Below are 261,540 nucleotides of genomic sequence, written 5' to 3'. Positions count from 1 at the left end.
GTAAGGTGTACGGGGGACCACTTTTAGTCAGCGACTGAACAGCAATGACCAATGTCCTGAACCCCCAGTTCCTTCTGAGCGGGTTGGTCCCCATGGGCTCTCCCTCTCCCTGTGACTCTGGAAAACGCCTGCTGCATGCGCAGGAGACGAGAGATGGGAGCTTGGTCACATCACAGATGTCATCAGACACGGACACGTGGCTGTCATTTCCTGTCTCTCGGCCAAGCCACTGTTGCTCAGCTACATGCCTGCCCTTGGTCCTGCACATGGGCTTGGCAGGGCACCTGTCCTACACGAGCCACACAGGACACTTGGAGGGTGGCCAAGGCCCCTCCCTCAGTTCTTATCAGCTCTGGAAAGTTCAAGGAATCTTTGAAGTGCATGTCATTATTGTTCTTATTTGACCTTTTCAGATCACCGTGCAACCGGCCTGGGCATAGGAGTGCCCCGAGTGCACGTGTGAGGGTACGTGTGCCCTTGAGGAGAAGAGGAAGTATTAGGCCAAGGAAACTCTTCAGATCATTGTCTCTTTGGGGGGGGGGGTGCTGGTGAAGAATCAGCTTGAAAAACAAGAAGAGATGTCATCCCATGCCCATGGGGGCTTTTTTGAACAAAAGGAGCCAATACTCCAAAAAAGATCATTACTAATGTGCTAGATGTTTGAACCATTTCAGGCACACCCAGCCCCAACTGGCTTTTTTGCCCCCATCTCATTTGTCATAAACTTGCCAGACGCAAATGAGACTGTCGGTCAGAAGTGTTGCTCCCTGGACTTTTGTTATAAGGACCTCATGGGAAGGCAGGACATTGATGGAGGGGGGAAAAAAAATCTTTGATGTGTGTACACAATGAGCCTTTCCTTTCTTACAAACTTATTTCTCAATGTAGTGCTAAATTGCACAGCAAACACTGAATGCAAAAGTCAGCATTCCACTAAAATGCATGAGGCCGAGACTGATGAAGCCAAGGAGGCCAGATGTGGGCAGGAAGACCCAATTCAGGCAAAGGCCTCTGTGGTGTATTTCAGAGGTGTTACTCATCCACATGTGACAGATGCGAGTGATTCTTTCTCAGCACAATGTCCCCAGCCAGGATGAGTTCAATAAATTTTGGTACTTCCATAACATGCGTAGGATTCTGCCTTTCTAAGGAGCCAGGCATATCTACATATTGACCAATCTGTAGCAAGATATATTGTTAAGGAAGATGTACTTTTTTGGTACACTTTGAAGTTTGATTTTGAATCTTGTGAATATAGAACCTATTCCAAAAAATAATTCATTAAAAACATAATAAAATCAACTCAAAGCTGCCTGACTTTGTGCAAACCAACGTAAGTCACCAAAATAATCATTGAGGTTATCTCTAGTTATGGAATTTTGGATAATTTCTACATTCTTCTTGGCATGTTTATTATTATTATTATTTTTAGAATAAATGGGTCATTTTGATAAATGAAGCTTTTAAAAATTATTGAGTAGAAGCCAAGGACTTTAAGAACATTGTCTTAAGAATACTAGCAAATGAAATCAATATGGTATGACTAATCGGTTAATAACTATGCCAATTAAACAGTGGTGGAAAGTGGAGAAAAGATGGAAAGATGTGTCTTCTAACATCACACAGAGAAGAAGTATTGCTTTAAAATTTTTCATGATAAAAAATAATATGTCCCTGGCCGGTTGGCTCAGCGGTAGAGCGTCGGCCTAGCGTGCGGAGGACCCGGGTTCGATTCCCGGCCAGGGCACACAGGAGAAGCGCCCATTTGCTTCTCCACCCCTCCGCCGCGCTTTCCTCTCTGTCTCTCTCTTCCCCTCCCGCAGCCAAGGCTCCATTGGAGCAAAGATGGCCCGGGCGCTGGGGATGGCTCTGTGGCCTCTGCCTCAGGTGCTAGAGTGGCTCTGGTCGCAACATGGCGGCCCCAGAGGGGCAGAGCATCGCCCCCTGGTGGGCAGAGCGTCGCCCCTGGTGGGCGTGCCGGGTGGACCCCGGTCGAGCGCATGCGGGAGTCTGTCTGACTGTCTCTCCCTGTTTCCAGCTTCAGAAAAATGAAAAAAAAAACAAACAAAAAAAAAAGAAAAATGAAAAAAAAAATAATAATAATATGTGTTGGCCCTGGCTGGTTGGCTCAGCAGTAGAGTGTCGGCCTGGCGTGCGGGGAACCCGGGTTCGATTCCCGGCCAGGGCACATAGGAGAAGCGCCCATTTGTTACTCCACCCCCCCCCTCCTTCTCTCTGTCTCTCTCTTCCCCTCCCGCAGCCAAGGCTCCATTGGAGCAAAGATGGCCCGGGCGCTGGGGATGGCTTCTTGGCCTCTGCCCCAGGCGCTAGAGTGGCTCTGGTCGCGGCAGAGCGATTCCCCAGAGGGGCAGAGCATCGCCCCCTGGTGGGCAGAGCGTCGCCCCTGGTGGGCGTGCCGGGTGGATCCCGGTCGGGCGCATGCGGGAGTCTGTCTGACTGTCTCTCCCCGTTTCCAGCTTCAGAAAAATACACACACAAAAAAAAATAATAATAATATGTGTTAAATTACGAAAATTGAAAAAAGTAGACAACAATCACTTCTAGATTCCTCCCAAACACCATCACTCTTCATAGGCAGACATACTTCCTTTTAGTCTTTTATTCTCGACCTAGGAAGACTTGGAGTCAGGTAGTCAGAGCACAAGCCCAGACCACTGTTAACCTGGTTAGTCAGCTACTGACATGGCAATAGGATTAACTGCTTCATTAGTTGTGGGACCTCGGTTAATGTGGCTGAACTCAATGTTTAGTGTCCACCGTCATGCCCACATCGACACCACCCCCAACAATTGTGAAGATGTTGATTGAGTGAAGACCTCACCTTCAAAGGGAACCTTCTGTTCTTGTGACCACGGGCCACCAAGCCTGAGGAGGAGTTCCACCTGGAAGAGCTATGGCTACCTTGTCCCTGTGGCCTCTCTGAGCAGGTTGGCACCGACCGGCTTCATGCTCCAGCACCCTGGGCAGACTGCTAAAGCCACGTGGCAGCTCCCTGATCTGTCCTTTTCTTTCATGCCCTGGCTGAACACTTCTAAAGAGCACAGATCCGATATTTGCAAGCATCTCCCTCCTCAGTATGGGTTTGTCTGGTGTTTTCTACTGATGAGGCGGTGGTCAGGTGTCATTGGGAAGGACGTGGCAGGGCGGGGTGAGGTGCCCTCCTCAGGAGGAGGAGGACGTGATGTTGGTGTTGTCATGGTGACTGATCTATGACCCATTCCCCATTTCCTCTATGTTGATTAATTGGAATTTCTCTGTTAAAAGAGTTGTTACTTCTCCCCCACTTTTTTACTTAGTTAATAATTTATATCAATATAGACTCATGGATATTTATATCCATATGAACTCATGGATATTCATTTTATTCTTTGCATTAGAGTCCAGTATTGTTTATTTTGTTATTTATGTTTTTTCCAAATAATAAACACACAAATATTTTTTAAAACTTCAAAGGCACTTATTTGAGAACTGAACATTAAGATACAATGGCATATAGTGTTTTTCACCAATTAGATTGACAAAGATAAAAAAGCTAAAAATAACTAAACATATTAGTGAGAGTAATGGAAATGCTCATATCGAGGTGGGATTGTGGAGAATGCCTCCCGTATAGAGGGCAGTTTGATGACACCAATTAATATTAAAATGCATACATCCTTAGACTGAGCAAATTAACCTCCAGGAATTTTTCCTAGGGATATCACCTGGGAAATGATGAATGTGAAAGGGTACTATTAGCAACATTGCTTGTAATGTCAAAAGATGGGACGCTGCATCACTGTCAGCCTTTGGGAGACTGATTAGTTGTGAGCTGTCCTATAAGGTAATGTCATGCAGTGGTTATAACAAGGCAGGTCTTTTAGCCCTGACATTGCGAACAATCCCCAAGAAGTGAAGTGAAAAGTCAAGATTGACAACGTGTACCTAGGATGCATTCTGGGAAATTTTCTTAAGTTATTTATTGAATGAGTCAGATATTTCCACATTGACTTCCTTCACTTAGTAATACACATTGACATTTCCTCTGTGTTCTCTTCAAGGCCTGATAGCTTCTTTCTTTCAGTGCTGAGTAATATGTCCTTGTCTGGAGGGAACCCAGTTTGTTTATTCATTCACCTACTGAAAGGCATCTTGGTTGCTTCAAAGTTTTGGCAATTGGGAATAAAGTTGCTATAAACGTTAATATGGAGATTTTGCATGTAACTTTTTAATGCCTTTGGGTAAACACCAAGGTGCACATTACTGGATTTTATGGAAAGAGGATGTTTAGTTTTGTAAGAAACTGTCCAACTCTCTTACTAAGTGTCTGTGCCCTTGGCATCCCCACCAGCTGTGAGAGAGAGTTCCTGTTGCTCCATGTTCTCATCAGCATTTGGTGTTGTCAGTGGTCTGGAGTTTGGCCCCTCTGATAGGTGTGTGGTGGTGTCGTGTTTTAACTTGCAATTCCCTGATGAGGTATGATGTTGAGCATCTTTCAATATGCTTGTTGGCCATCTGTGTATCATCCTTGGTAAGCTATTGATTCAGATCTTCTGCCCCCTTTATTTTTTAAGTATTTCAAGAAAATGTATTTCTTGCTAGTCTCTATAAATACAATTATTTTTGTATACTGACCATGTATTCTTGTTTAAGTTATTCAGTATTTTTAACACATTCCTTATGATTTTCTATGTAAATGATGTCTATAAACAGTCTGTCTTCTTTCTGACCTTTATGCCTTCTATTTCTTTTATTCTTTCTTGACAGAGATAGTGAGAGAGTCAGAGAGAGGGACACATAGGAACAGACAGACAGGAAGGGAGAGAGATGAGAAGCATCAATTCTTTGTTGCGGCTCCTTAGTTGTTCATTGATTGCTTTCTTATATGTGCCTTGATGGGGGGCTACAGCAGAGTGAGTGACCCCTTGCTCAAGCCAGTGACCTGGGGCTTCAAGCCAGCAACCCCACGCTGAAGCTGGTGAGCTCGCAGTCAAGCCGGCGACCTTGGGGTTTCAAACCTGGGTCCTCTGTTTTCCAGTCTGATGCTTTATCTGCTGTGCCACTGCCTGGTCAGGCTATGCCTTCTATTTTTTAATTCACTGCTGGGACTCTTGAATTTTTTATTTCTACACTTCTCTTTTCTTTTTTTTTTTTTTTGCATTTTTCTGAAGCTGGAAACAGGGAGAGACAGTCAGACAGACTCCCGCATGCGCCCAACCGGGATCCACCCGGCACGCCCACCAGGGGCGACGCTCTGCCCACCAGGGGGCGATGCTCTGCCCATCCTGGGCGTCGCCATGTTGCGACCAGAGCCACTCTAGCGCCTGGGGCAGAGGCAAAGGAGCCATCCCCAGTGCCCGGGCCATCTTTGCTCCAGTGGAGCCTTGGCTGCGGGAGGGGAAGAGAGAGACAGAGAGGAAAGCGCGGCGGAGGGGTGGAGAAGCAAATGGGCGCTTCTCCTGTGTGCCCTGGCCGGGAATCGAACCTGGGTCCTCCGCACGCTAGGCCGACGCTCTACCGCTGAGCCAACCGGCCAGGGCTACACTTCTCTTTTCAAGAGATTTTGTTCTCTGGATGTAAATTTTTTTATAGCAAACTATTCTTGTTTCACGCATGCCATCTCTTCTGTTAATTTCTCAATAATATATATTTTTTGGAATTTAGTTTCAGTCTACATAGTCTTTGTTTCCACCAAATTTTTGTTTGTTTGTTTGTTCTTTTGGTTTTCTCAGACAATCTATTTCTCGGCTGTTCCATAATCTCTGGTTGTCTACTCATGATTATGAAATGGGGGCTTAAAACATACTGGACACTTTGTGTACATGACGGGACTGGTGACATCATGCTCCTCTGTAGGATGATCAGGAGGACCACTTACTGGGGGAATTCTTATTGTCTATAACTGAAGATACTTCCGCATGGCTGGCCAGATTCCTCAGGGCAGTCTTCCATCTCCTGTCTGGAGAGTAACAGCCTGGCTTGTAGGAGTGCAGGAGGAGGGATAGTACCCAATATTCATGTGTACTGGGTCTGGTGCCACCACCTGCATCTGTGTCTGGCATCCCCCAGCTTGGGCATCCTGCTTACTTGGACTGGGAGTGGGGCTGTTTCCCAGCCACGTAGATTCGGGAGGACGCCTAGGAATCCCAGTGATTACCCAATAGCTTCCACCAGCCCCCCTCAGTTCAGCACGCCCTCTTTCACCTCCTGCTCCAGGGTCCCTTGTATCACCCGCCCCAGGCCTGGTCGAGGTCCTGCCATGTGGGCCAGTGGCTCTCAGCTTTGCTCACCGCTGGGGTAGGGACTTGGCTTTTTGGGTCTTCTACCATTGGCTCATTTGATTTCCAGTTTCCAAACTGTTATTCTTCTCTCTGTCCTCATTGGTTTCTATTTCTGATTTTGTTTGTTTCTTTCATCTCTTTATTGTAGCAGGAGTGGGATTTCAGGAGGAAGTGAAGTTAGGTCTGTGTTTAGTCCACCATTTTGACCCATAAGTCCTCCTCATATCTGTTACTTGCCTGATAAAGGATGAAATAAAATTATGCTCTTATTCTTATATGGCAAATATAGCCCCCCCCCCCCTTTGAGAGACAGGGACAGCAACATTGAACTGCTTCTCTATGGTCACTTCTGTGTTTCAGGACAACGCTCCAATCAACTAGTCTATCTGGCTAGGGCTTAATTTTTTTATTTGTTTGATTTATATAGAGAGACAGAGAGAGGAACGGAAAGAGAGGAGGGGGAAGGGAAGCATTCATTTGTTGTTCCACTCAGTTGTGCCTTCATCAGTTGCTTCCCATGTATGCCCTGACCGGGGATTGAACCCACAACCTTGTTTCCGGACAGCGCTCTTAACTGACTTAGCTAACCAGCCAGGGCCAAATCTAGCACATTTTAAAATGTAAAGCTAACTCCCTTGAGCTATAAAATACTATTCCCAACATTACTGAATTTCTCATGTTCTTGCTTCAAAATTCATCTTAAGAGTGTTGAGAAGAGATTTTGGTCTTCCTAGTGATTGTATGAAATTTCTTGGAAGCAACATATGGTCCTGCAATGTCTCCCATCGGAATAGCAGTGTCGGCATAGGGCTCAGGAGCACCTGCTCTGTGCCGGCCAGAACCGAACCGGGACTATTTGGTGAGGCTTCGGTACAGACGGCGCGGAGCACTTCCCTCTGCCCTCCATCCTGGGACAGCCGCAGCGAGGCCTCGCAGGCCCCGCCTCCAGGAAGTCCTGGCCAAAGCTCCCTGGGCAATGAGGAGCAGCCCTGGCCATCCAGCAGGACTGGAAGCTGGTCTCCCACTCAGCTCTGCCCGCTTGGCTCCTCCCACTCCCTTGTGCAGAGAACTGGTGACTACGAAGTCACAGAAAACTTCGGTGGGACCCCCACTTCAGGTGGCTGTCCTCCGTGTTTTATTTACACGCTTATTAAAACAGCCTCCCAATGACAACTAAAGCAAAGCCTCTTTCTGTCACAAGCCCCTGCTGTTGAATGAGTCTCAGCAGTTGGTTGAAATGCAGTCTCATTTGTTTATGTCACTTTTTTTTTTTTGTCTAGGCAGAGAGGTCAGTGAGTGACAAGTGTTCCCATTTTCTAGAGAAAGCAATGGGACACATCAGGGCAGCAGTTAAGAGAGAGAACCAAACTGGTTCTGGGAGCTTGGCCCGCCACTGCCCTTAGCCACACGGCCACGTGAGTATGAGGATGGGCTGCGGAGCACTGTCCCGAGTGGCAGCCGTGGGACCCTCCACCCCTCCTTCCTCCAGCCGAGGGAGGGGCGCTGACAGCACCATTCTGGGCAGTGGGGCGCTTGTCACGAGGGGGACTGCCAGCTCAGCCCTCAGTTTGATGCCTGCCCAGTGGTGGTACTAGTGAGAAACTTAGGAAACTCCTGCATGGGCGTTAGTGTGCCAGCTGCTGCCCCCGAAGGAGTGGGCAGACAGATGTGTAGGAGCTGGGCACTGAGAGAGGCCAGGTGACAGCGCCTCTCCTGCATCAGGGGCCTGTGTGATGTCAGGGGTGGCCCTGCAGGTATGGGCTGTTAGAGAAACCCCACTTCCCCCCCACCCCCAGTGTAGCCCAAGAGAGGAGTCAGCATTTCAACATCTACCAGAATAGAGGGCATTCAAAAGCCGCGTGAGACTAGCAAGCTAAGTAAAAATGCACTTTGTTCCTTTGTTATCCCTCCCTTCTCCCTGCCCTGAGCCTGGAGGAGCCACAGAAGCAGTTAGTGAGAGGGGAGGAGAGGGGGAGGAGAGGGGGAAGGGGAGGGTTGAGGGAGGGGAGGTTGGGAGAGGGGGAGGAGGAGGGACAGGGATGCAGAAGCCAGAGGCCTCTCCAGGCTCACCTGGAGAAGGCAGAATCTTTGAACTGTGGGTGAGGATGAGGTGTTGACATAAATTGGACAGTACTCTATGAGAACCGAGAGGGCAGACTGGGTCATACGTGGAAGGCACTGAGGAGGTATAGAGCCTGGGAAATGTCACCTAGGAGGAAAAGAGCCAGCAGGGGAGGCCTGCAAGGCATCGAGGGCAGGAAAACAGCTGATCCTGAACCCAGTCAGTCCTGCTCAAGAGCTTACACTTATGGCAAGATAAAGAAGGTGCCAGAAATCCCTCTAGTCCCTCCTGCCTCTCCTTCACAGCTCAGCTCGGCTGTCCCTCCCGTGAGGCCCGTCCTGCCGACACCTGTGCCTGAGCAAGACCACTTCTCCTGCCAAACGTAGACACAGCGGGGTGGGCACATTCCCGTGCGCTGGGGAGAAAGGTGAGGTGGAAGCCACTTCCATCCGCTCCCTAACAGCTGGACGAATGACAGACGCAGGTTTCTTTACAGCAGGGGACTGGGTGGAACAGTGTAGTCGGGCTGAGCGTCTGCGTTAGGTACAGCCTGGCCTTGAAAGACAGATTGTCTGGTGCCCACGTTTCTAAAGCCCAGTAACCCTGCTTCCTAGTAAAATGTTGACCCCGACTAGGGTTAGACTCTGTTCGATGGGTTTAGCCACTCCCCGCCCTGTGAAGGAACTGGGGGCATGGAGAGAGCGCTGTGCAGGCGCCTCCTGTATACAGGGAGGCCGGCGCCTCCTCGGAGAGGAGACTTCCCTCTTCCTACAAACGGAAGCTCAGAAACCACCTGTGTCCCGCAGCGGGGGAGTGGCGCGCCCTCATGAAACAACCCCCCTAGTTATTTAATAAAATGTTTTCGCCTGACCTGTGGTGGCGCAGTGGATAAAGCGTCGACCTGGAAATGCTGAGGTCGCCGGTTCGAAACCCTGGGCTTGCCTGGTCAAGGCACATATGGGAGTTGATGCTTCCTGCTCCTTCCCCCTTCTCTCTCTCTCTCTCGGTATTTCTCTCCTCTCTCTTCTGTCTCTCTCCCTCTCTCTCTCCTTTCTAAAATAAAAATAAATAAATAAAACTCAAAAACAATTTGAAAAAAAAAATAAAATGTTTTCAAGGAACTTACGCGCGTGCGCGCGCGCACACACACACACGGAAACGATTAGGTTAAAAAGCAGAATACATACACACACACACAAGTACACATACAATCCCAATAATGACATATTCAGATAATTGTGCAAATTTCTCCAAGTCTTACTCGTGATTCTCTCTTGATTTGGGTGAATTTTCATTTTCTCTTTTATTCCTTCCTGTACTTTCCGGGACTTCAGGGATGAATAAGCCTCGCTTTTGTTTGATCCCCTCCTCCCAGAGGAGCGGGGAAGCCAGGGTTGGGTGAGCCACCCACCTGGACCCTGGGAGGCAACCTGAAAGGCAGGACAGTGAGGACAACATCCCAGCAGAAAGCCAGATAAAATGTCAATGTGTCACCAGGGGAAGAGGCCAGCAGGAGAGACAACCCAGGGGTAAACTCCAAGAACCAGATCAAACCCAAAGGCCAGGGACGCAGAAAAGGGACATGGCTGGCCTTTTTCTAGAGCGCCTGAGCCTCATGAATGGACAGGAAGGGAGTCACCTTCCTGCCACCTCGATGGGGACAACCTTCACAATCATAGAAATGTTGGAAAGCATACTCCAGGGAGCAGTGCTGCCCTGCGTCTCCTTCTCTGTGCATGTCTTTGTCACTATTCTCTTGGAATGACAGACTCCTAGCCCTGGCCGGGTAGCTCAGTTGGTTAGGGCGTTGTTCTGATATACTGAAGGTTCGATGTGGGTTGTGGGTTAGATCCCCAGTCAGGGCACATCTAAGAATTAATCAACGAATGCATGAATAAGTGGAACAACAAATTGATGTTTCTCTCTCCTTTCTCTTTCTAAAATCAACTTAAACAATTATTAAAAGAGAGAGAGAGAGAGAGAGACTGCTCTGCTTGCTGTGTTATAAAGGGCTATCGGCAATGGTTTTGACAAAACCCTTCTGTAACCTCTGGGAACCGTAATAATGATACAGGCAGAGGTATAGCCTTGAAGACACGGGCTGGAGGGACATAGGAGCACACACTCAAGGTCACCAAGGGATGGTGGAGAACAGAAGGCAGCAGGTGGCCCTGGGGATAGGCATGTGTCACCCAGGACTGAGGAAATTGATCTGGGGATTGTCGCATCTTCTAGCTGGGAGCTCAGAGTCACAGCTGGGGTTTCCTCTGCCCTTGGTGGGTCCAAGACTGACAAGGCCTGAGTACCCAATCTCATCATAACCCCTGTGACCTCCTTGACCCCCTTCCTGCTCTCAGCAACCCCCGTCTTCAAGTCCCCATGTGGCCTTGCTGCCTTTGGACTCCCATCATTCCTTGTGAGAATGACGTAGGAACTGAGCCAGAATTTTCTGAACCCTGACACACATTCACACACACACACACACACACACATATCTTTTCTCTCCACCTTTCGAGAGCCGCCTTCTCGAGAGCCCGGGCTCACTGTCTGGGCCCAGACTTTGTTCTTTGGCCATGACGCAGGGGACCTCTCTCACAATGATGCCCTTTCTCCTCTGCCACTTGTCAGTCCCTCCCGATGGGTCCAAACAAAACCAGGAACAGTTCCCTGTTCTTTTCTCTGCTAGATTATAGGAAAAAAAGAAAATAGTCATCAACTCAATCATTTATCAGTCTTTGTATCTTAAAACCTTAATTTTAATCTCTCCAGCGAATGAACTTGTCGGCTGAGTGCCGCAGGGCCCCTCTCCCCTCGGGCCCCAGGCTTGGGTTTGGAATCTCAGATGCTGTTCTGTGCTGTGCGGGACAGGTTGCCATGGTGCTGGAAAGACCCTGTAAATGCTGACGCCCTGTAGTTTCCCCAGCGTTTCTCTGAGAGGCAGGCTGATGTGTTGTGTGTCGATGTAAGCTGCTCAGCGCCATCGGAGGTCTGATTTAGTGGTTGGCATCATCTTCAGATCCTGGTCTGATCACCTCCTTCTTGACTGTGTCCATTGGCTGCTAATAGTCCGTGGTTAAAACAGCCAAACAACCCCTTTGATGAAGGAAAGCTGGACTCAAAGCTGCCAGGAGACGTGGCCTTGGCCTTGCCCTTACAGACTTTGCTGTTAATGGAAGTCAGCTGAGAAGTCCCTCTGGGTTTGAGGCTGGTGACTGACTGGAAGTCTCCAGAGGAATGTCACTAGAGGCTTAGTTCACTGCCTGCCATTTCTCATCCCCTCACCCCCCCCCCCCCAGCAGCCTGCTGACCCCACTGCCAGCCACATAGGTTGGGGAGGCTTACGGAGCCTCAGGAAAGGGACTGCCGTGTCCCCTATTCTGACCTTTCACCCCTAAGCCACCGGACAGGCGTTGGTTACACACACAGTGGGTATGTTATGGGCACATTTGGGGTACCCGCATGCCCTCTCTGGGCTGTGCCCCCAAATCTGGGAACGAAGAGTGGAGCCAGGTAGCCGTATTTGCATTAAGTAACTTCACCCCCAGCCGAGGGTGGTTGAATGAGATGCTTCCTGTGTGCAGGGGATCAGGCTCGGGACTGCCCTCTTGCTGTGGTGCTGAGTCAGATGCAGTGGCTCTGGAGCCTCTCCATGTAGTGCCACTCTTGGACCGCCCCCGGGACACCCTTGCTGTGCCCTTGGGCTTGCAGGGTTGTTGGGTCCTCGGGGCATCTGCTTGTCAGCAGCTCACAAGAGCTGGCCCCACCCCCTCACTCCACTCTGTTCCCCTGGTGCTGTACCACCTGTGACCCCTCCAGGATGCTTATCCTGGCTCTGGCCAGCCCGCATTGCATACTCCTGGCCCTACTCCCTAAGGCCCAGGGCCAACAACCAGGGCCTCACCTTGGAGTGACTGATACAAAGACACAGTAGGAGGAGAGGGACTGACAGAACAAATGTACCCCCTGGAGCATGGCTTCTACCCTCTGTGCCCCTGGGTGGCCTGTCTCCTAGCTGTCCTCACTCATGACAAATGGCGCCTCCCCCTGGAGAGGCCATCAAAGTGCTTGTCATTGAAAATGGACCTGTCCACCACTATGTTATGCATGTGTGAAAATTGGAAGTCTGGAATACAGGTTCCCCCTCCACTGGCAGGGCCCAGGACAGGAGGGGCAATGGAGCCCCATGTGCCGTGTGACCAACTGTCTTAAGTCATTAATTGCCTGACCAGACCAGGCAGTGGTGTAGTGGATAAAGCATTGACCTGGGATGCTGAGGCCCCATGTTTGAAACCCTGAGGTCGCCTGCTTGAGCACGGGGTCATCCAGCTTGAACGTGGTGTCATAGATATGACCCCATGGTCGCTGGTTTGAGCTCAAAGGTTGCTGGCTTGAAGCCCAAGGTCGCTGGCTTGAGCAAGGGGTCACTGCTTGGCTGGAGCCACCTGGTCAAGGCACATATGAGAAAGCAATCAAAGAACAACTAATGTGCTGCAACTATGAGTTGATGTTTCTCATCTCTCTCCCTCCCTGTCTGTCTGTCCCTTCTGTCTGATTCTCTCTCTCACAAAAAAAATTTTTTAATTAAAAAAAAAAGTCATTAATCAAGTCCCCCAGCTGATACATAAAGATATGTTCTACCATCCTACCTTGACAAGCATATCTTCGTAATGAGAAAACAACAGGATATTTCTTTTTACAAAGCCACGGCTTTTATTTTCGGAAAGTCAGCAAACTCTCAAGGACAACTGACTGTAATTATTAGTGTAAATATCTAGGTGCTATGTTAATGAGCTGGTGATATTTGTGTGAGTAGTAAAGACATAAAATTCATAAATTCTCTATTTGTGTCATAATATTTATTTTCCTTTCCTACATTTCAGCAAACACACTGTTTATGTTAGAGGCAAAATTTTCATGTAATTGTGTCTTATCAACAGTAATGCTAAATTAAGTAACTTTTATCGAGTCAATGTAGTTTTTAGGGTTTTTTTTTTATTAACTTGAAGAGACGTCACTCTGTTGAAGCAATAGCAATGACTGGAACTGTCAGTAAAACTTCAAGCAATATTTAGATTTCAGAAATGGGCCATGGATTTCATATATCAGAATCAGACATTGTACTGGGGTTGCTTATGACAAGTTATCTTTGTTACAGAAAGTATTACAACAGACTGAATTTTACCATCTAAACCTATCACTTGTATTGCAACTGTCTCCTCTCTTAAAGCCATATCTAGCTCTACAGAGTGGCAACCAGAGTAACACACGTTACGTCTGACATCGAGGCCCACTTCTGCACACATTGAGGAATAACGTGATTTGTGTAATGTTGCATAGTGCTCCTTGGCTACCACGTGTAACTATCATGAAAAGCAGTAATTTGGGAATATCTTCCAATACTGAATGAGAACATGGGGAGAAGAAGGTTGGACAAGTTGATCAATCTGTCTTCCTCTGACCTAAGATCTCCCCTGACCAAATCCTCCCTGCCTTTCGAAGCAGTTTGTCTCCAGTGTTAGTGGCAACACAGCCTCAATCTCCAGGGTGATCAGACACAGCCACCTTCTGTACAAAGACCGAGGCAGGGACTGTGGGAAAACCTCTCCCCAGGCCTGATGAGAGTTCTTCCTGGCTGTGGGTGTTTACTCTTAGGACTTGGGCTGTGCCGGTGTCCAGTGCAGGAGCCTAGGTGGTCAAACAGCCATGTGCTCTTTAATCCACGGGCTTTGTGTATGTGGTTGTCATGTATGAGGCACATGAAAGGGACCTTTTGTGTCTGGTGTAAAGCTGGTACTCACTGGGAAAGACCCCTCTGTAGTGATATTAACACAGCTCTGTTTCCTACAGACTAGAGGGACAGAGCCCAGGAGAGCACCTGCTAGGTTCCACATCCTGTGCTAAGCCCTTCCTTCCTTCCTCTCTCCCTCCCTCCCTTCCTCCCTTCCTCCCTTCCTTCCTCTTTCCCTCCCTTCCTCCCTTTCTCCCTTCTCCCTTCCTCCCTCTCTCCCTCCCTCCCTCTCTCCCTCCCTTCCTTCCCCCTTTTCTCCCTCCTTTCCTTGTTCCCTTCCCACTCTGTCCCTTCCTTCCATCTTTCCTTCCTTGAAAAGGAACCACTTGCAAATAGTAACAAATTCCAACTGCTGTGCCTAAGACCACCAGGGCAGCACTGGAGAGCGGTGCCCGGACTACGCAGAAGGACTAGTTTCAGGAGCACCTGGTGCTCCTGGGACCTTGTTGGGAAGAGAGCCCTGGGAGTCTTTGACCTCTTGAGAGTCTCCCAGGATCCCGGATGAAGCTCAGCTCCACAGGTGGTTTATTCCCATTGGTATTGCTGCCTGGGCTCTCTTTTGTTGTTGTTCTTACTGCCCAGATCTCTTAACTCTTCCCTGAGGCTGCTGGGGCAGGGAAGGCAAAGGGTTATCTTTTAAAGACAAGTTCACAGCACTCAACAAAGTGAGTTTAAGAAAATTCTCTGTGACACTAACCATTCCTCCTTCCCTCCCTCCCTCCCTCCCTCCCTCCCTCCCTCCCTCCCTCCCTCCTTTTCCCTCTTCCTATTTTATTTTTTTAATTTATTTTTTATTTTTTTAAAGTTTAGTTGTTTTTGTTGTTGTTTTTTTTTGTATTTTTCTGAAGCTGGAAACGGGGAAAGACAGTCAGACAGACTCCTGCATGCGCCCGACCGGGATCCACCCGGCACGCCCACCAGGGGCCACGCTCTGCCCACCAGGGGGCGATGCTCTGCCCCTCTAGGGCATCGATCTGCCGCGACCAGAGCCACTCTAGCGCCTGGGGCAGAGGCCAAGGAGCCATCCTCAGCGCCCGGGCCATCCTTGCTCCAATGGAGCCTTGGCTGCGGGAGGGGAAGAGAGAGACAGAGAGGAAGGTGGGGGGGGGTGGAGAAGCAAATGGGCGCTTCTCCTGTGTGCCCTGGCTGGGAATCGAACCCGGGTCCCCCGCACGCCAGGCCGACGCTCTACCGCTGAGCCAACCGGCCAGGGCCCCCTCTTCCTACTTTAAGAGGACGTCTGTTATAGCTGGGGACAGTGAAACAAGGAAGGGCCTGGGCTAGAAGAAGCAACAGGAGAGAGCCTGAGAGGGACCGCTGTGAGCTCACTGGAGTCAGAGAATCGGGGACCTTGGGGACAGTGCAGGGGTTTAGCCTGGGGTGAGCTGCCGCTGCCCACCGCTCCCCTGGTTGCAAGTCTTGTGGGGACTCTCAGAGCTCAGGAGATGCACTCCTGTGGGGGAAGAAGGAAGGAGGGGGAGAGAAAGGTGCAGGGGTGCGCCCTGGAGGGGAGTGCACTAACCATTTCTTTTGTATGAGCAGAAGACTGACTTTGTGGTTACCTAGAATGTTCCTTCCTTTTTAAAGCACATGCCTTTCTTCTTGTCAGGATCTAATGGCCAGGCCCAGCTTGGCCTTCCTCAGTTCCAAGTCCTCATCTGTAAGTGGGTGCTGACCGCAGGGAGCTGTGGGAGGTCCATGAGCTGGTCCCTAAGCGAGGGGCCAGCACAGTGGGCACCTGGCAGCTCCAAGGGTGTGAGTCCCCTTCCCGCTTCCCTGTGAATGAGGAAAAAGAAAAAGCAACCACACCTATGTGCACGCTGTGTGTGCATGGTGTGTGTATATACACGCACATGCACACATTTTGCAGGATGTATTACTGTCCTGAGCTCTGTAACAATTACCACAATCTGAGGGGCTTAAGACAGCAGAAATGTGAGGAATGTGTTCTTTCACAGTTCTGGAGGCCAAACTTTGGAAATCAGGGTGTCGGGCCATGCTTCCTCCAAAGGCTCTAGGGGCGTATCCTTCCTTGCATCTTCCTACCGGTGATATTTGGAAAGAATCCAAATATACTGCTTTTCTTCTGAGCACTAGGTCTCAAGGTCGGGCTTGAAACCATGCTGTACGCAGATGTGCCGCCATCCGGGTGCTGCTGCTCCGTTTATAGAGCACCGGCCAAGCCGACTCCATATAATTCTTAAGGCCCTAGGGTTTTGGAATGGCAACAAAATAAGCACTGGCTTTGACTTCAAGTCACCGGCTGCTTTTGCCACCAGCAAGAGAGTCAAGCTGTCCTTGCAGAGCTAGGCCCCGTCTTCTCCTCTCTGGCGATGGAAGTCCTGGGCGGCATCTTCTAACAGAAGAAGCTGCTTCCTGGTCAGTGAGAACCTGCTGTCTGGTTTGGCTCCTCCAGGCGAGGCACCCACTCAGCTCCAACAAAGGCCCCGGGTCCCTCGCTTTCAGGACGTCATCAGAATTCAGGGGAGCCTGACTGGGCAGGTTGCGTAGTGGGTAGAGCCCATCGGACTGGGATGCCGAGGACGAGGTTCGAGACCCAGAGGTTGCCAGCTTGAGCGCAGGCTCATCTGGCTTGAGCAAAGCTCACCAGCTTGAGCCCAAGGTCACTGTCTTGAGCAAGGGGTTACTCGGTCTGCTGTAGCCCCCCAGTCAAGGCACATATGAGAAATCAATCAATGAACAACTAAGGGGTCGCAACAAAAAACTGATGATGCTTCTCATCTCTCTCCGTTCCTGTCTGTCTGTCCCTATCTGTCCCTCTCTCTGACTCTCTGTCTCTGTAAAAAAAAAAGAATTCAGGGGAATTCTAATTAACCCCACCCCCCACCCCATTCCTTTTTTGCACTAATTTCTTCTCCCCTCCCCACTGGCTGTTTGCTGCTCGAAATCTGATGAGTTAGTAATGATTTTTGCCGAGTATAGGAGCGTAAGGAAACGGTTTTGAGGAGTCATGGTAACTGCGCAGGGATTTTGAAAGCCTGCTCCGTGGGGCGCTCTGCACAGGGTTGTCGTCTAGAAGTTTTCCAGCACTTGACTGGGAGCCTAGGACCGGGCAGCTGAGTGAGGTTTTGCTACGTCTTTGACGTGAACGCACATCACCTTGTTTCTGGTCAGCTTTCTAACCTCTCGCTGATTTATGTCCAGATGAAAACAAAACTCTAAAGCTCCCTCCCACAAAGCGCAGAGCAGAGCAGAGATTTGGAAAGGCGAATTATTTTGATTGATGTTGATAAAGCATCTGAGACATTATTGCTATTAGCATAACATTTTTTTTTTTTTTTTTTTTACAGTGTGAAATATTACACTAAGACAAAATTTTGGAGCTAGGCGTGCATTTAGCAAGCGAAGGTCACTGTCAATTTAAAGACCTGTCCTGTTGTTATTTAGACATTTGACATTTTTGCTTACTTACTTCAGCCGGCACATAATTTCAAATAATGGCGATAAAGCACAGTAGTATTCAAGGGAGATGTCACAGAGCTATGAGCGAACCCCCACTCTGGATGTTTGTGAGCACTGTGCAAATGTCAGTTCTTAATTCATTATCTGCTGAAAGCTGATTACCTAGCACAGATTCTATTCGACCTCAAAATCTGCCAGGCACCAGAAGGCCGTCCCTCCAGCCTGCTGTGTCTGGTCGGGAACAGGAACAATGTCCCTGGGGACACTGAATCATTACTCCTGAACTATGGAGGCTCCAGAGCGCTCATGGAAGTAAGTACCTTGGCCTTTCAATCCACCCTTCCCTGATTACTCTGCTGGGATTTCTCTCCCCCCATACCCAACAAAAAGATGACTGTAGGCTCTTCTCTTTGTTTGTGTCCTTTCAGACCTATGGAAATATTTATGGATGAAAGGGTATGCTATCTGAGATTTACTTCAAAATAATATGAAAAGTGCAGTAGGAGATAAAGATCACATTTTTTTTTTTTTTTTTTTTTTTTCTGAAGCTGGAAACAGGGAGAGACAGTCAGACAGACTCCCGCATGCGCCCGACCGGGATCCACCCGGCACGCCCACCAGGGGCGATGCTCTGCCCACCAGGGGGCGATGCTCTGCCCATCCTGGGCGTCGCCATGTTGCGACCAGAGCCACTCTAGCGCCTGGGGCAGAGGCCACAGAGCCATCCCCAGCGCCCAGGCCATCTTTGCTCCAATGGAGCCTTGGCTGCGGGAGGGGAAGAGAGAGACAGAGAGGGAAAGCGCGGCGGAGGGGTGGAGAAGCAAATGGGCGCTTCCCCTGTGTGCCCTGGCCGGGAATCGAACCCGGGTCCTCCGCACGCTAGGCCGACGCTCTACCGCTGAGCCAACCGGCCAGGGCAAGATCACATTTTGAAACAAGACTGCCCATGGCTTGGTAGATGTTGGAGCTGGGTGAAGGAAGCTGGTGCTTCTAACGACTACAATTCTTCTATGAACATCCTTGTGCACTTGGGGGGGTGTCCCCACTAACCCAGAAGAGGAACAGCAGGGTCCACGTCCACTTTAAATGTCACTGGGTAGTCCCAAACTGTTCTCCAAAGCGTCTGCATTCATTTATATTCCTACCTGTCGTATATGTCACCGAACTTTTTGGCACATTTTATCCATCTGATTGTTACAAAGTAGTGTGCTTCCTTTTTGTTTCCACTTGTCTTAGTCTGATCACTTGGATCACCTCTGCCATTTGCCGGTTCTTCAGGCCTTTCCATGAATTATCTGTTCACACTGTTCCAGGTTACAGCTGAGGTCACAGTGAGTTCTCTTTCCTCTCCCTTTCAAGCAGCAAGGTGAAGCAGCCTGCTTGCGTTAGCTTATGAGAGCCAATTGTTAAATTTCCCAGGTTCTGCTAACATATGCAATATTGTAGCTCGAAATTGGCCATGATAGGCATATTTACACCATGGCAATCAGCAAACCAGGTCTCCCACTCCAGAGAGCTAGCTGTTAACTACATCCAGCACATCACTGCCTCCCAGTATTGACATCCAGACAAAGCCTGGCTCAGAAGAGCATCAAGGTGAACCTGACACCTGGGTGTGGCAGGGCTTCCTTGACTGGCTGACTCGGACCAGAAAGGGTTTAGTGCAGGGGTCCGGAACCTTTTTGGCTGAGAGAGCTATGAACGCCATATATTTTAAAATGTAATTCCATGAGAGCCATACAATATGTTTAACACTAAATACAAGTAAATGTGTGCATTTTATGTAAGACCAACACTTTTAAAGTACAATAAGTCTCTGAATTCTTTTTAATAACGTTGTTATAGCCTGACCTGTGGTGGCACAGTGGATGGAGCGTTGACCTGGAAATGCTGAGGTCGCCAGTTCGAAACCCTGGGCTTGCCTGGTCAAGGCACATATGGGAGTTGATGCTTCCAGCTCCTCCCCCCTTCTCTCTCTCCTCTCTCTCCCTTTCTGTCTCTCTCTCTCTCTCCTCTCTAAAAATGAATAAATAAAAAAAAAAAAAAGAAAAAAAAAAAAAGAAATGTTAAAAAAAAAAAAATAACGTTGTTATACTGTTGCTAACCAATGATGAATAAAGTACTTCTTACCATTAATGTGACTTCTGGTGCTGCATGGTTTTGCTGATGGCTTTGTAGTCTGGTTGATACGTGGTGAGGTTAAGCTTCATGCAGGCATTGAGACTTCCAACTGTTAAATGTGATCGTAGGTTGGTCTTAACATTCTTTAGATGTGAGAAAGACTGCTCACATGCATACGTAGAGCCAAACATTGTCAGTACAGCAATACTCACACGCTGCAGTGTGTGGTATGTGATGGGAAGCGCTGTCCACGTTTTGACAATCAGCTGGTCCGCAGGTTGAAGTTTTTTCATTTCTCCCCACTTGTGTTTGCTTGCCAACTCTGCTTGCTGTCGTGCAAGTCTTTCCAAATCTTCATTCTTGTTGTGACTTGAACTTATTCACCCACATGTCTGAGGCCTTCAGGTCAGCAGCTTATAGCTCAAAATCTCTGACAGAGACACCGGGGATGTCACTTCAGGTCGGCGCTGTCCACTGCACACTTGTGTGGATGGGTGATGAACTTAAAAAGACGAGTGCACTCATGAAATTCTCCAAAGCATGCTTTGAATGACTGCAGGAAATTAGATGTGAAGCTCGCTAGCTGCTGGAGATCAAGATGTTGAGCAGGGTCACTAGCTGTGCATGCATCTTTAAACTCTCCCAGTTTTTCAAAGTGTAGTAAATGACTTGTTTCAATGTCGGTGATAAAGAGTTCCAGCTTGTTTTCAAATGCAAACACTGCTTGTTGAAGGGATAAGTCTGTATTTCCAACGCCTTGCATTTTCACATTGAGCTGGTTCAGATGTTCAGTCATGTCCACGAGATAGTAGAACTTCAGGAGCCACTCAGTGTTAACTAACTCAGGATGCTTGACGTTTTTCATTTCAAGAAAAGTCCGGATTTCGCTCAGACAAGCCGGGAAATGGCTGAGCACCTTTCCTCTTGACAACCAATGCACATTGCTGTGCAGAAGCAGACCAGGATAATTATTCCCAACTTCATCCAGCAGTGTTTTAAACTGGCGATCATTTAAAGCTTGGACAACAATAAAGTTGACCACCCGAATGACCAGTGACATCACCTCACCAAGCTGCTCGCCACACATCTGAGCACAAAGTGCCTCCTGATGTAGGATGCAGTGAAAACTTAGGATGGGTCTCTTTTCATGTTCACGAAGAAGTGCTATAAATCCTCTGTTTTTCCCCACCATGCACGGAGCACCATCAGTACACACCGAAATAAGTTTATCCATCAGTAGATTTTTTTCTTTGGCAAACTCAGTGAAAGACTTGAATAAATCCTCCCCTTTTGTTGTCTCTTTCATAGGCAAAACAGAAAGACTTTCCTCACGTAGTGTGTTACCAACAGCATACCTTGCAATCACGCTGAACTGGATGAATGGCTACGTCTGTTGACTCATCCAAAGTGAGAGAAAAGAATGGTGCTGCATTTATGTCCTTCACTTGTGTTGCCTCAATTTGATTTGCCATCATGATGGTATGATCGTGAACAGTTCCTGCTGACAGAGGCATATCTTTTATTCGTTTGATTATCTTGTCTTTATCTGAAAAGTCATCAAAAAGTTCATTGGCAACATCAAGCATGAATGTTTTGGCATACTTCCCATCTGTGAATGGCTTTCCATTTCTCACAATTGCTAAAGCACCAGCAAAGCTAGCCAAATTCCACTCACCTTGTTGGGTCCAAACACAGAGTTGCTGCTGACTAGCTTGCACTCTGCACAGTAGCTCTTGACATGCTTTCTTCCTGCTCTCCCCCACTGGATATTTCAATGCAAATGTAGTATGGCATGTGTCGAAGTGCCACTTTGTATTTGACCGTTTCATCGATGCACTTTTATCATTGCATCTTAGACACACTGCAGAACCTGCTCTCTCCACAAAGGCGAATTCCTCTGTACATTCCTGCTGAAAAGTATGATACTCCTCATCTTTTTTTCTTTTATCCATCTTCTTCGTCAAAAGGGTTTCTGCAATTAGCTAGCAGACTACTTGATTAAAAGGAGGGAAGTTTACTTCCTGGCCTCACAATGACCTGTGTACGTTATGCATTATCCAATAAAAACTTGGTGTTGTCCTGGAGGACAGCTATGATTGACTCCAACCACCCACAACCATGAACATGAGTGGTAGAAAATTAATGGATTGTAATACATGAGAATGTTTTATACAGTATTTTTAACGTTATTATTATTTTTATTACAGATTTGTCTGTGAGCCAGATGCAGCCATCAAAAGAGCCACATCTGGCTCGCGAGCCATAGGTTCCCAACCCCTGGTTTAGTGGCTCTATGCTTCTTGTGCTGGGCAGCAGTTGATAGGCACTGGAGGGGTGGGGCATTAGTGCCTTGAGAACACTTAGGAACATTAACTATAGAATGGATGAGTGTAACTCTTTTTATGGCATAACACCACGTTGTTGTAGTGAAAGGAAAATTCAATTGTTCTCAAAATACATTGTCTTTAGATAGATGCGTGCCCTTATGTAGGCGAAGAGATTCAAAATGGCAATAGTTGTTGCTTCTAGGTATAGTTCTGGAATCTTCCATTCTTTTACAGTTGCTCTACTGTAGTGTCTGTTGGCTGGAGATCCTCCACCTGTTCCATCCTGCCCTTGCTCTGTGTCCCTGCGACACACTGCCCTGCAAGGACTGCGGTCAGGGGCTTGCTAGCTAGCGTATGGTCACCAGTTTGGTTTGGCCAATGGGAGGCCCTGGCAGAGACTGGAGGGAGGAGGGAGGCCTCAGGATGTTGATTCTGGCTTGTTCCCTACTGGGCCTCAGGTCAACAGTGACCGTGTTTCTCTAGGAAGGCCGCCCCTCCTGCCAAGTGGCCCTCCCTACAACTACTGTTCTCTCTCTAGGATTTGGTAACAGCTCCCTAGGATTGCCAGATCAGGGCTGTTTCGCCATCCTTATTGGTTTTCTTCAACACTGCCCACACCTGGGTCAAGAATTTCAGTTTTCCCAGTGGACTCTGTTATCTATTTCTGCCTGGGACACTGATATGCAAGCCTTCTAATCACAGCAACCTCCAAGAATGGAGGACAGTGGTTATTTTGCTTGTGACTTGTGTTTAGAAAACGTTTTCATCATGAAGAGGATTTAAAGCAAGGCCCTGGACAATTCAATGTTCCTCTGCCACTTGTTTTTTCACAACTGGAGTTGGGAATTGTTTAGTCTCACAAGATTTGAGTTTACAAACTGCGTTTGAAGAAAACAAAATCATTTGCATGAAGCACTTATTGATTTAAGAAATATTTGAGTGACATCATGAATACTTTCAAACGTTTTGAAACGTTTTTAGATCGTGTGGTCTCCAAAGTGATCGGAAGGAAAGGAATGAAAAATATCGTGGCATTCCTAACTTTTTAGATAATGTATCATTTTAGTGTTTGGCAAATGGCAGAATAGTTTCAATTCTATGAACATTATGTAATAAGACATGTAATACAGTATTAGGTTCCAGATCAGTGTGTTTTCTCTGCAAGTGAGTTTGTGTGTGCATGTGCGTGCATATGTGCTCATGCACACGCGTTAGGGTGTGGTGAGGCAGGAGTGTCAGCCCAGAAATGGGAAGAGGTTTGTTTATAAACTCGGAAATATCCCCTTCGAGGCTGTTCATGTGGGGTTAAACTGAAAGCCTATTTGGGTTGACTAGACATCAGCTCCGCTTTTCACTTTTTGAGGTTTCCTAATTGAGACCCATCTTATCCCTCACCGAGTCACTTTCCTTTCCCATGCCTCTTGCCTCTTTCTCCTTCTCCTTCTCCTTCTCCTCTCTTTCTCCTTCTTCTTGCTCCAGCTAATCCAATTCACCTGCAAAACACAGCCTTTACTTCCCATTTCTACGTGCTAAGGGAGATGCATTGTGTGCCTATGCTGCCCTTCATTGGAACATTAGCGACTTGATTTAGTTTATATGGAGTTTGGCTTTCTGCTGCGTCCCGCATGACGAGTCTATTCCAGGGTCTTGAGCGGGAAATGGTACGAAATTGAATTAAAGATAGACAGAGACTTAAAGATATATATATAGAGAGGATGGGTTCAGGAGGAAGCCACGGCTCCTTGCCAACAGTCACTACTGTTTCAAGCCGCAAAACATGGCCGCCCCCAGAAAGACATCCGTCTTTATTTCTGGGTACTGTGGGCCATTAGCAATTCAATCACATTTCCAAGGCAACACAAGAAAACCACCAGGTGCAGAAAAAAACCCACCATACTAGTCAATCTAACTTTACACCAAAGAGAAATTAGCTTCCAGTCTCTTCTGGGGAACATGGACGGGCAAAACTAGCAGAGAAGCACAGCCCTTTGTTAACTTAATTAGGCAGGTGAGGTGGGAGGTTGGGCCCACCACCTCTGTCCCCTAGATATCCAAACTGCAAAATACCCTGTTGGCTTATTTGGTCCCCAACAGCTTTCTTTTCTAAAAAATGAATAAAATTCAACTTTCCACTCACTAGACTAGGGTCTCTTAGCTTTTTTCTGTGTGGTGGCTACCTCGGTATAATTTTTTTTAAATGCATAAAAAATAAGATTACAAGGAAACGACACATTAAGTAACAGGTCGTGGCAGGTCTAATGGCCACCGTGATTTTGCAGTCATGGAAGCATAAAACCATATTTTGGGAGATCTACAACCTTGTCTGCAGAAATCTGTTTTCTATCTGTACCAAAGCCACAGGTCTGTTAATACTATGAGGTATTTTTGTTGTTGTTGTTTTAATTTATTTATTGATTTTACAGAGAGAGGAAGAGAGAGAGAAACAGAAACATCAATCTGTTCCTGCATGTGCCCAGACCAGGGATTGATCCCACAACCCTTGTGTATGGGGACAATGCTGTAACCCAGGGGTCCCCAAACTTTTTACACAGGGGGCCAATTCACTGTCTCTCAGACTGTTGGAGGGCCGGACTATAAAAAAAACTATGAACAAATCCCTATGCACAGTGCACATATCTTATTTTAAAGTAAAAAAACAAAACGGGAACAAATACAATATTTAAAATAAAGAACAAGTAAATTTATTTATTTATTTTTTTTGTATTTTTCTGAAGTTGGAAATGGGGAGAGACAGTCAGACAGACTCCCGCATGCATGCGCCTGACCGGGATCCACCCGGCACGCCCACCAGGGGGCGATGCTCTGCCCCTCAGGGGCGTCACTCTGCCGCGACCAGAGCCACTCTAGCACCTGGGGCAGAGGCCAAGGAGCCATCCCCAGCGCCCGGGCCATCTTTGCTCCAATGGAGCCTTTGCTGCGGGAGGGGAAGAGAGAGACAGAGAGGAAGGAGGGGGGTGGGGTGGAGAAGCAAATGGGCGCTTCTCCTATGTGCCCTGGCCGGGAATCGAACCCGGGTCCCCCGCACGCCAGGCCAACGCTCTACCGCCGAGCCAACCGGCCAGGGCCAGAACAAGTAAATTTAAATCAACAAACTGACCAGTATTTCAATGGGAACTATGGGCCTGCTTTTGGCTAATGAGATGGTCAATGTGCTCTTCTCACTGACCACCAATGAAAGAGATGCCCCTTCCAGAAGTGCAGCGGGGGCTGGATAAATGGCCTCAGGGGGCCACATGTGGCCTGTGGGCCGTAGTTTGGGGACCCCTGCTCTAACCAATCAAGCTATGCGGCCAGTGATTTTTTTTTTTTTTTACTACATTGATAATTGATGTAAATGCCACATTTCAGGTAAAGGTTAGTGGACATAAAGATGTATTTTCTTACCATCTGAGTTTCACAGACCCCCTAGAGCAGGGGTCCCCAAACTTTTTACACGAGGGGCCAGTTCACTGTCCCTCAGACTGTTGGAGGGCCGCCACATACAGTGCTCCTCTCACTGACCACCAGTGAAAGAGGTGCCCCTTCCGGAAGTGCTGCAGGGGCCGGATAAATGGCCTCAGGGGGCCACATGTGGCCCCCGGGCTGTAGTTTGGGGACGCCTGCCCTAGAGCCCTGGTTGGCAAACTGCGGCTCTTTGGCCCCTGGAGCTCGGCTCTTCCACAAAATACCACGTGCAGGCGCTACCTCGATAAGGAATGTATTGTACCTACCTATATAGTTTAAGATTAAAAAATTTGTCTCTCAAAAGAAACTTCAATCATTGTACTGTTGATATTTGGCTCTGTTGACTAATGAGTTTGCTGACTACTGCCCTAGAGGGTATGGGAATCCCACGTGAGAAACCACCTCTTCTAGACTGCTAGCCGCTGGGTGCAGAGACAACCTTGTCTGTCCCTGCATAGCCAGTGCTCACCCCAGTGCCTGACATGAAATAATTCCTTAATAAATGTCTGAATTAAGCAAAATGCAGAGTAAGGAAAACAGTATTTATTCAGTACTTGTGATTCTTGCCAGGGTTTTTTTTTTTTTTTTTGTCTCTTATCTCGATGACTCTTCAATTGACTGTCAGAGAAATAATACCGTGTATTTCTCAGGTGAGAAGACTGGGACTCAGAGGATAGCTATGCAGCAGAGCAGAATTTGAACTCAGGTCTGTTTGACTCCAAAGTCCATGTTCTTTCCCCCGCACATTACTGCCTCTTACAAAACTTTTCTGGGTCCAGAGGATAGCACAAATGAAGTTGTTGCAGGTATTTGATGTCTCCAAACTTCGTAAAAAGACTCAATAAAACTGCAATAATTTTCTCACAAGTCAGTGAGTGTAACTCTTATGAGGAGACCTAGTTAAAAGTTTATGAAAATTTCTTAATCTAAATGTAGGGTGATTTTGTTATTCTGAGCATGGAGATGAGACTAGTCCTTGCGCAGAGCAATATTTGGAGAAGTCAGAGAAGCTGTATTCTGCCTGATGCCTCCCATGCACACTCCGCCTTTTCTGTGAGAGACTTTGTTGCCAGCAGGTTTGTGGTGAGTGTCCAGAAGGGTCCAAAGAACTGGCATTTATTGCACCAGAATGGATCGGGTGTCATTTTTACATTGCATTTTCTACTGTAAAGAGCTTTTTCCACTAAGGAATGATGCTGATCGTACACAGTAAGTGGAAGTTATCTTGACATTTAATCAGCTGACTCTTTCTGCAGTATGGCGGAGAATTTCTTCCTGTAACAATGGAACTTTCTAGCATTTCTTTTGTGGGAAGCTCACCAATTTTCTCAAACTTGCTTCCTAAAAGCACACATTCCCCAACAGACCCGAAACAAGGAAGACCTGTTGTCATTTTCTTCAGCAGAGACTTTAACTTTCCTTGTGTGGAGAATGTCTACCTCTCGGTCACCTCTGCCGTCTGGCCTCCCTGTTCCAGGCCTGGCTCTCGGCTTCCACACCGCATTGGAGAGAGTGGCTGTTTGTTCTTCACTCGGCTTGGTTTGCTTCCCCACAACCCTTGTCCCAAAGTCCCTTTCTTCTCTTCCAGCTGCCCTCCCAACCCTCAGCAGGTGATCTGGGCTTGCCTCTCCCAGGAGGAGAAAGGATGGAGAGTCCCCTCCACCTCCTGTCTTTCCCATCAGAATCTCTCTGCAGCCCTGTTTTCCACGTCTTCCTTTGCGCTTATATCAGAGGCAAATCACTGTGCCCTGGATTCCCTCCTTCCTGGATTCCAACCTTTTTATTTTCCCCTCTCCACCTTCTCTTTTCTGTTTACAAAGAAGTGCTCGATATGCCATTCTTTAAAAACAAAACAACAAAACAAACACCCCTTTCCTCATTCTAGTTACTCCGTGTGTCTGTCTAATCTTCTCTCTCCTGCGTTCCTTTCCTCGCCAGCCGTCTGGGACTGGTAGGCTATAATCACTGCCTCAATGCCCACACATGCCTTCAGCTTTTGAAATCTGGCTTCTCTCCCCACCATCCTACTGAAAATTGTTCTCTAGAAGGTCACTAAGCCTCTCGTTTGTCAAGTCCAGTGACATTTTCTCTGTTCTAATTCCTGAGGCTGGAGAGTCTGACATTGTTTATTGCCATGAACTTGAGGTTCACTGCCCCTTGGGCTTCTAGAGCACCTTCATCTCCTGTGTTTTTTTTGTTTGTTTGTTTGTTTTTTTTTGCATTTTTCTGAAGCTGGAAACAGGGAGAGACAGTCAGACAGACTTCCGCATGCGCCCGACCGGGATCCACCCGGCACGCCCACCATGGGACGACGCTCTGCCCACCAGGGGGCGATGCTCTGCCCATCCTGGGCGTCGCCATGTTGCGACCAGAGCCACTCTAGCGCCTGGGGCAGAGGCCACAGAGCCATCCCCAGCGCCCGGGCCATCTTTGCTCCAATGGAGCCTTGGCTGCGGGAGGGGAAGAGAGAGACAGAGAGGAAGGTGCGGCGGAGGGGTGGAGAAGCAAATGGGCGCTTCTCCTATGTGCCCTGGCTGGGAATCGAACCCGGGTCCTCCGCACGCTAGGCCGACGCTCTACCGCTGAGCCAACTGGCCAGGGCTCCTGTGTTTTTTTGACTAATCTTTTTCTTCTTCTTAGGTAATTTTTCTTTTCTTTCCCCCCACCCTCCACTCCTGTGGCTTCAATGGTAGCTTCTTCATAGAGAACTCCCTGAAGTTTATCCACAGCTCCAGACTATCAAATTTCAGATCGGCATTTCCCCTGCTGGGTGCACATTGGCTCCTGAGCCCAGGATATACACACACCTGATATCGGGTAGTCAACATCTCTTATCTAGTTCCTACTCTGGGCATCCTGTTGTTAATCACACCACTGTCATTCAGAGGTCTGGCTTTCTAGTCTTTTTTCTGCCCCAAATTTAGACACCAACAAACTCTGAACGTTCCACTGTCGTCCTGTCCTCTCCTTTCCATTCCCACAGCCACTTTGGCTTTAGGTCCTTGTCTCTTTACTTGCCTTCTCTGCCCCTGTTTCTAATTCTACCCTAATTTGTCCCACAGACATTCCAGACTATGGTATAGCTCTGACACTTTCCAGCCCAAAACTTTTCCATAGCTTTACTAGTAATGGCACTGAGTATACAGTTCCACAGTTTGGCATCCAAGACTTTTACAATAAGGCAAAAAAAAAATTAAACTAGGATGATATCTTCTAAAGATAATTTGGGGAAAACCTGAAATAAAAGCCAAAAGAAACTCATTGTCAACAAAATTATACCGTTCCTACCATTCAGTACAAGGGTTCTGAGAAAAATAATGTTAAAAAAACCCAATCAAACAAACAGTGAACACTGTTTTCCCAAATGAAATATTTCTCAGAACTTGGAAATACATATTTATCAGAAATAAATGTAAGGAGAATAATTTAATCTCTGTGCCAAACACCACAAGTCAGCTCCTTAATTCTGATAATGCTACTGTTGACCTTTTCCCCCCTCTTCAGATACGGTGCAACGGAAAGAAGATTTGACCGGGAAAACAAGAGCTTGGTTTTCTAATTCCAGCCCTAGATGGTCTGGTTTTTGGTAAGCCACTTGAAATCTCTAGGCCTTAGTTTCCACATTTGCACACTGCGAGGGTGGGACTCTGTCAGTAGCTGGCTGCATATTCTAGTCACCTGGGGAGTGTGATTAAACATAGCCAGGTCCAGGCTCTCCTTCTGGGATTGTTCCCCTAGGTCTGCGGTGAGGCCCAGATGCTGGTATCCTGAGAAAGCTCCTCTGGTAATTCTAACATGCAGCCCGGACTGCGAACCACTGGACTGGCATCAAGTATGTTTTCAGCTTTAACAAAGTCATTCTGGCATTTGCTCTTCTTCTCAATGACAAGATAATTTTTGTTTGAATGTATTTAGCACATTTCACCTCATATTATAATTATGGTTATTTTGGTTTTGCCCTCTTCCCTACGCTGTAGGTTCCTTAAACACAGAAAGTCTTACTCATCTTTGCGGGCTTCTTGTTCCCGGGCACATGGTACTTTAGGTTTGTTAAATTGAACGAAGGGTTAATAAGCCTTACCCAAATGATATCCTCTGCCCTTAAGAAAATCAACTCCTACTCAAACTAAACAAAAACACCTGATTCTGTGGTTCTTGTTAACTGGTAGGTGAGATGCTTTGCAGCTGAGGTTCAGGAAGGGGAGGGAGGCTGAGGTGCTCTGCTCTTAAAATATTTTCAAAGTGAAATGTAGGTTGAGCCACTGTTGTTACATAATAACGTGTTATTTAATTTTATCTACAATTGTGTTAATTATATGTTTGAGAATGTGTGCTAAGTTTTCTAGGCAAATGACTGTTGCAATTTAAACTTGGAGTCCTTGAGCAAACAATGATGCGTTGGGGGAAGCGATTTCTGAAAATTTCTCTCCCAGGAATGGCTGTGAGGATAAAATATACCACACAAATTATGAAGGAGGTTGTTAATGAGGAGAAGCCATATAAGGTATTATTCTTCCGTGCCCATAGTAGTGAAGCTGTATACACACCTGTGTCATATTTATGCATAGAGAGACTCAGAATAATACTATGAATAGTTTTACTAATGAAGCTTCCATCCAAGTTTAAAAAATCCAATAACGTTTAAAAAGCTTTATGACTTTTAAAGAGTTGCTATGTTTTATGCTATGTTTTATTTCAAATTCTTGAAATAAAATACGAAATATGAAAAATGCACGGATGGGGACATTCCACTGCAAAAACCAAAGCTCTCTGGCTGGAAGAATGTGACATAATGGGGTTTTAGCAAATGACCAAGTGAGTGACTCTGGCCACATTTACAGAAATAAAAGAAATATACAAAAACACACCAACCAGATGACATACTGTCTTTCAAACTTGGACCCTGGAAATCCTCCCAGCAGCATTTTTTTCCATGGCTACAATTTATCCTCTGCCTTAAATTTACAACTCACAGAGAGGTAATCCTCTCCAAGTTAGGAAATCATAGACAAGAGTGTTTTTTTTTTTAAAAAAGCTTTATTTTATTAAGATAAAATTGGCATGTAACTTGACGGCTTCTCATCAAGCATATATGCACATATACATGTAATATAGATTATCAATACACACACACACCACCTTGAAGGTAAAAAAATAGTTTTATTTTTATGTATGGGTTTTTTTTTTTTTACCACGTCTATCACAAGCAACCTCAACATTTCTCTTCCCTGGAGTCTGGAAGTGTGAGAAAAAAGCAAAGCCGACTCTGCTACTGAGGAGTCAGTTTCCTAGGACAGTGGTCCCCAACCCCCAGGCCGCGGACCGGTACCGGTCCGTGGGCCATTTGGTACCGGTTTGCAGATAAAGAATAAATAACTTACATTATTTCTGTTTTATTTATATTTAAGTCTGAACGATATTTTAAAAAAATGATCAGATTCCCTCTGTTACATCTAAGACTCACTCTTGACGCTTGTCTTGGTCACGTGATACTCTTATCCGTCCCACCCTAAAGGCCGTCTGTGAAAATATTTTCTGACATTAAACCGGGCCATGGCCCAAAAAAGGTTGGGGACCACTGCCCTAGGAGATGGGAGACCCCCACGCAGGTGGATCTGCTGCAGAGAGGAGGCAGAGGGGGTGTGGCGCGCAGGAACGCCCGGGGGCCACAGCGTCTGCGTGCCCCCGCCGGCGGCGTCCTCCGCACGCACGCACGCACACACGCACGCCGCCGCCGCCGCCGCCGCCGCCCAGGCGTCGCAGCCCTAGCCCCAGCAGGAGCCGGAGCTTGTCAGCCCCTCACAATCCGGGCCGGGCTCGGGCATGACGTCACCGCCCCGCGGCCCGCCTCCTGCGCCCGGAAAGAAGCGGCCGCCCATTGGCTGCGCCGCTGGCGGCCTCGGGGCCAATGATAGCGCGGCGAGCGGTGGGGTCCGGCCTTGACGTTGTGCTGCTCGCCGTGGGGTTTATTTGGCTCCTGGGCCCCTCACCGCCGCCATTACGATCCCGCAGCGCCCGAGGCCGTCCCCCTTCCTCTCTCCCCCCTTCCCCCGGCGGCCCGCCGCCTCCGCGCCTGCTCTCAGCCCCCCAGCCCCCGCCTCCGGCGGTCGGGAGCCGCGCGCGGGCCCGCGAAGACCATGTCCTGACTGAGGGCGGAGGGCGGAGGCGGCACGGAGGGAGGCGGAGAGGGGCCGGGCTCGGCTCGTCGCCGCGGGCAGCTCGGGGAGTCGCTGCCACCGCCGGGCGCCGAGGTTCGGACTCGGCCGGGAAGGAGGAGCGGGAGCTGGAGGAGGAGGAGGAGGAGCCGCCGCCGCCGCCAGGTAACCGGGCCTCGGGAGGGCGCCCCGCCGAGGGCCCCGCCGCGGCCTGCACGGTCTCCGGCTCCCGGACGGACCGCCCGCCCGCGCCCACGGCCGGCGCGGGGAGGCGAGGGCAGGGCACGGTCTGCTTGCCGCTGCCGCGCTTCCATTTTGGGCTCCCCCGGGGCGAGCGGCGAGCGGCGGGCGGGCGGGTCCGCCCCGCTTGTTTACCGCCCGGGGACCCGCCGCGCTGGACGCAGCGCCAGCTCCCCCCGCCCCCTGTTTCTCTCCTCCCACCCACGGGGGTGCGGGACGCGGGGGGCTCCGCTTCCCTCTGCAGCGGGCCCCGAGACACCTGGGCCCTCGTCCCGAGTGGTACTGGTCTCCCTATAGGTGTTTCTGTCTCCAGCCTGTGCCTGTGCGGCGGCCTCGGCCGCTGCCTTGTCTGTCTGTCTGTCTGTCTGCGAGAAAAGAGAGGTGGGAGGGGGCGACGGGGCTCGGGGGCCGCAGCTGCAATTAGTGGAAAGACGGCCCCACCTCTCTCGCTCCCAATTCACGATTGTTCCGTGCAAGTGCCTGTTCTTTTCCCCCGTGGAGCTCTCGGTGTGGGTCATTTCACAGACAAAAGGACTGTAATGAATACTTGCGTTAAGCACAAGGGACGGGCAGTTTTAGGTTCAGCCTGGAAGTTTGAACGGGCCACATTATCTTTTGAGATACACTGGGGGTTTGGAAACTCGCTTGTTGAGAGTTGTGAATTTCAATCGGTGGGTTTCCCTTTTCGGTAAGTCCATAGACTAAAAGGTTAAACGCTCCCCCCCTCCCCAATATTTTGGTCTGTCTGTACAAAAAAATGTTTTAGGAGCACAATCGAAATCTTGCTCCTGGATATGTTGTATAGTGAGTGGGTCTTCTCTTGGTGGTGCCTTTTGACTTCTTTACCACTTGTGGGACCTCAGGGGCATACCCCTCTTTGGATCAGACGTGGATGGTTCAGTGTACAAACCGCAAGCCAGGGGAAACCATAAGGAATTTTGATCTTTGGCCTGTGCCATGGGCCTTAGGAAAGTCACCTAAATTATGTTTGTGAAAAATAAAGCTGGATTTCTCCTCGTTGTTATTATTGATTGAGGTCATTTTAAAGAAATTTAGAACCTTGTTCCTCTTTGATTTTTGGATCTTATCACAAGATATGCAGTCAGTCACCTCCTCATACTGAATTTTGTAAGGTTTTTATTGGGGTGTTACGGGACTAAGAGGACAGTAATGATATTTTAATCTTTGGGGAGGATATTGTCACGAGGGATTTCTATTTCTGTTGATGTTTCAACATCTTTTACCAGTGCCTCAGAGCACTGAGACACCAATTTGTTTACTCTTGAAATGTGCTTCGGTTAGTATGATGAACTCATTCACGGTAGTAGATTTTAAGTTTTTGGCCTCCATCCAGCTCTGTACACTGATAAGGGTTAAGGCAGAACATATCTAAAGTTTGAGTATTAACATGGTTACGGAATTCACAATCTAGTTGTACAATCTTTGAGATAAAGTACCTCCTTATGTGTAATTGATACAGTGAGAACTGTTTACGCATGGTTTATACTTACCATGCTTTTATAATAAATGGAAACTAAATAAGTGGGAGTTGCCGAAGTAGACCACTGTAACTATTGTAATTTACCTTGATTCACAGTTTTTTGTTTTTGTTTTTTACAGGGACAGAGAGAGGGATAGATAGGGACAGAAAGACAGGAATGGAGAGAGATGAGAAGCATCAATCATCAGTTTTTCGTTGGGACACCTTAGTTGTTCATTGATTGCTTTCTCATATGTGCCTTGACCCCAGGGCTTCAGCAGACTGAGTAACCCCTTGCTGCTCTAGCCAGCGACCTTGGGTCCAAGCTGGTGAGCTTTTTTTTTTTTTTTGCTCAAGCCAGATGAGCCCGAGCTCAAGCTGGCCTCGGGGTCTCGAACCTGGGTCCTCTGCATCCCAGTCCGATGCTCTATCCACTGCGCCACTGCCTGATCAGGCCACAGTTGTTTTTTGAGGATTGCTGCTCATCTCCCTCCTCTCCTAATAATAACCTCTTGCGCTTGGGCTTTGAACATGTTTTACCCAGTGATACATCGTTTCATTTGGAATATTTGTGCTTTGTTATGCTTTGGGCAAATAAGATCTTGCACATCTTAACATTCTCTCTTTCTCACATCACAACATAAAAACTTCCAGAACACTTCTTAATTACATGCAGAGTAAAGTTGTGCTCCTTGGTGTAGTGTTCAAGTTTTTGTATAATCTGGCCCTGATCCATTCTTCAGACTCAACTCTTCCCTTTGTGAATTCTGAGGTCCAGCCAAATGAACTTATTTGTTGTTACTGTGGAGTGCCTGCAGTTGGCCTTTCTTTATGCCCTCTTTCTGGTTTAAACCCTCTTCTGCTTGTATTCGTGGTGGTTCTGTACTCTGGGCCCAGCTGATTTTCTGTCTCCTGAGAAATCTTTTTGACGGATTTTAACCCCAACTGATCCATTCACTCCTCTCTTGTGTAAGACTGTTTCATCCTTTGTTTTCTTAGCATATTCTAGTCTGGATTTTAATTTACTCTTTTATGTCTTTATTTTGCTTTCCTATTACACTTTTAAGACCTGAAAAATGGGTATAAACCCTTAAACCTATTACTTATGGAGACTTTATCATATATTTAGCACTGAAAATATGCGTACTTGATCTGACAAAGTATTTTTTGGTTATAGAGGTATAATATGCAGTTTGTACTCTTCTAGGTATTGGAGTTTCTGGCACTGTGATGATTTTATGAGACAAAATATTTGAAATTATGGTACTCTCTAAAAGAATTTTGGGGGTCAGTTGTGTTTATTGTCAGCACAATTTTCTTTCTACAGAGGATGCTCAAAATTTTGTTAAGATCACATCTTATTCAAATCAAAATAAGTATTGCAGTTCCGTGTTTTACTTCAGATTTGAGTCTGGGGCAGTAACTTCCATTTGAGGTTGGCACCAGTGGCACTCATGGTGGTCATTGCATATTTGTAGTGTATGGGCAGTGTTTAGCATCTTGGGAAGGAGGAAATACTCTGTAGTCTGTTTTCAGCCTTAGCTTGAGATGTTGGCAGCATGTGTCATTGATCACCAGGCAGATGAGACTCAGGAGAATGTGTGATTCACTGCTACCTGTCATCTGTGTTTGAAGAAAACACAGACAATCTGGTCTGTAGTGTTTTTATGTACCATGGATAATGTATGTAATTATGGAGTCCATGGGTGGATGCTGGTGTGGTTGGAAAAAAGGTGTGTATGTTTGTTGTGTGTATGACTAAAAGGTCTGACATTTTATGGATACATAGTCTCTTAGCAGTAAAGCATTTTGATTGTGTGGAAACTTACTGTTTTCATCCAGTTTATCAAAGTATTTTTTCCCTTGAAATGGAATGATGTGTGTGTGTGTGTGTGTGTGTGTTTCTGAAGTTGGAAACAGGGAGGCAGTCTGCCCACTAGGGGGCGATGCTCTGCCCATCTGGGGTGCTGCCTTGTTGTGACCAGAGCCATTCTAGCGCCTGAGGCAGAGGCCATGGAGCCATCCTCAGCGCCCGGGACAACTTTGCTCCAGTGGAGCCTTGGCTGCCCGAGGGGAAGAGAGAGACAGAGAGGAAGGAGAGGGGGAGGGGTGGAGAAGCAGATGGGCGCTTCTCCTGTGTGCCCTGGCCGGGAATCGAACCTGGGACTCCTGCAGGCCAGGCTGATGCTTTACCACTGAGCCAACCGGCCAGGGCCGAAATGGAATGATTTTTTAGGAAGTAGTTTACATAATTTTTTTAAAGCTTCAGAACCTTTTTTGTTTTAGCATAATTGAAGCTAAAATTATTCTGTTAATAAACTTTCCAGAAATATTAGCCATTTTTACATAGGTTACTTGTATTTGTAAAAGGTACTTTGATAGAATTATACCAGTAATTTCACCACGTGAGAAAGCTGGATCAGTTAGCATTCTTTGCTCTCTGGGAGAGTGTTATTTTGATTAAGATGAAATTTTTGACAAGAGCCATCAGTTTGAATTTTAAAATGGAGGTTGGTCTGGTAAATTAAATAGAAAGTTGATAATTTTTTTTTTTTTTTTTTCTGAAGCTGGAAACGGGGAGAGACAGACAGACTCCCGCATGCGCCCGACCGGGATCCACCCGGCACGCCCACCAGGGGCGACGCTCTGCCCACCAGGGGGCGATGCTCTGCCCCTCCAGGGCGTCGCTCTGCTGCGACCAGAGCCACTCTAGCGCCTGGGGCAGAGGCCAAGGAGCCATCCCCAGCGCCCGGGCCATCTTTGCTCCAATGGAGCCTTGGCTGCGGGAGGGGAAGAGAGAGACAGAGAGAAAGGAGGGGGGTGGGGGGTGGAGAAGCAAATGGGCGCTTCTCCTATGTGCCCTGGCCAGGAATCGAACCCGGGTCCCCTGCACGCCAGGCCGATGCTCTACCGCTGAGCCAACTGGCCAGGGCCGAAAGTTGATAATTTTTCAGCTGCCTAGTTATACTGAATTTTTTAGTAATGAAAAAGCCCAATTTTCTGTATTTTTATAGTTTATGTATTGAGGGCAAACTGTCCCACCCACTCCTCAACCAACATGACACAATTATTTTTTGTTTGTTTTCACTTTTTGGCAAGTCAGACTTTTATGTGAATTGACTTCACATAAATAAAAAATATTCAAATGGGTAAGGCATTATTGGAAATCAGTCACACGTGTGGGGGAGGGGAAAATCCCCCTTCTCTGGTTCTTTTGGCTGGCCAAATAAATCAGCAGAAGGCAGACTGACAAGAGAAAATAAATTTCACTCTTATCCTCACAGGAAGTCCACATACATGAGAGCGTCAGAGACCCCGCATGTGTGAGTGAGTGGTTCAGAGACAGAGAGAGGGGTTGAGGTATAAAGACATCCTGAGCTAGGGGTGAGGTGAGGTGAGATGCCTTGGAGTATTCAAAAGGTCACTGCAGGATGAGATGAAGAGCAGTCCTTCGGTAAATAGAAGTTTTCCCTGCCCTGTGGATAGATTAGAAGAAGTTATGTCTGATAATTTCTTATGGGCAAGGCCTGCGATTTAAATTTTTCTAGGTATTTAAGGGAGGGGGGACAAGTTTCTTTTGAGCCTAAAGCTGAACTTGCCTTTAGCTCATAGTAATCTGCATACTACTAAGACACATCTATCAGTGGCTCATTCTGGACCCTCACAGTATCTTTTTTTTTTTTATTTATTTTTAATGAGAAATATTTTTCCCCACTTTTTTCTTCTTTTTTTTTCTTTTTTTTTAAATTTTTTAAAATTTATTCATTTTAGAGAGGAGAGGGAGAGACAGAGAGAGGAGAGACAGAGAGAGAGAAGGGGGGAGGAGCTGGAAGCATCAACTCCCGTAAATGCCTTGAGCAGGCAAGCCCAGGGTTTCGAACCGGCGACCTCAGCATTTCCAGGTCGATGCTTTATCTACTTCGCCACCACAGGTTAGACTTTCTTATTTTTTTGAATAACAGTTTCATTGAGGTTTGTTTCATATACCATGAAATTCAGCCTTTTAAAGTATATACCAGTACTTCATTGGTCTTGAGCATAATCTGAGTTGTGTGACCAGCACCACTGTCTGGAATATTTTCATCATCCTAAAAAGAGACCCTGCACCATTAGCAGTCATTTCTTCCTTTGCCTGACTTCCTGGCAACCATGAATCTACTTTATATCTCTATAGATTTGCCTGTTATATACATTTCTTAGATGTGTAATCATATAATACATGACCTTTTATTTCTGGCTTTGATGATTTAGTGTAATGTTTTCAAGGATTATCCATGTTGTAGCATGTGTCAGTGCTTCAGTCTTTTTTATGGCTGAATAATTAATAGACCATTGAATATTTATTTGTTTATTGATTGGGTATTTAGGTTGTTTCTGCTTTTTTACCTGTTATGAAATTTATGTACAAGTGTTTGTGGGACATAGTTTTCAGTTCTCTTGGGTATACACCTATGGAGTGGCACTGCTGGTTCATTTGTTTATGTTTAACCTTTGAGAAACAGCCAGACTGTTTTCCAAAGTGGTTGCGCCATTTTCCATTTCTACTAGCCATGAGTGAGGGTTCCATTTCTCAATATCTTCATCTTGTTATTGTCAGTCGTTTTTTTATAGTCATTCCAGTGAAGTGGCATCTTAGTTTTTATTTGCTTTTTCTGCATGCTGTTTAGCATGTTTTCATGTTTTTGCTGGCTATTTGTATATTTTCTTTAGGGAAATGTCTGTTCCAATCTTTTGCTCACTTTTCAGTTGGGTTATTTGTCTTTTTATTGTTGAATTGTAAGCATTCTTTATATTGTGGATACAAGTCAGGTAAATGACTTGCAAATACTTTTCTCCTGTTTTGTGGGTTGTCTTTTCACTTTTTTAGTGGTGGCCTTTGAAGCACAAATGCTTTCCATTTTGATGTAGTCCAGTTAGGTTTTCTTTTGTCACTGATGCTTTTGGTGTTATCTTTTTATTTTAATTTTATTTATTTATTTTTATTATTTTTATTATTTTTATAAATAAATTTTTATTTTAATGGGGTGACATCAATAAATCAGGGTACATATATTCAAAGAAAACATTTCCAGGTTATCTTGTCATTTAGTTCTGTTGCATACCCATCACCCAAAGAGAGATCGTCCTCCGTCACCCTCTATCCAGTTTTCTTTGTACCCCTCCCCCTCTCCCTCCTCCTCCCCCCCCCCCCATAACCACCCCACTCCTGTCCATGTCTCTTAGTCTCGTTTTTATGTCCCACCAATGTATGGAATCCTGCAGTTCTTGTTTTTTTTCTGATTCACTTATTTCACTCCGCATAATGTTATCAAGATTCCACCATTCTGCTGTAAGTGATCTGATGGCATCATTTCTTCTAGCTGAATAGTATACCATGGTGTATATGTGCCCCATCTTCTTTATCCAGTCTTCTATTTTTTTTTACAGTGATTAAAAGCCTCTTGGCCAATACAGCAAGAATCCATAAAAGAGTAGTGTCCTTAAGATGTTCACCAAGTCCACGTTGGCCCCAACACCATGCCAAATTCCTGAAGAATGCAACCCAACCACAGTTCAGTCTGTTAGGAGCTGTCATAGGGAGCAGGAGTCCAGGAAAAGTCCACATCCAGGAAAAGTCCTCAGGGCACTGGAGCTTCTGGTGTTATCTTTAAGAAGCCATTGTCTAATGGCTAACGTATGCAGATGAGGTTGGAAAGGCACTCCTAGCACCTGGATATATGAGTGCCTTATTCCTTCTCCAGTCCTCCCCCCCCAACCCCCCTCCCCCCAACAGCTAGTGTTGTCAGGGGGCTGGAAATGAGAAAGGAGTGATCCTCTTCAGTGTGGATGATCTTTATAGATGGGAAAAGGGAAGAATCACATTCCCACACCCCAGTGTGTGTGTGTGTGTGTGTGTGTGTGTGTGTGTGTTGATATGTTGGGGATATTTGTATTAAGTTGAAAATCTGAGGGCATTGTTATGCAAACTAAGTTAATTATTGGGTACCTACTATGTTATCTGATGAGGGTGTTTAGAATTGTTAAAAAGTAAATTACAAAAATAATTGTTGCAAAGGCTACTGAAGTTAAAACATTTAATAACAACCTATTTAGTGTTAAGCATTTGAGAAAGTAACTACTAGTGATGCTGAGATAATCCTGTAAAACAAGACAGTCTGTTACCTTGTATTTACATTCTAGCGTGAAGAGATAATCAAGGAGCAAATAAAGGAAGAAGAAAAGAAAAGCCAGGTGGTGATGATTACTATGCAGATAATGAAAATAGGGTGATGTGGTGGAAAATTACTTGAGTGATCAGGGAGCATCTTTCTGATAGGGTGCTATTTATTTTTAAGTGAAGAGGGGGAGAGAGAGGGACAGGGACAGATGGCGACAGACAGGAAGGGAGAGAGGAGATGAAAAGCATCAACTCGGCCCTGGCCGGTTGGCTCAGCGGTAGAGCGTCGGCCTGGCGTGCGGGGGACCCGGGTTCGATTCCCGGCCAGGGCACATAGGAGAAGCGCCCATTTGCTTCTCCACCCCCACCCCCTCCTTCCTCTCTGTCTCTCTCTTCCCCTCCCGCAGCCAAGGCTCCATTGGAGCAAAGATGGCCCGGGCACTGGGGATGGCTCCTTGGCCTCTGCCCCAGGCGCTAGACTGGCTCTGGTCGCAGCAGAGCGACGCCCCGGAGGGGCAGAGCATTGCCCCCTGGTGGGCAGAGCTTCGCCCCTGGTGGGCGTGCCGGGTGGACCGGTCAGGCGCATGCGGGAGTCTGTCTGACTGTCTCTCCCCGTTTCCAGCTTCAGGAAAAAAAAAAAAAAAGAAAAAAAAGAAAAGCATCAACTCGTAGTTGCGGCACTTTAGTTGTTCATTGATTGCTTTCTCATATGTGCCTTGACTAGAGGGCTCCAGCTGAGCCAGTGACCCTTTGCTTAAGCTAGAGACCTTGGGCTTCAAGCCAGTGGCCATGGGGACAAGTCTATGATCCCGCGATCAAGCAGGCGACCTCACGCTCAAGCTGGTGAGCCCCCACTTAAGCTGGTGAGCCCACACTTAAGCTGGTGACCTCGGGGTTTCGAACCTGGATCCTCAGTATCCCAGGTCGACCCCCTATCCACTGCACCACTCCTTGTTCAGGCAGGAGATGCTATTTAAACCTAGATCTAAGTGATAGTAGCTGGCCTTGTCAAAATCTGTGGAAAAAGCAGTCTAGGCAGAGGAGACAAAACTTTTCAGATGAGAATGAGCTTGCTGTATAAGGAATAGAGGGAAACTCACCACTACGTCAAGATTTGCAAGAAAGACTGAGGAATTTTAATTTTATTCTGAGTGGATTGGGAAGCCATTTGAAGATTTCAAATCCTTGTGTTATGAATTGATTTACATTTCTAAGGATTCATTTGGCTTCTCTGTAAGGCTGTGAAAGTGTGTTGTAAATTTTAAGGTTCCTTGTGTAAGGTTGTGTGTGTGTGTGTGTGTGTGTGTGTATTTTCCCCTAGAACTGTTTTAAAGTTGTTTGCAGACTTGATCCTCCTGTATCCCTAAATAGTTCAGTGTGTATTTCATAAGAACCAGGGCTTTCTCTTACATAACCACAAGACAGTGGTCAAAATCAGGAAATTAACATTGTACAATACTGTTAAGTACTTCTTATTGAGAATGAGTTTCTGCAAAATTATTCGTTTTGTTAATTGTCCCATTAATATTTTTTATAAAGACATAAAATCTCACATCATGTGTTGCAGTCAGTTGCATTGTTTTTAATATGTTCCCTTAATTGGAACAGTGAAGTCTTTCTTTGTTTTTCATGATATTGATGTTTTTGAAGAATATAGGACTAGTTTTGTAGAAAGTCTCAATAGAGTATGTCTGATGTTTTCTCATGATTAGAATTAGAATATATAATTTCTGGCAACAATATCACAGAAGTAATTTACGTTGTACTCTTAGTACAGCATATCAAGAGGCAATTGATGTGGTTACTGGTGTGGTTAACTTTGATTGTTTGGTGAAGGTGTCTACTAGGTTTTGTAACATACCAGCTATTGTTGAGGAGGGATGCTTGGAGACTATATAAATATCCTGTAAATACTCAAACTTTTCCCCACTTGTTTTAATATCCATTGATGATGATTTTCTGAATCTGTTGTGAAGATTGCCAAATGGTGATTTTTCTAATCCAGTTATTTCTATCATTTATTAGTTGGATTTCTACTGTAAGGAGGAACTTTCTCTTCATACTTGTGTCTATCTACACCTCTGTAGACATAGATTTTTATTTTATTCAATGCTTTAAAATCCCTTCCTGCCTTTTTTTTTTTTTTTTTTAATTTTTCTGAAGTTGGAAACGGGGAAGCAGTCAGACAGACTCCTGCATGTGCCCGACTGGGATCCACCCGGCAAGCCCACCAGGGGGCGATGCTCTGCCCATCCGGGGCACTGCCCTGTTATGACCAGAGCCACTCTAGCGCCTGAGGCAGAGGCCATGGAGCCATCCTCAGCGCCCAGGACAACTTGGCTCCAATGGAGCCTTGGCTGCGGGAGGAGAAGAGAGAGACAGAGAGGAAGGAGAGGGGGAGGGGTGGAGAAGCAGATGGGTGCTTCTCCTGTGTGCCCTGACCGGGAATCAAACCTGGGACTCCTGCATGCCATGCCAACGCTCTACCACTGAGCCAACCGGCCAGGGCCCCTTCGTGCTATTTTTATATAGGTGGTCAGGTTGATTCAGATTTGGCAGTAGGAACCTTTCATGCTAATTTCTGTGTTCCTTTTTTAAGAAAAAATTTAAGACTTTAGCCCTGGCTGAATAGCTTGATTGGTTAGAACTTTGTCCTGATACATAAAGGTTGCAGGTTGAATTCCCAGTCAGGGCACATACAGGAACAGATTGATGTTTGTCTGTCTTCCTCTCTCTCTTAAATTAATAAGTTTAAAAAAATTTTAGGACTTCAGGTGTGAATATATTTCAAGTTGGGTATTTTTTAGAGCAGTTGAGGTTCACACTAAAAGTTCCTCTGTCCATTTTATTTTATTATATTTTATTTTTTACAGAGATAGAGTCAGGGATAGATGGGGATAGACAGGCAGGAACGGAGAGAGATGAGAAGCATCAATCATCAGTTTTTCGTTGAGAGACCTTAGTTGTTCATTGATTGCTTTCTCATATGTGTCTTGACTGGGGGCCTTTAGCAGACCAAGTAACCCCTTGCTCAAGCCAGTGACCTTGGGTCCACACTGGTGAGCTTTGCTCAAACCAGATGAGCCCGCGCTCAAACTGGTGACCTCGGGGTCTTGAACCTGGGTCCTTCCACATCCCAGTTCGACGCTCTATTCACTGCGCCACGGCCTGGTCAGGCTTATTTTATTTTTTTAGCAAAAGAGAGAGAGAGGGAGAGGGAGTGAGAGGAGGAAGGAAGGGAGAGAGATGAGAAACATCAGCTCATAGTTGTGGCACCTTAGTTGTTCATTGATTGCTTCTCATATGTACCTTGACCCGGGACTCCAGCTGAGCCAGTGACCCCTTGCTCAATCAAGAGACCTTGGGCTCAAGTCAGCAACCTAAGGCTTCAAGCCAGCAACCTTTGGGCTCAAGCCAGTGACGATGGTTTCATGTCTGTGATTCCACGCTCAAGCTGGTGACCCTGTGCTCAAGCTGGAGCCTGCGTTCAAGCTGGATGAGCCCATACTCAAGTCGTCAACCTCAGGGTTTTGAACCTGGAACCTCAACATCCTAGGTCGACCCTTGATCCACTGTGCCACCACCTGGTCAGGCCCTCTGTCCTTTTTTAATTTTAATTTTTATCTTTTTATATTTTTCTGAAGTTGGAAATGGGGAGGCAGTCAGACTCCCGCATGCGCCCGACCAGGGTCCACCTGGCACACCCACCGGGGGGTGATGCTCTGCCCATCCAGGGCATCACTCTGTTGCAACCAGAGCCATTCTAGCGCCTGAGGCAGAGGCCACAGAGCCATCCTCAGCACCCGGGCCAACCTTGCTCCAGTGGAGCCTTGGCTGCGGGAGGGGAAGAGAGAGACAGAGAGGAAGGAGAGGGGGAGGGGTGGAGAAGCAGATGGGTGCTTCTCCTGTGTGCCCTGGCCGGGAATCGAACCCGAGACTCCTGCACGCCAGGCCGATGCTCTACCATTGAGCCAACCAGCCAGGCCCTCTGTCTTTTTTAAACTATCCATTATTTTTTGAGAACTGACGGAATTTTTTTGTTTCTTGTATATTAGTGACTAAAAAACTTAAGAAGCAGATTTTTAAAAGTAATCTATTTTGTAGAGCTTAGGTTCACAGCATAATTGAGCAGAAAGTAGAGTTCTCGTCTCCCCCGCCCCCACATATGCATAACTTCTCCCACTATCAGAATCTTGAAACAGTGACATTTGTTATAATGGATGAATCCCCCATGGCACATCTTTACCAACTAGAGTCCATAGTTGCATTGAGGCTTATTCTTGGTTTTGTTGTACATTGTATGGGTTTTGACAAATGTCTAATGGGTAACCACCATTACAATGTTATGTACAATACTTTCACTGTCCTACAAGTCTTCTGCTCTGCCTACTCATCCTTTCCTGCCTTCAACCCTGACATCAACTGATCTTTTTCTTATCACCATAGTAGTGTTTGCATTCATTCATTCATTCATTCATTCATTTATTTACTTATTGGGAGACAGGAAGGGAGAATGAGAAGCATCAACTTAGAGTTACTTTCATTTCAGTTGTACATTGAGCTTCTCATATGTGCCTTGACCAGGGCTGTGCCAGTGTCCCCCTTGCTTAAGCCAGCAACCTTTGGGCTCAAGCTGTTGAGTTTTGGGATCCTGTGGACAATTCTCCTGCTCAAGCCAGGGACCCTGTGCTGATGAGCCTGGAGCTCAGAGCCAGTGACCTTGGGGTTTTGCACGGGCAACCTCAGCGTTCCAGGTTGATGCTTTAGCTACTGCGCCACCACCACTGGTCAGGCAGTTTTTGCCTTTTCTAGAATGCCATATGGAATCAAAGAATATGTAGCCATTTCAGATTGGCTTCTTTTGCTTAGGGAAATATATGCATGTAAGGTTCCTCCATGTGTTTTCATGGCTTGATAGTTCATTTCTTTTTAGTACAGAATAATATTTAATTGTCTGAATGTACTACAGTTGATTCATTCACCTACTGAAGGACATGTTGCTTGCTTGCAAGTGTTGGAAATTTTGGATAAAACTGCTGTAAAAATCTGTGTACAGGCTTTTGTGTGGACATTTTTCAGCTCCTTTGGGTAAATGCCAGGCTATATGATTGCTGGATCTTATGGGAAGGATATGTTTAGTTTTGTAAGAAACTGTCCCACTCTCTTCTGAAGCGGTTGTGCTATATGCATCCCCACCAGCTGTGATTGAGAGTTCCTGCTCCGCATCCCGGTCAGCACTTGGGTTTGATCGTTTGGTAGGAGTGTATTCCCTACCGATGCAAGCCAGTGAGCATTTTTCGTATGCTTGTTTGCTATCTGCATTTCTTTGTTGGTAGGTGTAGTTGTCTGTTCAGATCTTTTGCCCAAATTTTAATTGGGTTCTTGTCTTTATTGTTGCGTTTCAAGAGTTCTTTGCATATTTTGAATACTAGCCCTTTATCAGATACATCTTTTGCATATAGTTCTATTCTCTGGGCAGTGTTTTACAGAGCACTTTTTAATTATAACCAATCCAGCTTATCAATTTTTTCTTTCATGAATTGTACCTTTGGTGTTTTGTTTTAAAAGGTATTGTCATAGCCAAGGTCTAGACAACAGTGCGTCCGTAAAGTCATGGTGCACTTTTGACCTGTCACAGGAAAGCAACAAAAGATGATAGAAATGTGAAATCTGCACCAAATAAAAGGAAAACCCTCCCAGTTTCTGTAGGATGATGTGGCAGCATGAGCGCATGTGCAGATGATGACGTAACACCATGTATACAGTGGAGCAGCTCACGTCCATGCCAGTCGAGATGTGGACGGTACAGAGGAAAGTTCAGTGTGTTCTGTGGCTCGCTAAATTCGAATCCGTGACCAAAGTGCAACATGAATATCGACGCGTTTATAACGAAGCGCCACCACATAGGAATAACATTACTGGGTGGGATAAGCAGTTGAAGGAAACCGACAGTTTCGTGGAGAAACCCCGTTCTGGTAGGCCGTCAGTCAGTGACGAGTCTGTAGAGGCTATACGGGACAGCTACCTAAGGAGCCCTAAAAAATCTGTGCGTGAGCCCACATCGAACTGCACTGAATAGGTATGAAACTGGGAGAGTTTTCCTTTTATTTGGTGCAGATTTCACATTTCTATTGTCTTTTGTTGCTTTCCTGTGACTGGTCAAAAGTGCACCACGACTTTACGGACACACTGTATTTCCTTTTATTTTTTAGGAATGTTATCATTCTGCATTTTACATTACGCCTGTGATGAATATTTAGTTGATTTTTGTGAAGGGTGTGAGGTCTGTGTCTTGAGTCGTTTTTTGGTTTTTTTTTTTGCATGTGGACATCCAGTTGTTCAGCACCAGTTTTTGAAAAAACTATTTTTTCCTCATTGTATTGCCTTTACTTCTTTCAAAGATCAGTTGGCTTTGTATATGCAGATCTGTTTCTGGGCTCTCTATTCCAGTCCATTGACCTATTTGTCTATTGTTTTATAGTATCACAGTCTTGGTTACTGTAGCTTTATATTGTCTTTTATTTATTGATTTTAGTGAGAAAGTAAGGAGGAGAGAGAGAGACACACACACACACACACACACACGCACGCACACACAGAACATCGATGGTTTCTGTATGTGCTCTGACTGGGAATCAAACTGGCAACCTCCGCGCTATGAGTTGACACTCCAACCAACCGAGCTATTTGGCCAGGGCTTAATTTTTGTTGTTGCTGTTGTTTTTTGTTTTAGAGACAGAGAGGAAAGGAGAGAGGGGAGGGGGAAGGAAAGCATTCATTTATTGTTTCACTTAGTCATACATTCATTGGTTGCTTCCTGTGTGTGCCCTGATTGGGGATCGAACTCTCATCCAGAGCTTATTATTATTATTATTTTTTTAAACTTTTAAAAAAAAATTTATTATTTTTTACAGAGACAGAGTCAGAGAGAGGGATAGACAGGAACAGACAGACAGGAACGGAGAGAGATGAGAAGCATCAATCATTAGTTTTTCATTGCGCATTGCAACACCTTAGTTGTTCATTGATTGCTCTCTCATACGTGCCTTGACTGCGGGCCTTCAGCAGACCGAGTAACCCCTTGCTGGAGCCAGCGACCTTGGGTTCAAGCTGGTGGGCTTTTCCTCAAACCAGATGAGCCCGCACTCAAGCTGGCGACCTCGGGGTCTCGAACCCGGGTCCTCTGCATCCCAGTCCAACGTTCTATCCACTGCGCCACCGCCTGGTCAGGCCAGAGCTTATTATTTTTTTAAATGCTGGTTTGGTCGCTCGGTTCCTGAAATTAGCATTGCAAGGAGAAGCAGCCAAGATGGCAGAATGCTAAAGTAGAAGCCAGTTTGTGCAGAGTTTGTGTAGAGAGAAGGAAATGGGGAACAGAAGTGAATAAGGCTGGTGAGCTAGAAACCTTTGATTCTAGGAATACTCAGGTAAGTCAGTGGCTTTGGGAGCCCTGAATGGAAAGGGAAGTGTTTTCCCCATTGTGTGTATTTCTTTCCTGCTGGGTGCAAGCTAGGATTAAAGGTAACAGCCCATCAAAAATAAAAAAATAAAAAAATAAATGCTGGTTTGATACACACTCTTGGAGGTAATCACCCTACTTCCATTTATATTTTAAGAAAATTGTAGTCATCTTTCATCTAATTAGGTTGCAGGTGCTCTGAGCACAAGGACAATATCTTACCTAGTTTCATCTCAACACTTTTGAGTGCATAGTAGACCTTTGGTAACTTGTTATAAATTATTAGTTTTGTTTGGGATTACAGTTTGGGATGTGTGATTGACTTGTGTTGTCTTTGAAATTGTAAAGGAAGCATGCTGTGTATATATGTGTGCATGCATGTGTATATGTATGTATCCATTGCGCTTCCTTTTTTGTGTAGGAACTGAAGAAGTTGGAGTTGAAGTAGAGGAAGTTGGCAAACTTACAGATAAAGCCCTTGTATATAAAGATTTAGGATTCCTCTTGAAATGACTGGAAGATGGTTTCCTATGAAGAGTTACCACACTAAATTAATTTTGTATCTTTGGGCCTTCTAATCAATGGATTGCTAATTGTCTAGTGGTTTAAAAGTCAAACCATTAGAATTGTAACTTTTATTATATTACTTATTTTTATTTTTTTGTGACAGAGACAGAGAGGGGGACAGATAGGGACAAACAGACAGGGAGATGAGAAGCATCAATTCTTTGTTGCGGCTCCTTAGTTGTTCATTGATTGCTTTCTCATATGTTCCTTAATGGGAGGGTGCGGGGGGTGGGGGGGCTACAGCAGATCAGAGCAAGTGACCCCCTGCTCAAGCCAGTGACCTTGGGCTTTAAGCCAGCAACCATAGGGTCATGTCTGTGATCCCATGCTCAAGCTAGTGACCTTGCACTCAAGCTGGTGACCTCGGGGTTTTGAACCTGGGCCCTCTGCGTCTCAGTCCGATGCTGTATCCACTGTGCCACCGCCTGGTCAGGCCTTTTATTACACTTTTTAAAAAACAGTGTTGACATATTACATTGTAAACTCTATATTCTTTATATTTTTATTTCAAGGTCACCATGACTGGTGCTCTTGGCGTTTATTATTTTAACTAAATTTACTTTGTCTAACTTGTCCACAGATTACTGGGACAAGGTGCCTTAGTGAATATGTTTAGTTCAAGTCTACTCCTTAGATGGAGATGATCGATAATAGTGACCTGTAGGAGGAAGGTCAGGACATTTTTGAGATATGCTCATTCCTGATTATAGATATGTAATTTCATGTAGGCACAGTACTTTCAGAGGATATTTAATGATTGTAGAAGTTTTTGTACTGTGCCCTTGACAACGTTTGCATAGTTAACCGCATCATGAGTGCCCATGGCTTGGCAGGTAGTTAGTGGCAGACACTTTCTGTTGAGGTTTTGCCCCGGGGTGGATCCCATCCTCTAGAATTTCTTTTGTTTTTTTTTTTGCCAGATTGCTCAAAGCTCCACTCCCTGTTTTTCAGGTCACTCTGGGGTTTCTTCAGTGGGTTTTACTAAACTTGGGGCTCGCTTGCATTTCATGCCACTAGAACCCCTGAGCCAAAGTTTTTGAAAGCTTGGCTACTGATTGAAAACTGAAGGGAGGGAATGATATAGGGAAAACATAATATTCAAAACTCAGCCAGCGCCAAGAGGAAATACAGTAAGTGCCAAATGTCAGAAGTGTGGTTGCTTGGAGTTGAAGTGACTTGAAAAAAATTTCATGAGAGGAATGAGACTCACAGGGTGGGTAGGATTCATCAGAAGTGTGTCTGTTGTATATATACTTGTGTTTCTCAGGTAGTGCCTTCACGTATGTACTACTGAGGGGCGGTGCTACATCCATGCGTCTGGGGGATGTGTGTTCTGTGTGGGGGTGAGTGTGTGTGAGAGAGACAGGAATGAGGTGAAAATCTGTGCTGTGCTGAAGAGCTTTAGAAAGAGTGCCTTGTTGTTAGGAGAGTTATTCTGATAACCATGACCTGGATGGATTTAGAATGGGAAGGCGCTTAGGAGGCTATTATAGGCGTTCTGGCCTGGCCCGAAGCCGTTGAATGGGAAGAGAAGAACCGACTGGGCAGAGACTACTAGAGAGAATCTGTGGGGAGAAGGCAGAATTCAAGCTGATTTTGAGTTTATGCTGGGTGCAGAGGTATTAATGGTGCCCTTAATGGAAACTGGAGAAGCCAGGGTAGGACTTTGTTGTGAGAGGGAGATAAGAGGTTTAATGGAGGATGTGATAAGCTATTGGAGCCCTGAAATGAGGTCAGATTGTAGATAGAGGGTTCATCATGTTATCAATCTTCAGGGTCTTGCACAAGACAAGTTATTTTTTCTGTTGACTGTTGTGAGGAAGACATTGATGTAGACAGATGCTGAACAGAAGAGAGGAAATAACTGGAGTTTTTGGCTTAAGAGTTAAGTAGTACTTTTATAAATATTACAATTCAGAATTAATTACCTTGTAATATTTTAAAAACCTGAAAATTCAGCATGTTTAAATGCCCGTTTTAATTTTAGCTTCATCTGTATTTCCCTAAGATGCTTTTTGAGAATTTGTAAATTGGCACAGATTTCTATTAATACTATGTCAATAATTATATTAATAAGTATTTATATTACTAAATATAGGCTTATATTAATAAAACTAATTTAGAACTTTACTTAAAGACCGCTCTTAGTCCTTTCTTTGGATAACATCATTGGAAACTGGCTACTGAACTTCTCTCAGTTGTTTTTTCTTTTTATTTATTTTTTTGATTGATTTGAGAAAGAGAAGCATTCATTTGTTGTTCCACTTAGTTGTGCACTCATTGGTTATTTCCTGAAGCAGTCTTAGTGTTTTGGAACATTTGTTTGAGCTCTAACTGATGGAGCTAACTAGCCAGGACTCCGTTTATTTCTTAAGGAGTTTGTATGTGAAGACTATTTCACTTCTCCAGTTCTCTTTCATAGGGTTAGTAGGGGATTAGGGGATTTTGTAGTCAATTTTGAGAAATTGACTTCAATAGAGATTTGTCTTTTACAGTGTTTAGTAATGTTTCACAAATATGGTCTAATTAATTTATTATTAACCATGACAATATAAAAAGATACTCAGTTACTTACCGCTCCCTTTCCCCTAGCCATTAATCCATACACTTGTAATATTTGTGCTTTTATTATTATTTGAACTGGGGCGGATATAATCAGAAGCCATTAGGAATTTAGTCCTGGCAAATGGGTGATATGCTTGGAGTCATTATTCAGCCTGTCTGCAGTAGAGCTTGGTGCACAGATGGATTCACGGGCAGTGGTTTGCAGGATGCGAACTGCTGGTGTTGTATTTGAACCAAGGAATGTTTTTTTTTTTTTTTTTTTTTTTGTATTTTTCTGAAGCTGGAAACGGGGACAGTCAGACAGACTCCCGCATGCGCCCGACCGGGGTCCACCCGGCACGCCCACCAGGGGCGATGCTCTGCCCACCAGGGGGCGATGCTCTGCCCCTCCGGGGCGTCGCTCTGCCGCGACTAGAGCCACTCTAGCGCCTGGGGCAGAGGCCAAGGAGCCATCCCCAGCGCCCGGGCCATCTTTGCTCCAGTGGAGCCTTGGCTGCGGGAGGGGAAGAGAGAGACAGAGAGGAAGGAGGGGGGGTGGAGAAGCAAATGGGCGCTTCTCCTATGTGCCCTGGCCGGGAATTGAACCCGGGTCCCCCGCACGCCAGGCCGACGCTCTACCGCTGAGCCAACCGGCCAGGGCCTATATCTTAAAATTTAGGGATGACTTTTTCAATGTGCAGTAGTAACATAGCTGGTTGCCATTAAAACCGATTTGATGTCCTTTTAGGGATGTTTGACATTTGGAAGAGAAAGTGTACTTAGTGTTCATTTCATCTCAACAATGCAAAATCACAGTTGAGATGTTATCTTTACTCTTAATATTCCATTTACTGATTACCACAGGTATAAATGGCTCTCTCAGATAATCCTCTCCAGTAAATTTTAGCTTTAGTTACCAAAAAGCAATATTCCTACAAAGTCTCAATTCCCCATAGAGTGGATACTGTATACATCATTATGTAATATAAATACCCTTATCTTAAAACTCTTGAGCTTGGTTTTGGTATTGCTTAATTATGTACTTGGGTTTTTGAAAGGGAAAGGCTGTTTACGAGGCATACATTTATGACAGTGGTCCTTCATTTTCTATGCCAGACTTTTTCATTTATTGTCAGACACGGACATTTAAATATGTTATGCTAGCTAGCACATTATTTCCATGAAGATTAGCTAAAATAGATAATCTTTAAGCTGTTTAGGTGAGCCTACAGACATATTAAAGTAAGATGTAATCAAAGGATGCATAAGTTTTTGAATGAATATTGTAAATTAAATATTGAAACTACTTATAGTAACCCTGGATATGTTTATTGTGTCATTTGTTCTTGTCATAAGTTTCCACTTGCTCATTTTAATTTCCAATAGAGTAATTTGTTTTATTCCTGAGAAACTAAAGGAAGAAACTGCCTAATGAATATGAAAACTGCCATTAAATCTCAGTTGTCTATTTTAAAGATACTTATATGATTATAGTTCCCTGACCTTCAACACACTTGTCACATTGAGTGTAATCGGTATGTACAAACTAAATTTAAAAATCTAAGCAAGGTAAAATATAAGTTAGCTGGGTAAGGAAAGAAATACAGTTGCTGAAGGAGAAAAAAACTTCAAAGCTAAATATAAGTGATGTATTTTTGTTTGGTCTTTTTCTTGGTGCATACCACCTTTCCCCCTCGGTGATAATCAACAGTGCAGGTAGGAGTTGACTCAGCACTCCAAGTTACTATTCATGTGCTTGTTAGTGCACAGATGTTTAAGGTTTCAGAGAGGAATGTCTTTCTGTTGTCTAATTTGATCAGCCCAATCAGCTAATTTTTATTGCTGTTAAATTAAAATTCTAAATATAGTAGTTCGTTATTAAAAGAATGAGTAGGAAAATAGAGATTGATTAAAGCCTTTTAAAAATATTTTCGGATTAAAAAGCAAGCTTCAAGTGAAATTTAGTTTTGGTCTCCTTTACAGGAATAGAGCTATTCACAGTCAGACAGAACCTCTTATCAGTTTGCAGGATCTCCTGAGGAAGTCAGAATCTGAGCTAGCATGAAGACTGAGTCATGCCTTTGGTCTGATTTATAAATCATACTTTTATTCTAATCATGTGCAAGGTGGAGGTTGTAGCATGGAAACTGAAATCTTAGTAAGTGATTTTCATTTTAGCTCTTAAATAGTAGCTTCTCTTATATGAATTTGTCCTCTTGACAGAGTTTATACTATGTATAAATGGAGTGAGGGTTTGGTGTAGGCAGTGATATAAAGTGACACTGACTGAGCTTTCAGGTTCAGAAAGGACCTGAGGAAGAGAGGGAAGAGCTTCTTTACTCCATCTAGGTTTCTTTTTCTTTTTCTGAAGCTGGAAACAGGGAGAGACAGTCAGACAGACTCCCGCATGCGCCCGACCGGGATCCATTGGGCACGCCCACCAGGGGCAACGCTCTGCCCACCAGGGGGCGATGCTCTGCCCCTCCAGGGGGTGATGCTCTGCCCCTCCGGGGCGTCGCTCTGCCAAGACCAGAGCCACTCTAGCGCCTGGGGCAGAGGCCAAGGAGCCATCCCCAGTGCCTGGGCCATCTTTGCTCCAGTGGAGCCTTGGCTGCGGGAGGGGAAGAGAGAGACAGAGAGGAAGGACGGGGGGGGGGGGGGGGGGAGGGGTTGTGGAGAAGCAAATGGGCGCTTCTCCTATGTGCCCTGACCGGGAATCGAACCCAGGTCCCCCACACGCCAGGCCGACGCTCTACCGCTGAGCCAACCGGCCAGGGCCCGTCTAGGTTTCTTTTACTTGTCTGCTTAAAAATATGTGGCAGTGATACTAGTTTAGTTGAGAAGGGATTTAAGAAAACGAAGAGGCTGGCTTTAGTGACCAATGCATAAATTCAATCCCTTAAAAAAGGTCATTATTAAATTTGCCATGTAAGTTGCTTCATTAATAAATTATTTGTCATTAAATAATGAAGTCTTCATTATAGTATAATGTTAGTAAGTCCAGTGTAGAATCCTAAGGAACTTGTAAATAGTGAATATGTTTTTAATATGAATTGAATTTTGAGTATATTTTAAATATTAACTATTGAAGTGTGAATATTCAAAATCATATTGGAATGGTACACTAGTAGCGACATTCCATTGATTTCATTGTCCCAAGTACAGGTGATTTGCACTTTTTCTTTTGCTTCAGACAATTAAATTGTGAAGATATATAGGTTATCAAGCAATTTTAGCTCTATTTCAGTGTTACTTTATTTTTTTTCATTTTTTTGGTGACCAGATCAATGTTAATTTTTTTTTGTGACAGAGAGACAGACAGAGACAGACCGACAGGAAGGAAGAGAGATGAGAGGTGAGAAGCATCAATTCTTTGTTGCAGCACTTTAGTTGTTCATTGATTGCTTTCTCATATATGCCTCGACCGGAGCGGGGGGGGGGGGTCTACAGCAGAGCAAGTGACCCATTGCTCAAGCCAGCGAGCTTGGGCTCAAACTGGTGAGCTTTGCTTAAACCATATGAGCCCGCGCTCAAGCTGGCGACCTCAGGGTCTTGAACCTGAGTCATCCGTGTCCCAGATCGATGCTCTATCCACTGTGCAACCGCCTGGTCAGGCTCAGTGTAACTTTATTAATTGTAAGGATTACTTTCTAACATCTTTTCTTTTTTACTTGTGCTTATTAAGAGCAGTGGAGCCTGACCAGGCGGTGGCGCAGTGGATAGAGCGTTGGACTGGGATGCAGAGGACCCAGTTTCGAGATCCTGAGGTTGCCAGCTTGAACACGGGCTCATCTGGTTTGAGCAAAGCTCCCCAGCTTGGACCCAAGGTCGCTGGCTCAAGCAAGGGATTACTTGGTCTGCTGAAGGCCCGCGGTCAAGGCACATATGAGAAAGCAATCAGTGAACAACTAAGGTGTCGCAACAAAAAACTGATGATTGATACTTTTCATCTCTCTTCAATCCTGTCTGTCCCTATCTATCCCTCTCTGTGACTCTCTGTATCTGTAAAAAAAAAAAAAAAAAGAGCAGTGGATAATTTGCACTTGTAAGTTGCTTTTCTCTTAGCAAGAATGATAGAGTTGACGTTGGTCTTCTGAATTTTTTAGTAAATTAAACAATAGGATACTATAGAGAGCATACTCATCTATATTGTTCATAATTTGAAAATGGTTATGCGTTTAAGATATTTGCTTTGTGTTTTTTTCCTTCCCTCTGCGTCTTTTGACTGTTGGTTCCATTTCTAAATTGATGGGGATGTTGAGATGCAGCATTTCTATTAATGGCTTCCTCATTTTACCCTCCTTCCCTCTTACAGCAAACCTTTTCATCTTCTGCCTGTCTCTTGCATTCTGAAATACAATTCCATTAAATTCCTGGAGATCTAAGGTTTTTCTTTGGGAATTTATCTGTGGTGTCTGTGGAAATCAAAAGAGAAAATAAAGATAGTTCAATGTGAAATCTTACATGCATCTTTTAAAAAGTTTCTATTTAAATAGAAGCATACTTTTATTTTGGCATATTTTCAGAGGTGGAATTATGTAGTTATTGTTTTAATAATCATGTCCTAATTATTTATAGCTTCCTGCTTGACATAATTCTCTTCAAGAAGTGCACAATGTCAGAACGTGGAATCAAGTGGGCATGTGAATATTGTACGTATGAAAACTGGCCATCTGCAATCAAGTGTACTATGTGTCGTGCCCAAAGACCTAGTGGAACTATTATTACAGAAGATCCATTTAAAAGTGGTTCAAGTGATGTTGGTCGAGACTGGGATCCTTCCAGCACCGAAGGAGGAAGTAGTCCTTTGATATGCCCAGACTCAAGTGCAAGACCAAGGGTTAAGTCTTCGTACAGCATGGAGAATACAAATAAGTGGTCGTGCCACATGTGCACATATTTGAACTGGCCAAGAGCAATCAGATGTACCCAGTGCTTATCCCAGCGTAGGACCAGGAGTCCCACAGAATCTCCTCAGTCCTCGGGATCTGGCTCAAGACCAGTTGCATTTTCTGTTGATCCTTGTGAGGAGTACAATGACAGAAATAAACTGAACACAAGGACCCAGCATTGGACTTGTTCTATTTGCACATATGAAAACTGGGCCAAGGCTAAAAAATGTGTTGTTTGTGATCATCCCAGACCTAATAATATTGAAGCAATAGGGTTGGCAGAGACTGAAGAGGCTTCTTCAATAATAAATGAGCAAGACAGAGCTCGATGGAGAGGAGGCTGCAGCAGTAGTAATAGCCAAAGAAGATCGCCTCCTACTACAAAACGCGACTCGGAAATGAAAATGGATTTTCAGAGGATTGAGTTGGCTGGTGCTGTTGGCAGCAAGGAGGAACTTGAAGTGGACTTTAAAAAACTAAAGCAGATTAAAAACAGGATGAAAAAGACTGATTGGCTCTTCCTCAATGCTTGTGTGGGTAAGTTTCTGCATTTAATTGACCGGGATTGGGAAAGGTATTGAAGATAACGTGAAAGATACAAGCAGGGCCAATATCACTTAGCGTTAGTCCATTCATGTGCATGCCCAAGAACCTGTGTGTGTGTGATCTTACATTAACTGTGTTCACGTTGCTTCCATTTCACTGTGTGCCTCTCCATCTCTAGGGAGAAAACCTGAAAGCAAAGTTGTTTGCACATCAATAGTAAAATACATACCTGGAATTTAACACTGCTACTCTGTTTACTGTAACAAGATGTGACTGAGGAACACCACCTGCTGCTTCCATGTTTGTTAACAGTGTGAGCATCTTGTGATGGCAGAAGCTTTAGTCAGATGCTAAAAATATCACAAAATGTATGACTCTAAGAAGTTGAACAAGCGTAATTTTGACCTTGAAAATAATGATGTTAATTGAACATGAATGTCTGGTAGTAAATACTTGCAAACTTTATGAACTGATTTCACAAGGCCAGCTGATTGCATAGGTTCGGTTATGATTTGTGTGTTTGATGGTTTTGGTGTTTTTCTGAGGAAGTTCTGGACATTGGTCCTGGTTACTGGCTCAGAGCTGTTAAAAGACAGACATGCTGTGAGTTAATTATTTGTGGTGTAATTCACAAAAGGAGTTGTTTGACTTCCACATTTCCGTCTTTTTTTTTTTTTTTTCAGTAGGTTAGCTTTTTAAATGTGATGACTGATGATTTGGGGGGGGTGCTTGCTTTGACATTTGGTTTTGTAAAGGAAATGCTTGTGCCTACTCAAGGTAAGTATGTAGAGCAGTCATAAAGCTTTAAACATGGCTTATGGCTGTATATGGGGGGCAAAGGTGGGTTACAGCTGTGTGGAAAATACCATGATACAGTAAATAATGATACAAGAACAAACTGTTTCCATACAGCTGTGAACCGACCTTTGCCCCACCCTGTATGTTTTTCTCAGTTTTTTTTTTTTTTTTTTTTGTATTTTTCTGAAGCTGGAAATGGGGAGAGACAGTCAGACAGACTCCCGCATGCGCCCGACCGGGATCCACCCGGCACGCCCACCAGGGGGGCAATGCTCTGCCCCTCCGGGGCGTTGCTCTGCCGAGACCAGAGCCACTCTAGCGCCTGGGGCAGAGGCCAAGGAGCCATCCCCAGTGCCCGGGCCATCTTTGCTCCAATGGAGCCTCAGCTGCGGGAGGGGAAGAGAGAGACAGAGAGGAAGGAGGGGGGGGGGTGTGGAGAAGCAAATGGGCGCTTCTCCTATGTGCCCTGGCCGGGAATTGAACCCGGGTCCCCCGCACGCCAGGCCGATGCTCTACCACTGAGCCAACTGGCCAGGGCCTCTCAGTATTTTTTTTTAACTTTTTTCTTTTCTTTACAGAGACAGAGAGAGCGAGAGTCAGAGAGAGGGATAGACAGGGACAGACAGACAGGAACGGAGAGATGAGAAGCATCAATATTAGATTTTTGTTGCGCGTTGCAACACCTTAGTTGTTCATTGATTGCCTTCTCATATGTGCCTTGACCGTGGTCCTTTAGCAGACCAAGTAACCCCTTGCTGGAGCCAGCGACCTTGGGTCCAAGCTGGTGAGCTTTACTCAAACCAGATGAGCCCGTGCTCAAGCTGGCGACCTCGGGGTCTCGAACCTGGGTCCTCGGCATCCCAGTCTGACGCTCTATCCACTGCGTCACCACCTGATCAGGCTTTTTCTCAGTATTAAGTTCTTTTGTTTATCCCCCTGAATATAGCCCCAAGAATATGGAAGACATAACCATATGAATCTGCAAGTCCTAAGGGGAGATTTCACGACATGAGTTTTTTAGTTTTGACCTGGCAGAAAGAATGTCTCTCATCACCACACACAGTAGGTAGGCACTTAGTAACTGGTAGTCCACTTCTCTCCTGTCCTGAGGACTGGGGCTGAGAACACCCCGAGCCATCTTTTCTCTGCACTGTCCCTTTTCATCCCATTGTTCTCTTTTTCCTTCCCAAAGTGGGGTAATACTTATTTCATTGTTGTCTTTATTTTCTTTTATAAAGAGATATAAAAGGGTTTATTATTAATTTTTAAATTGAGGTCAAATCACATAACAAAATTCACCATTTTGAAAGTGAACAGCAGCACCCTTCCCTGATAGCGCGTTTGGCTAGAGCACTGGCCGGCAAACCATGGCTCGTGAGCCACATGCGCGGCTCTTTGGCCCCTTAAGTGTGGCTCTTCCGCAAAATACCACGTGCGGAGCTACCTCAATAAGGAGTATAGCTACCTATTTAGCATAAGTTTAAAAAATCTGGCTCTCAAAAGAAATTTCAATCGTTGTACTGTTGATTTTTGGCTCTGTTGACTAATGAGTTTGCCGACCCCTGGGTTAGAGCATTGTACCGAAGTGCAGAGGTTGCTGGTTCAGTCCCCCTTAGGGCACATACAGGAACACATTGTCTCTCTCTCCCCCCTTCCTCTCTCTCTCAAATCAGTAAAATAAAAAAGAAAGTGAACAGCAGTTCAGTGGCATTAGGTGCATTCACAGTGTGGTACAACCACCACTGTCTGGTTCTGAAGTACTTTCATCACCCTGAAAAGAACCCTGAGGGAGTGCTTCATATCCCCTTCCCCACCTCCTCCCTGGCAGCCAGTGGTCTGCCTTCTTTCTCTTTGGATGTGCCTATTCTGGATATTCCATGTAAATGGAATCTTACATGGTGTGACCTTCAGTACTAGGTGTTATTATCTTTTAGCCAGGTGCCTTTTGAAACACTCTTAAAATCACTTTTGCGAGTAGCACACTTGTTTACTACAAGGTGATGTTATAGTACACATAAGTCTATAGATGCCAGTGAACTACATTGTGATGATTCTTAACCTCTTTTGGGGTATTAGAATTCTTTTGGAATCAGGTTCATTGTTTCTTCAAGTTAGTGGACCTTAGGACAAGAATTTCTGCTTTGAAATGTTTTCTGTCCTTGAAACACACAAGTTAGACCAATCAGTATTATAGTACCTTGTCTCTGTGGCTGTTATTTCTTGTCTTTATTACTACTCTGTCTTGTTGGTGTTTCCTTATATTTCTCTCCACACAATCTTGGTGTGAACATCGTCCTTGTTCCTCTTCAAATTCTAAGAGCTGTGAGTTCCTTTTAAAGGCTGAACAAAAACTCCTGCCAGCTGGGCCAGTATTGGATTTAGTCTTGTTTTATTTACAAAACAGTTTCTTTGTCATTAGATTTCTATTCCCACCCACTCCAGAATTTCTAGGTTCTTAGGGCCAAGGATTGATTGTGTTCGGTTTTTGGTAAGATGGATTGTGTTTTCTATCAGATATTTTTTTACTGTTCAGTACACAATTTGTTTCCGAACAGTTGTACAAAAGATTATGGCCCGGTCTCTGTTGGGTAGTTATGTTCTGATCTCTGAAATATGCTAAAAACATTTTTTCCTTGCTTATATTTTGTTGTATTAGTTAATAGAAGTCCACATAACTGAAAATTAACCTTTGCTTTTCCTTTTCTCCCTGTCTGACGTTCTCCAGATTTCATTAGGTGTATTTTGGATTGCTGATGTTATGCATTTAAAAATCATTTTAGTGCCTGACCTGTGGTGGTGCAGTGGATAAAGCGTTGACCTGGAAATGCTGAGGTCGCCGGTTCGAAACCCTGGGCTGGCCTGGTCAAGGCACATATGGGAGTTGATGCTTCCAGCTCCTCCCCCCCTTCTCTCTCTCTGTCTCTCCCTCTCCTCTCTAAAAAAATGAATAAATAAATAAATAAATAAATAAAAATGTAAAACTTCTTTAAAAAAATAAAAAAAATAAAAATCATTTAGCACTTGCTTCAGCCAGCACATGTGCTAAGAAAAAATCTTCAAAGTATGTACAATAAGTATAAAATGTGTACTTCTTATAAAACTTATTCTAGATATCAGATGTGAGCAATATGAAATTGGAAACCAAAAAATCTCAACCTCAGGCTTTGTAGCTGGTTAAACTAGGAACGAGAAAGATGGAGCTGTTGAAAGGCAAAAGTAAACTGTACACTCAGCAGTACTGAGCAAAGATCTTTCCGTGACTGTGGGGTGTAAGTTTCACAGGAGTCAGATTATCTGAAGTGGTCCGAGGACGTGGGGTGGGAGGATGGCAGGGCCAAAGCCTGACTCCAGTAAGAGTGGAACCTGGGGCTGGAGCCGGAGTGGCAGGCAGAGGTGTGCATTGAGGTGCAGTGGGCTCGGGAATGTCTGCGCTTTGCTGCCGAGTCTTTTCTGGGAAGGCATGTTAGTGCTAATCATAGACTGCTTTTCACTGGAAAGATAATAATGTCCCTGGAAAATAGGGCAGCACTACTCAACACTATTTAGTTCTACTATTGAATCAGTTGCCCTTTTAAAAAAGGAACATTTAAATTTGTGACCCAGATTGGATTCCTTGAAAAGACACAGGGTCAGATAAGAATTCCCAAATAAATCTGGTAGTAACTTTTTGTATTTCTGAACCTTAGACTCATATACCCAGATAGCTACCTATGCAGCAGCTTCCCTTGAACATCTAGTACTGATGCTCTTAACTTAATGGTGGGCTCATGTCCTGATAAACCCATTGTGAGCAGACAATAATAGCAAATCAAAGAGCATTTAGAAAGCACTGGCAGTGTGGTCACAGCACTGGTGAGTCCTTTGTGAGCCCTTGGCTGCTGGGAGTGCAGGTGCTGCCGCTGTCCCGCATCACCAGGAAGTGTCTGTAGGGCAGTGCTAGCCAGGGGGACGATTAAAATCTACAGTTCAGTGTGCGCTTTCTACTGAGGACATACTGCTTACGTACGGTTGGAAGGTTGAAACATTGTAAGTCAGACCATCATAAATCAGGGACTGTCTAATACAAAGTCATTTCAAACCCAGTGTGGTTAGAACTGAACTGGGTCTCCCTCAAATCTGTTCTCTCACAGCCCCTCGTGGTTGATGGCAAGTTCAAGTTTCCATTTGCTGTGCAGAAGCCTTGGTCATCCTTGGTTTCCTCTTTTATACTCAGTTCCTATTTGTCAGAAATTCTTAACTGGCTCTGCCTTCAAAAGATATCCAGAATCTGACTGTTTCTTCCACCCTGGTCCAAACATGGTCCCCTCTCTGTCCTTGCCCTCCTTTATAATCTCTCCATCCTCATGGGGCTGCTCAGAGCCCTGCAGTGATTCTCGGTGTCCCCCAGAGTACGAGCCACGCTCACTTGCTGTCCCACACATCTGTCCCCTATACACGGTGTTTCCCTCTGACCTCATCTGTGGCTCTCAGTCTGCTCAGTCATTCCAGCCACTCTGGCCATGTTGCTTCTGTGTGAAGGAGGCTCAAGTCTTTGTCCTTGCCTTTGTCTCTGCCTGGACTGCTCCTTCTCCAGACTGTAGTTTAGCTAATTGACTTCCTTAAACTCTTTTCTTCAGTGCCGCTGCCTTCTCTTGAGGCCTCTCTACATTTGTTACCTTCAGATAGTATACTTAGTCACTTTATTATTTTCTTCTTCTTTGAAGTTTAAGCTTTATAAGGGCCAGGAATTTTGCCTGTTTGTTCACAGCTGTATCCTAGAGCCTAAAACTGCCTGATACATAGCAGGCATTCGGTTATTTGTTAAATCAATCAGTGAATAGACCTTTGTGGAAATTTGGTTTACTCTGTTCGTCTCCTGAGTTTCTAGATTCTTGGCTTTCTTCCAAGCTTTCTGTGTCCATCTTAAAGACTGCCTGAGGCTCACGCAGTGGGAGCTAACTCACCCTCTCCCATCCGGGGACAGCAGAGCAGGCAGTGCTGAAGAGTCTTGCTGGGGGGAGGAGAGGCCCCAGTTATCACCAGGCAGTCTCTGGAGGTGGACAGTTTCAAGTCTGGTTCCTTCACCCTTTATCTTCCCACTTCACTGGTGACTATTTCATCATTTGATGAATATATGATATATAGAAAAAATCATTCTATATGTTGGTTATACTTAAAAGTCCCAAATCAAGTAAAATTTTTACTTGAAAAATATGCTTCCTCTTGGCATTTTGTCGCATGTCTTGAACAGTAGCTGTATTGTCCAGTGTCCCTGCTGAGGAAGATGGGAAGGATTTGAGTTGGAGGGAATGGGTACTGAGGGCGTAGGGGACTAGGAATCAATGTGTGTAATGAGTACATGTGAAACTGGAATTATAAAATTTCTAAAAGTTTTGATTTCAGTTATAGTTGAAATATAATAGTTTCAGGTATACGACATTGTGATTAGACATTTATATATCTTACAAAGGGATCACTTGCAAAACTGAACTTGTTATACTGACACATTCAGTTGCCCATGGCAGGGGCATTATAGAGAATGTAAGCATCAGTAACGTCCTCTGCAGCTTCTGAACTTTGGGGTGAACTGCAGTGTGTCACCTGTTGGGAATCACTCACCTACGGGCTAACCCAGAATGTCCTTGTCAGGGAGCATGCTAAAATGGAATTATGAGGGTTGTAGTCTTGATTATTCCTGAGCAATATTTTGATGTGTCTCAAAACTTACGTGATTCTTAAAACATAGAAAACATATTATAATTAACTTTTTCTTTAAAGTTGTTTGCAAAAATATTGTTATATGTGATGTAATATTTCCTTTTCTTATAACTTAATTATTTTGAAAACCAGTATTTATGGCAGTTATTTTCTATATTGATGCCAATTGTATTTTGATCCCCTTGCTAGAAACCTGCTTACGGTGTCATATAAAGCTGTCCGTTCCAGAGGTCCGATGTAACTGTAAAAATACCTCAAACTTGTAAGGGGTTAAACACGTGTGCCCATTTTTTTAGTTTTATTTTATTTATTCATTTTAGAGAGGAGAGAGAAAGGAAGAGAGAGAGACAGAGAGGGAGAGAGAGAGACAGAGAGAGACAGAGAAAGAAGGTGGGGAGGAGCTGGAAGCATCAACTCCCTTATGTGCCTTGACCAGGCAAGCCCAGGGTTTCGAACCGGCGACCTCAGCATTTCCAGGTCGACGCTTTATCCACTGCGCCACCACAGGTCTCTTTTTTCATTTTAACAAAAATTAGCAATTGTATAGGTGTAATAAACATTTTTTTTCAATTTATTTTGGTATTAAAATTTATGTATAAGGATGGTTTTTCTCAAGGAAGTAAACCATTAAGGTTGTATTAGTGTTATTTTTCTTTCTCTTGAAAAACAAGTATGTGGTAACATGTAATTCCTATGGAAACTTTTTTCCTAGTTTAAGAGTGGTCAAAGGAAAGGAGTGTTGTACAGTAAACCACACAAAATTAAATTAACTTCGGTGGAAGAAAAGTCATAGACTAGTTTTTGAAAGACGGTATTACTGTGAACTAGAATGATAGTATGATTTATATCAAGGAAATTACTGCATCAAAACAAAACAAAAGAAAATCCTTGACATAAGATACAAGTGATTTTACTCATTAGGCTGCTTTTTTAAGTGTAGAGGAAACCCACGGCATAAATTATTGTAAAGAAAAAAATAGACCTCTATTTTCTGGTTCAGTATTCCTTAGCTTCAAAAATTAATTTGCTCCACAGAGATGTATTATTGATGCCTTATTTGAAGGCAGAGAACATTAGGCATCTTGAAAACTAGAGTATTAATGAGATGAGTTACAGTATCCAAATTTGCATTTTTTTACTTGCCTACTATTTACTTTCTTATATGAACCCCTTTTTGTGCCTTTTCTGATATACACAACTGACTTAAATAGTGAATGAGGCAGGCAGAATAATGCCCTCCCAGCCCCCCAAAATGACTAAATCCTAATCCCCAGAACCTGTGTTTAAGTCATTTTATATGGCAAAAGGGATTTTGCAGTTGTAATTAAAGTAATAGCCTTGAGATGGAGACATTATCCCAGATTATCCAGGTGGGTGTAATGTAATCATAAGGGTTCTTAAATGTGAAAGAAGGAAAGGGAAGCAGAAGAGTGAGGGTCGCAGGGATGTGATAGTGATTCAGGTTTATCAGCCAAAGACTGTGGGCAGGTAGCTTCTAGAAGCTGGAAAAGGCAAGGCTCCCCTAGAACTTTCTTAGGAGTGAAGCTTGATTTTAGTCCAGTGAGACCCACGTGGGAACTTCTGACCTCTCCAAAATATTAAGTAAGATAGAAAATTTGTATTGCTATAAGTCACTGTTTGTAGTAATTTGTTAGAGCAGCAATAGTAAATTAATACGAATAGCATCTTAATAAAAGAATCTTTTGGCTCTCTCAGCCAAAAAGGTTCCCAACCCCTGGGTTAGTGGGAGGAACCAACATGAGCATGTGAAGAAGAAACTGGTTTAATAAAAAACTATATAAACATCTTAATTTGACAAGTTTAGAAAAACTTAACTGTCACCAATTCCTAGAGGGAGTCAGAGTCGTCCTTTTGTTAATATGAGAGAAGTTGAAACCTAGAGAGGCTAAGTGACTTGCTGGATAAGATGTAGCCAGCCATGTTACCTTTTTCTCGACAAAGATGGTCAAAGTGTTTGTAAGTAAAAACTCACTCGTGTGTCTTTTCTAGTCTTCTGTTTTTTTTAGTGTAAATTTTTTATATTTAGAATTAACCAGATGGACTCAGTTTAGATGACCCCAATTTTGTTGGAAACATGTAAAGCATCATAGGAGCCATTCAATATGTTGCCTTCTCTCCATCAGGCCTGATTAGGGTGTTGACCTGGGCCATGTCAGTGTCATAGAGCTTCTTCACAGCCTGCTTGGTTGGCCAGGGCTCAAACCAAGCAGTTCTCAGATTCTCCAGACATCAGCTGGGTATCCTACAGTTTAACTCAGTTTTGACCCTGTCATCTCGAGATAACATTGGATCCTGTTAATAAAGGTAGGTAGGTAGATATTGATGGGGAAAGAGAGCAAAGGGAGTTGGATAGTATATTTTATAAAACTTGGAAAGCCTGCTTCAGTAAGAAACTTCAGTATCTTATTTAGCTTAATTTGATAGAAGGCTAAAGTATTCATAGGCTCATTTGCACTTTTTTTATTTTTTTTTATTTTTTTTTATTTTTCTGAAGTTGGAAACGGGGAGGCAGTCAGACGGACAGACTCCTGCATGCACCTGACCGGGATCCACCCGGCATGCCCACCAGGGGGCGATGCTCTGTTGCAACCAGAGCCATTCTAGCGCCTGAGGCAGAGGCCATGGAGCCATCCCCAGCGCCCAGGACAACTTTGCTCCAATGGAGCCTTGGCTGCGAGAGGGGAAGAAAGAGACAGAGAGGAAGGAGAGGGGGAAGGGTGGAGAAGCAGATGGGCGCTTCTCCTGTGTGCCCTGGCCAGGAGTCGAACCCAGGACTCCACGCCAGGCCGACACTCTACCACTGAGCCAACCGGCCAGGGCCTCAGTTGCACATTCTAAGAGTCCATTGTACCTCAACCCTCAGACTCACGTTTGGGATGAATTTCCTGAAGGCACTGCCGGTTTTCGTGCTGAGGAAAGGTGCTTCTGTGCTTCCACTTTAAGGCATGGGCAGTGAAACCAGAATAGTGACCTTAGAGACCTGTCAGTTGAACGTAGAAGGAACTGATTGGTTAGTGCAGGGGTCGGGAACCTATGGCTCGTGAGACAGATGTGGCTCTTTTGATGGCTGCATCTGGCTTGCAGACAAATCTTTAATAAAAAAAATAATAACGTTAAAAATATAAAACATTCTCATGTATTACAATCCATTCATTTCCTATGGCTCATGTTCATGGTTGCGGGTGGCTGGAGCCAAACACAGCTGTCCTCTGGGACAACACAAATTTTTTATTGGATAATGTGTAACGTACACGGGTCGTTGTATGGCTCTCACAGAATTACATTTTAAAATATGTGGCATTCATGGCTCTCTCAGCCAAAAAGGTTCCTGACCCCTGGGTTAGTGGGAGGAACCAACACGAGCACGTGAAGAAGAAACTGGTTGGCGTAAACTAAAGCCAGTCTTTCCCATTCCAAAAATATAAACACAGGTTTAGTACTGTTTACTTTCTCTTCCTCCTTGGAAACAAGCTTGACCTGCTTGTTCATTTGCTGGGACTCCAAGCAGCAGCAATGCTGTGCGGGCTGGCAACCGCTTCTGGCCCGGTAGCCAAGCAGTTTCCCGAGGATAGGCTCTGAGTTGCGCCTGGACTGGACTGTGCTGTCATACAGGCTGGACTGTGCTGTCATATGGGCTGAACCGTGCGCAGAGTATCTGACTTGGGTCTTTGTACTGGGCTTAATGAAGACAAGACTGGACTTTTTCCATGGCAGGACAGGGCAGGGAGACATTCAATACTTATGAGCAGTCTTCTATTTCAACTTTGAATGATAGCCTAAGCTTCTCTAAGTGCAAGTTCAGTAAAATGCTTTTTATATGACACTCCGTACACAAACCCCTCTTCAACTGGTGTCAGAACCCGTATCAGCCGACACCAGTGCCACAGGTTAACAGTTCAGTCCCCCAAGGGCCCCTCCTCCCCATGCCATTCTGAAGTTCAGGTAGGTTCCCATACCCCTCCTTAGGCTCAGTTAATTTGCTAGAATAGCTCAAAGAACTCGGGAGAACATTTTACTTAGATTGCTGGTTTATTATAAAAAGATGTAACTCAGGAAGAGCCAGATGGAAGAGAGGCACAAGGGAAGGGTTGGAGCTCCCATGTCCTTTCTTGGCTGCCACTCTCCCAACCCGGGAGCAGTCACGGTGCCATCGTCCAGGGGTTTTTTATATAGATATAGGTATATATATGGTTGCTATGTCCCAAGGCCGTGTCTGCAAACCGTGGCTCGCGACCCACATGTGGCCCTTTGAGTGTGGCTCTTCCGCAAAATACCACATGCGGCGCTACCTCGATAAGGAATATACCTACCTATATAGTTTAAGTCAGGAGTCTCAAACTCGTGGCCCGCCGAACAATTTTGTACTGATTTTTTTTTGTTTTCAACTGCAGTGAGAAAAATGTTGCGTAACAGTTGCCTTTTGTAGACCTAGTGCGGCCCACGGAACGGCTGTGATCTTGCTCTGCGGCCCACATGCTGAGTTGAGTTTGAGACCCCTGGTTTAAGTTGAAAAAATTTGTCTCTCAAAAGAAATTTCAATCGTTGTACTGTTGATATTTGGGTCTGTTGACTAATGAGTTTGCTGACCACTGTCCCAAGGTAATCTATTAATCACTAATCACTGTTATTTGCCAGCATTCTATGGTAGGCCACAATATTGGAACTTTTTTTTTTTTTTTCCCCCAGGGACAGAGAGAGAGTCAGAGAGAGGGATAGACAGGGATAGACAGGGACAGACAGACAGGAACGGAGAGAGATGAGAAGCATCAATCATCAGTTTTTCATTGTGAGACCTTAGTTATTCATTGATTGCTTTCTCATATGTGCCTTGACCGTAGGCCTTCAGCAGACCGAGCAACCCCTTGCTTGAGCCAGCGAGCTTGAGTCCAAGCTGGGGAGCTTTTGCTCAAACCAGATGAGCCCGCGCTCAAGCTGGTGACCTTGGGGTTTCGAACCTGGGTCCTCTGCATCCCAGTCCGATGCTCTACCCACTGCGCCACCGCCTGGTCAGGCTGAACTTAGTTTTAAGTGTGGCATTTCCGTAGTATTTGGGTTTTTTTCCTTTGCTTTTGTTTGCTTATTTTTAACTTGGTGTACCATTGCTGTTTGCACAATCCATTTTCCGCCTTTAGAATTTTTTCTGCCCTATGGAATTGCTTTGTAGTAATTATCACTTTTGAGTTGCTAGCCCAGTAGTGGATCTGTGTTCTGATATTTAATTTTTGGAGATCATCTGTTGGGAATTCAGAGAGGATGCTAATGAAATTGTTCACTGTTCGGATGGATTTAAGTTATGGTTATTTTTAATTTGAGTGCTAGGTTTATTTTAGGATGCTAATGAGCCATTTTGATGATTAACTTGATTTTATATTGATACCAGACTATTTTCCTGGCTCTTCTTTTTAATGCTTTTCCCTCCCCTTAACACATTGCTTTAAATAGGAATAAAGGCACGCCTAAAGAAAATGTCTTGAGTCTTAGACATTTAAAATCATGAGATTTTTAAATTATAAATTTTTTTTTTTTTGGTATTTTTCCTAAGTTAGAAGCAGGGAGGCAGTCAGACAGACTTCTGCATATATCCAACCCGATCCACCTGGCATGCCCACCAGGGGGCGTTGTTCTGTTGCAACCAGTCATTCTAGCGCCTGAGGCAGAGGCCGTGGAGCCATCCTCAGCGCCTGGGCCAACTTTGCTCCAATGGAGCCTTGGCTGCAGGAGGGGAAGAGAGAGAGAGAGAGAGAGGAGAAGGGAAAGGTGGGGAAGCAGATGGGCAGGTCTCCTGTGTGCCCTGGCTGGGAATTGAACTGCGGACTTCCACACGCCGGGCCGATGCTCTGCAACTGAGCCATCCAGCCAGGGCCAATGATATTTTTTAAAACAAAATGGTTTTGTCACCAGTTCTACAGTTCTGGGTTCCTTGGCTGTTGTTCTCTCCGGAGAATGATTTCAGACGAGAGGTGCCATTGGCAAAGAGAAAGTACACTTGGGAGATTTCCAAGCGGGCAACTCAGATGGAGTCGAGTGTTCCGTTTGGTTACATAGTCAGGTTGTCTGCGTAACTGGGCACTTCCCCCGCTTGTTCTTTCCTGCCCTTTGCCTGCACACACCTCTGCCAGTAGTGGGCAGTTGTGTGCCTGTGCTGTTTGCATTTTAAGGCTGTGCTCATGCTTTTTTCTATCATTTTGCCCTTCCACATGTAGTGTCCCCGGTAGAAGATCACATATTGGTCAATGCCTTGTTTTTTCAGTCCCATTGCACATGTGCTCCACGGGTGTGTAGCTGCCCTGGGTCCTATCAGAGGCTTGAGAACTGAAGTTAGCCATCTGGTTATCAGCTGATGGCTGTGTTTAAGGTTGATACTCTCTTCCTTCTTTCTGTTCCCCTCTCCTGACTCATGTCCGATTAGCTAGCTACTCTTAATAGTTTGAGTTAAAATATTTTATTAGAGGCTTTTAATAGAATCCCAAATATACACAGACTTGTGCAGCAGTTCTTTGGCACTGCATCCTTAAAAGGAAAGCAGAGTGCCAGCACGCTGGCCATGCCTTGTATGTCCTTGTTAACTGTGGGCTCGTACTCAGGCCACGTGTGTATCTAGCTATAAAGTCTCAGGTCTTTTTACTCCGTCCACATCCTTGCTGGTGGTCTTCCTAGCCAAGGTAGTTGGTGTTACAGGCAATAGAATTGTTTTTAGAACCATGAAAGGAGTGTTATCTTCAGATACATTTTGGTTTCTAAGGAATTCCTCTTGTGATTTTGGTATTCTGGATATAAAATGGCACTTTATGTCATTTTTAAGTGAGTTGTGGTAATTCTCAGAAAAATAGAGACGCTAATCCAGGGAATACACACGTTTTCCTTCCTGTGGCGCGTCCAGCCTGGCCTTGGGAAGTGTCTTGAAGCACCTGAGATAACATGGAAGCTTCCAGGGACAATGAGTCAAGGCAGATGGGCGGTAAATGCAGGAATAGAAGGCTGGTGGTAGTCTCCTGGTTGCCTGTCATCTGCTTGAGACAGCCAGTCTTCCTGGTGTTTAGAAATGATGGATTACACAGGACTGCCAACGCATAGTGCGCCTCCTATTGCTGAGAAGTGGGATATGTCTGGTGATTTCTGATTACATGACACTGATATTTGAATGTGTGTCATTGGTTTAGTAAAGGCTTTCATTTTTTAAAAGCACTGTATTAACACAAGAAATTAAAAGTATCATTTAAATATTAAATATAAAAAAGATGCTTAGACTCTGGAGGACTTTACTGTTTACCTTAAAAATAATTTTAATTGAAAACATTAGACTGTGCACATGGCTAAAAAAATCAAGCAGTGTAGGTAGAAGAATTTATAAAGAAAAGCAAGTATTTTTTTCTTTTCTCTACTTTCAATCCTATTTTCCAGAAGCAACCACCTTTTCCCCCTCATCAGCCTTTTATTCTGAGGAGCTTCAGAACCTGTAGAAAAGTTACACGTATACTGCACGGAGCACCATGCGCCTTTGACTTAGACTTTACAGTTGGTACAGCTTCGCCACTTCTGTTCTCTCCTGTCCTCTGGCCCTGTCTGTCTCTCTGTGTGAGTTTTCCCCAAACCCTTTGAGAGCATCTGTCCTTTAAGTAACTTGTCCCTTGCTATTAGTCCTTTGAGTTACTTGAGAATTGTTTATTCTGGTAGTGTTTTGATGACCAAATTTGTCAGCATTTCTAACAATTTTCTTGCATTTCCGGAAATTGGATTGTAGGATTCAGTGACATAAAGGCATTCAAGGAACTTCTATGCACATTGGTAGATTGCTGCCTGGAAGGACTGGACCACGAACGTCTGTACCATCACCATAGGAGAGTCCCTGTGTAGCGGGGTCTCTGCTGAAGTTTCTTCTTCAGGGAAGCATGCTATCTCATTTAGTCATTAGTATTTTTTTTTCTGTGAATTGTTGATTCATGTCTTATAATTATTAAAAATATGTACCAGTCATATTTGTTGAAAATTTTCTTTCTCCTTCTTTTGGTGAAGAGTTATAATAATATTTTATTTTTATTGTTTTACAGTTTTTTGAATTGAACTAAGAACTATGTTTCTAAATTTTTTTTACTGATATAATTAAAAAAATTTTTTTGCCATTGATTTGATTTGTTCAGTTATATATAAAATGATTCTACATCATTTGTTTAGGAATTATTTTGATTTTTAAAAAAACATCAGTATTACACATTTGCTTTTTAAAATTCTTAGTTTTTATCTTTTCCTTAATTGGCTGTCCATCATGCATTCAGATGTTCACGGAGTGCGCTCCTGAGCACTGTGGAGTAAGCCATGGCTCAGCAGGCCTGGGCCTGGTCCTAGTCTGGAAACTAGTTTGGAGGGGCAGCAGTGGAGGCAGGCAGACCATTTAGGAGGAGATGACAGCAGCCCAAGTAAGAGAGCACAGTCTTGGCCTAGGAGGGAGGCAGTGGAGATGGAGTGAGGGGGATGTATCATATTTGAGAGAGGCTTAAAAGGTAAGAGCAACAAAATTTCCGTTAATTGATGGTATTGGGGCTGAGGAGAGGCCTTAAGAAAGAAATTCAGGTTTTTGGTCAGGATGCTTGGGTTGGACAGCAGTATCATTTTCCCCAAACATTGAAGATGGTGAAGCTCACAGTTAGCCATGATGTCTGATGGGTTGTTAGATGTATGGACCTGAAACTTTTGGGGAAAATCTACCACTCAGCTTATTTGGATACCACGAGGCCGCGAGTTTACTGAAGCTGTGGGACCTTCTTACAGTGGCAGATCCTAGGGACTTTCTTGTTTTGTGCTTATGCCTGGTTAGTAAGATGGAATAAGTAGCTTTTTAACATTTCTTCCAATACAATGGTTCTGTCTTAATTTTATCAGAGTATTTTGGCTAGAAGAAGAGTTAATATGGATTTTATACGAACAATATAAAGTTGTGCTCTGTCATGAGAGGCTTTCCTTTCTTCTCCCCCTGCCCCCGCCCTGCCTGCTTTTGAATGTTCATTTGCCTTTTGGTTTTCTCACCTGGGAAGAAAGGGGGCTGGCATAGTGGTGTTCAACCGCTGGTTACCGAATAGTCTTCACACGTATCAGTGGTTAATCCTCTCGCGGACCAGTATGAAATCTCTGGCAGGCTGGTGGTTGAAAATCACTGTGCTAGACTCTTCTGTTCCTCCAAGCCTACCTAAAATAGTATAGGTTTAGAAATCTAAAATTTGGTTCCAAGTTTGGCCAAGATAACTTGGCAATGTGGCAGAAGAGCTTTCTACTTGAAATCAGGAAAACGTTTGGGACTTTAGGACTTGATTTTAGTGGTGAGTATGGGTAGTGGACACTGTTTTGTGACTATAACCCTATGTTTTTAAGAACCAGAGTATCAATTGACTCTTGGTGCTATTTTAAGTGAGCTTTGTAATTTGAACTCACATTCCTCTTTTTTAACCCATCAACATTTGTCCTCATCTCTGATCCACCTTCCCAAGGTAACTCGGAGATGTTCCTTCAAATCCTCCCATCGGCTTTCGGCTCCAGCTCTTCCTGCTGGGCACGTTCTTCTCAGGGTGGTGTCTAGCCTTTCGGGTCTTGTGTTGTTACATGGTTTTGGGAATTTATATTTCCACAGCAGTTGGGTTGTCTGATTAAAGATAAGGAAGTAAGTTCTCTAAAGGATAAGCTATGTTTTGTCATGGTTAATAATAGAACATTTAAAAGCCTTTCTTAATTAGAGTCTATTTTGACTTCCCTATCATTGAATCTTATTTTTCTAAAGAGGATGTTTCCATAATGGAGTAAGTTTACTGAATGAATTGAATAGAAGCTCATCTTGACACAGTATAGATTAGATTAAATTTAAGGATTTATTTCCCATTGTGATTTCCATCTCTTGGCTGTTGGACCAGGTTACTGTTCTGTAGCACTGTTCTAGGATTAAAAGTGGTAGCTAGTGTTGCCGTTGGTTAGTGTATGAAAAGTACATCTAGAGGTAATTTGTCTGCTCAGACTGTGTTTGGGATTGCCAAGGAGCTTGTGCCTGTTTGAAGATACACTTAAAAATATTGGTCATTTTATTTAAAAAGCAGCTCATGTTTAAGTTTGAAAGAGATAGCCAAATGGTTAAGAGTATAAAGAAAAGGTATCACAGGGCAGTATAGTTTCCAGTTTAACATGCAAAACCAGTTAAGTGAATTGAGCTCTGGATAGGGAAGAAATGACCAGACATTGTAGCCAGCTACAGCTGCATCTTTCTGCTGACCATGGTAAAGGCCGTTTTGAACAGCGCCACTTAAAGCTAACTTTTCTCTTTAAGGGCTCCTGAAATTGTGCAAGTCGACTCCAGGTCCGCCTGACCCCACAGTGTAAAGCATGCTGTGGGTTACAGCTACCATAGAACTCCAGGGTAGTGTTGAGCTGGCCCCTGTGGGCTCAGGTAAGTCCTGGCTTTTTTTTAACCATTTGGCATTCTTTTCAAAGTTAGTTACCATTATGATTTTATGTCATAAAAGAAAACAAGGCAGAACTTTGAAAACTTTGCCATATATGGGGGAAAAAATAGTCTGTTTTCTAAACATCTATAAGCCAGCTCCATATTCTAACCATCGGAGTTCCATAGTAGCTGTGAAGTCCCTACTGAGCTGTGACCTGTGGCTTCAAAATGCAGGGTTGGCAGAAGTAGGTTCACAGTTCGTATGGAAAAGACAATAATTAATAATACAGGAATAAACTGCTGTACTCACAACTGTAAACTACTTTTGCCCAACCTTGTGTGTTAAATTCTGGCACAGGTCACACAACAATATATGTGAGTTGTTTTTTAAACAAATTTATAGTTTGTAATGTATAATTCAGTGTCTTTATTTACTCTCAGCTTACTGTGTTTTTAAAAGTACACTGACATGTCTCTATTAGTAATTATGCATCACTACTTAGCTAGTTTATTTTATTTATCAGCGTAGAAGGTTTGATGACACTGCTGGTTAGTTTTATAAGGTGAACTTCTGCCTTCAGCGGTCCTTTTATTTGGCTTCCTAGCATGAATGAGGAAGGGGGCCTGTAAACTACTTGTCAGAGGAGCGATGCCCCAGTTACTATTAGCAGGACTGTGTGTGAGCTGTCAGTACCTGGGAGGCATGCACACGTCACTTCTCTTCTGCTAGAACTTCTCTCATCTGTCCTGGTCTCTTACATTCAGTGAGATTTTACCACTGATGTTTATTTGCTGTCTTTTACTACCTACTAACTCTTCTTTCTACTTTCCTGTTATTCCCTAATGCATATTAAAAAGTGGTAGAAATGTAATGTTCTATGAAGAACTCCAGAGACATTTTGTAAATTGTTTTGCATACGATTGGGTGTTCAGCTCCCACTCTTCCCTTGTAGAAAACATGGGGTAGCTAAAATGGAAATTATCTGAGCATGGGCCCAATCCACATGTTTACAGTGAAAACCCATCTATCAAGAAGCTGTCTAAACTTTAATCCGTAGTTCTCCTGAACAATCTGTAATAAGGATATACCAAAACTGTGGACAGTACAGTGATATTCTCATGAAATTTTATATGTTATAAATTGACCCATCTTTGTAGCTGAAAAATCACCAATAACTTAACTGTGAGCTTTTAATTATGGTTAATGAAAAGTATGGAATTACATATTCCCAAAGCATTAGATGATAAAATGCTTTGCTTTTAAATATTTGTGCCTATACATAAGTTTGTGTTTTTCATGTTGTGGGAAGTTTAGATAATTTCAGAATCTCTACTCTGTTCATCCTCCTTTGCTGCCTCCAGTATTTATTCTGTGCTAGGGAGGGTGCAGCATATTGTGTCTGCAATTTAATGCAGAGAGCTTGGGGTTGAGGGAAATAACTAAGTGTCTTTGGTGTATTGGATTAGGCCGAATAGAAATGACACACGTCAGCTTTATTGATATTCACGTACCATGCAGTTCACCATTTGATGTTCTGTTTACATTTTTGAAAAACACTTTATTTGAAGGCAGACTGGGTTTCATTGTAAATCATAATTCCAAAGCACAGCTTGCTGACTTTGTTGTACTATTTGGTATTTGGTCTGTATTCTACTCCCACCCCATTTAAGCTTATTAGTTTCTATTTAGAGATCTCTCAGAAACATGAGAGAGGAAGAGAATTCTTAAGAATTTCTAAGATGAGATTCTTCCATACATCAGCTAACAGTGAGTTAGCTAAAAATAGTGAAGACTGATTTGGAAGCTCTCCCCTTCCTCCAACCAAAAGAGTGAAATTAGTTGATGTTTAGCTTTAGATGACCTCATCTTTGGCTTTGGGAAATAAAAGTGTGTGTGTGTGTGTGTGTGTGATACACACAGGCTTACACAAATACTGTGTAGGTCTTCCTCTATCTTTTCAGATAAATTGATCAGACTTTTTGGTCCTTGGGTTGCTTTTGGAAGTACTCAGAACATTTATAGCGTACAAAGAAATTACACATACATATTAAGGTTAAAGCTAACAACTGTAAAAATGGTGCAGCGTCACTGCGTGCACCTGGAAACATCTTTGACAGGACTGAAGGGACCCTCCGTTTTCCAGAGGAAGTGCTGTGGACACACGAGGCCATAGAGTGGGCATGCTCAGTTCCAGACATGTACGGAGTTATTCAGAAAGTCATGAGTCCTCCATAGAGTGGGCACGCTCAGTTCCAGGACATGGACGGAGTTATTCAGAAAGTCATGAGTCCTCCATAGAGTGGGCACGCTCAGTTCCAGAGCATGTACGGAGTTATTCAGAAAGTCATGAGTCCTCCATAGAGTGGGCACGCTCAGTTCCAGAGCATGGACGGAGTTATTCAGAAAGTCATGAGTCCTCCATAGAGTGGGCATGCTCAGTTCCAGAGCATGGACGGAGTTATTCAGAAAGTCATGAGTCCTCCATAGAGTGGGCACGCTCAGTTCCAGAACATGGACGGAGTTATTCAGAAAGTCATGAGTCCTCCATAGAGTGGGCATGCTCAGTTCCAGAGCATGGACGGAGTTATTCACAAAGTCATGAGTCCTTCATAGAGTGGGCACGCTCAGTTCCAGAACATGGATGGAGTTATTCAGAAAGTCATGAGTCCTCCATAGAGTGTGCATGCTCAGTTCCAGACATGTACGGAGTTATTCAGAAAGTCATGAGTCCTCCATAGAGTGGGCATGCTCAGTTCCAGAACATGGACGGAGTTATTCACAAAGTCATGAGTCCTCCATAGAGTGGGCATGCTCAGTTCCAGAACATGGACGGAGTTATTCACAAAGTCATGAGTCCTCCAGATTTTCATTGGTGATTAAAACATGTTAAATTTTAGAGTTCTTTTGTACTTGACTCTTTAACTATAGATTGTTTTTATTTCAAGTAGTACTTTGTGTCTATTCTTAAGGTTTACCCTTCTGAGTAGACTCATCCCCCTTGTCTCCTGCCCCCTAGCTTACATTCTAGCTCTACTTACTCCTCCAGGGCACTCTGCTGCATTACGGGGTTTATGTGTGTTGGAGGTGGGGTTCCTGCTGTACTTGGCGTTGACATGGAGGAATGTATCAATCTGTGCTGCTGGGAAAATAAGTGTGCCTTTAAGAAGGTGTTCTCATTTGATGGGTAGATTCTTAACCTGAAAGATGTACTGTATGTGGTTGGGGTAGGGGCTCATTTGTCTAGGGACAGACTCTAGATTTCCAGAAGGGATTTTTGACCCTCGAGTTTGAAAACTTCGATGCTGGTCTTTTATGACTTACAGATATGATGAAAAAGGACTGTTTTGAGTGCAGGAGTCATGTTTTTACTGCCTTTGTGTTTCTCACGTTGCCTACGTAGTGCTTGCTCTGCATGTCATGGGCATTCAGGGATATGGGAATGGAATGATTGTTTTATTTTTTATTTTTGGAATGATTGTTTTAAAGCTGGTTTCTGTTTTTAAACTTTTTCAAAATAGTATTTATTGATTAATGGGGGGAGAAACATTAATTTGTTCCACTTATTTATGTATCCATTGGTTTATTCCTGTATGTGCCCTGACCGGGGATCGGACCCATAGCCTTGGTGCATCTGGACAAAACTCCCACCAGCTGAGCTATCTGGCCAGGGTAAACTTTGTTATATTTAATAACTGGGGGAAATTGTTACATTGTACCAATCTTATACTCCAAGGAATAGCTCTTATCTAATTTCTAATTCTACAGTTGAATTCTAGTTTCAAGGCTTTATGATCAGAGAATATGCTTGGTACAATTTCAATTTTTCTAAATTTGCTGATATTGTCTTTGTGGCCCAACATATGGTCAATTCTTGAGAATGTTCCATGTACACTAGAGAAAAATGTATACTCTGTCGCTTTGGGATGAAGTGTCCTGTAGATGTCTATCATATCCAGGTGTTGTAATATTTCGTTTAAGGCCACTATATCTTTATTGATTCTCTGTTTGGATGACCGATCTAGAGCCGTCAGCGGTGTATTGAGGTCTCCAAGTATGATTGTATTTTTGTCAGTTTTTGTTTTAAGGTCAATAAGTAGCTGTCTTATATATTTTGGTGCTCCTTGGTTTGGTGCATATATATTGAGGATTGTTATGTCTTCTTGATTCAGTGTCCCCTTAATCATTATGAAATGACCATTTTTGTCTCTGAGTACTTTTTCTGTCTTGTAGTCAGCATTATCAGATATGAGTATTGCTACACTAATTTCTAATTCTAGACAGCAATTTAAAAACACTTTAAAAATTACACTAGGAATTATTTTTAGTGTATTTTACCCAATCAACAAAATTAGGAAACACTTAAAATTATTTGGTTGGTGCTACAGTCTTGGTGTTTTGTTTTGTTTTTAAACACTACTTGTGGTATATTTGAAGCTCACCAACACCTTCATTTTTTTGCCAGGGCTATTTTCCATAGATGCACTGTACTGCTTAGTAAAGAGGGTTACTGTCTTCACCTGACGTTAATTTGGGTTGAGATTAATAATGTGGTTAAGTGGGAATGGAATTTTCTTTACAGATTTGGAAAAGGTGATACTTATTTTCTCTCTTTACTCCCTACCCAGCTTTTTGTAATGTTTTAGCACATTTTTGTTTAAAATAGTCTGATTCAAGTTTTTTTTAATTAATTAATTATTATTTTTTTTACAGATACAGAGAGTAAGAGAGAGGGATAGACAGGGACAGACAGACACGAAGAAAGATGAGAAGCATCAATCATTAGTTTTTCATTGATTGTTTTCTCATATGTGCCTTGACCGTGGGCCTTCAGCAGACCGAGTAACCCCTTGCTGGAGCCAGCGACCTTGGGTTCAAGCTGGTGGGCTTTTGCTCAAACCAGATGAGCCCACGCTCAAGCTGGCGACCTCGGGGTCTCGAACCTGGGTCCTCTGCATCTCAGTCTGACGCTCTATCCACTGTGCCACTGCCTAGTCAGGCTAGTCTGATTCAAGTTTTAATGTAGTAATAGTTTGTTTTTGTTTTTTTTTAAAGATGGTTCTAATTTCTTTATTTTTTTATTTATTCATTTTAGAGAGGAGAGGGAGAGACAGAGAGAGAGAGAAGGGGGGAGGAGCTGGAAGCATCAACTCCTATATGTGCCTTGACCAGGCAAGCCCAGGGTTTTGAACCAGCGACCTCAGCATTTCCAGGTCGACGCTTTATCCACTGCGCCACCACAGGTCAGGCCATAGTAGTAATAGTTTTTAATGGGTTTAAGAAAGACTTGGCTATAAGAGAATCTGAAATCAAAATATTGTTGACTTTCACTTAAGGTTGAATATGGTTTTAATTGCTCTAAATTGTCTTGAAGCTACTACAGTGTGGAAGGGTCAGCATTTGTTTTGATTCTGCTTTAAAAATGTAGCATAAAGGGTAGAGCGCCTAGTACCTGTGGAAGCGCATCTGTGTCTCCTTGGTGTCCCAGAGTCAGGACCAGGGCAGGAGCTTAGTGTCTCTGTGAAGTCTAGTTTCTCGTATGAGACGATCAGTCTCTGATTCAATTAATGTATTCTAACTTCCTCAAGAGCATGGAGCCAGCATTGATGTGAAGGTAAGTGCCTGTGCCTCACAAGGCAGTTCTAGTTCTAGTTTTAGGAAGAAATTAAAGGGAGGGGCATTTAAACGATGCCCCAGGATCCAGGAAGCACAGAGAAACAATGAAGAGTTTTGAGTGAATGCTACAGGTTTATGCTTTGTGAAGAAAAACAGAATTAAACTCTTTTCTATCTTGACGCTTATTTTAGGGGTGGTAGAAGGTGACCTGGCTGCTATAGAAGCTTACAAGTCATCAGGAGGGGACATCGCCCGCCAGCTCACCGCGGATGAAGTGCGCTTGCTGAACCGCCCGTCGGCGTTTGACGTTGGCTACACCCTGGTCCACCTGGCCATACGCTTCCAGAGGCAGGACATGCTGGCCGTACTGCTCACAGAGGTGAGTGTGGCTGTCTGCCTGCACGTGGCTCACATGGTGGAAATGTGTTCTTTTGTTTATATTTTTGATGTTATGTTTCTGCAAACAGTTCTTTCATTCCCTTTAAAATATATTAAATTTGAGACTTCAACATTTATACTTTTTAAAGGGTATATGCTCTTAAAATAGGACATTTTGTCACAATATTTGACTTCAGTCATGTTTGACTTAAAGTTCTGTGTATCTATTATTCATTTCACTGGCACATCTTTACTGAGTATCTACCATGTGCCAGGCCCTGTGCTAGAAAAGGGACATGATTGTGAAGACGTTGGTTCCTCCTCCATTGGTCTCGGCAAGAGGAGAGAAGCAAGCAGGTACCTTGTACAGTGCAGGCGCACCACAGTGGTTCCAAGGCACCTTGCCTTCTGCCTGGATTGGGCAGTGTTCTGGTACGATCTGAAGGTGGCGTAGGGTTAGTCTCATAAAGTAGGTGGAGGAGGGGAGGACTCTGAGAGCACCATCTATTCAGAGGCCAGGGTGGTGGTGCTGTGGTGCATTCAGCAACTTGCAGGTGACTTTGCTTGGCTTAGATGGTGACTGAGAGCTGAGCAGGGAAGAATGCAAGAGAAGGGAGGACGGATATGAAGGATCTTCTGGGCCAAGGACTTCAGAAACTGCTCTCGGCAGCGAAAAGGCTGTCTGGTCGAGGTGCCGGGAAGTGACAAGATCAGGTGGTGTTTGGGCTGCTGCAGATGGAGAGAGGCATGCCTAGCTAGGTGAGCTGGCACTGCCATGCTGGCTGGGCTCCGCTGGACAGGGGTGGTTGTGGGCGTGGAAGGAGTGGGCCTGTTTGGGGGCGTGTGTGTCACCTAGTCAGGGTGCGTGGTAGCTTGGATGGGAAGTAAGACAGGGATCGAAGTCAGTTCTGAGATTTCTGGCATTGATAACCAGGTAGATGTCACAAATGACAGAGGTTGCGAAAAAATTATTTAGGATGCAGCTATGTTTCCCAGGTGATTTTTTAAAATGACAATAGGGTAAAAAGTGCAGAGAGCTGGCTCAGTTGTGGGTTCAGATGCTGTCAGTACGTCCACATTCTCTGTGTACACGTCTGCATATTTGTTTACTTCCCTGTGTTAATATTTGGGAGCTCTGTGTACAGAGCACCGCAGGGAGTAAGAAATGTGAACAGGAAGCAGGAGGCTCGGAGCCATGCTCACCTGGTTGACGGCAGGGCAGCCGGGCAGCCAGTAGACTCGGGAGGAGGGGCTGGAGAGACGCCGTGATGGACTCCAAGGGCCAGCGGAAGGGGACGGTTGGAGAGGGAGCTGTGTGATCTGAGGGTCCTGAGCTCTGGCACAGGGCGGAGCAGCTCCAGACAGTTTCTGTGGTGTCTGCAGCCTGGCACAGCACGTGTGGTGGTGCCCAGTTGTGCTGGGTGTGGGACGGGCCGCCTGTGGAGTCCTGTTGCTGGTGATGGTGGGGGACGGGACAGAGATGGCAGCCTGAGCTAATGCAAGGCGCAAGTCCTCGGGGAGCCCTGGGTTCCCCGCAGGCTGCTAGGAGACTGAGAAGGTTCTGCAGGAGCCATCTGGGAACCAGCAGTGAGGAGATAGAACCCTACTGTATTATTGTTTTCCTTCTTTTTTTTTTACCCTACTGTATTATTTATTGCTGAGTAACAAGGTGCTTCAAAACTTGGCAGCTTAAAACAACCAACACTTGTTTCTTCATTGTTTCTGAGGGTAAGGGAACCTGGGAGTAGCCTGGCTTAGCTGACTGTTAGCTGACTGGTTTTGGCGCAAGGTCTCAGAGGTGGCAGGCAGGCTGTTGTTGGCCATGGCTGCAGTTGTTAAAAGGCTGGGCCGCGGCTGGAGGATCTGGTTCCCAGAGGTTGGCAGGAGGCTTCAAGTTCGTGTCATGTGACCCCTCCATAGGGCTGCTCTTGAAGTGGCAGCTGGTCTCACAACAGCAAGTGATCCGAGAGGAGGGAGAGGAGGGTGCTGCAATGGAGCAGCAGTTATAGATAACGTGATTGAGCAAGTTACGTACAGTCACTTGAGGCTTATTCTATGGAACGAATAGACCAACTGTGATACAACATGGGAGAGGGGGAATGGGGGTTGTTCCAGGTAGAGAACAAACTCGGTAATGGAGTTTGCTATGAGTGAAGCACGTCCTGGAAAGGACAGATCTGATTGAAGGGGCAGTAGGTAGGCTGGAAGGAGAGACTGAGTCTGGAATAAGGACGTGTCTGCAGAGAGCACAGGGCCAGGTACTCCAGGATGAGGACAAAGCTCTCGATTGTGGGGGCGTGTGTCAAGGTCAGGGGTTTTAGGTCACGGACTCTGGTTGGTAGTCTGCTGGAACCTGTGAACTCCTTTCAAAATATTTTTAAATGAATAAAATAAAAATAAATAGGATTACAAAGGAAAACAGTTACAGCTGGTTCTTGAACAACTGAGGGTTGGGATGCTGACACCACCTCTCCGTACAGTTTAAAATCCAAGTGTAACTTGTCTTTTCACAAAACTGAACTACAGTAGCCCTATCGATAACATAAACAGCATGTTTTGTATGTTATATGTATTATATACTGTATTCTTAGAATAAAGTAACCTGGAGGAAAGAAAATGTTACTAAGAAAATCATAAAGGCTAGAGAGTACATTTATCATATATACTTCATGAAAAGAATCATATAAGTGGACCGTGTAGTTCAAACCTGTGTTGTTCAGGGGTCTGCTGTATATTGAAACATAGCTGTCAAAACGTTAAGTCAAGAAAATGCATTTTAAATATAGACAAGTGGTTAGTAAAAATTTTAAATTAAAATTGATGTTCAGGTTCACGGCCCCTTCCCAAGTTCACGGGCCCTAAGTTAAGAACTACTGGACTAATGAGATGGTTGACAGTCATGGGGTTGCAAGGCTAGGAGATGAGAGGCAGGCTTCGGGGACATGGCCTGTCTAAGGGTCACAGTGGAAGGAGACTGCCCGCAGGCTGTCTCCCACTGGCCACTTCTCTGGGAGTGTCTGCAGTATTCAGGTTTCAGTCAGGTTGTCTGGACTAGAACATGTCCCGGTGTCTGGAAAGGGGCTGAGGGTAAGCAGATCGGTATGAGCCAATTTTGAGTTTACTTTTGGGATCCATTTTTAACATGTATGAAATGGGCAATTCTGAAAATATTTAATACTGTACATGGTTTTCTATAATTTGAGTGTCAAATTAATGGAGATAAGATGTGAGGATATTGTTGTCACTGGTGATTCTGGCTAGTCCAGTTTAGTGAAACTGGGTTGTCATGCAGAAGTTTTCAGAACGTGCCTGGTGATTTTGTTGGGTATGCAGGCTTTTTTGAAACTGGTTATTTAACAGTAATTACAATCAAGTTTTTCACATGTATTTTGTAGATGATATTATCTGTAGAACTATTCTTTGAGTGGCATATTGGAAGATCTCCAAACCGCATTCTGACTGGAAGCCTCCCCCGGGAAGGTGGTTTAGGCTGGCTGCCGTCCGCAGGACAGAACAGAGCTGGCGGGCTCACTCAGGGTTCTCACTGGACTCCTTTCCTCTCTAGCAGACACTCACCTTTGATTTCAGAATTCTCTTGAGCTCCACAAAAGGAATGCAACTTAAACATAAAATAGTATCTTTGCATCCTTTGTTGCTTTTTGTCATTTAAAAGGAGAGGACAGTTCTAAACACCCCTCTCTGGAGGTTTTCCCTGCTATTCCGTACTTGGGAGGGTTGTTGACTGTTCTACACTTGAACCTTTGGGAACAATACCATTGGACATAAGTTTCCATGTGCATCTTTGTATATTTTTAAGTCTCAAGTAGAATCACTGACGGGAAAATGGCTGTTTTCCTGGAACACTGTACTGATACATACTTCCACTGAGGAGGAAATAATACCCAGTATATTTTAAAATTTAAACAAAACAACACTCCCCTCCCGCAGTCAGTGACTTGATGGGTTCGGGTGTGGCTCCAGGAGCCGAGGATGGCTTGGTTGGTCCAGGCATCAGCTTCACATGCTAAAATAAAAATAAAAATAGCTCAGTTGATTTGAGCATTGGCCCCAGATGGGGTGAGGGTTGCCAGGTGGATCTGGGTCGGCATGCATGTGGGAGTCTGCCTATCTCCCCTCTTCTCACTCCCCCCCCAAAACCCACTACCTTGAATTATGGGATGTCGGTAATTTCTTTTAAACACGGTTTTCTACTTCTGTTGATAAGTGAGATGCAGAGGAACGTTTCTTTTGCATTGAAGGTGTCTCAGCAAGCGGCGAAATGCATTCCAGCAATGGTGTGCCCTGAGCTGACCGAGCAGATCCGACGAGAGGTCGCCGCCTCTCTGCATCAGAGGAAGGGTGACTTCGCCTGCTACTTCCTCACTGACCTGGTCACATTCACGTTGCCAGCAGGTACCCCACATTTCACTGTGAAATGTCTACTTACTGTGACTTTTATTTCTTATATATGGCTAGTGAAAATGTTTCTGTTAGAAAGCAGGCGACTTAGCTGTTTTAGGTGTCTCTTAAATCACTCGACTCTCCTGTTTATACTGGAAGTGGCGGTGCAGGAGCCGCTCATGAACTTATGGTGGGTCTGGTAGGATCGCCAGCTGACGGTGGGCTTTCTTGTGGGCCTCGGGTCGTTTTTTTTGAAAGTACTAATTTCTTTACTCATTACATTGATTTCCATTGTATTTGTGAAACAACTTTTCATTTTTCAGTTCAACGATAATTGGGAAGTGTCTTAGATGGTTTTTGTTAGTTGGCAGTGAATAAATGCACTAACACCAAAAGTTTCTAAAATCTTTCATTTTGGTTTTGAATGTTTTGAGCTTGACTATAAAAGCTCAAAACAGGAGCATTTACAAATGGCAGAAGATAATAACTAAGCCTTTCAAAATTAGACAAATTTCATTTGAAATACATTCTCTATATACAGGGGTAGGGCAAAAGTACCTTTACAGTTGTGAGTACCTGAAAGTTTCTTTTTTTTCTTAATTATTGTATTTGCTTTTTCTTATCGTTGTTACTTTGTATTCTTAGGATCACTCTTTAGGTGACAGTAGCTGGTAATTTAACCTGCCTTTGCCCTGTATTTAAGCTTTACCCCAAGTGATGATTTTTATTTTGTATTGAAAATAGCTTAAAACAATCTATTTTTTAAAGGATAATGGTTTTGTCTACAGCCATACCACCCTGAATGCTCCCGATCTCGTCTAAAGGACAATGGTTTTTACTCAAATAATTAACTGGATAGAGAGCATAGAGACCTTTGAGGACGACGATGGAAACATCTGTGTGCCAGAGATAATGGCGTGTTAACTTCTATAAGAAGATTCTCGAGTCTGAAAATAAGAGGCCTGAGCAGAGTTGAGATTGTGGGAGAGAATGAAAAATAATTTGCATGTAATTTATTAACTTAAAAATCAGATAGCCTTATTCTTTTTTTTGTCCCTTTATTTCATCTTTCTTGAGGTAGAATTGATTGTGAACTCTAAAGTGTACATCGTGGTGATTTGATGTGAGACATAAGATACTTGAATACTCTTTTTCCTTGCAGATATTGAAGACTTGCCTCCAACAGTCCAGGAAAAATTATTTGATGAGGTGCTTGACAGAGATGTTCAAAAAGGTAGGCATGGAATTAATGAGTGTAATTAACTTTCCTGAATTTCAGTCAACTTTCTGCTTTGTTTTGTAGTAGTTTGATTTGGTTTGGAGTCGTTCAGTGTATGGTGAACACGTTTTATTTTTACTTTAAATTAAAAATATGAAGTCCTTAATAACAGTGTTGTCCTGTGCTCATTGAGTTAATTGTGTTTTAGTAAAACTGGGGGGAAATGTACATTTACAGTTTTTAACTGTGTAGTGGGAACAAAGTTGTTAAATTGGTTTTCTACTTCCTATTCTAGACTGGGTATAGTTCCATATTAAACATTTTTAGAAAATAAATTGTAAAGAATTTAAAAATTGAGTAAATTATTCTAAAGCCACGAACTGTTTCAGCTATTCAAAAGGTTTATATTTCAATTGACAGATTTATTTAGGTGTTTGTTAACAGATTACATGTAAGCCTGTTAATATCTAGAGAACAGGTTCTTTCCTCCTTGAATTGTTCTTAAGTGCATAGGTGTGACAGTGAACATGCTCTTTAAATTCCTTGTGTAGAGTTAGAAGAAGAATCTCCAATTATAAACTGGTCCTTGGAACTGGCTACACGCTTGGACAGTCGACTGTACGCACTTTGGAACCGGACTGCGGGAGACTGCCTACTTGACTCAGTGCTGCAAGCTACCTGGGGCATTTATGACAAGGACTCAGTGCTCCGGAAAGCCCTGCATGACAGCCTGCACGACTGTTCACATTGGTGAGCTGGCGCCTTGCCCGCTTACATCCAGGGTGCACTTGCTGAGTCCATTCCCAGTAGTTGTGGGACGGTTCTCGTCTGTTTTCTGTGGAAGCCAGGGAAGAAAAGGCTTTGGACATTGTGGCACTTTGAACATCTCAATGGTTTTTATATCTTTTTGCTGAGCTTTAGAGTAGAAATATTTGAAGTTATAGCAGTAAACTTAAGTGTTAATAAGATGGTATTTGCTCATATTTTTAAGTAGTTACGATTTTATATTTTTATAGCCTTACTGCAGGTTTTCTTCCTGAGGTGCAGGTAGTCTTAAGGCCACATTTTTTATTTCGCCGTATAGCATCTAATGAAACAGGTGACTCCGTCTTGAACTGTAAATTCACCCATTAAAGGACTAGTCACTAGGAATGATGCCTGTTTGTGTGGTTTGGTCTTTACACTTACATATTTGACTTAGACTATTTTCATGGTTTGCATATACACATGGTTTGTAATTTAGTTATATTTTAAATGATAAAATTTGAGGCTAAAAGGCTAAATTAAACTGGCCATTGTTGAAGTTAGTAAATAGCAGAAGTCATTTAAAACTGTGTACTATTTTCCCTACATTCATAACAAATGTGCTTTTTTCCTCTTCCACCTAATTGAGTGCTTACACAGTAATGGTAACAGCCTACTCCAGGTAACTTGATTGCTCTAGTATCTTTACATCCCTTTTGAGGACTTCCTAGTTGTAAATTTTTTGTCAGTATTTAGGGATTATGTGACGTCCATTAGACTATAAACTCCCTGGGGTTTACAGATCTGCCTTTTAGGTTTAACTACTGGGACTGTTGCCTCAGAAAGCTCGATGGGTCTGCTCGGAATTTTTTGTCTTTGCTTTCCTATAGTTTGAATATGATACACTTAGATATAGTTTTTCTGGTGTTTTTCATCAGTGTTCTCTTAGCTACTTGGATCTGTGGTATCGTCTGATGTTAATTTGGGGAAATACTCATCTCAAATATTTCTTCTGTTCCTTTCTTTTCCCCCCTGTTATCTCCATTGTACTGCATGGTACCCTTCCTCTAGCTGTCCTACAGGTCTCGGAAGTTCTCTTTTCCATCTGTGTTCTTTTTCTTTTCAGTTTTAGAAGCTCCTGTTGTCATATCCCCCTGGCTCAGGGATTCTTTCCTCAGCTGTGCTAACCTACCAACAAGCCCGTCTAAGGCGTTCTTCTCTGTTACAGTGTTTTTGGTCTCGGACATTCTTTTTGGTTCTTTCTTAGTATTTCCATCTCTGCTTGCAGTGCCCATATATTCATGCATGCCGAGTCAGTGGTTTCCAACCTTTTTTACACTTGAGGAACGATGAAAATAGGAGAATTATTTTGGAGACACTAAGGCAGAAATCATCCTAAGCATAAGCAGTTCAACTAAGGGTATTTATTGGGTCAGTAATTTTCATACCCGTTCACAGAATGGCAGTTGGAAAACATTGGTCTGTGTTATCCATTAGAGCCCTTAGCATATTAATCATAGTTGTTTTAAACATTAAAAGTAAAAATTCAAAGCATTATTCCTATATTTTGTCTAAGGATTTTATAGTTTTAGCTTTTACATTTATGATCTGTGATCCGTTTTGAGCTCTTTATTTAAGGTGTGAGGGAATAAAGACCTAGTAAAATGTCTGACCCTGGCCAGTTGGTTCAGTGGATAGAGCATCGGCCCAGTGTGTGGATGTCCTGGGTTCAACTCCTGGTCAGAGCACACGGGAGAAGCGACCATCTGTTTCTCCACTCCTCCCCCCTTCTCTCTCTCTTCCCATCCTGCACCCATGGCTGGATTGTTTCAAGCATTGGCCCCAGGTGCTGAGGATGGCTCGACTGATTCAAGTATTGGCCCCAGACAGGGATTGCAGGGTGGCTCCCAGTCGGGGTGCGTGTGGGCATCTGTCTATCTCCTCTCACGTAAAAAAAAAAGTGAAGGTTTGTTTCTTGACTCTGTTACTTCCATTGGTCTGTATGTCTGTCTACAGCCAGCATCTACTCTTGATGATCATAGCTTTGCAGTAAGGGTCAAGATCAGGGTGTAAATTGTTGAACTTTGTACTTTTATATTTAAAAGATTCTTTTTGCTATTCTGAATCCTTTGGATTTCTGTATAAATTTTAGGGTCCATATTATCCATTTCTGCAAAAGAAAAGTCCTCTGGGGTTTTGGTAGAGAGTGCACCGAATCTGTAGCTTAAGTTGGGGAGTAGTATCAGGTCGATGGCGTTGAGCCTCACAATCCATGAACATGGATTGATTTTTGAATGTCAGACCAAACTTGTATTGCTGTGCCACTTGGTCATCTGTTTCTGGGTTTGTTGCGTTTGTCCTTTTTTTCTAAAAAATTTAAAGAATTTACAAATTGATTTTACAGAGAAAGGAGTGTTGGGGGGTGGTGTGAGAAGTATCAACTCATAGCTGCTTCACTTCATTTGCTCATTGCTTGCTTATAGTGTGTGCCTTGACCGGGCAAGCCCAGGGTTTCAAACTGGCGACCTCAGCGTTTCAGGTCGACGCTCTATCCACTGTGCCACCACAGGTCAGGCTTGGTAGTCTGTTCTTAATGAGCCAGGTAGTTTCAGAGTTTAGGTCATGTGGGATTCAAATAATTTAACAACTGATTCTTTGCCTTAATGACCATTTTAAGTATAAAAAAAAAGATATACTGAAAAGTAGTTTATTATTTCATGAATTTATTACCTAAGAATAATAAAAGAGGTACACAAAACTAGATTGTTATAAGAGTTTTAAAATATTAATGAAAAAATTAAATATAATACCTGACCAAAAAATACAATACAACTATTATTGAAGATATTTCCATATTGCTGCTTGATGGGCGTCCTCACTTGCAATTTTTTTCACCTGTGGACAGAATGAACATTACTACGGTGCTTAGACTAATATGCTGTTGCGCAGGTGAACATTAAAAAAGAGTAAGGAACGCCAATTTGTGATTTCCATATTGGGCGGCTGCCCAGGCGCCCACCTTAGAATCTTGTGACAAGTGCCATTTTAACAACCGGTTCGCCCACCTCAACAAAAGAATTAGGTATTGGTTTTGCTAAACCAGTTTGAACCAGCTGACTCCCACCATTGGTTTAGGTCTTTGTGTGGTGGGCATGATTATTTGAACGAGCTTGTTTTAAAAGTGTATATTTTAAAACTGCTTTGTTCTGCAATCTTCTCTGAGGAGCTTGAGGACTCCATTGTCATCTCATTTCTGGCAGACCCAGTGATCTATTTATAAGTGATTCTGAGCACTACCCAGGAAGTCTAACTGCACATCTTTGTTTGTAACAACTTTGTGTGTTTTGTGGTATTTCTTCTTGAACTTTTCAAAACAATGTATTTTGTCATTGGTGCATTCAAATATACTTTTATGTTTCTTAGGTATTCTAAAAGAAGGCTATCCATATTTTATTTTTAAAACATTTGACATTGAAAACTTACACTCCTGACTAAAAAGCCTTGATTATCTGGAATAGAAAATATTTTTCCTGGTCAACCAAGAGTTAAAAACTCTGTAACATTCTGTTTTAGTCCTTTTAGAAAATCTAACATACATTAGTTTACTGTTTATGGAGCCCTCCATTTGGTGTAAGGAACTTGTAACACTGCCACATGGAGCTTTTTTGTGTGTGCTGAAACTTTTCAACAAAGCAACAGAGTGTTTTATTATCTTTTCCTTCTTTTATCTAGTATTTAAATACAGAAAGGTACCCGGGACTTTTAGTTCTTTTTGAGAGAGAGAAATACAATGTTCTGGATTAAATGTTGGTCTTTATTTCAGAGGTCTTTGCTGGCTTGTTTTGTAAGACAGAGAATCACAATTTTGAGCATAGCTGTATCTGGTTTTGCTTGTCTTTATGCTTGATATAAAGGACAATCATAGATTTTGTTTCCAGTAATTCAGTCTACCAGTGACCCAGTTTGATTTTCACTCTTCATAATTAGGCTGAAGTAATTAGGAAATATTAAAGACTTATAGATAATTATTGAGAAATAATTTTATTTAATGTAAGAAATCTCAGGAAGTGACTACTGACACTCACTGTTCTGAGAACGTGGGCTGTCGCTGTCCAGCCTGTTGTTTATGCAGTGACCAGAAGTGAGAACCCCGCAGGGGTAAGGAAGCGTGTGGCTCTGACCATATCTGACACCACTGAGGATTGTGATTTTTTAAAAATTTGTAGACTGAGAGACAATTGAACTGTTCCCATCACTAGTGTTTGAAGTTGTGATGAAACTCTGGCAGGTGGTGAAGCAGAATGTGTAGGAGGATATGTCAATGGGTGGCTGCTAGCAGTGTGGGAGCATTTTTAATTTGAAAAATATATTGCAAGGCAGGTAAACTTAATTTATTAATCTTTTTATGTGAACTGCTCAAAGACTGCCTTAAGTACGATTGCAATAGTAAATGCTGTTTACGGAAGGCTCATTTTTCCCTGTCTGTATTTTTAGGTTTTACACACGTTGGAAAGACTGGGAGTCGTGGTATTCTCAGAGCTTTGGTTTACACTTTTCCTTGAGGGAAGAGCAGTGGCAAGAAGACTGGGCATTCATCCTCTCCCTTGCTAGTCAGGTAAGAGGCTCCAGGCTACTGCTTCTTATGGGAGCAGGATGTGGGGCCGGAGCTCTCGGTCTGCACGAGACTGCTCTCCAGCCACCATGCGCTGAGCACACCCCGCTGCAGAGCGGGGGAAGAAGGCCTTTCTCAGGACCTGGTAAAGCCGTCAGAATGGAAGCTGTGCCGTGAGGGTTCTCAGGAGTTACGTACTGGTTCAGATTGCTTTTCAGTTACATTGTCCTCTCAGGAAGGTGGCTTCATGCCTGTTCTGCCCTTTCTGGTCAGCTTCTGTCTGTGTCTGAGACTCTCCCGAGGTCACCGAGCACACAGTGGGCGCTCTGCTCGCTGTCAAGCTCTGAGAGTCAGGTCGTGATCCTGGCTGAGGCTTCCCCCACAGGACAGGCAAGAGCGAGTCCTCATCGATTTGGGGATGGCCTGTTACAATACGTGGTCAGTTATTGGAGGGCAAGGTAGACCCGTTTTCCGTCCTTGAGCTAGGTGATGCTGCCATTTAGTTTGCAGGAAATAACAAAGCTCATCTCTACCTCGGGAGGACCTTGCAGGTAGTACTTCACAGGGAACTTAACTGGATCTCCCCTTGCTGTTTGAAACTGTTCCCGACGTCAGTATTTCACCAGACCTGTTTGGTTCTCAAGTTTGGATAGGGAAGGATACCTGTACATAGACTGCAGGATACCTGTACATAGACTGCAGATTTGTTACATTTAATGGACTTGGCTATTTGAGGAATCAAGTACTTTTTTAGCTTGACAATTTTTATAAAAATGCATCAAGATAGTGTACGAAGGACAATTGTGTTTTACACATTTTCCAGAGTGTGGTAATAAATGTTTTAAAGAGAAATTATGTTGTTCTGTGCAGCCTGGAGCAAGCTTGGAACAGACACACATTTTTGTACTTGCACATATCCTTAGACGACCAATCATAGTTTACGGAGTAAAGTATTACAAAAGTTTCCGGGGAGAAACTTTAGGATATACTCGGTTTCAAGGTAAGCCATTAATCAAGAGTGTTTGAAATCTTTTATTATTATAATGTAGTTTGCAGCCACATCTTGAGAATCCAGTTGTGACCTTTCTTCTCTTTTCAGGTGTGTATTTGCCTTTGTTGTGGGAACAGAGTTTTTGTTGGAAAAGTCCAATTGCTCTGGGCTATACAAGGGGCCACTTCTCTGCTTTGGTTGCCATGGAAAATGATGGCTATGGCAACCGAGGTGCTGGTGCTAACCTGAACACCGATGACGATGTCACCATCACTTTCCTGCCTCTGGTTGACAGTGAGAGGAAGCTACTCCACGTGCACTTTCTTTCTGCTCAGGAGGTGAGAACGCTTTGCCTGCTAACTGCTCGGGCTAGCAGCGTCGTGTCAGACCTGGCGCAGGGCTGCTGGCACACTCTGGAATCTGGTTGTAGCAGCTGTCACCTGCGGAAACACTGGTCAGAGCTGCAGCTTAGGAGGAGTTGTGCGGGGCACAGTGGGGTCAGCGAGGTCCCTGCCCTTGGGCAGTGGTGAGTGCCGAGAAAGGGCAGGCTGATCTGGCGGAGGCTGGGCAGGGGTTCATCAATGCAGCCCAGAGCTCTGCCCTGCCCGGAGGAGGCGCAGAGGTGGCTCAGTGGGACTAGACACCAGCTGGGGGCATGACAGGAAGGCCAGGCAGGACCCCAGTGCAGGCCAGGGAGAAGGCCGTGTCAACCAGGCAGGGAGGCGGTGAGAACACGTGCAAGAACTCAGAAGGCCTGTAGTCTGGTAAGATTAGTGCTTTTATTTAATATGCCAGTAATTATTAAAACTTTTATAATCACATTAAAAAAATCATAGACCAGTTTTATAACTTCAGCCTGTAAGTAAACTTACCTTGTCATGTGTTTGAAGCTGCAGCCTTTTTTTTTTTTAAAGCCTAAAGCCTTTTCTGTGCCAGGATTAGTTTATTAAACATTTGCTTTTTTGCTCTTATATCAGACAGATGGTTACTACTAGGTTGTTGACTCTTAAGTAGGTTTTTGTGCAAAATTCCCTGTTGATGTCTTTTTCTGTCTGACCATAGGAAACTGGGTTTTACTTATAAAATTGGTGAGAGGTTGAAACCATGTTAAAAGTTTGTTGCTTTGGCGTCTATCAGATTTCTCGTATTAAGCCTCTAATCTGTTGTTTTCCCTTCCTGATGTCCCTCTAAAAGCTAGGTAACGAGGAGCAGCAGGAGAAACTGCTCAGGGAGTGGCTGGACTGCTGTGTGACTGAGGGGGGCGTCCTGGTCGCCATGCAGAAGAGCTCCCGGCGGCGCAATCACCCTCTGGTCACGCAGATGGTGGAGAAGTGGCTGGACCGCTACCGACAGATCCGGCCCTGTACCTCCCTGTCTGACGGGGAGGAAGATGAAGATGATGAAGATGAGTGAAAAAAGCTAAGGAGCAGAAGACCAAGGTATTGGCTCTGTGGTGACCCCAAAGTTAGTGTGTGGTGTTCCAAGCAGAGTGCATGGTGCGGAACCAGGTCGACCCGGCAGGACCTGCTTGAAGTTTTCTGATTCCACCCACTGAGGGGCGGTGTGTCTGCCCAGCAAGGACCGAGAACTTCGTTTGGACTAGTTTGTAAAAAACTAATTTCATTAAGACAGAACTCTTCATTTCACATTGTAAATCTGTCTATAACTGTAACGCATGTGGTTGTGTCAGAAGTGTGTAACAGGAACAGCTGTACCAGCATTTCACGTTGCTGAGACGTTGCCCAGCAGGGACACCTCACAGGCACACGGCAGACGCCTCATCCTCTGAGAGAAGTGGCATTTCTAAGTAGAACCTGGCATTCTGCTCCCGTCTTAAAAGATCCATGTTACATCAAGTCTCACTAGAGCTCCTTAGAGATTTGGAAACTTTTTGTACAAATTGTCCACAGCAAAAAACAAAACAAAACAAAAAAACAACAAGCTTATTTTATTAATTTAGTTCCTGTTGTGCCCAATAAAATCAAATCTTTAAGGAACAATCTACAGTAAAGTGAGAATTTTTTGAGTGAACTTGATATAGACATTGTTCCCTTGTTTTGGTTTCTATTTTTTTTCTTTTTTGAAGTTTCTGATATGCCCCCTTTCAGTACTTAGATATTTATTCGTTTGGAAGCATGCCCTTGAAATGAGGGTTCTCCGGGCAGCAGTCTTCTCCCCGGATGCAGATGCGGAAGCGCTCCGAGCGAGCTGCGCGCCCTGGCCCAGTGGGCTGCCGTGCGGAGCTCTGGGCTCTCTGCCCCTCGTCCTCAGTTCAGGGGGTGGCAGGCACGCCTTTGCCGAGGCTGACTGGGGAGCGCCTGCTCAGTACAGGAGAGAGGTTAAAATGCATTGTACTGATGAATTTCTCAGCGAGTAGTCTGAGAGTTTTTGCATGTTGGTTAATTGTGGCCATTCTTATTTAAAGTTAAAACTAATAATCTTAGATAGGACTTTTTATAAGAAGTATTATTTGACCACTTCAGGTATACATACATTCAATATGGGTAGAGATTTCAGACCTATCTCAGGAACACACAGACTCAGTGTTCTGACAAGCACTTTGTAACTATTGACGTGGCAGAGTTTGGAAAAAAACCCCTCCCCCACATACACTTTTTCTTCCCTTTGATGAAAAGGCTGTGAAAACCTTTTAAGTATTTGCTTCTTGTTTTCTTCTGAGTTCTGTTTAGGTGATACTGAACTGTGCAGCACCTTAAATTTGACTTTGAATACCAAAACTAGAGAAACACCCACATCCCGTCGTTAGTTCTTTCTCCCTCCGAACACGAAGGGCCGCTCTGCTGCATGCTGAAACTTGCAGGGAAATGTTTGCAATCTGATTCTATATAAATGAAGTTCGATATATTATAATCACGGTAAATGTTGCTGTTCCAAGTGGTTAATATTTTCTTACAAATTGACGTTTTGTGGTTTGCCTTTCATTTTGGTCAGTAATTATTTTTTTAGCAGGCTGCCATTCTGACTGCTCTGTGTGTAGCATCTCTAAACTTGCCTCCGTGTAGAAATAATTTTGTAGTGGGCAGAGGTCCTGCTGCAGCTGCTCTAAGCGAACACCGCCCTCCCAGTCGAAGAAGCCAGAGATGTCCGAGGTGAAAGCATCTAGTTGCTGCGGCCGAGGCGGCGGTCACTGCTGTGCGGAGGCCCCTGGCAGGCGGGCAGGCGGCTTGTTGTCCTCTGCCGAGTGCTTTCCTAGAGATGCCTCTACTCACTTAGGAGCAGTGACCCTGACCACACCTGTAACAGGGACAGCACTCTTCCCTGTGGGAAAGGACTCTAGATCACATGTCCTGGGCTCCACACACAGATGGGGCTTTCAGTGATCTACACAGCAGATGGGCTGGTAAAGGCCAAACTTTTGGGTGAGTCAATGCTATGTTAAGCTCTTGAACTATTAAACAGCCATATTTGTTGTCCCAAGATGGAGTATGTAGTCCTTCCTCAAAGGTCACATGTAGCTGGGTGACAGACATGTATGTTTCTTGGTTGACTGTACAATAATACCTTAACTGTATGAACTTAACTCTATGGTTCCTTTTCTAGGGAGAATACAGTGTTGTGGTTTCTGTTCTAATTCAAATCCAGGTGCACTGTGGTTTTGGACCTGGCTTTTTGTTTGACCCTTAGGCTTATCGTGTCCCAGACTTAATTAAGTTCAGGGAGCACTGCTGCCCATAGGTGGCTGGGTCTCCTTCGTGCACCTGCTGCCCCCCACTGGTTGCCTGTTTGATGTGTGGTTATGAAGATGGCTGCCATTCTTCTCCTGGAATGATAGCTCAGTACCACGCTGTGAGGGTGTTTCAGTGTGACATTTCACAGCAGAGGAGTGATGGGACCACTACCTTAAAACGAGCCAATGAGCCAGGAAGGGTCGATGCTTTAAGATGCCATAACTTGTTTTCTTAAAGTGAGCTGTGGAGGGTGCGGAAGGGGTCGGGGTGTGGTCCCTGGGCTTGTTGGATTTCATCGAGGCGCACAGATACTGCCAGTACAAAGGGATGTAATGTCATTGAACAAGGAAGATCCATTAAGTCAACTTAAATGGATGATGTAATTATTTCGCAACATTTCTTTGTAAATATCATTTTAAAGAAGGGATTTTGAGATTTACATTCCTCCCTACAATAATGCTTGAGCCAGATGATTTTGCTTTTGGGTAAATTAAAATCAAAACTAAAACTTGACCACTTGTTTCTTGACTTAGTTCTGACTCACTGTCTCATTTTAAGAATGGCATGATTTGATAATAATGGACTTTCAATTAAACTATCACCTGAGGTAATATTCAGTGTTCCTTGAGTCTGGTTGGAATAGGCAGAGAGGAGAGCACCGCTCACTTTGCACCTGGGATTGCAGGAGTTGAATGCTGGCTAATTGAAAAAGCAGCTGCCTTTACACATCTCAAGTAGAGAACTTTTACATTGGTGAGATGTACTTGGAATTTCAGAAAAGAAATTTTTATTACTTTTTATTGAAAACTGCACTGAACGCTAAATGTCCACCTTTACAATAAACAAATACAAGTAACGGTAACTCACACTAAAGCAAAACATTTCTGATAGCCATTATTTTTCTGTTTGGGACAGTTTTAAAGGTTTTTGTCACAAAAACAGGAATGTACCTATACAAAGGCTCAAAATAGGCCATCTTTTAAACAAAAAGGCGATGATTCACAAAAGACTATGAATATAACATGTAACTAGTTGATACAAATCTAATAGGATTTGTTAAATTCAGTCACATCTAATAACACACCTGAAGTGTTCTTGTATAAAATATCACGTGAAGAAAAGAAGACTTTATCAATGTCTAAAAAAGTGGGTTTGTTCATAGACAATCTGACAAGTTACCATAAAAAGTGTTTCCTGAGACATAAGGAAATGCAACATTATTCTTCTTGAACCCTTTCAGTTCAAGACTTTCCACTCAATAAAATAGCTGAGGATCTGAACTGAGAAAATATATTTGAATACAAACAGCTTGTGAAACTTAATACTTTTTTTTCTTTTTTTTGCATTAGAGGGTATCACTGAACTCACAGCCAGCCCGCCCGCTCCGTCTGCAGTCCAGCCGGGAGCCTCCTCTGGACGGGCCGGGCTGTCCTCGGGCCCGTGCTCGCAGTTAGTTGTCTAACACGGGCCAACAGTTCTCGCCCCGTGCTGTAGTCACTTAATCTTCCTATCAGCAAGAGGTAACCAGCCCCCGTGGACCGAAGGGACTTGAGTCACAGGGTGGGGATTGCCTCGTAACATTTTTATTTTGATGTTTGGAACTTGTGACGCAACATTCTATAGAGCAAGGTGTTGAGGACCTGCTGTGCCCCAGGGACTGGTCAAGGAAAAAGATCTATTTATTCTTTGTGATTTGATGCACAGATGAGAAACTTAACACACAACAACAGAAGTTGGTCGTTAATGAATCACGTCCTAGTCTTTCGGGGCCTCCGTGAGCAGAAGGCATCTTCTGTTTTCCCACGTATGGGCTTCTAGCTCTTCTGTAGTTTTAACACTGCAGTGTCAATGGTGCGCATGTCCAGAATCAGTTAAAAGGACTGTCAAATTCCTTTCCTCTTAGTTCATCTATTTTTCACTGTCTCTTGGTCCCAAGTTAATCTGACCTTTTGTCATCCTCTGCTATTGCTCATTGGGGTGCTCTCGATTGTCCCCGTGTTTTGTGGGCTGGTTGGGAGAGGGCGCTTGGGAAGGGTGTGCCACTGTGGGGAGGTTGTGAGTGACCGGGATGCCTCCGGGGATGATCCCTTCCATGGCAGCAGGAAGTCCACCCGGGGCCACGCCCACGATGCCTGGCGGGTATCTGAGGAACAGGAGGGGCCGGTAAGTCCAGGGTAGAATGGGCCATGCTCCTGGCTCTGCCTACTGGTCTTTTTAATGGGAGAATCCTTCCTGCCTCTACGGCAAGGAGGAACACTGACATCTAATCCACGGATAACAAAACCTGTTTAGTCCTATCGAAACATTGGCCGGCTCATTTAGTAGCTCTTAGGATAGGAACGGGCTATTCCAGCTGTCTCATCTGTGGACGGGTTTAGGGATTTCTCAGGGTGGAGTCCCCTGCATACTAAATGCAGTTTCGGAGCAGAGCGCGGGGTCAGGAGCTAGAAAGGCTCAGCGCCCGCCCTTCCCAGCAGTGTTGGGGGAAGAGAACTCTGGAGAATGACTACAAATGAGACCCCTGTCCCTTGCATTGACTCAGCCACACAGTTTGTGGTATTTGGACAGAAGATTCAAAGGAGGAACAATGACTGACAGTCTCTACTTTCTCCCCTAGAAACCCTCTGCTTTAAGGAAGGGGGTGCCACACTGGCCAGTGCCTTCCCACTCGCCCCTTTTCAAACGGGCTCTTCAGTTCTAGGCTGGTCCTGCAGGTTGGTCTGCTCCATGAATGAGGGGGAAGAACTGCGTGCGGGGCAGGCGACCGCCTTGAGCCCAGGCTCCCCGATCAGCCTCACCTGTAAGTGGCGCCGTTGAGCTCAGGATGAATTGCTTGCTGATCTATTACTGACCAGGGAGCTGTGGTGACAAAGAACTCCTTGTTCACACAGTTTCTTAAGCTTTCTGGGATGCGACCTGGAATAACATGATTACCTTTAATCATATACTCTGTACTGAAAGAAATCTGATAGTCAAGTCTCCTAACAGAGGGGCTGGCTCTTTGGAACATTCTGCATTTTGTGAAAATCAGAGCCCAAGCGCTGAGCTCTTCAACACTAGCATTCAGCCAGGATGGAAAGGACCCTCCTGCCCCCTCTGGGGGAGGGTCACCACTATGGTTAGCAATGGCTACACGGGCTGATCCAAGGGGGACCTGGTTTCCTCTGAAACTGTTTGGGACAAACAGGGTCCAGTCGACCTGAACCCCGATGTCTGCCCCTAACAAGACCCGTCTTGTTGGGCCGCGGGCAGCTCACCTGTGATTGCCCGGCGGATCTCGGTGGCAGCAGCCTCCCTCATCTCTAGTGACGCCTGTTCACTGTACCAGGCCGTGTGGGGCGTACAGATGAGATTCGGTGCGTCTTTCAGGGGACCCTGAGCAAAGCTGGATAAATGTACAGAACAGCGAATGAGGGCACTGCCCACTCAGCCGCAGGGGTCCCGGGCCAGGCAGGATCAGCTACGGAGGGCTGTGTAATTCCGGTGTCAGGGACAACCAGGGACCCAGCGAAGAAGGGACAGTCTGCAGATGGATGGTAGTCCAAACCCACTACACTGTCCCCCTGCCCGTGTCTGATCACCTCTGGGCCCTCCACACTCAGAATATACCACACCTCCAGTCCCTCCACACTGAGAATATACCACAGTCCTCAGAAGAGTGGCGCCTGTAAACTTGGTCCCTACTTTCCTGCCCAGAACTTGTCTAGGAAAATGCCCCAAAGTGTGGGGTTAGGTGTGGATGTGGTGCTGTAAGTGCAGGTGCAAGCCTGGGAGCTCGGGCTACAACCCCGTCACCCGCCAGACCCACCTGAAAGGCTCGGATTCGTGCACGTCCAGGGCTGCCCCTCGTATCCTGCCCTCCTTGAGGGCCTGGGCTAAGGCTTTCTCGTCCACCAGTCCACCGCGGGCTGCGTTCACCAGGAACGCCCCTTGCCTCATCTGTGGGAGAAGACAGCATTAGCCGCAAGAAGGCAGCTGCAGACCAGCAGTCCCGTGGCTCTGGTCCTTGACTCTTGTGTGCAGCGGTCAGGGAGGGGGGTGGAGTCTTGGTGACAGTGGATGCCAGGTCAGTTTCTGGTGATCCTGAGCCGACAGAGGTGGGAAGGCTGGACCTGAGTCTTCTCGGAGGGCAGGCCCCGCTGGGTCCTGGGCCAGCTCTGATCCGGCCCTGTCTAGCAGGGCCCATCCCGTGGAGGGAGCCTCACTGGCTCCTCACTGAAGTATCTCAGGGGACTTCCTTCCCCCTCACTCGGTGTGTGTGGCCTCTTTCCCATCCCCTCTTCCATTCTGATAGGGGTTCCACCACAAATTACCTGTTTTATAGTAAAGTCATTGATGAGGTGGTGATTATGTTCGTTGAGATTACAGTGCAAGGAGACGCAGTCGCTCTGGTACAGTAAGTCCTGCAGGGTGTAGACCCTCTGCACTCCCAGGGACCGCTCTATCCCATCCTGCAAGTAGGGGTCATAAAAGATGACGCTGAATCCAAAGGCCTTGGCTCGAACAGCGACTGCCTGCCCCGTGCGACCTGTGCAGGAAGAGAGCGTCCCGGTGAGCGAGTGCGCAGCTGCTCAGGCTTTGCTGCCAGGGGTCCGCGTGGGCCCCCGGCCACACCTGCTGTCCCAGAGGCTGCTGTCAGAGGGACTGTGTGCCCAGGCTTGGTGGCCCACACCGGCACCCTCTCCGGGTCTCGCTGTTTCCTAGTAAACTCCACGTGCGCCTCCCCAGCGCCAACCATTCCTGTTTCTCCACCCTCCACTTGGTTCACACAGCAAGTTAGAAACTGCCACCAAGTAACGGGGCACGGACCTCCCTGAGTCCCGAGTGGCCTTCGTGTGCACAACACCACAGAGCCCCAGGGATGGCACCTTTTTGCTTTCTAGGGCTGATCTGGGAAGAGCACAGTATAAATCTTTGATCTAAAACCAGTGCCTAAGTATGCAGGGAGAGGGGGAGGAAGGAGGGAAGACGCCTCTCCTAGCAGAAAGCCCCCTGCAGGCGCCGTGGGGAATGTCCCCAAGCCTGTCAAGCGGTGACCTAACAGCCTGGCCGAGATGACTGCCCTGTTTGCAGGCACGGGTCTGAGGAGGCCACTACTGAATGAGAGGGACAGCTACAGGTGGTCCGCGGGTCAGTAACCTTCACTTCACCCCTCTTCGTTTTAAGTCACCTCCTGGACCCAGCAAACCAGGAACGACAGCCACACCCCTCTCAGTGGGGGGGGGGCAGAGGGATAGGTGCAGGGAAGGGATCCTGGGTAGTGACCTGGTCCCCCTCCGCTGTACTCAAGTATGGGACCAAGGACCCCCACGTGGCTACTGGGAGCCCAGGCCCAGCTAATGCCTGCCTTACTCCCATGTCCTAACACCGGTAGGAGATGATGAGACCTGTAAGCTCCGTTCTGTTGCTGACACAGCCTTTTAAAAAGTGCCGTCGCCGTTGGCTGGCTCTCCCTGCAAACTTCTGTACATGGTTCCAGCGTGGAGGCTGTCCTTCGGCACCAACCGTCCCGCCACTGGCCCGGGCTGGGTCCAGCTCGGGACCCCTGCCTCACACCCGGGTTTTGCTGTTGCCAGTTCTCAGTCCCTAGCAGCAGCAGCAGCAGCAGCTGTGATCAGGTTGCCGAGGACCCTGCCTCAGCTCTGAGGGGCTGGGGGGCAGTCTGCCAGGAGACACCACAATCTGTGTGCATGGGGAACCGGGCCAGGCCGTGCCTGGCTCATACACAGGGCTGAACACACAGCGGAAGAAGCGACCTCAGTGAGAACTTGTGTGACGGGCGTAGTTAGAAGCCACTGAAACGTGTTCTGCCAGTGAGGCTTGCTGCCACGCACACGGCTGGGACACTCAGTCTGGGCCAGAGCCCACCTGCAGTCCCTGCTGCAGCTGAGTGAGTGCCTGAGGTTCTAAGACAGGGGTCCCCAAACTTTTTACACAGGGGGCCAGTTCACTGTCCCTCAGATCACTGGAGGGCCGGACTATAAAAAAAACTGAACAAATTCCTATGCACACTGCACATACCTTATTTTAAAGTAAAAAGACAAAACGGGAACAAATACAATATTTAAAATAAAGAACAAAAATTTCAAGAACAAAAATTTAAATCAACAAACTGACCAGTATTTCAATGGGAACTATGCTCCTCTCACTGACCACCAATGAAAGAGGTGTCCCTTCCGGAAGTGCAGCGGGGTGGGTAAATGGCCTCAGGGGGCCAATGCGGCCCACGGGCCGTAGTTTGGGGACCCCTGTTCTAAGAGCCCAGTAAGAGCCACTTCCCAGAGCACCAGCAACCTGGGAGTGCCCAGCAGAGGGCGCTGCGGCCCTCCCAGCACGCCTGCTCCTTATCCTGGCAGCCACTCCAGGAAAAGGAAGTGAAGACTTCGTGAGTGTGGTCACCTCTAACACCTACCTGGCTTCTCAGACTCAGACTGGAGCCGGGAAGGTGTGCACTCTTGGAAGGGACCTGGCCCCTCCTTCTTTGTTCTGGCCACCCCGGAGATCCTGACCCTCCGGTACTTAGAACTACAGAGCCTTCTGAGCTCGTCCCAGCTTTTCTTATACCCTACATGCTTCCTTGAGTCACTCTGTCCCCAATTTACAGACCAGAGAGGTCATCACCTCAGGGTCACTGGGTCCCACTCAAGCCCCTGCCCTGGGCCACCAGCGGGGACCCCCTTGGACAACAGCTGACTGCAGCAAGAGCTTTTCCCTCCACACCTCAGGTGGGCTTTCCAAGCTGAACACCAGCTTGTACCACCTTCCGTCCCAATCCAGTGACACCTGCTGCATCCACTTGAGGCCTCCTAGTGCTGGGTCTTACCCATTGCCCTCGTCTCTGTTCAACCAACAGACCCTACTCAAGTCCCCGGCCTGCTCCATGAAGCAGCTCTGCCAGGGGCGACGCCTCTGCTGGGGTGCCTCCCTGCTGCCCCATGCCTGGGGAGGCCCTCCCTCTGGACACAGCAGACTCGTTCCTCCAGAAGCAGCCCAGGCCTTACTTCTGGGCAAGTTCCCTGGTCAGTCTTGCCTCTGGCCACCTCTGGGGGACGGTGCACCCTCCCATCACAGGCACTCCTGCAGGGCCGCCCTGGCCGTGGGGAGATGAGGCAGGGCGGCCACACGTACCGAAGCCGATGAGGCCCAGTGTCTCCCCGCGGATGCGGGCCGCTCCCGAAGCGACTTCGCGGATCTGCTCGACGCTCTGCACCCGCGTGCCTTCCCGCAGCGCCTGGTACAGCCACGTGTTCCTCCGGTACAGGTTGAGGATGTGGCAGATGGTGGAGTCCGCCGTCTCCTCCACCGCCGCCGACGGGATGTTGCACACGGCGATCCCTGGACAGGACAGGGCAGGGGCCTGGACTGAGACCTCCCGAGTTCTGCAGGGAGCCCCAGGCCCATCCACCCAGGGGACAGAGATGCTCTGCTTCCGTTCCTCAGGGGCCTCTAGCGCCACACCTGTCATGTGCTCACTGAACCCCACAGCCTGCCCACCCCGTGCTTTCATACCCGTCTCTGGGAAGTGGGCAGTGGGCAGGGGCGAGGGGCAGCTCGGGCCACCGTCCACACCCAGTGCCATGCAGCAGGGAATCTGCCCGGTGACGGCCCGGAGCAGCTGGGGGTCAGAGTGCTGGTGACCCTACTGGGCTGTGGGAAACCCTCTGTCCTCCAGGGTCCCCTCCTGACACTGGCTTTTTGTGTCACAGTACTTTATGAGTCCAACAGGATGAACACGTTAGGACTTCTTTCAAAAAGGAAACGGGAAAGCAGCAACACCTCCTCCCCCAGGTGGCTGGGGTCTGACGAGCAGGTGCCCACGTCTAGCTCGCTCTCCCAGGGCATCCTCATCACCTCCCCTCTGGCAGGAGAGCAGAGTGGACAGGCCCAACCTGCTGCCGCATAGAGCTGTCGAGGCCGAGAGCAGCGGTCAGCAGGGCCCTGATCCACGGCCGCTAGGAGAACGGCCTCGGGTCAAAGGTGGGGAGGGCCTGAACTGACCTCCCTCGGTGGGCGGCTGATTTGGGGAAGGATGTGAATGTTTCCCCAAGGCCACACTGCAAAGATGACCCGGGAGTATGCAGACCTAGCTCTAAGGGCTCCCGCTGCACGCCAGATCTGGGAGCCCAGGGGACACCAGGGTCGCTGTGACACAGCCTGCACGCCTCCATCTTCCCAGGCTGCGGGGTGGCGGCAGAGTGCGCCATTGGACCGCGGCTCCGTCCGTAAGACAGGAAACAACCGCCCTCTCTGGCTCCGCACTCACCCCAGGAGGCCTGCGTGAGGTCCGGGGTCTCTGGAACTGACCCCTCAGGACACGCAGCTCAGGGCGTGAGCGTGGCCATGAGCGCCTCATCCCCCCAGCCCCGCCTGAGCACTGTGACGAGGCGGGGACGGAGGGTCATGCACTCTGCCTGGGCCTCCTCAGTCTTCGGAACGCTCACATCAGGGCGAGCAGCTCCTTCGTGAGAAATGGCCAAGCACAGTCTGGACCGAGAGGACCCTGTACTGTTACTGTTTTGACAGATGGACGCAGACGTCAGAGGCTTAAGAAAAACCTTCAGCTAGCTGTGGAGCGGAGTTTGTTCTGGCTGAAGCCCAGTGGGAAGGCGTGTGCTGCACCCCGGACAAGGAAAGCTACCTGAGGGTGGGTGGGGGTGCTGCCCCTCCAGTGGCCCCTCGGCTTCCTCCGGAAACCCCACAGCCCCGACCACCCTCCTGGGGGAGAGCTCGCCACCATTCCCAGGTCAGTGCGGGAGGTCTACCAGATGCCCAAGGACAAGCTTCCAGCACCCAGAACAGGTCAGGTGGCCTGAGCCCAAAACAGCTCAGCTGCTGCTCCCGTCCCTGCCTTCACCCACTGCTGTGACCCCTTCTGGACTAGACCTGACTGGATCCCCCCAAAACAGCCTGCTAGAAGGCTCCTCAGGGCTTCCAGGCACCCCCCTGCCGCCCTCTTCCCTGATCCTGGGGAGACGCTGCTGGTCTGTCCTAGTCTGCGACAGGATGCTGTCCAGGTGCCAGTGTGTCCAGGCCTGGCCGGAAACCCCGGGGGAGGGACACCTTTCTGCCCTTGTTCCAGGCCTGCTGACCAAATGCTGAGCAGTGCTCTGGAGACAGAGGGCGGCCGGCTGGACGCCTAGCCGCCTCCGGCCTCCACGTCTAAGAGCAGCTCGTCAGCTGGCCCGGCTGCTCCCTTATCTGATGGGACCAGGATCAATGACAATACCGCTGCTGACATCTCTTCTGCATTTGTTGGAATTGTAGGCCCTGGCCCCCGGTGCCTGCAGGACTCTGGGGACTGGGGACAGGGCACCCCCCATACCTCCTCTCCCGGGATGAGAACCTCCCACCCACGCCTGGAGAGATGCAGCTGGTTCCCCCCCACCCCAGGAAAGTCAGTGGCCATGCTACGGACACGGGCAGTGAGAAGGGACGTGCGCTGGAGGACACCTCGCTTGGCATGTTAAGCCAATAATCTGCTGCTTTCAATTTGGGATTTCAGCTCAACAGAGAGCACAAAGAACATTTGTTTTCAAACAAAAATGTTGCTGGTGCCAGGGAAAATGGAACATTTCAGTTTATACGAGACATGCCTCAGACTCCGCACATCCTCCCGTTTCTTTGTTGCAACAGAGGGGCTCCGAGAGCCTCCTCTGGGCGCAGATGCTTGAGTGGGGGTGGGAGCTGTCCCTCCCAGGCCCCCGCAGGAGCCGGGGGTCTGATGCGACCCCTTCTCCTCCTGTGCATGGCCCAATCACCCCCAGCAGTGGGGACCCAGAAAAGCCACATGTGTCCTCAGCATTTTGGCACGAGCTCCTCACTACTGAGTGGGGGAGGGGACCTGGCACCTGAAGGGAACGAGCCCTTTGCCGCCACCCCTGTGTTCACAGCGAGAACCCCCACCTGCACCCCCAGAGCACTGGCCACTTAGAGCACTAGCAGCACCATGAAGAGTCGGACCAGACTCGGAACCACCCACTCAGGCCCCTCTGTCCCCCTCCTGCCCTATTCAGGTGGGGGTACGAACCACCTAAACAAACCGCAAGTCACTCAAAAGGCCACGAGGAGAGGAGGGTAGAGCTCACCGGGTCCCCCCGTCCAAAAGGTGGCAGGCAGGCGGCTCGGGATCTTTGGACGCTCTCATCGACGAGGCTCAGGTATGACGCCAAGCTAGCTAAGTGTCACACACACCCAGCCCGTCCCTGCAGCACGGGGCCCCACGCGGGGGCTTAGCCGGGTGGAGGGGCTGACTCGCCGTGAGGACAGTGGGGGGCCATGGAGGCCTGGGTTCCCCCATCCTGAGGCACCTCTGGGGTACTGGTGCTCACCAGGCAGAGCACGGCCCACACACCCAGCTCAGGGCTGCCGGTCTGCAAACCCAGCACAGGCATGGCCAACAGACGGGATGTCTGGGACCCTTCTGTCCCCTCCCAAAGACAGTAGGGCAGGGGGGAACCCTTGCTTCCTGAACCCCTGCAAATACTCTGCGCACGAAGCCCACACCAGGTGCTAGGACAACAAGCAGGGGTGTGCATGGCAGCTGTGAGCCCTGTCTTTGGGTGTCCAGCTTGGGCATGAAGGACAGTGGGTCCACCTGCTGACCTGGGGAGGTTCTGGGACGGACGGCTCCACCCCAGGAAGGAGAGCCAGGGACAGGGCCCCTCGACCCCAGGAGCACATATTTTAGGGTGCTGGGTGTTGGCCGGCAAACACAGACACAGGACCACCCTCACGGTCCCTCTGCAGGGAAGGCTCGTCTGGCTTCAGGCCCTTCTCGGGAGAGAGAGCCCCGCCCGGCCAGCGCAGGACCAGGGTGGGGCCTCCCACCTGGCAGGCCTGCTCTCCATAAGGCCGCAGCCCGCCCTCTGCACTCACCGAGCTCGCCGGCGGCCTTGATGTCGATGTTGTCGTAGCCGCTGCCTATCCGCACGATCACTCTCAGGGCCTTGAACTTCTCCAGGTCCTCCCTGGTGAGGGTGATGGTGTGGTACATCATGGCGCCGACGGCCTCGTTCAACACCTGCCGCGGGCAAGCAGAGCACAGGCTGGAGGTCCCAGCTCCCCCGAGCCCGCGGTGGTGACTCTGGTGACACACGAAAGGTGGAGGTGGGAAGGGAGGACAGAGGAGGTGACGCTGCGGGGAGGGAACGAGGGGGAACCCACCTTCTCGTGGATCTCCTGAGTGGACTGCGCGTCACAGAAGGCCACGGTGGCCAGGTCCTTCAGGATGGGCATCTCCACGGTGCAGTCTCTGCCGTCCAGCAGTGCCACCAGGGGGCGGGGGTGCAGGGGGCCGTTCATGATCTGGGGGCGGATACCTGCGAAGAGGAAGCGGATTTGCTGGGCCGACAGCGCAACAGGGCCCAGGGCTCCGCCACCTGCCTCTGGTCCTTTGTCACCACAGCCACAACCACCACAGCAACCTCGCTGTCCCCTGGGCTGACTGAACCCACGGAGCAGGGAGGGGCGCACCATCCTGCCCCGGCCTCTGAGACCACAGTTCACTTCGGAGCTGCCAGGCCTGTCCGGGTGGGGACCCAGGCCTCGGTGGTGGCATGCCTGCCCCGTACACCACAACCAAGGCTCGAGACCTTCGGGGACCTAAGTGGCCCCGGCCCATGGCTCCCCCGAGGCCAGAGCGGGCTGTGGCCTTTGTGCCATCTGGCACCACTGCCCTTCCAAACACAAAAAGGGATAAACAGAACCGGGAGGGCCACATCAAGATGCCTGAATCCGCAGGCCCCCCGGGGAAGCCCCTGGGCATGGCTCTGCACCTGTCACCTGAGCTGTCCCCCCACAGCGGTGGGGAAGGTACGTGTGAGGGCTTGCTGGGGTCTCGGGAGCACTTGGAACTTCTCGAAGGACCAGAGAGAAAGCAGTGCTCATAGGTATGGGGTGCCAGTCTGAGTGGCCACCAGACAGCTGGGGGCATTGGGCCCGGTTGGTCCTCCCACAGCTGCTGAAGCTTAGATTCTCCAGCATTTCTGTGCAGCCTGGGGCGTGGTGGCTGGTCTGCCCTCTGTCATGCAGGCGGACACCGCACGGGGCACGCACAGGGGGTGCACCGGCCCTGGAGGTGGCAGGAGCCTGGGCGTTCCCTCCAAACCAGCCCCTTCAAACGCACACACTGGCAGGTCTTGGATTTTGTGGACCCTTCCTGACTGCCTGCCCCATGCTGAATCTCGACCCATCCCCCTGGCTGCGTGAGACCCAGGCCAGGGCAACTCCGTTTCTCCCACCAAATCGGAAACATGCAGTGTCACGGGACAAGTTAGAAGTGGCTTTCTGCGCGTCTCACGCTTTTAGGTGTCCAGATGAACTGATTGTGGCCAATGCACTGGCCAGGCTCAGCCTGTTTTGTACCCCTCCTCCCGCACAGAATATACCTGTCCTGGTCCGTGGCAGCCACAGTCAGGAGCACGTAATGTCACAGGGCGGTGGGCACCTCTGGTAAACAAAGTGGGCCAGCTCCTCTCAAACACCTGGAGGGCACCACTCCTGGCCACTCTGAAATGGCCAGAGGGTGGGGCCGGTTGGGCCCCAGCCACGGGAGGGTCCGATGTCTGACCACCCGGGCTCATTACCACACAGTCTGTAAGAAGCCGAGAGGATCCCCCATCCGGAACTGAGGCCCTATGTCCACTCACGGGCAGTCAGTGGGGGCGGGTGGCCCCTGCCCTGGACGCTGCTCCCGGGCCACTGCTGCCGCATCTCTGGACAGTCATCGCTTTGAACAAGGAGCAGAGAAAAGGCTTCTGTCCTGGCCTCAGAAGAAGAGGCAGGGGTGACCGGGGGCACGGGCCACCTCTGGGCAGCTCTTGTCCATCCTGGGCGGGACTCACAGCCGTCACGGTCCCTCCCAGCCTGTGAGTGGCCAGTGAGCTCCGACCTCCTCCCCGGGATGCTGATGCTCAAAGAGGGCGTCCAGGGGAGGCTGTCCTGGGTGGGGACGGGGGTCCCCTGCTGCCCGCCTTCACTGGCCCTCGACACCCACGTCTGCTCGGTCCTACGAGAGACCAAGGTGGGCGTATACAAACGGGACAAGGTTCTTCCCCCAAAGACCCGCTGACCCAGCCAAGAGGGAGGTGAGGAGTCATTTCACGTGGCACCCAGCCTCTCACCTTGTCCTCAGCACCACCCCCCCTGTAACAGACCGGGAAACTGAGGCACTGAGCTGAAAGGCGGGACGGCCAGTGCTGCCTCAGGGTCCACACACGAAAGCTCCCACTTCTGCCAAGACAACGGTGAGACAGCTACTGCCTCCCACCCGTCTTCCCCAGGACAGGCGGCCCTGGGATGCGTGGGCACATGGGCTCATTTGCCCTGGGGTGCCCCTCCTGTAGGGCGAGGAGCACCCTCACCTGCCTGCACCCCCATGAGCCCTGGCAGGAAGGTTAATCAGACAGTGTTGGCAGAGTTCACGATCACGGTAAACTCACGTGGTCAATTAAAAAGCAACCGCACAGGAAAGGTCAGTGGTCGCCAGGCAGGCACCTGCAGCCACCCGAGACATCTGCAGGGGCTGAGGGGCCGTCACCACAAGATGTCCATCCACAGCATCAGTGCATGCATCCCGTTACCTGGGAAACAAACTCCAGGTTGCCTAGTGATCGCCTCCCCTCCCCGACTTGGGCTGCCGCTTTTTTCTTTGGCGAAGCCCAGCCTGTGCTCTCGTCCAGGGTGGGAGAAGAACGCAGCAGAGGCGGGTACTGGCAGGACAGCATGTGGGTGGGGGTCACGCGTCCTGCGTGAGTGTAGAGCTGCTGAGGACCAAGCTCTCAGGGGGCCACACGGGACCCCCCAGCACTGAGGATAAGAGAAAGCTCAGCCGGGCCACTGCCAAGCTCTGCTTCCATGATATAAAGAAAGGGACCATGCCACCTGTGCTCCCCCAGCCCAGGAGGGACCCATCCACCTGCACCCCAGGATTCAGGGCCCCAAAGACCCCAAGAGTCGCCAGGGAGGTGAAGTTGTAAATAGACTCTATGTTGTCCCACATTATTGACACGGCGGGTGATTCTGACGTGAACAATTTCAGGTATATCAGGATACGATCGACATACACTGTGGATTAGGATCCATATGTTTCAAGATGGCAAAATGACTCTTTCAGGGTCTATGGGAAATGGGGTACCGACTCAGGGGCTGGACCCCAGCCTTGGAGGGCGTGCCCTCTTTCCTCTACAGTCAGGGCAACTTGGGGGTAGAAAGTCAAGGCTTGTGACCAAAAGCTAAGTTACCGATTACTGACCCTCCCTTGCCCCCCCAGCCGGACAAGAGCCCCACAGTGCCGTTCTTACTCCCACTTCTTTTTTTTTTTTTGTATTTTTCTGAAGCTGGAAACGGGGAGAGACAGTCAGACAGACTCCCGCATGTGCCCGACCGGGATCCACCTGGCATGCTCACCAGGGGCGACGCTCTGCCCACCAGGGGGCGATGCTCTGCCCCTCCGGGGTGTCGCTCTGCCACGACCAGAGCCACTCTAGCGCCTGGGGCAGAGGCCAAGGAGCCATCCCCTTTTTAATGCTTTTCCCTCCCCTTAACACATTGCTTTAAATAGGAATAAAGGCACGCCTAAAGAAAATGTCTTGAGTCTTAGACATTTAAAATCATGAGATTTTTAAATTATAAATTTTTTTTTTTTTGGTATTTTTCCTAAGTTAGAAGCAGGGAGGCAGTCAGACAGACTTCTGCATATATCCAACCCGATCCACCTGGCATGCCCACCAGGGGGCGTTGTTCTGTTGCAACCAGTCATTCTAGCGCCTGAGGCAGAGGCCGTGGAGCCATCCTCAGCGCCTGGGCCAACTTTGCTCCAATGGAGCCTTGGCTGTGGGAGGGGAAGAGAGAAACAGAGAGGAAGGAGGGGGGGGGGGTGAAGCAAATGGGCGCTTCTCCTATGTGCCCTGGCTGGGAATCGAACCCGGGTCCCCCGCACGCCAGGCTGACATTCTACCGCTGAGCCAACTGGCCAGGGCCTTACTCCCACTTCTCAGTGAGGAAGATGGAACCAAGGGTGACCACACGCCACACAAAAGGCACAAGGCAGTGCCAGGGATACCTGCCAATGAGGGTCAGGGGGTCTTGGTGGCTCCAGAGTCAGTGACTATTCCCTTTCTACAGAGTCCACACCAACACCAGTGGACTCGCCCAGTGTGACCTGTGCAAGGCCGAGAGCTCAGGATAGCCCTGGCATCAATTACATCCTGGTTTTGGGCTCTCCGCTGCCCAAGTGGGGACCTGCCCCTCACATGGGACACAGTGACCAGCTCCTGCACGTAAATAACTGTGAAATTAGAGTGGAAAACAAAGGCGACCCCAAGTCGAGCTGTCAAGAGTGGCCTGTTGTCCAGGGCCTTGTTCAAAGGCCCTGCTGATTCTATAGTGCAGGGGTCCCCAATTTACGGCCCGCAGGCCGCATGCGGCCCTGAGGCCATTTATCTGGCCCCGCTGCACTTCCAGAAGGGGCACCTCTTTCATTGGTGGTCAGTGAGCAAAGTGCGGTGTCGCTCACGTACAGTACTACTTCTGGTGACGCGCGGGACGCACGCGTCACGGCTCTGGAAGCACGTCATATCACTTGTTATGGCTAGCAGTGACAAATGTGGAACCGGACATTGACCATCTCATTAGCCAAAAGCAGGCCCATAGTTCCCATTGAATTACTGGTCAGTTTGTTGATTTAAATTTACTGGTTCTTTATTTTAAATATTGTATTTGTTCCCGTTTTGTTTTTTACTTTAAAATATGTGCAGTGTGCATAGGGATTTGTTCATAGTTTCTTTTATAGTCTGGCCCTCCGACAGTCTGAGGGACAGTGAACTGGCCCCCTGTGTAAAAAGTTTGGGGACCCCTGCTATAGGGGAAAGGGACTGTCCCCGGAGAGCCACCTAGACTTAATGCCGCTCTACTGGGGTGACAACATTGGCGTTTTCCGTGGGAGCTGCCTCTTACCCAGGTGACACCGGCGGAGGCTAATCGGGACGTGCTCCCTCGAGCAGAGAGATAGACGGGAAAAGGCAGGCAGACTCAGCACACAGCCGCCCTGTGGTGTTTCTGAGACCCATGTCCTGTCCTTCCTGGATACCGTCCGAGTCCAGCTGACCTTCCTACAGGAGGAGGTGCAGACTTGGGATGGTCTGGCTTTGTTTCTGTCACCTGCGCCTCGGGAATCAAACCGCCTCGTGATTTCAATGCTTTTAATATTTCGGGATGGGAACAGTTTTACCACAGACCTACAGTAATCGTGGGGACCAGCAGGCAGAGGCCACCGAAGCCCCGGACAACACAGCTGTCTCGGAGCACCCACGCCGGGTGGCCGGGATCACGGGATGACAGTCACACGGGCAGCTGCTGCATCCGCGCAAGTCACCTCCCTGCTCACCCAGCGGGCCGGCCGAGTGCACTGGGGAAGAGGACCAGCATCCGCGCAGGTTGCCACTGATGCTCTGGGTTGGAGAACACAGGTGAGACTCGCAGGTGGGGCCCAGCTGGGAGCCCCTGTTCTGTGGGCCAGCACCAGCTTAGTGTAAGGCACCCCTCAGCTCTGATTTTTGCGTCCTCTGCAAAGTCAGCCGGAGGCCCAGCTACGAGCCAGCACCGGAAGGCCTTGATAAGGAGATCAGCTCCTTAAATAAAACATGGGTCTTAACGAGCCTCGGCTAGCCAGTGGGTTGCTCTTGGGTCACTGCCCTTGCAGCTCAGGTAACAAGTGGACAGAGAGCAAGCTGCGCAGGAAGTGGGATTGCTCATCTAGTTCAGCAGAATGCAGAATGTCTGGACCCGCAGAAAGACAAGCCTTGTCCCTTTCGCTGGCTCCTTAGAGTCACCAGGGAAACTGCTCTGGCGGCCTGAACTGGGCAGTGTCCCCACTGTGCTGAGGACCTTGAACAGAGACAAGGGATGGAAGCTTTTCCTTTTCCCAACAGAACTCAGAAACAAAACCAAGACCCATTTATCCTTTTCTTGAAATCACTGTTGCAGACACCCCCACCCTGGCTGTCCAGACCCCAGGCACCCCGTCATCAAACCCCGGCCCCCAGCAGTGTCGGGCTCCTGTCATCAACCTCACCAGCCCCAAGGGAGGTCCCTCTGCCCGAAGCAGCACCTGAGGTCCTGGGAAGCAGGTGCTCCCCACCCCAGGGGCGGGCGGCCAACGCCCACCATGTAGACCCAGCAGGCAAGACCATGCAGACTGACTGGCACGGAGAACCAGGATGGACGTCACTGGAAACCACACAGTCCACAGCCAAGCGGCCAAGGACATGAGGCTCTGCTTCTATTTTTGGTGAAACCTATTCAAAGGCCCAGCCTCACATGGGTGGTCCTGGAGCACCAGAAGAGGGCCAGGAAGAAGGGACCCAGCTGGGGGACAGCTGATCCCCAGGTGTGGGGCCCACTGGCTTCCTGGACAGGTGAGGTCATACAACTCCCATGCGGGGTGTGATCCCTGAAGGCCCAGGGGACCTGTGCATGGGGCTGCCCCTCCGGCCGGAATGCCACCCTCTGCACCGCCTTCTGCCAAAGGGCTCAGCAGTCCAGCTGCCCCTCCGGCCGGAACGTCCACCCTCTGCACCGCCTTCTGCCAAAGGGCTCAGCAGTCCAGCCGACCCACTGCTCCTTCCTGGTACCGGTGCCCCCTCCACCTTCCTTGGACGCTGGCGAGGTCCATGTGGACGTCTAGGGCCTGCTGTCCCCATGGTGGTAGCTGCCACTCTGGTTCCAGCTCACAACCTAGGAACCCAGAGAACTAACTGCAGGGCCCAGCTTTCCAAGGTCCCGAGCTGTGTGCTCTGCAGCCCACTGGAGACACCGCCGGGACCACCCACTGCTGCTGCACCCAGGGGCCTCCGGCCCCAATGATTAGGCACAGCCCAGACTCCTCACGTGCCTGGACGCTGAGGACAACCTTGGACAGCCCTGAAATCGTGAATTGGGAAGTCACACGGCTGGCACTGCTGGTCTCAGTCTTCCTTAGTTGGTTTCAACGCTTTCCTGCGTCAGTGGAACACATGTGCACCCAAACCAGAAGACGCATGGACCCACGGCGTGGGTCACGGGGGCACCACGGCCACAGGCACAGCCAGTCCTCGGGTTGGGCCTGCTCAGAGGACAGCTGTGCGGGGCGCACGCTCAGAGCGACCAGTGTGGGGGCCAGGACTCACTCGGCCCCGGTCTGTCCCCCACCAGCGGCCCAGCTCCTAACCCCCGGTGGCACGCCAGGGGACAGAGACTCCATGTCCGCTCGCCAGTCCTACCCGGTCAGCTCACCTCAGCAGAGGTGCCCTGGGCAGAACCACAGACCCTGGCTGGACCCCGGTCATCTCTCCTTCACAGGCTAAGGGAGGGCTCTCCGACGGCAGCACCAGCTGTCAATCACACTCAGCTCAAATTCATATGACCAAGAACCACCGCCTGGCTCTGTCACAGCAGGGCCACCCTTCCCTTGGGGTCAGCTCTGGATTCTGCATCCGGCGAGCTGAAATGTCTGGGTGGCAAGTGCCACCTGCTGTGGTCCTGTGGCATCAGGGAAGAGCCCCCCTTCCTCCTGTACCTTCTAGCTGAGCCCTGGCTCAGGGTGGACCCCACAGCCCTGGACACCGTAAGGCTGCACCCAGGCAAGACCAAGAGCCCTACAGGATGCTGAGTGACCTGTGTGGGGCGCACAGCCCCCGGGTCCCAAACTACTCTCAGGGACACATGGTCACTTCCCAAAGCGCCCCAAGACCTAGCATGCACCCAGACCTGGCTGATAGGAAACTGGTCCAAAAAACAAAAGCAAGCTAACAAAACAAGACACCTGGGTCAGGAAATGTCAGCTTGGCCCTCGACCTGTGCCCAAGTGGATTAACCCAGCGTGCCACCAGGTCCTTACAGGAAGCGTCCTGGTGGTGCCACTGGCCAGGCCGGGTTTGCTGAGGCCCCCCAGAAGCAGGACGTGACTCCAAAGCCTCGGGGAAGGGGTGAGCTCAGAGGACTGGGCTTGGGACAGCTCAGGGCCAGGGGGACAAGGCAAAGCTGGAGCCCAGGGGACTTCACACGCTATCACCACCAGGAGACTGAGACGAGGAGGAGGGACGATTTGGGAACAATGAACACGACACGTCCCAGTCCCCTCTCAACAGTAACTGGAGAACCGGTCACGCCACCAGGCCTCACTGGAGATGACAGAGCTGATCGCTCAGTGACCAGAGCGCCCACAATAGGCGTTTTACTAGAAAATAGTTGGAGCGTGTGGGGCGTTCACCAGTCACTGTGCCTCTGTTTCCTTAGGCTTTCAGGCTGGGAGGGGGCGTGTTCTCCGTCCTCACAGAAGCTGGGGCCGCCAGGCTCGGCCCGGGGCAGGTTCACACAGCTGTCTCTGCGATCACCCGTTCCGTTCCTGCTGAGACTCACTCGTCACACAGCTCGCCAGCGGGGCCGATGACATGCCACCCAGCACCATACCTCCACCTCCCCACGAGCCCAGCAGCAAGCCCGGCCCCAGGGAGGAGCCCAGTCTCGTCGACATGTTGGAACTCTCCGGAGTGGCCGGGCACTCAGACCATGCGGGGTCTGAGCAGGGGTCCGGAGAGGCTGTGGGGAGCATGGCCACCCCCCATGTGGGGACCTCCAGCAGAGGCTGCTGGGATGTTCCTTCTGAGTGCTTCTCAAGTTCTAGAGATGTGCCCATGGCAACAACAGAAGGGGAAGTTTGAGAAAAATAAATTAAAGATGAGAAGAGAGGAATGGATGCTGAAGGAAGCTGGCGGAGGCCGGCAGCATGCTCCCGGCTCCTGCAGGGCTGGCGGGGCTTCACGGGGACCCCAGGACCTGTCATCAGCCCATGGACCCCGTGGACTCGCCCACCCCAACGCCCCTCCACATGAGTGTGCAGAGGGTCCTCACCCCCAGCGAGGGCTTCAGCGCGGTCTCGGGGGTGTTGGGGGTGCACTGCGTGGGCGCAGCTGGGCCAGGGAAGCCCTGGGAAGTGTCCCCTACAGGCTGAGGACACCTCCGGACACTGCCTTTCCCTCCAGGGCACAGGAAGCAGCAGCAGCCAGCAGGGCAGATGCCTGGCTGTCCCGGGAACCCAGAGCAGCTGTGAATAACCCCCCTGCCCCCGCGGGCTCCTCAGCAAGGTCCTGCCGGGGCCAGGCCTGCCTGTGCGTGCCCAGCGCCCCCCCTGCCCCCGCGGGCTCCTCAGCAAGGTCCTGCCGGGGCCAGGCCTGCCTGTGCGTGCCCAGCCCCACCCCCCAGGCTGCTGTCCCCGTCACTGGCTCCTCCCCCGGAACCCGAGGAACCCAGGCCCATCAGTGCCCCTGGGGAACGTGCAGTGAGCCCTCCTCCCGAAAGTTCCCTGGCAGACCCAGGCTTATTTTCCAACGGTGCGGCGGGGCCAAGTGCCCATAAACATAAAATACTGCCCCGCTCCTACTATGGTGGCCACCGAGGCCGGGGCGGAGGCAGAAGTAGTCCAGGGCTCTTGGCAAACTCACTTCTCCACGGGGTCCTAAAACCAAAAAGGAGAGTGATTCTGAAGGACCTTCTCTAATAGGTTGGCTGTCCAGTGGGCTGGCGGCCAAGCATGCCCCCTCGCCCCCCCCCCCCCACCCCGCAGCCAGGAAGAAGATTTTCCCAAGCGCAACAGCTGGTCCGACGTCCCTCCCTGTTCTTTTCCCCTGTAACTTTTCCTTTAAAAACCTAATGACTCCTAACACATTGCAGGCTCAAAGCCCAGTACACAGGGAAACGGCAGAACCCATCACAACGTTGTATTTATTCCTGCAAATAAAGAGCGTCTAACACGACGATGGAGAGGTCAGCGTTAAGCCCTGGGGATGGAGGGAGGGAGGACCGACCAGCCTGTGCTGGGCTGCAGCATTCACCTCTGCGGGCCGGCCGAGGGCAGAGCCCCCTTCAAGGGGCAGAAGCACCACTTCCCCGGGACCGAGTGGTCCCTCCCGCACCCCAGACAGGAAGTTGCTGTCCACCCGAACCCGACATGTCAGCTTAGCAACTGTGCCGAGGTACGGCCTTGGTGAAAATTCCTTACAGAAAGTCGATGGCCCGCAGGAGACTGTCACAACAGCCTGTGAACAGGAGGCACAGGTCGGGGGAACAGGACAGGAAGAAAGGAAAGTGAACGGCAAACTTAGACCTCAGGCTGCGGCTGCTTTGGACAGGGGGCCGAGGGCAGGAGAAACTCGCCTCCGGGTTAACAAAACCCCTGAACGATGAGCTTGTCAGGCCCATCTTCCTCAGTGTCAGCTCTTTAAGTGAGCTCATTTCCCTCCTCACGTCGGCTTCCAGGAAGCTCAGTGAGGTGTCGCCTGCGCTTGTGTGCTGGGCTGGGCTGCAGGGAGTTTGGTGTGCGGGCCTCACCATCCACTCAGATTACGTGTGTGTGTGTGTGTGTGTGTGTGTGTCCGTGTCCGTGCGTGTGTGTCCGCACCCTTCCTGAGAGCTGGGCTTATGAAATCCTCTTAGGGCCAAAGAGCATGCGCATCCCACTCGATCACACAGAATTCTGATTCCCCAAAACGCAGCACGGTGACAGAGGGCAGGGGCTTGGCTGGGCAGCGAGGGCCCCATTGCAGCCCTGCAGGGCCCCGCTGGGCACAGGCGGGCCGGAACCAGGAGGGGCTGCTGGAGCCACATGGGTGGCGAGCTCAGCCGTGGACAGAGCATGGGCCAGCATGTGGCATGGTGTGGTCCGTGGGGCCCTCTAGGAGACCCACCACCCAAGTGTCACACTTGGGGACATGAGCCACAAACATTTTGGCTTTACAAAGAAAGAAGCCCAGGGTTTCCCCGGGAATTCAGAGGGAATAAACCTTGTCCAATACCCCAGAGTGGTGATAAATTAGCATTACTTGTTGGGCTGGGTAAGCCCTCTCAAGGCTGGTCCCCTCAAGCCCATTCCTGGGCGAGGGGCAGGAGGTACCATCAGGGGAACCCCTGATGCCCCAGCCCCGCTAGGCTTTCCCGGGCCCGGCTGCCTGACCACAGTTCACCCTGATGCTGTCCTCCATGGACAGAAGCACCACGTCCACCCAGATCAGAGGCAGCTGCTCCGAGGGGCGCAGAACGGGGGACTCGCTCCCCGAGTGCCCCACGAGCTAATGACAATGACAGAAAGCACCACGTCAAAGTAGGTCCAGCCTCTGACCACGGCCAGGCAGGCTCCATGACCTCAACACTCCGGCTGGTTCTTCCTCCTGTGCTCGCTGCCTTCCCACAGCCCAGGAGGCTCGATCAACCCCCTACCCTCCTTTGACAGACATGCAACTAGGAACAGAGAACTCAACACACTTACCCAAAGACACACAGCAGACTGTATATACCCGAATCGCACATTCAATTGCCTTATGGGCCGAAATCCTATTCCTGGGTGCCCGGCTCGTCCAGGAGCCCAGTATGAGCAGCTACAGGAACAAAGGGCAATGCCAAGATCAGGCTCTGAGTTTGGTAGCCTGGTAAGAAGAATGACCAAGCTCCAAATTCTTCTAGGCAGCACTAGGTAGGAGACAACCACTTCCACTCTGGGAAACCAAAGGTGATGGCCCGGAATAGTGAGACCAATCACGTGAGCGCCCTCAGGGAGGAACTGTGGGGGCCCTGCGGGGGCAGGGACGGCCACTTCTAGGGTCGTAGATGAGGCCTGGAGCAGATGGAGTCGAGGGCACACCCTCAATTCAGAGAACAGTGAAACAAATGCATGTCTGACCCCAGACAGGCTCAGTGGCCAGTCCGATGGCCGACCAAGTACGAAAGCCAGCGGAGGCTGTTGGTTTCCTGACGTCCTGACATCCGTGTTTTACTTGGAAAAGCGGAGCAGTCGGCGTGCTGGAAGCACACAGCTCCTCCCCAGAGCGCGGTGTGGAAGGGAGGCTTTGCAGAGAAAACAGGCCAAGGCCAAGCAAGCCAAAGCCAAGGCCAGGAGTGGGAGGAGAGTCCTGCTGGGTGGCCCCCCCGGGGAGTCCCTCTGCTGTTCCAGGAGGCTGGAATTTCCTGACCATGGAAGGAAATGTCACTCCGCAAGAAAACACCTGGGAGATGCCCAGTGACTCACAAAAGAGGCAGCCACACCCCACACCCAGGGCTCCGGCCCTCTGTGCTGGCCAGAGCAGTGTCCTGTCCCCTAGGCCTGGCCACAAAGCCCACAGCCATGCGGCTGTTCTGGGGTCTGTGCTCTGCGTCAAGCCTTCCCCGCCAGTGCACGCATGCACCCACGGCGCTTTCCCAAGCGTGTTAGGCCCCAGAGGGCCCCAACGTCTGTCCCTAGCCCAGTGCGCATCTCATGTCCTAGTGAACACCCCAGGGCCTGCACATGGCAGCGGCCTGGGCAGTACTGATGATCCCAAACAGCCAACAGCCCCAAGCTGCCACCCGGCCTGGTTGGCCCGTGGTCTGTGTCCAGCAGACGTGTGCTGGCAAGCGCCTGAGAGAGCTTCCTCTACGTCCTGTGCGCACCTCCTCTGTCGGACTCCTGCAGCCTGGACCAAGGAAGGCTCTTCGTCAACAGGAGCCATGCCCCAACCCTGCTGCTCCACAGGCCCACGCAGGGCCCCGGTCCCCAAACCCCATCCCACCCCAATGTCCCTGTGTCCCAAGACAGGGGGCTTGTTGGGCCCATCCCTCCCAGGCTGCCCCTGCTTTGGGAGTCAAGGGCGTCTGGGGACTTGCAGTGGCCTTCTCCAGCCCCCCTCCAGCCTGGTGGTTTGAGGGTCATCACCCTGAGGACCAGTGGATCCTCTGTCTCCTGCCTCCCCCCCAGTATAGACCCTCAGAGAAAGCCAAGGACAAGGTGGAATCAGCAGGTGTGCTCGGGTCCGACAGGAATGATCCTCTATTCTGATTCTGATGGCTCTCCATTTTCTACTGGAGGGACATCCCACCCAGGGGACCAGGCGCGCATAACCATGGCACTGGAGACCAGTGCCGCACTCCGGCCCCCCCAACAGTGCCACGCAGGTGACCCGCTCTAGTGACAGAAAACGCCAGGACAGCCGCCAGCCCCCAGTTCCCTCCACATAAAGGAACCACGGACAGCCTCCTGCCCCGCCCCAGGGGTCCTCGGGCAGCATCCCCGGGTGACGAGATGTGGGAAAAACTGCACGGCACAGATCTAGCTGCGTCCAGAGAAACTGCTGGAAGAAAAGGGGCGGGGCTGCACCCGTCACATCCACAACCGCAGCAATAGGCTCTGGGACAGACAAACACAGGGAAATGGCTGCGGCACTGCCGTTTACACGCTGCGCCCGCTGCAACTTGCCGGGCAACGGCAAACCCTTGGCTGTGGCCAACACCACGTGACTTGGGGGAGGGGGCATCACTGGGTTACAGCCATGGCCGGAAGGTTCTGCAGCTTCCGCCACCGTCAACCAGGTCAGTGCCTGAGTGACAGATAGCAGGCCCGCCAGGTGCCGAGACTCACGTGGGCCCCTCCTCGCCTGAGCCACCCTGAACTGCCAGGTCCAGGGGCTGGCAAACAGGAGCAGATTATTTATACCGCAGAAGCCAATCAGGGCGAAGCAGGGGATCAGGGACCGAGGCAAACATGGAGAAACATCCAAAGCATGTGAGAACACAGCCAGGCCCTCACCCCACCCCACCCCCAGGAAACACAGGGGACTTCGCCCAAGGGGGAGAAGGCTGTGCACCCGCTAGGCATCCCTGCCCCTCCAGGTGAGAAGAAAACAGAGTCTGGCCAGGACCGAAAGGAAGACAGGCTCATGCTGGTCATGCCGCAAATGACCGAGGTGGTCGGCGTGAGATCTGTGGTCTTGCCCTTAAATGTAAACACTGTCCTCTCAGGGAGGGGGGGACCCCAGGAGCAAAGGTAGGTTCCAACGGATCCCAACCTGGCTGCGGGCTCTGTGCACAGGCTGCAAGCTCCCCGGGAAACCGAGCTCCGACCCCCGCCTCGACACACGGCTCGGGGAGGGTCAGTGACACACTGAAGGACGGTGACGGCTGTGGGATGGATCATTTGACAGAGAAATTTATTAGCCGGCTGACTTCCGACTGCAGACCTCCTTGGCATTGGCTTGCGGCCATGCTGGCGAAACAATCTATGTCCTTTGATCCACAAAACAGTGCACAGACCAGCACACACACCCCAAACAACTTAAGTGGCACCCCTTATGTACTGCACCCAAACAACAGGGCGTGCTTTTTTGTTTTCTGGTTAAAAGGCAGTGAAAAATTAACAGAGGGAAAAAAAAAAGGAAAGAAAGAAAATAAGGCAATTTAGCAAGTCTTCCTTCAGCAAAACCTTTCCCGGACTTCAACGACGAGATAATCTTTCTGTGATTATGGCCAAACCCTCTCGTTGCTTAGCAACACATAATTAAGGAATATGTTTTCAGATCCGCTTTGCAAGCCTGGCCATTATCAGATGAAATTACTGGAGCAACAAATGTCATCGCTATGCAAATTAGTTGGTTGTAAAGAAAAGAATGTTTGACCCTGATGGAGAAAGCCTGGGGCCCTGCAGAAAAATTATGTGACTTTTCTCCGGTCACACATTGATTTCTTTTCTTCTTCTTCTTCTTCTTCTTTTTTTTAAAGGCAAGTAAATAGTCAGATCAGATTAAAACAAAACAAAACAAAAACAAACAAACAAAAACCCATACAGGAGACCAAAACCAGAATCTATAATGAGAAACAACAGAAAAGCCCAGCCAATCCACTCGATCTACCTTTCGAAACAAGGAAGAGTGCTTCAAGGTCAACCCATAAGTAACCATCTCCTTTTCAGTCTGTCTGTGGCCAAAATATCAGCAGCCCCACCAGTGGAGAGCGAAACTGGATGCAGAACTTCCGGGGTGCAGGGTCCCGGGCCCCGCCTACCTTCCAAGGGGTATCTTCACTCTCTAATAATACAGTAAAAAACATCATTGAAGGAGTCAAGGTTTAAACATTAAGTCTGGAAGGCAAGGGGGTAGGAAAGGAAAACAAATTCACAGCGTAAACCGCTCAACCAAGACTCAAGAGTTAAAATAAAAACTCTAAGTGTTGCTCAGAGGACGTACACCGGAAAGTTGATCGACAGCGCCCAAGGAAACGCACGCTGAGCAAGACGACGTCTTACGTTTCCATGAGAACCACCTAGGGTCCTTCTCTGTTCCCTCAACTTGGAAACGGCCCTCCCTACAGGACAGCCGAGTTCCCCACATGACCTTCCGAGACAGGCCAGACAATGGGTCTTTGAAACAGGGTGTTCTAAGGGATTCCAACATCTTGCTTTGTGTAATGCACACCATCTTTAGCTCTACGGGTGGGGGTCCTGCCTCTGACACAGTGTAAACCCTTCAAAGGTGTGTTTTCACACTACAGTGCAAGGCTCGGAGCAAACGAATGAGGTGCAGTTTATGCGAGGTGTCGGACAAACACCCCCTGCTTTCCCGAAGATCACCCCTCAGGAGCTGACGGTTTCACTCTGTTCTGAATGATTTGAGAGTTTGTCCCAGAAACAGGTATGTTTCATCACCATCAAGGGAAACCCACAGATCAACTTTGACCTCAACTAGGTTACGGGAAGGCAACATGGACCCAGTGGGTCTCCATGTCAAGTGGCCAGGCTGGGAGCCGGTCACGGTGCCTTGTTTGGGGTTGGGTGTGTGCGCAGGCATGGTCTCTCCAGACTTGGCCGGAGTGCAGGCAGAATGCCAGGACCCACAGTTCTGTGCCCAGCTCTGCCTGGCGGCCCCCTCCACGTCCCACCCAAACGAGGAAGGGGGGGAGGAGGCGTTACTTGGTTCTGGCGCGATCATGGTGGACACGATGATGGGGGCCCCCGTCCGCCGGGCCACCTTCTGGTAGGGCGCGTGAGGCATGTGCAGGCTCTGGCTGGCTGCCGGCAGGGTGGGTGCTTCCACGGGGACACTGGGCTTCCGCAGGGGCTGGGCGCTGCCGTGGGGGCTGGGCAGGGGTGAGGCGGCCAGGCTGCGCTCCCGCTTGAGCAGCTCCATGGGCACCGTGTACGCCGTGGAGTAGGCCGTTCTGGGGCCCGGGTGGAGGGGCGTCGCGGGGCCCGGGGTCGTCAAGGCCACCCCAGCCTGTGGAGCATAGGCGGAGCCCAGTCGCACGGTCAGGGCGCACGGGGTAGGGGAGCCGTAGCCGGAGTTGAAGGGGACATGGGAGGCTTGGACACCCACCCCGGGGGTGGAGTAGTTTGCTGCCGTCTCCAGGAGGTGCTGGGAGGGGGCGCTGGAGGGGCGGCGAGCCGGGTCCCCCGTGCGGGGGGTTGCCGCCTGCTGGGGACCCACAGGCTGAGACTGCAGGCCCGCAGCGCCCAGGGGAGACCGGTCGCCGGGGAGCTCGCTGCGGTGGCTGAAGCTGCTGGAGCGTGTCCGGGGCAGCGGGCCAGCCTGGCCCTGTCTCCGCAGCTGCATCTCCGCCCCGCACCTGCTGGCCAGGCGGCTCAGGACGCGGGCCTGGCCCAGGTTGGGCGCGACGCACTTGATGTCGGCATCCTCCATCGTGGCCAGGACGGCCGGGGAGTCGAAGCCCTGCTGCAGCAGGGCCACCAGCGTGGCCTCGGCCACGCCCTCAGCCCGCAGGAGGGCCAGGAACTCGGGCAGCACGCTCCTCTTGGCTCCGGGCCCCTGGAAGGAGGACAGGTCGGCCTCACAGTTCTCATAAGCCATCTTGGAGGGGACACTCTCCTGCCCGTAGCCTCGATTCAGGGCCCCTGGGCCACCTTCAGATGCAGCAGCCCCAGCGGGGTCCACGACCAGGCACGTGGGGGCCACCTGCCTGGCGGACGCGGGATCCACAGGCCTCTCGCTGACCGTGACGTCGCTGTAGACGTGGGCAGCAGGGTAGGCGGGCGCCTCGGCCCCGTACCTGCCCTGGGTCAGCTCCCCAGTATAGCGTGCCGGCGAGGGCGCCCTGCTCTGCGCCCGCTGTCCTGGTGCGATCATTTTGCCTGCGGGATCCCGGTACAGGTGGGCTGGGTCCTGCAGGGCAGGGGCCCGGCCTTGCCCTTGCTCCCAGGCTGCCCTGTTGCCAGGCACGCCATAGCCAGGCATCGAGCGGCCGACTCCCGGATCCCGGTGCTGGCGGGGGTCTCTGGGCGCCTGAGCGGCTCCGGGCGGGTCGCCATAGTAATCCCGTGGCAGCAGGGCGCCACGCGCAGACATCACCGCCTGCCTGCTGTCGTAAAAGGTGAAGTCGGGGACGGAGCTCTTCCTGCCAGCCACCGAGCCGTAGAAGGCCTGGTGGCAGAGGTTGGGCGCGGGCTCATACCAGGGGCCCTCTCCGCCTCCGTCTGTCAGGGAGCCGCTGCGGCCTGGTGCCTCGGCCATCTCCCAGGGGCCCTCGTACCAGCCAGCAGCATCCCAGCTCTGAGAACGACCGATACTGGCATGCCTGCTGGGCACCGGCATGGGCAGAGACCGACGCGGCCCGTCTGGGGAGAGGTCCTCCTTTACAAATAAATCTTCAGTTTCAAACGCCAGAAACAGACCGGCAGTGCCGAGCCCTCCCGAGACGGCAGAGAGACCGACTGCGGGTTTCCTGTTGCAGAGGACGCCCTAAATTATTAATCCTCGAAACCCTAGTAGACAGGACACCACACTCCCGGCAACTTCACCTCCCTCCCTGACAGTCGGTTGCGGACAGGTCTTTTCAGGCCTGGAGAGGAGGCTGTGCAGAGCCTGCCACCCCCGCCCACTGTGCTCACAGGGCCCTCTGCTCTCCCGGGGAGCGGATCAGCAGCTAAATAAAACCCCTAAAGCCTGTTCCATGTGACAGCTCCAGACCGCGGGAGCCGCCACGCCCCACCCGGGACTCCCGGCCGACCGGCCAGTGGGAATTATCTTCAGGCCGCAGCTCTGGCTGGCCTCCCGCACCCTCACTGGGGTGCTCTTTCTGGAGGAGCACCCCCACTCCTGCCCCCAATCGCCCGCCAGTAACAGAAGGGAAATAGGGAAAGACGGCTTTAACATTGATTCCGTCCTAATCCGCCCTGATGAGATGTTAATCCGCTGCACAGGGCTGAGAACACATGAAATGGGAATGGGCAGGCAGGATCGAGACGAAAACGTCATGCCATTTCTAGAACAGGAGGCGTCCCGAGAAACAGCCTGCAGCTGACGCTTTGCCTGCACGGAAATCTGGCTCCGGGATGACTCCTTGCTGGCGCGTCCAAGGGGGTACGCTGCTGCCCAAGCCCAGGCGGAGTCTTCACCTTATCAGAGTAACACACAGCTCCCTGCCCACTTCCCACTGCCGGGGGGGTGGGGGGAGCCCCACAGAACAAAGAACCAGCAGCACCTGTGCACGTGACCCAGGATTTATCATTTCACGACTGCAACCGAGGGCAAGGATGATGTCCAGTCATTACGAGGCTAAACTGGGCAGCAGCTGCATCTAAAGTGCGTCCTCCCATAAATCTGCTCGGAAAGGGAAGCGTGAGCCCCCACGGCCAGGCCTGGCTCAGTCCTGTGGCGTCTTTCCCAGATCCCCGTGGATTAAGACCTTAGGTCCCACAGCGCAGAAGTGCTTGCTGCCCCTGCAGGCGGGCCCCCTGCCCCCTAGCTCACAGGTCGGGCGCAGTGACATCTAACGAGATTGATATGTGTATCTGACGCCAGGACACCCCAGAGTGTCTGGTCTTCGCTCACGTCTCTCTAGCTAAAGATTCAACTGGAATCTTTAAAAAGAAATGCCAGTTGTTCAAAATGTACACTTTTTCTGATGTCAGACACACTGAGGACTTACTATGAAGGGAGAAAGTGGGCACAAATCCATTCCCAGGAACTGGGGGTAGGCGGTAAGGCAAGCCAGTCTCCCCACGTCCTCCTGGACTGATACGTATTACATTGTGGGACAAACGGTTTAAACCAATACTACTCTCCAAAGACATGCTGAGTAGCAGAAGCCAGAGCTCTGTGACTGTCGACAAGACAGTTGAGGAACTGGTCCCCCCCAAGTCCTGTTTGGGGACACAGCCCAGTCTGTTACTTGAACACCATGGCCCCCATTTCTGACCCCAAAATGCCAACAAGCTCTCAGGTTGTCCAAGACAATGCGCTGGAGGGTAGCGAACAGACCGAACCCCCCTGCCACCCACCCGGTCCCCTCCGCTGCCAAGACTGCGAAAAGAAAAAGCAAGCCAATGGCCGAGACGCACGGGGTTTCCGCGTACAAGGGAAGCCTGTCGGCGCCAATTCCTGTGATCCCACTCCTGGCACCTTCACAGTCACGGCGGAAAGGCCCGGCCACACACGGGACAATATTTACACGTCTCCTCAACAGCCCGAGGACGCGCTCACTTAGCAGACACATCAGAACAGGCAGGGAAATGTAACGGCGCCCCACACGGAGAGGAAACAGCCCTATCTGGTTATAGCAGATCTTCCCGGCACCGCTGGGTGGCCAGAGTGGCCAGGGAGCCCGCGGTGGCCAGGCCCTGCCTCCGCCCCTCTGGAGTTGAGGCTGCAGAGACGGGTGGTCTCACTGGTAACCCTCCCACGAATGAGCAGGAGACCTGCCTCCGTGGACGCCGGCTTGGTGGCGTTAAGACACACCTCCATCTGAGAAGGGCACTGACCGGAAGGCCCGGAGCAGCCCCCAGCCCAAACCGCCCCGCCCCCTCTCCCAGCCACTGCCGCCACCCTCCGCTGCCCAGAGACCACCACTGCCTGGGCAGCATGGACAGCAGCAGTCCCGGCCCTTTAGAGGCGACCAGAAAACGGGGCACATTGGTATGTTTTTCGTATAGGATAGTTAATGTAAGACTTCAATGACTGTTGAAGGTCTCGGTACCACCGGGGCCCTGAGGTAGGCGTTCCGCCCATAAATGACTTGTAAGGCCTGTGAGCGCGTCACAGCCCCGAGCCTGGGGGCCTCGCCCAGGGCCCCAGGTCAAGCTCCAACGCCAGCACTCTGCGTTTCAAAATCCCAGAGCCAACAGGGATTCTCTGCTAGACAAGGGGGAACTCGGCTGCTTTCCAAAAACTTTCCAAAACCCACACGTACCCTCGGACGTCGCTGTTAACTACCTGGGTAGCAGAAAGTTAATCCTAAAGAGACGACGGCTCCACCCTCAGGACGGGGTGCCGAGCCAGGGCCCCCACCTCAGGGGACGGTTGGCAGCCAGCCGCCTCAGCCTCAGGCGGAGCCCTCACGCCAGGTCCTTTGCCTTTCAAACTAACAGACAACCAACCAAGCATCAGGAGGCCATAAGGCTAGGAGGTCCCGCTCAGGGCACAGCCACATCCCTCCAGAAACATGTGACCACGAGAATGGCGACTCACCTGGCCTCCGGAATTCTAGTTTCCAGTTCAAGTCCTGAAGCCAGGCTGTGCAGGAGCGCATGCACCAGTCACTCGTCCCCGAGGCAGGGACGGGCTGGGAGACAGCCTAAGGGTCCGAGGCCAGGGCTGGGGCAGCACACCAGCTTTAGGAGGCCCGGTGCCTGACCCACCCACTCCCAACCCGTCCCCGCGCAGCCACCGCCCGAACGCACGTGGCCTGGGCTCCACAACCTGCCAAACATGGTGACAGCCTTTTTCCTGTTTGGTAAAAACACCTGTAACTGGGCCAGCGCGGCCCACACTGGCAGACTTTCTAAGCACGCTGCAGTTGTTGTTGGGAAGGGCTACTTTTCTGAAAACCTCACGTGGACATAAACATAGCCAGAGGGCACCAGGTTCTGAAAGATTGTGTCTCGCAGGCAGGAGCTGTTCCATTCCGCAAAGACCCTGACTGCAGGCAGCTATCTGAAGTGAAAAGCCACGTTCTGAAAACTGAATTCTCTCACAGACAGACAAACCGGAGGGACAGCTGACCACGCGGAACCATCCGAACGGCGACCTCAGCGACATCCTCCCAAAGCCAATTCTTCAGCTCCTCACGCAACACAAGGCACCAGTTCCGGACCCTGGAACCCTGACACTCTGCAATGGGACAGTCACCGAAGGGTCCTCGTGGCACCTGGTGCCCTGGGACGTGGCCCTGGGATGCTCGCCGCACGGAGCGCTGCGAGGCCGGAGACCTCCCTTCCAAAGGAGCCGGAGCCCTGGTGTGGACCTCTGCCACCAGCCACCCTTCAATTCAAGGTTAGCTGCCCTGGCCCAGCCTTCTCGTGGCCTGAGGTTTAGCCCTTTTTACGTGAAACCCCAAGGCTCCCGTGTCGCTCCAGACTCGTCTTACAGATTAGACGATAAAACTTAATGACAGCCATGTTATGGAAATTAGGCTTAAGGCCCACTCATTACAGGGTCAAAAGTCCATGTTTATTTTTAATAACTAAATTTTTTTTTTAATCTAGAAACTAAATTCAATGGGGGTGACATTGATTAAGAACACATAGGTTTCAGGCAAACGACCCTATAGCATTTGAACTGTTGATTGTGTTGTGTGCCCATTACCCAAGTTAAACTATCTTCTGTCCCTGATCTTGTCCCTCGTGCCGCCCCCTCTTCTGTCCCTGATCTTGTCCCTCGTGCCGCCCCCTCTTCTGTCACTGATCTTGTCCCTCGTGATGCCCCCACCGCCGCCCCCTCCAGTCCACTCTCTTCTACGTACGGCGTGTTTCGCAAGTGCCAGTGGAGCAGGAAGGGTGGCTGGGACTCCAGCCCGACGCAGAGCCTGGGCGAGCCGTGGGCAGAACCCTCCGTGAGAGGCACATGGCAGCTGCTTCCTCTCTCCCCCTCCCCAGAAGAGCCCCAAACAGCAGCTCTTGCAGGTCACCCTCAGCTTCCCCGCACACCGCCACCCGCACCGCCGCCTCGTGCGTGAGGTCTCTCCTCACCCGTGCGGGGTCCAGAACATGCCAGAGTTCCTTCTTCTCCCTGTGTTTGGGGTGTTCCGATCATTTCTACCCACCGGGGTCCAGGCAGCCCATGGCTTTCTGGCGGCACACATCTGGGTCCTGACCCTCCTGACAGGCCTCTCCTTCGCTCACCGCGTGCTTGTTTGTGTGACACAAGGGCGTTACAGTGACCTGCCAATATGACTCTGTATGGGGGCACAGGGCTTGATGGTGACCCATCTTTGCCCTCAAGGCATGTCCAGGGGATGGGGACAAGGACAGATGGGTGCATACGGTCACCAGGAACCCCCAGCTTAGAACCCCCTGGCCTCTGAACCCATGCCCATGCTGAAGGACAGCACGTCACCCGCAGTGTCCCGTGCCCCATCAGGCAAGAGAGGAGGAACTATGGTCCCCACAGCAATGCTGCCGAAGCCGGCCGTGCGACTTCAGCACATGGGCCCCAAGGGAGCCGTCAGGGGACGGCAGCTGCAAAGCCTTTCGGCACGGAACGGAACGACCTCCCACCTGCTTGGAAGAATCTATGTCGCCCACTCCAGGCTGCCAATGGGAAGGCAGGACCCTCTTGGCACATAATCTCTCTAACCCGGGCCTGATGTCCCAGCCCTTCCCGTGAGCAAGCAGCACAGCGAGAGGGGTGGGGACTGTGAAGAGCGTCGCCAGGAGCACGCACTGTCGGGGCGCACCCCCTCCTGGCCACTGCATAGCCCAGCCCCAGCGCGGGGTGCAGAGCCAAGTTCTCGCCTTGACCTGGAAGGGGAGCTCGGATCTGAGAGCCACCGGAGTCCCCTCTGGAGACAGAGCGCCAAGCTTCACTGGCAAGCGGGTCCCTCGGTGTTCTGGACACGCTTCAAATAGTGGTTTGATAAATGGAGTAGAAACTGATCAGAAACAGGAGTCTCATTTCACTGGGTATCACAGGTCCCCTCCAAAAAATGAGGGAAGAGCTGGCAGCAATCTTGGGGTCCTGGCTTTAGTCACCCCAAACACCCGTCGTCAGGTGGAGCTGTGTGGGGTACACCCCCGCCCAGGGACCTTTGATGATAGTGTGGGGAGCCGTCTACAGGTCTACAACCCTTCAAAGCCAGGACGGCTGTGCTGCCCTCGGACGTCCAGTGAGGACGGAGCCTTGGCCTGGATGCGCTGGACCCTGTGAGGTATTTATGAGGCCCGAAGGAACCTTTCCACGAAGGTGCTGTGACCAAGATGAAATGCCCCAAGAGCACCGGAGGCTGGGAAGACAATGGGCGGCAGGAGGTTTGACCCCCAAACACCGCCAGGGACAGGGCTGCGCCACCCTGGGGGAGAGGGAGTGCCCACCCCTGCGGTGGGGGGAGAGGGAGCGCCCACCCCTGCGGTGGGTGGTGGGGGTGAGAGTCTCAGCTGGAGAACAAAACCAAGACAGCGCGCACAGCCCCACCCCGACCTCAACTAAACACACCTCACTCGCCGCCCCTCCCGGACGCTGCACTTAGAGCTGGGCGAGGGCAGCTCAGCCTGCCAGGTGTGGTCAGAGCCCATCAGTGAACGCACCATTGACAAAAGAAGCTTAAGCCTGCATTTTACAGACGGGGAACAACAGAGAATTTAAAATATTTCATCTCATTCTCTCCTGCAGAAAGCAAGACAGTGTGCTCCTCCAAACCAATCTTAAAACCATAACCAGGTGCGGCAAAACATGGACTTTTATCCTTTGCCAAGTAACTTCCATGACACTTCCGGGTGACCAGCCCCCTTCCCTGACTGATCTCTGACACAACCACGCTGCTCCGGTATATTTATTCATCGATGGTAAAACGTGTCTAGCTGACTATTGTATATTTACATCGCTAAGCTAATTATTGCTAATCACCTAATTACTAGAAATATGGGTAATTGCTGGATCCAAACATATTAATTATGATGTATAGCAACATCATGAATCCCATTTTAAAAATCCACCTTCTGGGGGGCTATTTAGAGATATATTTATTACAAAGAACGGTGGACTACAGACGGGCCAGCTTCCACACTGTTCCTCCACAAAGTGCTTCAAAACACAGACCGAGCAGTGGTGCTCTAAAGCGTTTTGTAAAGAGAGGGACAGCGAAACAGCTTATGAATAACAGTCTGGCCCATGCCTGGAGACCACGCGCTTCCGTGAGGAAGTGCAGGCCAACTCTGCTCCCGGGCCTCCCCCAGGTGAGCCAGGCACTGCAGACCCTGCCCCCCCTGCAGGGGGCGCCCCCGCCACGGCGGCCACCTTGGCCACCTGGAAGCTCTCAGGTAGTCACCTTGGCCTCGCGAACGTCCTGGGACCACGAGTGTGTCCCTGAGACATGCAGTCACAAGGACAAGCTTGGTGGAGAAAAAGACTGCCAGATTCACGGCACAGAGAACAGAAACACCAAGCTGGGTCTCTGTTCTCCTCTGCTCCATCCAACAGCCCGTCTTTCTCACCTCCTCCGAGGCTCTGTGCCCCCGAGAACAGCCCAGTGGGGTAAGGAGTGCCGAGCAGAACTGCTGACGGAACGGGAGACCTGCACCATTTCCTCCTCTCCCCACAGAGGACGTCCTGTCCTGAGCTGTGTGACGAGAGGGCTTCCCGCAGGTCAGCTGCTACGAGCGTTTTTCCTCTGAGCGTGCGACATTCGCACACGATGAAGGAACGTGAAATCTCTCCTTTCCCCCTCACAGTGTAGGCTCAATAGCCACAGGAAAAGATGGTGTTTGGTGATTTATTCCAGCATAACCTGTAATACAATGTTCTAACAGAACGGCGTCAACAAAGCCGTTGTGGTATATGACAGTCCCACCAACCCGGGGCTTTTCTGCCTCACGTTCGTCAGGCGGGATGATAGCGAGCCCGGGTTTCTGGACCAGCGCACATCGGGGGCAAATCACACCGGCCCCGCCAGGGTGCAGTCACGGGTGAGCACCGTCCGACCACTGCGGTTCGCAAAAGCGATCGTCAATGAAGCCAGCAAACAAGCTGAGCAGAGGGGGGAAACCAAGACCTCTGAGTGGCACATCTGGGAGGAGCCTGCTGCCTGGTTCCGGCCAGTCTGCTGGCAGACCCTGCTCCATCCTCCTCCTCACCCCAACAGCACTCAGGGTGGTCTGACACGGGGCATCGAGAAAGAGGAGAGAACAAATCATACACCGCAAAATAGAAGGGCTGCTTTAAAAAAAAAAATCTGGCTTTTCAGTTGGCTTGCAAAACAAATTTGGATGGAGTCCCAGGGACAGGCTGGTGAGAAGCAGGCTGTCCCCTGCACTGCGGGTGAGTCTCTCGATGCAGCAACCACCGTACACCCGCCCAACGCTGGGCAGACAAAGAGAGCAGGTCGGAGTCCATCTTCCCTTGGCTCTGACGGCCGGGGTTCCTGGGCCAAGGGCACCCCTCTCCCAGAAAGGTGCTCCATCAGCTTATAAATAAATACAAGGAGCACCAACGAAGCATCCTGGAACAGCGGTTACACCGATCAAACAAATGTTTCGGACCATGGGTTTAGAAGTTACAGCCGAGTCACTTAATTCTGGGGTGTCTTGTCTGAGCGTGGCTATGAAGAAATTTAACAAATATGGAGCCACCGTCTCAGGGACACTGTTCATAGGAAAAGAGGGTATTGAAACTCCTGCTGTAAGAAATGGGCAGAAGACGGGTGAATTGTGCCCAGGAAAGGGGGTCTGAAACACGGGTCAGTGGCTTCACCCGCACCAGCCGCCCCAGAAACAGAGGAAAGATCACTGGCTCTTCAATCCCCGCCCCTCATGAACACTGGGGCGGAGGGGCTGGAATCCGCCCACAGGCATTCCTAGTACCAGCCTCGGAATGTCGATCCACCAGGGCTTTCTGTAACCGGAAACACAGCAACCCTACAGGAAGCTCCCGTCCACGGCAGGTCACCCGCACAGTCAGGCGAACCCAGGTTATGTACGGGATGTTGGACAAACCAGCTGGCCTGCGGGTTTTCACCATGTCTGTGCTTTTTTAAATGTCAGAAGGGCCGGGGAATTATCTGTGATGCAGGCGACCAAGGAGACATGACAACAGAGTGCGCTGTGTGTGCCCCGGCTGGCTTCTGCACAAGCCAACAAGCCAGCTGAGCCCAGGCGCACCGCAGCCTCTCTGTGAGGCGGTATTGTAATGGCACCCAGTTCCCCCGGGCGGGACTACACTGTGTGTTCACATAGGAAAGGGCCCTAAAAGGAGATATAGGCCGTAGGCCCCTGAGCGAAAACGGCTGCATTTACTCATGGAGAGTTCTGGAAAAGTCCAGCCACCCAGCCATAAGCACACAAACATTTCTAGCCATGTACCTATGAAAAGAAAGCTTCCTCAGTGGGGGGAACATGGGTGAAGGGCAGACCACTGTCCATTGTACTAGTCTTTCAAATCGGTCTGTAGGTTTAAAAATATTTAAATGTTGGTTTGATAAAGAAATGCTTAAGCCGCAACCCCATCCACCGCCACAGAACCCCAGGGAAGTGGGGAGCAGTCAGTCAGCGCTCGGACATTCCGGCAGCACGGAGGTTTCATGGGGCGCGCAGGCACACGTCAGAACCCGGCTCTGACGCCTCTGCCCGTGATGTGTGGGCCACGTCCACTTAGAGAACAAATGGGTCCGGAGGCACAGCTGGTGGGGTACGCATTGCTGTCCCCCGGTCAGCCGGCCCCCCATGACCGCTGTGACCACACCTGCCGTGGGGGCCCCAGGAGCTGCGTGAGCCGCAGCACCCCCCCCCCGGCATCCCGGGGGCTGGGTGACAAGCGTGCTCAGAGCCCGGGGCCTCGAGCTCAGCATTCCCTACCACTCCCTAATTAGGAGAGGCTGGTGCTTAATCAACACTTTAGAGTTTTGTCCCCAGGTTTCCATTAGATTTTAATTGTGTTGACTCTTCCTTTCATGAATAAAACACTTCCAGACATTTTCAAAGATACCAGGGATGTGAACGTATCATAAGGGGCAATGCTGGGCTCGTCAAGAATTAGCTTGTAATTCATCCTCGTCAATATCTTAATTCAAAACAGAGCAAGTCTGGAAACTTCAGAAGATGGTCCTAATATACAGTGTCTTTCATATGCAAAATGATCTTAGCTACGTGAGGGGACATTGGGGCTGACCTCACCCCTGCCCGGGAAACCGGGCCTTGTCCTCTGCAAAGGCCAGGCCTGCTAACCACAAGGCCAAGGCCAAAGGTGCTGGATGGTGAGAGGTGCTAGGGTTAGAGGGGCCTTGGCTGGGGCTGGGGGTGGGGTTGTGATACACAGTCTGACCAGGGAACCAGGTCCTGACAGGTGAGACAGGTCATGGATTCGAGTGTGGGACTACGCGTCTTCAGTTGAAAACCGCCAATCACGCTGGCTCTTACCTTCACAAATTCTGTCCAATCGCTGTCGCTTGACTTTGTGCTTATCCACAAGGGCCATTCTTTAGCGGACTTTGCAACTCTGATTCAAAAGGCAAAGCGGTCCTCTAAGAACTTAGGGGAACTGGCAGGAGTCTGTGGGCATTACGCCACTATGAACCCTGAAACAAGGAGAAAAGAATCCTTACTCTCCGGACACCCTGATGGACAGGACAACAGGTCATTCAGGACTCGCCGCTGCTCTCTCTAAGGCGACCGCCGTCTGGGCTCTCGCCTCCTCCCTCACACCGGGGACGGAGCTGCTCCAAGTCCACCGGCCAGTCTGCCTTCTGTCTTGTAGCGGGAAGTGCAGGGACACGGCGAGGACCACGGTCACTGTTCCTGACAACACTGACAGCAGCGAGGACCACGGTCACTGTCAACGCTGACAGCAACGCCTGGACCTCTTAACTTCAAGGCTATAAATATCGATTACCAACCAGACTGATTCAGAATAACCTGTATCCAATGCCAGAGACCACGTGACAGCCACTTGGGCCTGCCCTATACTTCTGTGACCCCCGAGGGCAGGGCCACATGGGGGCTGGCTCGCAAGGCCAATGGGACCCCCTAGGGAGCAGGTCCCAAGTACATCTGCACTGAGATGCAGACACCACCTGGGGCTCCCACCTGCTGGTTTGCAGAAATTTCCAAAACTGCCTTTCGGGGGGCCAGGCCCCAGAGCCACTGCTGAGCACACCCTATGCCCATTACCCTCCCTGCACCCCCCCCCCCAAGAACGGGGCCAAGAGCCACAGACCATCTAACCACTGTTTGCCGGTGCCATTTCTGAGCCTTCCCTGCCTGTGGGAAGAGCCACAGACGGCATCAACAAGGGCACCGTCCAGGCCGCTGGTTGGGACATTGGGGAGTGGCAAAACCGTGCCCGGCCCACACCTGTGGTGGTTCAGGCAGAGGCAAGGGAGAAAAGGGTGGGTGGTCTCCCATTTGGGTTGGGGTCCCGCCGCCCAGCCGTTCTGTGGAGGGCGCCCGTGGCAGCGTGTTTTGGGAGGCGCCGACCCTCGTGTCCTGCTCATCCAAGGTTCCGGCTGATTGACACAGGTCCTGTCGGCATCCCCCAATCTCCCGGTTTTTGACTCACGGCTGCCGTCTCATTTGGAGAAGAACACACAGAGAAAAAAAAACTTGTCCTCAGTCATCCACCCACTAAGGGGTGACAGGAGACAGAGGAGAGGCTGCAGGGCCAGTAGTGGGGACGATGACACCTGGTCGTGCATTATGTAGAAATGCTCGGAGTTACTCCATCAAAGGTCAGAACGCAGGTCTGACTGTGAGAAGGTAGATGACTTCCTGGTAGGTGCTGGCTAAGTTCCCAGCAAGAGGGCTGAAAAAGCACCCCAAAGATTTATGGCAATAATTATGTGATTTTTTTTTTTAAAGGGCTAGGCAAAAAGCACAATTTCCAATCACGTAAAAATGAATTCAACACCCAAGAGATACCAAATCCTTTTCTAAACCTGGCACGTTCCTCACACCTGGAATGACCATGCTGGACAGGTGACAGGAAGGAAGTTCATCCCAAAGAAAGTGTGGTCACCCCCCGGAAGACTGGGTGGAGGAAGATGCAGCAGACATATTTTCAGAATTCTGGTTTTGCTTTTGCTGGACTTTATGGAAGGCAGTCATGCAAAGGGGGGTGTGTGGGGCAGTCCTCACTCTGGTCTCAGCTGAGATGAGAGTAACAGAGCAGAGGGCCGGACCCCTGGACCCGAGCCTTAGTGCCCAGGAGACCTGAGGAGGCCGCCTGGCCCAGAGCCCGGCGGGTGAGCTCTGCTCGCTCAGGTCTGAGCTCTGACCAAGGCACCGTGTGGCCCCCTCGCGACTCTGCGGTGAAGCCAGCACCCCACACTGGCCACCTCATCAGAGGGGTGAGAGAATTAATTAGCTAATATTTGTGAAGTGCCTTGGAGATGAAAAATGACAGCATTATCGTCTGAGGCAAGATGGATTTCACACCCTCCTCTCCTCCAGTTCCCCCAGAGAGGCGTAATCATTCTTTTTGCTTTCCTTTGAATTTTAATTTGTATAATTAGATGGCTTCCTGAAAAATTGATAAGTAGAATCTCGATTATGCAATCAAAGGAAAAGATCCGGCATCAACTTACACAAATTGTGTCCAATTATTTAAAAAAAAAAAAAATTAAAAAAAAAAAAAAAGCAACTGACTTCTGTGTCTGCTTTATGCAGGGTAGAGGTGGGGGAATAGTGTCTACTATGGCTGGCCCTTCTGTAGGGTCCCCTCCAGCTGTGACACCTACCCGTTGCAGACCATGTGACAGCAGGTGTGGACACGTGTGGCCACCTGGCCGTGTCTGGTCTGGACATTATGGTCGTAACCATGGATCCGCAGAGCTCCAACCCCCTCCCAGCATACTTCTTTTGAAGCAAGAATGTATGAAATGTGACATTTCTTTCTTCTGAAGGAGCAAGCGATTTGCAAGGACTTAATTAACATAACCCTCTCTGAATGACAGGGACAGGCCCTCCTCAGAGCTGAGCTGCAAGCAGCGGTCTCTGGCTGGTGTGTATGTTGAGAATGCCAGCGCCTGCCCGCCTACACTGGCCCTGGGCTGCCTTGGCCGTGCCCGCTATGAAAGCCAACCTTGGCCTTTCCTTTACGCTGGTCTGCACGCCTAAGAATCGTGACCCATTTTGCCACTGAATTTATCACCCCATCATCAACGGACACCACGCGGTCAAGGCTGAACAACAAAGGCCAAGGTGCACACACAGGGAAAGCAGGAGGGGACAGTGTGGCCCTCAGCCACCTCTGCAGGAACCGGAAGACGCCCAGAGGTTTGGAACCTACCTGCAGAGTGACTGCGGATGAGCAGGCCTCGTGCTTGCAGAAGAGGGGTCCTGTTCCCTACGCCCCAGAGTGGCTGTGAGAATCGGGGAACACGCCTGTGAAAGGGAACAGGACATACCACCCCACAGCGTGCCACTGGGCCACGTGGGTCATTCGGAGTTGAAGGCAATCAAGACCCAGCTGTCCCAGGACAGACTTTTACTTCGCCCTCCACTGCCTATAAGAATCGAATTACCAACCCTCTGGTCATCTTTCGGTCTGTGAGTGACCGGCCTCCTCTTGGAAGCCCCGGGCGGGCCCCAGTCCTGTTCATGAGCTCAGGACGACGCACATGCCTCCACTGTCCAACTTGAGCCTGGGCCTCGTGTTTCTATGGTGCTCCCGCACACATAGAACTAACAAGTTGTTTTTCTCCAGTTAATCTCTCTTATGTCAATTCAATGACTAGACCAGCCAAAGAACCCAGAAGGACGGAAGGAATTTTTCCCCCTCCCCGATACAGAAAAACATTTGGTGCGAAGCAGCAGGCATCCAAGAAGCGCTCACTCCTTCCTCCGGGAGACGTCCCCCGCCCCTCCTCGGATGCAGGCCCCACGTGTAACCGCCTCTCGGGGTTAGGCTGGGAGGTAAGCCGCGGAGAAATCAAAGGAAGGTCAAAAGGCACGTAGGTAGGAACAGTGCATCCGTGCCAAGCCTTCCAAAAACCCGCACAGCCTTCTCCCCAGTAAAGCTAAAAGCTCTATCCAGGTCTTCATCTGCCTGAGAAGAGGGGCGAGGTCTCAGGCGGAGAGGGCTGGTGTCGGGGATCACCTTCTAGATGCCTGGCAAGGTCGCCAGCTGGTCTTGCCGGCCGCTAGAAAGAGGCTGCAGGTATGGCAGCTTTGGCTCCAGGTGGGTGTCACAGGGGGCCCCGAAACTTGAGAAAAAGGGGGGAACGAGAAGAAGGAAAAACACTGCATTTTACAACCACCGGCTCGAATATCAAATACAGAACAGAAACACCCAAAAGTTATGAAGGCAAGAGGACTAGGAGGTCTGGTTCCTGCTCAGCCAACAAAGTCTAAAATCCGGGCAGTGAGTGTTACTCAAGGTGGCCGCTGGCGGCCCCGCTCGTAACTACCACAGGGCACAGAAACCCAAGCCTCGCTCCGGTCCACTCCTAAAACCTCAGATACGGCTGTTTAGGTTTTCCAAGTTTCATTCCAGTTCCTCGTCTTCATAAAGATTAGACAGATGAAGTTTACACAAAGCAACGGATATCTTTCAAAATGAGACTTCTTCTAAAAACAGTTCAACATGATAGCCTTCAATGCTTCTAAGGAAATCCACTTAAACGTTATATCAACACAGAGAGAGGGAGCTTTGCGATAGGCTAACGAATTAATATCCTAGTTTTTAAAAAGTGAGCCCCGGGGTCCTCAGAAGAGACTTCCTTGTTAAATCTGTGGGGGGTGGGGGGCGGGCAAAGGCTTCAAGTTGGGGGGGGGTTGAGATGACCCAACATAAATACAAAGAAAGGCTCCCAGCAGGCTCTGCAGTGCTGGGACGCAGGGTCCCCCCACTTCTCAGCCTGGGGCTCCCCACAGGGACGACGCCACTCCCGGGGTCTCCTGACCTGCAGCCAACAGGGCTGTCCTGAGGTGTCCACAGGCTCAGGAGTGACCAGAATAAGGCAACAACACAGGGCTCAGCCTGGGACCCTGCGGGTGGGGTGCCATCCAGCGCAGCGGCAGGGGTCAGTGCGCTTTCTCCGTGGCAACGACCCCGCCCAGAAAACCCTCTCCGACTCTTCATCTAATCCCAAACCAAGCCACCTCGAAAGAACCTGTTTGAAACTCTTCAAAAGCCAAACAGGAACAACAGGTCCCGCTGCCAGGAAGATGGCTGGGTGGCATCTTCTGGACAGGTGATCTGGGTTTTGTTTCGTAAACTGGGTCTGAAGAACCAATTACAATCTAGACACATATACCAGAATTAGCGTTCCAATGGGGGCCGGGGTGTGTGTGTGTGTGACAGGGATCAGCAGGGAAAACACGGGCCTGGCCATGGGTCAAATCCTTGACATAACACCGGGATTATTAACTATGTTGTTAGAAGTGCTCTTTAAGGGGACTGTTGTGGGACATCAGCTTCCTCCAGTCAGTTTTGTAAATGTCTAAAGGCTACGGCTGCTCCTTGGTTACTTAACTCAGTAGCTTTGGGGCATATTTGTTTATTGTTTTTGGCAAGGTGTATATACATGCTCCAGACACCAAACAGCACAGGAAGGTGCCCAGGGCAAGCTCCCACTCCCACAGTCCCCACCCCGTGCTCCGGAGCTAAGCCGGAGCCTTCCCTCCAGCCCCTGGGGCCGCCCTGTCCCCCTGTCCGCCATGGTTATCTTTCCCCACCTGTGGGCTGCCCAGCAGCCCAGCCCTGGGGTGGCAGTCACACCCTGGTCACATGGCCTCAGTCTGCTCTGTGGGCCCCACCCTCTGGTCTCCTGGGGCTGATGCAACACACTTGTCCCAGACAAGAAGTAGAGACAGCTCAGGTGCAGTCAGAACAGGCCCACCACCCTCTTCTAACACCCCAAGGCCAGGCACGCTGCAGGACTCCGATGTATGTATATGCACTTAGTGCTGGACCCCAAATCAATCACGGACGCTTCTGCACGAGCACAAATGGACGTGGTGACCCAACCGGACCAATGCACAGTATATAAAAAAAAGTTCCCTCAACAATTCTGGCCGGGTCACACTCTGCCACCAAATGGGTTAGAGAAGAATCTGGTTTTCAGAGGCTGTTTATATTTTGGAAGTCAGGTAAAGAACTGTGGACCCATGGTCTTTTCTCTGCATGTAACCCCCACCAAAATATCCTCTGGGGCTTTGAAGGAGACGGAGAAATGAAATGTGAAGACCCTGTAATCCACACAGAGCTTGTCCTGTCAGAAGAAAAAAGAGAAAGTGGCCCTGGCCGGTTGGCTTAGGAGGCAGAGCATCGACCCGGCGTATGGACATCCCGGTTCAATTCCTGGTCAGGGCACACAGGCGAAGCGACCATCGGCTTCTCCTCCCCTCCCTCTCCCCCTCTTCTCCTCCTGCAGCCAGTGGCTCGATTGGTTCAAGCGTTGGCCAGGGAGCTGAGGATGGCTTGGTTGATTTAAGCATTGGCCCCAGATGGGGTCGCCAGGTGGATCCTGGTCGGGGTGCATATGGGAGTCTGTCTATCTTCTTCTTCTCAATTAAAAAGCAAACAAACAAAAACCAGAGAAAGCAAGTTTTTTAAGTGTGCAGAGGCCCCGTGAACGGCAGGAGCGTTCTGGGAGGTCAGAGGCCGTTACAGGAGGAAGCGCACGCAGCCTCTGCTGAGACTGAGATGGTCATCTGGGCCAGTGACGCCCAAGCCGATTCCCGCTCGATGAGGGTCCTTAGCCCTCGAGCACAGACATCGCCTGGCGTTCAACACAAACCCCAGACTCCTAAGAACTTCACTTGCTAAACGCTATCACCCGGAGCAGGGGAGGTGAGCGGAAACAGTTTGGGACTCCCCTAATTGGTTACTTTGTTTATGTCACAATGAAAATTCAGTGTTTGTCTCCCTGCATTCACACTGAAGAAAGTGACACACTACTTACTCCCTTGTTAAGGATTTTCACACATTTTTTTAAAGCACTTGACTTACAAATAAGCTTTAAAAAACTAAATATCCCTTACAAATAAAACGGAAACAAAATAGAAAATGGCAAATGACATTTCATTCACACCAAGGGCTGTCAACAGCACCTCCCATCCCCCCACCACGTTGGGACCCAGGTGTCAGAAACACAGGTCATTTCCCCCCGGCTTTTCCTCTCCTCTGGCATGACAAGAAGCAAGAGGCTGACCGAACAGGGCTAAGGGGTGAGTGGCACCTCAAGTTCCAGGTGGACAGAGAAGTCCGCCCTGACCTTGACCTGACAACTCGTCACTTGCTACATATGAAGAGCAAAACATCTTGGTAATGTGTCTGTGTGGGATCGGAGACAGCAAACGCCATTCAGAGGAAGTGCCCAGAATGTCAGAAAGTTCTCATACAATGTTCACAGAAAGACCTCCACCACGGTGAGGCCACTCCAGGGCCCCAGAGGTCACCGAGGGTGATGCCCGCAGCCTGTGATACCATCCTGCAACCACCTGTGTTCAGTGGTCCACAGTGCGGAGCAAAGCTGCAGATGCAGACAGCGTATGGCCACTAAGGGCTCGGACCCGGGGGGCCGCCAGGGACAGCTTGCTGGACGCCGCTGCTAAGCTTGTGCTAACCCTTAAAATACGTAATCTAAGGAAGGGCTGTGAAGGGGGGGGGGGTGGGAAACAGGAAAGATTTAACATTTTAGTGGCAATTTTGGACTGTGGCTTATTCTAATATAGACGAATTAAACTTGCATTTAAATGTCTAGTAAAGACATTGACAGGAATTAGCTGGCTATCAAACAAGTAGCAATTTTTAGACATCTTCATGTTAGATTTTAGAGATGCCTGCCTCTTCATTTCTTGCTACTGGGTTGCCCTGAATACTCGGCTGCCTTTTTCGGGCAGCCACCTTCCTCGGGGACACAACTGCTCTGCTGCCCGCTGGCCCCTGGACACCATGAGCTCTGCAGCGCACACGTGAGGGCCGCTCCCTGCAGGGTCGGCTGGCTCCCAGCGTCTGCGTGGAGCTGACCTGTCCAGCCCTCCCCGGGGAGGCCACGCGGAGGAGGCCCGGTGCCCAGTGATGGGGCCCTTCGGCCGGCAGAGGGCACTGCACGCCCTGTACGGCCTCCGGAGGCTGCAGACCGGAGCTGCTTGGCCACGGACTTCCCTAGCTTGTTTCCACCGCAACTTGGACTCCCCAAGAACCTGGAGCGAGAGCCCAGACACCCCAGAAGGGAAAGTCTGGGCTGTTTTCAGGATGACACACTGCCTTTCCACTCATTTCAGGCACCAAAGGGATGGATGCCTCCAGTCACCCTCAAAGGAAACGTGTTTAGGTTTTTGGAACACAGCCATCCTGGGGAAAGGGACAGCCCGGTCCTGTCTGCATCTCCAGGCGGGCCGCTGAGGGTCCCCGGTTCAGAGCTGGGCAAGTGGAAGACCCGGCTGTGGAGAGGGGGTCACAGAGCGGAGAGCCTCGGGGCCCAGGCTCAGGGTCCCAGATGCAGAAGGGCCACCCCGAACGATGGTTTTCCATTATGAATATGCGTCCTGCTTAAAGATTCTTCAACAAGGAACGCGCCCCGGTGATGAAAAATGGAAACTGAGCAGAGACGGAGTTTATAAGGAAAGGACTGAGGTGGGGCTGGCAAAGGCCCGCACCTGACTAACTGGTGTTGCTCAGCTCCCGCCACCCCAGGGGTGTTTGCCGTGGAACTTGGATGACCTCAGAATACACACCCTTCCAGTAGACGCGCACTTGGAAAGGGAGGTGGAAAAAGTGGGTTTCCACAGCCTCACCAGGAGCTGATTCTGGCTGGCAGGGAGAGCCCGGAGCAAAGGTTTTTTTCTTTTGGGGCCCCTGCACCTTGACGGCTGGGGCCCTGCACCTGCCTGGCTGCCCGCAGCCGAGGGAGAGCCGGCCTCTCCGGTCTTTCCTGATCCTCAAGTTCTGAGGAGCTGGCCTGCAGAAGCCGTGCATCAGCCCCTCCCCCACACCTGCAGGGCACCCGAGTGGGTCAGGCTGGAGAAGGAGACACGGAGGCCGGGTGCTGAGGCAGGGGACCCGCAAGTCCTGCTAATCCCTTCACTTCCAAAGGACCAGCAGCCTCTCTCTTACCACGACTGAAAGCCAAGGCTGCCATAGCAACAGATGCCACCCAGCGATGCGGCTGGCTCGCTCTTGGCCTGACCTGGCAGGTGAGATCCCAGACTGTCCCACTCGAGCCCTGATTCCACCTCCTCCAGGAAGTCGCCTGGATGAGCTGTGCTCTGCCCTTCCTGCTCTGATCCCGCAGCCCAAACCACAGAGGTGAAGGAGGTACTCTGCTCACAGCCCAGTGAAGCATGTGGGCCACCTGGTGGCCGGGCAGAGGCTGAGAGAGGCCAAAAGGCATGGCCCCGGGTCAGAGGCTGCTGGCAAAGGGCCTTCAAGCTGGTCTGGCGGAGATAAAGCTATCAGACATGATGGATGCCTGGGGTGCTTTGTTCGTTTTTAGAAAGTAAGTGTTTGGAAAGATGATCTCAAACACAGGCAGCAGGAAGAGCCCCCCCAAACCCACCACCTGCCTGCAGGGAACCAGCCTCCCAAGTTCAGGGCTGGATGGATTGCAGAGAAGCCAGGAGAGGACCCAACCACACAGACTCCTGAGCAACCGTGTTCAGAACCTGCAGCCCAGCCCGACGTGTCCAGGAGAGCCCACGCACCCCCAACACAGCTCAGGTCATCGCTTCCCGCGTCCGAGGGGCCAACTGGCCAGTCCTTTATTTCCAATGAGGTGTCACCTGCACCAAGGCAGACAGACGCGCAGGAAAGCCATCTCAGACTCGAGGACAGGGTACCAGGCGCCCTGTTCCATGCAAGAGCTTTATGAAGATGTTAAGCCGGAGTCGGACATCCCTAACTCCAGAAAGGCTTCTGACTGCACAGTGGCTCCTCCCAGACCGCATCTTTCCAACCTGAGCCGCGGAAACGGAGAGATCTTCATGTTCACGTAGTGACTGAACAACAGGAAATGAAACAACGTGCAGCCTAGCACGGTTTCAGCGAGGACGGGGTTGGGGTGCAGCCCTGAGGGGAGGCAGGCGTGGTTTGTGTCCATGACGGCGCCAGGCAGGTGGGCGAGTGGCGGGTGGCACCCGTGTCACACAGTTGTCTTTGTGAGGAGGAAAGAAGGAAGCCTCAGAAGAGCTCTGTCTGCTCTGCTGCTGCAGGGGCACTCTGGGCCGGCATGGTCCTCGCCAACAATTTCACCTGCGTTCCCAGGGCCTCTGGGCCTTGGGGGGGCACGCACGGCCGTTTCCACATGAGGTGTAGCCTGGGGTGCTCTGCGCTATGGTAGGGTTATCCCTGGGTGCAGAGAGGGCTGCTGGAACGGGGCAGAGGAGGTGGACACGCTCCCCATGAGGATGTCCGAGAGGTCCGGCTTCAGCAGGACCGGGGCAAACACTGGGATACGGGGAGGGTGGATGGGGCACACATGACCACAATTAGCCACCACGGCTCCCCGTGAGCTGATGCCCAAAGATCCTGATTTTACAAGAAATCCCAAAGAACTCTTGACAAGGTGCTGGCCACTTAAAACACTGCCCTGAGCTTATTAACTGGGACCCTGCACACATGGGAGCCCCCACCAGACTAGCGACAGAAGGACCGCGGCTCCCAGGAGTCGGGACGTCGGGACACTGCACGTCCTGGACCAGTCCGCACGTGAAGATGGCACAACCTGTCGTCATGGGGAAGGCAGCCCGAGTACCCCTCCCTGCTGCCCTAACCAGCTCCTGCTGCATACCCATGGGCTCACAGCCAACTAAGGAAGGTCCCCAAGGGGCAGAAGTCACACTGTCAACTGAAAACCCACCGTCACAAGTGTCACTGCCTTCTTGTGGATTAAAGTATGCACCCCCTACTCCAAATCATGCGAAGTCCTAAGCGCCAGCACCTCAGTGACCTTATTTGGTGACAGGGTCTTTTCAGAGGTCATTAAGTTAAGCTGCGGTCACTGCGGTGGGCCCTCATCCAACAGGACCGGGTTCCTTATGAAAAGGGGACATCTGGACACAGAAATACGGGCCGAGAAGGACCACATGAAGACAGGGAGAGGATGCCACCTGCAAGCCAAGAGGAGAGGCCTGGGTAGGACCCCTGCCTCCCCATCCTCAGCTGGAACCCAACCCGACACCTGAGCTGAGTTCCAGCCTCCAGAATGGTGGCAATTAATTTCTGTAGTTTAAACCAGTGGTCCCCAACTCCCCGGGGCCGCGGACCGGTACTAGTCCATGGGCCATTTGGTACCGGTCCGCAGAGAAAGAATAACTAACTTAACATTATTTCCGTTTAATTTATATTTAAGTCTGAACGATGTTTTATTTTAAAAAAATGACCAGATTCCCTCTATTACACCCGTCTAAGACTCACTTTTGACGCTTGTCTCGGTCACGTGATACATTTATCCGTCCCACCCTAAAGGCCGGTCCACGAATATATTTTCTGATATTAAACTGGTCCGTGGCCCAAAAAAGGTTGGGGACCACTGGTTTAAACCACCCAGTTGGTGGTGCTTTCTGGTAGAAGCTGAGCAAACGTGAACACAACCCAGCATGCAACTCGACCCCAAGTGTTGGTCCAAAATCAGCAACTTCCAACAAATCCAAGAATGACGCATGACGCCCCGGCGGCCACCTCTGCGCAGAGGAGAGGGGGTAGGGAGGCGTCCCCCCCTCCATACACTGCACCCTGCGTGCTGCTGGCCTTCAGACGTGGCTGCTCCACGGAGTAGATTTTGAAAGGCACCTTCCCATCCTTTGAATGCCAAGTGCCCCTCATCCTCAGAGATCCAGGGGCCCAGGGCCGTGGATTCAGAGTCTGGGCCAATATTCTGCAGCATGACTTCAGCCCCTCTGCCCTCTCTGGGGCACTTTCTTGGGCCCACCCAGGTCAGGGGCCACGGCCCGTCCCGCTCCCTTCCCCGGTTTGACAGGAGCTGCAGCCTCGCACTGGTTTCTGAGAAGCCTGGGGTTAGACACTTTCAGGCTTCAGGTGAGGGCTGGGTGAGCACCTCAGACACTTCTGCGGGGGGAGCTCTCCTGCCACGGCACCCTACCTCCCAGGGTCCCTTCTTGCCCCAGGCCAGGGCTGGGGGGAGCCAGTGAGGGTAGGAGGGTTTGCAGATTTGGGAAGAGAAGAGAGGGAGAAGAGTAGATGCACTTAACGACTCTCACTGAACGGGAGCCGAGAGGCTGCACTGTCTGTGGGGCGCTGGCCAGTGGTGCCCTTTATGCCCAGTGACACAGGGAACCAGGGACCCGTGGCGAAGGCTGCAGGGACAGGTCTCAACAACCTATCTAGCGCCCACAGAAGTGCCCAGACCCAGAACCCTGTTTGCTGGGTCAGCTCTCCAATGCAGCCCTCTGGTGGCATCAGGGTGCCCGTGGTAGGCATGCCTAGGGACTGGGGGTGGGAGGTGAACTGTCAGGGGTTCACGGATGATGTTCTGAGCCACAAGCCTTCTATGAGCCCCGACAATCTGCCTGCTCTCTCCCTGGGGCCCACACCCTCTTTGCTGTGCAAGCCGGAAAAATAACCGATATCCTGTGACCCCCACCACCCCATCCCAGGCTCGCCACCTCCCGGGATCCATCTCCGCTCCTACCCAACAGAGTCAATTCCAACAGGGGCAGCCTCTGAGCAGCGGCCAGCGAGAAACTGGGCCCTGCCCCAGCCGGTGGCCCAATGGCAACACCACGAGACCCCCGTCAACACCCAGCTACGCGGTGTGGGACTCGTGGCCGAGGAAATCCTGAGATAAAGTTTTACTGTTTTAAGACTCTACACTGCTGCAGCGAGACAACCAACACAGGGTCCCCCTGCTGTCCAAGAGGACAGCGTTCTCCTATGAGGACTTGCGTGAGAAGCAATGATTTTATATGGGAAAGTCTTTAGAGCGTCCCAGAACCCACAACTCACCCACCAAATCCTGCTGAATGAACAGCACCTGACACCTAAGCTGCTGCTAACAAACGGGAAAAGCAGTGCCTCGCCCACTGCTGGGGGGGACAGACACGGGGAGGGCTCGCAGAACAGGTGCTACGGCCACGTCCCACCTCTTTCGGTAGAAGCAAAACCCCTCTTCAGGCCTTTTTAGTTAGTCTAAACAGGCCCGTGTGTCGGTCCTCCTGTAAAAGCCACGTGGAGTCCCTTGGACCACGTGGGAGCATCTCTACAGCCCTTTCCACAGCTTCTCAGAGAGGGCAGAAGCCAGGCCTCGTCTGGACTGCAATGGCTCCGCGTTTACATTACCTGTGGGACAGGGATGCTAACACAAGCCACCGTCAGGCGGTACGCCCTTGGCAGCCGGCGCAGCACGGGGCCTGCGCTCCCCAGCGGTCACCTCCCGGGGAAACTGTTCCCGGCCGCCCACAGGACGGCAAGTGTGCGGTGAGTTCCGTCATCCCGGGTGCGGAAGTGAGTTCCAGGGCCGTGCTCCGCACGCACAGACGAAGGCACCCCGGGGTCTTCCGCTGGGTGCAGGCACACCCACAGACAGGGGGACATGATAGAGAGATCTACCAGGGACCAGGTCCCACATGAAACGTGCCTCCTTCTAGGCCGACCTCCACACGGCAGTTCGCTGGATACACAGGCTTCTTGCTTTCTTGTTCTTAGAAGGGGCCCTTGAACGGTAGCCCCTGTTCAAGTTGAGCTGTAGGAATCGGAGGTAAAAACGGAGTCCGGTAACACGACAGGCCGTCTGCTAAGAGTCCTCGAGTCTAAATGTAGCCCTTTCCTGCGACATGAAGTGACAGATGGGTGCTCCAGGATGCCAGCAACCCCTCCCCCCGGAACCCCAGGGGCAGAGGGGCCAGGAGCGTAGCTGTGGGCGTGCACACAAAACCGCATGCACAAAGATGCACGCACGGCGTTTCTGGGACGTTCTGGGAGTTATCACATCCAAATGGCTGCCCTCACAGACTTGAGAACCTGAGACCCAACAGCTCCAGGTCACCCCCTAGGCTGCGTTTCTGCTCCCGAGACCCTCAAGTCAGCTCCAGGCAGCCCCACAAAGGTGTCACTGGTGCAGAACCTTGGAAACTCAGGAGCCTCCTGGCCGCACTGGCCAGGTGGAAAACGGGCCACGCCCACAGAGAGGCCAGCAAAACGAAGAGAACTGGTGTGTAAGTTCATTAAGGAAATCAAGTCCTGGTACTAGCGTCTCCAGCCAATGGAGGGGCTTCCCCAGAGGAGTGGGACCAGGGGACGAGGGGGAGCTCTGACTACGTGTTCCCGAGTGGCTGACTGTTACCCAAGTGTATTACTTTAACAATAGCTAATGCTTTCACAGCACTTAATGCGCGGCGGGCTGCTGTAAGTGCTTTTCTGAGCCTTAACTTACCTATCACGTACACAGACAGCCCGCACACGCCCTGCAGCACTGAATCCAATGGTGAGGTGTCCACACTGCAGAGAACACACCCGGCACTATCGCCCATCTCGGTCATCAAACCTACTCTGGGCGAGTCCCCGACATTCCAGGTGCTTGTAGGACAGAGGTGCAACCTCCCACCCCAGACATCTCCAGAAGGGTGAGCCCTGAAGAAGTCCAAATCCTTCAAGATAACATGATAGCCCAGAGCTCAGAGGGATCAGGGACGGCGACTCAGAACCCACTCCCGAGTCACCCGCTCGTCTCCTCGCTATACCTTGTGTGCAGGCTTCATGAGGAGGCAGAGGCACCGACTCCCTTCTCCGGCCAGATGACCTTCTGCTCCTCCGGACGAGGGACGCCATTCGCGGGCTCAGGACCTCCTCCAACTTGATCACGCCCAGCCCCACCTAGGGCACCAACACGTCCAGGCGGCACAGGTACCCCCAGAAGTGCCTCCTGGGGACCCATCCCCGGCCACAATGTTCGGGGAGCCAAGATCCCAGCACTGAGCCACAGGCAATGCCTGCAGATTCCGGACGGGGCCCTCTCACAAGGAGGCACTGGGTCCCGCGCTGCGTTCTGGGTTTGTCCGTCTCTGCGGTACCCTTCTGTGGAACCCACAGCTTCCCTGCGGTCACGGGACACGGGGCACTTTCTAGCTGTAGATTCGCCCAGCTCTGTGGAAACTGGGACCGAGGTGGGCCCAGCCTCCCCTACCAGGTCCAGGGGCAGAAGGAGAGAGAGAGATGGGCAGAGAAAACGGACAGGATGATCTTATTCTCAGAGGGGGACGTGGGAAGGGTTAAACGGATTTTCAGAAACAAAAGTTATGAAAATGCCCCCCCCTCCCGTACAAGTTGATGAGGTCAGCAAGTGGAGAGGCCTAATGACACTTGTAAGAAAAAACATCTGTCGGTGTCAAAAGGTCGGCAGGAAGTGAGTGGGGTTGACGCGGCTGATTGGACAGACCGATACTCCTAGAAAGAGAGACGCACATGGCTTAACTTAGCCCACAGAAACAACAAAAACCCCTTTCAATCGTCCTCCCAGCGGCCCCTGCTCCCTCTACACAAGGGGCCACGCTCAGAGCTATGAAGTCCGTCTAGGACCCTGACTGGCAACTGGTTCTTTGTTCATTCTCTGGCCGGCCAGCAAGGCCAAAGTATGCCTGCGTGCGCTGTCTGGGCAGTGGTGTCCCCAGCTGCGTCCATGCGTGGCCTCTGTGGGCCACAGAACCTCCAGTTTTACTTTTCGGTTGGAAAACAAGTTGGGTCAGTGAAGTAGCCAACGTCTCAATAAATCCATCATTGCTACAACCAAAAGAGAGGTTTCTTAGGAAAAACAGGAAGTCCCGGTACAGAGCATACATGGCTTAAAATAGGGCCAAGTTCACTTGTTGACAAAACTCCAGCCTCCGAAGATCACTGGCCTGATTTGTCCAAGATCCCACTCATCTTAAAATCTTCCCTTCAGGAGCCCATCCTATTTCCGCAGGTGACAGGCTGGCCTGGTCTTTGTCACTGCTCTGACACGGGTCACAGGCAGCTGGGGCCTGGCTGGGCCTGGCCCGCCTCCTGTCCGCAAGCTCCCCACCACGGGGGTTGTGGGAAGAGGTCCCGGTGCTTTCCACAAACTGGGCCTGCATCAGGCTTCTCGCCAGGGCACAGAGAGCATGGGGGCCTTCTGTAAGGCGCATTGTTTGCTCTCCAGACTGTCATGGGGCTCTACAGAGGCCGCGGCTGTTGGGCGGAAGCTCGGGCTATTACCTGAACTTAACCCCCATGGGGCAGGCAGAGAGGGTGCCCCTCCACTCACGCCTCAGAGAATGGGCCCCCTTTTATTCTCAGGCCCAGGCGGGGGGCGCAGCCAGGAATTTACAGCTTCCTTCCTTCCTTCCCGAAGGTGAAGGCTCCCACTTTAAAGAACACGGCACAAGAAACTTGACAGCAAGTTCGCCCCTGTGCCCGAGCAGGCCGGCCAGTGTGCACGGCGCCGGGTCTGAGAGGCCGCTGCGAGCCACCCCGGGCTAACCTGTCTCCTTTCCCAGCAACTCTGCTGTTCCCCGTGGAGCAACGGGCGCCCAGAGGATGGTGCTAACAGCAAGGCGGGAGTGTGCATCGTGTGTGCAGCCTCGTCACAAAGCGCAAAGCCACGCGACGCACGCAGAGAGGCCAGAGGTTCGAGCTGACCAAATTCTTGGGAGACATCGTCACCGTCCAAGTCCACGTGCCACGGTCTGGTGGTCTGTGGCTGGCAGCACGTTATTCTGCAACGGGGGGAGGCAGAGGTTTCCGCACACCCCAGTCTGCTGCATTGCAGTACGTCCCTCCTACGCAGCTGCTGACCCAAAGGGGAATTATAAAAAGAAAGAAAAAAAGAAAAGAAAAGATCCAGGCTTAAGTAGAAAAAGTTCTAGCTGTCTAGGGTTCCAGTGCGTGCTGCCGGTTTACAGAGGACAAAATCCAGCTGCTGCTGCACAGGACTGGGAAGTATGCAATTTCATTTAAACAATAAAAAGCAAAACTCAGGTCTGTGGTGAGAAATGGACAAAATACAAAATACGTAATTTTAAAAAAATATCAGGATTAATGTGAGATTTAGTTTGGCCCAAAGACCTGGCTGCCATCACAGACTACCCTAACCGGCGGCTGTCCCCAAAAAGGCCACCGCCGGCAGCCAGCACCCTGTCCCACTGGCTGTCCGGTCCATACCCTACGTCACACTTGAACGCTGCCATCGGAAGCAACAACCCCAGGGCACCAGCACTGAAGGAAGCCCCATGAGTGGCTGGGAGACACTTCAGGGGCCGGAGAAGAACCTGCCGGCCCGTGTCTGGGCTCCCTGGGAGGCAGGGGGCCAGGAACAGGGGGTATTGGGGAGGCTGCGAGGGGCTTGGCTCTGCTGCTCTTCTTGCAGCGACCCTTTGGGTGAGAAGGGGGCTCAGGACCAACCCAGAGGCCACTGCCCCTGTGAACGCACCCCACCCTCGGGTCCTTCCAAACTCAGAACGCTGGCGGCTGGGAACCACTCCCTGAAGCCACTCCTCTGCAGAGGGAGCAGCGTGGAGATCCCAGCACCAGGACAGCCAGCCTGCAGCTGAGGCACACACGTGCCACACAGACAGCACAGCGTGCACCCTCTTACCCTCCGCTGGCACCCCGCAGGGGACCCGCCAGGGACGCAGTGGGCGTGGCTGCCCCGCACGCGATTCTTGACACCATCTTAGGGAGACGTCATAAAATAAGTCATTTGAAGTTATCTTATTTGCAAGTAATTTTTTTTTAAAGAAAAAGTCTCAAGCAGCTTTGAAATGGAAATGCAATTTTCTTAACTCACCGTGACAGGGGTGTGTGTGTGTGAGAGAGACTGCTCATCTGCAGCACAAGTGACCACCCTGAAACTGGTGTGGAAGGAAGTTAGTGGTGATGCTCTGGCCCCAGGAAGGAAGTTCTGCCTGTAACCACGTGCAGGGCAGAGCCCTGACCTGGGGCCAGGAAGCAGACAGGTCCTCAGACGGATAAAGAAGTTCCTCGTGGTCAAGGAACGGCCACTCCCTGGAGGGATGCTCCCCACCCCCATGCTGCAGGACTCAAGAGTCTCACCTGGGACGGGGTCCACCATCAGAGACCCCCTTCAACCTAGGGCACAGGGGGGCTACGTGAAAGGGGGTGGGTACGCAAGGCAGTCTCACACCTGTGTTTTCCCTGTTCTAGAACCCTCCAGCCTACCTTTGCACTAGGCGAGCCATTTGGGCACCCTCAGCCAGCCCCTGTTGGTCCTGTGACCCAGCTTCTCCGTGGCCCTTGGAGGCAAACAGCCCTGCTCGGTACCGTTCTATTTTCACTCAGAGCATCCTTCCCGGGACCATCCCAGCAGGCCGAGCACACCACTCACAACTGAGGCCCTGGCATCGTCGCAAGATATTTCTAGGACTAAGCAAATTGCCAGAGCAAACACCTTGTTTTCCTCGGCCAGGCCAGCCAAGCCCTGTGCAAACACTTCCTGGCAGGACTTCCAGTGGGACGGCCCCTCTGGCGGGCGGAGCTGTGGGCACTGATCCGCCCGCCGGTCAGCGAGATTGCTCTGCTGGGGAGGGGGCACCCACACGGTCCTTGGGGGCGGCTTCTACTCTAGGAGCAGCACTGGTTAGAAAAAGGAGGGGGCTCCCACTCCTCCCTGTCCCCAACTCTGAGGCACAGGCTCTGTCTGAAACCAAAGACCAACTCTCTTCAGCTCGGCTCCCGGACCCCCCGCTCCTTGTCTTAGGGGAGCCTGGGACTCCACCACCAGGTGACATGGGACAAGAAGTAGAAAATGGGGTCTACAAACGCAAAGCCAGGGCAGCAATGAGCAGGCCCGTGGCCGCACCTGAGGCTGGCACCCCTGCTTCCTGCACACACCTGGCGAGGTCGCCGGCCCCCCATGGCCACTACCACCACCCTTAGTAGCATTACTGGGAGCGGCAGCTGTCGCAATAACAACACTCCCAAGTTTAAGAGTCTTGGGCACTGCCTGACCAGGCGATGGCTCAGTGGACAGAGTGTCGGACTGGGATGCGGAGGATCCAGGTTCAAAACTCCGAGGTCGCCGGCTTGAGAGTGGGATCATAGACCTGACCTCATGGTCGCTGGCTTGATCAAGGGGTCACTCGCTCTGCCGTAGCCCCGCCCTCCCATGGTCAAGGCACATATGAGAACAATCAACAAACAACTAAGGTGCTACAACGAAGAGCTGATGCTTCTCATCTCTCTCCCTTCCTGGCTGTCCTTCCCTATCTGTCCCTCTCTCTGACTCTCGCTGTCTCTGTCAAAAGAGCCCTGGGCACTGTTCTAAGGACACCGCCAGTACTACCCCACCCTTCGCAGAAGTCTAAGGAAACAGGTATGCTATTAGCATCGCTTAAAAGGACAAAGGGGCGGCCAGGAGCAAGGGGGCGCAGCAGGTGGCAGAGCTGGACCCTGACTGGGCAGTGCCTCTTGTCCCGCACCAGCATCTCTGTGAGGGCGCCTCAAGCCCTGTGCGTCTCAGTTGGACTCTTCAATGGGCTGGAAAAGCGGGGCAGGGACCAAATGAATGCAGTGCGTCTACGATGGAAAGGGGTGGCCGGGCAGCCTGGGGTCCGCACCCCTTGGACCACGGACAGCAGGCCCTCGGCACAGGGGAGCCTGGCAGAGGCAGCCCCTGCGAAGGAGGCCCTCACCAGAAACAAGGATCTCCGAGTCCCTGCACCGCCCCATGCCCTGACGATGAAGAAGCCTGTGCTTGGATGCTGGTTTGGGGGTTCCAGAGAGCAGACCAGGCCCCCACAGGAAGGCAGTGTGGCCCGGAGGCCGCCTCGGGCAGCGACACCGAGTACGCCGCACACCTCACCGGTACCTGCCTCCCCGGACTCACCTCCACAAGCGCTGCACTGCCAACGGTGGTCAGACCACAACAGAGCAGCGAGCAAATTCTCACAGCACCCTCCCTGTGGAGTGACCTCAAACGCTAACCCTGTGCTCCCCAAGAACTCGTCATATGTAAGCCCAGGCCCGTCACGCCCCAACGAGGCATGCATGCTTGCTCACGGCCTGGCTCTGGCCACAAGAGGACCCGCAGGACAACACCCGAGCACGTCCACTCACTTGGCAGGCCTAGCAGAACCCTTTCTGGCCGCAGAGAAACCGTTCCGTTCTTCTCAACACACACAAAACCGGGTAACACTCCAGGTCTCTGGCTCCCTGCCAGGAGTGAAAATTAATTGCCACATAAAGTTGCTGATTCTTACCAAATTAAGCGCTACGATTTATCAGCCTGCGGACGGCGCAAACTCAGTAGTGGTGTGACCACACCGCCTGAGTTATTGCCGTGTTTTGTACCAGCGACAGCTTTACTGGGAATGAAAAGTTTTGCAAATTCGTTCACCCAGGACAAACGTCCAGAGTCAACAAAGGCATGAGGAAGGCATGGCTCCCAGGCCTCTGAGTTGGGGTTCTCAAAGCCTGCGGGGGTCGGCAAGTGCAGGGGTGGGGGGGTGGGGACACAGAGTGCGCATCTGCACCAGCCTGAGCAGGCACCCCCATCTTCAGAGCCCGCCGTAACTTAATTATCCAGCTCCATCTTCCTGGAGAAACGCAGTTCTTTAAAATGCATTAAAAAAATAAATCACCGCCAAGTGCCTCTTGATAGACAACTCAGGCCAACGACTTAATGGACAGCTTATACAGTGCAGCAGCCGACTGGACGGGGAATGGCTCCGTGAAAGCCCAACGGTGAGAGACAGAAGGAAACGCCGTGCTCTTCAGGGGCGGGAGACACCTTGGTCCTCCTAGCTGGAGGCACAGCCTGGCAGTCGGGGTGGCCCTGCCACTCTGTGGGTTATTATTCCTTGCCCTAATCCCACGCCCAGAGGGCAGCAATGGGCTGGTCTTTTCATTGTTGAAATTGGGCTGGGCACACACAGGTCAGCTCCCTGCCAGTGTCCACGATCGGTGGACAAGCACTCCGTCCACACTCCCTAAACTCAGACCTCTGGAGAGAAAAAAAAAATCAATAGCACTTTGGGGTCATGCTTGGGGGCAGGGTGTTCTCACAAAGAACCCTGTGAGGTCACGGGTCCCTCTTCAAAAGGTCAGAGCTCTAACGCCCAAGGGACAAGCACCCCGACTTAAAATCAAGAATTTCAGTTACATCAAGTATCACCATTCCTGAGTTTGCTTCATTTCCTGTCTGTTTATATTCAAAGTAGATGCGCTTTGAATCCATTGCAATATCTTCTTCTTCTTCCTCAGGAGAATTTGAGACAAAAACCAGGTGAGTTTCCCGGACCCCCAGAGAGGTCCCAGTGCCGGGCCTGTGGCTATTCCATTTCTGGGCCCTCCCCTCCCGACCAGGGAGTGAGGAAGTGGGGACCCAGCTCTCGAGGTTTGTGGTCAAGGTCACAGGAAGCCGGGAGAAGAATGAAGCCTTTCTGGTTTGGTGACTTAGCTCAAAGCTGCTGCTGCTGCTGGGGGTTGTACGCTCCTTCTTTCTCAGCCAAGTTTTGCATATTTAGGGTTTTAGTTTCCACAGTTTCCCCTCCCTTTGCTGTTTGTACTCCTGAGTGAGCGCAGAGAACGTTCTCTAATGGTTTATCTTCAATAACACCCCCGTAGGTAAGCGCAACTGTTTCGGGTAGAACAGGAAATGCAAGGAAAACAGGACAGCCGCTCTGAGTCAGTGAGAGAAGGTTCGCCTGGAGAAACATGCAGAGCTGTCCCCGCTGTGACAGGCTGCATGTGGACCTGCTCTCTACAGACACCAAGGACCCCCTCCCCCCGTCAGAGGACCCACCGCTTCGCAGGACCCCCCAGTGACACTGTGGGTCTCACACGGAGAGCCACACCCCCTGCCAGGGGCTCTGGTCTGAAATGGCCTCTGACTCTGGGATCTGACCCTTTCAGGAAGAGTGAGCCACCAGAGCCCAATGCTCATGCCTAGAACCCAACTGCGGGCTCCGCCTCCCAGGGATTCCACGAACAGTAGATGAAAATAAAATATCTTTTAAAAAACCTCAAAAAACGTGATGCTGTTGTTGCTGAGGTCTCTCCTATGTAGTTCGATCTACAGTGGTTGCGTCTGTACCAAAGCTGGACAGACTTTTTGGGCCATTATTCCCTACACAATATAGTACATACAGTAGAGTAACTATTGATACACTGCTCAAATTACATTAGGTACTATAAGGAATCTAGAGATGATTTTCCAAGTGTACAGGAGGGTGCACATGGGTTACACACAAACCATGCCCCCTTTTATACATGGAACACCTGCGAATTTCGCTATCTGCAGGGGGTCCTGGAACCCACCCCTGCTGAGTGATGACTGTACACACTTCCCTGAGGATATAACAACATTTTTTTAAAGTTACAAACAATCTAAGAGAGAGTCAGCATTTTAATTCAACCCATGCCTGGCTTTCAAGTAACTTCAGCAAGATGCAAGGCAGAAACCCCGGTCATGAGGCTGCTGGTCTCAGCACGGGGTCCCCGAAGCCCGTCCCCCCCCCCCCCCAGCCTGAGAAAGCGGCGAGGACCCAGTTGAAGGACATCAGGATCAGCGGGTACTCAATCCACTCCCCTGTAAACTGAGTGGGGGCCTCAGGGAACGGGGGAGGTAAGCTGGAGGAGGAGCCCACAGCAGCGGCACATGCTGGCCCTGCAGCCAGCCCCAGGGGACAGGAAACCCTACCAAGACTTGAGACACTCAACAGTCACTCACCCTCCATCTGAAGAAGCCAAGTTCGTTTCTTCTAGACGTCTTGTCCAGCCTGGCTTGCCTTACAAGGCTTTCTAAGAAAGGGTCGTCATCAACCGACCACAAACTCCTGCTAACATCCAGGTTGATGCCTGGCTTGCCCAGATACCTAAGGCTTTTGGCAGAGGGGCGTCAGAATTATGAGAGCCCGCTGCAGCCTGTCTGGGCACAGCAGCGTGGGCACAGCTACCTACCCTTCCAGCAATGGGCCAAGTCCTGACCCCCGCAGAACGAGAGTCCGTGCTCTGGAGGCAGGCAGAGCGATCGACCAGAGGACCAGCCCACGGGGTGCACTGCCTCAGGCTGGGATGCTGCCTTCTCAGCTGCTTGGTCTAGGCGCGGTCTGAGTGGTCCCGAGAGGGAAGGAAGGTGGGCGTCCGCCTGGGGTGTAGCTCCTCGGGGTAGGTGGACACGGGGAAGGACACTAGGGAGTGCGGCCATGTTGCTGTGCCCAGCGTCCCGCAGGAGACGGCTCCAGGGTGGCTGAGAACACCCTCTGGCCGTTCTGTCCCGGCACTGAAGGCGTGAACGGCGGGGAAGGGTGACAGCTGGACACGGATGGGCAGGACAGACGCCGTCCTTCTGCGCTTCCACTCCAGCACTGCCACTTCCTGGTGACGGTGATGGTCACCTGAGCCCTCCATACTTGGCTCCTCTCCAGGACTTAAAAACTATCGATGAGAAACGGTCTAGCACATGGTGGCCCTCGGTAATGCTCAGGGTGGTAACCTGAGAAAATTCCGGAAGATTCCAAGACACTGCTGTGAGCCCGTGCACGCTGTCTATGGTCGCTAAGCAGTGGCTTTCCTCTGCCTCCCCAGCCGGTCAGTCTCCCCCCACCCTGCCCCGGAAAGCCCGGGGTGACCTGAACACAAGCAAAGCCATTCACTTTCCGCTGTCCTCAGACCCGGGGCGGTGACAAGTGGTCAGCGAGGCCCGAGGAGGACGCGTTCCCCCACGTGCACCAGCATCGTGGGGCACCCCCTCCCGGCCGGCCCACAAAACTTTCCCTTTTGAGCACGCTTCGTTTTGAGAAGCACTGGAAAACTGGCTCCCACACAACCCACAAGCCGACTGCTCCTGCGAAAAGCACCAGGCAGAAACCACAACAGAGGGACGATCCCACAACGCACACAGCCACACGCTCCCAGCTGTCGAGGTCATCAGCAAGTGAAGCCTGTGAGCTGGTCCCAGCCAAGAGGGGCCCATGGCGGCGCCACGGATAAATGCAGTGGGGTCCCCCGGGGGGGGTGTGTCCTGGGACAGAAACAAGGACACTGGAGGATGGGGCTGAAGCATGAACTTAAGTCAGCAACATCAATGTTGGCCCGTTAACGGCAACAAACGTACCACGTTCATGCACAACGTTAACAACAGGGAGGCTGGGTGTGAGGTCAAAGGGGACTCCATGCTGTCTTCTCAACTTTCCTGTAACTGAACTGTTTACAGCCCTCACGATGCCTGTTTAACAAGGAAAAAAAACCCTGCTTCTATCTGTGCCATTTCTCAAACTTCTCACCATTCAACCCCAGCCTGTGTTTTAAATGCCAAAATATGGTGTGTGTGTCCAAAAAAAAAAAAAAAAAAAAAAAAAAAGGTTTAGGGGCAATGGCTTGCCTTCTCTGTCCTGGTCCCTTGGTCCCATCCCTAAAGCCACCAGGTGCGGGGGCTGGCCCAGCCCTCCACGGAGACCGGTCCATTCCCAGCGCCACTTCCGTTCTGCTCCGTCATCAGGGAACCGAGACTTCTGCTGACTAAGCCCTTTCCCAGCGGGGGTTCTGGCAGGGAGGACTCTGGTGTCTCCCTGCTCCCGACGAACCCTACCCTCCAAAGCTGAACGGAGAAACCAAAGACGGAGAGCTACTTCCTCTGCTGCGGCACACGCGCACAGAAACAGTCGCTGAGAGGAATCAAATCGAGAACGATAAAAGAGTTGCCCTCCCTCAATCAGTAAGGACTCTTTAATTCTCACAAATGCATCCTACTGACGGAAGGTGTCCACCAAGGGGAAGACAGGCCCCGGGCACAGGGGAGTCTTTGTGTAGCTCCTCCCTTTTCCTATAAATCTAAAACTATCCTGAAACATATCGGAAATGTTTCTGAAGTATATCGGAGATTTTTTAATCAAAGAGAAAAAGTTGCCTGGTGGGTGGTGATGCAGTGGATCGAGCGTCGGCCTGGGAGGCTGAGGACACCGGTTTGAAACCCCGAGGTCGCCTGGCTTGAGCGTGGGATCATCGACATGACCCCTCCAGGCAAGGCACATATGAGAAGCAGTCGATGAACAACTAAGTGAAGCAACTACTATACTAGTTGATGCTTCTCTCTGAGAGAGAGAGAGAAAGGGAGCACTGCCCATTCTCCCAGCACCGCATTCCTGTAAGGACAAACTCACTGGCTGGCATCCCTTCCCTGCTCCCAGCCCCCCCTGCAGACTTGTCCTGTGTTAAAGCAAGACTCCACTGGCTTCCAGATGCTTCTGTGGGGGCGTGGGGGCAGCGACAGGAAGCGGCAGCCAGGCTGGCAGAGCCCTGGTGACTGACGGGGAAAGGGTGTTTGGGGGGGGCTAGGGGGGGCGCCTCCATAAGCCTGAAGCTAGTGGAAGGCTGCCAGTCCTCGGCACTGGACGAGAGGGGCTGACCAGGTATTCAGGGGAACAAGAGGGAAAACGGGGAGATCAAGGGAGAGCAGCACAGACGGAGGAAGTGGTGAAGCCTGCTAACAAATCAGTCATTTGTGTAGCGAGCCCGCGCCAGTGTGGAACAGGAAATTAGTCCAGTATGCTCAACGCGCATTCCTGGAACGAGGCAGGGGGGCCCACCCCCAAGTGAGGCAGGACCAGGAAGAAGGGCAGTAAATCCTCACAAGACTCGCAACAGCGCTCATAGGGACGACACGGGCTACGGAGCCAGCGGACCGACCCCGCGGCCAGATTTTAAAGGGCCCCTTAGAGAAGCCGGGCTGACCGCAGCCACAAGGAACCTCACGGAAAATAAAAATCACCCTGAACGGATCAGACAATGCGTCTCTGCAACCAGAGCTAACTGCCCAATGTTTTTCCAATTTGCTTTTCTTTCCATAATAACACTGACTAGTACAAAGCAACTTCCCAGCTCGCCAGAAATGGATCCCACACTGCCAACAGCTTCCAAAACAGACAAGACACCAACCACACCTGGGCAAAGATGCCCAGCAAATGCTGGGGCTTCGGAGACAAGAGGGACAGCGGGACCCAGAAGCCGGCAGGATCGACCGAGGAGGACGAGCCAAGGCAGGCGGCCGCGGGCAGACGCAGAAGGCAGAGGACTGGGGCGCGGGCGAGAGGTCGGCGTGGGCACCTCCCCTCCTGTGGAGGGTGGCCGGCCCTCTGCCAGGACATCCACAACCCCCTCAGGGCCAGGGCCCGGACCCCAGACAGAACCCAGGGCAACCCCCACTTGCCCTGAGACAGGGCGACTGGGGAGCAGAGCTGGAACACAACAGACGCTGATTCCCGAGCCCTGAACACGCTGACTCTCGCTCCTCACAGTGAGTGTGGGGGGACACCCCTGACCCCCACGCCATTCACCACCAGCAGCCACATGGACCCGCTGAAGACCCAGGTGCTGTCTGGGCGTCTCCAGGGAGGACACACACAGGAGACACGGAACGACAGGCCTCAGAGCCGTGGTCCACTCCCCGCAACCTGTGCCTCAGGACGAACGACGTTACAAGCAAGGCCCCAAATCCCGAATGAGAACGTGGATCCCAGTTCCGGCCACCATTCCTGACGCCGTCCTCAGACGGCTGGATGCAGCCAACGAAGACAGGACGGAAAGGCAAGCGGTTTCGTCGGGAACTCTGCGTGATGAGAGGGGCTGCACAGGGCCTGCTCCGCCCTCACCCAGACCCCGCCTGGCAAAGCACCCAGGCACACCTCCTTGTCCGGCTACCCCCAGGAGCGTGTGTGCCCGCGTCTGCAGTGCCCTTCCTCCAGCCCAATGTCGGGGACGCCTGCTGAAAACCTCAGAAGCACCTGGTTTCTCCCATGGCTTCCACATACTTTTCAAATTGGCTTTTTATAGAAACAGTGCCCTGGGCCTCCACTCAGCAGATCCCAGCAGCACCCCCCACACCCAGGCACGGCACAAGTCCCCTGGGGGACAGAACTGCCCTGTGCTGAGAACCTGCTGGGAGACCTCGGCACAGTCCAGGACGTCAGGCATGGGGCTGTCAGCAGGGAACACCCGAGACCCACACCACACCCGCAAGTTCCTTTGTAGCTGTCCGTGCGGTCAGGTGGACGGGACTTTCCTGCCGAGCAGAAGTCCAGACAAGCCCCCGGGTTCTGAGAACCCCTCGGCACCAGGCCCCGCAGGGCTACACCACCGCCTTGGCACATGCTTGGCGAAGATTCAGTGCCAAGAAGGCACCTGGCCGGCAAGGGGGAAACCGATCCTCATTATGACTGATTTTTATTCTATTTTTTCCTGAAGTGAGAAGCAGGAGACAGAGACAGACTCTCACATGCGCCCGACCAGGATCCACCTGGCATGCCCACCAGGGGGCGATGCTCTGCCCATCTGGGGCGTTGCTCTGTTGTGACCAGAGCCACTCTAGTGCTTGAGGTGGAGGCCATGGAACTGTCCTCAGCGCCCGGGCCATCTTTGCTCCAATGGAGCCTTGGCTGCGGGAGGGGAAGAGAGAGAGACAGAGAGGAAGGAGAGGGGGAGGGGTGGAAAAGCAGATGGGCGCCTCTCCTGTGTGCCCTGGCCGGGAATCAAACCCAGGACTCCTGCACGCCAGGCCGACGCTCTACCACTGAGCCAACCGGCCAGGGCCTGTAACTGATTTTTTGACTAAAGAAAGTTTGGACCAATTTGAAGACCATGTGTCCCCTAAATGCAAAATCCACGTGTATTTTTAATGTCGGTGGCCCACTGACATCTTCTCCTGCGAGAAACTTTTTGGCAAGATGCTCTGTCTTTCCACCAGAATTTTCTTCTAAAACAAGTTCACACTGTTCACGGGGCTGGGGGCACCAACTACAGAAGCCCACCTCAGCTCCAGGCTGAGGAATACGACGTCCCTATGGACGGTTCCAGGAGACTAAGCATCCGTGGGCGGCTCGTGTCACTCCCCACCAGGGTGACAATGGCCAAATGTTTGGGGTGTGGTCTTGAGAACAGGTCGCCCTGGGAGACCAGCGCGAATGCACACCTGTTCTCGCCTCCGCTTCCCCCAGGAGGGAAGGTGGGCACAGCTGACCTTCCACTTTCCCTCCCACAAGAACCCTCACGAAAAGGACCGTCCAGCCAGCAGTTCAGATCCATGGAACTCAAAAGTTCGAATAGTCTTCTGTCCCTGGGGCCATGTTTCCGGCCCCGGTTCTCTCTTCTGAAGAACCAGAGGGAGGCCTGGGGGCTTCTGGAAGCTTCCTCCTGACCCTCTCACGCTGTGCCTCTTTAAGGCCTGCTCGGCCACTGTGCAGCTGTGAGTCCGACCACAGCAAGGACAGCTGGAGCACGAACTCCCAGCAACAGGCTGCGCGACTCAGACCCTAGTCAAGAGCAAAGGAAGTGACCTCAGCCCCACACTGACCCCGTGCCAGCACGCTGGGGGTTTCACCGAGAACACAGTGCCTCTAATGAGGAATGCAGCGGGACGACTCAGGGGGCCAGGGATCCCACACCGTCCGTCGACCACAGGAGCGGTCTGGGGTCTGGCTTGCGGCGGCCCGTCCGGTGTGCCATGAAGACAATGGTGAGCGCTGCCCTCTGGACATGGAAGGAAGGGCCCTGGGTGTCCATCGGCAGTCCGTCCGTTCTCACTCTGCAGTGACTGTTTCCTGTCCCTCGGAGCTGTCCTGTGCGGCGCCCCACACTGCGCTGGCCCTTTCTAAGTATGAGCAGTACAGTCCCCATCACCCAGGGCTGGTCTGCCCGTCAGTCACTGGTTCACCATGCAGAAGCCAACTAGGTGACAGGTCAGAGCTGCACAGCTGGTGCCATCTCAACCAGAGGCCTTTCACCCTGGGGACAGACCCACGCTACAAAATCCCAGGTGTCAACAAGATGGGTCTACAAATTGTATCGAGTGTGTTTGTACACTGGAGTATTAGACAGCAGGTAAAAATGAGCTACCATACTCACATGAGACACAGATGAATCTCATGTGACTCTGTTTTCAATTAACAATAAGCCAAATTAATCTACGGAAAGTCCAAATAACATCCTTGGGGAGAGGGAGATATGGTTGGAGAATCTTCAAAGACAACTTCAGAGGCAGGTAACACACTACAACTCAGCCTACAGGGGGTTCATTATTACACAGGCGTATATATACACTGTGTACATTCATCAAGCTGTACATTTAAGAGGTGTGCACTACTGTCTGTATATTCTATTTTTATTGAAATTTGAGGCCCTGGCCAGTTGGCTCAGCAGTGGAGTGTTGGCCCAGTGTGTGGAAGTTTTGGGTTCAATTCTCGGTCAGGGAACACAGGAGAAGTGACCATCTGCTTCTCCACTCCTCCCATTTCTCTCTTTCTCCCCATACCATGGCCATGGCTCTAATGGTTTGAGCAAAGTTGGCCCTGGGCGCTGAGGATGGCTCCATGGCCTTGCCTCAGGCACTAAAATAGCTTGGTCGCTGAGCAATGGAGCAGTGACCCAGACAGGCAAAACATCTCCCCAGTAGAGAGTTTGCTGGGTGGAACCGAGTCAGGGCTCATGTGAGCATCTCTCTGCCTCCCTGCCTGTCACTTAATATAAAAATAAATAAATAAAAATGAATTTAAAAGCTATAAACAGCAGCCCAAGTCTCACATTTCATCCTGAAACCCTCTCCCGTGTATGGCCTCCTTCTCCCACCTCCCCCAAACTCCAGATCCCCATCACCCAGACACTGACGCCCCCCTCTCCCCCGCTACCAGAGGGGACACCCACCTCTGGGCCACTTCCACCCTCCCCAGCCTAGCAGCTGACCCTGAGCAAGTGTGTCCTAAGGCTGCACCCATGTCGGGTCCACGCAGATGGATGGGGGTGCTGTGCTGTCCCTGAGAAGATGGCACAGGCAGGACTCTGTGGTCTGAGCTCCCTCGCTTGTGCCCCCGGAAAAGCCATCCCAGCCTGCTTGACCCAGAGGAAGTCGACGTCCCCTCCAGGTCTGGAAGCCACAGACCTGCCCTGGCTTGCCACGGTCACCATGCTCCTCGCCCGGAAACTGCCACACCACCCCTCCCTCTCCACTGCCCCAACTCCTCACCAGAAGGGACACGCGTGACCAGGAGGGCCGAGCCTCTCCACAAAGCACAGACCCTCTCGCTGATGTGCAACGGACACCTCGGGCATAAGCGAGCCGCACAAAACCCGGTGGCGGCCAGGTCGGCCCCCCGTGCGACAGCAGAGGAGGGGGACGGGGGCTGTGGGGGGGGCCCCAGCATGTTGTGACCACTCTGGCCGGAGGCAGCTCACTCCCCAGGGGCTGTCCACGGGTTTCCAGATCCTCCCCGGGAGAATTCCAGCATCCAGAAAGGGTTCTGGCTTCCCAGACCGGCTTTTCATCCTTCCCCCTTGAAGTCGTCATTGCTGCCAAGAGTCATCTGTCTCCTTACTTCCTGCCGCTCCATTAATTACAACAACAAGAAATAACCCTGCAGTGATGTCATCCAAACTGTGACTTCCTGTTGTGAAGGCACGGGTCGGCCCCGTGGCCTCGCCCCCATCTTGGAAGGAAAACCCACAGCCCCCCGCACTCCGGGAGGGCTTTCATGTTTACAGAGGCCCGCGCCCCAGAGGTTTACACGTGAAATAAAACTAAAATGTGCACTGGGCACCGCTACCAACAGAATGTCGCTATTGTAAGGGGGAAACAAGCCATCGATTGTGTGGAGCTGTGAATGCAGAGTTACATATACGTAAAGAAAAGCCACATTTTTCAAGACACTCGCAAGGAGACGTGGGGCAGAGGACACTCGGCGTTTCCAGCACATGTGCCCTAAGAGGACGTTTTTAGTGCCGGGCACTTGCAGGGACACTGAGGCACCCGGGCTGACAGGGAAACACGCGGCAAAGGGAACGCGCCTCTTACCTGTGCTTTCAGAGAAACAGGTCACAAGTAGAGGCGGGAAGGCCAGAACCCCTGCTCTGAGATCCAGGCTCCTGGGCCCAGAGGACTACCTCTCCATCTCCTTCCAGGCCTGGCAGCCAGCGCCGATAGGCGGCTGTCACGCTCTGAAGGGACCCAAGGACACAGCTGCATCCAGGGGCATACTGCGGGAAGGGCAGCACCTGGATTTCTGACAAGAAGAGCTCTTGGGGAACAAACGGGGAGCTCCCTGGAAATATGAGCACCCAGGCTGGTGGCAGAAATCACCCAGGAGAAAGCTGTGGGGCGCGTGCCCAGTGCCACCCTGACCGCATGCCACAGCCCCCCCCCCATCCCTTTGAGCTCTGCCTTCACCCGCAGGGCCCTCAGCAGCACTCGGTCTACACGGGGCGACCATCTGGGGTCTCTTCTGTCCTTTCAACACTTGGTACCAACATTATCTGGGGCTTCGGCTTCAAGAAACACGTCTGACTCCAGACACAGGTGACGTCCCTGATGTGCTGTTGAGGGGTAGGGGGATTGGCATGACCACCCTGATGTCATATGTGCCCTAGTCCACGTAAGAAAACGTGCTCTGACCTCAGCAGCAGGATCCCTGCCCCAAAAAGAAGCAGAAGGTTTTTTGGGGGGAAGGCCACGGGCCCGGGTACTCAGATCAACAATCCAGGGAGACCCTAAGATTTATTTCCTATTTAAAGGACAGGCCCAAATATTGCCGAAGAAGACCACTTTCTTTTTCTTTTCCTTTGTCCCTATCCTGTCAGAAGCAGGATGTTACTATCAATTACTATATAAACTACTTGCTGCAGTGGAGGCTGTTGTGTCCACAAGGAGCCTGGCCACCCAGAGCCACTTTGAGACTTGTTTCTCTTGCTGCTTCAACCCCAAGCGCCTTGGCCAGGTCCTGACGAGTTCACCCAGGGTGGACTCCAAGCGCCCGGGAAAGTGCCGAGGGGTCCCGGGGACCCAGGCGGCCCAGGCTGTACCGTGAGGGAGGTGGGCAGAGCGGGGACCGCAGCGGGGACAGGCACCGGTCCCCGTGGAAGGGCTGACACTGCTCATTGCTTAGATTCCGGCAGGAGCGGGCCCCTCCCCACACTGGGATCTGCCCCCTGCCACGATGACCAGTTCTTTCCCAGATCCCGGCTGGACGATTCCTGCTGGGCCAACCAAAAAACTGGAGGAAAAGCACCCTAGCTCCAGCCCTTGCTCGGCCGAGTTTCCCCAGAGTCCACAGGGGGTTTGAAAGATGTGAGTGAGGTTCCCGGTACGTGGGTCTCCTGGTCCCTGGAGAGGCGGGCTGCACCTCCCACAAGGACTGCACATTGCACAGCTGGACATCACCCTCACCTCAGGGCGGTCCTCCCAGGTCTGAGGGGGGGGGGGCTACAGAATATCCTCAAGCGATCAGTTCATCTGGATCTCCAGCCACATGTGGGATGTGGCCTTCTCCTAGCCTAGGCACCAATACCCTTGGGGCATCGTCCCCGCCCCCCCCACCCCCTTCCTCAGTCACAGATAAACAAACAGTGGGCTGGTTTCAATAAGAATGAAAAAACAATGAGGAGAGATCATTTTCAAAGAGCCCGTTATATATAGAAAGTTAAGTCAAGCCCTGGCTCCCCCTGAAGGGTGGACCCTGCCCAGGTGTGGCATTCATTAATTTTCCTGTACCGTCCCAATGGGAAGCAAATGGCCTACTCCCACGGGGAAACGGACAAAAGGAGACCAAAATGTCTACAGAATGGTTGCTGAAGTGAATAGAATCAAGTTCCAAAATTAGGACAAGCAGCCATGTCAACGGTTGGGTTTACTTCCAAGGCGTTCTTCTCAGAGGAGACCGAGGAAACGGGTTTATCAGGAGCTGCGAGCTTGCTCCCGGGGTGGGAACCACTCGCAGGGCAGAGCACTCTGTGGAGAAGTACTGACACTCTTTCCCTCGGATTCTGAACATTTTAGGCAGACTGTAAAAATTCTGGCAACAGTGCTAACCGGCTCCAACGCCGCACCCGCGCGTCTGACTGATCTTGTCAAATCAAACGCTCTTCCCGGTGAGCTCCACTGTACACTGACGCATTTAACATCGCGGCTTACTGCAACGTGCACAAATCATCTTAACAGAGCGTAAATTTAACTACTGGGAAGGCATTTCATACTCTGCTTAACTCCTCTAAGGGGCCCGCATTATCTGGAGCACATAAATCAAGCTCCCAAATAATTTTACTTCAGGGAAAAACAACCGTCAAAACTTCTAAAGAGAAATACACCCACCGAGACTCCTTGGCTGAGGGGGTGAACAGTCACATCCACACGGTCAGCCAGTACGTCCACCTCTGTCACCCGCCACCTCCTCATGACGGAAGACGGAGAAGCCAGCAGCTCACCTGGGTCAGGGCAGGTGACCTTGAGTGATGGCTGGATTTTCAGAGGGGACCCTTTTCCATGCCTCTGTCACCGCTCCCCGACCATCCTAAAAGGGTGGGCGGGCCACTGCTGACCTGGGACCAGCCCCGGCAGTATCAGGGCTGACATCAGCGCCATCCTGACCGTCACCATTAGAAACGCGATCCCCTGCGGACCTTCTCCTAAAATGAACTCCATGAATCCCTGGCGAAAGGTCTCCAGATGCACTCAAGAAATTAAAAAAAAAAAAGAAGTGGGGAGAAAAGAAAAATGCATGCCTGCCCGCAGCAGCTGAAGTCATAAATTATTTACTGAATGGAGGGAACTTTAGCCATGGGCCATATGGAAGGGCCAGACTCGGGTCTTGAGCTGTGCTCCAAAGGTCAGCACTGGGGGGCTCGGCCAGCCTCTCAGGGGCTCTGGGCAGTAGCCTCTGACTCCTGGGGGCAGGGGCACATGTCTATGTTCAGAGCACGCGATCGCGTGGATATCCTGCCCGCAAACTAGAAATAGTACACACCCCTGGCACGTCAGACAGAGACACATAAAGCCACGCCTGGGACAATGACTTGGGCTCAAGGGGTGGCAGATTAAGCCAGAAAGTAAAGAAATGGTCAAAGAAAGATAGAGACAGGTTGAAAAAAAAAGGAAAGAAAAAGATAAGATTAGGTAGGCAGCCTGAAGAGGTAGGTACCCACTGGCTAAATCTGAAGCAATCTGAGCTCCAAAATGAAAAATGATTGTAACAGGATATAACTCACAAAATGAAGTAAGAACCCAGGATTCTTCATGCATGCCCACGCACATGCACAAACACACACACACTCTCTCCCTCTCCCCTGGGTTCTCAAATATAAGAGAAAAAGGGAAGCTTCTTGTTAACAGTAAAAAGTAAATGGAAAAAAAATGTATGTACAAAAAATGGTAGACCTAGAAAATGAGAGCTTGGCAACTGTCACAATAATCAATGCAGGTGAGAGTCACCAATGGATGTTGAGACCAGCTGGGGAAAGTTTGAAGTCAACAGAATATTTATATTGTCTCAAAAATCTCTTCCTACAACATAGTAACTAACGACCAAGGGAAAGAAGGGCTTTACAGTGGAGAAAACAGAGACACACACCACAGTAAAGGAGTAATTCAAGTTAACAGCACCAATCTTGAGACAAACGGATGAACGGGCACCGCATGCCTTCTGACAGGACGCACAGAGAGCACGTCACTGCTGAAGTACTCCTGCCCAGACTGCGCGGCTTGAATCTAACTGGGAGAAAACCGGAGACAAACCCAAACGACCAGTCTGTTCTCGGAAAACATCAATGTCAGGGGACAGAGGCGGATGAGGAAGTCGACTAAGGAGCGAAGGCAACAAACTTTCTTGTGCCTTAAAAGATACTCTCAGGGCCACTGGAAAACTCTACAGGTGGTCTAAAAATGAGATTATACTATCATCGATATCATTCCTGATTTTGATACTTGTGCTGTAAATCCACTGCAAATACTTCTGTGTTACATATTTGCAAAATAATCCTCAGAGGGCCCAGGGAAAAAAAAAGCAGCAACAGTGCTGTGTGTGTGTGTGTGTGTGTGTGTGTGTGTGTGTGTGTGAGAGAGAGAGAGAGAGAGAGAGAGAGAGAGAGAGAGAGAGAGAGAGAGGAGCAAAGTGGTCAGTTATCATTTGGGGGTGTCCAGGTGAAGGTAACAAGAAATTCCTTGTCCCATTCTCACAACTCTTCTGTGAGCCTGAAGTCACAGCAAGTGAGAAGTTTGTGTAGAGGGATGGGCCTTTCTGCCACAGGATGGAATTACTGTTGTATGTCAGGGCTTGAGATGGAAAGACAGGTGGGGTCAGAGAACAAGGACCCCGGGATCACGTTCTCTGCCCCATCCCACAGTGGACCCCGGTTTGGGTAAGAGCTAAGACGGAGGTAGCCTTCTCCTCCCTGGCTGCCTTCGGTCTGAGCTGGGTGCTGCTTTGAGGGACGGGCTCCCTTAGTGCCCATTCTCCACCCAGACTGCAAAGTACCTGAACCCCAGTCCTGCAGGGCCCCCTTTGTAGTCTCTGGACCAGGCACCGCTTGGCCTAGTCGCTGAGGTCAGCTGGAGGTGGTGTTTGAGGCTCAAGACCTTCAGGCTGCCCGGTGAGGGTGAGGATGAGGATGAGGGGGCGGGGGAGGGACAGCGAGCGAACGCTGAGGCTGCCACGCTCAGAATTCACTGGCACCCAAACTCCACTTTGCACGGATGGTTCCACACGGCTACCATGAAAGCAAGAACTAGCCTGATGGCAAGTCTGAGGCCACAGCCCCGAATCTGACCATGTCCCACTTGGTCCAGGGGCAAAGCCAGGCCAGGCTCAGAGCTACAGCCAGTGGGCTGGCCTTCCTCCCTGGTACAGCAGTTCACAGGCCCTGGGCAGGGCTGCTTTTTAAAAACCCCAAGCTCTCCGTAGCAGCGTCCCACACCTTCCCTGCCACCCCTTCCTCCCCAGGGGCACTAGCTCTGCCTCTCTCTCCCCTAAGCTCCAAGGGCCCTTCTCCTGCCCATGTGACTTATTTCCTGAGCCCACGCAGCCCAGATGGCTCACTTCTCCTACCTCCGTCACTTTCTAAGTAAACTTTCTCTTATAATTTGGTGGTGGTGGGGAATCCCCAGCTCCACACAGCCCATTGACACCTCCCCACTTAAATGCAGCCCGACTGGTGGCTCTCTGGAGAAGACAGTAGCTCCCACAGAAACCTGTGTCTATAAGAAACTTCAACTTTTCATTACTCGATGGATCCTTATACAAATTTAATAAAATGCCTCCTGCCTCACGGAGCATTTTCAGCTAGTTTTGCCTCTCCCCTGGGACCAAACTGAGGCAGCAGGGCACGTGGGCACGCATGCAGTCTCAGCTTTCCCTGGCCAATCACAGCCCGAAAACGTGCAACAGAAAGCTCCAGAAATAAGCAACTCACAAGGGTCAGATTGCGCCCCATTCTGAGCAATGCAATGGAAGTCTCGAGCCATCCCGTCCTGCCCCGTCCCGCCCGGCGGTGAGTCCTCCCTGTGCCCGGGTCACTGTGCCCTGCGTGCCCTCACCCGCAGCCATCCCAGTGACCATCCTTACTTCACTGAGGAGTGGCCCCAAACCCTACAGCAGGGATGCTGGCAGTCTGGAGCCACCAAAGAGAAGCTGTCAAATGCTTCTTGTAAGTCAGCGATTTTCAACCTTTCTCATCTCCCGGCACACATATATCTCATTACTAAAACTCTGTGGCATGCCCAAAAACATATTTTTGCAGATGTGACGGAAAAAAACAAACCCAATAGGTATAATTTTGATTCATTCACACCAGATGGCTACTGTTGTGTTGGCTGTTGTCATTTTTTTATTCGACACTCTAAGGCAGTGGTCCCCAAACTTTTTTGGGCCTCGGACCAGTTTAATGTCAGAAAATATTTTCACGGACCGGCCTTTAGGGTGGGACGAATAAATGCACAAAATAAAATTATGCGACCGGCGTAAAAACTGTGGTATTTTTAAATATAATTGTCGAACTTACGAGACAAGCGTCAAGAGTGAGTCTTAGACGGATGTAACAGGGATTCTGGTCACTTTTTAAAAATAAAACATCATTCAGACTTAAATATAAATAAAACGGAAATAATGTAAGTTATTTTTTCTTTCTCTGCGGACCGGTATCAAATGGCCCACAGACCGGTAGCGGTCTGCGGCCCGGGTGTTGAGGACCACTGCTCTAAGGGAAAAGAGGTCAGTGCCCCAGACTCAACAGTCAGATATCACATGTTTTAACAATTCTTGCGGCACACTGGTTGAAAATCACTGCTTTAAGTGAAAAGGTGAGTAATGTATTTGAGATATTGTTAGCTCAAATAATAGATAATTGAGATAATTGTTAGCTCAAATGATATAACTGAGGTACTCTGTTATCACAAAAAAATATTTTGAGACATTTACTTTTATAGAATTATCTTATTTCACTATTAGTTACCATTAACGTCTTGCAGTGCCTAATGTATGAGTTAAGCGCTATCATAGATATGTATGCATTGAAAAAAACGATCTATATAGGGTTTGGTACTATCCATGGTTTCAGCATTCACGGGGGAGGAATGCTGAGCAGGGAGGGGAGGAACCCTTGGGGAGAGTTATCAGAGGCCCGTCATGGGCTCCACCACAAGGCCTCAGGTCCCACGGGAGACAGGGGCCCTGGTGTTCATGGTGCGCGGGCACTCGGCAGTGCCACAGGTAACCATGGGCCCATCAGTCCAAGAGTCCATGGATTCGGGGTGCGTGGGGGCCGCCTCCTAGGTGAAGTCCCTACGGTTCCGCTGGTACCCACCCTGCCTCTCCCGCCTGGGTCCTGAAGCCACCTCCCCAGCCCCAGGCCTGCACTTCAGCCTCTGGGCCTCTCTTGGTGGGGGTGGCCCCAATCTAAGCAGGGATGTCCTGGGCCCGTGAGATTCTCAGAAGTGCCTATAATCCTTTTCCTTCCATCCTCTGTTTCCTGGTAGAGGCTGGGCCTGGCAACCACAGGGCAGGTCCTGACCCCACCCTAGAAGCAACGCCATCATGCCATCATGCCCCCTGCCCGTTACCTCCTCCCCCCATCCCTCTGGACTTGCCTTGCAGACTGACCAGAGTTCCTTCCCACCAGGCACCCAGTGATCCCGGAAAACACAGCCCGCCACTGCCCTCACTCTGACCCCCAGGGTGCTGACTTCTGCACCTGTTGCAGCTGGGCCGGACACACAGCCCGAGGACTCCTGCTGCCACACCAGCAGATCTCTGTGCCAAAGCGCACTGCCCTTGAACATCCCCTGCACTCTGCAAACAAAGCCCTCACCTTAGCAACAGCTCACTGAGCAAAACCCAAAGACTGCCGGCCTGGAGCTGAACCAGCATCCCGGGTCTTGACTCGTGACCACCAGGACCCCGGCCGACATACACCTCGATCCCCGATCCCCACCCACCTCCTGAGTTTCGACGCCGATTCACCGGGAGGGAACAGAAAGAAGATTGCAAACAGCTGCTGAGCTCCAAGATCAAGTTTTATTTTGGTGGCACAGGGGGCGGAGGGTGGAGAAAAGGCGCCATTTCTAACAGCATCACCGTATCAGAGAAAGGGCTCCCCTCTCAGATCCGCACGCCGCCCCGACAGCAATCTAAGTGGCTGAGAAAAGAGGGTGAAGACAAAGTCGTTACAGAAGGATCCTGTCTCTCTCCTGCCGCCCGTCTGACTCTAATGACAAGGAAAGAGAGCGATGAGGCAGATGGTGAGGGTGCTACCCTGTGGGCGCAGCAGTTACAGAAAGTGTTCAGTGGAGGATTTAGACATTTGCAAGATCCCAGTAACCAACCCCCTGCTGGCTGGCTGGCTAAGTGGTAGAGCACTGGCCTGGTGTGTGAATGTCCCAGGTTCGATTCCCAGTCAGGGCACACAGGAGAAGTGACTATCTTCTTCACCCTTCCCCCTTCTCCCTTTCTTCTCTCTCTTCTCCTCCCTTCCTGCAGCCATGGCTCAGCTGGTTTCAGCGCATTGGCCCTGGGCGCTGAGGATGGCTCTGTGGAGCCTCAGGCACTAAAAATAGCTCAGTTGCAAGCATAGCGCCAGATGGGCAGTGCATTGGCCTGAAGGAGGCTTGCCAGTTGGAGATCCGAGTCAGGGCACATGTGGGAGTCTGTCCCTTTGTCCCCCTTCCTCTCACTTAGAAAACAAAAAGGTCCCAGTAACCAGACAAAACTCCCCTCTCAGACTGTGGGCAGAGTAGTGTTTTACTTTGGAAACCCGGGCAGAGAACCTCCCAGCTGCCCTGGGCACACCACCCTCCTGCAGGAGGCCTGAGGGCAATCTCCTGCCAGTTTGGAACCGGCCACTTCTGAGCCAGCACTGACATGCGTGGCTATGAGTGATCCTGCTACACGGACCCGCTGCCCCGTGGTGCACCTGCGTGGTCTCGCGTCTCTACGTCTCTACGTCTCTACTCCTCCCTCTTCTTTTTTTTTTTTTTCCGACCAGGATCCACCCGGCACACCCACCAGGGGCAACGCTCTGCCCACCAGGGGGCGATGCTCTGCCCCTCCGGGGCGTCGCTCTGTTGCGACCAGAGCCACTCTAGCACCTAGGGTAGAGGCCAAGGAGCCATCCCAGCACCCGGACCATCTTTGCTCCAATGGAGCCTCGGCTGCGGGAGGGGAAGGGAGAGACAGAGAGGAAGGAGGGGGGGGGTGGAGAAGCAGATGGGCGCTTCTCCTGTGTGCCCTGGCCGGGAATCGAACCCGGGACTTCTGCACGCCAGGCCGACGCTCTACCACCGAGCCAACCGGCCAGGGCTACTCCTCCCTCTTCTGCACCGTTTTTGCAGAGGCGCTGTGGGGCACCTGTGTGGTCTCGCGTCTCTACTCCTCCCTCTTCTACACCCTCTTCTACACCGTTTTTGCAGAGAGGCCTAAGGATCTCTTTGGGAGGGGGCGGGCGGGTGGGTTGGGAGGATCTTTTTTCAAAACTTCCGTCTGCTCACATCACAGTTCTTGAACCTCTCTAAATGGCTCCTACTGTCTCAACAGTCAAGAACAGGATGCCCAGCCTGACCTGCTCCTAGACTACCGCTGTCCCCTCCCTCACACAGCTGTGGCCACACTGGTGACTGCCCGTGGGCTTTGCAGTGGCTGTGCCCTCTGCCCAGAAGCCCTCCCCGATTGTCACACGGCCGGCTGCCTCCGGCCACAGCACCCTCACCCCCTCAGAGACCTGCTCTCTGCACACCCACCGAGTGCCACTACTCAGTCCAATCCATGTTATCTTCCCAGCATGCTACTTACCCTGCCAGATAATGGTCCAGCAGGGGTGCCTTACCCCCAGAACACAAGCCCGGTGCCAGCCTGCCTGCTGCACACACACAGCCTAGGAGAGTCACAGACAGACACACACACGATGTTTGAACGCATGAGCAACTGCATCGGAGAGAGTGAGACCCGGCCAGCTGCAACCTCAACCCTAAAAAAGATGGTCTCGGGCAATTCCTTGCCCAGGACAGGAGGAGCATGAGGGTCAGGGACCCAGTGTTTCAGGTGAAAAGAAAGAAGAAACCCCTGGGAATGGTATGTTCACTGTGCCAGGGGACATGCTGGCAGGCCCCTCACAGGCAAGGTCTGTCTCCGGATGGAGCCTCGCCCAGGCTCCCAGTCGGTGACTCTATGGCCCCGCCACCCACACCCTCCGCCCTGTGTCTTTATTTGCCCCGTGAGTCTGTCTGACGCACAAGTTGGGCCCCATGCTAGGACGGTGCCAACGTCGACATGTGTAAACCTAGGAGTTCTTTGGGGGGCTTCCAGGCAGACGCCACGACCCATGGTGCCTCTTTAGGTGGGACAGGTGCCTGCCAGGCAGTTCAGCAGTGCACAGGAGGTCAGCCAGTCTCATGGCCGTACAGCAGGTGCCATTTTTAACTATGCTCCTGTGTCCCGCCCAGGCCTGCCCTCTGGAACAAGTGGCCTTCCTTTTTTCATAGGACAATACTCCGAGGACAGGCATCTCTCCCCCCTGCTCATCACCCCAGGTCCCCAGAATGCCTTCCTGCCCTCTCCACCTCGACTTGCTCTCGTGAACATTTTGGGGGTCGAGGTGCAGCTGCCACCTGGCCTTGGAATCTGACCCCAGCACTCCAGGTAGCGCAGAGTCCACAAAGAGCACCCCCGTATTGTCCCCCTGCCTAGCGACACAGCAAAGTCACACGACGTCCCATCATGACAATATAACGAGCCCCTTCTGTGTGCAGAGATGCAGCGAAGTCTGTCCGGAGGCTCCCGGAACGGTATAGCAGTCAGCTGGTAGGAGTAACAAAAGAACCAAGAGAAACAGAGGGAAGCTGGCGAGAGGTGCAGCCGCGGTCAGTTCCAGAGGAGGAATGGGGGGGGGGGGGTGCCGTGCGTGGGTACGCAGCGATCATAAAGCAGGGCCCACAGGGAAGGGGGAAAACACACCCACAACTTCTCGTTACTGCTCAGCCTATGATGGGCGGCACCAGGCAGCTGCTTCCGGGACCGGGGAGGCCGTGTAAGGCTCCCCTTGGATAGGGAGCGCCTGCTGGCCCTCCATCCTGGCTAAATAACCTAGCCAGCAGCCTGTATATGCCCCCGGGACATGCTTAGGGCTTATCTCTCTTGCCCATTACCTTCTGGACTGCCCCCCAACGATCTCACCCCTCCCCCACCTCCCGGAAATGACTGTTTCCAATGGTTAGAACGGAACAGCCCTGCCTAAGGCCAAACAGTGTTGAGTTTCCTTAAAAGACACACACAAAGAGGGGAGCAGAGAACAGCCCTCATGACGGCCACTTATCATCACTATGGAAACCCATCGACCCCCAAGAAGGGCCCCAGATAAGGACACCCAACTGGAAGGGAGACAAATGTCAGTCCTGGCCCTCTCCACCTAACCCCAATGATCAATGGTGACAAGCTAAACGGTCAAGACAAAAATATCCAAGCGGACCCTTTTACTGTTGTAGCCCATCGCCAGGCCTGTCACTTGAGCCCGCACACATCAGGTGGGCTGTTGGGATACGAAGGCTGTGTTCTCATTTCTTCCCTAAAACAGGCTCCAGAATGACAGTCCTCACAAGTGTGCTTATCATGTCTCTCTTGGAGGAAGGGACCTGCACAGAATATTTCCGAGCCTGTTAAAATGCTGTGAAACATTTTTCTTTCTACTTTAAGATAGTTGCTCTTGACAATGACTTTTAGAGGAGGATAGAATCTGCCGTGGCCCCACAGCACTGAAAAGGAAAACACATCACTCACAGGATTTTGTTTATTAAACACTGGCAATTCTGACGTATCTGAAGTCGGTGCAAAAATTTTAAATCGAGGTAACAGACATGCCTGATACAATCAGTGAAATTGTTCTGTAAAAGCTGACTGAATTTGATGATGGGTGAACTTGAGGAGAAGTAACAGCCTGACCCAGTGAGAGAGCTCAGGTCCGGGCAGAAGAGTCAATCGGGGTAATTAAGTGACGATGTTGTCAACCTAGAGCCCCATCACCCAGCAGGGGTCTGTGCCTGCATGGTTGCTGCTGCCTCCTCTTCTGAACGAAGTGTGTGCAGACCAGACATATCTCCCCAGGCCACCAACCTCCCCTGCCCCCAGAGGGAGTGGACGGGGACTGTAAAATCTCCAGGTGATAGGAGCCAGGCAGCAAATGGTCAGTTCCAACAAGGCTGCAGGCCAGAGCCCCAAGGCTGACCTGCACATCACTTCCCGCAGGGTCTAAGCTCCCCCCAGGCATACAGCAGGCACTTAATAAATGCCTTCTCAATAGAATAAACCGCCACTTGCAATCTGGGAGCTCAGGGGTCCCCTAATGGATCAAGTTGTGGATGTTAATCACCTCGGCCTCCGCTGGCTCCGTGTTCACAAGTCCCCCCCCTTAGTCAGCACTCGGTTTGTCCCCAGGATTGTCCAGTTGGGTGCCGCCTCCGCCCCCCCCCTGCTGCCGCTGGACACCTGGGGGCCAGGCAGCCTCATTCATGAGCTGGTCCCGGGGCCACTCCAACCCAACAGTCCTTGACAGATGACATCTGCTGTGTGGGTGTGGGCAGGGGCAGGCGGGAGGGAGCCCGGGCGAGATGGATAGGTTGTAGCTGATGCGTTAGGGCAGAATATGCAACAGGAACAGAATGCCACGCTTAAAGCCAGCAGGTGTGTGGTCACAAATACGGAGAACACTGGAGGTGAGGAGGAGGGCACACCGCCACCAAAGGACAAGCTGTCAGTACAATTTACAACCTCCGACCTGCCGAGATCCCACCAGCCCAGCGGGCAGGTATGGCTGTCCCTATTTTTAAGGGGAACACTGATGCCGAGAGGAATCTACCATTTCCCCCAAGGTCACACAGCTATACTGGACATGTCAGCTGGACACCTATACACTGTTTTGCCAAAAAAAACACACAAAACAACAACAACAAAAACCCCAGAACAAAACAAGACAAAACAAAACTCCAAAAAGCTCCAAGTTACAAAAAAGTGAGAACACAGGAAGGACGCAGACCCCAGTCACATAAAATCCTGTGTCTGCACGCGCCGAAGACAATCACAGGTTAATGCCGGGTTCCCTGACGCGGAGCCACACCCAGGTACCATCCTGGTGTGAGGGAGGAACCAGGGCGCAGGATGCTTCTCAACCAGCCTCCGCTTCACTGCCAGCATGCTCGCTGCGGCAGACGCTTGCCTGCGTATGAGGAAGAGCGAGCGCTTGAGAGCTGGGAAGGTAGGAGAATTAGCTCCGCCTTCACACACCTCACATTGTGTGGTCTGCCCCCCTCACCTCCCACAAGCATATAATCCTTCTGGAAACATCAAGACAACCAGCCATCTTTTCCCCATTTAAAACAAAGATACATTCATTACAAACAATGGAGAAGGGAATGGGCGGGAAAATCAGCCCAAGTCTCCCAACTAGAGATAACACTGTACCTCGGACAACCTCAGCAGACCCCTTCCCCCCGGAGTATTTTCTGTTCTTCCGATTTACAGATGTGCCCACACCCTGCTACGTCCTTCCACGCTAAGACAAGTCGTCCCCTTAGTTTACCTCACACCACGAGGGCAACATTTTAGAAAGACTTCGCTCTTTTCCACTTTGGTCTTCAAAGGAGCACCATGACAGAACATCGCCACGGAGTCTAGCGTTTCAGGCACTGAGGGGGGAAGGCGGTCACTGGGTCGGATGCAGGGCGGGCAGGCTGCTTTGTGACACTGGTGCCACGTCTGCGGATCCCGACTGATGACGGCACCGCCTCTCTCTCCACCAGTCTCTGTCTCAGACACAGGGACACACGTGTGTGCGTGCGCACAGATGTACGCGTGCGCGTGCACACACATCAGCCTTGTCCTGCTGGATCTGGGTCCAACGCCCGACCCCTGGATGCCGTGCAGAGAAGCAGAGGTGCTGACAGCACCAGGGGCGGGTGTCCAGCCACAGGAAAGGCCACGCTGGACCGGACCAAATTTCTTCCAGTGATATCAGGCGTCAGATGTGGGCCACCTTTCCACACTAGAGTGACACTCAGGTGTTCACACCAACGGCAGCACCGCGAGCCCAGGAACACAGCCCACCTTCCAGAGACACAGTCTGGGGGGGGGGGGACAGGGACAGCGGTAACCCGCAGTGCAGCCCAGCCTTCAGGCGGTGCGTGACGGCACCCAGAGACGATGGCACCGCCTGTGCCCTCCTGGCCCCCGTGTTCCAGCGCCTGCCTCTCCCTCACCTGCAACCGAGCAAGACCTTGCACGGAGCCACCCCTGCCCACTGTCTCGGCCGGCACCTGCGCCTCTCTACCTGGGCCACAGCCACGCTCCCGTTTGGGGAAAAGAATCTTCCCGGTGTCCTGAGGCCCGAGGAGGGGGGCTCGTCCACAGGGACCCTGGGGCCCACAAGTAAAAGGAAACGGACAGTCTCAGAGACACAGGCCTCACTGAGAGGACGCCCGTCCCTGCCTGTCCCTCCCCACCTGCTGGCTTCTCCACGGAGCGCGTCTCCACCAGCCGCCCCCCAGCAGGGACAGGCTGTGCCGAGGGTCCTATTTTAGGCAGATTTTCCACATTAGAAAGCAAACTGGTTAAGATGATTATACAACACACCTCCCACTCCTGACACTCTGTTTAATTCAAAGTCAAACACCGAAGCCGAGAGCGGACTTGAGAACGTTCCGAGGTCTGCAGACGGCCTTCCCGGCCCCTGGCCTGCCCCTCCCCTCGTGCCGACACAGCTGGGCAGGAACTCACTGACCTAATATTACTGGACAGATAATTCCTCGCCTTGGGGGAAGACTGGCAAGCCCATGGCATCTGCCATTTCCAATCTATGTTTAGAAACAGCAAACGGGGGCCTTGCCAGGAAGCTGGGGGGGGGCGGACAGCAGAGACGGCGCCCCACATCCCGAGCGAGCCCTCCCAAGGCCGCCTGCAGCCTCGCGGAGGAACCGTGGTGCACCGCGAAACCGGTGTCTTGTTTCCACCCGGACCGTCTCAGCCATCACTGCAGAAAACAATGGAAGAGTTGCCCTAAGTCGTTCAAGGGAGAGAGCCGCCAGCCGGGGGGCGGGGTGAAGGCAGTGCTCTCAGGACCCGCGTCTTCTCAAGACAGCGAGCGGAAAAGGCAATAGCATGTGCGGTTCAGAGGACAGATGGGACTTTCCTAATTGTCCCCAGATTCCTAGCAGCAGGGGCGGTAACTAAGCGGTTTCAATTAGAAGTTAAAGAAACAGGGAAAAGCAGGCGGTGAGTTATGCCCGTGCCAACAAGGCTCCCTCACTTGGGTCTCGAGGCTGCTCTGTCCCGTGTCAGGCCCGCCCTATGTCCACACCACATGAGCATGGAGCCATGACAAGGGGACAAATAAACCTGTTTGTCAGATGTCGTCTTTTTATTATTTATTTAATTTTATTCAGTGAGGGGAGGCAGAGAGACAGACTCCCTCGTGCGCCCCCGACGGGGATCCACATGGCAAGCCCACTAGGGGGTGATGCTCTGCCCATCTGGGATGTTGTGCTGTTGCTCAGCAACTGAGCTCTTCTTAGCATCTGAGGCAGAGGCCATGGAGCCATCCTTAGTGCAGGGTCAACTCGCTCCAACTGAGCCATGGCTGCAGGAGGGGAAGAGAGAGAGACAGAGAAACACAGAGAGACAGAGAGACGGGCGCTTCTCCTGTGTGCCCTGACTGGGAATTGAACTTGGGACTTCCACACACTGGGCCGACACTCTACCACTGGCTCAGGGTCTCAGATGCCCCATCTTGAACACACATGTGAGTGTAGCAGAGGCGAGGCTGGCTGCCTCCTACACTCAGGGCCCCCCTCTGCCCATGGAGACGAGGGAGCCAGCACAAGCCAGCACAGGTGGGGGTAACACGTTTCCAAGAAAGGTGCAGTCCCCACCTGGGGACGTGATTTCCATGCCACTCCAGGCTTGGCGCCAATAGGGCTGGTCAATGAGGTTGGAGCACAGTGACGACAGGCACCCTTTAAACAAAATCAGGGGGTGTTAAGTGGGGTCACTTGACACCCAATACACGTGTGGTGATGATGTCTGGAGACACTCTGGGTTGTCACACTGGACGGGGAGGAAGGGCGCTCTCGCCATCCAGTGGGTAGGCAGAGTCCAGGGGTCCCGTGAAACATCCGACGAGGCACAGGATGGCCCCACAACAATGAACCACCTAGTCCAAAATATCGACGGTGCCAAAGCTGAGAAATGCCCGCGAAGGCTGTGGAGTTTCCGAGGAACAGCAACGCTCAGAAGTAGCTGGGCCGGTTACCCGCAAGCTGCCATCCCACCACGCACAATGCGGGGACAACGGAACCAGCCAAGGGCACCGAGTGGGCAGAGCAGACAAGTACAGGAGTGAGCTCCCCGCCACATGAGGAACCCGGTCCCCACGGTGGGAGGCGGAGGCCACGCCATGGGGAAGAGGTTGACTCAGGAGATAATCTGACCCAGGGCGGGCGAAGCAGGAGCCGAGACCAGAGGGCATCTGGGGACCCAAGGAGGAGAGCAACCCGTGCTCGTGCAGGCTAGGGGGGGTCTGTAAACATAAGGCCACACCCCATTTCCCACCCGTGCCGCCGCCCACTCTGTGCCCATCACTTAGACACGCCTTCCAAGATGTCTCAGGGAAACGCCAGAGAGCCCTTAGAAGGACCCTGATAGACAGAGGCCAAGAGAGGGAGCGTTCCAGAAAACCAAACTCAACGACAAAAAACAACAACTGGCACGCACCAGCCCACTCTCACGTGAGCCCGGTGGTTGGGGGGTGGGGGGGACCAGTGGGGATCAGGAGGCCTTGTTCCCACTACCAGCTCAAAGTCAGTCTCGCCAGGCCTCCCCCTCTTCACCCCAACGAGAAGCCCTCTGAACAGCAAACCCGGAAGCGAAACGGGAGAAAGTGGGTCATCCCCCCACTTAAATAATGGTAGGTTTGGTTTTTGTGCCCATTGTAAAAACAGAACAAAAACCCTAACAAACCATGCACACAAATACATACATGTTTACCATATAACAAAAAAAATCTGGGAATAAGAAAATCTGAATGTTCCTTAATTATGCAGCAACACTGTTAGTTAACTTCTCCTTACTGCAGTGAATATTTCCTGCCCCATCTTCTCTGCTGCGAGTAGGTCAAAGAAAAGGCATTGAACTCAGGTTTGAATCGGCTATATGGGGAAAAAAAATAGCCCGACATTATGAAAAGGAGAAAGGCCTGCGGTGGCACAGTGGATAAAGTGTCAACCTGGAACACTGAGGTCGCTGGTTCGAAGCCCTGGGCTTGCCTGGTCAAGGCACCTACGACAAGCAACCAATGAACAATTAAAGTGAGGCAACTAACTGAGTTGATACTTCTTGCTCCCCACCTCCTCTCTCTGTAAAATCAATAAATAAAACTTTCTTTAAAAAGGAGGGGTAGGGGGAGAAGAGAAATGCAAAATAAAATAACGTGGTGATCATGAAATTCCTACGTCACTTGAGACCAAGGCTCAGGCATCTAACACAAACTCATCCACTCTTGTTATGTCCCAGCTTAAAAACAGGGACGACAGCCCTGGCCTAGGACAGCTCGGTTGGTTAGAGAGCCATCCTGGTACACAAAAGTTGCCGGTTTGATCCCCGGTCAGGGCACATACAGAAACGGACTGATGTTTCTGTCTGTTTCTCTCTCTCATCCTCTTTCTCTAAAATCAACCACTTAAATGGACACCAGACATACCCACCAAATAATGCAAAGGAGAAAAGTTACTAGTCGCCAGAACACAGATTAAAGCCATGTGGGTTGTTTATAAAAAGCTAAACGTGGAGAGACCCTCCGTTGGGTCAAGTCATCTAGACAAAGCCCCTGCCTGATAAATCCTCATCTAAGATGATTCCCATACATTTAGGTTAAAAATACAAAGAAAGAAACCTCGAATCAGGTAAGAAATACAGAAGTCTACTATCGCTAAGAAACTTGTTTAGCAAAATTCACAAGCGGTGAAATGGGGGTGGGGGGAAGATCCTGATATCCCAGGGGGCCCCAATTTCTTCAGAGAAATGAACATTTCCACCCTGTTTTTATCTAGAAGTCATTAAACTGCGTCACATGAATTATTAGAACTGGAGGGACGAATTAACTCTATTCATCAACCAAGTCCAAACACTTTAGAGCGCATCTGTAATGAAAGAAACAGCTCCGCGCTCTCTCTCTTCTCATTAGAGTAAACCAGTTTTCCCTCTCAGTATATAAAACTGTCCTCTCGTCTCGTAATTTATATTACCATAAGCCGACTCACATTCTCAACTATTACACGCCTCCAATTAATTTTTGCAGCTTTTGCCTGAAAATTTAATGAGATATACTGTAGTGTGTGAACCTGCTGACTCTAGACTGCGTGTGCCCCCAGCATTAATGCTGGCATCCTAAAAGAACCTGAGCCGTACTTGCGAAGGGTCTGCGGCCAAGGGGATGGGTCACCCGGGCCCACCCACTGCCCTCTGTTAAATCCTATGATAAAACTGACTTGTCTTGAGTTCAACGGCCCCTACGCCTCAATCTGGGGAGGAAGGAGAAGAAAAGCTGCCCGGTCCAGTCACTCTCCAAGTCTGTCCACTTCTACAAGCCTTTCAGCCAACAGCCAAGACGGGTGACCGTCGAGACCCCAGTTCTCTCCTGAGGGAGCCAGGAAAGTGGCTGCACCCAGATGAGGATGGGGAGGGGACACACAGACGTCTGTCACCCAGTCCAGCTGCAGGTGCGCCAGGGGCACACAGGCTGCAAGCAGGGCCCACACGTGTCCCCACGTGTGCCTGAGTGCGCATATGCGTGTGGTGTCAGTATGTGCTCGCGTGAGGGTGCGTGTGCCTGACGTGCCTCTGAGCATGCGAGTTCAACCAGGGACGAGCAGGTCAGGGGGACTGGTCACTCAGTGAGAGTCCCTCTGTAGCAACTGCGTTTGCCGACGGGTCTGCAGGTGCAAACAAGAGGGAACAAGGCCACAGTAGTGACACCACAGCAGTCATCAGTAACCAATCCCAGACAGGACACACCGAAACTGCACTGAGGCCGCCTCAGCCGTCCGTGACCGGACAGGCGTGAGCAGGATATGTTCAGCCCTGGGACCAGGCTGCCGAGCCTGGGCCAGGTCACCCCAGAACTCACAGCCTGCTCCTTAGGTATGCCGATCACTGTGACACACCATCACCAGTGGCCAAGAACTGGTGACATAGAATACGCAGCACTGAGCAGAGCGTCTGGGACGTGGCCGGCCCTTAATACACGGCTGAGTCGGAGTCACTGTTTAACAGCTGTATGTAGGAGGCCAGGACCTGGGGAAGGAGTGGACCAGGTTTCCGAGAAGGGGAAGCGAGAAGCCCCTATTATTCTTTCCTGTCCCGACTTGTACCCTGCCTCAGCCACCACCTCACAGCGCCAGGGAGCCAGGAGAGGGTCTGCTTCTGCTGAACAGACACACACACACACAGAGACTCTGGGGGGTTTGAGCTGTCCTCCCAGCACCGATCCAGCCGGGAACACGGCTGTTGCAAAGTCCAACAGGTGCATCCTGGCCTGGGGCCACCCCTAGCCGGGCTGGGTCATCTGGAACGGAGCTCCACGCCCCACTCGTGCTCTTACCTGAGAGCATTTACCACGTCAGGAAGCCCCCCCTTACAGGCTGGTTGCAAACACACTTGGAAGTCTACAGGGAGAAACCACAGAACACCTGTCAAACCAACAGCTCACCAGGTGTTTTCAACATCAGACCTTTTTAACACCCAGTATCTGAACTGTTTGGGGAGCTTGCGACAGCGCAGATCATTCTGGGTGTGTGGGTGCAGCCCCGACCCAGGTTCCAATCCCATTTGGCTTGACCAAGTGCCTGGAGAGGCCAGTCAACCTGTGTTACCCACTAAACTCAGAGTGAATGATACCCACCCCCCACACCCGCAGGACTGCACCACAGACAGTGGATGGGGTGGGACCTTGCGCTGAAGACTGACCACCCAGCTCACGGGGTTTCCATTTCAGGGCAGGCACTGGACCAGTCTTGGCCCCCCCAAAAGAGCTGTTTTTCAACTTTGCCTTCCAGCCAGCGAAAGCTAGCCTGTGCCCCCAACACTTAGGCTCACTAAGGACCCCCCCAACACACTCTGAAGCATCTCTCACTGACCGTGGGGGGGTGCTCCACCTCCAGGAGGCACTTAGGGGTGCAGCCCCCCCTGCTCAGTAAAAGAAGACAGTAACACTTCCTGGCCGCACAGGTCTGTGTAGGAAGACGACGCTTGGGGGCTGCCCAAACCACGGCCTAAGGGACGCACAAAAGTGCCCAGCTACGGGAAAAGTGGTCGCCGCCGAGCGGTGAAGGATTCTGGGGACTGCCCAGGGCCAAGGTCACAGGCTCTGAGCACATCGCTCCAGCCAGTCTGGTCTAGGCCTGGGGGTGCCACAAAACTTGGGCCGGGGAACCTTGGTCAAGAACCGACACAATCCCGGCCCGCTCTGGCCAGAGACACCCTCCTAGGAGGATCCTGCCCGGTCTCAGGCCCGGTTCCCGAGGCACCAAAAAGGCGGCCCCCAAATCCCACACTGCCAAACCCCCGGGGAGGACCCAGCATGTCTCAAGGAAGGTCACACACAGAACGTGGAAACCTTCTCATCTGTCGGAGAACGGAAGCCATTAACTGTGTTACTGGCAAACCCAGATGCTGTCTACAGCTAAAGATTCCCAAATAGATCAATTAGCATATTATGAAGGATTTACTTCCATTTCCCTTGACAGATCATAAAAGCCAAAACACAAGGCTCGGTTGGAAACTGACGAGCACGCCGAGCGGGAGAGGCTCTGGTAAAACGGAGACAACAGCAGAAGAGAACGGTGTTCACAACGATCAGCCACCTAAGTCATTCCAAGAGCAAAATGTCAAAAGCTATAAATCCATCCCTTTGGGAACCGGAGCTCGACGTCCCATGAGCCGCTTGTGCGCTGAGAAGGGACGCCCTGCCTGACGTCTCCCAGGCGCTGCACCCAGCAAACATGGCTGCTCTGCTGGCTCTCCCGTATGGAACTCGGCCCGTGGGCGGAAAAGCCGGGGAGGGCTGGAACTCAGGGGACAGGGCACACCTTCCCCACCCCCAAAAAATGGCGACAGAGTCTAAAAGTCTGAAAGTTTAAATGCCGCCGACGCATGTAAACATTAACCAAGTGTGAGGACGCGGGCTCATTCGGCCCCTCTTGTGACAGTCAACTCAGTTTGAAAGGAGAAACTCTCAGCTTCTGTCTGGGTGTGGGGGGGCTTTTGTGTTTCAACTTGGTTGTCGGGTGGGGGGACCTGGAGGGGAATTCTCAGACGGACAAAGGTAAAACAACATTATTACCCATGAAAGTCTGTGCCTTGTCCTCACTTGTACGTTTAAAATTACCCTCTGGGGGAGGAGCGGACAGGCAGAACAAGAGCAAGAATAACCCAGACCCAAACTGATTTAATAGATGCAGACTTGTCCCCCTTCCCCATATTTCCTTAGTGCTCGACTGCAAATCAAAATCTGCATTTAAATAGAATATTTTTAATGTAGAAAAGAGGGAGCCCCAGGGTACAGAGGTATTGCATTCCGTATCTATGGGAGCACCACACTGCACTGTAAATGAGATGCGGCCTTCTGAAATTTACTGACTATATTATATTACCCTATTCCAAATTGTCTTGTTATTACTACTATTTTTACTAAAATCTCCTCTCCTAATAGGTGTGTTGCTTTGATGGCCAAGGCTGTTAATAAAAGTAATGCGATACTACATCATGCTATCAACTGAATCTTGAGGAAAGACTATGGCGATCCAAGGATCTCATAAGCCCCAGGCTCTGATAATTCTAGCCATTATTCAGTGTGAAATTCAAACAGTCTGAATTCATTACCATTGGTTGTTACAAATCTGCATTTTTAGACTTTGCCATAAAACACAGGAGTCCAAACCCGGTGACCTGAATCTAACAGCCTTTCATGGGAAGTGGCCGAGACAACGGGCCTCTCCCAACACCACTCTCCAGATAAAGCCCCATGTGCACGGCCTCCCCACGGCTGACCCGGTCACCGCCAGGGGGAGCCGGGACTGCCCCCACCCTCAGTCACAGTTCATGTCTGGACAAACTGCAGAGACTTGGAGCCAGGGACAGGAGAGTGGGGGACCTGGTCCCAGAGAAAGAAGCACATTATTAAACAGGTGTCCAGGCAGCCAGTCATACCTGGGAGCGGTCCCCATCACTCCTGTGATGGCTTGATCAGCTCTGTCTCACAAAATGAGTCAGAACTCAATTCTGACGTGCGACACGTGGAAAAGGCTTCAGGGGACCCCAAACCCTTCCTCCCCTGATGAAGAAATATCATGACCAGGTTGATGGGAGAGGGGGTTACATCCCACTCCCAAAGTCCCATGAGGAAAACACGATAGAACTATCTATCTGTCTTGAGCCATTGTCACCTCTCATCTAGATGGTTCCTATAACCTGGACACTAGGTACGTCTTTAAAGAGACACACTGTACTCTGTACTCCAGCTGTGGGCAGGTCACCAGTGTGTCCTCTGCCCCCCTGCCCCCAGCCAAGCATGTGGCTCTCTCATTGCGGCTACTTGTGGTGATGGCCGTCATTCCTTATTAAGCCCTTACAAGGGGACTTGCTAAGCCCTCATACAACTCTGAGACGAAGCACTCCTGTTCGCCTCCATCTCACGGGAGAACTGGAGGCAGGAAGCGCAGAGGGGTTTAGCTTCCCCAAGGTCAATGCCAAGGTCACGCTGCAAGAATTTCTGGCCCTGCTGTCAAGACCCTTCCGTCCTCCCCAAATCCTCCCCAAGGCCATGGCCAAGGCTCCGCCTTCCCCAGGCACACAGGGGACAGGTGTGCCAGAGCCACCGGGCTGCCGGAGAGAGCAACTGCTGACGCGGTCCCTGACTAAAGAGCTGGGCCGCTTCCCAGCCAAGTCGAATGCCGTGTCAATCTGCTGTTTAAACACGCCAGCAGAAGGCTTTCCGGCTTTAAACAGGTCTCTGTGGTGCTGCCATTTAAGCCCGGGGGAGATCAGAGTACAAATCAATATGAATCCGCCTTCTGAGAGGAAGTCGCAGCCCTGCGCCGCGGTTTAGAGGTCATCTTCTGCTGTAATTAGGAAGCAGCAGTGAGTTTCAATTGAATTATGAAAAGCCAGGAGTACAGGACTCTCCAAGTTGAGGTTTTTAACAAACACGGGACTGGGGCCATCAGTCACACATGCAGGAAACACCAGGTTCCAAACCTCCAAAGGCAGGCAAGGAGGTGGCCACCACGCTGGGTCCATGAAGGGATCTGATCCACAGGCCATCTGTCCTTCAGTCCCAAGGGACCCGGAAGCCGGTGGGCCCCCCCTTGCAGTCTGCATAATCCCCAGCTCTAATGCAATCTGGGCAGCTGAACCGCAACACCTAGCCCGCATCCGTGAGGCTGCCACAAGCACGTCACCCCCGTATGGCAGGGAGTACAGCAGGGTCCCCGAGCCCCACGGAATCCAAGTCCCAACCCTGTCTGCAGGTGGGAGCTGACAGAGGCACGCCTCCGCTTCTGGGCCGCAGACAGATCCGGAGCAGGCCGCATTATTTCAGAACACGTACGTACACCGTCTCCCAACAGGTAGTGAAACATGCTGGTTTGCCTTCTGTCTGCAGGAAACACTCCCAGCTCATGGAGTCCGCCCTGCCTTCCAGACAGATGCTGGGATGGCCCCAGTCACGCCACGCCATGCCACGCCACGCCACACCACCACGGGCCCCACCGCAGCCCAGGTCCTGTGGCTTCCATAATGTGCAGGTCACACCCAGAAAATTAAGGAGATGCCACGGGCCAGGCGGCTTTGCCTCAGGCAGCCTGCAGAAATCACCCTAGAAGGGTTCACATTAATAGAGCACTGCTCCTTCATTCAAGTCCGTTTACAACACCTTTATCTAATTTCCCACCATCGTCAGAAAGCTCAGCATCATCCAAGCGAATAACACCCTGGGTTTCTGTGCTACCAACGACCAAGGGCTCACACCAGCTCACAGGCCAGCCTTCTGCACCCAGGGAACGCCTGTGAGGACTCAAACATGCGAGAGGGTGATGGACACCCAGCAAAGCCAATCCAATCCCAGCAGAGTGCCGATACGGATTAGGAGAGGCTGGGGGAGGCCTAGACCTCATAGGACACAGAACCCGTCCTTGCACAGTGCTGTCCGCATCACGTCTCCGGCCCCTGCATCCCTGAACAGAGGAAGCACACGTCCATCTTCAGCCTGCAGAAGGGGTGGGACAAAGGCTGGCATGACTAAGGGGCATTCCAGTGCATTGCACCCTCTGCGTCCCAAGCCCCCCCCCCTCCCGCTAACCCAGAGGAGGGGGCAGAGCCTGCTGGGGAGCTCTGGGGTCCTAAGCGAGGAAAGCACTGCCTGGCTGGCTGCCGGCCTCCCTCCACAACCCAGGGAAACCAATCGCCCTGCTGGGCTTCAGCTGAATTTTCCAAGGAGTTGCAGGTTACACCCTGCCAGGCCAACAAAGGGTTCCTTTCAGTTAAACAATGTATAGCTGAATGGAAGAGGGGAGGCAACCACAGAAGAGGTGTCAAGTTACAGGGCACAGCAACCAGATACCATGACCACGGTGTTCTGCAGATCTATATTCAAGGGCAGTGCAGTACCCTCCCATAAACCACAGCCCACTCCCACCAGACCCCCCGGGATGGAAGCTCAAGGGGACACCTGATCCGCCAGCCTGGAAGAAAGATGGCAGTGAGGGTGGGGGGAGGAAGGGCTGGCCGTGTGGGAGCCATTGTTAGGCAGTATACACTTAATGGAAAAAAATGGAAATTAAAAACCATAATCAGAAGCTCGGAACTGCTGTTCCTCCCTGGTTTGGTTTTTGTTTGTTTGCTTGTTTGTTTTTAATCCCTGCACACTCTTTCCTATTGTTCTATCTTTTTGCCATACGTGATTAATTTTAACAGCTTCCACAACCCACCCCACAGGTTGTTGCCGTTTCCTTTCGTGTAAAAGAGTTGTACTGCTGAGAAATTGATTTGTTTGCTCCCCATGCCTGAAGAAACCGTGTTATGCAATATGTATAAATGTCACCGTTCGGGCTGCTTCTTAGCATAAGTACAGAGAAATGCTCCTTTACCTGTCCGCCCAGGAGTCCGCTCCCGGCAGACACCTGCACACCCACACAAAAACCGACGAATTTACGCAGCATTCTCTTTGAAAACCTCCTACTTAGCCCACTGGTACAAGTCGAGGGGAATTAGCTTAATGGCTACGCGGAAAGAATGAACTGCCACCCGTTCAGTTAACCAAGAAGACTTTATTTTTAACAGCATGGGGGCCAGGTGGGAGTTGCCAAGTTTGCCAAAAATAAACGAGTCAATCAATCTATAAAGTGACTCTGTTCTGCAGGCGCCAGGCGCCAGGTAGGGAGAGAGCCGTGGGTAACGGGCGTGGGGATAGCGGAATTCTGGGCCTCACTCTGGGAAAGGCGTGGAGCCGGGAACCAGAAGTCAGAGAGGACCTCGGAGAGTACCCGGGCTCCATCAGTTCCATCAGTACCATGGGGGCGGTACTGGGCTGGAGAGTATTCCTGTAGCATCTGTCGCTGAGGAAGTTTGCTACTGGAACCTGGGGGTGAGGGCAGGGGTGGGGTGGGTGAGCGCCCCTCCATAAAACCCGAGACAGAAGAACAAACTCAGAAGTGCCTAAAGTAAGACCAGGTTAGCAATAATGTTGCTGGTCGAGTACTTTCGAGGAGTAATAACAGCAGTGATGGTAACAGTAAATACTAAACAAAAATACAGACACACAGACATAACCTTTCCTCTCTCATTCATCACACCTGATTGGAGACCCAGCGTTTTCACCGGAGAAAGCTCACTTCCTACTCACTCACACATCCATACATCCATCCTCAACTGAAACTACAGTGAGCAGGGAAGAGCATTTCCTGCCAGTGAAAGCCTGGCCACACCGCCGGGCCATCACCTCCATCCAGCCCCCCTTCTTCCTCTAACACATGCATGCTCCTCGCCCCAGAAACAATGACCATCAGTCTACTGACACGGGCCCCTGGCTGTTCCCAACCTGGGCTGCGGTTCCTCTGCCTGTTGGGGAGACTGAGGGAGGCGGCAGGAATGCCTGTCTGGGGCATGTCCAGGTCCCCACAACAGCTGGCTGGAAAGGGGGGTTCTCTGCACCCCAGAGTCCTGCACACAGGCCACACCCTGGAGGACGAGTGGACCATGCTCTCAAGCGGACCACTCCTCGTCAACTACTTGAGAACATGGACTTCCCAGGGAGCAGGGGCCACAGAAGTCATCGCCCACCACAAAGGGCTCTGCGACAGCTGATAAAGCCAGTCACACCAGAGTCACACGACCCAGCGTCTCAGCAGGGGCCAGTCACACCGAAGTCACACCACCGCAGCGTCTCAGCAGGGGCCAGTCACACCAGTCACACCACCGCAGCGTCTCAGCAGGGGCCAGTCACACCAGTCACACCACCCAGTGTTTCAGCAGGGGCCAGTCACACCGGAGTCACACCACCCAGTGTTTCAGCAGGGGCCAGTCACACCAGTCACACCACCCAGTGTCTCAGCAGGGGCCAGTCACACCAGAGTCACACCACCCAGAGTTTCAGCAGGGGCCAGTCACACCAGTCACACCACCCAGAGTTTCAGCAGGGGCCAGTCACACCAGTCACACCACCGCAGCGTCTCAGCAGGGGCCAGTCACACCAGTCACACCACCCAGTGTTTCAGCAGGGGCCAGTCACACCGGAGTCACACCACCCAGTGTTTCAGCAGGGGCCAGTCACACCAGTCACACCACCCAGTGTCTCAGCAGGGGCCAGTCACACCAGTCACACCACCGCAGCGTCTCAGCAGGGGCCAGTCACACCAGAGTCACACCACCCAGTGTCTCAGCAGGGGCCAGTCACACCAGTCACACCACCGCAGCGTCTCAGCAGGGGCCAGTCACACCAGAGTCACACCACCCAGTGTTTCAGCAGGGGCCAGTCACACCAGAGTCACACCACCCAGTGTTTCAGCAGGGGCCAGTCACACCAGAGTCACACGACCCAGTGTTTCAGCAGGGGCCAGTCACACCGGAGTCACACCACCCAGTGTTTCAGCAGGGGCCAGTCACACCAGTCACACCACCGCAGCGTCTCAGCAGGGGCCAGTCACACCGGAGTCACACCACCCAGTGTTTCAGCAGGGGCCAGTCACACCAGTCACACCACCCAGTGTTTCAGCAGGGGCCAGTCACACCAGAGTCACACCACCCAGTGTCTCAGCAGGGGCCAGTCACACCGGAGTCACACCACCCAGTGTCTCAGCAGGGGCCAGTCACACCGGAGTCACACGACCCAGTGTTTCAGCAGGGGCCAGTCACACCGGAGTCACACCACCCAGTGTTTCAGCAGGGGCCAGTCACACCGGAGTCACACCACCCAGTGTTTCAGCAGGGGCCAGTCACACCAGAGTCACACCACCCAGAGTTTCAGCAGGGGCCAGTCACACCAGAGTCACACCACCCAGTGTTTCAGCAGGGGCCAGTCACACCGGAGTCACACCACCCAGTGTTTCAGCAGGGGCCAGTCACACCGGAGTCACACCACCCAGTGTCTCAGCAGGGGCCAGTCACACCAGAGTCACACCACCCAGAGTTTCAGCAGGGGCCAGTCACACCAGAGTCACACCACCCAGTGTTTCAGCAGGGGCCAGTCACACCGGAGTCACACCACCCAGTGTCTCAGCAGGGGCCAGTCACACCGGAGTCACACCACCCAGTGTTTCAGCAGGGGCCAGTCACACCAGAGTCACACCACCCAGTGTTTCAGCAGGGGCCAGTCACACCAGTCACACCACCCAGAGTTTCAGCAGGGGCCAGTCACACCAGTCACACCACCCAGTGTTTCAGCAGGGGCCAGTCACACCAGAGTCACACCACCCAGTGTCTCAGCAGGGGCCAATCACACCAGAGTCACACCACCGCAGCGTCTCAGCAGGGGCCAGTCAAACCAGTCACACCACCCAGTGTTTCAGCAGGGGCCAGTCACACCACCCAGTGTTTCAGCAGGGGCCAGTCACACCAGAGTCACACGACCCAGGGTTTCAGCAGGGGCCAGTCACACCAGAGTCACACCACCCAGGGTTTCAGCAGGGGCCAGTCACACCAGAGTCACACCACCCAGTGTTTCAGCAGGGGCCAGTCACACCGGAGTCACACCACCCAGAGTTTCAGCAGGGGCCAGTCACACCAGTCACACCACCGCAGCGTCTCAGCAGGGGCCAGTCACACCAGTCACACCACCCAGTGTTTCAGCAGGGGCCAGTCACACCGGAGTCACACCACCCAGTGTCTCAGCAGGGGCCAGTCACACCAGTCACACCACCGCAGCGTCTCAGCAGGGGCCAGTCACACCAGAGTCACACCACCCAGTGTCTCAGCAGGGGCCAGTCACACCAGTCACACCACCGCAGCGTCTCAGCAGGGGCCAGTCACACCGGAGTCACACCACCCAGTGTTTCAGCAGGGGCCAGTCACACCAGAGTCACACCACCCAGTGTTTCAGCAGGGGCCAGTCACACCGGAGTCACACGACCCAGTGTTTCAGCAGGGGCCAGTCACACCGGAGTCACACCACCCAGTGTTTCAGCAGGGGCCAGTCACACCAGTCACACCACCGCAGCATCTCAGCAGGGGCCAGTCACACCGGAGTCACACCACCCAGTGTTTCAGCAGGGGCCAGTCACACCAGTCACACCACCCAGTGTTTCAGCAGGGGCCAGTCACACCAGAGTCACACCACCCAGAGTTTCAGCAGGGGCCAGTCACACCGGAGTCACACCACCCAGTGTTTCAGCAGGGGCCAGTCACACCGGAGTCACACGACCCAGTGTTTCAGCAGGGGCCAGTCACACCGGAGTCACACCACCCAGTGTTTCAGCAGGGGCCAGTCACACCGGAGTCACACCACCCAGTGTTTCAGCAGGGGCCAGTCACACCAGAGTCACACCACCCAGTGTCTCAGCAGGGGCCAGTCACACCAGAGTCACACCACCCAGTGTTTCAGCAGGGGCCAGTCACACCGGAGTCACACCACCCAGTGTCTCAGCAGGGGCCAGTCACACCGGAGTCACACCACCCAGTGTTTCAGCAGGGGCCAGTCACACCAGAGTCACACCACCCAGAGTTTCAGCAGGGGCCAGTCACACCAGAGTCACACCACCCAGTGTTTCAGCAGGGGCCAGTCACACCAGTCACACCACCCAGAGTTTCAGCAGGGGCCAGTCACACCAGTCACACCACCCAGTGTTTCAGCAGGGGCCAGTCACACCAGAGTCACACCACCCAGTGTCTCAGCAGGGGCCAATCACACCAGAGTCACACCACCGCAGCGTCTCAGCAGGGGCCAGTCAAACCAGTCACACCACCCAGTGTTTCAGCAGGGGCCAGTCACACCACCCAGTGTTTCAGCAGGGGCCAGTCACACCGGAGTCACACGACCCAGTGTTTCAGCAGGGGCCAGTCACACCAGAGTCACACCACCCAGTGTTTCAGCAGGGGCCAGTCACACCGGAGTCACACCACCCAGTGTCTCAGCAGGGGCCAGTCACACCAGTCACACCACCCAGAGTTTCAGCAGGGGCCAGTCACACCAGAGTCACACCACCCAGTGTCTCAGCAGGGGCCAGTCACACCAGAGTCACACCACCCAGAGTTTCAGCAGGGGCCAGTCACACCAGTCACACCACCGCAGCGTCTCAGCAGGGGCCAGTCACACCAGAGTCACACCACCCAGTGTTTCAGCAGGGGCGAGGGGCAGCCTGGGGCTGGGGTCACACCTTTGGGAGTCCAAGCCCCAAGCGCTGGCAGATGGATCTGAGCATCACTGTCCTTCCAGTCCTAAAAACCCTGGGAAAGAGGTGGATCTCGCACCTATGTGTCCCTGCATCACACCTCGATGGGGTGCTCAATAATGACATGCCTCCCACCCAGCAGGGGTGAGGGGGTCTCCGGGCAACACTGCTCCCAACAGGGGCCCTCCAGTGGGGCAGAGCTCAGCAGAGGCTCAGCCTGGTGGGAACCACAGGCTCGTTTACTCCAGACGCAGGCATGACAGAGTGAACATGAAGACCCTCAGCTTGGTCTGTGCCTCCCGGGCTGGTAAACTGACTCCAACTGGACCAGCAGTCACAGGGGGTGGGGTGACAGACCCACAGAGCAGAAAGCAGCCCAGCAGGGGGAACCGGGGCGGGGGCTCGGCCCCATGTGGCTAGGACAAGGACACACTCTGAGAACAAAACTGGGGACCGGATGGGGGGATGCCTCTGGTCCTTGCCAGCACAGGGCGGGGCTGAGCCAACACCTCCCAGAGATCGGCCGCCCCATGAGCTTGGACCTGCGATGGCCCTCCTGCCTGCTCCGCGGTGAGCTGGGGGACGCAGCCCAGCACCCACCACCACCCCCATCGGCCTCCAGGCTGCTCCTCACCCGGAGTTCCCCTGCAGATGAAAGGCCCTGTGTGTCGGCCTCAGGCTTGCGGTTTTCAAGCGGGTGGTGAGCCTCTGGCCTGAGAACCGGACAGCAGGATCGCAGGACCCCGTGCAGGCCGAGGGTTCAGGAGGAGGCCGCAGGCAGGACCAGCAGGGCCCCTGAGCCTCAACCTCAGTGGGGGTGCTTGTTTCTAATGGAAGGCAACACTCTGCCCTTCTGTTTGTCAAGAAGGAAATCTGTCCTGGCAGAAACAGGGCCGAGATCGATGGGCAGGGAGAAGACTTCACTGCTCCTGGGCCCGCTGAAGCCACAATCCCCATGGCCCACAGTCTGGTGGCCGTGGCGAGGCCCTCCCCACTTCCGAACACATCACCAGCACCCCGGGGACCTCCGATCCCGTCCCTGGGTCCTCGGGAGGCGGGTCGAGCCTCCACCTCATTATCGTGATCTGTCAAAACGGTGCATGGCGCAAGCTTCCCCGGCACAGGCAGCCGGACACTTGGGCACGTCTCTGCCAAACCACAGCCGCCGCTACCCCACCATCACCGCACACAACCAACGCCAAAGGCTTTGATGCCCGCTTCCACTTGTCCGTAGGCATTTAACAAAAAGCACTTACGTTTCTCTGATACTTTTGTTAAAGTTACAAGGTAACCGGCTGCCGCTATAAATGTCAGGGCTTACTGAATAAGGAAACAGTACAAGGCAGAGCTCCGCCTGCACCCACGGAGGTCTAACTTCCTCGGGGTTCCAGGGTAAGTCAGCAACTCGGGGGCATCCTGGGCTTTCCCTGTGTAACAGTAACAGCATACCGAGAGGACAGCAAAAGCAGACCTAAGTGTAGCATTAGTAATGATGAGATGAGCCGCTTTGGAGGGAGAAAGCTGAAAGGTTTGATTTGAGGTTATTTAAAAAAAAAAAAAAAAAAGCTACAATCCAAAATAATAGGTACATAATGCTATTAAAGTGGGACATACTCCAGATTCCTAAGGAGCCAAGAATGAAGCAGGAAGGTTTCGGGCACCTCCCAGTTCTGCTTCTGCAAAGCTGTGCGTTTCCATGACTTCTGCGTTTTTTATCTACCGGCCGTCCCCAGGTTATGAACAAGGCAGGTGCTGTCGAGTTGAAAACGTTGACGTATTTCTCTGCACAGAAAAAGACAAACATCTGTCCAAGTTGTACTTTATAGATAAATATGCCGGTTCCAACTTACATCTAAATTCAACTTAAGCACAAAACTATAGAACCTCTCTCGTTTGTAACCCAGGGCATGGTTCGTATATCCATCTTTACCCACGTGAAAAAAAAAAAAAGACTTGTTCACACCAGAGACCTCAGCACATGGGCTACCAGGCTGAGGTCAACATGGGGTCCTCGCTTGGCTGTAATTCCACATCCCCTCCTCTGTAGCAATGTATCAGCCGCAGGTGGGACTTTGTGGGGAGAAAGAGGTCCAAGAGTTTACACACGCTTTCTGGGGACATGCGAGAACCCCACCCTGTATAGTACGTCCAGGGGTGGTCGGTCAGGAGTGGAGGTTGAGCCCACTGGCAGGGAGCTTGGTGCTCAAGAAATTTACCAGGAAGCGTGCTGCCATTTCATCCTGATACTGGACGCGTTTATGCAAGGTTACGGGTCCTGTGGGGCCGAGGCCACCGTTAAACAAGATCCCACGGTGGTTCGACCATTAGGATGAATCAAATGAAAATGCTATCACGCAACCCTTGTCGATATCTTAAAAGTCCATTTCTCACTGTGCTCAATTCTGGCTATCCAGGTGAGATGCCCCGTCCCGAAGAGCAGGTGAGTCTCAGGCATCAGGTACAGCTAGTGCGCGGACACAGAACTGGACATCCAAATGGGGTCAGGGACGTCCAATGGATTTATTGCCATCACCCCTGAAAACATCTTCAATCCCAGCACCCCAAACTGGAATGAATGCTCACCAAGCTCAGAGCCATGAGACATTTTGTGTCTCCATGCCTTTGAGCGTCCGGGCCGATTCTCACACACAGGTTCTAAGAGACCAGGCGGGAGCCAGAGAAGAAATGAGTGTCAGCCTTGAAAGGAGGAACTGAATGTATATGGGTGAGAGGGGCCATCGTGACTTTTCAACACTCCCCCGTTTCCTGTCCACTCCAATGCTAAGATTCTTGGAAGAGTTCAACGATTACAGTCTCCTCTGAGAAGTCATCCGCACAGAAGGCCGTGCTCTGCGGTGGCCTCGGACAGGGCAAGGCCTCTCAGGTCGCTCCTAGGAAAGGTTTCCGGGCTTCTACACTGAATTAAATCTCAAAAGGTGGGGATCTCTGCGACTACCCCAGTCCAACTATTCAGTTCACAAGGAAGGCCTCAAAATGCCTAGAAGAGGCGACTGCTAGTGACCAGGCAGCTACACTGGTGTCCCCACCTGACACTACTCCTCCTCCACGGGGCAAAGGAGGGAGACACGGGGACAGGGAGACCCTGGTCCCTGGGCCACTGTCCACCCTGCCGGTTGGGTCAAGACTAAGGTTCAGCTCGGCTATCCCCCGGGGATCACAGCTCTGAGGGACGCAGGGCCTAAGGCCACAGTGGTGAACTTGACCTTACCTTAAACCAGAGACTGCGTCCTATTTAACACCTCAGGGAACAGGTGTGGGGGTTCCCTAGAAACGACAGCGAGAAGATTTGCTCCCCGTACTCTCTTGTCTTGCTTTAAAACGATGTTGTTTGCTCAGAGAGAAAATGGTTTTTGGTTTTTTTTTTAAAGCAGGATAAAAATCAATCACTTCTGACAAGTTGCCACTTGGAGACTTTGAGTAAGAGCCAGGCTTTGTGAAAATGGCTCAAGACATGTTGACACTCAACTCGGGACCCCAACGCCCCACTACAGCGGAGGACAGAGCTCTCCCCAAGCATATGTCCTCAACCACACACACTCCAAACAAGCGCGGACAGAACTGGACACTCTCCTCCGCACACAGCGCCCCCCTCAACCAGCTCCACCAGGAAGACGTCATTACGTGCTCAACACATCCAGAGGCTGGCGACTCCCAGAAACCGGAGCTCATTCAGAGACACGCCTTCCCCAGTACGCAGCTTTCTTCCTGAAGACATCCATCCGCCGCTGTGCTCCCGCGACAAGTCGGGGGTGGGGACGAGACTATTTCCCTAACTCATTTTTATTCTCCGTAATTAATATGTCGAGAAGTCCTCACACGACGTCCATCCTGACTCGAGCTCCTAGCAGAACAATTTCCCCTGACTTATCTTTATAGCAGCAGCAGCAGCAATCACTTTACACCGAACTATATTGCCTCCGAGTTAATTACATGTATTTTGCTTTTGATAAATGAAAATACCAGATGCAATTAATTGAAAGGCAATCAATATGACCCCGCGATTAGATATCCCAATGAAACATCCAGAGGCCGCCGGCGATCCATAGTCATCAACTAATTGAAAACACATTCCAAAGGGGACTTTTTAGGGGAAAAAAAAAACAACCCTGAACTTTTTACCTGGAGGTGTTTTACAGTTAACTCACCAATATAAATCTGTCCACCAACTCTACACGGTCCACACGAGGGGGCTGTCCGTCTTCTCAAGGGAATCCAGCTTCATCGGTTCGAAACCATTTAAGGCGATGGAACCCTGAAAAGGGAAATGCACTGGGTCAGTGAGGCGAAAAGGCAGTGATTTTGGGGGGTTGTTCTTGGTGTTTACCTCTAGCTACTCTTTAATGGCATTTTCCCAATGCCTCTGACTCTTCAGCTTCCAGAGGTTATTAAACGGTTTCCATTAAAAATACTATTTGTCTTGCTTTAGTCACACCGCAGATCAGATGAAACAGGAGAGCCCCAGAACAAATGAACCCTTTCCATCTCTCCTGACACAAAGCCAAGTGTGCGGTGTTGTGTCGTCCCGGGGAAGAGGGCATTTAGCTTCCCTTCCATGGCAAGGGCTCCAAAAAAAACCAATCAATACCTCACCAAGCAAAAAGTGCCTCCGGCCGATCGCCTGAGGAACGTGGATTTGCAAAGTGCAGTTCACCAGCTCCAGGTTCCTAAGTCCCATTAGCATAAACACTGACAGCTGTTACTCCCCGGTAGCTCTGATTAACGGTTGGAGTTGTCCATTAATAGGAGGCATTTTTAACTTACCACTGAAATTGATTACTCAGTTAAGAATTCAATCCTAAGATTCGACAGAACGGCACTTTCTCAGCAAAGGCAGTATGAAAAAGAGGCGACTGCATTAAGCGGCACTCACATTTATTTTCCTACGCACAGAAAGAAGAGCAAACATAGGGGCCGTTCCTGGACTCAGAACCACTTCCTGTCCACACAGAGCAGCGAGGGAGCAGGAGGGGAAGTGGCCCCCAGGGCAGGCAGGGGACGGCCGGGGGTCTTTTCAGCATCTTTGCTAAGAACAGACAAAATTTCAGCACTCGAGGTGCCATGCGACGGGAGCGTCCACCTTGTGAGGAGCCTTCCCCGACTCCACCGAGAAAGGAGAGGGTGGCTCGTGGACACGCAGGGCTGCAGCCTACTCTGGCCACTGCTGAGCCCACCTTACAACCCAGTCAGGGTCCAAATGGCCGATTCGTCTTTTTTTGTGTGTGTGTATGACAGAGACAGAGAGAGGGACAGATAGGGACAGACAGACAGGAAGGGAGAGAGATGAGAAGCATTAATTCTTTGTTGTTCAATGATTGCTTTTTCATATGTGCCTTGATGGGGGGGGGGGCGCTACAGCAGACCAAGTGACCCCTTGCTCAAGCCAGCGACCTTGGGCTCAAGCTGGTTACCTCAGGGTCTCAAACCTGGGTCCTGGGTCCCAGTCCAGTGCTCTATCCACTGTGCCACCACCTGGTCAGGCCCAATTAGTCTTTTTTAAAACGTATGAAATCAATTACTGTTTAAAGCCATTTCTCAGCTACACTCTGCTTTTCCAACCACTGACATCTCAGGGAACCAGTTTCTCAATACACTTTCTCCTCTTTTAAAACCATCTTGGGATCCAATCCTGCTGGATTATGTAGCAAAATTAGAGAGGAACCACTGAACCCCCCCCAGCCCTCCGGCTCCCCATGCCCAAGGAAACCTGAAGTCCTGTGTCCTTATGTAACGTAAGGACGGAAAATGCTCAGGCCCCAAGACACCAGAGGCTCCTCCTTCACCAACCAGACCCGTCAGCAGCGGGAATGGTCCTGACGACCCCAGGAAAAGGGGGGCCTCTGTCGTCACGACCACTGTACACCCAAGGTCAAGAAGGAATGTGCTCCCCCACACCCCCAATTTTCCAGTTCGACGAAAAGTGGGACAGAGATATTGCAGCCTCTTAAATGTCAGGAAGGGAGGAGCAGGCACAGGCTGGCTCTCCAGTAGTTCCAAGCCTCTAGTGACATTAACACAGTTTTATGTTAGGTAAGCACCTCCGATGGCCAAGCAGCCATCCTTTTGAGGGGGTGAGAGCTTGCCCGGCAACCGCCTACGCACCCTGCAAAACCCATCTCGTAAGTACCTCTGGAACACCTTCCTGTGGACTGCCAAGCTGCTACCTACCCTGCCCATCGCTAAGGCTCCAAAGGGAGAATGCCTTGACTACATTTTATTCATCCCTGGATTTCTCCATGTCTGGCAGAGAATAGGTAATCAAATATTTGACCAACTGCATAGTGGACTTAATCTTCCCTGACTAGCATGGCTTCTCCCAGCATGCCACGGGCTTCCTGTTCCCTTCTACGTCTAATGCTTCCCACAGCAGACTCTCAAACATTCATGGATACAATATACATCAATACATAAAGAATGAATTTTGATTGACCTAGAAATGCTGAGGTCACCAGTTTGAAACCCTGGGCTTGCCTGGTCAAGGCACATATGGGAGTTGATGCTTCCAGCTCCCCCCCCCCCCTTTTGTCTCTCCTCTGTCTCTCCCTCTCCTCTCTAAAATGAATAAAAAAAAAAAAAAAGAATGAATTTTGAATGTATAAGGGTATTTTACATACCCTATATATAAAATTTCCTGATATATTTGGAATATTTAATTCATATATATATACTTACTTCATAAATATATTGAAATATAAAAAATATAAAAATATTGGTATATTTGCTTCATATATATATATTCACTTCATAAATATATGTGAAGCAAAACTTAGTAATGTCTAACATCACTTCCTATTTTTAAACAAAGGCCTGAAGTCAAACATTACCTGTTAACTTCTAAATAATGTTAGCAGTGAGTACAGAGTCTAACTTTGAGATACTTCATAGTAAAATTAAACTGGGAACAGATAACTCTGCCTGTGTAGAAGGCTTCACGGAGGAGGTGACATTTCATGCACTTAAAATTTTTTTTTTTACAGAGAGACAGAGAGAGGGATAGATAGGAACAGAGAGAGATGAGAAGCATCAATCAGTTTTTCATTGCGACACCTTAGTTGTTCATTGATTGCTTTCTCATTTGTGCCTTGACCGCGGGCCTTCAGCAGACTGAGTGACCCCTTGCTCGAGCCAGTGACGTTGGGCTCAAGCTGGTGACCTCGGGGTCTCGAACCTGGGTCCTCCACATCCCAGTCCGACGCTCCATCCACTGCGCCACCACCTGGTCAGGCCACTTGATGCACTTTTAAGACCAATTCAAGAGCCCACACTGCCCAGGCGCACACTGCTGACAGCTAATTTAGTGGAGGAAGGATGCTAAAGCGCTTGCCAGACTGTCAGAATATTGAACAGCGGGTGCCCCTTGTTACGTGAAGGTCGGAAAAAGTATGTGAAGAGACGGGAAGCACAGGAAGGCACAAAACGGAAACATTGTTCCGTAGATCCTTGCTGACCTCACTGTGGTGTGGCCCCCGTGGGCTGGCCGGGGGAATTTCCTGGGCAGTACCGGTCTAAGATCATCCAGGCGTGTACAACAGGACAGCGAAGTGACTCAGCTGACTCAAATCGTCACTGACAGCCTGGCTGCCCGGGCCAGGGAGGACTCCTAGTTCTGGCCTGTTCCATCAACCTGCGTGAACGCAGTTAAGCATCACCTGGCCAATGTGTCCCGCCCACAGGCTGATGATGATGGGGGGTGCACAACCTCCCCAAACCTCTTAGAGGAGAGGAACAGCGAGACCCAGAGCCGATACCCAGAGCCCGGAGGAGTCTGAGGCCATGTCCCAGGGTTTTCTAACGTATTCACGACATAGGGCCTAAAGTGGTCCCCCCTCCACTGGGACTGTTCGTTTCTTCTCATACTAAGCTGGGAATATGAACATCACATTTTAGGTGTATAATTGATATCTACTTTTCTGAAATTGGGTAAATGGAGGCCCCTAGAAAAATCGGTTAAGAACCTGAGAGGCTCTGCCCTGGCTCAATCCAGGGGGACCGGACTGGTCCTGCCTGCATGTGAGCTTCAGCTGCCTTCCTGGGCCCTGCACAGCAGTGAAGGTCTCCACCGTCCAATCGGTGAAGTGGGCCAGCCTGGGTGCCCTGCCATGGGCCTGGTCTGTGTGCAAAGTGCCCACTCACTCACAGCGCATGAATGAATTGTTTTTAATGCTGTTTTTGACATCTTAAGTGCCGGATCTTTTTACCGCCAGGGCTTGCCTGACCCTCACCTGGATTCCTTGTTCTCACTGAGAAACACTTGAGTCATCTAGGCTTTAAAATGCCATCTACTGTCTTGTCATGGGCAGTGGGACCTGCCTCACCCACTGCATCCACGTGGAGCGCCCCCTGCCCCACCCCTCCGGGCTGGCATGGGCACTGGTCAGAAGCAAAGGGCCTCATGTGGCAAATGTGGGGTGAGCAGGAGGCCTGGGCTCCAGGGAGGGCCCCAGGGCCCCACCCTCCTCTGGACACTGCTCAGGTCTTAGAACGTCATCTGCAGAATCACCCCTTAGGCAACGGCAGATTCACCCCAGAGAAGGACGCTGGGGAGGAAGGGGCAGGAGAGAGCATCCAGTCAGCAGGAACCACACGGAAGAACCCCAGGCCACACGGTCAAGGTGACCTGGGTCCCGGGCTGTCTGAGTTGGAGGAGATGGCATTCACAGGTGAACATCACCGGTGACAGGTGACAGAGCCCTTTCAAAGAGATGAGGAAGTGCAGCCCAAGGCTTGCAGGTACTCTACTACAGGCCAGTCACCAGCACACTTGGCTCGCAACTCTGGGACAAGGTCACCCTTCTGAGAGCCACACCCACTTCCGCCCCAAACCCTGGGATAAATGGTCCTATTTGGCGTTAGGCAGCCAATACTCCTGTCCCGACCAGGTCGCTGAGCAGAGTGACACAGGGTGGACCTGAGTCAGCTTGCTGAGAGCCCTGTGCAAGGCTGAGCTCAGGAGAGGCGCCAGGGGCTGGGGAACAGCCCCCTAGAACCCAGCCTTCTCGCATCCCTGTCCCTGACACAGACACGCCCATTGTTATCAAATCGGCATCGGAGCCACGCTAACATAACAGGCCGGCCCTTCAAGAAGTGCCCATCTCTCCGCAGCTGCAGGACCCATGGCGGGCACCCTGCTGCCCTTGCCTCCGGCCAGGGCCACCCAGTCCTCAGGAGAGACTTGCCCGCACCGCAGGCTGCTGTAGGAGGGACCCACGGGAAAGAAACAGGAGCCACAACTCCAGAGAAGGCTCTCTCACCCCACCCTGCTGAGGGCCTCGGAGCCCCGAGAGGACCTGGAGGCCCCCGCGTCCGTCCCCACGCAAGCCCCGTGTCCCTCTTTTCTCCCCTCTGCTGCAGCACTGGCCCCACAGCCGTGTTTTGGGTGTTGGATGTGCGAGCAAGGGCCGCAAGCGCCAGGGCCTTTCCAATGCACACACGTACACGGCAGGTCCTCACCACTGTCTCAAGGTCCAGGACGGCGGGCGGGGAAAAGCCTCAGACAGACGTGGAAACTGGACATTCACAGAGAAACCAAATGCCCGCCCCCAAAACCAACCTGCCTGTGTCAGCAAGAAGTCCGGCCAGATGGACACACACACGCCGAGAGGGAGCACATCAGACATTCACTCAAGGCCACAACAGCAGCCTGGGCCCCTGATCCCAAATGACAAGGGAGGACACACAGCTCCCAGTGTGTTCCCTACTGTCCACTGGTCACCCTGAGCAGGTCTCTCCTCCCCCCCACCCCGGGAGGATGACCTTCCACCCCGAGCTCCACACCTGCCTCTCCTCTGTCCTGGCTTCCGGGTCACTACGAGGATGTGCGATGCCAAATGACCCACAATAGAAGTGGGATGGCCCTGGGCCGGCCCCCAGCTGCCTGGGCAGCGAGAGGTGCTCTGCGAGCCTGGGGGCTGCTGGGGGCGTTTCTGAGTGACGTGGGGAGGGGCGAGGGCTGACAGCTGCTGCACAGGGGCCCTCCCCACCTCTGTCCCTGTGCTCAGCACACCAGGCCGCACGTGGGCTCCTGCCCTCTTAACCAGGACCCCAGGCTAGCTCTGTGACAGCACAAGCCGCCCGGAACGGTGGCCCCCCGGTCCCTCCCACATTCTCTGTGCACCTGCCCAACCTGCTGTGATCACCAACTCACCCCTCGCAAAGCCTAGCCCACTGGGCAGGAAGTGGGGTGGAAGTCTGGTTTGGTGGTCACATGGGAAAAACCAAAGGAACGTCTGTGGAAGAGCGAAGTGTCCCCTGCACGTGGGACAGTCAACAGGGTGAGAAAGGAGATACTCTCACCTCCGTGTAGCAGGTGATCCCTTCCCGGGATTCAATTCCACTTACTATTGCCTAACAATAAACAAACCACATTCATTAGCTTTGAAACAATTATCCTTTATTCCGGGGTAGGGGTGGGGGTGGGGGTGGGGGTGGGGGTGGGGGTGGGGAACAACCACCCCGAGAGCTCATTCTTTCCATGTCCCCTGCAGCCCACGTTGGCATCGAGACACTTAAGGTCAAATCAACACATCATTAGCCACCCCCCCCCCCCCCAGTGTCCAAGTTTCGACTTCAGTAAGAAAAACACCCTCCGGGCAGAAACTGTACGTACAGTCTTCGTACAGAGAAATGTTTATGGAAATTTTGTAATATTAATTATGTTCAGCTGGTTTTAAGTTTTAAGAATGTGAAAACCCCCCAACAGCCAAGACTTTTAGAACTCGTCCTCAAATGTAAGGCGAGCCAGTGGGAAACTGTAAGGCAGGTCTTGGAACGCAGCCCCGTTTTAAAGGAAAACAAAACAGGCCAGTTTCTGGGCTGTCCCAGATGTGGCCCACAGATCTGTCTGTCCCTCTGCTCCGTCTGTCTTTCAGCGTTTTTACTGTTGTGCCCGCCAGAGCCGGGGGGTTTGAGGCAGGTGAGGTGCCCAGGGGCCGCTGAGCGGGTGGCCTCCGCGGGCTCCAGGCCGCTGGAGAAAAAGCCTGCTCTAAGTGGCTCTGTGAAGGAGAAACAAACAAGACAGGAGGATGCCAGGTTGGGGGGGTGCGAGGGGGACAAGAAGGGAGCCTTGGAAACGACTGGAAAAAACACCCAGAGAGCCAATCAATAACGGGGTGCTGCTGATCAGGCCTGACCCAGGCCGGGGTTTGAAAAAAAGAAAAAAGGAGGTTCCACACAAGACGATGTCATGTTGTGAATTCAAGCTGTGTTCCCTGCACCCCAAGTACCCAGCTGAGCGGGGCGTGGAGGCGCCCGCTGGTCTGAGGGGCCTGACCCTCAGCTCCCAGAGCCTGGCTGTGGGCAGTCAGTAGGAAAGTCAGGTGGTCATGAAGCTGCCCTGTTAACCCTGAAAAGACCAGAGAGGTGAGGAGTGCTCGCTGCGCGGCGGGGCCCCCAGAAAATCAGCTGGAAGGGAGGCCTGGCCGCCAGGCCCCACACGTGCAGGCACCACAACGGAGGCAGGTGTGCGCACACACCACACCTCGACACCTGTAGTGTCTCATCAACGGCCTTTCCCGGTTTCTAATGGTAACCGAACAAGAAAACTACCGGCTGAGGTGCACACATCTCTGGGAAAGGGTCCCGACCCTGCCAGGGGTGGGAGGAGAGGTGGGTGCTGAGAATACAGCCCCCAACCGAGAGGGCATCTGGAAAGGGGGTCCTGGCCTGAGTGTCCCCCCTCCCCGAGAGGAGGGTGTGCAGCAAGAGGAGGTGTTCTGCTGGGCACCCCATCGACACCCCACGTGACAAGGGGCGCAGGGTCAGGCAGTGAGCAGAGGACTCCTGAGCTCGGCGCAGTGACAAACAACCACCACCACCTATAAGCTCACAGTCTTAAAAATAAACCTCAGATAACAGAGCAGAACATTGAAGACTCAGAGTGGGGAGGGGGGGCTTTCCAGAAGATTCTATCCCCCACCCCATTCTATCCCAGGGAGAAATGAGATTCAATATTTACATAAAAAGAAGAAACTATCTATGATGATACTAAATAAAAAGATAGTTGAGTAACTCTCCTGATATATAACGCTGCTATCACGTAATACCGATATTATTATGATACTGTATCTCAACATGTTGCATTCCTTTTAAAATTCAAAAACATTTAACAACACAGGAAAAACACAGGTTAAATGGGAAAAGTAACACAATACACAGAATAATCCATACTTTACAAACTTAAAAATATTCTTTAAGCAGTGAATTACTTTTGTTTTCAGTATACACATCTATGCGGAAGACAGAGAACACATCCAAAGTGTTCCAAGTCATTTCTCCAGGTGAAGATTAAAAGGGATTTTTTAAAATATGTGCTTTCAGAGCAGAATAAATCATTTGTTAATTTTCTTCCCTGCTTTCCTACATTTCTCCGTTTACTGCGAAGAAACAGATCTGCTCCAGTCTGGAAAAGGCCCCCCTGTCCGGAGGGAGGGGCCGATGGGCAGTGCAGAACCAGAGGCAGTTCCCAGGGGCCTCAGCTGTGGCCCGGGCTTGGGGACATGGCACAACAGCTCCATCTAGGATGCAAGTCTATAATCCTGGCTACTGAACCAGGTGGGTTTTCAAGAAGTGAGGTATCCCACACCCTCTGCCCTCATGCAAAGTCGACCTATAAAAGGGTGTCTATCTGTCTGTCCTGGGGATTCTGTCTGAGTCTCCATCCTAGTGCCCAGTCAGCCTGGGAGAATGGGGCAGGGGCCCCAATGCAGTGAGGGGGTAGGGGGGCTCAGCACCCCCCACCCCCACCCCCACCCCACGGCCGGGACGGTGCAGCAGCAACACAGGCCAAGGCAGGGCAGGCTTCTCCACAGGCTGCAGCCAAGTTCTTGGCCACAGATTAGGCTGCAGAAGGAGCAGGGAGAAGCAGGGGAAAAAAAAAATGCCGTAAGACTTCCGGTTCCAAAGGCAAGCCCAAAAGCCCTGAAAAGATGCCTCCCAAGAGGAGGGATCCTGCTTTAGGAATCCGCACAGCTGATCGATGGGCTGCACTCAGAGCACTGAGCGGGCCAGCGAGCCGGAGGAAAGTTCACAGGGCCTGACACAGAGCCTGGGACCCCCCCCCATCCCATGTCCTCACCCACACCCCCACACCCCGCCATCCACTGGAGAAGGCCCGAAGGCTTTCCGGGTTGTAACTCTTCAGGCGGTCAGAGCTCATTGGGAACAGGGGTGGAGTCCAACTTTGACCTTGAAGAACTGAGACCATAACAGTTAAGATGACTTCAATGAGGCCGTGAGAAGCTTAGAAAAACTCCCTCTCCCTCAGTCTCACTTCCTCGCTGATGGCCCCAGGCCGTGACCACTAGTACCTCCTCAGGCACCTCCTCCATGAGGCCCGCGGCACTGCAAGAGCTCCTACCCTTTCTCGGGGCCAGCTGAGGTCCAGAACCCAGAATCCCGGGGTGGGGGGTGGAGCGCAGAAGATGGGGGGGAGGTAGCCTTGAGGAAAACAAGGTTCTCTTATATTTCACACTACAGCAAGAACCCCAACCCCAAGGTCTGGGGGAGACACATGTTAAAATGAAGTACATCGCTGCCATCTTTGGGAACGCACTGAGGCTGGACTTGCACCCTGGAAAGAGAACAGCACGTGGATAAATTACGAACGGGACCCAAGCATCCAAGGCCTGAATGGATGCAAAGTCCCGGGTCCAACATGCATCGCCCCTGGGGGCTGTAAGCTTTTAAGACTAAATCTCAGGGCAGCCAGCGACCTCAGAGAGCGTGGCATCCAGGAACAGGGAAAGCCAGGCCCAGGTCCCGCAGCCTGTCACGGACAAGGGCAACACCTGTTTTTTTTCTGTATTTTTTCTGAAGCCGGAAATGGGGAGAGACAGTCAGACAGACTCCCGCATGCGCCCGACTGGGATCCACCTGGCACGCCCACCATGGGGCGATGCTCTGCCCACCAGGGGGCAATGCTCTGCCCCTCCGGGGTGTCGCTCTGTTGCGACCAGAGCCACTCTAGTGCCTGGGGCAGAGGCCAAGGAGCCATCCCCAGCGCCCGGGCCATCTTTGCTCCAGTGGAGCCTCGGCTGCGGGAGGGGAAGAGAGAGACAGAGAGGAAGGAGGGGGGGAGGGGGGGGAGAAGCAGATGGGCGCTTCTCCTGTGTGCCCTGGCCGGGAATCGAACCCGGGACTTCTGCACGCCAGGCTGACGTTCTACCACTGAGCCAACTGGCCAGGGCCAACACCTGTTTTTGACTCAATCCTTTCTACCCGTCACCCCCACACATGGTCGGAAACACTTCACAGCGGATAGCCCCTCCCTCCCTATCCAATCAGAGCCAGACCACTCAGTTCCCTGGCCCCGGTCACGGACGCCACACCCCACACACAAAAATCCAAGACAAGGAGAAAAAAGCCAGCCACTACAGCCAGGCCTGTGCCCCCCCACAGCTGTGTCAACTTCCTCCCAAGCACCAGGTGGTGACTTTAGTGTAGGTACGTCCCAGGGCCCCAAAGACCAGGCAGCAGTGCCCGTGAGAGGCAGCAAGGCTAGCTCAACAGCCGGGATCGAGAAGAAGAGCCCAGGGCCCCGACAGAATGTGTGAACACTGTCTATTGATTCACACGCATCAAGTAAATAGCCCTGGGAACCCTGAAGCAGCTTCCACCTGTACCTAAGTACACAGGTGCAATTCATTAATTTTCAAAAGCCTAGACAGCGTTCAGCACGAATGTTCACAGGGGTCATAACTCATAAATGCCGCCCTCACTCAAATGATGAATGTGATCACACGCACGCATGCACGTTTGAAAACACAGCACACATGTGCTTCCTGAAGGAAGGACTGCTCCAAGTTTCAACCTGAAAAATTCAATTCTTGGGACTTGTCACTTTGCATGCAAGCAGGCCAAACGCCACCTAGGTCCCCCCGGCTTCCTCCTGAAGAAGTCACGCTGGTGCAGCCCTTATGTCCCTCGTGACCCAGACCTGCACCCCCACTGGCACCTGTCAGAGCTTGACTGCTAACCAACACAACAGTGACATGCAAGACCTTTTCTCCAAGTTCCGCTTCTTCCCATCATCCCCGTTGACAGGTGCTGCGCAGTACCACACAACTCCAACGCCCGGAACTCACCAGGTGAAGGGACCGGCTTCCTGCTGGTTTCCCAAACCCGCCAAGCCAGCCTGGCACTGGCTACTCCAAAATCACCCCCCCATGAATGTTCGCTGAGAAAAGGGGCATGGAAGCAGAGGGCCGGAGATGCCCAAGGCCTCCTGACACCCAGCAAGGAAGGGCCGTTTGGCAACTCATCTCCAGGATGGGCTTTCTCTTCCTTAGAGTTCTGATCTAAAATTGGGTCAAAATCCTTTAGGACGGACTACTCCTCATCAATAACAAGGAACAAGGTGGTGAAGGACATAAGCAATGACTCGAATGAATCTCGAAGGGGACTGGCCCGAGTGGGAAAACCTCAACCCCAAAGGTCGCTGGCTTGAGCAAGGGGAGTCACTCGCTCTGCTGTGGCTCCCTGGGTCAAGGCACATATGAGAAAGCAATCACTGAACAACTAAAGTGCTACAACGAAGAATTGATGCTTCTCATCTCTCTCCCTTCCTGTCTGTCCCTCTGTCTGTCTCTCTCACACACACACACACACAAAGAGGGGAAAAAAAAGAAAGAAGGGGAAAAAAAAGGCTACCTCTTATATAACAGTCTCAACGAAGACAGGGAACAGATCAGTGGTTGCCAGGCTTAGGCACTGGGTGGGACGCCGGCTCTGGAACTTTCTGAGCAAGCTGGGTCTTGGAAGCTGGCCAGCTCCGTGTACAACCACGGAAGTGGCCCTGCCCCGTGCGGGCCACCTGATGCGGTGTGGCTACACAGGGAGGGCAGTGGGGTTCTCGGGGCGGTGGGGCCATCCTGCAGCTGTGACGGTGCACACGGGAACCCACACACGATACAACTGCACAGAAGTCATACGCACCCAAACGAACGCCCGCAACGTGGGGGTCTGTGGACTGAATCAAGGTCAACACCCCCCCCCCCAGGGACGTGTTACTATCATTTTGCAGAATGTTATCATCTGGGAGAGGAGGTAAAGGGTATCTTCTAGGATTGCTTCAAAATTACACTTTTCACTTCAGAAAGAATGGGTGGGTTTGCCCTTCTTCTGCTACGTTTGTTTGGCTAGCGCTGACCAGTAAGCAAAGCAATTCTTTTCTTCACTAGGTCGGTGTTCAGAAGAAGGACCCGGCCCTGCTGACACAGAGACCAGGTTCCTCTGGCTGCCAGAGGCCCGGGAGCCTGGCCTTCCTCCTGCCCAGAGGCAGAGCTCATAGCTCCTGAACCCTGACCTTCTCCCCACTGCACTTGGCAAGGAAGCTTGCTACGTAAGTTCTTTCCTGGGAACGGGTACAACTGACCGGGTTCTCCTCCCAGCCGCCAGAAGCTCCCCGGGGTCACACCAGAGAGAGGGTGCGCCTGCCCTCCCCACGGCCCTGGAGAAGGCGGAAAACCAGGTCCCGGGGCTGGTCTGTGCTGGGTGCGCGGGCAGGCTGGCAGCGGGCTCCAGGACTCCCTGGCCCAGCCTGGCTAAACCGAAAGTGCGGGCAGCAGCCGGCCAGAACCGGCCACGACCGTCCCAGGCTGGCGGCACACACAGCTGGCCGCTGGGCTGGCCGCCTTCCAGCACCTGGCTCCCTCCGAGAAAGTTCTGGAGCTGGGTGTTCTGGCAGACCACCAAGGTCAGGCAGGCCTCCTGCTGCCCGGGCTGACCCACAGCCGAGCTACAGTCCCCCTCGTCCAGCTGCCTGGGGACCTCGCTGGTGCCCCCACACCCCTGTCAGCGTCGGTGACAAAACTTAATCACGCTGTATGAGCCCAAACGTTGTTTGTGTCCTCTGAGATCCCTGTGGCCTCCCTTTTAAGGAGGAACGGCTGGCACAGCCATCCCAGCTCTCTCTGTAACTCCCGCTGAGTCCAAGAAGCCAGAAGAAGAAAATGACAGAAGAATCTTTGCTGTTTCTGCCTTAATTGTCTTCAGGCTGCGCTCCCTTCAATCCATTCGACAGGAGTTTATCAATGACATCTCCCAGTGACAATAATGAAAGCACCACCCCTCTCCCCAAAACGGGCCACTGGGCACAGGTGTGCAGAGGAACACTTATCTCAACAATAGCTTTCACCTCCGCCCCCCCCCCCCCCAGTCTAGAAACCCTTCAATAGCCATTTACGCCAATAGCAGAACCACTCCCCAATCGCCTACACCGCCGGCTTCAAGGCTGCCGAAGACACAGCCAGCGACATTGCCCCGGGAGTGGAAATCACATTCCACATGAATTAAATATATCATTTGATTAAAAGGGTTTATGTTTTCGCGGTGACATTTTAAAATAGAAGTAATCGTTTTCTTTCTCAAAAGAGAAACTCTTTCAAATAACAATTCGGGGGCTGTCAGACCTATCTCCCCTCGCGCCACAGACCTCTAAATGTCACATACCTTTCAAAGGGGGACAGCAGTTCCTTTTAAATAAATACACAATTCCAAAACAGTGCGTCCTGAATCAAGCACGTATTAATAAAGCACACCGCTGGCGGCTGGTTATCCTGATGAGGTCCAGACCTCTCCCCCTTCCCCACGACCGATCTGCCCGGCGGCCAGCACCCAGCCCATCTCTCCTCTCCCCAGAGCTACAAGCAGCACCGCTTTGGCTGCGCTGGCTGCAAACCACAGGGCCCGCCACCAAGTCACACCCCTAACGCCTTAAGGGGGCAAAGATATCCCCCCCCCTGATTTCCCACAGTCTCCCTCCTAGGGACCTTGCTGAACTCTGTGTCACCCGAGTTTGGCTGGCGTAGCCCCACAGCCCAATTGTAAGACCGTGTTAATCAGATGCAAGGAAAGCTCGGAACTCATTCTCCTAAGTCAATGACCTACATATTCAACTGCTTATTCTCCAACAATGTAGCAAACACTGTGCTATATTTAAACCCAGAGCACAGATAGATCTTTCTTCTGAAATGCTCGGAGATTCAGATAAGCCGTGTCCTCCCCCTTTCCTCTTCTTTTCCACCTAAGGAACGTGAGCCTTGTCCACACCAGCTGTTTGGGACATCAGCATGGGGAAGCCCGGTTCCCTTCGTCCCTGCCTCCCTAGCAGCAGGCAAACAGCAAGTGCTCAGAGAAAAAATGGACCGAATGACTTTCAGTCAGTTAAGCGTGGGTAACAAGCACGCCACATACCAAATATGTCCAAAGAGGGGGCACATGCTCTCTAAGTGCTGAGCCTGGTGCTGGGGAACGCCAGCCAAATAACCAGCAGAGGCGGGCAGCAATGGCACAGAGACCTCTCAGGGTCTGTTTGGAGGTGGGGGTGTTCCACTGGCAATCTTGTTTTATTGCCCAAATTTGATCAAGTGTGGGCAAGTGCCTCCCCCCCCCACACCTAATGTTGGAAGAGAAGAACCCCAAGGCCATCTGAAGAAGCATCAATCAAAGCTGAAGAGGGAGCTGCCCTCAGGGGCCGTGTGGGCAGGTAAGGGAGAGGCCAGGTCCCAGGGAGCCCTGTAACAGAGAGTAGGTGGCCCAGGAGAGGTCTGGGGAGGGTGGGACACAGCCAAAGCCCAGATCTGGGCCAGAGGCCAGGAACCTCTGTGCCAGACATCGCTCTGGCCTGGTCCAACCTTGTGACCTTAGACAAGTCACTTCGCTCCTCAGAAACCAACTTCACACGAGTACAAGAGGAGAATGCCACCCGGGGGCGCGACACCTTTCCAAATCGAGTTCTAACTCCGTTTAAAAATAGGCAGCTGTGGCCCGACCGGTGGTGGCACAGTGGATACAGCATCGACTTGGGACTCTGAGGTCCTCGGTTTGAAACCCTGAGGTTGCTGCCAGCTTGATCGTGATCGTGAGATCACTGATGTGAAGCCCAAGGTCGCTGATTTGAGCGCAAAGATCACTGGCCTGAGCAAGGGGTCACTGGCTTGGCTTGAGCCCCCCTGGTCAAGGCACATATGAGAAGCGATTAATGAACTAAGTGAGCAACTAAAAGTTGTTGCTTCTTATTCTCTCTCTCCTCCCTCCCGGTTCCTGTATGTCTCTCTTAAAAAGGAGGTGGGCAGTTTTGAGAATTAACATAGTCAATTCTCAAATCACCAGGGCTTGAGAGAAACCCAGGGTGTGGAAGAGTTATCAGGGGGACTTTCTCTTTTTCTCCGAGTCAGTAAATTCCCTTCCTTGGGCAGCTAGCGCCACGCCCAGCGTGGGGACAGGAAAGGTCTCATGTGAACAAGTCTCGTGAGGCCAGGCCGTTTCATTGCATCATCAAAGCCGATCGTGAAACCAGAAAGCAGGGGTGAGCCACAGGGCAGAGCAAGGCCGTTCCCTGTCAATCTGTAAAACGGGTTTGTTTCTTCCTGGCCGCACCGGCCCTTCCCCTCGGTCTCTGCACCCCTCGGCCCGTGGAAGTGGTTGGCCAATCGGCCAAGTTCCCTGATGTCAGCCCTCTGGGGCTCCAACGTGGCTTTGAGCCTCGCTATGCAGCCTTGATGCTTTCTCTCCACCCCCGTCTATGTGCACATGTATTTCCACATACGTATTCATCCATACACCCAAGAGCTTGTGCGGATGCCTGACGGCCAAAGCCAACAGCCTCTCCTCGGCCACCACTGATCGGCCCAGTTGCCCCACCCACCCCTACACAGGCAGCCACCCGTGCCCATACACACAAGCATACTTCCCCACCGTGTCCACTCTGAACACATGCCAGCTTAGACCCAGGTACCATTAAGGGAGGCAGATCGGAAGAGAAGTGAAACATAACCTTTTATCGTCAAGGGGTTCCAAAGAGGAAGACTAGAACCCCGCACGCTGGAGAAGCAAGCCCCATTCAGACGCTCAAGTCAAGTCCTCCTGCTGCCAGCCCCCCAGGGTTCCAGGGGCACCTCTCCCCCTGCCTTCGACACACTTGCGCTCCAACAGCATGTCCTACCAAATCTCAGCTCACCCACAACCAAGGTCATCACTGCCTCCAAGTTCCTGTCACTGGAACCAACCAGGCCTGTCTCTGCTTTCCATGAGTAACTCCTATGCCACCCTGCACATCACTTCCTGGGCAGGGAGTAGAACACCCATCCAAAAACGAACTGAGATCAGTCATTTTTTTGGGAAGGGAGAATGAGCCCATCTAATTCAATTGGCCAATATCAATTGATTCAGTTCCTGAAATATTTTAAATCCACCCAAATCAAATGATCCCCATCTCCCTCAAAGGGCTCCCTCACAGAATGGCTTCCCTGAATTGTCCCTCAAAGTGATGTTTTTGGCTTTTCCCGGTGGACTCGGGCACAAGCAGCAGCCGTGGAAGCCCAAGTCTCACTCTTGTGACTAGAGCTCAGCAGGTGGCAGAATTCCATATCCCAGGACACGGCTCCCTGAGGAATCCTTCCTCCTTATGATCAGCTCAAGGACATACACTGCTTCTGCCAACTCAGACAGGTTCAGCTCACGGCACCTCTGGCCACAGCCAACTCTCCTGATGTTTGTGGTTTGCTGATCCCCTCTGACCCTTCCCCAATTCATCTTACCCCCTTACAGACCCTTCTTTTTTGCGAAGTCCTCAAAGTACTTTCTCGAAAGACACAGGACATAAGTAAAGATGGAATCCTCCCAAGTATCCCCATAAGCCATGTTTTCAGAAGCATCGGCCCTAGGGAGACCGGGAAAAGCTGTTGGCATACCCAGACCGCCGGGTTCTAGGGTGGCCCAGGTCACCGGGTGGCTGAACTGCCGGTGGCCACCCAGAAGCCACTCGGAGCCAGCACCCTCACACTGAAACAAGCTAGCAACGCACGCGCTACTCCGTGGTTAACAGGGAGGTCCGAGAACCAGCTTCTGCTGGTCATGAATACAAAATGTGGGCACAGATGTTAAACAGAACCAGGAGCACACCAGGAAGCAAATACCAATCCACACGCCACTGGAGAGCTCTGTGTTTTGGGGGGGGAGATCCAGGAGGGGGCGTGGGGAGAGCCAGCAGGGGGAGGGAGAGGCATGGCCCAGGGAAAAATCAATAATCGTCTGGATGTCCAGGGAGAGCCTAGAGAAGCAAGCCATCCAAATTAAGAGAGCGTGGCTACTTCTTCCAGAGCAGTGACCTCACCCCCCACCCCCAGCAGAACAAGAGGAGCAGACTCCACACTACACCTCCTTGTGGGCGGAGGAACCAGGGGACGGGAGGGCACCCCCACCCCCTTGTCCTCCACCTCTCCAGCAGAAAGCCAACTTTCCGTTAAAAGCTATAAAATAACGGTTCCCGTTTTCCATCCGCGATTGGTAGCGGTGTAAACATTTACAACCGCTTTATAAAATGAAACATACACCTTAATTCTATGACTCAGCAATTCTGTGCCTAGGAATTTATCCCAAGAGAAATGAAAACATATGTCCATAAAAAGACACAGAGAAGAACGGTCCACAGTAGCTTGATTCAGAACAGCCAAGGGCTAGAAAAAGCCCGTGGCCATTAGCAGGTGAGTAGGTAAGCCCATGCCCGTAACCACATTCCCACAGCGGAATACTACGCGTTGAGCAAAAAGGAAGGAGCAACCAACTCAGGCTAAAACATTCGAAAATCACAAAAACATGTTAACTAAAAAAAGAAGTTTTTGCAGGTGGGACACTTGAACCTATGTAAATGAAAAATAAAGTCATACATTAAAAAAAAAAAAAAAGCTTTTTCAAACAGGCACAGCTGGTACAATATACATCCATGTAATTCCACACATACAGCATACACATGTATGTTTAGCATGGGTGTATGTGTGTACACAGTATTTTATGTTATATAGTACATTCTAGAACAGGCAAAATCATGCTGGAGTAGAAAAAAAGTGGTTGTCTAAAGTAATCAGCGCAACAGGAGTGGGTACTTTTGGAAACTTTCTGGAGTTCTACAGGGACTCAGGGTGTAAGTGTGCATGGCTGCCAACACAAATCAATTGGCATGCTTAGGATCTATGCCACTTATTTTACCTCATGCCCCAATCTACCCCTCCAACACGTCCCCCAAGGTCTACCTCAACAGAAAACAAAAACAGAACAGGAAACGAGGCACCTCTGGTTAACGAGGTACTTTGCTGAAGGACACAGGGCAGAGCTGTGTGAGGCCTGTGATCAGCCAACAAATGTTGCCAAGGAAAGATGGACAGATAGATGGACGCAGAGCAGGAGAACCAGGACTGGGGTGTGTGTGTGCTCACTGCAGAATCATGTCCACTTGGGGAACCTTCTACTCAGGGCAATCCACAGAAGCCCTGTTTCTAAACAAGGACCACAGACACACCAGCGGGGCAGGTGCCACCTGTCCCCACCAACAGCCGAAACCCTGGAGGCCCCGGCAGAACCCCCACTGAAACCCACGTGTGGGTCCACTCTTCTTCTGCGAATAGATTTGCGAACTCAGGGAGGCCCGGGTCTTGTATGCTCATGCAGGCTGACGGGACAGAACATCCCTGCACAGGGCAGGGGTCACCGTGGGACTGAAACCCAGGGCAGTCCCATCTGCACCGTGCAGGTTCTGGGGCTTTGAGGGGGTCAGAAAGGACCCGCGGCGCGGCCCACGGGTCCCCGACGCCCACTCTCTGAGCATCTGCAGGGCAGGGCAGCCTTTACGCCACAACAGCTCCCGAAGCTCACACTGAAGTCCCACTGGAAACCTGCCACTGAAAGCCACGCGGCCTTAACAGGGCTGTTGTTCGATGCTGCGTCCTATAAGTCAGACGTCTGCGTCTGAAGCCCTGTTCCCTACACAGGCCACACACAGCCCACACTCATTGGTGTGGAATTATTAAGTACAGAAAACACAGGCAACTTCCCAGTTCAAGACAGTGTGCGCGGACACTCGGGAAGGTCAGCGCGACACCCACTCCATTCTCATAACTGGCACATCAATCACCCAGCCGGCAGGGCAGCAACGACGAAAGCTCGTTTCAGATCCACCGTGCTGAAAGACACGGGCCATGGACCACAACCCCGAGAGAGTCCCCACTCGCTCTGGTCTGGGCAGGTCCTGGAGAGCTCCGAGCGCAGCCCGCAGCCCTCACCCACTAGAGGCAAGCGGACCGCAACCCGGGACAGGAAGTCACAGGGCCCACTGCCCAAAACCGGAGGGAATTCCTCCCAGGCACCATCTCTCTGAACGACTGGAAAGTCTACAGGTGTTGGTTCGGGTCCTCCAGGAAAGATGCCAAGGCCAGGTTAGCTGTGCCACAGCCATGCAGACTCGCAGGGAGAGAGAGCCCAAGGCGGATGCAGGTCCGACCCCTGCAGGACTGGGCATGAGCTGGGTCTGCAGGCTGTGCAGGTCAAGACTGGGTGGGGGGGGATCATGAGCTCCAGTGGACGGCTGCCGGGAGGAGTCCAACGTCTGCAGGAACGACCCAGCACCCCCACCAGGCTCTGAAGAGGGCAAGTGGACTACCAGTCAATGACATTCCCAGAAGCAGAAAGACCAAAAGAGGTACCCTTTCATGGCTGACATACCATGTCAGGTCACAGCTACAAGTCTGCCACCCGAGACATGCTTCTGAACTTCTCCAGTGATGGACTGACAATCAGACATTTGGGACCACCTGGCTGCGCCCCAAGCCTTTAGGTGGATGTCATTTGGCAGGTAGCCTTGCAAGGAGGCCCTCCCTCAGGAAACTCACCACTTGGCAGGAGGGCAGGAGACCTCATCTCCAGGACTCAGGGACTAAGTGGACACGAGTGGGTGCAGATGTGAAAGCCACAGGGCTGGGGCTTGGGAGGGGCCGCTTTCCCTCGGACGTGGCAGTTGAGCCACGGGTTGGTTTGGATCGACTCACAGTATTAATTAACACTAGCGGCTTTAATAAACAAACTCCACACTGAATACTCGCTCAACACACTACGAGCTTATTTCTACGTCCCACAAAGATCAACATTACTGACAAGTGGGCAGCTCCCCACAGGGCGACTCAAGGACCCAGGATCCCTGGCCATCTCTGCTGGAACTTCTACATCAGGGTGACGGTCAAGCGGAGAGAACTGGATAGAAGCACGCTTGTTTTTTTAACTACTTCTGCCAGGAAGGGACACCCATTCCCACCAGAGTGGAAGAACTTCCCTGGGCAGAGGTCTGGGCAGCCACTCCAGCAGTAAGTGCCCCCTACCCCCCAGTGAAGGGAAGCACAGCCGTCTAGTGGACATCTGGTTGGCTCGACCACACTGACCTTCAGCTGCTTGTTGTGTGGGCCTTGACCGGGCCAGCCCAGGGTTTAGAAGCCGCAACCTCAGCATTGAAGGTTGGTACTCTGTCCACTGCGCCACCACAGGCCAGGCCACGCTGACCTTCTGACTCGATCTCAGGACAGGCTTATTTTGTTTGGAAGCCGTCGAGGCCTCCAGGTCTCTCTTGAACACAAAAATCCGAGGTTATCTGACCACTGATCCAAATCTGAAAACAGAGGCCAACAAACTCGAGAAACGCATCTATTAAAACTCTCGCTGTTGTGGCATGAAAAGTGGAAGTCTGGTCACATCTGGACTTTTTCACTCATCAACTTCTAAGCTGAACAACTGTCCTTCTTATTGGGGAATGCCCAACTCGAACACTTTCAAGTTTACAAAAACACTTCCAATCCCATCAAGTCTAAGATACCATCAAATCTCAGGCCCCAGAATTGTTTTTTTAAAGCCATTAAGAAACAACCACTGCCTGACCAGGCAGTGGCACAGTGGATAGAGCGTCGGACTGGGATGCGGAAGACCCAGGTTCGAGACCCCGAGGTCACCAGCTTGAGCGCGGGCTCATCTGGTTTGAGCAAAAGCCCACCAGCTTGAAACCAAGGTCGCTGGCTCCAGCAAGGGGTTACTTGGTCTGCTGAAGGCCCGCGGTCAAGGCACATGAGAATGCAATCAATGAACAACTAAGGTGTTGCAACGCGCAATGAAAAACTAATGATTGATGCTTCTCATCTCTCTCTGTTCCTGTCTATCCCTCTCTCTGACTCACTCTCTGTCTCTGTAAAAAAAAAACAAAAAAACAAAACAAAAAAAAAACAACCAACCAAACAAAAATACTGTCATAAGGCATAAAACCAAATTTATGACACAAATCAATCCCAGAGATGTTAAAATGTTAAAAGCCAGGGATATAATGGTGCTTTTGTTGAAGTCTTCCAACAACACAGACATCGCCGGTTCATGGACGGGGGATGGCAGCCCAGGGCTGGGTGGCAGTGTTGGCAGAGGGGGGGTTTCCAACCGGCTCGATTCAGCACCCAGATCTGGGCTGAGATTCCAGCCCGTCCAGAAACTCTCCAAGACCAAGCCACGCTCCAACATCGTTCACACAGACAAGGCTTCCGACGGCAAATCAAGCACCTTGACTGTAATATTCTTATAAACTCATCTGAGTTTAAAAAAAAAATCCAAATCACTAAAATATGGATTTTCATCTGCATAACACTTTACCAACAAATTCCACAGCGTTCAAGAGAAAACAGATGATGCTCTGATAGATCAAAAACAGGGACCCGATTTGGTAAACAGTGGAGTGCTGTTTTCACATCACCCTAATGGATCTGGTTTCAATAAACACAAATCAGCAAACACTCTGAACATTTTAATGGCATGGTGCAAAATGAGCCTTTGAGCGACAGGCCCGGAACACAAACCCCCTTTTTCCAGCAGGTGACAGATACCGCAGGGAAGAGAAAAATCCAAAAGGGTGGCGCAGTTCAAAGGGTTCACGTCGGCCCACGGATCTGGTTCCTCGGACGGCGAGTGGAGCAGCAAAGGGGGGCGCTTGGGAACCCCTGGATCTCGCTCAAACTGCCAGGCACTCTGATACCAGATGTCTGTCTGATGTGTGCACCCACAAAACATGACACCCAGATTTCCAGTCCGGTTTCAGCCCAGGGCAGCCTCCTATCTCTGTATTCGTCTCAGTATGGCTAAAGCATCCATACGGGGAAGGGGGGGGAGGCTATCTGGGGATGGGGACAAGATACAAGCCAAGGGGGACTGTGATGTCTCCAGAGCCTGCCCACCCACTCTCTGTCATCTGTGTCTCCATCCTGTCCTCACTCTGGAAAGCGGTACCCAAGTTAGACCTTGACAGTGCATTTACCTCCACGCTGTTCACCTCGTGTGCAAGGACCAGGAGGCGGGGGGCTGTGTAGGCACGCCATCTCTCCCACAGGGGGTCTGGCAGACGCTTCACCAGAGCCCCTTGTCTGCTCCACCTGAAAATAGGTGGTTGAACGGAGGCTGTCATGTGAACCCAACTGTAAACTCGAAGTCATTACAAAAAAACAAACTGGTCTTTTGAGTTGATGTTTTTACTTTGGAGATAATAAACCCAAATGAACCAGTTCAGGGCTGCTCACATCCCAAAGCCTCATCACTTCCTTCAAACACGAGTGTGCCCATCTCTCCGGAATGTGAGCTCCATGAGGACAAGTCCCTCAATCTTAACGTACTTCTCCTGAGCCTAACAAGTGCGCATCAACACACGATTAGCTGACTTCTGAGTATGGCAGATACTTCCTGGCAGTAGTCCCAAGAGAGTTTTTGGGGGTTTTTTTGCACGGGCAATAAAGGTTGGCTCCAGAAAAGACACACACAGGTACGATACCCAGAAAGAAGCAAAGATTACAGATCAGTTTCTTAAAGCAGATGACCAGAAGCAGCAAACGCAAGCTTTCAAAAGCCTCACCCTGGAGCCCCAGCCACTGTCCACTTGCTGTGTGCATGCGGACACTGAGGTAGCCCCTAAACCCATGACCCATTTCCATTCCAACAGCCACTCCATCGAGGACCGGTCATTACTCCCAAGTCATGGGCGGGGAGACTGAGGCAGTCAGCCTCATGCTGAGTCCACAGTAGCTCAAGCAGAGATTTCCAACCAAGTCCAACTGAAGTGGACCCACACCCCCTGGAAGACCACGTGTGACCTACCACTGAGCAGAGGCCACGGGCAGGAGGAATTCGGAGGAGTGAGATGAAGCTTCAAGATGCACCCCACGGAGAATTCAGGACCCTCTGATTTCTCCACACACCCACCGGGGCCACCAGAGACGGTTCTAGCTCTGAGCTCAAGGCTGATCCAGGTAACCCGGGCAGGAGCTGGGGAATCTGCTCGGTCCCACAATCCCCTGGAGACCCCTGCTGTGGACTCCTCATGGGGGAGGACTGGCCAAGCTCCCACGGGAGAAGAAAGACTCACAAGGACTTGGCTAGGAGACAACACACTGGCATAAGGCAAAGCCTCCTGCACACCCAGGGTGCCCGCCAGGTGCTCAGTAACACAGGAGCTCCAGCCTGGAAGCTAAGTCAGTGCCCCACCCCCACCCTACCTCCAGCTGAAGCCTCTCAGCCAGTCTGCTGGTCAGACACCCCTGCCCGTGTCCTTAACCATCCCTGTGACATCCCAACAGCCAGTCACCCAGGATCTTACCTATGGTTTGTAGAAGCTCAAACTCTCCTGTTTGTAATTAAGAGGCAGTGGCTAGATAGCACACCAGGGGCCACGAAGCACCCCACCGCGTGGGTCCAGCCAGGAGTCTTCCCTCAGTCCAGGTGTCACCCATATTGTTACCCTGAGCTCACTTGCCCCACCTGGGGGCACCCACACCCCTGGTCTCCCCTCCCCAGCCTTCCACAAAAGCCCACTGACCCAGAAGCAAGAGGATTCCCAGAAAGGCCCCCAGGACTCCTCTATTCCCCTCTCAGCACCCCCAGCACCCCTGGTTCCTCCTCTCCCTCCTGTCCTGGCCAATCCGCAGAACACCCCTCCCCCCCCAGGCCAAGGAACCCCACGCAGGGCTCTGAATCGTGTCAGGTCCCAGACCCGTGAGACACCCTCAGGAGCTGGATTCTTTTCCTGTAAAAACGCACACAGGACCCTCTTCACCCCATCCTCCCCTGCCCCCCCATCATGCCATTCTCTGGGGGCTCACGCCCCACCCAGGCATGGAGCCCCAATGGGCCCTCAAGCCGGAGTCAGGCCCTCCAGTTTTGTTTCCCAGGCAACAGCCGCCCTCTCGTCCAGCTGTACACTGACCGAAGTGCAGGAAGACGGCGGCGCCCAGCGCTCCGACTCCAGGACAGACACGCCAGCGTCCCCGTGGGGGGCAGGAGGGCCCTCGAGGAGGCAGGACCCCGGCAGCCAGCTCTCACCCTCAGCCGGCCCCATCCTCTGCGCTCACGGGCACCTGCCCTTAAAGCGGATTCCAGTTTTGCTCCAGGATAGTCTCACACAGCTAATGCCACAGCCCCAAAGAGCCTCACCTGTCAGAAACGGGGTCCTGCCCAGGACTCTCAGGAGCAGTGCTGGGTCACCTGGCACCTGGCCCTGCAGGAGTGGCGTGCCTGTCACATCAGGCACAGGTTTGGGGAGCTGGGCCTCCCAGGAAGCCTCTCCCTGCCCCAGGCCCCGCCCTCAGTCTGTGAGGCAGGGCAGTTAAGACTTGCCTGCTTCTCGGAGCCCATGCCTTCTGGCCACGGGCAGAAAGAACAGTGGCCTCAGCTGAGGGCTGCTGGGCTGGGCGGAGTTCTCGGCCTGGTTGCTCACTAGACTCACCTGGGAGCTTTTTAAACCACCCAAGGCAGGCCCCACCCAGGAGCACTGACTCAGAACTCAGGGTGGGGCTGGGCTGCCACAGCTCTTCAGAGCTCCGGTGAGCTCTGGTCCAGACAGGAGAGGTGAGAAGGAGCAGCTGGAGGCACTGGGGAGGGTCAGGCAGCCTCCAGGGGAGGACAGGCTGGAGGGAGCCCAGGGGGCCTGTCCCCACCACAGCCCAGACCCCAACTCCTGCCAGGCAGCCCGCCCTGATGCCAGTGTGCACAGACGCGGCCCCAGCCCCTAGCCCGGGACCGCCACGCTCCTCTGCGCCTGGCTGCCCCGGCCACCACCCGGCAGGTTCTGTGGTCCCTGTCTCGCTCCTTGCAGGCAAGACCTGGTCCGGCTTGTTCCGGCCACCATCCCAGGGCCCCCGCACAGCCTCGGACGCTGGGTTCTGACACAACCACCAGCGCCCCCTCCCCTGATGGCTCGAGATGAGGCAAGGGGCATCCCTCGCAGGCCCCAGGGAGAACGCTGGCAAGAAGGAAATGAACCCTCCAGACCCATTCCTGCAGGAAGGCCACTCCGGCCACCTCCAGAGCCTTCCTTGCGTGGACCTGATTCACTCTGGAACCACCACCGGCCGAGAGCTCACTCACTGAACCCCCATGGGCACAGTCCGCACACGCCAGGGCCTGGTGACCTCAGACCCTGCAGGCTGTTACCAAACGCCACCCACGACACTGAAGGTCAGTCCCCCGGGGCCGCCTTCGATAGGCCGCTCCCCGAAAACATCCTCCCGCAGTGGATACCAGGAGATCCTCCCGCTGGTGCTGCTGTCCTGGCCACGAGAGAGCCAGCAGCGACTTCAAACGGGCTCTGGGTAAGGGATGGGGTGGGGGTGGGGGCTGAAGGCAGCAGGGGGCAGGTCACCCCACTGCCCCCCCAAATCATCAGCACTGGTGTCACTGCTAGGACACGAGGTGCTTGTTTACTACAAGGTCTTGTGTTCCAGTGTTCCTTCTTTTCCTAAATCACTCGGATCACAATCCAGCGGTTTCCAGGAAGCAGCCTAAGGAGAAAAGGGACGGAAAAGTCGAAGGGACAGGGAGGGCCCAGGAGGCAGGGGGCAACACTCACCGAGTCACCAGAAAGGGCTGTTTCTTACAAAGGGGCTACGACCAGCACCCCTTCTCGGCGAAGCGGCTGTGACCCGACCCAGAGCACGGTCTTCCTGGGTCCCCGCAGGGAGGGGGAGGGGACGACACGCAGTACCAAGGGGTCAGCCTTTATCTTTCACAGGCACCATGTGCTCTCTCAGCCAAACACAAACCACAAAGCCCTTCCGAGAGGCTCTCCAAATTCCAGACGCCCACTGGGTGGGAAAGACAGAGCGGGGCTTCCTCTGTCCCCCACCTCACACCGGCGAGGTTTACAATGAGAGAGAATAACCTATTTATTTGCTTACCTTCCACTTGAAAAGACAATAAATTGGAAAGGCTTCATAAATCTCACAGGGGATTCCTTTAAACAAGGACTGTCAGCAAAAACCCGTAAATAACCTTTTCTGCCCGCCTAGCAATCACCTCCAACCCACTCTTTTTCCTTCCCGCTTTTGTACCGATCTTCTAGCAAACAAATCAAGTCAAGCACCAGAACGCTTTTATTCTTCTCGAGGTAAGGTCCAGAAAACAGCCAGGAGAGTCCACACCGGGGCGGCTGCTGACCCCGGGGGCCCCTGAGAATCAGGCGTTGAAGGCCTGGGGTGGGGGACCAGACAAGGACAGCCTGGCACCCCCACACCCACCAGCCACCCCACTCTCACAGGTTTACAAAACCGAGCTTGGGGACCAGGTTCACACACAGAACCACAGGGACACGGCACGGACTCCTCTGCGGCAAAGCATCCGCAAAGCCCTGGGCAGACCCCTTAGGAAACCAGGTCCTGCCCAGGTTCTGACAGGTTCTCAAGCTTCCTCCCACCTGGGCCAGGCTAGGGTCACCGACGGTGCCTCTCTGCCCACTGCACCCCTTCGGCGTCCCCCTGTCAACGGAACTTCCGGATCCTGGTGCCACTGGTCAGCTGGTCAAGTTCATCCAGCGCAATGTCCCGCGGGCCGGGTCCCCGCCACGCCGACGTAACTCACCAGGCCTCCCGGGATGGGGCTGATTACAACGACCTTCGGAGGCTCAGAAACACCAGAAGATGGACAGTCTCACACTGAGGTTTCAAGGACGGAGCTAAAAATAAGTTTAAATAAGAGGCAGAAGGAAAACCGGAGGATAATCAAATGACAACACTTTGAACGACCTGCCGTAATCAATTTACGAATCAGGAAAAGGACAAGCACCATCATCAAAGGGAACATTTCTCCAAGCCAAAAGTTAAAAAAAAAAAAGGACCAGGCAACCACTACCCAAATGTAAACAAAAATGCATGTTTCCAGAAAGAACCAGCCTCTGGAACTGCCTGTCAGCTTCCGGAACCTTGAAACTGCCCTCCAAGACCTTGATTCTGGGAGCAAGAGGCATGGCTTACAAGACCCAGGCATCCTAGTGTGCGTGCAGAGACACGGGCTTCCGACTCCAGTCCCACCGAGGCGCCGGGCAGCAGCTGTCGCCAGAGAGCCATGTCCCTGCACGTCCCCGGCCGCCCCGAGCCAGCCTGGAGAGGCACGCTGGCTGCTGTATTACAGAGGTACCACTTTTTGTCTTCTCCCCTCTTGGGACATTCCTAGCACTCCATAAAAAATAGCTCTACCATTGTATTGTTATTTACCCACCAATCTTATGTATTTCTAATATTCTTTATTTATTTCATTATTTTTTTCTTTCTTTTCCAAGGGAGAAGAGGGGAGATCAAAGAGCCAGACTCCTGCATGCACCCTGACTGGGATCCACCCGGCAACCCCTGTCTGGGGCCATCCATGCTCACAACACAGCTATTTTTAGCATCTGGAGGCTCCCCGGAGCCATCCTCAATGCCCAGGGGCTGATGCACTAGAACCAATTGAGCCATGGCTGCAGGAGGGGGAAAGAGAGAGAGAAAGAGAGGGGGGGGAGGGGAGGGGAGGGGAAGAGAAGCAGATGGTTGCCTCTCCTGCGTGCCCTGACCAGGAATCAAATCCAGGACATCCCGACGTTGGGCTGATGCTCTATCACTGAACCAACCGGCCAGGGCCTCTAATATTCCTGAATGAAGGCAAAGGCCTTTCCAAACTGGCTCCCTCTAAAACAGCCGCTGGACAGTACGCACGCCTCAAGACCGTGTTCCTAGCCTAGGCCAGCTGGGCCTGGGCACACAGTAGCAAGCTGCTCACCCCAGGGGCACAACCAAGTGGCTGCCCACTCATGGCCCTCCAAGTCCACTAGACATGAGGACTCACCGAGGGAAGTGGTCTCTCACTTGGAAGTGACCCTGTGGAGACAGGAGTGGGACCCAAAGCAAGGCCAAGTGCATGCAGGACAATAGCAGCCTGGCACTGCCCAGAGCAGTGGCCCCGCTGTGCTCCCAGCTGCGTGGCTTGGGGCTCAGCTGTGGCTGACTGGGTGGCTTTTACTGTTGTGGATGGCACTCCTGAAATGTCTGTTGATGCCCCCTCAGGACATAAAACACGTGTCTCCTTGATGTTCCAGTCAATCCCAGCCTTTAACTTTTCCCGTAGTAACTGCCATCCTCTGGGCAACCTTTTGCCCAGGTGAGGACCACAGAGGAGGGAAGTGCTGCTAGGCACAGAGGACTTGGGTCTTCCCACCATCTGGGGCAGTAAAATCTGCCAGAGAGCAGAGGGGTGGCCACACACACACACACACACACCACACACACACACAACCTGTTTAGGATCCAGGACGCGCGCTCAAACAGCTTCGTCCCACCGTCTCCTGAAGCCTTCGGGACCTGCTGGCATGCCAACCTGTCAGCTACTAACCCCAGACGTCAGTCTCCTGGTATACAGAAGGCCCCCAAAGCCAGTAAGCATGTGACCATGTCTCCACTGCTCTGGCCGCACAGCAGTTCAGACGACCACCCCAGAGAGGCCAAGGATGCTTAGACATGGATTTCAGGGCAAAAACCAAGGCCATGTTTAGTTTGAGCCCACAGGCATACAGGGTTTCCTAACACAGTGAACGCACACTCAAGATAAGAGTTTGGTGAGCCACGGGGCGTCTGAACGCTGTCACCGCCCTCAACGCTGGGGCCATGGGGGTAGTGGGCACCAAATAACCAGCACTGAAGAGACACATCCAGTAACACCCAGAAAATTAATAAATGCAGTGATCCCCAGATAATAATTTTTAAAAATTCCAAGACTCATTTCATAAAATTTCCCCCAAATGAATGGAAATAAGAGAACATGAAAAGCTAGGAAGGAAGCGAAGTGATTGTGGCTCCGTTCAGAGTGCGGCAGGGGACTTGTGCCAATCACGGGCGCCCGGCACCTTCCCCTAAAACATCTCCGGAGAGGAGCTGGGCCCCTTCCTGCCGCCTGGGCAACCCCGGGCTCTGGCTCCAGAGAGGGACCCGGCCCTGGCGCCCACCCCCAGGAAAGCTCTGGGGCGCCTCCAGGATTTGCACAACCCCCCCCCCTCGCCCACAAGAGGCTAGCCTCTACCTGCAGAAAAACAAATGGGGACTGAGGGACGCCCCAGGGCCCTGTGCCATCGGGCGTCGCAGGGACAGACCACACGCAGGAGGGACAGCCGCAGCCCACAGCAAGTGCACCACCTGGCTCGCCTCAGCCACTTCCCCACGGGAGCAAGGAGAAGTGGCCAGTGGTCTGGCAGTTGCTCCCAGTCCTGGTGGACAGAGGCACCTGTTCCCAGGCACCATCCAGGAGGGGCTGACGGGACACCGTGTGGAGGAGGCAGCGAGCAGCTGTCATGTGTGTGTCCCCAGAAGGCCCGGGAGGATGGCCTGAGATGCACCAAGGCCTGAACGTGTGGACTCAGAACTGCCCGCTGCTAAGGGGGGGGGGGCGTTAAAGGGGCAGACGAGATCCCAACGAAAGTGCTGGCCTGCCAGCCAGCCTGCCCAGCCTGGGCCAACGTCCTTCGTTCTCGGGCACCCCTCGGATGCCCTGGGTGGTGCCCCTCAGGCGAGTGCACCTGCTGTGACAGGAGCATCCTCCCGGCCATGCGAAGTCCTAGGACAGATGTCCCAGAACATCCTGGCACCTCTCGACATCTGACGACCTCCCCAAGCAGCTGAAGTCAACCTTTCTACTCAAAAAGGAATGAGGTGGTGGGTGTTGGGGACGGGGACTTTCCTCTCAGGCGGGACCGCTCCGGGACCACATGGTGTTCACAGGTCGCTTGTCAGGACCTGCGGATCTGCGTGCTGAATGGGTGAACTGCACTGTGTGTAAATCAGAGCTACATAAAGAATTTAAAAGGCCCAAAACAAATAATGGAAACAAAGTGTTCCCTGCACAGTAGACTGTGGGATCACACTGTAGACACCTGGCCCACGCCACCAGTGCTCAGGGGAAACGGCCTCTGTCCTCACGAGCAACGCCCAGGAGAGCCACCGCCTGTTGCCTGTTCTGTATGGGCTCGCCGTCTCCCCGAAACCCTGCCGCGCTTTGAACAACTGTGTGGGGAAGGAGACTCTACCTCCAGCAGTCTGTGGCCAGGAAATGAAAAATGAGATTCCCCTCAAGTACCGTTCCTTAATTGCTCTTACCTTGGGGTCCCATCCATCACATTTAGCCTCCTCACACTCCCTCCAGCCCGGCTCCAAACCCACGTGTTCGCAGGCAGGACAGGGCAGGTGCCCGCCGGCCCTCCCCAGTGGGGCTGCGTCCACCCCTGCTGGCGACCGCCGCGGTCAATCCCGGGCAAGTCTGGGACAAGGATGCAGCCCTTCTGAGCTCCCCTCAGAGGCCACAGCCAGCCAAACAGGTCCCCATCCTGTGGCACTGAGAGCCCAGGTCAGCAAGTCGGAAGGGGGGAGGAGGCTCAGGCTTCCCCTGCTGGTCCCCCGCTTCCATTAGGGTTGCCACCACCCCACGCCCCTGTCACTGACCTACACAGAGGCAGGGAAAAGAGGGACAATGACAAAACAGGCTTCTGCCCCTACCACCTGGGCCAGAAGGACACAGCAGGCCCAGGCCCAGGAAATCGAGACAAACTCAGGTCTCAGCAGAAGAAATTGGGTGAAAATGGCGACTGACCCACCACACACCCAAGTCCGTGAGCAGACCCTGACCTGCTCCCTCTGCCCCGCTGGGCACCTGGACTGCCGGCCTGAGCCCCACACACTCCCGTGACGGGTCCCCCAGCTGTGACGACCGTGCAGCGTCTGAAGGCGGCAGATCGGACCCTCTGGCCCTCTCTGCCTCTGCAGGCCCAGCCCCTCCCACACCCCACACCCCACTCTCCTAACTCCACTGGAAACAGTAACGCCCACATTTATGAATTTCCTCAGAGCGAAGCGAGGGTTTGCCTTGCTTTAAGTCAGTGGCCCTCACAGACACCCAAGGTGGAGGCAAACAGCACCCGCCACCCTGCTGTGGAGGCTGGGCACAGGGGGTAGGGTCCCTAGCTCAAGGCCTTCTCGTCCTGGGGGGGGGGGGCAGGATCTGGGACTGCAAATGCACAGTAAGGTCCCAGGCACCACATGGTGCTCTGCCACCACAGGGGAGCAATCAACTTCTTCCTGTCCTTCAGTGGGTCACCCTGCCCAGCCGTCAGTGTGGGAAGGACTCCCATGCACTGGAGCACCAGCACCAGCCAGCCCTGCACACTCACTGCTCTGCGGAACTTGAGGGAAGCCCTCCCGCGTGGCTGCTGGGAGGAGCCAGGTGGCCAGTCACCGTCTGGCATGGCGGTTGCTCCATTTGCAACAGATGCACATTCTCCTTCAACAGGAGATTTTCAGAGAAGCAAACCCATTTCAACAGCACGGAAACAAATTCCCACAAATCAGCCCAAACTGAGTTACCCTATCTGTTAACGTACAACTTTTAAACCGTATGCACAAAATATTGCACATCTACTTTTATTTGAGCTACTAAATTATAAGGCGTCCCCAAATCTCTTAGAAGTGTTTTTTTCCCAGTAATGCATAACTGCTCAGTTGGGTAGTGTACGCAACATGACACTGCCGAACACTGCCACACTGCTTGTGGGAACCTCTCCATTCATGCGTCTTGCTTTATTTGGTATTTAATCTCTATTAAGACATCTATATGAAACCAGATGGGTTTGCTAGCCTTCATAAACACCATAAATCACAAAGTCCTTTCTTTGCTAACCCAAGTCCAAAAGCAGCCCCCAAAGAAACCACGAGGCACCAAAGTCTCCCGCCTCTCACACCAGAGCAGAGTTGGGGGGACCCTTGACATGTGGTCCTGCACTGCACACCCAGCCCTGGGGCCACTTTGCCGGGAGACGGTTCAGGGAATGGCTGTCATTTCTCTCATATAGTCAATGGCTCCACCTGCAACACAGACAGTACCCTAAACTTCCCCCAAAAGCAGTTACCCGCGCCAAAAAGGGCAGATCTTTTGTGCTCAGGACTGTGGTCTCATACCAAGGGGCAGCCGGAGTCGTTCCTGTATGAGTACATCACACATGTCCTCTCAAGTTCACCCTCGAGGAGAAGTGACTCGCACCGAGGCTGCAGACTCCTAACCGGGTGCTCTTCCCTGCCCCCTCCTTACCTCCCCATGTGTGCACACACCCTCCTCCCTAGAACTGGGGTATCTGGATGTCCTGTCTGGGTCTGGTGGAGGACCAGTTCCCATCCTACCCCCACCATCTATGAACCACGAGCTCACCCACGTGGAGATTCCCGAGTGGGCAGTGCCCACTCCACAGCCCCGTCTTTACTAAGTAGCCTGGCTGCTAACACCAACAAGCATGTGTGCCGCAAAGGGCTTCTGCAACAGGGTAAAGGGAAGCGGTCGTCACATGGAAATGTGAGTGAGCGGCCTCACTGCGGCCTGCTATTTAATAAACTCGCCAATTGAGATAAAAAGGGTCCAGTGCACAATGTGTTTCCTTTCATTTCTGAGACGGAAGGTGTCGTCCCCAAATCTGAATCTGGCACAACACGGACACGATGCCACAGGCACCAGTGAGCTCCCGGGGTAGACATACTCCCATCCCGCACCTGCAGAATGGGGTGAATGTGCCTTGTACTGACCCCAAGTTCAAGCTCAGTGACGATTGGGACGCCACTGACTCATCTTTGACTTCTATATACAGATTTTTCAAAGTGGGCTTCACGGAGTGGCCCGCGTCTTACTGGAACTGGTTTTGTGAAGGCAGCTGCTCTCCTTGCCAGTACACTGACACCGAGCCCAGGATTCTCAGTCAAAGATGCTGACTGGTCGAAAAAGTTAAATGTCAAGTGTGTCAGAATACAGATCCAACTCCCAACTTTTTTTTTTTTTTAGAAATACACTTTTTTTGTTGTTTTAAACTTTTATTTTTATTGATTTCAGCAAGAGAGGGTGGGGAGAGAGAGAGAGACAGACAGACAGACAGAAACAATGAGCTGCGTATGTGGCCTGATCAGGGATTGAACTGGCAACCTCAGCGTGGAGGGACGACGCTCTAACCAACTGAGCTATCCGGCCGGGGCAGACCCAACTCCAGTTTAACAGACACACACGAAATGGCCCCCTAGGAATGCCTGGTGCTGTTCAAGGAGGTGAATCCTTCTTAAACCAAAACAAAACTGGAGAGAGAGAGAGAGGGAGACTGGGTCAGGAAGAAAGCCCATTTCCACTTTCAAATCCAGTCATTCAGAGTTGGGGTGGGTGGGTGGGATCCAAGTTACATAAAAGCTTTCAATCATTTGTCATGCGCCAAATGTTCACAAACTAGACCCAAGTGTGTGGGTGTGTGTGGGGGGTGGTTTGTTGTGAAAGGAGACAGTCTGCGTGTGGTTGGCAGGTTCGGGGCCGGCTGCGTTTAGCAACCACCGGAGGGGTTTCCTAAAAATACAGATGTCTGGCCCCACCTCCATGCAGCTTCTCCAACGGGGGGGGGGGGGGGGGGGGGCAGGGTGGAGCCCCAGGAGACTGACTCCTGCCCAGGGGTGCCCTGGGGATCCCCCTGCTCAGAGGTGGCCCTCTCACACCACCTGGGTACCTCCCTGGGGAGGGTGTGAGTCACTCATGTGAAAACTACCCGTCCCACAGGCAGCTGCTTACGCTGAACACGTGTGGACTCCAGGGGCAGGGCTGGGTGGGCCGAGAGGAGTCAGCACCCACCTCTCCCCCCTGATAACACAGGGTACCAAGGGCCTCTCCCTGCCCCTGGGAAGACCCTGATCCCAACTCTCCTTCCTAGAGGGATGTAGTGAGGCTGGCTGGGTGAGCCTGGCAGGGCAGTGAGTGGGCAGGAACTCGGTGTCATTCAATCACCCAAACACCGCCGGAACGCTGCGGCAACCAAGGTTCCCGCTCCGGCCCAGGAACACCAGCAAGAGTGGTGACAAGGACATCCGAGCACTTCGCTGCGCCTGCGTCACTGCGCATCCCCGGCTCCTGTGTCCCGGTGCCCACAGCCTCCCGAGGGCATGTTCATGGATCATCTCGTTTCCCGAGTGGAGTTTTTTTAAAGGCATGAGTTCAACCCAAGGAAACTGCTGGTCCATGAACTGACCAGCCTGCCCTGAAGCGGACAACGGGTCTCTGCCACACACCCTGGAAGGACACCTTCCCAAACACGTCCCCCTCAGCCCACCTCCCCATTTCACTCACGCAAGCCCACCCCTGGCACCTGGAACCCAGCAGGAAGCCCCGAGCAGGAGGCCTGCAGGTGCCCCATCACCCTGTGGCTGACAGAATGTCCTGGAGGTGATGTTGAAGCACCACCCACCCCCAGGGCCGGGCCAGGAACAAACACCACAGCCCAGAACACTGGCCACTCCATGCAACACAGGCCAGTCACCAGACCTGCTGTTGCCCAAGTGACCATGTGTGCCAGGAAGACAAACCCAACAGGCTGGTCCAGTACCCACAGGCTTGGGAGGGCAGGGGTCAGACATGGCACCTTTCTCACTCCCCCCCCAGGAAGGTGGCCTGGTCAAACCCCCCTGCATGCCCCTCTATCTGCTCTGTAAACACTCCTGAGCCAGTCCCCAGCAGAACCCCAGTGTCAAGGGGACCTGGGGGAGGGGGGCTGGGCCCCCACCCGGCCACCCTCAGGCACAGGTGGGCGGCACCGCCCACCTTTCCTCCTTCTCTGGGAAGGGAAAGCAGGTTTTAAATAGAAAGTAAATATTTTACTAGGCATTTTTCGAGTGACCTAATACAGAGGAACATTCCGCAGCCTGTGAACAGCTTCCTGAATGGGGTTCAGTTCACAGCTTGGGCCCCAGGAACCCCGGAGCGGAGGGGCCGCTGCCTGGCCACGCTCTGTGGATTCCAGGCTCATTTCTCCCAGCACCAGGGCCCCTTTTCCACTGCCTCCCCTTCCACCTGGCTCCCTAAGACTCACCCGCCCAGGGCGAGTCCACACCCTGTCTCCTCCCACTAGGGGGGCCAGACACACGGGGAACCAACTCATTCCCTTCACCGCTAGCCAAGCGGCACCTCCAGGCACGAATGACTGAGTTACCTGTTTACTTAGTTTGCCTTTTTAAAAGTTTAACCAACGCCCATGAAGAGGCAGGCCTATTCTAAGCGCTTTCTAAACATCACCTGGTCGAATCCTACAGCCCGCCCTAGTCCAAACCTCATCTTACTTGGGAAACGGAAGTCTTCTGCGAGGGGCTCAGTACACCCCAAATACAGCTGGTCTCCCCTTTTCCTCTTTACATTCTCTAAAGGCGTCTGTCCCATCAGATGCCACCTCCCTGCGGATGATGATGTATCTCTATTTTGTCGCCCGCAGGACACACTTGGAGCACCAGGCCATCTCTCCTGTGGCCTGGCCTCAGCCCCCGGAGGGAAGGCAGACATTTCAGCGGGACCTCTCCTCACCCAAGTGCGCACACAGAGAAACAGGGTCTACCCAGTGCTCCAAAGAGGGCTGCCGGGCGACCTGGGACCGCCTTCAGGACCCGTGCGTGCGGCCGCCGCCCCAAGTCATCTCCTGGCTACAGAGATGGCCAAGAGAGGGGTCCCTGCACTGGCCTGTCACCTACCCGCAAATGACAAAGAAACTGACTCCCCCGTCACAGTCACTCGCCCTAACACCCCCCCTTTCCCAATGCTGCTCTGGGAGAGGTAAGGAATTGGGGAGGGGGTGAGGAGAAAACCCCTGTAATCTCCCTTGCAGAGAAACATTCTAAAGAACCAGTTATACTTGCGATACAATACATGGTTCAAGTGGTTTTGCTGAGCTCCAAGGGGCTTCTCTAATCTCAGGTCTCAGGCCTCAGACCCCAGGCCCAGATGAGACACACAGTAAGGACCCAACCCACAGTTAGTCTCAACCCCGCTCCCTCCCCACCCCTGGGACACAGGGGACTCAGATGCAGCAAGTTCACAATTACTGCAAAGAAAACTCAAGTCATCTCCAGTGGCTTCCTTTGTCCACTATGTTGGGAGCACATCTGGCCAGATTAAGGAGAGAGAAAAAAAATTACCCATCGTTCAAAGTCCTCCTTCAATACTCAGGAAGACATCATTACAGACAGAATTCCAACTTTAATTCTGCAATCTCCTGGCTTTTGTCAGTTGAAGCCACATTCTTAATCCCAGGCTTAGTTGAGAAACGAGAAGAAAGGATGGTGTGTGCATTGGGGGGCCGGCTCAGCCCCAAGTGGAAAGCCCCAGCATGTTGGAGAGGGTAGGGAGAGTGACAGGAGCCCATACAAAGGCCGGGGCGAGTCCAGCGCGGTCTCAGGAAGCTGTGCTCCCGTGGCACCGGCCTGGGCACGCAGGGAACCTATCAGATTGCTCTCAGGTCCTGCGGGAGGGCCTGGGATCCCAAGCTCAGGGGCTTTCCTGCAGAGCCAGGGAGCCCTGAAACCCCCAACAGGACCGGGGTCCCACTGCCAGCACCACAGACCCTGGTGGATCGAGAACCACCCACAAGCCCCAGCTGCCATCAAGGACCTGCTTGCTGCAGCCAGGCAGCAGAGGACGAGAAAACTGCAGGGGACATCAGTGTCCCCCCGCTTAGGTTCCTTCAGACCTGGCACGTCCACTTTCCAGACAGATCAGCCCCCAGAAGGCACCTGGGCTCCTCCCTTCTCGGCCAGTAGGAGCCACGGGGAGAGGCCTGCAGAGGGAGCTGGCCCAGCGCTGACCCGGACCTGCTGCAGCCCACCCACGCACCCCCTCTCCGCTGAAGGGGGACCTGCAGGGAGGCTTCACATGAAGTATGTGTAATCTTCACCCAAACCAGAGCTGAGCCAGCTCACCAGAGAACACAACTCATTCGTCAAGAGACACCCCCCCCCAACCCTCCAGAGGAACAGGCAGAACCCACAGGCCCACATGGCCTGTACACTGTGTCCCCACCCCCCCCAGCCCCTCTGGGGCCTCGTGACACCAGCCAAGGCTTCAGGGATTTCCCAAGCACCCCGGGTTTGCAAGCACACACGTACTTGCGAAAGGAAGAGATACTTTGTAGGGCAGGAAGGTAATCTCGTAATTAAAGGAAAGCCTGTTTTTCAGGAAAATCTCCCCCTGGTGGGGACCTTACTTTAAAGAAAGCCAAGGTCAGTCAGAGAGCTCCTGCATCACCTGCTCCAGGTGCTTTCAGGTGAAGGAGTTAATCACCCAAGCAAGACCGGACTCCAGATTCGGGACACACCCGACTCCGTGCCATTCCCTCTCCGTGCCCATAGCCTCTCCGAAAACAAGGCTGTTCCTTTTGTTCGGGAGTATGCGTTCACATTCCTTTCTAAGGCCAAGGCAAAGGCAGTGCACCAACCCTAAGGAGGTTGATCCGGCTGAACCAAGTCTCTGGCCGGTTTTCACAAGAGTGGTGCAAACAGACCATTCCCACTAGGCAAGGTCCTTGCCACCTTCCCTGGCTCTGTCCCCAAATCCCCCCACGCTGAACACAGGGACCAACTCCTGTTATAAGCCTTACACAGTGAACCCAGGTGGGAAGTGAGAAGCAGCCAGAGGGAGGGAGGGAGGGAGGAAAAATGGGAGGGTGGGAAGGGAGCATCCCATTCACTTCCAGCCCCTCCCCCAGAAGGGGGCTCACAACAGGAAGGAAGGGGGTCTGTTTTGAGAAGACTCCAACTGAGTTCACAAACTTGGAAATTTCAGCCCATCTACTGATAACACACCTGGCCACTAAATCCAATTTTACCACAGAAAACCAAACCCCTAAACACCATAAAAGCAATCCACATAATCCCAGGGTGTTGTTATGGTTGTGTGTGTGGGGGGGGGGCACAGTGTGCATCAGAGAGACAGCCAGATGGAGGAAGCAAGGGAAAGAATGAGATCAGTAGGACAGAGGGGTCCCACCCTTGCCTGTGTGGCAAAGCCATCCCCAAATGTACCCCAGCGCCAGTCCAAAGCCCAAAGATTTCTCAATTAACTACAGAGAAGCCAGAGCCAAATGGACTTAGATCTAGAGACTCTTCAGGCTCCCTTAAATTATTTAACCTCCCTGACCCTCCGTTTCATCGTTGAACACCACGACTCACTTCTACTGCCTTGGAGAGGATGTGAGGATAAACAGAACGTGGTTGGAGGAACAGCACCGTGCCTGGCCCTCCAAACGCTTCCGGGTGGCATGTGCTCTCCGCCTGGATGGAAAAAAGTTTGCAACCCGGGAGACAGAATCCTCCCCGTGCACCCAACGGGGCCTCCGCCTACGGAGCCAGCCACGCAAGCCTCTGATTGGGAGCCCTGCTGTTTATTAACCCAGAGAGTGTGGTGAATGTAAAACAGGCCTGGTTCAGGAAACCATCTAGAAACCTCTCTTAAGCAGTAGATGGGGCGATCCTAACCAAAGACCCTTAATCAAAGGAGAAAATGAAAACAAGCAACACTGTTCATGGCCCCTGTATGAGCTGGGAAGCAACTCTGGGCCTGAGAAAGGTCATTGTTTCTGAAAGGCCCAGTTGAATCCCAGGAGAACATGCCAGACTCAGGGCCCACCAAAAACTCTCACCTCCCCTCGGCTCTCGGTGCCAAGAGGAGAGGCTCCCAGGGCAGGAGAGTTCCTCCTCCACCAGGAGGAGATCCTGCTGGAACCTCACTGCTGACAGCCTGCTTCCCATCCCTTCCCTGTCACTCTGGGGAACTGGGGGCCTCCTTCACCTGGCATGACCCCAACCTTGTGAAAATCCAATTCAACAGGCACCAAGTATCTAGGGAGAGAGTGCAAGAATACCAGGTAAATGGATGCTCAATGAATGGCAGTTACATGGTAAAGTTAACAAAAATAAGACAACTATGTAAATAAATGATCTGGTGGACACGCAGGAACTCCTCCCCAGAGAAGAGGGTTGCAGAGTGGGACCGCCCCAGATGGTCCTGGTACATCATCAGGTTCCCCAAGCTGGAGAAGCGCTGCCTCCCCCCACCTCCCAAAATCAGACGATGCAGTCAGGTCGCCAGTCCTGGACAGAGACCCCAGGAAAAGCCTGGGTAGCCTTGGCAGTGTCTGGGGAGCAATCACTACCGCTATTTATAGCTTAATTCCAAATACCCAGAGGCCGCTGCAGAAAATGAGGCCTCAGCTCCCCCCGGGGGACCGGAAGCCCAAGTCGTAGTGATGTGGCCTTTGACCATTTTGTTGCACGTTGGCCACCATCGCGCAATCAACCAACCTCCACGTTCACCAGGAAAAGAGGTGGAGGAGCGGGTGTGAGGGCACTAGAGAGACCAAACGAGACCCTGGGGTTTGGGACCAGTAGGTTTGGGACTCAGGAACAGGACAGCCCCAGTACCTGGTTCTGGTCCCAGCCTCGGCTGTGGGTTCGGGGCCCACCTCAAGGTGCTGCGTGGTCTAGGGACACTTCCCCGGTCTGGGCTCCAGGGACCAGGAGGAGCGCGGCTGCCCAGGGTGACCCCACACAAAGGGCTGCAGGAGGAGGAAGTGGACAGGGGCCGTTTGTATCACCCAGCAGGCCTTCCCGGGGGCGGGAAGCAGCCCCCGATTTACAAGTGAAAAGGGGAGCCCCGAGGGAGGGGCACTTCCGGCGGAGGCAGGTGAGGGGGGCTGGTCGGCCAGCTTGCGAGCCTGCGGGGGAGGGGGGGGGCTGGCGGGGCGGGGCCTCACCTGCAGGTGCGCGCGGCCAGGCCCCGCCCCCCGGGAGCGCGCAGCCAGGTGCGGCCGGCTGGCCTCGACCCGGGCCCCGCTCTGCCCTCCCCCGCCCGAAGGTCGCGCGGGAGACCGGAAGTGGCCCCGGCTGCAGTCTGGACCCGCGCTCCGCAGGGACGGGGGGCCGCAACTCGCTGCTTCTGCCGGGCATGGAATAGGAATTGCTCTCTTCACCTCGCCCGCAGGAGCGTCGTCAAGATTGGTGACTGTGAAATGTGTTTAAGATCAAAAACATCCCGAGATGTTACTTGTAGGCGCTTCCATGTGCATATTGATATCGGAACAGAAAAACAGCCTCTTTATTGATCGCCCTCCTAGAGTGACTTTCTAGTTTATACGCTGAAAGCGCTGAGAAAAGTGCAGGTCTGTGTGCTCCTGGGATACTAAGGGACAGGGGTGGAAAATGTCATTCCACTCAGCTTCCACTTGGGCCCCCTGCCCCAGGCAGTCCCTGAAGGGCAGATGAGCATGGATCCGCCCATGGTCGACTTCTGGAGAAGGGACAGGAAAAGCTTTAAAAAAAAAAACACAGCACCCCCAGTTTCTCAGGTGGCTGCCCCCAACTGAAGGGCACCCCCGGGGGCTCTGCTGTTTGGAACACTGCCCCAGCCCCACCCGCACCCCCACCGGTCAGCAGAGCTCAGCCAGTGCTAGGAGCCCATGCAGCCCGCCTGGCCTGGCAGCTCCAATGCTAGGCCTCTCTCTTGTCACCAGCACACTGTCCCTCCCAGCAAAGCAAGCCCAGTGACTAGGCGAGGCCGCTCCACTCCAGTGAACGTTCTCAGTGTCCTCGACAGACCGTTCCTGGGCTGGGTACTGAGGGCTCAGGAGGGCCTCCCTCTGATCGCTGCAGGCACTGCCTACACACCAGGTGGGCAGGCCCTGGAGCCGCCCCCACAGCTTCCAGAGACCCACCTGGGCCTGAACACACAGCAGATAAAGTATGACTGTTTGCACTTCTGGACCGACCGCCCTAAAGACATCCATCAGCAAAAGAATAGAGACCCAGCCAGCGTTCATTCAACCGGAAAGGTGCACAAACCCTCTGCTGGCCTCTCAACCCTCCGAAGGAACTTCACCCAGCGTTCCTCTCTCCTCTCCACACCCTCTCCCCCTCTGCACCGGGTCAGGTTCAATACTAACACTTCCAGGTTGGATGCAGCCTCTGCTAGCCTCAACATAAGGAAGGCTTTTTAAGTTGCCATATTGGAAGGAAAAAAATCCCATTAGGCCAAAGGAGTTGACCTCTGTGATCCCCGTCCCCAGTTGCTTCCAAAGAAACTTCCTGGGAGTCCGTGACTCCATAATGAAGTTTTTGTTTGTCCGGGCTGGGGCAGATTGCTGGAGGCCAGATTTCAGGCCTGGCTGGAGCCCAGCATTGAGTTTACAACCCCTTGGCTAGCTGCAGAAAGACCCACACCCCATCTCTGTGACAACAGCCTCTAATCAGGCCCTTCTTCTAAGGATTCACCAAAACCTAGGCTGGGACGCCACACAGAAATATTACTATTATTTCTAATCAATTGTCAGGCCAGTTAACAGTCACAATTAAGGATTGACTTGAATGCAAAAAGCACATTTTTTAATCCAAAGAGCACTTTTGAAAGGCGTAAAAGCCACCACATAAAGGGGGTGTGTATTTTTAAACTTTTTACAAGTGGGAGTGATTTAAACAGCCACAGTAATGAAAAGCACTCCCTCTGCCCCCCCCCCCCCCAAATTAGTTTTGGATTCCTAGAAAACAACCAAAGGTGAGACAGCCTGCCGGGTCCAGGCAGCAGAAGCCGTTTGGGATTAACGTTTTCTCCAAACACCAGCTGACCTTGGGGAAAATGAAGGCTCTGTTATTATTCAGGAAAGAAGACACAGTTCTCTCTAAAACCAAAAGCCGGACGGACTTGCCTCATGAATAAGAACCCAACAGTTTCATCAAAATTTTTCTGACTACTAAACCAATAGGCAACTGTTAAATTTAGTTACAGAAAGTTAAACAAGGTCATTTCTAAAACATTCACTCAGGGAGGGGCTGTTAGCCACAGATGGAAAGGTCCACTGGCCCCCAACGTTCTGGCCAAGTGGACCTGGCTGGAATCCGAATGGCATGGGGCCCAACAGTGGTCAGCGTGGACACTGACTCCAGTTAGGGGAGGGGCTGACGAACGGGGCCAGGAGAGCCTGTCCCTTTGGCCAGAGAGCTGGCTCCACTCTGGAACCTCAGCACCCCCCCCCCCCCCAGGATGCAGGCCTGCTTTGCAAAAGGGAGGAGGTGGCTGTCACCCCCATGAGCATTTTCAGAGAAGGCAGCAGCTGTACCTAGCACAAAAGGCGAAAATCCAACAAACCCTCTTCCTGGCTGCACTTTCCTAACACCCTGAATGGACTAAAACAACGGCTTCAACATGAGGAGCAGTAAAAATAAACACAACTGCTTCCTGTGACTTCAGATGCCTCCATTTCTGGGAAGCACTGAATATGATTTCTTATAATGGCAGTTCAAGGGGGTAGACTTTTGTGTTTTTACACTTCCCTCGAAGGGCCCTCCTATCTGCTTGGAGAATTTTCCTAAAAAAAAAAAAAAAGGCAAGAGCCCTGGGAAAGAGAAATGGCACAAAGTTCCTCAGCGGTCCAGAAAAGACCACCTTCTAAGAAAGAAAGTCTCTGGAAACAAAGCAGGCCTGCGGCCACACATTTCCAAGCCGGGCGAAGACAGATGACTGTGACTCTGGGTCCCATCCAGGCTGCAGCTCCTGAAGTTTCTGTGTTCTCCAGCAGCCAGAAGAATGAGGGCGAAACTGGCCCTTGGCTCCTACTGTCAATATTCCCTACAAACAATGGCCTGGCTCTCTACCTATTGTACATTCTGTATTCATCTGTGAATCTTTTTTTTTTTTTTTTTTTTTTAGCACAATGTGAAAAGCCCTCCTTTTCACTGGGTAAGTCCTGAAAGCCCAGAGCGGCAAATCATTTAGGCTTTAAACCTTCATAATGATAGCTAAAAGCAAACTCCAGATTATGCCCCAACGTTCATTTGCGTGTCATTAAGAGTCACCTCAGTGGCTTTTGGATACTATCCATTAAATCAAGATCAAAAGAGAAACACTGAACACCTTCAAAATGGCTCTGAAATTTTAGCGATTATTAAATATAATTTTCTAAACCTAGAGATAGGGTTTAAAAAAAAGAAAAGAAAAACCCTTTCATAAGTCTTTGATACATATTCCATCAAACACGGGCTGGTAGGAAAAATTAACTTCAAAAGAGGAGGTTGTGGGAGAAGGCTTGCACTTCTCCTGCGGAAGTGCTGTCACTGTTGTGGTGTAAGTGAGGGCACGCTCCCTGGCTGGGCCGGAGAAAGCCGATCTCGGCATGGCTTTGGAGAGCGGACCCATTCCAGCATTTTCAAGTGCCTCCTCCAAGTTCTCAGGGAAGTCCCCCAAGGATGCCTCAGCTGCAGCTCACAGAAAGATCTGGGGGAGATAAGCCCCACCCCAACATTTCCCTCCATGCTATGGCTTCTTTTCAAAAGGCTCAGGCACACCGCACACCCCCATTTTTTAATCACTACAAAAAAAAGTGTCCCACCCTCCGGCATGGACCCCGTGGTGGGAAGATGACCTGCGTGGCGCCCCTGCCTCACAGATGTATTTCCTTTCCCCATCGTGTAACTGTAGGAATCTATATATTTGTGGCTTGGGTCGGGGAGAGAGGACACTTGGGCTGCTGCTCTTCACTGATAAAAAGATTATTAACAGAGGGACCCAGGCTGCACTCCCATACATTATGATGACAGCCTTCTATATTGAAATGACAGAGATAAAAAATGACAAGTGGGATGGCCACTCTACCGTAGCTGTAAACTCTTTCCATTTTTCCCATTTAGGGGAAGCATTAAGTGCAAGGGGTATAACTTTGCCTTCAAAAGTGATTCATGGGGCAAGAGGGCCGCTGGGTGGTGGCCCTCGGGCGCTGGGTCTCAGCAGGGCCTCTCCCAGAAGGTGGGCGGGCAGCAGAGATGATATGTCCTTCCTTTTTTGTTTCTAATGGGCGAGATCTCAAGGATTTCAAACAGTGGGAGCCATCCTGGATTTTCGTGATGCCCAACAAAACGGCCTCTTCAAATCCTGCGCGGGGCTAGTTCTGGGCCTGTGATGCCCGCACCTTTCTCTTCCTCCTTGACTTCCCTGTGGCTGGCTATCTACTCAGGAAGTGTCACACTGACTTTGTAGTCTGTTGTAGTGGCTGGTTGTTTGCTCTCATCTCTCTTGAAAACACTTTTCAGACTTATGAATAGCATTTCTGTTTGGAGTTTTAAGAGTCAAGAGTAGAGCTATTGATTATTCCCTGAAAGGGGCGCAGAGGGGCTAGTTAATAATTACTAGGAGAGCAAGTTTTCCTGCTTCATCTTGTGTACAGGACAGGACGAACAATGCCAGGGAGGGGAACAGGTGTGCCCACAAAATATATCCCTGCTGTAGTTTGACAATGCTGGTAGTGTTTTGTTTTTAAGAGGCCAAGCTTTTTTATTTTCATAGCTTTAGGAAGACACACTTTGCAAATATTTCCTCACTAGACATAAGCTGAAAATCATGTTGAGCGCGGGGTGGGGGGTGGCAGGGAACCAGACCATTTTAGAGACAAAGAGTTTAAAAAAAAATCACAGTAAGTAAAGGTAATTCACCCTGCCCCTCCCGCAGGAGAACATCCCCAATCAAGGGCCAGTTTCAAAGATGCCAAGAGAAATCTTAAATAACAAAGCCTCCCCCCCCCCCCAGCACAATCTGCAGGACCACCCCGTCCTCCACGCAGCCTCATTAAGATACAATTAGAAAGGTGGGTGACCACATACCCTTTCCGCTTCCTTCTTCCAAACAGGAGAACAAATTTTAAACCAAAAAAGCACCTTGTCAGGTTCAAAGCAAGATCCAAATTCAAGATTTTAAAATTCCCCTCTAATAAATGCTTTCTACTGGGACAAACTCGAGTCGTCTACCCCTGGGGCACAGAAAACCAACCAGAGCCATAAATTCCCTTTGCCTTCAAACCTCACTCCCTTGTACTCGGGGCAGAGTGGGGGGTGGGGTGGGGAGAGGGGTGACCCGACATCCACACTTCCACTGAGCCCCTCAGTGCTCTACAGAAATATGCTGGCGTATTTCCTTTGTTTGGTCCTGTTATACTTGATCAAGTGTGAACGTTTAAACTGGTTTCATTAAAGGCAAGTGCATTCACGGCTAACATCCAACTTCAAATGGCAACTGTAAGCATATTTTATAAGAAAGAGGGCCCGCTTTTTGCTTGAAATCTACCATCTCATTAACTTTTCTTTGGGGGTCAATAAAAAGGCACCAGGGGTTTTTACTGGAGAGTGTCAGAGCAGTTCAGAGATCTGATGCCAGACAAAAGGATATTTAGTGTTTCAATTCCAGGCTACAGCCCCTGCTACCTACAATAAAGAAAAAAAATCTTGTTTCAATATTAAAGCTGCTCTGTAAATGTTTAATTAGCATTTTGAATATCACTTTATAATTGCTGTAAGAAGTCCTCTTTGAAATCAAGTGACTATAAAAACAAGATCCTTTCAAGTCCCATTACTTCAAAATATAAAAGATTTGTAAAAATAATTCAAAACAGTGGAATTCTCCGAAGTACACAAAAACTAACTAGTTCTACTCTGAAAACCCTAGAGGCAGAACAGCAGTCGTTGGTACGGAACGCGAGGTAATTCTTAAAATGCCTCTGAACCCAAGATCCTAGCAGGGAAGATATTCTTTGAAAGACTAGTTCGAGAGTTTGATACATTTTGCCAAAGTCAAGAGGAGGCAGTCACTTTGTAAACTAAACAAAATACACGTCCCCTCCAAATTATCCATGTCAGGTAAAAATATACCAGTGTCTAGAATATCCAACAGAATTGCAAATAAGGCACTTAGCATTTTAAATTCCCGATGCATATTTATAGAATAGAATTCTCTGGTCTATCCTTCGAGCCACTCACATCTAACTCTCTAAGAACTTAACCCATCATAAAAAGGGGGGGGGGGAGGGGAGGTAGGGGGAGAATCCAGAAAGATCTGCTTAGCCCGGATAGGGCAAGTGAGCCCGGCATGACGACGCAGGCCTCCCCCGCAGAGCAAGCGGAATTTCTACCAAAAAATTTTTCCTTTTCTCTGTAAAATACTAAACATGGGAACCCCTGGAGCCAACTGCTGCTTGGGCCTCCTCCGGAAAAAGTACTCGGGGGTGAGGAAGGGGGAGCGAGACACCACACGCGCGCACACGCACACTCAACTGCCCGTGACCGTCCGCGGCGGCGGCGGCAGCGAGGCACTGGAGAGCGTGTGTACGCGTGTGTGTGTGTGTGTGTGTCTGTCTGTCTCGCCGCGACCGGCTGTGATCGCGCGGAGCTCCCGGGCCCGCGGCCTCGCAGGGTTACGGGTGACTCGCCACGCCGCGGGGTCTCCGCTGCAGAAAGGCCCCGGCGCGCCGGGGCTCCAGAGCGCCTCTGCCCAACTTGCCCCGGGGTGTTGCGAAGATCGCGAGGAAGAGAAAGAAAGGCGCTTCCCCTCAGCCGCGCGGGTCCGTCCTGGCTGCGGAGCACGAGGAGGAAGAGGCGACCGCGGTGGCCCAGCTGGAGCTACGCCGCGCCGCGCTGCACCGGGTCCCCACCGCCCGGGGCGCGCCTTCGCCAGCCCCTCCTGCGAAACTTTTTTCTTTTGGGTTCGCCCCACCCGAAAAGTGCGGCCCGGGCGGGGTAGGCAGGCGGGCCGGGCTGGCGGTGGCGGCGGGGCGAAGAGGAAGTGGTGCCCGCGGGAGCGCGGCCGGGCAGAGGAAATGCCCGGCCCGCCCGGCCCCCGCCCGCCGCCCGGCCCACCCCTCACCCCCGCCCCGCTGCTACTTTGGCGGGCCGAGCCCAGCGCGGCAGTGTTGGCGGCGGCGGCAGATGTGGCCCTGCTGCTCGGAGGAGCCAACAATGCGGGGCCGGCAAAACAAAAGGGTTCCACTTCTCCTCCGTCCCCGTCTTTCGCTAGCGCTCCCGGGGCGCCGCGCGGAATCCCCGGCCAGCAGGGGCCGCTCCCTTGGGGGCCCCTGGCCGCGCGCGCCCCGGTTTCCTCGCGGAACCCCGCTCTCCCCCGCCCCGCAAGCGCAAGGCCCCGCGCGCTCGGACTCCCGGTCCCGGGGGATCCGGCCATATTGTCCCCGCGGCGCGCCGCGCGCTCGGCCTGGGTCGCGGGCGGTCCCCATGCGCGCACCCACCAGCCTCGGGGAGCAGGAGCCGGAGGCGCCTAGGAAACCGTCGCCGAGACGCCGCCGCTACTGCTGCCCTCCGGACGCCGCCGCGCTCGGGGTTTCTCTCTCTTTTTTTTTCTTTGCCAATCCTGATGGGAAGGAAGGTGACCGCCTACTTCGCATTCATCAACTCTCATCACAACAACAAAAATCCTGGCGCAAACGGCGGCCAGCGGGAGCGACCGGCGCGGGGGGCGGCAGGCAGGGGCACCCCCAGGTCGGCGTCCACCCCGGAGCGCCGAGCAGGGACACGGAGCCGGGGGCGCAGACCAAAGATGTCCTCAGATGCCGGCTCCGTGTCCTTCGCCCTCCTTCCCCTCCCCGAGTGGCGCAGTGAGGCGCGGGCGAGGCGCCCCTAGCCCGCCGCCGCAGGTGAGGTGGGGGCGGCAGCCGCCCCAGCCCTCCCTCAGGGCCCCTCTTACCTAGTCCCGGGCCGCCGGCGTCCACAGCGAAGGGCGCCCACCAGGGAGGCGGCGGCGGCGACTCCCGCCCCTCCCACCCCACCCGGTGGCGGTGGCGGTGGCGGCGGCGGCGGCTGTGCGGCCCCCCACCCCCAGCTCAGCGCAGCATGGCTCTCGACTCAGTCCTTCGTTCCTCGGACCGCTGCCGGTTTCTCTGGGCCGTTCCCGGGCCACCTTAAAATGACACACGCACACAGGGACACACACACAAAAACTTAATCTCTCCAGCTCCCCGCCCCTCCCCCTCCCGCCCTTCCCTCCACTCCCCTCCCCTCCCCACCCTACCCCTCCTCTTCCCTTCCTCCTCCTCCTCCCCTCGCCGCCGAGTCTCTTCCTACTTCCCCACCCACCCCACCCCCTTCCTCCGCCCACCCGGCTCCCAATCCTCCCCACCCAGGTCCGGGCCCCGCGCCCGCCCTCCGGAGGGGGCTGAGCTGGGGGGTCCCCGCCCCGCGCCGCGCTCACCCCCAGGAGGATGTTAATTCCAACTTGGATCGGGGGAGGAAACGTCCTGGACGTGCCGAGCGCCTCTCGGCTATTTGCTCTTCTTTATTTGTTTTCTCCTCCGGGGAAGGAAGAGGAGAACAGAGAAAAAAGGAAAGGGAGAGAAGCTACGCCGGCAGCGTCTCCGGTGCCCGCCCGCGGCTCAGGAGCGAGGCGGGAGGCGAGGTGAGGGTCGCCGCTCGCTCACTCCACGCTCCTTTTTTTTTTTTCTTTTTCTTTTTTTTTTTTGGCAAAGGCGGGGTCTCTTTGCAAACCAATGACACAACCCCACATGGGCCGGCCTCGCCCCCTAGAGCTACTCCTCACTACAAATCGGCTCTCTCCGGGGATTAGTGGCTCCGCGAAAGTGCACACAGGCGCGGCGGGCAGGCGAGGGGGCCGGGTGCGGCGGGCACTCCCATGCCCGGCCCCGCCCGGGAGGCCCTTGAGAAGCGCGGGGGCCTGATGGCAGGGGCGGGGGTCCCGCCGCAGTGGCCCGAGCTCTGGCCCTCCCTTCGTTCCTCCTTTCTCCTCCTCCCCTTCCACGTGGGGCCCTGGGCAACCGGCCACATGGGGGGACGCGAGCCCGGGCGGGCCTGGGCGCAGCGCCCCGGGGTGGCTTTGGCCCTATCTGGCCCCCACCAGGCCCGCCACGCCGACCTGCCCCTTTCCTGGCCCCGTGGCTCGAACTTCCTCCTGGGCCCCCACGCCCGCCGCTTCTGCCTTCCTAATCCCGCGGGGTCAGGCGCGGGCCGGCCCCAGGGGGCACTTGCTCTCCAAAAATCTGGATCCTGGAGACGGTGCCCGGGCCTTGCCCGAGAGGCGGCGATGTCTGGGTGCCCGGGAAGGGGGCCCTATGTGCTGGAACTCGCAGCGGTTGTGTTCCCTACGAGAAGCAAAACATTTTCTTACACATTAATTTTTTTCCCCTTCCTGTTGCCTGGATCTCGCCGAGCTATTTTTAAAGTCTTCTGTTGGGTGGGAGCTCCGGTCCTCGAGGGAGAGGCGTGCTGCGGCCTGGGGGACCTGAGAGTCGGCGTCCCAGCCTCGTGTGGCGCCCTTCCGCTGTCGGGAGCTTGCGCCTCTGGACGCCGTGAGGTTAGCGTCTGGACACCAAACCTGCGGATCCAGGCCGAGCGGCGGCCGCACCTGGACTGAATGCTATGCCTGTGTTTGCGGAAGGGAGTCAGCAGCTGCGTGCGGGATCAGAGGGCTCTCTTCCCTGCGCCCGAGCCCCCCCACCCAACTCTTCTAACTTCCCTGAGGTCGGCCACGCGTCCTCCAAGCGCCTCTGTGTGGGCTGAACTGAGCCTTTAGTCTCGAACTGTTTAAAAACCATATTGAGATGTTAGGAACTGGATTGAGACGTTGAGCAGGAAAGGCATAGGGAGGGGGTGTGAGGTCCCGCGACGGCAGGCCTGCGGCCATTCTGGGAGCCTAGTGGCTGGGGAGTGCACCACACCTTACCGAGTGCAGGAAACTCCCGCTAGGGCCTGGGGTTCTGAGGAAGGGCCACCCAGCCTCTGGACCCCTTTATGCAACCCAGACAGCATGCTCCAAGCTTCAGCCTAGAAACATTTTAAGAACGCGTGCTCAGGCCTGCAGCTGGAAGTAGGTGTTCTCTGCGCGTTTGCTAAAGTGTAGTCAGATGTGGCCTATGGGACCCGCCTGGTGGGGTACCAGGACCTCTGAAGGTTGTTTCATCATTAAAACGATAAGGTTTTAAAACTGCTGAAGACCTAGATGTGATGTCGGCGCTGGACCAGACAACTAACATCCGCTCGTTCATGTAGTGAGGTTACTAAGGTGTCCCAAGCAAGTTTTTTACGTGGCCCTAACGTGCACCAGCCAAGTGGACTCTTTCCTGTCACCTTCTCCGTTTAGTAAAACATCGTCTGATGACCCCGTATACCCACAAACAGTCTCCACTCTCCAGCAGTTTTGCCTCAAGGTCATGGAGCCTAAGATAGTTCTTGGTATATTATGGCTAAGCCCCATAATAACTGTAAGTAAAGATTTTCTGCTTTTTTTTTTTTGGTATTTTTCTGACGTAAGAAGAGGGTGGTGGGGGGAGGCAGAGAGACTGACTCCTGCATGCACCCTGACCAGGATCCACCCAGCATGCCCACCAGGAGGTGATGCTCAGCCATCTGGGGTGTTGCTCCATTGCACCTAGAGTCATTCTAGCACCTGAGGCAGAGGCCAAGGAGCTGTCCTCAGTAACCGGGGCCAACTTTCCTCCAATGGAGCCTTGGCTGCGGGAAGAGAAGGGAGAGGTAGAGAGAAAGGAGAGGGGAAAGGGTGGAGAAGCAGATGGGGGCTTCTCCTGTGTGCCCTGGGAAGGAATCGAATCCAGCACTTCCACACATTGGGTCAATGCTCTACCGCTGAGCCAACCAGCCAGGGCCAGATTTTCTGTTTATTTCACAGATGACTCTTGGCTCTGAGTGGACCTCTAGTCTCACCCAGAAACCACAAAAAGTCAGCTGATTTTTTCCCCAAACCTTACTCAACTTGAATGTCTAATATTAATTTGTTTTTGTTTCTTTTACAGGGACAGAGAGAGAGAGAGAGGGGTAGACAGGGACAGACAGAGAGGAACGAAGAAAGATGAGAAGCATCAATCATCAGTTTTTCGTTGCAACACCTTAGTTGTTCATTGACTGCTTTCTCATATGTGCCTTGACCGTGGGCCTTCAGCAGACTGAGCAACCCCTTGCTCAAGCCAGCGACCTTGGGTCCAAGCTGGTGAGCTTTGCTCAAACCAGATGAGCCTGTGCTCAAGCTGGCGACCTCAGGGTCTCGAACCTGGGTCCTCTGCATCCCAGTCTGACGCTCTATCCACTGCACCACAGCCTGGTCAGGCTACTATGAATTTGATCTAAATTAGAAAATACTATGTTCTGTGTGTTGAAAAATGTTAAAAAGAAGCCATCCTCACAGCCAAAAATTATTTCTCACCTCAAGTTGACATCCTGTATTTTAAAATATTAAGCCTGTTTACCCCCCGACATGTGAATTATTTTAAACTACATTTAAAAAAAAATGTTCCAAACAACAGCAAATAAACAGCCCAATTCAAAAGTGGGCAAAGGCTTGAATAGACATTTCTCCAAAGAAGACACACAAAAATGACCAACAAGCACATGAAAGGATGCTCAGCAACTCTAATCATCAGGGAAATGTAAATCAGAAGCACAGTAAGATAGCAATTCACGTCCATTGGGATGGCAGTTTATATATATACGTGTGTGTGTGTGTGTGTGTGTATAAATAAAAACATGGGGAAAAAACCCCAACAAAATAACAGGCCTTGGTAAGGATATGAAATTCAGGACCCTTGTGCTTTGCTGGTAGGAATGTAAATTGGTGCAGCTGCTGTGGAAAACAGTAGGGAGGTTCCTCAGGGAGTAACGCAGAAGTACTCTGTGACCCATTCTGCTTCTAGGTATGTCTACAAAAGAACGGAAACCAGCGTCTCAAGTATTTGGATATACACACAGTGGGCATAGCATTGCTCACAGTAGCCAAGAGGGGAAACTAATTCAGATGTCCACCAAAGGATAAACAAATGTGGTAGAGAGGAGATGACGTCAGAGTAATGGCGGGGTAGGAAGCGATACCGATAAATCTCCCCCAAAACTCAACAAGATCTTCAACCAGAAACAGAAAAACCTATCCTTGGAGCCTCCAGATGTTTCGCAATACACCCAAAGGTATGGTAGAGCGAAAAATTGGCTAAATATATAACCAAACCCCGAAGGAAATAGGGAGTAAGAAATGCTCCACCTTCCTCACTAACCTAAACAGGGTGGCTTTCACTGGGAACTGAGAATAAATGTGGTAGAGACATGTTGGAATATTATTCAGCCTTAAAAAGGAAGGAAGTGCTGACCCTGCGACAACATTAGGGGCCTTGAGGACATTATGCTGAGTGAAATAAAGTAGTCGAGGAAGAACAAAGAGTTGTTTGATTCCACCTACATGGCATCTTTAGAATAAGCAAGTTCACACAAAGTAGAATAGAGGTTACCAAGCCCCGTGGGGAGGGGAGGCGGGGGGTTATTGTTAATGGGCACAGAGATTCTGTTTGGGGTGCTGAAATGGATAAATGGATGGTGGTGATGGTTGTGCAACATTGTGAATGTGCTCCACGCCCCAGAACTGTGCACTTAAAACTGAAGAAAATGGTAAATTTTATGTTATGTATATTTTACCGCTGTACGATCAAGTTGTTGCAAAGTAGCTTTTGTCTTTACAAACTTCTTAGTTCATATTTATTACTGTATATGAAGGTGATTTTTCATGAGAAAACAATAAGATAAAGACAACATATTTTGTTTTAAAATACATTTCAGTTTACAGAGTTCAATGCCTTTTATTAATTCTTACCTCTCTGTGTTACCTTTGTAGAATATAGTGCTGACATGCTCATTTTTCAGTCTGGTCCCTGATCTCCCATTTGATCCTGTTTCATCAGTCAGGTTCAGTTTCTGGTGTCCCCGCATGGACTCTTGACAGACACGGAAAAGAGGACTCAAAAGAGTTAATAGTAGCAAGAAATGGTTGTACGTCCACAATTCTCAAGGCCAAGCCCTGGTTCTGAGCAAGCCCTTAGACATACATCTTTAATCCTCCTCGTAGCCCCTAAAGAGAGACACTGTAGTATCCCCATTTTATAGATGAGGCAAACTGAGGCAACTTAATGCGACTCCCCCAAAGTAACACCGCTGTCTGACTCCGTTCTGTCTGATTTGGACACCCCAAATCGAAGAAGGGCTTCTGTTTAGATAATCATGTCTTCATTATTAGCACAGACTCAGAAAAGGTGAAGTTAGTTACTTCTGAAACACATTTTTAGCATTTTTAAAAATTTTACATAGAAACATTGATTTGTTGTTTCACTTCTTTATGTATTCATTGGTTGATCCCTGTATGTGCCCTGATGGGGGCTCAAACCCACAATGTTGGCATATTGGACAGTGCTCTAACCAGCTGAGCTACCTGGCCAGGACTTTAGCATCTTCTTATTAAAAGTTTCTCTTTGTTTAATAAGAAGCCTTCAGTCTGATCTTTAAAGGAAAAAAAAAGAAAGCCCAAGAATTACACATTAAAAATTAGGCCCTTTCTCCACCCCTCCCCCTCTCACTTCTCTCTCTCTCTCTCTCTCTCTCTCTCTCTCTCTCTCTTTCTTCTCCTCCTGCAGCCATGGCTTGATTGGAGCGAGTTGGCTCCAGGCGCTGAGGATGGCTCCATAGCCTCCACCTCAGGCGCTAAGAAGAGCTCAGTTGTTGAGCAATGGAACAAGCCTCAGATGGCAGAGCATCACTCCCTAGTAGGCTTCCCGAGTGGATTGGGGGCACATAGGAGTCTATCTCTGCCTCCCCTCCTCTCACTGAATAAAATAAAATAAATCACACAGGTGGATACACAGGCAAGGTGGATTTTAAGACTGATGAAGACCAGTTTCGGAACAACAACAAAAAGCTGTTATACCGAGAAAGCAAAAACGTTATTGGCTACTGAGAAGAAGGGTTCCACATATTACTTATTGAGGAAGAAGAAATAATTCAGAGGCTTTTCAAAAAACATTTTGAATTATCACTTTTTCCTAATGGTTTGAGTTCAATAGGAAAGTTCGATCACCCAAATACCCCCTTCGTTTCATTTCTCTGTGACTCAAGCTTCCTCAGCAGGACTTGAAAAGGGCCACACTGCACTGGAATGTGGGGAAGAGGTGCTGCTCTATCCTGGGGAACTCCTTTGCCCCGAGCCTCCATTCCCACTTGATGTTGACAATGAAGACTCCGTGTCTTCTGGTTGGACTCTGTTTCTCCTGTGTTAGTTTACCAGCCTTTGTGAGTGGGTCTCTTTTGGCACATAAAGTTCAAACTCCTTATCGAAGTGATTTCTCCCCTTTTATAGGGAGTCTCTCTCCATCTTTCTGAGTACTAGAATCTGGGATTCAGATAGGGGGTGTTTTCCTGCCCCAGGGCCCACGGGATGGGGTCCTAGCTCTCCAGTTGAGGGGTCTGGCCCAGGGAGCCCCAGGACTGCAGTGTGGGGGCAGGTGTAACTGGCACAGGTCTAGTTCTCAGCACAGAGAGGGCAAAGGCTTGTTCCTGGGGGCCCAGCCATTTCCCTACTGACCTGGCACAGCTGACCCTCTAAGATGTCATCCAAATCCCCCAGACCCTCGCATAGGGCCACCTCCCTCACAAATGCACAGTCCCTCCTAACTTTCAGGTCCTCTTTAGGTCCCTAAGGAGCCATAGATTTTGTTCGGGCACAACACAGGGGAGCACTCCTACATAGGCCATCAGTTCGGTCACTTCTCCTGGCTGCCCTCTGACACATGCACGCACTCTCACGCTCACACACTCACACTCACACTCTTATACACACTCAACACACACACACATACATACACATACACTCAACACACACACATACACACACACATACACACTCATACACTTTCACACACTCACACATACACACTCTCACACACATACACACTCACACACTCACATACACTCTCACTCACACACTCACACACGCCGGTCGGCTGGCCGGCTGGGGACAGCAAGAGGTGGTCCAGATACTACCCCCCACCCTCTGCTTTGCACTCCCTCAGAAGAAAACAAAGAGTATCTCTTGAAGGACTAACGGTTTGCTTTGACCAGATGATGGAAGCTCGGTGAACCGTCATGATTCCTCCTTGCCTTGGCTGATGGGGAAGCTCAAAGTCACACGTCATGCTCAAGGATGCCAACCAGCCTATTGTTGTGTTCCCGGAAGCAACGTGAACTTCCTCCTTGAAAAGTGATTGTGAGCTCTCGGGGGGGGGTCATGTTGTTAGAAAAAGCACATTAAATATTTTTATACAGATTTACATCTGGAAAACAAAAACCCCACTTGTTCTGATAAGACAGATGATAGAAAATAGAGCTCAATAAAAATCTCACTTGGCTATGATAGAGTAAAGATCACATCCTGGGCTTGAAAAACACGGGCCTAAGCCTGACCTGTGGTGGCGCAGTGGATAAAGTGTCGGCCTGGAACCCTGAGGTCGCCAGTTCAAAACCTTGGGCTTACCTGGTCAAGGCACATATGGGAGTTGATGCTTCCTGCTCCTCCCCCTTCTCGCTCTCTCTCTCACTCACTCTCTCTTCTCTCTAAAATGAATAAATAAAATCTAAAAGAAAAAATGTTTAAAAAAAAAGAAAAACACTGGCCTGAGAAACCATTGGAAGGCGTTTCTGATTCCCGTTTTGACGTTTTGATCAACTGTAGGGTTACATCTATGTTTCTACTAGAACCACCTAAAATACTTTTTTTGGAAGTAGGTAGGAAATTATGATTAAATATGTAAAAATCCCAGTGATGTCAATATCTCTGACTTAGGACAAGGGTCTTTTTTAGGGGACAAATGGCACAGAGGGAACAAGAATTGCACTCAGTGGTCGTTTTCACATTTTGTAACCATGAAATTACGTGATGGTTTGATCCACTTTATAGGGCTCAGCTGGCTGGATGAATGGATGGGGGTTGGGAGGAGGGAGGAGGGATGGAGGGATGGAGGGATGGAGGGATGGAGGGATGGAGAAATGAATCACCCAGTGACTATCCTGAGAGAGATTCAAACGGTACCAAAGTTATATATGCAAATCGACAAACTGATTTTAACTGAACATACTAGTCTTAGGGAAGTAGGATTTGGGGTGATCTTGAAAGGTTTTTTAACCTATACTCTGTTATATTATTTTTACAACTTATAAAAGCAGAGGGCAAAAGGAAAGGATTTCCCCTTTGCAACAAACAGTTTGGAAAAAATAATATGTATAGAGAGCAAATGCGGCAAAACATGAAAACCTGGTGAACTGGGGTGATGGCTACGTGGGAGTTCTAACAACGTAGCTTTAAATTTAAAAATTATTTAAAGACAAAAGCAGTTTCAAAAACCGAAGTCCATAGCCCCAGTGTGAAGTGTTGAGCTTGTAAGGCAGCTCGACACTGTCTCGCTGCCTTTATGATGAAGGCGTACTTCCCTCTGCGCGTGGCCTCCCTGGGAGCAGGCTTTCTGCCTCTCCGAACTGAACCGGACGTGGGGGCCTGGAAAAGGCCCGTGGGAAAGGTCACTGGAGCACCGTGTGCCTTCCCTCTGCCGTAACCAGAGACCTCTAACTGAGGTCCTTAGTTCCCTGCTCCCTCTCTGCCCCTCCCACCCCCCCACCCCGTTTCATTTGCAGGAACCAACAGCTGTTGAAAAAAGATACTGGCCTCAGATAATAGTGGGCCCTTTAATGACCCCCATTCTGTGCAATGGGATGGCCGAGTTGTGTGTTGGAGGATGTCGAGGGTCTCTGCCGTGGGAGTTGTGGGGAGAGGAACTTCGCTATGTTGTCGCTCACCGACTAGTCGCTCAGGGCCCAGCCCACTTCAGAACCACAGTGACCTGAAGCTCTCCGTCGCTGTCCTGAGTGGAGGCGGGCGTGCTGCCGCACTTTCTGTGGGACGACCGTGCGCACGGTGGCTGTGCCGTAATCACAGTGTGACTCCTAATTCATTCTAACTGGTGGGTACGCGCCGCCCTCACGGAGGCTGTGGCCCTTTCCAACTCCGTGTTGAAACTCCTATGCCCCCACTCTGCCCTATGTGGTGAGGGGTACAGGTCATCACAGCTGGAGCTCCGTTTCAGAACTGAATCAGCATTTGGGTGGAAGTCCGTCGCTTTTAGTTTTTCATTGAACACACACACACACATGCACTCACACACGCACACTCTGCCTAAATCTTTTGAAAGATAGTGACTCCGGTCCTAGGAAAACCCAAACAAGCATGCTGATCTGCGGAGAGGAGTGTCTGTAGTATAACCATATGGAGGAAATAAACAAACAGATTGAGTGACGACTATTCAACACACACTGAGGGAGGCCTGCCTGCTCCACGCCAGCCGGGCTAGACCCTGGGCCGGACACCGACCTGAGCCGGCAGCTCCAGTAAGGACGGAGGATCTCGGGGAAACTGCGTAGGCCCGAGTATTATGTCACTGAATCCTCACCACGATGCAAGGGGGAGAAGCAGATCCGGTTGTCTGTGGGAAGTAAGGCTCACGGAGGACTGGGTGCAGGAACAGCCGCACAGGCTGCGACCACGCGAGTGCATAGCCCTGTGCTCAGAGGGGCCCCGCGCTCCTTGACTCCTGCGTTGTCTTGAAATTCTGAATAATTTCGAGCAAGTGGCCTTGCATCCTCATTTAGCACTGGGCCCCACACATTAGGTAGATAGTCCCGATGAAGTATCTTGCCTAAGGTTCCTCAGCCAGCGAGTGGCAGGCCTAGTGTGCACGTGGCGGGTTCTTCAGACCTCCAAGTTCAAGGCACTTCGACTGCCTTGGGAAACGCGTTTCAATACTAGATAAAACACACTATGCAGTAGAACACAGACTGGACAAGCCTAGAATTCTCTATGAGTGGCTCCTCGGGTCAAACCGAAGCCAACATGAGTCTGAAGTGTCCCCTGGCCTCTGGTGAGGGCATGCCTCACACGCCCAGCCTTGGGTCCTACTCGTGGAATGTTCATTTTCCTACAGCAGGGCAGGCCCGTGACACACGGATCTCCAGACATGTTAGCAATCGTGACTCACACTGGAGTCACAGAGGGCAGTGAAGTGACTCAGCCTGCAGCAGGGCCCACATGGGGCCATGGCGGGGCCACTGCTGGGAAGGGCAAACAAGAGACGCAGGCTGGAAATGGACAGCCTCCTCGGATTGCTGCACATGGGACCGGAGTTCCAACATCCAAGGTGATTATTCCACTCCGACAAGAACTAGTTTTAGGAGTTAAAGCTCCCCCCCCCCCCCATGAGAGGCGAGGAGGCAGAGACAGACTCCTGCATGTGCCCCAACTAGGATCCACCCAGCAAGCCCACCGGGGGGTGATGCTCTGTCCATCTGGGGCCACTGCTCTGTTGCTCAGCAACCAAGCTCTTCTTAGGGCCTGAGGTGGAGGCCATGGAGCCATCCTCAGCACCTGGGGCCAACTTGCTCCAATTGAGCCATGGCTGCAGAAGAGGAAGAGAGAGAGAGAGAGAGAGAGAGAGAGAGAAGTGAGGGGGGAGGGGAGAGAAACAGATGAGCACCTCTCTTGTGTGCCCTGACCTGGAATCAAACCCGGGACATCCACATGCTGGGCTGGCGCTCTACCACTGAGCTAACTGGCCAGGGCCAGGGTTTAAAGCTCTTGCTATAGCTGGCAGTTCATTCACCTGGAGAGTACCCTAATGACGAGCTGACTTCAGTGAGTCTGTCCTCCCTGGGGAACTCTGCACTTAACAAAAACCATTCATCCATCCTTTTCCATAAAAATCTACAAATAAAGCCCATGTGCATCAGGTCAGCCAGCCAGGGAGCCCGCGCCTGCCAGTCCCCACCGTTCACGATGCACATGCCGTCCTGGGAACACGTGACTATGCCTTGTTAGCCAGGGCCGCCCTTGCACTGCAGGTGAGGGTGCTGAGGCTGTGAGGTTGTGTCATGTGCCAAGCCCTCTGAGCAGCTCAGCCAGGGAGCCCCGGTGGAAACGTGCAGGTCTGGGGACCTCCTAAGCCCCCCCTGCTCCCCCGGCCCCGCTTCTCGGGAGACCTGCCCTCACATTTCACTCACTCTGGAAGAAGGGAGGCTGTGGTCCACTAGGCTGTGGTCCCTTCCTTACCCCAACATTTCATTTCGAGATTGTTCAACTCTATGGAAAAGCTGACTTAATAATACAGTGAACACCCATAGACCTGCCACCTATGGGGACCATTTGTTCACATTGTGTCACATTTGCTGTTGCTCTTATTTTCCCCTCTTGATTCATAAGTACCTTTTATTTTTTATTTTTGAACCGTTTAAGAGTAGGTTGCGGGCATCCTGATGTTTGACCCCTAAATACTTCAGCATGTACCAGGAAGAAAGCTCTCCGGTGACAAAACCCTCCTATGCCACCATACATATGAAAATGAGCAGGACCTCATACACAAAGGCTGTCAACCCAGTGCTACTTGCTGTGTGGCCGGCGTCCCAGGGCCAGGCTGCACACTCGCTGTTACAGGCATGCACGAAGCTAACCCTGAAACTGAGAGCAAGCGCTTATAAACGTTCATAGCAATTTGACGGGGTCATTTTTAGACCTGTGAAGTTTAAAAATAAATATCCTGGGCTTGTAGTTTAACTCATTTGCAAGAAATTCACTTTTACCGTAATTTATAAAAGCATCAGTCCGAGACGCACTGAAAAACAAAACAGGAACTGGCCCTTCCCCAGAGAGTTTGAATGGCACAGTCCGATGGAGTCCCAGACCGCATTCAAACTTTCCCAACTGTCCCAAAACATCTCGTGCAGGTTTGTTTTTGATCCAGGGCCCAGCTGGGGTTCACACACTCCCTCTCTGGTTATCGCGAGGTCTGCCAGCCTCTCTGAGTCGGCACTGAGCCATCTGCCGGCTTCGCTTTGAACTTGACGGTGTGCCCAGCTGAGAGCCAGGAACTTCAGTGTTTGCAGGCCTGGATCCGCGAGGGTCTGCAGTTCTCTGGGGCCCGCAGAAACTATTGTTCCTAAAGCTGGAACGATGGAAGCCCAATGACCTGATACATCACTTTCAAAATTTCATTGGAATGGTTTCTTGATGATAGGAAACAAAAATGATAACATATCTGTGGCATCTTGGCAGAGTTATACGGGGAAGGCAGAGAAACCGGTGTTCATGTGAAGTCTCAGCCAAACAAGAGATCTGTGATGTTCCGATCTTGTAGGGGGTGGTCAGGAAAACCGTAACAGGTGCCTGCAGCGCTCAGGGTGTTCCTGGCGACAGACCTTTGCACAGGAATATTGCAAGTTGTCACGGCAGTTCTCTGCTAGCAGGTACTAGACCTCAGGTGGGTTTAGGGACTCCTCAGCTAGGAAGTAATTTGCATTTGTGTAAACTTATTCCCACCGAAGAGAAATATTTAATGGGCTTTGATATAAGGCCTGACACAAACCACTACCGATGGCTGCATGTTTTGTACAGCATTCAACGTGGCACCTGGCACGCACTGGGCACTGGCAGCCCATGCCCCTGGACTCCACCCTGGCTGGCTTCACGCCACATTCTGAGCAGTGAGTGGCACGGGCCTGGTGCTTAGAAGGGCCCTCTGCCTGGCTTAACGCTCTTTGGTTGTCGCCTGGGAATCCCTGCTCATTTTTAAGTGGGGCGCCCTGCGTTTTCACTTCTCACCGGGCCCGGCCACTCCCCAAATCTCTGACTCACCCCCAGTGTCAGTCACAGAGGAGGTGAACGGCTGGGCGCCATTGGGCTTCCCTCGCAATGACAGCACACACACGTCACCCACGGTTGACACAACATCCTGCATGTGGCCCTGAGCTTCTCCCACACGGCTGTATCCCGTCACCTGCACCAGGCACAGCCCGGGAGTTCGGGGGACATAGTGTGTGCAGGTGAGGGGGCACTCCCTCAATCCACGCTCATCAGTGGGGCCGTGAGTGGTGGGTAAACGCTTTGGGCTCCTGCTCCTGGCACACGCAGTCCTGACATGTGATCTGTACACGTCTCCGAGTTTCCCAGGAGGGTGGAGCCCCTGGTTTTCACTCCCCCTCCCGACACTTTCACCTCTGCTTCGTGGGTCACGTCCCAAAGAAACCTTCTGCACCTGAGGCCCTGCCCCAGGTCCTGCTCCTCGGGTAACCCGTGCCCAGATGGCGTCAGGGGTGGGCGCCCCAGAGAGGCGCTGCATGTGCAGACGAGCGCGGAGCCCGACACGTGAGTGACAGGAGCCAAGGAGAGAGATGAATGACAAAGTGTCTGGTTCTGAGCCGGGCACACAGGAGGAGCTCACTGGGTGCTGGCTGCTGCCAGTCTGACTTCCCGTCTTCCCTCTGCAGTCTCCCCTTCAGCAGAAACCGACAGGGAGGGAGGCCAAAGCGTGCGTGCGCCACAGGGATGGGCCACATCGGCTCTTAATTCCTTACAGCAATAAGGGTGTATTCTCTCTCAGGCTGGAGGCTAGAGGTCTGAAAGCAAGGTGTCGGCTGGGCCACGCGTCCCTCTGAGGGCACCTAGGAGGGGGCCCCTCCTTGTCTTTTCCAGCTTCTGGTGGCCGCTGGCCATCGCCAGAGTCTCTGGGCTTGGAGGGACTCCAGTCCAATCTCTGCCTCAATCGCCCTGTAGGTCTATATTTGTGTCTGTTCTCCACTCTCAGGGGGACACCAGTCATTGGGCCAGGGCCTGCCCTATTCCAGAACAGCCCCATCTGGACATGATTACATCTGCAAAGATCCTGTTTTCAACTAAGTCGCATTTATAGGTGCTGGGAGTTGAGACTTGACACGTTATGGGGGGTGGGAGGACACAATTCTATCGACTGCAGAAAGAAATTGGAATTTACACAAAATAAATGCATAACACTTGGGCTCAGGGCTCGATTCTCCTTGGATAAACTGGCACAGTGAGCAAGCTCAGTCCAAAGGATACTTTGTACCCCTGGGGACCCGTTCACATGTCACCTAAAATGGCATCTTCCCTTTTAGGTTGTGACGAGGGAGCCAGACTTCTTGGGTGGATTGTGGCCACGTTTTCACATGGCCCTTTTGTACATAGGCTGAGAAGTTAACTTCTGATACAGGTCATAATCCCAACTGGGCTTTTCCCACATAGTTGTTTATAAAAAGCCTCAGATGTTAATAATTAATACACATAAAATATTTATTAAGTACTTAATTTATGCCAGGCTCCTGTGCCAGCCGCTAAGCAGACAAAGAATTGGGTACGGACCCTGCCCTCAAAAAAGCTCCTGGTGTGCCCTCAGCGGTAACAAAAATCCGCAAATCCGTGCCATGAGCACGGACTGAACACCTACTATGTGCACCTCACAAACCAGGTCCTGAAGGGTGCAGATGGTCTGCCCGGGAGCCACTGCTGAGAACTACCGTAATGCACTGCGACTGGAGGCGCATTCTTCTCTTGACTTTGCCTTTCTTCCAACCCATGTGATTTGAGAGAAATCCCACTCTCTCTGGGCCTTCCCCCACCCCCCTGTAAAATTGAGCAAATAAAATGAGATGCTTGGGCGGGGACTGTCAACTCTGACGCCATCACTGCGCTCAACCTAGACATCTCATTAAGCGGTGATCATGTGCCAGGACCGGCAGGCACTAAGCCCTCGCCACACATCATTGTATTTAATCTTCACAACCAACCCGATGAAGTGTGGATCTTAATCATTCTCATTCTGCAGACTATGAAACTAAGGCGCAGAGTAAACAAGGTCATTTCCACAGTTTTAAATGCAAGGGGTCAGACCGCAGGATGGAGCCCTTGACAAGTGTGCCAGACTGTCTTCCTGGGCAATGTGGCGCTCCGTGACTTTGCAGCACTGAGCGGACTTCTAGAGGGAGCAGCACCCCAGCAGGTGAGTGGAGGGAGGGGAGCCTCTGTGAGTTGAGCTGGCAGAGAGGAATCCATGGCCCACTTCCCTTCTGCGCCTTTCCCACACCACACCGACACATGTCGGACACAGAGCATCCTCCTGTCCACCCTTCGGTGGGCCACCTTTCCCTTGAGCTTGTTTTTACCTAATGGAAACCCTAAATCTCCTCTCTGGCCCATCTCCCTCTCTCTGCTAGTGTCTGGGAAGCTCATACCCAAATCTGAACTCACTCTTAACAACTAGAGAGCCTTAAAGCAGTGGTCCTCAACCTTTTTTGGGCCATGGACTGGTTTAATGTCAGAAAATACTTTCACAAACCGGCCTTTAGGGTGGGACGGATAATTGTATCATGTGACCGAGACAAGCATCAGGAGTGAGTCTTGCCCTGGCCGGTTGGCTCAGCGGTAGAGCGTCGGCCTAGCATGCAGAGGACCCGGGTTCGATTCCCGGCCAGGGCACACAGGAGAAGCGCCCATTTGCTTCTCCACCCCTCCGCCGCGCCTTCCTCTCTGTCTCTCTCTTCCCCTCCCGCAGCTGAGGCTCCATTGGAGCAAAGATGGCCCAGGCGCTGGGGATGGCTCTGTGGCCTCTGCCTCAGGTGCTAGAGTGGCTCTGGTTGCAACATGGCGACGCCCAGGATGGGCAGAGCATCGCCCCCTGGTGGGCAGAGCGTCGCCCCATGGTGGGCGTTCCGGGTGGATCCCGGTCGGGCGCATGCGGGAGTCTGTCTGACTGTCTCTCTCTGTTTCCAGCTTCAGAAAAATGTAAAAAAAAAAAAAAAAAAAAGAGTGAGTCTTAGGCCCTGGCCAGTTTGCTCAGTGGTAGAGTGTTAGCCCGGCATGCAGGAGTCCCAGGTTCAATTCCCGGCCAGGGCACACAGGAGAAGCGCCCATCTGCTTCTCCACCCCCCCCCCTCCTTCCTTTCTGTCTCTCTCTTCCCCTCCTGCAGCCAAGGCTCCATTGGAGCAAAGTCAGCCCGGGCGCTGAGGATGGCTCTGTGGCCTCTGCCTCAGGCGCTAGAATGGCTCTGGTTGCAACAGAGCAACGCCCCAGATGGGCAGAGCATCGCCCCCTGGTGGGCATGCCAGGTGGATCCCGGTCGGGCACATGCGGGAGTCTGTCTGACTGCCTCCCCGTTTCCAACTTCAGAAAAATACAAAAAAAAGAGTGAGTCTTTTTTTTTTTTTTTTTTGCATTTTTCTGAAGCTGGAAACAGAGAGAGACAGTCAGACAGACTCCCGCATGCGCTGGACCGGGATCCACCCGGAACGCCCACCATGGGGCGACGCTCTGCCCACCAGGGGGCGATGCTCTGCCCATCCTGGGCATCGCCATGTTGCGACCAGAGCCACTCTAGCGCCTGAGGCAGAGGCCACAGAGCCATCCCCAGCGCCCGGGCCATCTTTGCTCCAATGGAGCCTTGGCTGCGGGAGGGGAAGAGAGAGACAGAGAGGAAGGCGCGGCAGAGGGGTGGAGAAGCAAATGAGCGCTTCTCCTGTGTGCCCTGGCTGGGAATCGAACCCGGGTCCTCCGCACGCTAGGCCGACGCTCTACCGCTGAGCCAACCGGCCAGGGCAAAAGAGTGAGTCTTAAACAGATGTAACAGAAGGAATCTGGTCATTTTTAAAAAATAAAATGACATTCAGACTTAAATATAAATAAAACGGAAATAACGTAAGTTATTTATTCTTTCTCTGTGGACCGGTACCAAATGGCTCACGGACTGGTACCGGTCCACAGCCCGGGGGTTGGGGACCACTGCCTTAGAGGACATCTCTTATAAACCCGCACTGCCCCTGGCTTCTCCTCCGTACACGTTCTCACTTCCCTTCTGTCCTGGTGCCCAGGTGTCTTCCATGTACCCTCCAGGTCCACTCTGCACCCTTTCCCACACCGCGCTGTCTTGGGAGGCTGACCGAGAGGATTACACTGTGTTCACCCTCCCATGGCTTACCACTGGGTTCGACCAATGAGGAGCCATGGTCAACTAGAGGGAGGGAGGAGAGGGAAGTCGATGTATTTTCCCCTGATTTCCTCTCCTTCCCCCTCCTCCACCCCTGCACCCCACCATGTTGTTGCCTTGGGCTAACTCTGTCTTCCCACCAAAGGTAATACTTCCTCCCTTTTTTTTTTTTTTTTTTTTAGTGAAAGAGAATGAGAGACAAACAGACAGGAAGAGAGAGAGATGAGAAGCATTGACTCGTAGTTGTAGCACCTTAGCTGTCCACTGATTGTCTCTCAAATGTGCCTTGACCAGGGGCTTCAGCCGAGCCAGTGACCCCTTGCTCAAACCAGCGACCTTGGGCCTAACGCAGTGACCTTGGGATTCAAGCCAGCAACCTTTGGGGTCATGTCTATGATCCCACATTCAAACCAGCGACCTCAGGGTTTTAAACCTGGATTCTCAGCGTCCCAGGTTGACGCTATATCCACTGCGCCACCTCCTGGTCAGGCTCATACTTCCTCCTTTTAAAAATGTATTCAGCCTGACCTGTGGTGGCGCAGTGGATAAAGCCTCGACCTGGAACGCTGAGGTCGCCAGTTCGAAACCCTGGGCTTGCCCAGTCAAGGCACATATGGGAGTTGATGCTTCCAGCTCCTCCCCCTCCTCTCTCTCCCCCCTTCTCTAAAATGAATAAATAAAATCTAAAAAAAAAAATGTAAAAATGTATTCAGATATAATTCACAGATCATCCATGTCACCATTTTAAAGGACGCCATTTCGGTAGTTTATAGCATATTCATAGAGTTGTGCAACGACCACCACTATCTCATTCCAGAACTTTTACAATCACTCCGACAAGCAGCCAGGAAGCTGTCTGCAGTCACTGCTCACTCCCCGCTTCTCCCAGTGCAGGCGGCCACCTTTCTGTGCCCATGGACTGGCGTGCCCAGGACGTTTCCCGTAAATGGAATCCCATCACCCGTGACCTCTCGTCTGGCTTCTCTCACTTTGTGTCACGTCTTCAAGGTTCGTCCCGTGGAGCAGCGCGTGTGGGGACCGCACCGCTCTCAGGCTTCCTTTTGACCCTCTGGACGTCTCTCTCTGGGTCCTCGTGACTCCTGTCGTTCCCTGCCCTGGGGGCCTGGCTGTGATGTCAGGCCAGTCCAGGCTCCGCACTATCCCGTGGGGTTTCCCGGCACTCATAATTTTTTTTTTTTAAATAAATAAACCCTCCTCGAATTATCCTTTCTGGAATGCGCCTC

At 51.4% G+C, this 261,540-nt stretch overlaps 2 protein-coding genes and 2 long non-coding RNA genes across 17 annotated transcripts; 3 read left to right on the top strand and 1 right to left on the bottom strand.

The window, feature by feature from the left end:
- The first annotated feature begins 17,751 nt into the window (after nucleotides 1–17,751).
- On the top strand, nucleotides 17,752–19,587 carry LOC136385065 (uncharacterized). The gene is made up of 4 exons (XR_010747695.1): nucleotides 17,752–17,866; nucleotides 17,983–18,010; nucleotides 18,791–18,885; nucleotides 19,400–19,587. It is a non-coding gene; the product is annotated as an uncharacterized lncRNA (long non-coding RNA).
- Nucleotides 19,588–31,385: 11,798 nt separating this feature from the next.
- On the top strand, nucleotides 31,386–94,604 carry ZRANB1 (zinc finger RANBP2-type containing 1). 4 transcript variants are annotated; one of them, XM_066355914.1, is made up of 10 exons: nucleotides 31,386–31,787; nucleotides 54,648–55,498; nucleotides 78,249–78,436; nucleotides 82,695–82,848; nucleotides 83,999–84,070; nucleotides 84,607–84,805; nucleotides 89,294–89,414; nucleotides 90,282–90,411; nucleotides 90,511–90,740; nucleotides 91,597–94,604. In XM_066355914.1, exons 2-10 carry the CDS (start codon nucleotides 54,685–54,687, stop codon nucleotides 91,813–91,815), a joined length of 2,127 nt encoding a protein of 708 aa, XP_066212011.1. In that variant the 5' UTR covers nucleotides 31,386–31,787; nucleotides 54,648–54,684; the 3' UTR covers nucleotides 91,816–94,604. The 4 variants fall into 4 exon arrangements, with proteins under 4 accessions (XP_066212011.1, XP_066212010.1, XP_066212013.1 ...); XM_066355913.1 differs by lacking the exon at nucleotides 31,386–31,787 and adding an exon at nucleotides 49,058–49,144; XM_066355916.1 differs by lacking the exon at nucleotides 31,386–31,787 and adding an exon at nucleotides 49,163–49,183.
- CTBP2 (C-terminal binding protein 2) lies at nucleotides 81,096–243,988 on the bottom strand. Of its 11 annotated transcripts, XM_066355911.1 has the most exons (13): nucleotides 243,846–243,988; nucleotides 243,342–243,554; nucleotides 196,043–196,149; nucleotides 193,491–193,658; nucleotides 132,217–132,374; nucleotides 105,255–105,409; nucleotides 104,967–105,111; nucleotides 101,220–101,426; nucleotides 98,405–98,619; nucleotides 97,900–98,030; nucleotides 97,349–97,476; nucleotides 96,890–97,007; nucleotides 95,929–96,234 (listed from the first exon to the last, which is right to left on the bottom strand). In XM_066355911.1, the coding sequence occupies exons 5-13, from the start codon at nucleotides 132,272–132,274 to the stop codon at nucleotides 96,054–96,056; spliced, it is 1,338 nt and encodes a 445-aa protein (XP_066212008.1). In that variant the 5' UTR covers nucleotides 132,275–132,374; nucleotides 193,491–193,658; nucleotides 196,043–196,149; nucleotides 243,342–243,554; nucleotides 243,846–243,988; the 3' UTR covers nucleotides 95,929–96,053. The 11 variants fall into 11 exon arrangements, with proteins under 11 accessions (XP_066211999.1, XP_066212008.1, XP_066212002.1 ...); XM_066355905.1 differs by lacking the exon at nucleotides 193,491–193,658; XM_066355912.1 differs by lacking the exon at nucleotides 243,342–243,554 and having other exon boundaries at nucleotides 243,846–243,980.
- Nucleotides 243,930–250,658, top strand: LOC136385066 (uncharacterized). The gene is made up of 3 exons (XR_010747696.1): nucleotides 243,930–244,049; nucleotides 245,748–245,868; nucleotides 250,550–250,658. It is a non-coding gene; the product is annotated as an uncharacterized lncRNA (long non-coding RNA).
- Nucleotides 250,659–261,540: the final 10,882 nt, after the last annotated feature.

The sequence above is a fragment of the Saccopteryx leptura genome, chromosome 13 (assembly GCF_036850995.1).
Source record: "Saccopteryx leptura isolate mSacLep1 chromosome 13, mSacLep1_pri_phased_curated, whole genome shotgun sequence".
In the NCBI taxonomy this organism is placed as follows: Eukaryota; Metazoa; Chordata; class Mammalia; order Chiroptera; family Emballonuridae; genus Saccopteryx; species Saccopteryx leptura.
The sequence above is the reverse complement of the archived record's forward strand: the minus strand, read 5'-3'. Positions and strand labels throughout refer to the sequence as shown.

Bases quoted from the DNA above. Each gene is read 5' to 3' on its own strand.
- ZRANB1 (XM_066355914.1), top strand. From the start codon at position 54,685: ATGTCAGAACGTGGAATCAAGTGGGCATGTGAATATTGTACGTATGAA. The intron at 55,499-78,248 runs GTAAGTTTCTGC...CGCTTATTTTAG, and splicing joins CTTCCTCAATGCTTGTGTGG to GGGTGGTAGAAGGTGACCTG. The intron at 89,415-90,281 runs GTAAGAGGCTCC...TGTTCTGTGCAG, and splicing joins TCCTCTCCCTTGCTAGTCAG to CCTGGAGCAAGCTTGGAACA.
- CTBP2 (XM_066355900.1), bottom strand. From the start codon at position 122,467: ATGCCGGTGCCCAGCAGGCATGCCAGTATCGGTCGTTCTCAGAGCTGG. The intron at 98,031-98,404 runs GTAATTTGTGGT...CTTCTCCCACAG, and splicing joins ATGACTTTACTATAAAACAG to ATGAGGCAAGGGGCGTTCCT. The intron at 96,235-96,889 runs GTGAGGCTGATC...CCTGTTCCTCAG, and splicing joins CTCAACGGCGCCACTTACAG to ATACCCGCCAGGCATCGTGG.